Genomic DNA, 288,358 nt, shown 5'->3' on the forward strand with positions numbered 1-288,358 from the left:
ACACCATCCAGCTGAGGGATAAACTCAAAGAGGATTCTTGAGCAGATATGGGCAGTTAAAAATTTCAGCAGCACAGCTGCTTTCGACTGTGGGTACACAACCCAATACAAGAGAAGGTCCCAGCGGGGCATCCCGTAAGCAAACCTAACACAGGTGAGATGACTCCCAAGGGGTATCCTTGAGAGAGATCGTCTCCTTGCTCTTGGGAGCGACCACCGCGCTCCGGGGATGGAACCCCGGGACCTGCCACCTTCCCTTGGCTCTCACGAGGACAAAAAGGGAGATCCTGGCCCATTCTGTGCCTAGTGGCACAGCGAACCGCGAATCCCCCCGCGGTGCCGGCACTTCCCCGCACGGCGGGGCGGTGTCTCGGCCCCTCGGCCGCCCCGCCCCGCCCGCCCCCCCACGGCACGCCGGGCCAGCATGGCCGCCTGCCGGCCCGCGGGGCGCCGGCCGCTGCGCTGACACACAGCGCCCGCTGCGGGGCCGCCCCGCTCCGCCCGGCATGGAGGAGAGCTCCAGCTGCGAGAGCCTCGGCGCCGGGCGGGCGGCGGCGGCGCGGCCGCCCAGCGGCGACTCCCTGTCCAGGTAATGCCGCCGCAGAGCCGTCGCCGCCCGCCCGCGGGGCGCCGGGGCCGCGCCGCCGCTGCCGCAGCGCCGCGGGTGCTCGGCCCTCGGGGACCACCACCGGGCCTGGGGGGACAGGGAGGGGCCGGCGGGGGAAAGCAAACCGAGGGGATGGGGCTGGTGCCATTTTCTCCCTCCGTGGGCCGGAGACTCCGGCGTTTCCCCGGGGTCGGTTCTCTCCCGGCGGGGTGCCTCGGGAGTGTCCCTGCGCTGGAGGTGGCGGTGGGGTGGCGGTGCAGGAAGGCAGGCTTGGGCACTGCTCGACTGCGGCACAGCCGGTTTCTCTTCCAGGCCTTTAGTCAGAGCAGGAGTTGCCACCCGCACCAGGTTCTTGGTAAATCCCTGCATAGCCAAGGCGGTGCTCCCGCCCTGGGTACCAGAGGTGAAGGGATTTGGGAGATCGGCAGCATAGGTGGGCGCTGCTGGAAGGGCAAGTACGGTACCCGGTTGGTAGCTGCCATCCCGCACTCTACCTTGCCCATGCCAGGCCTTGTCCTCTGCTTCTACAGGAACAAATTTCCTGTGGTTTGTTGAGCGTTTGTGGGTTTGCCCTTATGGCTTTTTCTGAGAGCTTGATTTTGTGGTCTCAGTGGCTTTTAATGCCACGTGTGTAATTTTCAAAGTCTTTAAGCCACAGAAGCCAAAAGGAAACTTTCGTGTTCCTCCCATCCTCTGCAGGCTATCGGTGAAATTTGAATTTTGTGACTTGAAAGCGCATCTCACTTGGGCCATGTGATGGAGGAGGGTGCAGTAGGGAGGACACTGACAGATTGGCATGGATTGTGGCATGAGAGGCCCTGGATGTTGTGGTAGAGCAGGGATGCCGGGATGGCTGCTAAAGGTTGTTCTGTCCCATTCTGGCTGTTCTTGCCATGCCCAAGTTGTAGGATTACATGATAACTCAGGCTGAAGGGTCTCAGCATCTTTCAGTCCAGTTTCCTGCTCATAGCAGGGACAGCTCTAAGACCAGATCAGGCTGGTTTTGGCTTTTACCCAGCCCGGTCTTGAAAACCTACGAAGATGAAGTACACAGAACCTCTCTGGGCAGCTCCTGCATACCTTCCACATAGGCACTGGGGCTGCTCCAGGCTCCCACAACCTCTTCTCACAGGCAGGTTGCTCTAGCCCCGCTATTACACTGTTGCTTCTCTGAACTCCTTCCAGCTCATCAGTGTCTTTCCTGTGCTGGGGGGCTAAGACCTGGATGCAGTGTTCCAGAAACACTGTAGTGAGATCCTTCCTCAGATCTCCTGGCTCTGCCTCTGTTCCTACAGTGCTGGTGGCCACTTTGCTGCCAGCATCTCTGTACTTCCATGCTCGGCTTTTACCCAGCTGCTCCTCAGGCAGGGAGTGCTCAGCTTGCACTTGGATTCCTTCGTCCTTGAGTCCTTCATGACTCCCCATCCTTATTTCGCCCTTCATCAAGTTCTTCTGTTCCCTGCTCTCTGTATTGGTTTCTTTCTGCAGTTTACCAGTGCCCTACCAGATGCCTACAGGCCTCTTTCTCCCTTACCTAACTGACCCAGTATATTATTGTTTTTTCCTCTGCATCAGCTCAGGCAACTTGGAGCCATGTGGAGGTCAGTCACTGTAAGAGGCCTGTGGACACTAGAGAGAGCTTAACTCAGAAGAGCCAGTGGCTACAAGGAAGCTCCTGTTCAGCCTCTCAGCAGCATGCCCTGCACAGATGGAACTGTTGGGAAATTGAGATGATAAATCTGTTTCTGTTGAGCATGCACGAGGCTGTGTCCTCCAAGCTCTGAAAAGGCCCCAAACTGTAACAGATTTCCTTGGGATATAAAAAAGCTTACTCAAAAGCTTTCAGAATTTCAAGTCTCTGCTCGAACATCTAGAACCCATAGAAGAGAGCTGGTCAATTTTTTTTATGTATTCTAAACAAATTCTATTTTTTTCTAGCCAGGTTGAAATAGATGAATGTTTTTCATCTGTAATTATTAATAAAAAAACCTCATCTCAAGTTGGCGTATGCTGTGAAACTTTTTAGTTGAAAGATTAGGGCAAATTTTGTTGAAGATTAGGGCAAAATTATAAAAAAGTGAAATAAGGTTATTATAATGAGAGATGCCTGGTGACCTTCAGAATGTTTATTATCAGATTCCTGTGCAAATCTAGTGATACTTATGCACAAATAAATAATTTTATTTGAATTGGACAGTAGATCGATTTTCATCTTTTTTTTCATTAAAGCTGTACTGCAGTCTGATTTTATGCATCAGAACAATTCCTCTGAAGGTAATGGGACTATTTGTATGCACTGAAATATAGTTATTTTCAGGCTGTGTTTGTGATCTAATAGCTTGACCAACTTCAAATTGTAACCTATGACTGGGACGTATTTTCACCAAGTGATTTTGTTTAAAAAGAAGAAGTTAGCCTTGAGGATGATGTGAGGAACACAGTGAATCATGAGGATGCTGTCATCAGTTTTTATAATCCATTTTATTTAAAAGGAACAAAACCCAAGAAATGAGTAGAAGATCACTCATCCCAGAATCACAGTTACCCAACCATGTGAAACCTTACTGAGTTGTAGTTACTGAATTGTTTTATGCAAGATTTAGAAGACTTGGAAGGGTGCTAGTATGAAATACATACAGCAGTGCATTCCTTAGATTCTCTCAGCTCCAGCTTGGAAGTTAAGTGTTATATTTCTAGAGATACTTAAGATCTGACTCCTTGAGAAGACATGCTTGATAGAGTTTACTTATACTTAAGGTTACTGACATTTGAATAAGTGCCTTAAAGAACATATATAGGTTTATTTGTCTTTTAATAATGCACATAAGATACGGCAGTAATGGCATTCGACCGTGAAAGTTGCTTTGATATTTTAATAGACCCTAGTAATGTGCAATACCTGTGGGCCTTGAGGAAGATATGGGAATAACTAAACAAGTGTTATCTACTTTCTCTCCCAACTGGAAAATGTTTGAAAAACTTACGGTATAGCACAGGGTAAAAAATCCGCAGCTCTGTGTGAAAATACAAGTTAGTTTCAGATGAGCAGATCACAGCTAATTAACTCAGCTGCCCTCATAGTTGTGCTGAAACAGCCATTCTGCTTTTCAAGTCTCAGCTGTCTCACCCAGTGCTAGGTTTGGGTGGCACAGCACTGGGTTCTGCAGCTCTCTGTGGTTTCCAAAGGTCAGTATTTAGGATGGACTTTCCTCTTACATCCTGTTCTCATGGAAGACACATGACCACAAGCCGACTACTTAAAAAGAGCTGTGGTGGTATTCAACTAGCAGCTGGAAAGAAGTGTTTGTGTGTATCTGCAGTTGTCAGTCCAGGAACAACCCATGAGACAGAAGAAGGAGTGAGGTAAAACACTGACTCTAATGTTCAGTGAGCTACAGTACAGTTATGTCCAGAAGAGTAAGCTTTACTCAATGTTATGGGCTGCTTTTATATCTCTAAAATGGCCTGAGGATCTTGGGTGAGTGAGTGAGTTAGTAATAAATGCATTTCAGCTGTGCTAGTTATTCAGACTTCTTCCGAGACCACTCTTAAGATGAATTTGTGGGTGGATTTTTTGTATTGTTCTTTTTTTCAAATTTGAAGTTGCATATGGACCCTTTGACCTTTGGAATTCAAAGGAACAGCCAACAGAATTCTATCATAATCTTTTGTGAAAGGAAAGTCAGATAGAGCCATGTATGACTTTAGCAGAACATATGACTGTAGGAAAAAAGTGATGTCAAACTTCAGATATTTACTTTTCATTAAAAGTGATTAGGCATTTTGTCCATGTAGTCTGTGTGCTTATGTGCTGTAGTTTCTGATTTAACATAGTTCTCTTTATATTCCTCAGAAATGTTATCTGAAAAAGCATATCACAGTCCAGTAAGATACCTGAGATGCTTTCTGTTAGATCTGCTGAAGGTAAATTTATATTGCCTGTGGAAAAGTGTGGAGGTGATTGTACTGTAAAGAAACTGTTATAGGAGATGTCAGTGATATTTCAACCTTGGTATAAAATGAGAAAAAGAGGTAAGGCAGTGGGCAGATGTTTACCATCAGCGTGACTGTAGCAAGGTTTGATGTTACCACTGTCTTGGTTGCTTGTTACCACTTCTGTGCTGGTGGTTATCATCCACAAAGATCTGCAGACATCATGGATCCTATGCATTGCACTTTTACTGAAGCATATGAGAACAATCATGCTCCTTGTCTTTATGTTTTCAAGAATAACTCTGAAAACATAAACTCTGTGTAAATCAGTGCAGTAAGGTCTGTTGAAGCAATAACTCCATGAGGTATAAACTCCCCCTTGTCTCAAATAAGGCCCTGTCAATACCTGGTCTGATTTAGGGCTATGTTGAAGGAATTCTTTCCCCACGGGTCACAGTGATGCTGGAAGGAGTTGAGTCTGTGAGCTGTTGGCTAAGGAGGGCTTTTGCTGTAGCACCACATTGCTACCAGATGTATGAGCATTGCTGATTGAGTTGTTTTGTGATGAGTCATTGAAGTTAGAGTTTGAAAGGGAAGATTTTTGCCAGTTCTGGTGTTCGGTGAAATGCGAGTAGCTGTCGTTTTCCTCGTGGGCTTTGAGAACATTGCTTACATTTGATTTCTTGTATGTGTGAAGCAGGATTTCTCAAGAGTTGTTATCATTGAAGACAAGTACGTTGCTGGCTGAGCGTTGATAATAAACTGGTTTTTGTATCTAAGAAACTTAACACTATGCCTAGAACTAATTAGCGACTTCAAATGGGCTCATTGTCATTGATTTTAATATGTAAGTGTTAATTTATAACAGTTGCAACTGAAGCCCATTCTGAGATAGGTTTTGGGGCTTTTTTGTGTACTGTATGTTGTGAAGCTAACTAGTAGTTTTGCCTGCATATAGATTTACAGAGCAAGAAGAATCTTTTTAGAGTCTCAGGATTTGGGGCAGAAAATAATGAAAATAACATTCAGTAAGAAAGAGTTTAGGGCTTTTAATTTACACAGTGTGCTTATGAAGAGAAACCGTTACTTCTGAAGAATTGGGGAACTGTTTTAAGTAGCAGTCTTTGCCATGCAAGTTTCTGTTCCTTCATTCAGCAGAAACTATTCCTACTTGTCTCAGGGTACAAGACCTTCAGTCTTAAACATTTTCCTCTGTTAGACACGTGCAGGTCTCTTTGTCCCAGCCCTGACTGTTCCATAAAACATTTTTTATTTATGACAAAAATGTTTGGTTTTAAGTATATTTTTCATTTGAGAATATAAAATAAAACTGACACTCACCTGTTCAGTGTTGTAATTAATGTTACACTGCTGTTTAAAGGCTGCATGGGAATTTGCTGTGCCATGATTTTAGCTCCTGTACAGATGGTGATGATTTCTGTGCTGAACAGACAGGGACCAACTATTTAAATGTGCCTGAGCCAGGACTACTCTATTTTTAATAATGCCTGGTGAATAATTTTACTAAGCTCTTGGATGTGCAGTCGAGTGCTGAGACTCCTTGCTGAGAGACTGGACGAAGAGCGAGAAAGTCTAAGGATGAGATGAAAAACTGCGGTGGAGACATGAGGCAAGATCTGGCAGCTGGTGAGGAGTAAAGTTAGGCTCAGAACACGACTCTCTTGGGTCCCAGCAAGCACTGCCTTTTCTGAAGAGAGATGCTAATGCTATGTTGACTAACAGTCTATTTGCTAGACAGTTCTGAGTTGTACACACAGTTCCTTAACTACAGGCTATTTACAAGAGAGACACAGTCACAGAACCTGAATTTTAAAATTGAGGATGACCTGACAATGTCAGATTACACAGCTCCTATCTGGTGCAAGATTGTACTTCTGCTGTGACTTCAGTTATAGGTTAACACCTGTCTCAAACATATTTTGTCACCTATTTCAGATGTTTTATCGTCTCCCTTCCTTTGCTAATTCTTTTATACCTCACGTACAAAGGCAGTAACTGCATTTGGAAAGGTCATAATACCTCTTGAATGGCTCAGCAAATCAATAGTCCACATCTTCTTTTTCATTAATCTTTTCCTGATGACCTGCTTTACTGTTACTGGTTTTTCAATGTTGAGGGTATCAGCCAGTGTAAAAAGAGACCTGATCCATACACCAGAGGGCTTATGCTGACACAGGAGTTGGACTCCGTGATCCTTGTGGGTCCCTTCCAACTCAGAATTTTCTATTTTACCAGAAGGCTTAGTCAAGGAAAACAAAAAACAAGCATTCGTTAGAAATGTATCAGAAACAGAGGTCACTTTGATATATAGGTGTTACATGCAAGTGTATTTGTAATACAGCACATGAAAAAGTCTTTTTATTTGTCCATGGGAAGCCCATTCCACCATGAGGAAGAGGATGACAGGAAGGGAATGAAGTGCTTAGTTTGTAGAGGTGTCTGGGATAACCCAGGGAAGGGAGAGAACAGGAGAGACACTGTCACAGTAGTTACCCCATCTTCATTTTTAACTGAAAAAACATCTGGCTCTTTTATTGCCCTGGTAACTGGAAGCTAATTGAGGAAAAAAAAATCTGTGAAAGACAACAACAAAAAAAATCAGTGGAACTTTTCAAGTATTTGCTTTTCCCTTTCCTACCATCTGTAGTTACTTTTGCCAGAGAATGTTCTCACTCAGTAATTTTCCAGTGATTTCAAGGTAGCTCTTTTCTTTGTTTCTCTCTTGATTCTCTATTCCATGGATTCTTTTCCATGGCTTTCTAAATCCTGATATATTTGATGAGGAGAAAAGTGTTAGCAGTTTTTGAGTACATAATCCCTTCAAGGTGATGTTCTAGTAATTTAGTTAGCTCTGTACAAATGCTTCCACTTTACAGATCTGTCCTTTGTAGTCTTCTGGCCATTGCTTCAGAATCGTTAATGATTCAAATTTGGTCTGGGTCAGGTGTGGGTGTGTGATCATATTTCTGCAAACTATTTAGAAAAACACGAGCTTATGGATTTTTTTTCCTTTGTTCTGGGAAGACTGGCAACACCTGTTTAGAATAAAACAACGTGTTTATCTGGATTTATTACTGTGATGTAGGGACTACATGCCCATACAAAGTGTTACACTCAAAACCTTGTTTAAGGGCAAAAAGGCAGCATGTCTTTATATAGCAAAGAATTTATTCTTAGTGTAACTGAATTTTTGCAAGTTTAACCATTATTAGTCCAGGTGCAATTATTACAGGAAAAGAAAGAATTATGATGCTGTTAAAATGTCATACATTCAGTTCTTGGTTTCTACCTCTCTTCTTGGTGTGATGTTCATCCCTCTCTTACTCCTCTCAGCTCCAAGATTGCTGATTTTATTCTGGCAGTGGTGGGTGTTACAGCAAGTTGTCAACATCTGGAGTCCTTTGCTAGAAGAAGTATGAGGTTCATCTTGATGATTTTTTTCTTCTTTACTATAGGATTCACCTGGGATCATTTTAGTATGTTTGGTAAAACAACTACACCTGTCTCCTTCTTCATTGCTCTGCAGTTCCACATTACATCTAATTTTTTTTTCCATATATAGTTGCTGTTATGGTATTAGATACTATTTCTTTGTTCTGTTTGTTACCCCTTAACCTAGTTTTGTCTAGCTCCAGGTCTACATTTCTTTGGCTGACTGTTGGTGAGTTGTTTATAGCCATTGTCTCCAGTGCCAAGCTTTAGCCCAATTTCTCCTCTTGTGCCTGTACTCCTCCATGCCACATCCCGTGTCTCTACTTCTCCAGACCTCTGCTGTGATACCAGGCTGTTGTATTTCTCTATACAACGTTACTACATTACTGGTGAGTGTTTTAATCTGTGTAGAATAGCTGCTTGCAACCATTGTCTGTGCAAAACTATGGTTGTACCTCACACAAACAAAAATAAAACAAAGTAGATACACGCACCTGGCCAGTTACAGAAATTGCAGTCACACCTAAACCAGTTAAAACAAAGCTGCAGGCAGGCCAAGAAAAGTTCAGGCAAAGCAAGAGTGGCCTGAGGCCTTTAAAATTCACTGCAAAGTTTGTGGCCTATGAAGAGCAATGGCAATACTGAATGACAGGGCTAAAAGTTAACTATTTTTTTCTGTACAAAGAGTAACTGATAGAGTGAGTATACATCTGATCATTGCTTGGTGTTTTGTGATCAAAGTGTTTGGTAGGTTTTTTACCTCAGTACAAAATGCACTGAGCTGAACCACAACCTCATTCCTACATTTTACCTTTAGTGAAAATAAAGCATTTGTGTTATTTTATTGCTGCGTTAATAAATCCTATTGTGATTTCAGTTGATACCACTGATGAATGGTCTTCTCGAAGAGTAAGGTTGCACAGATCAGTAGTAGGATTACCCTCATCAATGGGTTCAGCTAAATCTGCCCATGAAAGAGCTGAAGGCTGTCAACAACTTGGTTACAGTTCAAAGACTGAAGGGCCTGTCTGGCTGCTGTGGAGAGCAGATGCTGAAGGCAGGGACAGGTCACAGAGAACAGATCACTAGATGGGAGCCACTGTGCAGGAGGGCCTCCAAGCTCTGTCCACAAGCATGGCATGTGAGAGAATAGAATCACAGGATCACAGAATATTCTGAGTTGGAAGAGACCCACATGGATCATTGAGTCCAACTCTTAAGTGAATAGCCCATACAGGGATTGAACCAACAAGCTTGACATTATTAACACCTTGCTGTAACCAACTGAACTAATCTCAGAGTGTGAGGCCTGTAGTACCAGAGATGAACTGCTGAAGGATGACTGTCAAAATCAATCATCACAGTAGAGATTGGTTAAACCAGTAGATGGGATACCTTTAGTAAATCAAAACTGGTCAGCAATCTCATTTGTAAATAGAACCTCTCTGAAAAGAAATGAAAATTATGAGATATTCTGCTCATTTACCCAAGTTGACTTTGGAGTAGACTGTTCTTGAAAATTCAGGCTGTCTGAAGAATAGATATCCCACTCCCACACTGAAAATGAACCCCATACCTTGTAAGAGAGTACTTCTCAAGTCTTTTTCCTCAAAGGTGAAGCAACATGCTAACAGAGTGGTCATTAAACACTGGAGTGTGAGAAGAGGATGTGTTGGGACTGTTTGTGGATGTGCTCAGGACTTGTCCCAGCAGAGTAGGTCTTGAGCCTTCACTTATTATCACCTGCTGGGTATAGCTTATGCTGATCAGCACCACGGAGAGACATAGTTTGTCTTTTTTTTGCTAAAACATACTGTGATTCTAGATTCCACTTTCTGCAGTCATCCTGCAGAGATTTTTCTCACCTCATTGGACTGATACAGAGTTCTTGGTAGTCTCTGGGTGGTTTTGTAGACACTAGGTGAAGATTGAGTCATCTCAGTTTCTCCACAGTGACTCTAAATATAGCCTACAGTGAATAATTCAGGTGTGACCACCTACCACAGAACTCCCTCCCTATCACTGTGGTAAGGGCAAAAGTGCATTGAATTTGGGTTGTTCTCCACTCCAAAAAAGGAAGGACTATTTTCTTAATTCACAGCTTTCCTCTTTTTTACGTTGGTTAAATCTGTTCACAACAGAGAAGAGGAGCAGAGATTTGTAGTTTGGTTTCCTAAGCCCCATTTCTTCATGTATATGTGTGTATGTGTGTGTGTATGTGTCTAGTTTGGTCTGCTAATAGTTTTTGGTAACGTGGGCAATTTTAACCATGGTGACAGAGGAGGGGAAATAGTAACTTAGAACAAGGTTTTGCATTTAAAACAAAGACGGAATGGGAAGGGAGGCACAGCAGTTCTTCCTTTACAGAATAAGTTGTTTCTTTTCCAACACGGAATACCTAGTCAAGTTAGAGAAATATATTTATTCTGCTAATTTTTGTATTTGCTTATTTTCCTGTGCTGCAAAAGATGTCTGCAAAGGCTGTGTTCCGTTGAAAGCACAAAGCAAATACAAACTAACTCTGCTGCAAGACCACTCGTCTTCAGAAAACCAAATGTCAATTCCCTGCAGAGGTCTGAGGACTTCTTGAATTTTTTTTCTTATATTCTTTTGTACCTGAGTATCATCCATACCAGCTGGGAGCTTGCTAGAAACCTAACTTCCCTTTTGTTTCTCTTGTGAATATAGATAATTTTGTAGTTATCTTCCATGTGCTGATCAGACAATATTGTTTGAGACCTCTGATAGCTCCTGATCTTCTTGTTTTTTACCTTCTGGATTGTCGACTCATGAAAGGCATGATACTGTGGGCTGCTTGCTGTTTTAATTACATGCTGCATATTGGTTTGTCTTTGGGCGTTGGTCTTCTATTCTTGGAATCTTGCAGATATTTTGAACAATCAGCCTATTGTTAGCAAGTGCATGCACTGTAGCCTTTTGTGAATTCGAGTTAAAAAATAATAAAAGAATGACTAATGGAGCACGAATGGTGCTTGTGACACTGTAGTCCATTGTGTAACTACTGAGAGCAGAATTTGCGTTCCTAGAAAAGCTTGTTCACGGTCAAAAATAGGACATTCTCTTTATGGCTCATGGGAAAACATGTACTGTATATTCAGCTCTGGATGCTGTTTGGAAGGATCAACTTTTAAAAATGTCATTTTCCTCCCTTGGAACAGTGAAGTCAGACTGAGACCCGCTTTGCTTGGCAACAGATGTGAATCTTTTTCATTCAGGCAAGTGGCATGGGGGGGGGCTATTTTAGATCTGTCACATACATGCACCTGATTGTTTGTTGAAATGGCTTCTTTTTAAGATGATATTGAACTCTGACATTGCTGGCCCTTTTGAATACTAAGGGTACATTGTTATATAATATAACTGTCTGCCTCCTCTGAATACCAGAGGCAGCCTGGCAGTTGGTGCTTTTCTTTCCTTCAAAAGCATATTTGTTTTATGGCTTTTAGTTTTTCCCCTGTGATGTTGCAGGTCAAGCAGAGGTTAAAGTGGGATCTTCAAATGTTTTGAGAAATCATGAGTTCCACGTACCTGAAATAGCAACTGTCTCTCTGCATGTGCATAAAAAGAGGGTGCTGGGTGTTCAGAGGGGTAATGCTGCATCTCATGTATGCTATAGGTAGTTTCCTGTGGCACTTGCTGTCTAGGTAGAATTAGTCTATTTTGATTTTGCAATTTGCTGTGAAGAATTAAGGGGGATCACTGCTCGCTGGAGATAATACTCCTTTGTCTGTCTGTGAAATCTCTTCGGGAGAGATGTGTGCCTGTTATTATGGGCACACATGGTACTGATCACTGTGGGAGTCCTGTCCTGGCAGAGATGGTACCGAAATGTTAAAACTTAATTTACAGCAGCAGAGCCTGTTCTGGCTCCTTGGCAGAGCGGAAGCCAGCACAGAGTGCCCAGCTCCTGCTTCAAGGCCCTGGTTCCATTAGATGCTGGCTGAGCTTTGAAGTGCTTGCCTGAAGAGGCATATGTGAGGGACTTCTGAGGACCCTTCGGTGTCTCTGTGTATATACAGATAAGGACTATGGGGACCACTTAGCCTTAGCAGAGATCCACAGAGAGCTGCTGTAAATGGGAGAGTCTGATATGGGCAACAGCTGGATGTCCCAGGCCAGTTCAGCCAGGACTAGCTGGGACAGAGTCATATTCATGGGGAACAAGTACCAGTTTGTCTCCTTCTGCTCTGATGTGACCCAAGAGGTTTTTCAGTATTACTTTTTTCTTCTCTGAAAGAAACAGGTGTGTTGAAAGTGTTGAGGAGGGAGTGTGGTCAGCTTGAGTTTGGGAAGTGAGCGGGCAGCGCTCAATATCTTTGCAGCACTATACTTCTAAGAGAAGTGCCAAAGTGCTGCAAGTGCTTCTATTCATGGCTGTGCTGTAAATTCGAGCCAATTGGACCGTGCTCTCTTAGCATTTGAAGCTTCCAAATTAAATTGTATTTGCCATTAGTCATCGTTAATTTGCAGTTTTCACCTTGATTAAGTTTTAGGAATGCATAATGAGAAACTTCTTAAAAAAACAGGAAGAGAGGAAATGGAAATTACCCTCTACAGTGTTTTTTTCATTTATGACCTCCGTGTCTGAAACTGTGTCGCTCAGTGGTGCATTTTGTCACTTGTTTCCATGTCAGTTCAGTGACTATTGAAACAAAATACTCTGTTTGATACAGAAGAAATGGTGTGAGCAGCTCATGCTAATTAGCATCTGAGTAATAGGCACACCTTTGCAAGCAATGAAGCAGCTACTTTTACTGACAGGGAAAGAATATTCATAAAGAAAGTGCTGGAAAGGTGACTTTATCATCACTGACTGTGTTTTGGTTGAGTTTTATAGGAGTGAGCCGGGTTAGTATTTTAAGACACTGGTACAAAAATAGGTGTCCTTAAGCCTTGTACATATACTGTAAATAAAAATGGTATATTTTTCAGAAGTGTGTTTCCCTTCTGTTCCATCAATTTTTCATAGAATTATGGTTGTTAAATTCATATGCACATTCCTGCTCATTGATTTAGGAGGGGAACTTTAGGAATCAGAACCTGATCTTTTTTTTTTTTTTTCCCTTCTTGTGGTCTGTTTGGTTTTGTTTTATTTTGTTTGAGATTTTTGTTTGGTTGGTTGTTTTAGACAGTATCCTGTTTTGAAGCAGGACAAAAGTCTCTTTCTTACTTTTCAAAGTCTAAACAAGTGTCAGAGAACCACAGAATGGTTTTGGTTGGAAGGGACCTTACAGATCACCCAGTTTCAGTCCTCCTGCCATGGGCAGGGACACATTCCACTAGACCAGGTTGCCCAGGGCACAATCCAGTGTGGCCTCGAACACTTCTAGAAGGCATCCAGCTTCTCTGAGGCACCTGTGCTGGTGTCACCCCCTTCATCATACCCAGTCCCTTTCTGCATAGGATTACTTGTCTTTGTGAAGGTGTATATAATTTATTTCTTGCTGATCAGAAGTGTTGTAGAAGGGTATATGTATTTTTTAGTTTTTGCTGAACTTAGAGGCACACTTCTAAGAGCTTGCTCAGAAATAATTCTCAGCAATTACAGGCTGAAATGGTTTAGCCAGCTAACACCTCATTAATTTATGACTTTTGTCTAAGATTTTGCCAGAAGTCATTGTGATTCTCTTCTTGAGTAACACGACTTAGAGAAGACGTTATATAGCATGATCATCCTTAGGCCTGATATTCATAGAATATCTTCATAGATATCTACTTCATAGAGATTACTAGGAGGTTTTTTTTTCCTCTGGAGGGTGGAAACAGCAAAGTGAAGTGTCCTGGGTTTGAAGTACAAAGAATGTTGTATTAAATTCCCCTACAACAAGGGTAAGGATACAGGTAGAGAGCTCAGTCCTGCATAAATAGTGCATTTGTCTGCATCGGGTTAAAGTCAGGGCTTTACAGTTTGATTCTGGCACTTTCTTTGCATCTTTGTGGTTATCTTTTACCTGTCCTGGGTTCACTGTCCTCAGTGAGGTCAAATCGCCCTCTTCAGAAGCTTGTGCTTTCTACTTCCCGGGGAAACTGTTGCTTCCCTACACTAGAAAAGAAATAATTTCATAGTCAACTCTTACTGTAACAGTTGTCAAAAAAATGGCAACTAGAAGTTTTTATGTCGTTTTCCTAGGCTTTCTTATATGTCACATTTTTTTTTTTCATTGCGGGGATCTGAGGGTAGAGATTGCCTTGTATCATTATGGCAAATGCCATTTAATGATGCTCTTTGAAGTGGCTTAAGACCTTATCACTGGTTTCACCCAAAATATTTTCCCTGCACATTCATAGTTTAACAGATAGAGTTTGCCTGTCTCAGACATTTCTGTTTGCAGCTTCTTTACACCTTTGTTGACAGCTTCAGCTCAGCACACTGGCATACCTTCAGTTCTGCTACGGATACTGTAATACCTTTCAATTGCCTAAACAGGAATCACTGGAGGGCATCTGTCTGAGTCTAAATTATGTTTAAAAACCATCTGGCATGTTCTGGGATAGTCCTAATAATAACAATGAACACTTTATCAGGAGTTGAGTCACTGTGCTTGATTTCCAGTATAATTCTCTTATTAGTTGCATATATATATTCCATATAGCCAAGGGGTTAATGCTGCGTGCAGATACTGTATAAGACCGTTGTGCCGACAGCTCACATTTGGACTCATTTATCATTCAAAATCTGGCTATAAAGAAACACATTTAAATAATAAAAATAATTACCAAGATGAAAGACATAGATCAGTGTTAATTGCATCCTAGACCTGTTTCCTGCTTCTGCATGGGAGAGGAATGAGGAAAGGAGTAAATGGGAATGGCAGTCACAGGAGTAAGGTGCTTTCTCTGAAGGTGCTTTTGACCTGTTGAAGGGGTCTCTTTTCTTACTTAACACAGACATCCATCAGCAAGGACAAGGCAGAGCTGCCTGGGCCTGAAGCGTAGAAAGAAAAATGCTCCAGAAGGTCCTTGGTCTTTCCTGGTTCCTCACAGGAACTTGCTTATTTTCCTGTAGGAAGAGCTCAGAGTATTTTGTGAACCTGATTATATGTTGTTTCCTAGAACCTTAATGAGATTCAGAGATAATACTGTACTTTTGCATGTTTAGGTAGTATTGAACTAGACCTTCAGCTAGCAGTGACTGGCATATTGGTAGTGATTTTGAACCCTTGCTGAAATCTGTCCAAACCTACCTGTGTTCTCAGATGTTTGTCAGGTGCACCCCAGCCCAGCAGTTACATGTGACCATTGTGCCTTGGCTGTCCCTCAGGTTTAGTGTGTGTTGCCTTACTGGTGACACACAGCTGTTAGGGGTTTGTTGCTGTGAGCACGGAGCATCCTCAGTGGGGTCCTCAGCATGTTAGACTGGTGCCAGATGTACCCTGTCGTGTTGCCAAAAGTATCGTAAGAGACAGCTTTAACTTTACATTGGCAAAGGCTGGGATAATGTGCAGAAGCCGTGACAGAAGCACAAGTAAATGTTTTGCCTGAGATGATGCAGAAGGGCTGGTGGCAAAACGTGGAGGGAGCTCTAGTCTCCTCTGAGTTTGTGTATTGGCCCCAGGATGTTCTCCTGCTCTCCCCCACCCAAAGACATATGAATTTGCATGGTTTGAGGATCTTTGCTTTTGCATTGGCAGCAGAGAAGAGCTCAAGATTGACTAAACCACTGAAACTAATAAACTTCTCGTGTACATGGAGGGGCATTAGATTAATTAGTTTGCTGAGCAGCAGAGCTGGAGCTGTGCCAACTGTCTGACAGTGACAAGAGGAGGGAGCCTGAAACCAGTGGTCTTTTGGTTGACTACTCCTTCTTTCCATCTCAACTCCCTATAAATGACAGATGAGAAGAGCAGAGGTTGTGAGCCAAACATATGCAACCTATGCATATACTGTGCCGAGCTGCATAATCCAGGGGTATTGTTCACTGTGTGTACAGGCAGCACTTCCCAAAAGCTCCCACAGCTGACACTGAAGGGAGGCTTCACTGGTGGTTTCTGTGGAAGCAGAGGGACATTGGTGCAGGGAGCTTTTGAAAATCCAGTTCTAAAATGCAAATTCTTTCCTTCTTTAACACTCAAACACAAAACACTTTCACAGCTCAGACACACTGTGGATTTTGGTTCTCCCTCCCCTTTTTTTTTCTTTTTGTTTCCCTTGCATAAAGCGATTTGCCCCTTAGTTTGCCATAAAGAAATTAATTAACAATTTCATAAAAATCTTTGGTCTTCAATGGTTGGATAATTGCTGCTTGTGTATTAAGTAGACACTGGGAATGTACCTGGGCAGACAAGTTGTGTCAGCACAAAAACTGGTGAAATTTTGATCCTTTTGTTAGCACTCTCCCTGGGAGCTGTTCAGAGCAGGGTAGACAGACAGCTCTTGGGAGCTGTTTGGGTGTAGCTTGTCCTACCTTGGGGGCAGAGAGACTAGCATGCTCCACTAAACCTTTCCAACCTTTCTAGCTCCCTTTTCTATCAATAAAGGATGCGAATTTTTTGATGCAAAAAATACTTGGTTGAGTAAGCTGTCTGGCATGGTGCACAGGGCCGTGTCAGCTGCTGGTATGCCCTGGTTTAGATACTTAACACCTGTGCTAAAGGATTTGTAAACTCAGCAGAGTTTCTTACATTTACAATGCATTTAAATACACAAAAATACAGGTCCCTTTCTGGGACCTGAAAGGGGAGGGACCTAGAATGCATGGCTTCTGGAGGCTTACTCTCAGACTCTGGCTCCCCCGGCTGGAGCCAGTGTGGGAGAAGGCACGGTGGGGACCCAGGGACAGGAGTCAAAGTTGTCACTCAGCAATAAAGGCTTCTACAGTATCTGCTTGCTCTTCATGGGTAACTAAGTACCTCTAAGTACCTTATAAGTACCATCTCCTTATAGGTTGCTGTACAGTAAACAGGTGCTGCTCTGTAGAATGATTAAATTGTGTGATTCTTTTTTTTTTACATGCTTATAAAAATTAAATTAATTAAGCAGTTACAAACGTGAGGGTGAACACTTGGAAGATGAAGACTGGCCATGCAGAAGCCAGGCTGAAAGGAGTTGCAAGGGAACACATCAGGGGTCTGAGCTCATTTAAGTAATGTAAAATGTGGTTTAGAGCTAAGCCTAATTTAGCATGCCTGCAGGCTGCTGTGCACAAAGTGCTCTCAGCCTTCCTCATCATCTCCAGATCCGGATTCCTTCCCTCCATGTGTGCTGCATCTGATGATTTATGTAGCCATGTAATGAATCCAGTCATCCCTGTTACCCACCAGAAAACTCTCTCCATGTTTATTAATAGTTTACTGCCCCATCAGATCAGCAGATTGAACCGTGCATCCCATGATGCCTGTCCAGCAGAATGGAGATGGCAGCAGTGTGCAGTCTGGGTTGAGAGGAGGAAGAAGAGAGGGGAACATTCACCAGCAGCGTACACTTTATATCAGCTTTATTGTAATGCAAAACTGAGCACAAATTCAGTGCATATATGAGGCCTTTTCATTCATAAGAATGGAAGGTTTCATAGATTTTTAGTGTGAGATTATTTTCTGCCTGGAACAGAAGCTGTGGGGCTGCAGTGGCGTGAGCAGTGTTGTTTGCACGAGTGCCACTGGCCACCCAAAATTATGTGAGTTTACCCGGTAACACTGCAGGAGTTTAGCACATTGAAAAGCTAGGTGAATAGCTGTTGAACCTTGTACAACAAATGTATTCAGTGGAATTGTGCTATTTGATTGGCAAACCAGTGTCCTTTATTTTAAATAATTTTTTACTCTTCCTAGAGGTTCCATTTTGAAGTTTCTACTTCATAGGATGAAAGGGTTGCCAATACTCTTTAATCCTTGGAGAGAGAAGACTGACTCCCAGCAAGAACACAGTTTTACTGTAGTCCTTCATGTTTTTAACACTGTGCAATACTTTGCCAAACTCCAGAGAATAGAAATAAAAGTGGAACATTCTGGCCTTTTGGTGGCTGTTAATCAGCAGCAAAACAATTTTCAGACAATTAACAAATCTACAGGCCCTTTGGAAATTCAGATTATAGCTATTTCTAGGTTGTCACATCTAATTAATACAAGTAGTAACGGCAATACTCCTATTGGTATTCTGCTTTTGCCATGGCTAGGCTTGCAAGTCTGAGAGCTGATCCTTAAGAGTGTCTTTAAAGCCAGGTAAAACCTTTTTGGGTTTGGTAAGGATGTGGGAATTAATTGGCACAGGTAGCATTTATTGCTGTACAGTGGCTTCAGGGAGTGACGTTGTACTACAGGGGATCTTCCTTTACAGTCATCTGGGGTCTTAAAAGCCTTAGTATCAAATCCTAATTTTAAGCAATTAAGGTTCTAGGAGAGGTTGCAGCATAAAAATGCTATAAAATATAGACTTACTTTAATTGCATAGAGTTATATTAGGAAAACTGTATAAAAAAAGAAAATTGCTGCTTTGCTTTGTTATTTAGCAAATCACACTTTGTATCACCAGAGAAGTATGCTGGGAGAGTCTTTAATTCTCCTAAGGTTATATGTATACTTGAAGGAGAAAAGTTGTGTGTGATGAAGAGTTTTTATTTTGAATTTCTTCCACTGCTGTAAAGCTGTGGTTGGAGCTGTGCTGGCGTGCGTTCAGGAGTCTGTCTGTTTTCATCCCCTTGCAGCACACTAATATCTCCCATCTGAAAGCCTGAAATGGAGGCCCTTAGTTTCTGTGATTTGGGATTTGATCAAGTGTTAAGGAAACTTTTCTGTCTGACCATCCAGGAGCCACTCTGGCACTTGCGCTACCTGAGCTGAGCCCGAAGCCCCTCTGCAGTGGGTGGGTCCAGGGAACCGATAGGTGCCCCGCTTGACTCCCTACACACCCACACTCACACAGCCAGACAAGGCTTCTGGGTTTCCCACAGCAGAGCCTCAGTCATCTCAATCCTTAAAATAGTATAATCATGATGCAATAATAAAATAGCAGCTCGACCTGAGTGCCTTTGAGGATGGACCCAAACAAAGGAAACCCTGGGCTTTTATACCCTAACAGTCTAAGTGCACAAAAGTCTAGAGTCCTGGGCTCCTACCTTGTCTCTGAGTGTCTGGTCACCTGGCTGGGCCACAGGTCCCTGTACCCTTCGTTGGGCACAGTCGGCAGTTCACAGCCTCTTGCCTGGGGCTCCCTCCACCCAGAGCTCAACCTGAAGCTGGCACTGCAGCTGCACACCCAGCTACCTACTCTGAATGTATTCCTCAGCACTAACCTGTGGTTAACATTGGCTCAGTCTGAGCTGAGATTTGGTAATGAATTGTCTACTCTTTGGTAACCCCTGGTAACAGCGAGTAAAACACATTCTCTTAAAGCACCGCTGAGGGCTGAAAATCTGAGATTGGAAAGGGTGGAAACAGCAAAAAATGCTTGATATGACTGTGAGTGGCTGAACTTGTGAGCTTTTGAGCCTTCTTCAGCAAGGTTTTGATACACTGTGGTGTTTCTCTTTATAGCGCTTCCACTTCGCACTCGGACCATTCCACTCACACCAAATCTGTTTCTGCTATATCATCCGACTCGATCTCCACCTCAGCAGACAACTTCTCTCCAGATTTAAGGGTATGTATGTTTTGTCTTAAAAAAGGAAAAAAAAAATGTCGTAACCTCCTTCAGGGGATGTCTTGCTTCTGTGGGTTGGATATGGTAAAATAATGTCACCTTTCAGTAATGCCAAGATTTATGTAGCCAAATCATGAAAGGACCTGAAGTCAAACAGGTGACATTGAAGTTTAATCTCTACCATATTATCTCCTTTATAAAGTTATTTAATCTTCAAAGAGCTGACTCTGCAACCCTCACTTGGAGATGAATTTTCAAAGGAACTCCCATTTTCTTTTAGGTACTTTAAGTAAGTGAAATTCTCAACCTGTCAGTTGTATAGTTTTTTTTCCTCTTGTGTGTAATATAAGAGATGTCCTCTCTTGAGAACTCCTGCTTGTTTGTAAACACTGAGTCCTTGGATCTTTTCAGAGAAAGATTGCTATCTCCAAGTTGATAAAAATAGTTTTCTGTCACAATGAATTGCTCTGACATTAAAAAGGTCCAAACAGGGCTCTTTTAAGTCTGTTATTAGAGTAGTTAATTATAAATTCAAAGTTCTAGTTCTGTGTCACAGGAGTTTGGAAAGCTATCTGTATGTTCCTTTTATGAAACCAGGGGGTTTGATGATATACTTTGCTTTGAAAAAACATCCCTGAGTATAAAACTGTTGATACTGGCACATTCTAGTGACAATCCGAGCATTTCTTGACTGTGGTTGAGAATCTTTGTAAAATTTAAACGCAGTAAAATTGCATAAAAATATCTGAATACAAAGCTAATTCCTTTGACAACCATGATGATTTTTTTCCTGTGTGTGTTGTCTCAGTCATCCATAATTAATAACAGAAAGTTCATAAATTACAAGAATATGAATGTTTCTTTCTAAAGGCCAATTTAGCCAATTTTAAACAGTAGTTTATGTGCAGTCTGTGATAGTTTACGCCTTTTACCTATGGATACAAAAAGTAATCTTTCAAACCCTGAGATTAGCTCAGCTGGTTACAGCATTGCGCTTAAAATGTCAAGGTTGTGGGTTTGGTCCCTGTATGGGCCATTTACTTAAGAGTTGGACTTGTGGGTCCCTTCCAACTCAGACTACTCTGTGATCTGTGAGCACGCCTGGGTATGGAAGTTTGTTATATGTCTAAAATTTTTCCCGCTGTGAAGTTGGGGTGTTAGTTACTCCAACATACAGAAAACATAATTTTTAGACTGAGGCTAAGTGATTCATTGATACGAATAAGATTAAAATACTGCTACAGCTCTTAATTGTATAATGTATTATATATATTATATAATATTACAAAAAAATTAAACTAATTTTAATTTCTTAATTTTTAACTGAAATTTGCAAATTTCTAGTTTCGATGCACAACTGATCTGCCTTTTCACAGTTTTTGTGACACTTGAGGACTACCTTTAGAAGCAGAGAACTAAGCAATATTTCCTTTTTAAAATCAAGGTTGTCTTTCCTTCCTGGTAGTTAAGATGGCTCAACATGTTTTCCTTCTAACTATGATTGCCGCTTGTGACTCTTTTCCCCCCTTTTGTCACTTTATCTGTGTGTACCGTAATCTGGCTGGGCAGGGATTCCAGCTCTCCTGAGCGTGTCTGATTCCCCATCCAACAGGGCCTCTGTACCCATTAGAAATCAAAAACAATGTCCGCAGAGGAATGTTCACTTAGCTGCATGATAGATTCTTCAAGGAGAAGATGCCTGTGTGTTGGTTACTGGAGGCCATTAGAAACCCATAATTCCATACTGTGCCACAGTTCCCGTGATTTGCAGAGTGATTTCTTCACAGCCTGCCCTCCTTTTTTTTATTTCTAAGCAAACTGAAGTTCTGCAAATGCTGCTCCTCTTTCGTTTAGAATAGTGTTTCAGAAGAGATGGTAAAGCAGAGAATTACTTATTTAGAATAAAGGCACTGCAGGCCAAGTGTGAGCACCTGCTTCTGCTGGCAAAATGCTTGTTGTTCTTCACCTGCATCAATTCTGTGTGCCCTGAATTCGACACAAGCTTCACCTGAAAACTTATTCTTGCAGAGGTGATGTGAGTGGCTGTGATGCAGTTGTGTGTAGGTGTAAAGCTGGTTCTTACCTTTACACTCGAGTGGCTGTTTGTCAGTGATAGACCTAGAGAAGATGAATTCCCATGCTCCTGCTTGTATTAGGGTATAGGGAGAAAGGGGCAGTTTCCACTACTACATGTTGACCTTACCTCTCGTAGAGGAATTTATGCCTTCACCATTGCACTCTTCATTCCTGAGAGTGTCTCATGCTGGAGAACAAGCCTGGGAGGTGAGATCAATTCTCTACCTGTGGACAGCCTCTTGTGTTGGTATTGCCAGTGCAACTGCAGACTCACAGTCTGTCTTCAAATCAGTCACTGTCGGTGCTAATGTGTTACTGTTTGCCCCCTGGGCTTCCTCTTGGAGCCTATTGCCACCTCTGATATGGAACAGTTCATATGAGTGGTGGTCAGCTGACTGATTTCTTTCAGGTCTTGAGTCGAGGACGATGGATGTCCTTTCCCTGGGCTTATCATTCTTTGTCTGACTTTCTGCGAATTAACATCTCTGTCGTGTGACAGTTCTGCAAGTTTTTAAAGTCAGTTCTGTGAGAGATTTTTCAAGGTCCTGGTTGTTCTTACTATTTTCTATGTTCTTTATGAGATGTGGCCTTACCTTTGATTTTACAGATGAGGTCATACCAATAACTGATACAGTAGCTTGAGCTTGTTCTCTATTACAGCTCTCTCCTTACATGCCTGAATGTCTTGTGTAGATTTGATTGTCACAAGACAGCACGAACTCCCAACTCTTGACAGGTACTGAGATTTGAGCTAAGCACCTCATTACTGTGGGACAAGAAAAAGTCCCACATTGTTCCTGGAAGAATGTAAGAGGATAAGCCCTGAAGAGGGAACTAATGCATTTTGTGGTAACTCTGTGGTATGGCAGGCAAGTGCCTGGGCTACATGTTGTTCTCACAGGAAGGTGTTGCATCAGTTAGCTTTAAGAGGCTGAAAATAAGCTTTTCAAGATTTTGACGTGGATCTGCCAGTTATGCTCTCGATGTATATTAAATTTTTTCCCACTAGAATGAATTGCTACATGGATCCATCATCACTCCTACCTCTATTTGGTCTCTGCCTCTGCGTGTGCATTGGCTCAAATTTAGGAATTAAATTTCCGTGACAATGGAAAAACACTTTGTCGTGGCTACAATTAGCCCTCTCTTTTTCTGTGGGGAATTTTTAGAAGAATAGTAGGCGTCCATTGGGAGGAGAGAACCAGGGGAAGGACCCATCTAATTTCTTGCAGTCTCTGCCTGCAGTTTTCTTTTGGAGTGCAATTAACACTCTGTGTGTGTGCATGCATGTGTGTAATGAGGTAAATGAGGCAACCACGGGGGATTCCTGCTGAATACGTGAGCAGTATTTTTCCTAAACTTTTCTCCAAAGTATTTAATAATAACCTTTATGAAGGTTTTTGTGGTTTGTTTGTTTGTTTGTTTGTTTGTTTTTTTAATGTATATTGAGCATTTCAGTATCTGGAACTAAGATTAAATTGCCTTTCCACTAGAAAATTTATAGAATTTTCACTTCATAAACTAACTCTAGGTAACTTTTGGCTCCTTCAGTTAGTTTCATAGGAAAAAAAAGAATGGAAAAAAAATCCCCAACCCCCAGCAGAAAAACAACAAAGCATTATTAGGTTCTCCCTCCACCCCTTTCCTGATCTCAAATCTGAAGCTCTTTAGGATTGATTTAGGGAATATACTTTTTGAGGGAATTTTTAGCAAATACACTGCCATATGTTTTAACATAAGTTATAGATCAGGCAAGAACAGAACTGAAGTAGTCGGAATTGAAGTTGGAAATTCATAGATACTTTGTGATTTGGGCTGAGATGTTAAAAACACCTTAAAGCCAATATTGCTAAAAGGATTGAGGTGTATAAATAGCTATTACAGATCTGGGAACTTGATGGTTAATAAAATACAGTGAGTTTCTTGCTCCTAAGTCCTATAAGGTAGTATTTTGTCCTGTGCATATGGGGATACGTGTCCATGCATTTTATAGTACTTAAGTCTTCTTGCTGGTGTTCTAACTTCTGTCCATAGGGATTTTCATTTTGAATTAGTTGTTGCTTTATAGGATAATGCCTGAAGTTTACTACGTTCAAGTCTTTGGCGTAGCCCTCATGAAAGGGTTGGATCCTCCTCATTTGCAGTTGAGAAGCAGTGGATGTGGCCAGCAGAGCCTGCTGCCACTTCCCTTATGAACAGTACCTTTACCTGATAATTTGTTAAGGCCCATTGTGTTTGCTTTTGGATTGTATACAGCAAAAGCTTAAACCGGAGGACAGAAACTCGTATGGGGTTTTTTAATATTGCTTTTTGCATCTAGTCCATTCTCTGGACAGGGGAAATCAGTACAGCAGACCTGTATGTCACCTGCTTAGTTTGTAACCTTCAGAAAAAGTGATTCAAATATTTGTTCTTAGCTGTGCTGTTTGGGACCACTAAAACATTCTCTCCCCTTTGAGGGCAACATTAAGATCCACAATTCCTTATGTTCCTCTGAAGTTCAGAAAAAATGCCTTACAAGCACATGACCCATCCTTCATGACTGTTTGCTCCCTCTATAGTAATTTTCTTCTTTAACATATGAACAATTGGTGGATTTGCAGTGGGTTTATATAAGACATGCAGGAGTATTATTGTAGCATTCCCAAGACTTGAAGGTTAGAAATGGGAAGAAACAGACTGGCTGGTGTAACCTTAATTTGTTATCTGTTGTGTGTATGGTCACACAACATGCCCATATGGTTTATTTTGTAAGATACATAATTGATGCGTGACAAAAGGTATATGAAGGAGTATTTTCCTTCCAAGATAGTAAATGGATACCATTGTCATCTCCTTAGGTTTTGTGGATGAAATCTCTTTAGGCAAGTATTCATTCAAGCTAACCAACCACAATTCCTTTGTACTGAATGGAAGGAAGTAGGTCATTTATGATCTGATTTGTTTCAACTTTAAGGAATTGCCCATGCTAGGTGAGAATGTCATGGAGCTGAGCTAGAGAAGTCCTTGGTGCAGATGTTGGGGACATTATTAGAGGGACAGCAAGTGATTTCTCAGCTTTAGCTGTGCTCCAGTAAAGATGCAGTTTTGTCTGTTTTGAAAACCTACTGTGTTTCTCTTCTGTTTATGGAGAGAATTCAGGGTAATGTCTCTCAGATTCTCTGACTTCTAAAATTGCGGTAAATCCTGTCCCTCAGGTGATGTTGGGCAGGATTAACTGAAATGCCAGTCACTGACCTTGACACCTTTGTGTTACTTTGTTCTAGTTTTAGTGCAAAGTAGCTTAGACTAGTTTTGTGTAGAACATGTATATTGTTAGTAAAAAATCATATTGAAGAAAGATGTGATCCCCCCCCTCCATCCTTTGCTGTAAATCACTAAAAGTAGCCTCAGAGAGCTTTTCCATTACTATCTCCCTGCCAACGCAGGAAGTGTGTCAGGCTTTGGTTATGTGTAACACATGTTCAACAAGAGCTGGGTTTAGAGAGTGACATAATGTTTTAAACTCTAAGTACTCGTTTAAGCAATGTTTTTTAGTTTTGCTTTTAAGGGACTTTTCAGTTAGTGAATGATGCTAGCTTGGAAGCACTAGATCATGACAAAGCCTCTGCTGAAGCACCTCCATGGTAGTTGAAGATTTTCTGCCCTGCCAGTCAGCTCCATCCCTTTCTTAATGATACATGGGGATAAATATTCCGATTTCAGACTGGCCCTTGTCTCTTTGCCTGGGACTGCCTGTTAGCAGACTAGTTCATAGCAAATGCAAAGGTGTCTTCTGCATTGTGAGCTTTCCTTCCCGATGCACTGGACTGTGACTGCTATTAAGTTACAGACCATATTGCACAAGCCACCAGATGGTGAAGATAATTGACCTGTGGTCGCAAAAGACTTGGCTAGATGTGAACTGGTGATACAGCAGTGAAATTAAATAAACAGTTCATCTTTTTACTGTCACTATGTGAAGATTTGGCTGTATCTTTCTCTGCACCATTGCTTTGGACTTAGTTATATTCACATGTGGAGGTGCACTTCACGTTTTTGTGGGTGTACAGGAGTAGAACCTATGCAGGCAGAAGCCCTTGCCTGTTCTCCTGTAGTATTTCCACAGGTCCCTTTGCACACAGAAATGAAATCCAAGGAACAAATCCAAGAACAGGCAATAGTGCCTATTTACACTGCTTTACACTATTGAAGGTATCAAGCTGAAGGATTTAAAGGGCAGCAGAAAAGAAGTAAGAAAGTCTTATAGGGACAAATATTTTAACTGTCTTGAAATTCCGACTTTGACTGTATGAGTTGTGCATGTGTGCCTGTGGGAAGTGGGCTTCCTTTGTTTGGAGCATTAAGCTGTTGATGAACAAAGGCACAAATGACTGGTTCTGGAAAATGAATGATGCTCTTGTCCATAAGTGTGGTCATACCAGGGCAGCCCTGTCAGTGACTGCAATTTAGCCCCTGCCATTGCGATGCTTTTCTAAGACTCCAGTTTATAGTAAATGCTATGTATTTCATAAGAATTGCAATAATTTTCATTTTAAAATGTCCCAAGAGATGGAAAATCTTGGTCCCATCCTTGCACCAGTAAGTCCTTTCTTCACCTCCCCCTTTCAAGGAAACAAACCCCCAGAGTAGCCAACCTCTGGGTTGCAGAATATTGATTTCATACAAGTTAGATAGGGGAGAAAAGCCCAATGCAGTCAGTTTTCTGTCTCCTTTATGTGGGAATAATACTCCTTAAGTGCTCATCTATTTAGAAGAGAGCAGAGATGGCAAACGTTGCTAGTTTTTCTTATGCAGAGGTACCTAAATGCTTGAATATGGAGTAATGCACAGTGAAAGAAATCTGGAAGCATTTATGATTGCCATCTATTAGGAACAGTGAAACTAAGAGAATAAGCAAATGGCCTTCATATGTTCCTCAAAAATATTTTCAGCTCTTCCTAATCAACTGCAATATTTCTCCTAGCTACAAAGTGCAAGAATTTTCCTTTTGTTGAGTAAAACCAGGTAAGAGGTGGCTTCCCTCCCCTCTGTTAGTTACAGTTTTGTAGATTGAAGGACAAGTCAGGCAGGAATGAACAAGCATGGTATTTAAAAAGAGCAGAAGGATTTGTGGCTGCATGCAATATCCACCAAGATTTGATTTTCTGTAGATATTTTTGCACGGAATGAAATATCCTTGTTCCCCTCTGTATGATTGTTTGTTCGTTATAAATATATAATTACCTGTATCTTGAATCCTTATCATACATATCACAAAACTCCAAAGTGAAATTCCTGGTAATGGACACAGTATTCTGTGACTTATTTTAGTTGGTAGAATTTATAACTCTGTCTTTGGTCAGAGCGTTTTTCTGTTACTTAAGAGTGATGATATTAACTTCACTGAAGTAGTTTAATGGTTTCCTTGAAACTTTTAGTCTTTTTTCATGTATAAATTGTTTGCTAAGCAAAATTCAGTAAAAATAAAGGGTAGAGTCAGGCTACTGTGGTGTCCAAAGTTTTTGAGCAGCCTGTGGAGAACAGAGGCGTTACGGTTTGAGATGTGTGTAGAACCCTTGGCACTGAAGAAGATTCTGTGTTAAAAAATGTTGGACTTGTCTGAATAGATGATGTCTGCAACACTGTGCCAGAGAGTGTTGCTGTGTTGAGTCAATGACAACCTTCTGTCAGAGCCTAATGAGAGAATTGTCTTGAGCCACCAAGCCATACAAACTTGAAGAGACAAACCAGCCATGGTTGAATGAGTGGCCCTCAACAATGTGTTCCTTTGAGCTTCTAAGCCTTGCCTTGTACTTGTGCAGTGAGGGCCCAGGAGATTTGCCAGCCCAGAGAGGCTGTTCTTCATCACTGGACATTCGGGTCTGAGTGGAGAAATATATTGTGGAAAAAATAAAGCAGAAAACCCTGGAGAAACACTACATGGTGGCTACTTCCTCCTGCAGAGGAGTCCCTTTATATTACTCTGGTGACTGTATTTTTTTTTAAATACACTAATCTTCAGCTTCTTTTTAAAGATTTTCAGGACAGTGGTAAGTAAGCAAATGATTTCTCAAGCTTTTTTATACTTTCTCCATATATGATAGGTAGAGATCACAGTTTGTGATTTGGTTTTTTTAGTTGTTTCAGGAAAGCATAGTTAAAAGGCAGTTGCAGCGTACATTGTATGTTATTATTGTCTTTAGAGTAGTGTAATAGGTGATTTGATGTCAGAACATTTTTTGATAACTTAAATACCGCTTGTGTTGTTTTTTAACCAAGCTAAGAAGCCTCCTTTGGCCAGTTGCTCTCTTAGGAGCTGAATGGGCTTGATGTGGTCTTTGGACGGTAGATTTGATTCTTTGTGTACTATTCTGAAATGATCCATTTGTCCATGGTGTTTTGTCTTTTCCCCTTTGAACTTCTAATATTCAAAAAGAATAAGACACGAAGCATTTCCCTGCAATTAATGTCTTGAGGCTCTGAATGCCTCTAACATAGTTTTTCAACTCATCTGGTCATAATCCTCAGAAAAGTCCCTGTGCCTCAGCCAGGCAGATACTACTGTTTTTTCCTCTAGTCTTTCTGCTGTGGTATTCTTAATGATTTGAAAATAATCAACAAAGTCCATTTACTTGCTCAATTTATGTTTTATTGCATTTCCAGTAGAATACTTAGCACATAAATCTTCTCAAAGTACACTTGAAAGAGCCATAAATGGCACCTGAAAATCTCCTCAAAGTAGCACAGTATTTTCAGTCAAGTAAGTATGGCTTCTGTTCTGTGGTCCTGCTAATTGAGCATTGAGAAGACAGATGCATCTAAGCAGTAAAATGTGCCCTTTTTCCTGTTCTAAGAAATGTTCCATTTATAGAAGGAACCAATGCACATGTGAAAAACTGACCTAAAGAAGCATACTAATCTTGTTTCTGCACAGATTTGTGTCAGTTCTACAGCTTCTGTCAATGTCAGTTGGACAGAATTGGACCTCTGTGGGGATTTTTTTCTGACGTGAATGCAAAGAGGTTCTGTATCTGTTTGTTTCAGACATTTTTACAGCGTCATTGGGATAATGATAAATCTTGATACACCTGTCACAGTGGCATTGTCCTTTGTTGATTGATGAAAACAGCTATCAGGAAAGGGCTGGAGTGGGAGGGCAGTCCAGAGGAAGGAATAGGTGAACGTGGTTTGAGACCCCCCCCCCAAAAGGCATTTAAAGGAGAGAAGCATTGGTTATGTAAGTGTATATGTTTTGCTGTGGATTTACAAACAAAATAATGAATGAATGAATGTTGAAGTAGGTAAAGTAATCCTGGCTAAGTCTTTGCAGAAGGCTGACTTCTCTCATGTATTCTTTGAAAACAGCAGACAAGAGCCAGATCTGACCCAAAAGCTATCTTTTATGCTACAGCTAAGATGACCTATCCTACAAGCTTTGAAGTCATGCCTCTTTAAATTAAATTCATTCAGGTTTTGGATCTGGCTTGGCTCTTTCCTGCTGCCTGTTCGCACAGAGGACGTTTTACTTCTCTGCAAATAGAAGTTTGTATACTGCTCAGTTGTATATGGGTGTCCAGGAGACTGGGCATTGCTATGCTGGCCACAAGGAAGCACCAGGGTTGGGATTTGCTGTACCAGATCTACACTGATATTCCTTTGCCCTATTTCTTAGTCTTCATGGGAGAAGGGCACTCATCCTAAAGGTCATCTCCTAGGTATTCTGCTTTCCACCGACTAGTACAGGGTGACCTGCTGAGATGTTGATCTCCAGTTTTAGATGAAATGAATATTCCTGCAGCTTACTGACTACCCTGCCTACAAAGTGGCAAAAATGCTGATTAAGGAGGGTATTTAATAATTTCCCACTTCTTGAGAGAAAGAAATTTAAAAAAAAAAACAAGCAAGGGAAGAAGGAAAGTTCAGATATGTTAAGTACAAGCAGAATATTCCCAGGTAGTCCATTAAAATGTGAAGTATCAGACAGATATTTCCTGTAGGAGATAAAACCTTTCACTTGGCTGTTGACTTTCAATTCCATATTTCACACATAATTTGAAAAAATGCATATTTTAAATTCTACTAATTCTGTGTGTATATTACTGCGTGTGTACAATGCACATGCACATTCTTGTCCCTGCAGCATATATTTTGCATGTTGCTGCTGACCAGTGTGTGCTCACGAGGTAGACATAGGCGTGCCAAATCTGTGAGTACAGGGGCTCTGTGTGTGTGTATAATGTTTGGCTGTACAGACAGGTATATATGTTTATGTCAAGGGACCAGTTAAGAGACTGCCTTCCTGCTGTAGGAAACATAAAACAGGACTGTGTGTAGCTGGAACAAAAGCAGCTCCCAGTCTGGAGAGCTTATCTTCACAGTAAATGGGGCAGATGTGGTTTTGGGGATAGGACTAATACAGGAGCAAGGTGGTCATGCAGTTGGGTCAAACATGTTGTACCAGTGTTGAGGCTTTACGTGTAACAGATCTATTCAAAACATGCAAAATGATTTGGAGTATGTAGGAGGTTGCCAAGGAGAGCTGAACTCAGAGGGAAAAAAAGAATCACAAAAAGGGTACATTTTAATTTTGTCTAAGCAAAAAAGATTTTTTTACTCGTTTGATTGTGATTGAGGATAGAAGAATCCCTGCAGACTTAGGAAAACTGTTATACAGCAGTTCGGTAGCACAAACCTGTAGTCTCCCCTTGAGTTGTGTGAAGCCACACAATCTGACCTTTGTCTGTGGGTTTCAGGACTCAAATATTCAGGAGAAAGTGGAAGAGAGAGACTGAAAAATGGCTAGGAGGGACCTTGGGTGCTCTCCTCATGCATTTTTGTTATCTGCAGGCATGTGTGGTGTCCAGGGACAAAGCTAATCTCCCTTATCGGTCCCAACTGCTCTCTCTCCCTCGCTGTGGCTTTTATATGCCTTCATTCCTGTAGTCACACCTTAAGCCAGTCCTGGCAAAATGATCCAGGTTATGGAAAAACTTTCATTATAAAAGCCATTAAGAGAACTCTGGCATCTTGACTGCACTAGACCCAGGGGCAATTACAGCAGTGGCAGGGTGGGTAGGAGGAGGCAATCCTGGCTTGGCCTCAGCCAGCGCAGGATGTGGTTGTCATCCTGGCTGTGCAGCTACGCTAGTAGGCAAGTGCCTCACCAGGCAGTACAAGAGGAAAACACATCAGTTGTTTTGTTCAAAGGCAAAAAGCAAACCCTGAATTTAGAGTCTCATGTACCTTCTCAGATCTTTCTGGAACAGTGTTCAACTATGCACAGACCTCTGAAACTCTTCGTGTGGAGTTTGCTTGTAATTTAACTCTGTACCACCCTGAGTTGGCTGCAGCTGCTCAGGATGAGCTGAGCAGGAGTCTTGCAGGGACATCAGTCAGGAGAGGGATTTTTGGAGCAGCATGCTGGCTGTTGTGTTAGGAGGCAGTGTGAACACGTGGTTGGAGAGGCTTGCCAGAATTGCAGTACCCTGAATTGCAGCAGTCTTACCTTTTTAGCAGGATCTAGACCTCTTTCCCTGACCCCATACATGCAAGTAAAGGAGATGATCATTTTGTTGTTCAAATCTGAAGGTTGCATTAGCAAAACAGCATCAGGATTTCCCTGTGTCGGGTGCAGTAGCTGGGAGGGCATGAGAGAGTTCTGCACCTTCAGCCATGGATGAGTGTGCTGGAGCTAACACGGGGTGGGATCCTGGAGTAAGAGAAGTGGTTGTTAAGTGTAGCAGTGTGGGTTTGTTCTGCCAAGTCGCTGCTCGAGCAGAGAACAAAGGTAGGTGGTAGCATGAAATCCTCACACCCTCTGAGCCAAGGCAGGACTTATGTTTAGGTGCTAAGGTACTCCCAATCTCAGGATCCCAGAAGGCTGTTTTATCTAGAGGGAGAGCTGCTGACAGGTGGGATGGATAAATGATGTTACTTGATAAAAGAAGACAGAAATAAAGGTTGTTCTGGTGTGTAACTAGACTCTTTGTTCCCCTGGAAATTCAATTACCAAGCATAACATTTCTGTGGGGAAAAGGTAACAAAGACCTTGGTCAGCTTAGAGGCAAGGCAGAGTAGTCTACCAGTTTTTGGTGGTTGTATCTTGTTTTTTACAGAAACCATCTAGTGATGATTGTGACAGATACAGCCAGTGTGTGGCTCTACGTCATTGTGGTCCTATTCCTAAGTAATGCTGGTTCTGCCCAGCTCTGGCTGTGACCTTCATTACAGATCTCTAAGAACTCTGGTTTTGTTCCCACCGAACAATTTAAAAACCCGAGGCAACACGGAGGTGGCACATTTCTGTTGCAGATGTATGTGGTGCCTGCCTCAATAGCGTTAATGTATCAGCAGCCAGCCATCACTCTCCTGCAGCCAGGCTGCTACAGTCGTGTCCCTGGCTCCCTTCCCTGCTTCCTTGCCTTACTGGCGCTCCTAATTTAATTTTGCAAGGTTTGCAGAGGGCTAAATTTGGGCCCAGGAGTGTTATTTTTAGAGTCTTGAAAAGAGGCTAATGTACAAAAAAGATTTGCTCACAGTTTAATGAACCATTTTTGGATTTTGAGGGGGAGAGGAGGATGGCAGTAAGATGGAAGGGCTTTTCATGTCATCTCTTTAGTCATATAAGGAGCAAGGGGTCCATCTATGATATTGACATCATCTCAGAGCTTCATGTGCGTTGTCCCATACCATTCTTTCCCCTTGATCTGTTTCCAAAACTCCTTTTTTCTTAGCCACCCACTTTTCTTCCCTCCTGCCAGCCTCCATCCTTCAGTGCTGCCGCAGATATCTTCTGCTGTACCTGCTTCCTGCATTTTCAGCCCTACACAGATTATATTTCCCCGAACCAATTTTAAGGAGCCATTGATGGAGGTGGATTTCAGCAAAAAATGCCTACCATTCATTTCTTGGTTTCTGCCAGGATGGGTTTTCAAGTGTTCGTGTTCCAACTGGAGGCTCATTCAAGGTCTAGAGCTGAGCAGATAGTGCAAAGACCAACATGACAGAGAAGCGTTTGTCCTTGACTTTCTGACCATGTCTGTCTCAATCTCTTGGGAAGGATACTGTTATCCAGGTGTGATATGCTTGCACCAACTCTGAAATCATCATGGAGACAGGCAGTGCTTTGTTACCTGAGATAGGTCATGTGGCTGAGGCCAGTTACGGGATGGTGAAAATCAGTTTAGTCCTCAAGTCTATAGCAAAATAAAAGAGAGAAAAATAAAAGGGATGGGGAGACAGGAGGCTGACCTTGAAGTGCTGTGCTTCCGGAAGCTTATCCGTCTGCTGCTGCCCTGTGTTGAAGTGAGCGTAGGTGGGATCACTAACCCTTTCCTCTCACCTTGGGACTCCACATTTCAGAGAGTGTGAGATGACAGATGGATTTTAGAAGAACTAGTTTTTAGACTGAAAAGGCTTTAACCTGTGTTTAAAGTGATTTGACATGGAGGGTCCTTGTCTTTCCTACTACTTCCTATTCCCTCCGTCTATCTTCCACCTGCTACAGTGTTTAAAACCCACCTGAGCCAACATGGCAGATGTTTGTCATACTGAGTGCTTTCTATGTAGCTACCTCATATTTGTTTTGGCTTAAGATATAATTCAGTCTCCCAATGTTTACTGCTGTACATGCTCCCCTGACAGCTGCAGAAGAGCAGCGAGTCCAGCTGTTGACCCGAAGTGTTCCTCGCAGCAGCTGCTGCCCGTGTGGGGTATGGACTTCACGAAGAAGCTGTGATCATGTTCTGAATTGCAGAGTGTATTTCACTAATGTCCTTACAAGATAAAAAGCCAAAAGATGACCACCACTTATGGACTAATTAGCCAGAAGCCTCCATTTCATTATCCTAATCCAGATGTTATCCTGCTAATTTCAAGGCAGTTACTCAGTGAAAATTAGACACACAGGCGTTGAGAGCAGATCTACATCACAGACTTTTGTTGGGAAGGCCCTCAGTCAAGGCTTTGATGGGTTGTGTGATCTTTGGCCAACACAGCTGTGCTGACAAGAAGTCCTCAACATTGACTTCTGCTCGTTATACCATCAAAACCTTGTTTTTACTAGTATTGCTGATGTGGGGGAGGAGAAGCTTTCCTGCAAATTGCTGCCAGAGTGAGCTCTGACAATGGTGACCTCTCCTTACTCATCCTGTGGACACCAGTATGACTGCTCTGGCAGCCTCCCTGGTAAAGCTGGCCCAAGTGGGTACAGTTGTGAGGCTCCTGTTAGGAAGCTGGGACTGCACTCACTTTTATTATTAATTTTTCCCAAGAGTCTTTTGAATGCATTTTTTAAAATGTACATCTTGTTCTCAAGAAGGCTTTGATCTTGTTAATCTTTTCATCTATGCATCAATCTGTTGTGTGAAAATGCTGGAACGTGCTCTTATTGTGGTGGGCTTTCCTAGGGTTTTGTTTCCACTTTTTTTGCATAGTTGAGAGAATTTTTATTTCCAGAGGCTCTCCCTCTGGCTTGATCCTACATGAAAGTTGACCACAGACGTGTCAGGTTCTAGAATGCCACTTTGGGCTATGTCTTTGAATTTTCTTTGCAGGGATTTCCTGATATCAAATTGAAACAATGCTTTGTGTTTCCTTGCATAATGTTAAAGAGATTGAGAATGAGCCTCCACATTCAGTTGTAAGCAGCAATCAGCTCCTTCTGCCTGTATTCTTGAGGTGGGACACATGCCAGCTTTGAATTCCAAGTTCTGTGGTTTCTATAGCACAAGGAGAAGTCTAAACTAACTTACCTGCTCTCTGTCTGTGTTAAGAGGTTGACCAGTGTGCTGCTGTGTTTGTGGTCATTTGGCCAGTTTGAGGCATGGAGAATATGATTAAATCCGTCTGCATTTGGGCCACATAGACTTAGCCTTAATCTTGGTCACTTATATTTGCTTTTCTCCCCTAGTTCTCACCGTAGATTTAGACCTCAGGTTATGCTTTCATAGTTACAGCTGTGCTTTCCTAAAATGTCCATCTGTTCATGATAGCAGCTGTTCTTGTGAAAACCTTTGCGTAAATGCAATCAGTTGTGTGAGAAGTCATGCCCTGTGGAATAACTTGAATCCAAAGGAAGGTGGAGAAGGGGTCATTTGGCAGCCAAAAACCTCCCAAAAAATTAAAACTGTACCTCCTATGCATGCCTATCAAAACAGAACCTTTCTAAACTGATCCAAGTCAGGACTTTCACAGTTTTCAGACCCTCACTGAAAAGAGTGGTGCGACAAGGTGTCCTTTTCAACTTTCCTCAGTGTAAACTAGAAATTGTTCTGCTGAACAGTTGATAGCATCGTGGTAATAGTTGATCACTTCAGCTAGGAAAGGAACTGGTTCCTTTGGCTCTGTATGTAACTGTGAGAGAATTCAACTTCTGATAGTGGGCTGGGCAGGAGAAGGTTAAGCATGAAAGGACACCTGGGAAGTATGCTGCCAAAGCACAGAGCCTGGTGTTGACCTCTGAAGAGGGTCAAACACTAGGCAGTACCTCAAGATCTTTGAATAATTTCTTGTCCTTGATATCATTGACCCCTTGCAGGTAAGTGTAAACTTCTTGGTTTATGAAAACATAATGGACTTCTGTTTGTACTTCTGTCTTTTGCCTAGGTCCTGAGAGAGGCTAATAAATTGGCTGAAATGGAAGAGCCACCTTTGCTACCAGGGGAAACCATTAAAGACATGGGTACGTGAAGAGGAAATTCCTTGTTGTTTGCTGACCAAATAGAATATCCATAGAGCAAAATACCTTGGCAGTCATTAACCAACAAGAGCAAATTGCTGATGTTTTGAAAGCTATGATCAGGTTGTTTCATTAGTCGAGCTATTGCACATCACGGGGACCAAGGTAACTATGTGTCTCCTTTTAGCACGTAGCAAATACAAAGCAATTCAAGGCACCTTAGCACGAGTGATGAGGTAGGTTGTACAGCCTTGCATTTCCTGCCTCCTGAGAGGACATGGATCTACTGTGTCAAGTTGTCCTTGCCACAGGGTAACTTCTTAGGTTGACACAGCACAATTTGTGTCAAATCTCTGTCATGGACTCCAGGAAAGGATACCGTGCTTTTGCGGGGTACTTTCTGTGATATGGGGATGTTTTTTTTCTTTTGCCTTTTTTTTTTTTTATCCAGATGTTCTGACATACATCAGGTTTGCTGATGCTCTCCAGTCTGAAAGCTTGATAAGCCTCTTGATTAATTTTCTGGGAAAGATTTTTCATTCACTTCTTTGCCATGTTGCTTTCCTCTTAAAATGATATGGAAGAGTGCAACTTCAGTCCTAAACATAAAAATTCAAAAACACTGAAAATACCTCACCAAAAAACCCCACATCCAACACCACAATAAAGACAAGCAAAAAACATCCAAACAAACCCAAACCCAAAAAAATCCACCTCAGTGCTTACTCTTTTTCTCTACCTCTTTCCTAAGGACTTTGAACTCGTACTCCAACCAAACACTGCAGACTGATATCTAACTCACTCCACAGACACAGTTAGCTCTGACAGCAGGACTATATTTTGAGGGGTTCCTAGGGAATAGTTTAAGAGATCAGAGTTTCCAGTGTTTTATCTGTTGACAAATGATGAGATGAGCCATATAAATCTGTAAAACTGGGTGGCTTTTGGAGTAGCCCAGACAGCAGCTGCGTGGTCCAGCAAGAAGTTAAAGGCAGCAAAAAGGAAATATTTGTTATTCATCAGCAATGATTGTTTCCTGTTAAAAGTGTCAAGAAAGGCAAATGTAATTCTTTTTGTATTTTACAGGGAAGGGAAGAAAAAAATATTTTCAGCTAACCCAATAATGTCGTGTAAGATTGACCTGTAAAAGACAGGGATTCCACAAGCAAGGGAATTAGTAGATCTGGTTTTCAGTTTCTTTCTCCCATAGGTATTCTCTTATATATACCAAAGACTGAGCTTAATAGACTTTCCCTTGGTGCTAGCACTACTACAACCTCTCTGTTATAGCTGGCATCCATTCTCACAAACCGTGAAGCATTTTAATGCCTTGGAGATCCCTATTTATCAGGTAGAGACTGCTGAAATCATACAGCTGTGAAGGGGTTAAGGTCAGACAAGCCATGTGTGTAGGTACATGCACAGTGTAATTAAGTAAAATTGTTTCCTTAGGAAACCAAGCTAATAAAATGCAAATGTGAAAGGTGATGTGGCTTACAATCTGGCAAGGCCAGTGTTTGAGATCATGCCTGGGCTTCCTTACCTGCAAAACATTTTTCTAGCACCTTTTGTATTTACTCAGAAATCCTGTTCTTTTTCAGATGTAAATGCATGCTTTTCTTATTAGTAGATTTTGTTGGGGGTTTTTTAAACATTTTGAATTACATTTTGAATAATGGGAACTCTAGTGGAAAAACCAGGCAGGCTGCCCTTACCCTTATTATGCGTCACAAGTCTGCTTTCAAATCTCTGTCAAACTAGTACTTGAAAAGAAGTGATTAATAATCAGCTACTAATGAAACGGTTTAATTAGGACTGGCTAGAATCATTTTGTGTTTAACTGTCCTTCGAACAAATGCATGTAAATTTATATAAATAAATAAATAATGGAATTACTAGCATGCTATATATTTATTTCTTTTTAACCAGATATTTTGTGCTACATATTTTGCTCTTAGTCACTTTTGATATTTTAAGGATCGTTCTCCACATCCAGATCTCAAGAGTTGTTGAAGACTATGCTGAAGCAGAGCTGATGTGAGGATGATTTAGTTATATGAGTTGCCAGAGCCCTGGAGTAAGGCAGACTCCCTCTTTCTCTCCCTCCAGGCTAAATCTCATGAGATAAAGGTAGAAGAAACTAAGGTCCCCATCCTGATGCCCCAGTAGCCTCACACCTCATGTGCATGGTGGCTGTCACCTGGAGGGTAGGCGAGCTGTCCTCCTGACACAGCCCTTGCACAGTGGGTCCCATGGGGTCCAGAGGCTTGAGGTTATTAGGATGATCCAGGGAGTTCTTTCAAGGATCTGGCAGCTCTGGTCAGTGGATCTCCTCTGTGTTTTTGAGGGGTGTCATTACTTCTTGGTGACAGCGTAAACCATTGCCACGACACAGCCAGCCAACTGCTTTAGTGGCAGAAGACGTGATAGGCGGCAGAGGTGGGGAGGGAACAACTTAAATCTTGGCAATTTTTAATTGATGTAAAACAGAAAGGCAGTCAGGAGGGGTGTTTGCTGTGAAAACCAGCCTTTTGCTGAAACAAGTGAGAAACATTTGAGGCCTTTTAAGAAGGGGACTGTTTTGAGTCACCATCACTCAGCTTCAAAAATAATTGAATTGTTGCAGAGTAACTTGATCGCTGACTTCAGACCTAAAATCACCAGCAGTTGGGTGTTGTACAGATTCATGGTTGCTGCAAATCACTGTAGCTCTGATGGCTTTCAGCAGGAGGGCCTTCATCCTAGGGCTGACTCTGCATGCAAGAGTGTGCAGAAGGACCCAAGCACCCTAAAAACCACATGTGGGAGAACTACCTTCTGTCCTAGGTGGCACAAACCAGCTTGGGGACAATCCTTAGCTTTTATGCAGACTGTTGTCAGCTTCAGAGGCATGCATCCAGACAGAAGTCATCTCCTCTTTTCATGCATGGTGTTCTCAGCTACTGGCAGTAAGAGTTAACAGTTTGCAGCCAAGCACTGGCTTTTTTACAGGGTAGCAGTTCTGTGCAAATGTAGGATTCTGGGTGATGATACTACTTCTACTCAAACTCTTACCTTCTCCACAAAACCGAAACTTGCATATTAGCTCCAGGCTCTAGGCTAGAACCCCAGATGAAGCTTGTTTTAATGTCATGATCTGAAAAGTAAAACCCCCTAATATGGTTGCTGTCATAATTTTTCTCCCATAATTTAAACCATGAAATCCACAACTTTTTTTCTTTTTTTTTTTTTTTAAGCTAAGGATGTTACTTACATCTGCCCCTTCACTGGAGCAATCAGAGGAACCCTTACTGTTACCAATTATAGACTGTATTTTAAAAGCATGGAACGGGTAAGCTTTTGAAATAATCTGCTTTTGTTAGCTATTTAATCTTTAGACTGAGGTGTTCTTTGAGAGTAATTCTGTGTGAAATGTAGCTGTATGTTTGAAAATATAGACATAAGGGAGCAGGAGCTGGGGATTTTCCCCCCTCCCCTTTTTAAACTCACAAATTTCAACTGTCTACAGGACCCTCCTTTTGTCCTAGATGCATCTTTAGGTGTAATCAACAGAGTGGAGAAAATTGGAGGTGCTTCCAGTCGTGGTGAGAATTCCTATGGGCTGGAGATTGTATGCAAGGTAAACTCTTACCTGTGTTTTACAGTAGGGGAAGGGGAACATATATTTTAACAGGTTTTCTCTGTAGTACTGTAGGACGTTCTGCAAAATGTTTCAGTCAGTATGACTTCACAGGCATCAAAAACCATCTGATTTTAAAAGTACTTTTCAGTATCTCCAGTACCAGTCATTCAGGACAAGATACAAACCTTTATTCAGGTTTTGTGCTGAGCAGTGGCTTTTCGTGCTAGGGGAAACCTAGGCCTGCATCCTACTAATGCAGTTCTCAGGGTTGCCCATCATACTATTCCAGGTAGACTCCAGTTATTGTGGAATACAGTACGTATGCCTTTCTCTCATTTGCATTTCAAGAGCAAGAAAGGAGCACGTTTCCTCCTAAATCATTAGCTCATGTCCACCTGCTGCGGTGCTTTGTGGTGAGGGACTGGCAAGTAGCCTTCATTCCTCCTTGAGGCCGTTCTTTCATTTCTTTCAAGGTAGTACATATTTCATTTGTGCCTCTCAAGAGCCCTTGGAATAACTGGTAATACAAACTTCAGTAAAAATTAACAATTTGCCTCTTGTGTCTGCTTACTGTATACCCACGAAGCAGATAATGCCCCCATCTTCCCTCCTAAATCCATACCACTGCTGTTTACCAGGGCATGGCCCCTCTGCCTGCCTCACTGGCCACACAGGACAAGCTGAATTCAGAACCTTGCAGGTCTTGGGCTGCTTAAAGCTCTTGTCAGAGCCCTTGAAGGCTAAGAGGAATGCCACTTGCTGGTTAAAAGCGGAATGAAGAGGAGTCCCAAACTACTCTGGTCACTGCTGTGACTTGGAGGCACCAGGAAGCTAAGCAGGCTGTGGGTGTACTGAGTCAAGACCAGCTGATGCAGTCTGTACCAAATCATCCCGCTGCTCCCTTGTCCTATTGCAGTCGTAATCCACCCTGGCTAGCGTAGGGATGGGGTGCTTGTGCTGGCAAGCTAGCTTGTTCCCTGTTTTGATCTGCATTCCTAGTCCTCAGCCATTTTGTTTATATGCAAATTTGTACACATGGTCAAGTTTGAATGAACTGCATTGTTTGCCTGGGTGGGAAACTCGGGCACAAACTGTATGATGAGTGTTTTGGCCCTTTGTAGTATATATATATGCCAACCTGCTTGGCCTGGGGTATGCAGAGCAGTTCAATGCAGTAACAGAAAGGTGCAAATATAGCTTATACATCCTGAAATGTTCTCTGTCTGAGACCTATCGCGTAATCTCTGTTTGTGAGGATGCAAAGTCTTCATCTGTTTATCTCATTCTCTAACTTGCTCTACAATTTACATATGCCTGAATTGATAGCTCAGTTCCTGCTGGTGGCTTTTAAACTGCTTACTACAAGTGTTTGAGTTGTGGGCTCAGCTGGAAGAACTTGGCACCTTAGAGATGCTTTATTTAGTTTTGGCATTTGATTTTGTAGGTGAGTGTGGAAAGGAGGTCCTGGGTTACAACTCTTTGAGGAAACTACTGTTGTGTGAAGGAGGAGTTCTCGGTTTCAAGACATCTTCTTGAGTGCTCTGAGAGACGAAAACTTTAAAGGGAGATGATGTTGAATGCTTTGCACCCAGCTGGCTAGGCTTGGGCTACCTACATGCAGTAGCTCTGTGGAGGTAGACCTCCACAGAGGTAGTAGCTACTCACAGAGGTGAGTAGCTTTGTGAGGCAGACCCTTCCAGTGGTCCTTTGGCACAACTTGGCATGAGAGCTCAGTGAGAGCTAGGAGATCTGTCTCACAAAGTCCTGCTGATCCCTGAGCAGGGCTCTCCCCTAGACTTTCAGCAGGTATAGAGCTTCATGTGAAGGCAAGGTGCTGCGGTCAGGCACACCTGTGCACTTCCTCAGCTCCTCTGCAGTTGGGGCAGGCTTTGTTGGAGTCTGCAGACAACCACTGAGCCAAGCCCAGCGTTGCACTACAAGTGTTCTAAGTACAGTATTAAATCAGTACTAGAAGGAGCATTGCGATGTGACCCTATTTTGAATTCTGGCTTTTGGATTTTCTTTGCATTTTGAAGTGGTTCAGAAATTTGCAACTTGATGTCCCTCTTTTTTTTTATCCTAGGATATTCGAAACTTGCGATTTGCTCATAAGCCTGAAGGGAGAACTAGACGGTCCATATTTGAGAACCTAATGAAATATGCTTTCCCGGTTTCAAATAACCTGGTAAGTGTCTTCTCTTCAGTTTTTACCAAAAGACACAGAGTGGCAGTAAACTGTCTCGTTCTGTCCTTCTACTTGGTACAGCATTCACATGGGGTGCATTTTCTTGAAGGAGGAGAAGTGGGTTTTAAGTCTGTTTTTAACTGAAGTTGGTAGGAGTTTAAAACATATACAAAACAGGAAAAGTCTACTACCATGGGCTGGATTCCTTCATGCGTGGAGAATGACTTAGTGATGAAGCCTTGCGACAGAGGGAAAGTTGTCAAAGCGCAGTGACATCCGTCAGAGGTTTACAACTAATGGTGACTGCACTGCCCCAGAACTGAAGTGCAATTCCTCTGCTCTGTAATGTTATGACGCTGCAATTGTTGTTTCAAATGCTGGTTGAAAGGAACTGTTTGTTAATATGTAAGAGAATTCTTGTCCAAGTAGTTTTTTTCTTTCTTTCTTTCTTTAATAATAAACTCCTTTTATCCATAAAGTACTAGGCAATAGACAAGCAAGATCAGGGGTGTATTGGAAAGTACATTGTTTTACGAGTTATCTGATACAGCAAGACGGTTAATCTTTTTCACAAAGCCCTAAAAAAAGTTAGTGCAGTGGGGAAAAAGGAAGGGTCAGTCATGAATTAGTATTTGAGATATCAAACATCCTTAAATGGGCTCTGAGTGGGCTCTTAATGGTAAATTTTCTTTCTTTCAGCCACTTTTTGCATTTGAGTACAAAGAGGTTTTCCCAGAAAATGGATGGAAAGTGTATGACCCAACTTGGGAGTACAGAAGACAGGTGGGTATTGTGCCACATCCTCTCTACTCTTCAGAAGTGAGGCTCTGTGCAGTAATACAGTTACAGGTCACATGGAGCGGATAATGATGCTGCTGACAAATGTTGTGCAGGCTGGATTTTGTTCTCCACACTGCAGTGATGGATGACAGCAGTACAGCTTTAGAGATAGTAGCATCCACTGATGGAGATTGGCTCAGGCTGCAGAGAGCTGACTTCAGCCTTCAGTAGAAAAAGCTAAAGCTCTGGCTTGGTCATCAGCCGCTGCTGGCCATGAGGAACATTGTAGGTACATTGCTGAGTTTCACACCTCATGCTGAGTTTCACACCTCAGCCTTTGCTTGTATCAGTTTTAATTCTTTCCAGTTTTTCCTGTCTTAAACATGAACTTGGGAGGAAAGAAACTAAGAGTAGAATGCCTTTATTATCATAGGGAATCAGCATAGGAATCAACCTAGAGAGTTTTGCGATTTACCATAGCTTAGAGCACACAGTTGTAGTGTGTCCAGAGTAGACTGGTCAAAATGTATTTATGATCGTGAAATGACAGGTTGTCAATTAGGAACACTGTGGTAAGAGCTTCAGTGGTCCTCCCTGGGGGACAAGATGAGAGAATTTTGGTTTTTATAATGGAATTGCTCCTGTCATAAAATTCTCAAGTAGAGGAAAGGGCTCAATTTGGTGACACACTCGCCCTGGACACAGTAAACATCTGTCTCATCTAGATGTGCCAATAAAAGCAATTTCCTTTGTTAAATTAAGAGATGTTAAGCCACGTAATTTAAAGATTTGTGTCTTTCTCTTACAATGAAACAAACGCAGACCTCTGTCCTAGCTTAGCTGTTCATCTGATTTCTGGCATCCAAAATGTAAGGATTCATTTTTCTAGCTCTAGTCTTCTAAAAGCTGGGCATGCCTTCTAAATTGGTTATCTAGGCCTGTCATTAACAGATGGGGAGAGAGCTCTTCACTGTAGGGGGTGATTTGTTCTCTCCTAAAATAGCTGCCTAAGATAGATCACTGGCTTCTAGGCTGATAATTGAAAGTGAGATGTATCTTACTGTATCTTACTGTATGCTGCCTTCATTGCAAGAAGCGTATGTTTTGCAATAAGGTGCCACAATCCAAAATCCTAGTAGAGACAAAATCCAGTCGTTTGTAATCATATTGTATCTAAGGCCAACTTTGGCTACAAGACCAGATAATGCAGTGATTATTGCTTCATTTAGAATTTACCTCTTTCTTGGTGGTTATTTTATGGAAAGATCTGTTTATAGAGAAGGATCTGCAGTCCAAGCTATTTGAGCAAGATGCTTCTTCATAGGTCTGAGAACTTTGGAGTAACAACTAAAGATCTCCACTGAAAAGCACAGTATTCGCTTAGCCAAGCTTCAGTTAAAACAGATGTACCAAAGAGATTCTTGCAATACCTGGAAAGGAGGAAGGGTGACCCCTGTGAATTTCCAAGTAAATTATTCTACTTTCTTAATCCTGCCATGTCATTTTTTTATAATAGAAGCTTATCTGTCCATATTTAAGTGTTTTTATACTGTGATCTGGTGTACCTTAAATTTGGCAGGAGTTTGGTTACGTGGTGAAAGGATACGTGTATTTGCATGCATGTAATTAGCAGCTCTTCGTGGTCTTTCTATAAAGAAAATGAGACTGGGCCATGGCGTCTTTGTTTCTTGTCACACAAGGTAGCACTGTTGTGTGTAAAACATGACAACTCAAGACATTGCTGCAATGTGTAGTTGTGCTATGCTGCTTTTGTATCATTCTTGAGTAGAAAGGAAAAACTTTGCCTGACTGCTTTTATGTCAAGAAACCAAACTAATGTCCTGGTGCTGAAGCCTTTGGTCATTTCCTTACATTGGTAACTGCAAAAGTGAACCCAATCAGGACATTTTGCAGCCACAGCCTATCTGAGTTTTACCCATGATGGGCCGCAGTCACTACCATTCCAGATCACACAATCCATCTGTTCCAGTAGCTTATCTTCAAAAGTGACTAACACCAGCTGCTGAAGAAGATACAAACTGTACTGCAGTAGCTGTTTATGTTGTGATGTGGCCAGGAGGAGAATTTCATCCCTTTTGTTAGATTGATTTGGGTCCTGCAGCATGATGCTTTATGTCCCCTCCAAAACTTTTAGGTATTTCAGTCTGTTTATTTAATTCTAGCATTTATAACTATGGATGTCCAATTTATCTGTGTGAATGTCTTAGCCTTTTTTCTTAATCCAACCAGATTCTGCTAAAGCAATAACAAATACTACAGTAAATCAGGATTATGTCCTGAAATGGCAGCAGGCATTCATTAACAGTGAAACAAAACTGGCGTCATCAAATCAGATAATGTCACTGACTCTGTGAATTGTGATCAGAAATAGAAAAGCAGGACATATGCACGGTCAGCAGGACTTTTTGGAATTAGTTTAAAAACTGTTACAGAAGAGCTGGCCTAGGGCATAAGCAGCCCAGCAGTATGGCCAGATGTTAACTTGGTGTATCTTAGGCCAGGTCAGTCTTTTCCTGTGGAAGCAGGGTCACAGAGAGAGGGGAGTGGAGCAAAAGTAAACTCCAACTACCAGGCATTCAGAAAAGACATATGGACTAGGATCCATGGTCTACACTGGTACACGTGGCAAGCTTGTGTGTGGTATGATTTATTTATTATAATTTTCATTAAGATTAATAGAAGTGTGTTGATATGATAGCAACTGTAGCAATTAGGAAAGATACTCAGTAAACCCCTGACTTCTCTGTTAGCATTCTTGGGAAAGATGGAAATATGTAACTTATTAAAAATCCGTGATCGTGTAAAACTATGGGGAGTAATAAACAACCTGTAGAGAACAAAAGGAACTCAGAGAGGTTTGAGATTTAGTTGGTAAATAGAATCACATGTGGCAAATGAAATTTAAAACTGAAATTGCTCCCTGATTTTTATTACATGCAGGCTGGCAGAGTTTAAAACAGAATTGCAAAGTGAATAAGACGCAAAACCAAAAGGCCTTGAGATGCCTTTGGAGTAACTTAAAGCTTTATTTTCCTTAACAAGGTGGGGAGCATTTGGAAAATATTACAAGGGATTGTGAGGCAGGAAATATGTAACATTTCCCTACAGAAGTCATTCTGGTCCAATCCTATGCTCTGGTCATATCTACCAGGTAGCCACAGTATAGGCTTGTGATTGCTGCTTTCAGAGAAAACATGTAGAAACTAGTAATTCAGAAGAACTGACCTATTTTGAGGGTAAAAGAAATGCCCAGCATTAGTATACAAGCAGAGTGGGAAAGGTAGAGCATGAGAACAGCATCCTACAGAGGATTGCTGGGTGTAATGTAGTGGAGTAAAGTGAGAATTGAACTGTTAAATGTCCCATGGTTAAACCAAGGTCTTGCTTATGCTAGGTATGTCCCTACTGCAGAACAGATCAGAGCTCTCTTGTGCTAAGTGGACACAACATGGGCAGAGGGACCATCTTGGCTGTGCAGCTATGTCCTGTGTTGGTGTAGGGACGCGCCTCAGCCAATGTGCTCAGCTTCCTGGTTTGAGAGAGACACTGCTGGTGTGTAACTCAGGACCCTTCCTGCCTTGCCTGCTGCAGATCAAGGTGCACCTACATAGCTAAACTCAGAGTCAATCTGCTGGATCCCATAGAGAGATGTGACTGTGTGTAATTCCAGCAAGGAAATAATTTTTTTTCCTGTCAGTGGAAGATCCCCATGTGCTTAACCTTAAACATGTGCTTTGCAAGGTGGTGGTTTCAGTGCCATGCTGATGTGGCTTCAGCAGTTTTCCCCTGCAAACGAAGACACTCCATCTTCTACAATGTGTGTAAATTAAGTGATAACTGAGCACAGGTCATTAAAGTAAGGCATGAATGACTATCCAGAGGGAAACTAAGTCTAGTTTGTGTGTGGAGATGACACAAGGGCTGTGTCTCTATGGTTAGATGATACAGTTCTAAGGAGTGTTCCCAAGCACTGGGGCACCTTCATTGCAAGTTCCACGCATAGCTTCAGTCCAGGCTGTTACCATCCCTCTTTTGACTGGGTGTGTTTGAGCACCTTTAGCCATGCACAAAGATACTCTTCCAGCAAAATGTATGCAAATTGAGAGTACAAACCAGTTATTTACTTACTAACACAGAAAAAAAGATAGCTGAGATTTAACTAGCTACTAGGCTGAACATTAGTACTCACTGCCTCAGAGAATGCTTCTGTAGAGACTTTCCTGGCCAGGCAAGCCAAGGGGGAGGGCTGCAAAGCCTGCTCTTAAACCTAGCCATGTGTCAGAGGCTGACACAAACCGAAGATCACCAGGAGGCAGTTTAGACAAACTATATCCTGTTTGGAGAATAAATGAGTTGAATAGCACGGGTGTGAGGTGCATTGTTTCAGCTGGTCTCAGTGAGAATGTTCATGGGACGTTTAATTTATGACTGTGGATGTGGCTGTGCTACCTTCCTTAGTGTGTCCTCTCGCAGCCACCAAACATGTGAATTCCCCTAAAATCAGGGTCTGCTAGCAGCATTATTTTACCTGAGGAAGACAGACCTTTTGCAGCAGCCTTTGGTCACTAATGTGGATACCCAACAGCCGTGTGCCCTAGCAGCTTCAGAATGATCACAACCTGCTGTTAGCGAGGCACACCTGGGTTCCTCCTGCAGGTGCACAGGCAGGCAGCTCCCAGAGCCATTCCTTAGCCTGCAGAGGCTTCTTGAGTTATATCTGTAACAGTGTGGTTTGATAGTAGGCTTTGGGTGCTTAAAACTTACCAGAAAGCAGTGAAATGCATCTTAGATGAGGAAATACTAGTGTGCTTTATATCACGTTTATCTGTCTCTATTGATTCCAGCTGGAGAAAGGGCAAATCTGAAGGAGCACGAATAAATGCAGAAGCTACTCTGCATTATGGCAAACGTCCTGGGAACATGCGAATTCAGCTTCTCTTCTAGCCCGCTTGGCTTATTTCTGTTTGCTTCCAGTCCTTAGAGAAAGTCACGATCCGAATCCAAAGCGTTTTGGGTGGTGCTGTGATTCAAGGCTCCTGTGCTGGGGGAAAGCAGACATTCCCCATGATTCAAAGGAAATCTGAATGCTGACACATGGCGTCTTTTTCTTTCTTTGGGGGCTTGTCATGGATTTTTCTGGTCTGGGCTATTGCAGAAGAAAGATTTCCTGCAAATTTGTCAGTGTGACTGCTGAAAGTATTAGAGCTTTGGAGAGCTTTAGAGCTCAGTTCTGGCCCAAGCAGTGTGTGCTGAAGCTGTTCTGCCCAGCACTGTGCAGAGGGTGCTTTGCAGTGCCCACTGCTTAATCTTCTCTGTGAGCGCTGATAGAGTTGCAGGGAATGAAAAGGAGCCTTTTTTCCATGGAGCCTTTTTTCCATGTAGCTGCTTGTCAGCTCCCATTTTCCTTGCCAAGACTGTGCTGACAGTGTACTTTTCGTTCACATTTGGGGGAGGTGAAATCCCCAGGTCTTGCTGATGGATCCATTGCATGTACTTACTAGGACAGGACTGAGAACTAATTTGCCATTAGTCCACTTCCAGGTAGTAACCAGCTTGTTTACAGCTGATGCACAGCTAAGAGCAAGAGTCTTGCTATTCCCTGGTTGACAGCAGAGCTGGTGGACCCAGCAGGTAGACTGAGCACGTTCCACCCGTCAATAAGCTTGGACTGTGTATACACATTGCTTGATGCCTGTTTCTGCCAATTCTTTGGCTTCAGACTGCCAAAAATAGCTTTCCTTTAGGGTTTTGGGGTATTCCTGATCCTGGCAGCTCTGCTGATTCCTTGTAGTAACATTTCTTTCCCTGGGAGGGCCCCAGCAGAGGGGTGGTTCACAAGCAGGGTTTGTGACTGGTATTAGACAGAAGGTCTGTCCTCCCTTCAGATTTTTAACCATGACCTCTTTTGACAGCATGACTCACTGCTGTGATGGTGAACTGGCTGCAGTCTGTGTGGGTCAGCCATAATTACCACAGCTCGTCTGACTTGGGTTAGATTTGTCATTTATTTCCTGTGCGAGCCACAACAGTGGTAATCACTGTCCCACCACCCGCCTTAAAATGAAGTACTGTTTATTAGAACAGAAGCATGTATTGTTTTAAGAGTTGATGTTTCCCTAAAACACACTCTGTGCTTAACAGTCTGGCCATGTTCAGAGAGCAGATGTGTCTTCCCCACAGAGATGCTTTGTGTGGGTGCTCACCCCTGCTGCAGCAAGTGTCTGTTTAAATCTCTCCTTGCAGGCATGCTGTACCAGCCACTCCATGTCGATCTGTTCATTTCCAGCATCAGCCAAACCAAGTCTGCAGGTTGTCAGGATCCTCCCCATTGTGCTTCAGATTTTCCCTGAAGGTTGTTGTCTGGGAAGCTGTTGAGTGGCTTCCCCATCAGGGCACACTGAGCTCAGTGATATGTGTGCGTACGTAGCTTCCCTGCTCTCCGAGCCCAAGCTATACTAGTACAAAAGGAGATCTTAGTCTGACAGAAACATGGGACTTGCACATCACTACAGTCATGCAGCCAGAGACATAAAATTATTAAGTTTTTGGTGTTTTTAGAGGATTCCACAGTTGTGCCACAAACACTCAACAAGGCCCAAACCAGACTGATTTTTTGGGGGTGTTTTACTGCCTGTTCTCCCTTCTTCCCCTCCCCTCCATCCTATCTGGTATCTCCATTTTGCATCCCCAGTTTCCACCCACCAAGTTTGAGCTAAGTGCCAAGAGAGAGGTAAATTGGTCACACATTCTGTCCTGCTCCTGGCTCTCCTGTGAGCCCATGATGAGACCAGGAGGTATCTTAAAGATGCGCTCAGGGGGATCACCTGTGTTGCTACATCTGTAGCCTCCATGGTTCCTTTGCCAAGGTGACCCAGCCTGGAGTATTCTAGTTTCCCTGTTCTTCAGTGACCTGAGCAAAATAATCCACCTCTCTGGGAAGAGGCATGAAATGCAAGTTACCGAGATAATGCATTCCCAGGTGCCAGCCCTAAATGTCCTTCATTAACAAAAATTGCCTTGAATTTCAGGTCTGGGGATTTGACTGTGCTGAGGTCTCAGAGCAACTCATTTGCTAACGTGCTGTTGTTTCCTCTTTAGGGAATTCCCAATGAAAGCTGGAGGCTGACCAAGATTAATGAGCGCTATGAGCTTTGTGATACATACCCTGCCATTCTAGCTGTGCCTGTAAACATTCCTGATGAAGAATTAAAGAGAGTAGCATCTTTCAGATCAAGAGGACGCATACCAGTGAGTGGGACAAAGGAAGCCACTTTGATATGGTTTTGTTACACATACCTTTGGGCAATAAATAATACCAAGATCGGGCTGAGTAGATTGCAGGGAGCCAGTAAATGGTCAGTGGATAATAAAAGTCACAGCAACACGTTTGAGGACTTAGAAAAGCAGCAGTATCTGCTGGAACTACTGTTGTGAAAGAGATGTAGACTAAACCAAAATGAGAAGATAAGATAATTTAGCTCAACTCAGACCAAATCTCCGTTCAATTCCTGAGAAACACAAAGCAGCCCTATTGGGCTGTTTACAAATGTCTGGCCTACTCTGACTTTCAGGATAGAGGAATACTTAGTGATACTCTTGATGAGAATGCTTGTTAAATGAAATTAAGACAAAATACATTATTATGATGATTATTTCAGCAGTAAATGAAAATGTACTGGTTTACTTCTAAAGTTTGTAGAAAATTCTATCTGTTCCTAAAGTACTTAACTTTGGCATGGTATAACATAAAGTAAGACATAGCCCATGTAGTGACTCACACAACAGCCAGAAAAACAGTTTGCATCATATTTAAAAGTCAAACTTTTGGTCACCTTTTGTTTGTTCAAACTTTGGGAATGCCACAAGAATGAATAAGGACAGAAGAGTTCGTTCTTTCATTCAGTCGTGATTTAGTAGAATCCAGCCTTCTGGAACCAGCTAATACATGATGGGATCCCAGACCAAGCCATTACAGGTGAAACACTTCACTAGTTTAATGAATCCCATTTTTCCTTCATTTATTTCCCATTTGTTTTCAAAGGTCTTGTCATGGATTCATCCAGAAAGTCAAGCAACGATCACTCGCTGTAGCCAGCCAATGGTGGGAGTGAGCGGCAAGCGAAGCAAGGAAGATGAAAAGTATCTTCAAGCCATCATGGATTCTAATGCTCAGTCTCATAAAATCTTCATATTTGATGCAAGGCCTAGTGTGAATGCTGTAGCCAATAAGGTCGGGTGCTTTTTCCTCTGTCTAAAACTGGGAATGTAATAATTTAGAGCACGTTTCCCACCTCAGCTTCATATTATTCTTAAGGATCACAAGAGGGTTTTCCCTCGAGCAAATCTGCATGCAATGAGCTGATTCTCTAGGCAGACTTTTATACCTGCACTGGTATTTGTAAGATATCAATGTGACTACCAAAGAGCCATTACATTAATCTTGGATGGGAAATGAAATTGCAAGGGGGACAAAAAATGAAGTAATACTGAGGTCAAACTCTAACCCTCTGGATCTTGTGTATCACCATTTTCCACTTCACATGGTTGGAAGACTGCTTCCTCTTAAAAGCACCAGCACTCTGTCCCTGTTAACTGTGATGGGAGCAGGGGATACTCAGTACTTCTGAAAATCAGGCATCATGATTTTTATTTCAAAATATAGCTGGGGATAGCTAATGTCTAGGAATCTTCCTCTGTTCCTTCTGCTGTTGTAGAATCATAGAATTCCTTGAGTTGGAAAAAACCTTTAAAGGTCATCTAGTCCAACCCTCCCCTGCCATGGGCAAGGGCATCTTCCACTAGACCAGGTTGCTCAGAGCCTTGTCCTTTCTGACCTTGAATACTTCCAGGAATGAGGCATCTGCCACTGTTCTGGGAAACCTCTTCTAGTGTTTTACCATCCTCAGTGTAAAAAACTTCTTCTTTATATCTAGTCTGAATCTACGCTCTTTTAGTTTTAAACCATTAGCCCTTGTCCTGTCACACCAGGCCCTACTAAAACATCTGTCCCCATCTTTCTTGTAAGCCCCTTTTAAGCACTGGAAGGCTACCATAAGGTCTCCCCAGAGACTTCTCAACCTTTCTCATAGGAGAGGTGCTTAAGCTCTCTGGTCATTTTTGTGGTCCTCCCCTGCACTCACTCCAACAATTCCATGTCTTTCCTATGCTGAGGACTCCAGAGCTGAATGCAGTACACCAGGTGAGGTCTTACAAGGGCACAGTAGAGGGGCAGAATCACCACCCTCAGAGCACAATCACCTGCTGGCCCTTTGGCTTTTTATGCAGCCCAGGATACAATTGGCTTCCTGGGCTGCAGGCACACATTGCCAGCTCATGCCCAGCCTCTCATCCAGCAGCACTCCTCAGCCCTTCTCTGCAGGGCTGCTCTCATTTTGCTCATCCGCCAGCCTGTGTTGATACCAGGGGTTGCCCTGACACAGGTGACACCTTGCACCTGGACTTGTTAAACCTCATGAGGTTCCCATGGACCCACTTCTTGAGCCTCTCCAGGTCCCTCTGGATGGCATCCTGTCCTTCAGGTATGTCAACATCACCACTCTGCAAAATTCCTCAGAGTGCACTTGATCCCTTTGTCTATGTCATTGATGAAAGTATTAAATAACACTGGTCCAAATACCAGTGGTGTCCCCTCAGGGACACCACTTGTCACTCACTGGACATTGAGCCATTGACGACTACCCTCTGGCTGTGACCATTCAATTCCTCATCCACCCAACCTGGCCAGGCAGGACTTGCCCTTGCTGAAGCTGTGCTGGCTGTCTCAAATCACCCCCTGGTCCAAAGTGTGTTATAGCATAGCTTCCAGGATCTTGCCATGGAACTATAGCATAGTTCCATGATCTTGCCAGGCACAGAGGTGAGGCTGACAGGTCAGTAGTTTCAGGGTCCATCTTTCTACTCTTTTAAAAATTGTGTTTCATGCCATTACTTTAAGCTCTGTATTAATGGTAGAACTGCTTTGTTGCACTAAAGCCCAATTTTTCTCTTTTTTTTTTTTTTTTTAAAATCTGCCTTTCCCACTGCTTAGGAAAGGCAATTAGTGTGTGGGTTATACTCCTCTATAATAGTATGTTAAATTTTTAAATGATAGAATAATGAATGTAATGAGCTAGCAACTTGAATGGAGATAAATGATAATTACAGAGGAAAAGAAGGCTTGTAATGTGGTATTCTTTGGTAAAAATTATAGCATTCATTAGCTGTTGCAGGAAAGAGACACAGAGTGTGTGCATGTACATGTTTGGTCCCAGTTGTAAGATAAAGCCAGTGTTTTCTGCCTGCTTTAGGTAGCCTGTGGTATTTTGTCAGCTGCTATTTGCTCAGGACAAATGACTTTATACGGGATAAAGTATAAAATATGTTTTTGCTTAATGATTTGTCTGTGGATTTTGTTCTTCAGGCTAAAGGAGGGGGCTATGAGAGCGAGGATGCCTATCAGAACGCAGAATTAGTGTTCCTGGACATTCACAATATTCATGTTATGAGAGAGTCGCTGAGAAAACTGAAAGAAATTGTGTATCCCAATATCGAGGAGACTCACTGGCTGTCTAATTTAGAGTCAACTCACTGGCTAGAGCATATCAAGGTATGCATGTCTGCATCCAGTGCAGGTGGCTGAGCAACCACAAGTCCTTACCAGTCTGTTCACTGGAAAGATATCCAGAGCTAACTCCAGGATTTTCAATTCCTGGTAAATTTAAAGACTTAGAATTTGTTTTCTATTTGGGAACGACTAAAACCATAGTTTCTTGGAGTGAGGAATCTTGAGAAGATGGAAGAGGGACAAGAGAGGGGCCTGAAATACTGAAAGATGGTGTTTTGGAAATGAAGTATTCCAAAATGAAGTGTTCCTGGGTAATGCATAACTGTGAAAGTTCTGGTTAGAGCTCAGGAGTCCCAGAGTTTCCAAGGTCTTGACTCAGGGATCCTTGTCATCCTAGTGTTACTGCCTGGTCCAGACCAGCAAATGCTGAGAGTTTGTGCCCTGTCAGCCTTTCAGGAATCCAAGCAGAGTCAGAATGAGGAGGCAAAATGTTTCAGCTTCTGCAGATGTTGATTTTCAAATTAAGTTCTTTCTCTTCTAAAAATGTCCAGTTTACATTGTTGCTCTGCTAAAGCAGACAGGGGCAGATCTGCTCCTGGGGCAGCTGCAAGGTGATGGCCATTTTGTATTCGTGTCACACACAAAATACTCTTGTGTTTAAATCCTGACCTGTCCAAGGACTGAGCTTAATGCAAAGGCTCTTCTAGAGTTATGCTTACACTACAGTATAGATGTGTTGTCATCTTGTTGGAATAAAACATGTGTTCACAGTTTGCTGTCCTAGTTACAAAGTAGTTGGAACTGATTTACCATTCTGCTTGAGGCAAACAGAGCCCTTGGTTTGTCCTGTGTTGTCACTAGGCATTTTTCATTCACAATTTCTGTTCCAAAGAGGTTTTGTAATTTGGTTTTTTCCTTGTCCTAGCTCATTCTTGCTGGAGCCCTCCGGATTGCTGACAAAGTAGAGTCAGGGAAGACATCTGTGGTTGTACACTGCAGTGATGGTTGGGACCGGACAGCCCAGCTCACCTCTCTCTCTCTGCTCATGTTGGATGGCTACTACCGAACTATCAGAGGCTTTGAAGTCCTGGTGGAGAAGGAGTGGCTAAGCTTTGGCCACAGATTTCAGCTGGTGAGTCACTAGCCCTTGGAAGGCACTATATGGAAAGTTACTGTCCCCCTTGAAGGATTTCAAAGGAGTTTAGCCGTTCTTGTGAGAAGTTTCCTGGCTGAAGACAGGTGAAAGCTGCTGCTACTGTTTTCTGCCTATAATTCCAGTAATCTTTTAACTTCCTTGGGGACTGTATTGGTTAGATAGGAGGCACAGGAGGTATTAAATCTCTCAGGTGTCTTGACTGACATGTCATGTTTCCATGATTAGGCTTGAACTAACAGTGTGCTTTGGGTGCAGGGTTGGCATTTCTGCTGGGAGTTGGCTGAGACCACTGGGGTATTTTTTTCTTCCTTTACAGTTCATTCCATTTTCTGAGACTGCTAGGCCACTGTCATCAGAAATGCCTTGGTACTGAAGAGTTTGGAGAATTTGGTTATGACCTTGACCTCACGTTTTCTTCAGGCACACTTTATTTCTGTGGAGGCTTCCAATTGCCTAGGTTTGATCAGCAGTTTGAGCCTGGACCAAGAGTAGCCTGTGGTTGTGTCCCTATAGCTGGCAGAGAGGCAGCTTTGTGGGCTTGTGACACAGCAATTTGTTATGGTTTGCACTTATGGGAACTGAGAGAGCCTTTCAGTAGTATTCTTTCAGTCTTTGTTCCTATTGAGTTTTGCTTGTAGCTGTTTTCTAGTGGTTGTTTAATTTTGGCAAGGGCTAGAGCAAGGTCTTTTTACAGCACTTGCAGTGATGAGTTGCACTGTCAAATGCTCTGAGGAAGGTGGGGAAACTGAGGCACTAAAGCAACTGAGGTTCTGCTGCAGCAAAACTTGTTATCTGGTGTTTGAACAACAACTGTTTTAGCTTCTTCCCTGTCTAGACAAGGAAGATAATGATAGTGATTTCCTTTGGTGAGGGGCGAACAGCATTAAGGAAGAGGTAGAGATCTCTGTTACATACATGTTCTTGTTCTTTGTACGGTACTTGGGGCTCCTGGTAATACATAACCATTAATGTACTATAGTAGTTATGAGGAATCCTGCCTCACGTCTTGGCCACACAGCTTGTTCAGGGTTGGAGGCCTACTTCTGGGAATAGTGTCATCACTGCCTCTCTTGAGGTGGCTGGAGATGGGCTGGGCTAGTGTTTGTACAGCACTTGGAAGCTGCGAGGTGTTGCGTGACAGTTATCGCCACACGCCGTGCCTGTAGGTAGTGTTTAGATCGAGCACACTGTACTACTGAAGTAGCCAGGACAACAGCTGCAACTGAAGCAAAAAGCATTCTCATTTTTTTTCCTTCTGAACTTTAGCTTTTAACTGAAATCAGTGCCAGCACAGCATCTGGAGCCTCTACTCAAACAGCTCTTGTTTTAATTTAGCACAAAAATATCCCCATAAAGAATTTTCACTTCAGAGATGAAGGGAGTAGTTGTCCTTTCCTCCTTTACTCACTGATATGGACAAAGCAGAATCAAGACTCGTTTGAAGCTTTTTAAAGCTGTTGGTAAAGGTTTGGGTGACTGGCAGGAGATCCCAGCAGCTTTCCCGTGAAGCCCTGTGCAACTCCTGTTCTTTGTCCTGCTCTGTTTCAGAGGGTTGGCCACGGAGATAAGAATCATGCAGATGCTGATCGCTCTCCTGTCTTCCTCCAGTTCATCGACTGTGTCTGGCAAATGACAAGACAGGTAAATTGCTGGGTGGCACATGTGTCTACAAAGCCAGTGTACCAAGACATGGCACAGTGTCTGGACACAGGAATGATTTCCAAACTGACCATTACAGGCTTTCCTTCCTGGGCTTGTACTCTTGTTTTGACTCTGGCAACAAGTTTTTTGGGAGTCTGTTTAGCAAAGGGCCTGAATGCACAAGTGCACTGGAAGACCACAATGTTGGCTTGCATCATATGACCTTGTCAGTGGGTGCTGCTTACCCACATGCTGCTAGAATAAATGTGAGCTTGGGAGAAGAAGCTTGCATCATCCTGAAAAAGGTGACAGCTGCCTCACACTTAGCATAGGCAGGAACAGACATCCCAGCCATCCTCAGTAGCCCACTGTGCCTTCAGAAGCATAAGTGACTTGGCTTGCTAATGTAAGTCCCAAGCAGGGTGGGTGCAGACAGATCCCTGTTGCCTCTGCTCAAGCTGATCCCATAACCAAACCTGCAGCAAGACATGCTCTATTTTAGCTTCCTCTGAAGGCAGATGTACTGCTCCCAATTCATACATGATGTACAGAGTTGAGTGCCTCACTTCAGGCTAGGTGTGGCAAAGGTACAGTCCAGGAGAGTTCTCCTATGTTTGGGAGGTTTTTCTCCAGGTATATGGGACCCAGAAGGTTTTTTGTGTCTTTTGTGGCACAAATGTCAGCTGTGGTCAGGAAGTTCAGTGAAAAAAAATTAGGCTCATCATGGATTAAACCAGGAGAAATAGGAAAGAAGGATGCCACTATATATGAAGCATACCATACTCACACAGAGAGAAAAAGAGGCTTTACCATCATTGAAGTCACTTTCATCATGCTCTCCTTCATTGCTCCTAAAAGCAGGCATCCTGACCTGCAGCTGGTGAGGTCAGGATGTTGCAACTGGGGCAACCTGGGAAGAGAAGGATGGTTGTGAGAGAAGGCGGCCTCCTTCTCTCCTCTTCGTTGCCCCAGCATGTGTTTGCAGTTCAGTGCATGTATTCTTACTGACCCTTTGTGGAGCTTCAGTTCTCCCTGTCTCGGGTCTGATTGTTTCTGCATGGAACTTCAGCAACATGGCCTGTGCTCATACACCTGTTCTCCTGGTGACCTGTATTGCAAGATGCCTTCCTGCTGTTCCCTCTGGGAAGTGCTGCGTTACACACACGAGTTATTTCCCTTTGGCCCTGGGAAATTTCCACTTTTTTAATGCGTTATTTGACACGTGCCTTTCTTTCACAGTCTGGTTGCATGGTCTGTCATGAGAGGCAGACGTAGCAGAGCAAGCTTCAATTTGAAGCAGCACTGAGTGTGTATAAACACAGTGGTCTAACCCTTCAGACCTCTGGCTTTTGCTCAGAATTCCTCTCTGCAACTGCAAAGCAGCTTTCCAAGAGAGAAACTCTTGCTTCTAGAAGGAGCAAATGACCCTGAATATCCAGCCAGGCAGGGAACAGGGACAAATCAAGGGGCCAACTCCTTACCAAGACTACAGAGTGGGGAAAAAGTTTATTTTCCTGTTTTAAAATCCCAGCCTAATTTTCTGTTTCTGACTGAAGTTTCCTACAGCATTTGAATTCAATGAGTACTTCCTAATCACCATCCTGGATCACCTGTACAGCTGTTTGTTTGGGACCTTCCTGTGCAGCAGTGAGCAGCAGAGAGTGAAAGAGGTAAGACAGCTTCTCTCCAAGGAGTAAGCCTGTTCCTGGGATGGCTTTAGCTCACCACATATTGCTAGGGAAGTTGGTTCCTCACTCAAAGATAGTGGTAGATGTGGGTCTGGGAAATGCCAAGCCCTGTCTCAACAGCTGGGACCTGGGGTTTTCCTGTTTGCACAGACTGCTGTCTGTTGGAAACTTCACATTTCAGAGCAACACCATCTCCCTTCTGCACAGTGCTTCCACTTCCAGTTGCTCACTATGGTTGAAGAGCTCCTCGTGTCTCCCAGGTAGTGGAAATACAGTTTTCCTTTGAACTTTACTTTAATGTAACCTTCTCTGTGGAAACTGGTACCTTTTTGTCTTCTTTTCCTTGAAGTGGTTCCTTTCAGGTGCTTTTAACTTTTAAGAGTGTGCTGTCATTCTGCACACATTCCTGCACATAACTGGTCTCAATACTTGTCCTTGCTGTGCTTGCATTTTTCCTGGAGACGACAATGCTCCTAGTATTAGTAAGGACGTGCCTCTATGTCCTGCCACAAGCCAGCTCTGCCCTGCAGTCTGGTTGAGGTTTGTTTGCCAAGGGAGGAGCATATAGATGTGTACATTCAGACCCAGTCTGGAATCAGAAGGAAAAGCAGTGACACTCATTCAGTCTCACCTACCTAGAGATGAGGCATTCTGTCACCAAAGTGCTGCAGCCTAACAGCATAGAGGTACATGAGGGCAGTGCTGTGTGGACCTGATGTGATCATATTTGATAGCACTTCTGTTAAAAAAACCCAAACAATAAAACCTAACTGTAATATAAAAATGATAGCATTTTACTGTAGTGAAATCAGGATCCCTGTTTCTCTGGAATCAGCAGTGATTGAATAATTGTAATTTCCAGAAAACAAAATCTAAGTACTTAATCTGGGAGGTACTTTGACAGTGGTTTCAGTGGGGCTATTCACAGGTCTAATTATTCCACTAGATCAGGGCCTAAGTCAAATGTTTTCTTTATTTCCTTTGCAATTAAATACTCCAGCAAGTCCTTGAGGAGCACTTTAAAGAAGTGAAGTTTAACTAAAGCATTGAGGGTTCACATGCCAGTGTCCCCTTGCTGTGCCAATGGCAATTCCTGGTCTGTGTTGGCAGCTGGGTGGGTAAGAGGGGTTGTTCAGTGCCAGGGCATGTGTGTGCCTGGCTGCATCCATGTGCTTTTAGTACAATAACCACATCAAAAGAACAGTTTTGGGGGTTTTTAAGCTACAAAAAAGCAACCAGCTCCGTATTAATGACACGCATATGTTTATGCTGCTACAGTTTGTAGATAACTGGAATTTGTATGGCAAATAAAGCCTCCTCCACCCCCTTCCCTTACAGAGCCTTCCAAAAAAGACCGTATCACTTTGGTCTTACATCAACAGCCAACTGGAAGACTTTACTAACCCCTTGTATGTGAGCTACTCCAACCATGTCCTGTATCCTGTGGCCAGCATGCGCCACCTCGAGCTGTGGGTCGGCTACTACATCCGCTGGAACCCCAGGATGAAGCCTCAGGTGTGTCTTCCACGAATCCTACATGTTTCCCTCTCTGCCAGTACTGATATTGTTATTTTGGAGTTCAAGATATTTGAAGCACAAGATGTACAAACTTATGCTTAAATTTAAAAACAAAAGCCTAAATTCAAATGCCAGCAAGAGTGAGCAGCACCTACAGCTGGCTGGTGCTGGTGCTCAGCTTGTGAAATCTGCAGGAGCTGGATATACTCAGCAATTTGGAAAATTTCCTCACTTAGAATAAGGGAAAAACCTCTGAATTCTCTTCACAAAAGAGTGAAAGAATCCCAAGACTTCACTGGATGTAGGATTCTAGATAGGATTTTTGGGACTCTATTTAGACTACTAGCAACAAGAACCTGGTGCTTTGCTTTGGCTGCCTGAGGCACAGGGGTCTGGCTGCAGCCCTGTTATACCCCTGACCAGGGACGCTGGCTCACCCCAGGACAGGCACCTCAAACAAGCAGACTGAGCATGGCTCTGAAGGCTGACATCACTTTTTAGGAGGAAAGGGACAAAATTTCCCAGATTGCCTCTGTGCCCAACTGCAGTTGACAGCTTTACAATTCTGGAGCGTTAGATACAGGAACCAAACAACCGCTTTGCAGTCAGAACCATGCAAAAACATTTAGATGAATCTGTATTTTTTTTTCCCCTAAAACTCTGAAATAATGTCCAGGCCAATATGCCATGGCCAGCATCCCCCAGAAACATCAGTTTGGCAATTGTCATCTTTCAAAATATACACTGTTTTGTTTAGCCACCATTGCACTATGCACATTAGATCAAAATGAGCATCTCAAAGCCAGAGCAACTATGCTGTACCCCAGGCATGTGACTCATAATACTCGTGTACAACCCCCCTTCTCTCAGAGCCGTGTGTAAGGTCAGCAACAGTGTTTTGTGGTTCAGGCTTCCACTTCCACACTTACCTCCCAGCACTCAGCTACATGTTTTCTTACAGGAACCTGTCCATAATCGCTACAAGGAGCTTCTGGCCAAGCGGGCTGAGCTGCAGAAGAAAGTAGAGGAACTGCAGAGAGAAATCACCAACCGTTCCACCTCATCCTCGGAGAGAGCCGGCTCTCCAGCACAGTGTGTTGCTCCTGTACAGACAGTTGTATAATATGGACTTCTTCTTGCTGAGTACCTTCCCAGGACCATGGGGGCAACTTTTCTGAAGCCCTCTGGAGTTCCAGCATGGTACCTGGGGGATGCCAACTTATTTATTTATTTCTCTCCAGGGTAATTTATTAGTACTGTAGCACTAGAGAAGGCTTAAGCAAAAAACAACAGACAAGGCCCCCTATGCAATTAATCTTCTCAGTGGCTAGCTTATAATACAAGCCAATTGCACTTGCCACCTAAACAAAAACTAGAGCTTGCTCTTTGCTCACTGATGTGCTGGAAATCACTTGGCTTTAAAGGGAGACACTGCACTACAATGAAGTACTGAGGAGGAAAAACATCAGCTCAGAAGTTTGAAAGGTCTCCCCTTTGCTAAAAGGAAAGACTAAATCTGACTTTGTGTTGGAGCCTGAAATGCAGCTGTAACAGCACAAACCCTCTGCTATTAATGTCTGCACAGCAGTGTATGAGGGCATTTGCCAGTACACTTGGAGACAAGCAGTGATAGTGTCTGAAACATATCACTCCCTTCACCTTGATCTAGACCATAGGAAGCCATGCAAATGATGCCTTATTTAAAGAAAGGGCAGCTCCTCCCAATAAACACAATGGTAGAGGAGAAACCTACAGGACTTGATTTTGTAGGATGTTTACTTCCATCCCTGCAACTCTAGAATCTCACTTACAGTTTACAGTGGGTGTGCCAGGATGCAACTTAAGCACCTTTATTTCTGAGGGAGGAGCACAGCATGGCTCCCCTGGGCTTTCTGCAGCTCCTCTGGCCTCCTGTGCCTCATAGTCACCAGGGGAAAGGTAGTGGAATTCCACAGGGCATGTGTGAACTGCTGGGATCAGCCATTACATTTTGCTTGGGTAAGCATAATTAGTGACTTTAATGCTTCTGTGCAGGATCATAGTGGTGTACTTACGGTATTTCAGTATTGTTAACTAATGAAAACAACTGTACATCAACCACAGACGCCTTTTTGCCTGCATTGCAACTGCTGCTTAAGGTTATTCTGGCAGACTTAACATCTTAGCCAGTTTCTGAGCTCTACATTTAGGCCTTTTTCAGCATAGTCTGCTTCAAGAATTAGCATCACTTGACTAAACTCAAGTTGAAATTTGGTTTTAATATAAAATTTTACTGCAAAATGGGGATAAAATACACACTTGGTAAAACCATGACTTCCCCCTTGTTCTTCCAAACAGGTAAACACAGGGCTGTAGAAGATTGGGCTTACAGGGAAGGCACTTAGCTATGTGCAAGGCTGCTTCTCACTTCCATGCTAAGGAGGAGGGCACTGCTTGGTGGGGGCTCTTGTGTTGCTCTTTTATGACAGGATCCCATACTGTGGTCACCTGTCAGCATGCTGCTTCACTCAGCTGCTCTTCCACTATGGAGATGGACTTTCCAAGAGAGTACAAGAGTGGACCAATTTCCACATAAGATACTGCCTTTCAAAAGCCACATTCCTTCCCAGGCAGTAACAGTAATTTCCCCCTGCAGCCTCCACTTTTGCCTGCTATACTACTGCAATCACCATCTCCATGCTTTACAGAGAAATCCACAGCCACCTTCTGACAAGATGAAAACAGCTGTACAGCATCAGCACATTTGTTATAGGGTGGCCTGAGTCATTATGGTTCAGTAGTGCAAAAGAATCCACACAAAATACTTCTGAAGGACTTGGATTTGCTTTTAAGGTAAAGGGCAGATCTGCTCTTAACGTACAATCATTATACAAGGTGGTTCATAGCATTCTTCCATATTAGCAAACTGAATATGTGTGTATATTTTGTTTCTTGATGAAGGCTGTTTGGTTTCGTTAACACTAATAAAAACTGATAAAAGGGTAACATTCCTGTGCTCTTACTTTCAACAGTGTGGTCCTCCAATGGACTTGCAGAACATGCAACAAAATAGCATTGCAAGTTTAGTATGTGAAATCCAAATATCCCTCATTTTTCTGCAGGTGGTCTTGCAAGATGCTAATTTTCAAACTCTAAAATCTAGAATGACAGGAAAACAAAATTAATCTTTGGACAAGTTTCTCTTATCCGACACAGACCAGCATTAATACAGATACAGCGCTTAGCTGCTCAGTATTATAAAAATAGAATCACAGAACGGTTTGGGCTGGAAGGGACCTTTAAAGACCATCTAGTTTCTAACCCTCTGCCATGGGCAGAGACACTTTCCACTAGACCAGGTTTCTTCCTAATACCTAATCTAAACCTGCCCTCTTTCACTTGAAAGCCACTTCCCGTTGTCCTATCACTACATGCCCTCTACAGCTTTTAGGTACTGGAAGGTGCTGTAAGATCTCCCCAGAGCCTCCTCTTCCCCGGCCTGAACAACTCCAACTCTCTCAGAACGCACTGTCCTAATACACTGTGAAGTGCAGAAATTGAGTTTTTAATTGTGAAAGTATTTCACACAAAGTATTCTGAAATACTTTCACAACTAAAAAAACCTCCACCATTTCTGCACTTTACAGTGCATTGGCAGAGTAACTTCTGTGTAAAAGGAGCATTCACATTTTTGTGTGTAACTTATGCAAACTCAAATTCACTGAGATGATTTGGGATCTACTCTGGATGCTCCTTGATGCTCTCACACCTAGCAGGCTTCCAACTTGGGCATCTCATACACTGTAGGCAGCATATATGGAGCCTAAAATACTCCTAATCCTTCCATCAGTAAGAGCTGCACGAGGACAGCCTGAGGTTGTGCTGAAGTTAACCACAGAGATCAGCTGAGCAAGCTGATCTCCAGAGGTCCTTCCTAAGCAAAATGACCAAGTGTAAGTTTCAGGTATTGATTTTTCAAGACCTCTGGGATGAACTGCTCTCCAAGTGGTTACTCCCACTATACCTGGCTAACAGCATCTGACTTCTCCCATCACAGCTAACACTTTCTGTGCCTTCAATGCAAGGAGACAAGCAGGGTGGATCACCTACACATAAACTAAAACTCAAATCCCTTGTGCCCGTGTTGACCCTGTAGAGCTCCCTCCCTGTTCAGCTCCAGGCAAGGGTGGACAACTGTGAGCCTCACCTTACCTGTGTTACCCTGACCACAGAGAAGTCAGCTCACCACAAAAAGGGCACTGGATGAGGCAGAGTGCTACAGCAAACACCAAGCTAATGTAGAGGAAGTGCAGGTTTCCCACAATTCACTCAACAGGCAAGCTGGCTTTATTGTTTTTCCACTGTATATACAAGTAATCTGGGTCTTCTGTACATTCCAATAATAGGAAATTCTTTAAATTATTAACATAATAAATAAAATTTACTCAGCTGTGCAAGTCAGAGCACAAAATTAATTGCACCACTACCAAAGTAGATAGCTCATCAAAGCACATATTTCAAGTTAAAAGCAAGATGCCAGGACTGAAAGGCATGATTGAGGCACTTGCAATTTAAAATACCTGTGGTTTATCTCACTCCTTTACCACACAAAGCTGTGAACCAGAAACAGGGTGTTATCCCCTATCCTATACCTTTTTCCTAAAGTAAGATTTCTGTAGAAAAATATCATTTGATCATTAAGCAACATAATTCATAAATTATTCTGCTCCTTTTTTGAGTACTCAAACATCCTCTGCCATTCATGCTGACTAATGCAACGTAGCAGAAGGGGAACTAGGAAAGCATTTTGAAGAAAGCTCCGCAGAACACCTTTAAAAGATGTTCTCCGAGCGATGGAGTCACTGCAGCTGCACACAGAACTGACAAAAAGCCCTTAAGACTCAGGGCTGCAGCATCAATTTCAAACAAGATTCATCCTGAGCAGCCTCCCAGTTCAACAGCAGTGTGAAATCACACTGGCACATCACACACACCCCAACCCGCATAAATGTGCAGTGCTTGGTGTGCTGAAGGAAAATGGAGGGAATGCTGGAATCATAACATAAGGGACCCTACTATTCGACTCGGTGGCTGGGTGCTTAAAAATGGAATGTGTTTTAAGCTAGACCATAATATATACAATCAAATGCAGTGATGGAGAACTAAGAGCCTGTATTTCAAAAGTGCGCTTAGCGTACGGTAGTCTCTTCCACACAGCAAGAAAGGCAGTTGCTTTATATCCAGAATGTGAGAAAGTTTGGCCAGTTTGGGACAGTTCAAGAACACCTCTGCAGAAGAGTCAGTAGTCCCAGCTGATATCATCTTTCTGTAGTGAAGTCTGTATGGTCTGCATGTCTCTCAACAACTGAAGATTCTTGCGACTCTTCTCTCCAGGTTTCACTTTGATGGGACCAGCATTCTTTCCTTTCGTGGTTACTGTAGTTGTTACTTTAACCTCACTAACAGGGAACCTGCTGTCTTTCATTGGTTTAGCAGAAGTCTTTTTGGACTTGCATTCTCTCTTAAGTCTCTCTAGCTGAAAGAGAAGCCAAAAAAACTATTAAGGAGTGACCTTGTTTCATTTTATATTCAGCAATTCTTCCAAACAGCTGAAATATCCCACCACTTATTTCACCCAGCTAAGCAAATGGATGCTTCCAAGTCACCCTGAATAATAAATACTTTCCTTACAAAGCATTGTTATATTTACACCTATAGTTAGCTTATAGTCTGAACTACTAGGTTATCTCTTTAAAAACTGAGAAGTTCATTATAGGGAAATATCTCTGTCAGGAATGTAAAAGTTATAGATGAAAAAAGTTGACTTGTCACTGTTACCAACTAGTGATCAAAAAAAAAAAAAGGTAGAAAAGTTCTACATACAGACTAGTGATTTTAATAGCTATTCACTGTCAGAGATGTAGCTTTATAAAGAACACCAGCACCCTGCTGGAGTGAAGAGGCAGTATCCACACACAGCACTGTAAATAAGACTCTGTACTCCACAGCAAAGATTGAGCTGGCACAAGGCTGAGTGGGGAACTGGGCAGTCTGAGGTACAGACACATTCATATGCCCAAACTGCAACACAGGTGGCTTCTATAGCTCCCCTCTCTTCAGGCAGAGGTGCTTCCTCGTCCCAGTTTACAGCTTGCAGCAGTTTTCCTAAATCCTGGCTCCTAAACTTTTGCCAATAGCATATGCAGCATCATGACTACTGGGAACTACAGTAGTTCCTACTACTAAGTGAGTAATGCAAACATTTCATATGTCCATTCTGGACGTCAGCAGCAGAGCTCTCAGCACATATTTTATGTATCAGTTATGTCAGGTAAGGGCAAGTCTCTGTTCATATGAACTGAACCAGATTAAACACATGGGGTTAAGCTCTTTGAAAGGAATTCACTAAAATTAATGAAGATGAAAGAAAACAGAAAATATGTTTTATAGTTTTGAATGAACAAGCTACACTATTCAAAACATTTTGAAAGTTATAAAATAAGCAAAACAGGCATTTTGGGGTCTTTTAAAATGCAAATCAAAACATAAATAGGTCATTTACTCAAAGTAAACTGTTAAACAATGTTCAAGAGACAAGAGGTGTAAAATGTGATGCGAGAACATACATGAAAGCTCTGCCCAGGAAAGGATGATAAGTGGGCACAAGGGTGACAGAAAGGATCTTTCTGCAAAAATACTGGGACAGAAGGATGGATGTATGCAGACTAACTTTGAGATGTCAAAGTTAGAGCTATGCAATACTACTCCAAAGTAGTTATTTCTGCTTTATTCAACTGCTGCTAGATTAGTATTTAACATTAAAAAAGCCACTTAAGTCAGCAACTCTACATGAGAATGAACACAGTCAAAAGAAACTTACCTGCAACCGATGCCTCTGAACTTTGCTGATCTGGTCTGCCTTTGCTTCCATCTTTCCCACCAGTGCCTCCAGTTCTCTCTCCAGATCTTCCTTGACTGCTGTGGTGGGGGCTTCCTGGATGAGCTTTGACAGCTGCTGGTGATCACTAGCATAGAATTCAGACAGAACAAGGCTTACATTAAGCTGCCTTGGCTTCTACTGTTTGCACTAAATGTTCAGAAATAACATTTTTAGGAAACCTGAGCATCAACAGCCGGATATGACCAACACACCATAACAAACCAGTAAGAACAGTTTTGCTGGTTTGTAGCACATCCTGGTGGCAGGCTGCTCCAATGTTAAGTCTTAAGTTGTTTCCAACTTCAAATCACACATTCAAAATGACCAAATAACCCTTTGAGAGCATGATCTCAGCATTCATTCAGTTTTGTGTATCTGTACCTACTGCAGTTGTCCAGTACAGTAACACTTATGGTCTGTTAACCAGGACAAGCAAAATGCCTAGTAAAGCTGTCCTTTAATGGAGTTATCTGTCCACATCCTAGTTTTGGCTAGGACAGAGTTAATTTTCTTTGTAGTAGCTGGTACAGTGCTGTGTTTTGGATTTCATATGGAAATAATGTTGGTAACACACTGACGTTTTCGTTATTGCTGAGCAGTTCCATGGGCTTTTCAGCATCTCCTGCTCTGCCAGTGAGGAGGTAGACAAGAAGCTGGGGAGGGGGAATAGCTGGGACAGCCAATCCATACTGGCCAAAGGGATTCCATACCACAGAATGTCATCCTCAATATATAAGCTGGGGGGAACTGGCTGGGAGGGGCCCATTGCTGCTGGGGACAGGCTGGGCATCAATGAACAGGTGGTGGGCAATTGTACCATGCATTGCATAGTTTTTCTCCTTGGGTTTTATTCTTCTCTTCCCTTTTGGTAACTATTATCATTACATTTTACTTCCTTTCAATTATTAAACTGCCCTTATTTATACCAATGGGTTTTACCTTTTCCCAATTTTCCTCCCCATCCCACCACAGTGGAATGAGCAAGCAGCTACATGGTACTGAGCTACTGGCTGGGATTAAACTTCGACACTCCTTTTTGGCACCCAGTGTGGGGCACGAGGGGTTGAGGTAATGACAGATCTGACCAGAGTGTGGGAAAACAGATTTTTTTTTTTTTATAGACATTCATTGTATTGGCTTGATAGTGGCTGGTCACAATGCTGATTTATAGTAGGATGGAATCCCTGCCGTGAAATTCCTCGCGGGGGGCAGGGTGGTGAGTCCTCAGCACCGCCGTCCCTCTGCACTGGGGGAGCCTCCTACTGGGGAATTTTTGTAATTACACCTTTCACCTTTGCTCCTTGGAGAGCCAACCTGCAGAGGAAATATCCTCCCACGCCTTCTGCTTCTTCTCCAGGATAATTACAACAGCACTTGAGAACTCTGAATATCCTTAAGATGTTAAAACCAGCACAGTCTTAGCGCTAGGAAGCAGCATGGTGCTGAATGTGGTTCAGATCAGGGGAGGGTGTATCTCTGGGAGCAGTGAGCTGAGTGGGACTGAGTTGCTGTTTAAACCCCACAATCAGTAAGCTTCCTTTTGCACAAGACAGTATATGGAGAATACACATCATAGGGAACCCTGACTTTTAGCTGTGGGACCATAAGGAGGACATGAGGAAGTGGCATGGAATAACTACCTCAATCATAGAGGCAGGGAAAAAACAAACAGCAACTTTCCTGAAGAATCCCCATTGTCTCCAGTCTCCAGTGGCCAGTTCCCCAGACAGAGTGGAAGGGCTGATCTTATTCCTGATCCTATGAAAAGAAATTCTAATTTGTTTTTACAGAAATGGAGAATCCTAGGACCAATATTAGAGGAGCCTTGTCTCCAGCCAGTGCAGGAGAGGGACAACCAGCTTTACTGGACTGTGTGGATCAGATGGCCTGGCACATCAGCCCACACATTGTGGGCTGTACAGGAGTACAAGGCTCTAGTAGACCCTGGTCCATAGTGCACCTAATGCCATCAAGCTGTACACGGGCAGAACCCATTTGTATTTCTGGAGTGACAGGGGGATCCCAACAGCTGACAGCCTTGGAGGCTGAAATCAGCCAGAGTGATTGGCAAAAGCACCCCAGGGCAACTGGCCCAGAGGCTCTGTGCACCCTTGGAATAGACTGACTCAGAAGGGGGCATTTTAAGGACCCAAAAGGCTACTGGTGGGCCTTCAGTATAGCTGCCTTGGAGACAAAGGAAATGAAGCAGCTCTCTACCCTGCCCAGTCTCTCAAGAGTACCCTTCTGTTGTGGAGTTAAAGGTCAAAGAACAACAGGTAATAGAATGACTTGTGTTGGAAGGGACCTTAAAAGATCACCTAGTTCCAAACCCCCTACCACAAGCAGGGACACTTTCCACTAGACTAAGTTGCTCAGAGCCCCATCAAGCCTGACCTTGAATATGTCCAGGAACGGGGCATCCACATCTTCTCTGGACAACCTGTTCTAGTGCCTCATCATCCTCACAGTAAAGAATTTCTTCCTAATATCTAACCTAAACCTGCTCTCTTTCAGTTTGAAGCCATTACCCTTCATCCAATCACTACATATCATTGTAATAAGTCCCTCTCTAGCTCTCTTATAGCCTCCTTTGAGCACTGAAAGGCCACAATGAGGTCTCTCTGGAGCCTTCTTTTCTACAGGCTGAACAACCCCAGCTCTTTCAGTCTGTCTTCACAGGAGAGGTGCTCCAGCTCTCTGATCATCTTTGTAGTCTCCTCTGGACCTACTCAAACAGGTCCATATCTTTTTTATTTTAGGAGTGCCAGAGCTGGACACAGCACTCCAGGTGAGGTCTCACCAGCGCAGGGTAGAGGGGCAGAACTCACTCCCTCGGCCTGCTGGCCATGCTGCTTTTGATGTAGTCCAGGATAGGGTTGGCTTTCTGGGCTGCAAATGCACACTGCCAGCTCACATCCACCCTCTCATCCACCACAACCCCCAAGTGACTTCAGCATGCAGCTATCCATACACTACCTTCTCCTGCCCCGAAAGACTTCTGACAGATGAGTCCAAAGTCATGGACTAAATGAACTCGACAGACTAGTACAGGAATGGTCCATAGACTATGGGAATGATATGTGTGTGCACACACATCAAAAGACTGGGAAGGTGATGGTGGTTAACTGGGATAAATTGGAAAGTGTGGAGCTTGGGCAGGCCATAAATGATACAGTATAAGGGTGTATAGTGCCCATCCCAACAGGGTGGAGGGGATGGGGGGGGAGGAGGGGATAGCGAGTGGCTGTGTGGTACTTAGCTGTTGTCTGGGTTTAAATCACAATAATCCACTACATCAGGGCTGTTGCCACACTTCACTGCCTCTTCTGAATTCAATATTGCTGCATATAAATACAGGCATGGTGTCCAGATTGTTTAGCAGAGTCTCTCTCTAACTGTAAGGAGAAATGACAGCCTCTGTAGCCAGCAGAACAAAGATTTCCTAAACTAACACCTTTCTCAAGCAAAATATAAAACATATTCATAATCTGCAGTGGAGAATATATCAAACTCACAAACTCATCTGTCCAAATTCATCTTGTAAAGTCAGCAACACTTCTGAGAGCTCTTCCTGAGATGAAGATGATTCCATTGGCAGGGATGGCCTTCTGCTTTTGCTGGCAGGACGAGCAGTGCTGATGGGTTTTGCCAGTGGAGTATCATTTACCACATGTCTGTTACACAAAGCTTTCGTATGTTGTTTCATCAGGTGTAGCACGTGTTGCACATTGGCAGCAACTGAATGACTGGGACTGGTAGACTGGAAGGAAAAGTGAAAGAGACTTCTTTCAAACAGATTGATAATGATAATTGATAACACCAAAGAATATTTAAAAACAGTAACACTTTTGTTTTACTGCCAAGAATGTATTTTTTGTTTGAATTAATAAGCACTAACAAGAATAGCTTGTCAAGTAGCATAATGCAGACCTGTTTTTGGAAATGCCAGCTCAGCAAGTTATCACTATCCAACAAGTATTTTGAAGACTAACTGAACAAAAGCATCAAAGAAAATTAAATGATGTGACCACTGGGTGTCAGGAGTGCACCAAGTCAAAGTCACTTAAGGAGCTGCAGCTACTGAGCATTAAGCTTATCAGCTCACCTTCCCAGCCACAAAGGGTACATCACCCAGACACAGTCTGTAATGGGGCTGCACAGTGGAACGGCTTCCAACAGGGCATTTCTGGAAAAGAAGAAGAGAAATATTTAGCAAAGATTAGACTACAGCAAACCCATTTTCCCTTTACTATGTAATAAAGGAAGAAACCTGCTTCTTGATCACAGGCACACATCCTTATTTAAGTCCTCAGTAACTGCCTTTCTCTTCTCCCCATCTTACCTTCTCTGTCTGCTTAGCTTTTTTCCTGGGTTGTCTTGCTTTTGGAGAAAGCAATGGTGATGCTGCTTGAATCAGTAGTCTGTTGGTTTCCAGGCCTGTCTGAAGCTTTAATTGAGGGAATAAGGAGAGTTACTGAAATTATATTAACAAATAATCAGAGAGAGAGAGTAAGCAGAGAATTGCAAACCAAGAGTTTTTAAAATGCAGGCTCTCTGAAAGCAAGGGCTGTAAATTTTTAGGATACTTTTCCTTTCCAAGGTCCATTTAAACATTAAATACTTCCTCTGGTAGCACTACTCATCAGTAATCCTAGTAAATTAGAGAATTAGCCTTACTGCATTAGCCCCACACAGGCAATTGCCAAAACATTGGCTGTGCTTTACACTTGACAAAGTAGTAGGGAAATCCAAGCCACCCAACCCTGCTCAATTGATCCCCTGGCATACAGTTAACAGGCAACTACTTCTTCTGTTTTATTGACAGTAAAAAACCGCTCCAAACAAACAAACACAATAAACACCCAACCGCCAAACCATCTTTTGAAAGAGTTAAGTTTAGAACTCCCTGTTGACAGTGAATCCTTTATGCTTTGCTGTTGGCTTGATAACAGCATGTTGCCAAGACGTGGCATGGCTTTACAAATCATGTCATAACCAATCTCATCTAGAAGCATTCACAGCACAATTTTTCATGATGAATTTGAGATACCCCTTTCTGCATCACAGCAAACTCATGGCAAAGGTTAGAGCCTAACACATTACCTCCATAACTCTTCAGCAAACAATAAGCATTTAACAAACACTGCACATCCAGGTCAGGAGAAGCATCCTTATGGGCTCATAACCAAGAGTACATTGTCTCTTTTTTGCCTTCTTCTAAAATATTTTAATTACAATTATGAACAGGGAGCACACTTGTTGACTTTGATCTACTTAGAGATCCCCATGCACACTCAATTATTAATTAGTCTGAATTTTTACTCCTCTTTTCCAACTAACTTATTTAGTGGAGAAATCAAAGCTTCAGTGCACAGGCGCTGTTAGAAAAAGCTCAGAGAACTTCAGAACATTTGGTACCCCAAATAGGAGGAAAAAGAAATAAGGAAAAAAAAAGACTAAACCCAGGATTTCATTATTCTTTGACGCATATGGGAAGCACTTTCAGTAAGCTTAGCTGAAAATCTGATAAAAAGGAAGAGCTAATTACAGTGCATAGCAGTGCAAAAGAAATTTCCTGTTGGTTACCTCAGCTGCTTTTTCCTGAACAAGCTTCCTTGCATGTTCTTCCTCCCAAAGCTTCTGTTCCAGCTCTTTCATTTTTTTCTAGTCAAAGTTGAATAAAAATAATAGCATTACTAATGAAAACATTTTTTCATCTTGAAGCCTACAATACTAAGAGCTTGAGCAAAACTATGAGTTCAGCTTATGACTTAGAGGTAAGTGAAACAAAGGTAATTTAGCTTTAGAACAACTGCTGATGCTTTGTCTGTATAGGCATAAATACAGCAGTCAAAAATCTTATGCTTAAAACTTGATTTTTCTATTGTTACTTCCATAATTGATATCTGAATTTAAGTCACAGCTGACAGCAATACACAAAGCCGTCTCCCTCTCCAGCTGTAAAAACACTCTAGAAAGTAAGCTGCTTTGTGTACATTATCCTCCAAGATTCTGTACTACAAAAGAGTTAACAAAGACATATCATGTATCCTAAGGCGAGAGAAGACTTGCTTTACTTAGATCACTAATGGTATTTTTGCTAAAGTCTGTAACTTACAGTCTTACAAGAAAAGAATTTTTGAACATCTAGCCACCATCCTAATAAAGAAGAGGGAGGAAAGTTTGTATGATGCCTCTGAGATACCTTTAAACAAAACTGAAGTAATTTCATGTTTTTATTGCAAAAGCATGTAAGAACTCTTCTGAAACCCCTTTTCAAAGAAAAGGTTTAAGGGCAAAACCACACATTTCTTTGTAAACTCTCCAACAAGATGAAAACCTTGTTTAAATTTCAGGATACACTGAAATTCTCAATGTGAAAGTTATCAAATAGCTGACTTTATACAGTAGAGAGAAAAAATAATCCTGAGCTCCAGTACACAAAACAACTTCTCTCCCTCCAAAGACTGATAACTCAAAGCCACTAAACATACTTAAGGCAGAAAAGCATGCAATACAGAGCAACAGCTGTATTTGTACACTTCTGTTTGTTTATAATGCACTACACTGAACAAGAAAATAATTTCAGTTCTGCTTTACTTAAGCATTAATGGCAAGAATAATGTAACAAGCTGTTATACAAAGGTGTTAAAAGGCAAAAGCCTGCATAAACGTTCAGGACAATATAAAGGAACTATATAAAGGAATCAACTTTTTCTGTTGAATACAAGAACCCTCCTGATTGTTTTTTCCATTCAAAACAGATGTACTCCAGGTAACTTGTTTTCTGACCTTGTGCCCACTTACTGGCACAGCTCTTGATTTCCTTGTGTTCAGTCTATAAGGATCTTTTATTAACCTGCGAAGTCTTGACAGAATTTTCGGTATGAAAAATATTCTGTTTAAAGTGAAGATTGTCATGAAGCTGGGCCAAGGCTTTTATTCTGAAATGAATAAGTATTCCCTCAGCTAGCTGTCCAGCGGCACAGCAAGTGTAGATCTTACTGTATCATCCGTGATAGACCCTATTAGAAATTATATACTCAAGTTAGATTCCTAAATTAATTTTGTTTTCTTGTTTATAGAAGAAAGTATTGCACAGGTCACTCAACTATCTTCAAGAAATAGAGGCCACAGGGGCAAGCAAACAGACCCTCCCTGCTAGTACTGCCCATCATCTAAGATAGCACTGCAAAGCAAGCTGGCTGCCTAAACAGTCTGCTTGATCACCAGTAGCCACTGCAAAGAATTTAAATGAAAAACATAGAAACAAAGTATTTCAATTTCTCTTAGAAAACGGGCAAAAATAGACATTAAGTCTCATCCAATCACCTCACTCAGAGAATCACAGAATCATAGGATGGTTTGGTTTTAAAGGGATCCTTAAAGGTCACTTAAGCCCAAGCCCCCTGCCATGGCCAGGAGCACCTTCCACTAGACCATGTTTCTCAGAGCCCTGTCCAACCTGATTTTGAATATTTCCAGGAATAGGGGCATCTACAACCTCTCTGGACAACCTGTTCCAGCATTTTGCCACCCTCACTGTAAAACATTTCTTCCTTGTATTTAGTCTAAGTCTATCTTCTTCCAGTTTAAAACTATTGCCCCTTGTCCTATTGCTACAGGCCCTGCTAAAACATCTGTCCCCATTTTTCTCATAAGCCCCTTTAAGTACTGAAAGGCCACAAGATCTCCCTGGAGCCTTCTTTTCTCCAGGCTAAACAACCCCAATGCTCTCAGCCTGTCTTCATAGAAGAGATGTTCCAGCCCTCTGACCATTTTTGAGGCCTCCTCTGGACCTGATCCAAGAGGTCCATGTTTTTCCTGTGCTGGGGACCCCATAGCTGGATGCAGCACTCCAGGCAGAGTCTCACAAGGGCATAGTAGAGAGGGACAATCACCTCCCTTGGCCTGCTGGCCACACTGCTCCTGATGCAGCCCAGGATACGGCTGGCATTCTGGGCTGTGAGTGCACACTGTTGGCTCATGTCCAGTTTTTTATGCACAAGAGCCCACAAGTCCTTCTTGTCAGGGCTGCTCTCAATCCTTTTATTCTCCAGCCTGGGGGGAAGTTGCCCTGACCCACAAGTAGCACCTTGCACTTGGCCTCATTGACCCTCATGAGGTTCCAGTGGGCATGCTTCCTGAGCTTGTCCAGGGCTCTCTGGATGGCATTCCATCCCTCAAAAAACTTCAACCAAAGACAGAAAGTTATGAGACCTCACAAATAAAGAGCACCTAAATGTCATAAAATTGGCTGCTGGGATAAGCATCCAAATTAGTTCCACCAGAGAGGAAATGTCTCCAGACTGAAGACAGCTTTTACCTCTGTGCTTCGCTGCCTTGCAAATTAGCATCTGCTGGGCAGCTGAGCAGTCAGTGTCACCCAACTGAAACAAGGAAGCTGCTGCTTCTCACCACCTGGCAATGAGAGGGCAGAGGAAAAGCTAGAGGTGTGGGTAGTGTACAGCCACAACAGGATGTGAAGTTTCATCACCTCTGTTCACAGAAATGGTGGGGGTTTATTAAGTCTCATTGTTAGCATTAAAATCAATTACTGTGAACCACAGTTGTTCAAAAAGTATCATCCACACATACATTCAAATTCTGGTCACCTGCCTACATACAAGACCAAAGCCTAAACTGCATTTTTAGGAAACAACCCTGTCCTTACTCCATTCTAAGACAGAGATATGTTCAGATCTTTTCATCCAGCTATCCAGAGACTGCACTGCAGGACTACAGTTGCAATAAACATGCCTTGAAAGCATTTCTAGGTTAAGTACTCCTATTACAGGTACTTCACAGAAATAGGAATCTCAGCATTTCCTTTTCCACAGGCAATATTAACCTTAGCAAATTGCTTGAAGATAATACACTTACAGGGCCAGATAGTGGCTCTGCAGAGATAAAATGCTCTCAGTAAGACCCACCCACAACTTGTGCTCTGGCAGTGCCTGAAATCAGAGGCTGTTAAATTAGTGCTTGCTCATGAGCAGCCACCTCACCACTTTCCATCCATTTCAACGCACCATGTACGAAACAGTCTTTATTTCTTGCTTCGAATTCAACTTGAAAACAGTCCTGTGGTCCCATGGTCGTAACTACAGATCAAAGATGAAACAGATGCAACTGTTCTGATCAGGGAGTACAGTCACTCCTTCAGGACTATAAGGTAACAACTAGCACACAGATGCTCACATAGGAACATATCCCATAACCACAGATGCAGACAGACCTGTGAACCAGAAAATGGCTCATCATCACAAGGAAAATGACCTTTAGTCATAGCTAGATCCATCTTTTTCAGTTCCCAGAATTGCTTCAAAAGTGTGTGAACATCCAATTCCACTAAAACAGATTTAACTGCAACAGCTGCTAATTCATAAAGATAAAGAAGCAAAGACATCTAGCTAGATCCAGAAAAAAACAAAATAAGAATCTTAAGGCTGAAATAATTTTCATTAGCCACACACAAAAAGGCAAACAACCCAGCCTTACTAAACTTCAGTTGCTACCAGACAAAAACTTGGTAAAAGCCCTTCAGAGGGAATTCTAGTTGCTGAACCAGTTATTACAACTTTGACCCTGGAGGAAACTACTGCTTCTTTCACTGAACAAGACCCAGAAGACACTTATTTCTCTTCACAAGTGTTTGGCCAAAGTCAACAATGGAGACACTTGTACTCCACAACTGCAGCTCACCACAATGGGGTGTCAGGATCTTAAACAGCTTGTTACAGCTGCTTTGGCTCAGGGACTTCCAAGAATAGTTGTGATGTCTAAAGGTCCTGCAGCAAACCAAGCAGCTAAAGATTTACTACCAAACATCTCCTTATGTACTCCTGGAGATATACCATCTACTTCAGCACCTGGTAAATGCTGGTATGCAGGGTGGCAAGCCTGTGATTTTGACAGGACCCAGACCTGCCATCCTCAATACCACCATCTAATCATGTACTATCTGGTCCTTTTGGGAGAGCAGGGAAGAAACTTGCAGGTGGAAGCCTCTCCCTGCTTAAGTTCTCTGTAGTTTCCAGGCTTGGGAGACTTGTGGTCTCTACAGCAGCAGAAAGAGGTAAGTGCGCGGGACCTCAAAAGCCAAAACCACAGTTTGCGTGGCAAAGTTTTGGTAGTGAGGAGCTACAGGGGTGGCTTCTGTGAGGAGCTGCTGGAAGCCTTCCCTCTGTCTGAAAGAGCCAATGCCAGCCAGCACCAAGACAGACCCACCACTGGCCAAAGGCTGAGCCCAACAGCAGGGGGGCAGCACCTCTAGAATAAAAGACGTAAGAAGCAGAAGAAAACCTGCTGGGGAGCAGCAGCCAGAAGAGAGGAGTGAGGATATGTGAAAGCAACATCCCTGCAGACCCCAAAGTCGATGAATGAGACGGAGGAGGTACTCCAGGTGCCAGAGCAGAGATTCTCTTGCAGCCCATGGTGGGATTTGGTTTTATTTCTCATTACAAAATTACAAAAATTATAAAAATTCAAGAGTCAACCCACCACAACAGCATATGACCACACAGAATCATGCTGAACTCGTAAAAGCTACTGATTCAAAAGGAGTCCCGAAATGGCAGCCTGGTTCAAACCCACTGACAGCCATCCCATGCTAGAGGCCCTGCAATGCCACACTCCAGAAATCTGCATGCAAAGTAACTAGCAATAATTGTGTTTCTTAAGAAAGAGGGCTAAAAGAGAAAAAAAACCCCACACACCCCAAATTCACACAAGTCAAGTTAAACCTGGGTCATAACAGAAAGTAACTGCAAATTATTCAGTAGCAAGGCAACTCAGAAGTTGAGATCTTAGGAATGCCTGCAAAGTTATGTGTCTAGGCACCAACTAAGCACAAAAGAGGAACACGAACAGATACTGTTAAGGCTTAACAAAACACCAACTCTTGCAGTATACAGTGACCCAGAGCCCATCTAGCCATGCAGACTTTCAGCAATAACTTTAAATTTTTACAACACTTCAGCTTTAAAAAGAAGTTTAGTCACTGTCTTTCTCTACAGCACAAAGTTTTGCTCAGCTCTTTAACTGACATACAGCTATCAAGTGCTGATTACAACAAACAAGACAAATCTGATATAGTATCCAACACAAATGACAGACCTCTGCTACGGACTGCATCGTAGTAAGTCTCCTATACTCTTTTTCCAGCATATCCAGCTTTTCCAATTTAGACTGAACATGTGACTGATTAAGAAGCCGATCTCTCTCCAATGAGCCCTTGAAGGGAGAATTGAAAAGGAAAACAATTTATAAGTACAATAATATAAGACCATCTATAGTAAGCCTTGCGTCTGGAGCACAAAGGAGGCCCATAAACAGTGCAAAGGAACTTCTACTTCCTCTGTGCAATTTTAGGTGGTGCTACAATCAGGGAGAAAACTCCACTACTGCTCCACCAATGCTGGGGAACTGTATACTCAACCACAGTCTGATGAGAGAAGATTCTGCAGTCTCTCCTTCCTCCAAACCAAGGTTTGGTAAAAAAACAAAACCAAATTCATTATGCAGCTACTAGAGACAGCTTTCTTATATTTTTTTTTCCTTTAGCAAATATTTAACAGACAGAAGTAGAACAGCCACAGAGACCAATGAACAGAAAATTCTAGGTGATCCATATACCTATAAAATTCAAGTTCATTTTAGATATAGGCCAAATCCTAGTCACTCATGGTGGGAAACAAATTTTACTGCTATTTCTACATAATGAGTATTTCACCACTAGTTTAGCAAAAGCAGTGCTAGCAAAGAATATCCCCAAAGATCTGAAGAGTGTGAACACAAAAGGGAGGTTTTTTCCAGTGGTACATGGGTATAACACTGAGGGATAAGTATGAGCTATTGCAGTAAGCCAATCATACAGAAGCAAACAATTCTTATTAATACCAGAGCCTGATACTGCCTTAGAAACAGGTGCACAAAGAAAATACCAGGGTCATGAGAAGACTAGGAAATGTAAGTAGGGAAACTATCCACAACTAAGTATATAAAGGCCAGCTGAAACAGACATCCACACTTCAAAGTATGAATATTACAGAAACTATGAAAAATCATGACATAGTTAATCATTATGATTTAACTCTGAGATAATTTTGAGAACACACCTGTTTCTCCAAGAGATGAGACTTCTCATTTTCTGCATGCTGGATCATTTTTCTCATGTAGTCCAGCTGTTTCTCTAGAAGACTGCACCGAGACTCTGCAGCTGCCAGCTGAGAAGCCAGTTCTGAAGATAACAGAAGGCAGAGAACTGAAATCATGTACTGTTTGGTCCTGGGATTTTTTTCTGTTTTCAAGACAGTTCCAAAACAAACAAAAAAAGGACCATCTCAACAAACTCACATATTATGCCTAATTAACTTCCGTATGCATGTAAATCCTTAAAACAAAGTATGTTTTTAAATTATTTTTTATAACTCCATGTGTCATTGCAAATTAAGAGATGCTGAAAGTAAATTGAAATTACTTCACGTATCAATAGAAATAAGGTTTCATCCACATCAGTGTTCTGTAGTATCTATACAAAGTTTTGCAAACAACCTTGATTTTTCTTTGACACTTCAGTCTTGTCATGCTCTTTATGTTCCATTTGTTCACTCAGTACTTTTTTATAGTCTGCTGTTTCCCTGCTGAGGTGTTTTACATTCTCTTCCGCCTGAAATCTTTCCAACTCCAGCCGATGAATTTTTTCCTGGAGATTCTTCAGAGCAGAAAATATGGCTGTAATGAACAAGTACTTTTTGTTAGATATCATTAAATCGCCACTTCAAGGCAACATTGAACTTGAAATGTTTTTATAAAAGCATGTTATGTAACAAAGCCAGAATGCTCCTTACAAGCAACCAAGACTCCTTCCAGGAATTAAGACCTGCTTCCCTTTAAATCATAACTGATTCTAAAACTAGTCTCAAACAAATAGATGCCCTTGGTGCACACCTTTCACCTGATACATTTAGAAAATATACAACTATATCCCAGAACAAGGCATGTAAACATTATGTTGGCTAAGTGCAAACAGTGCATGCCCTGACTCTTTATCAAAAGGAAAAAAAAAGTTACAACTAGATAGTCAAAATAGTGGCAATTCTCTGTATAATTACTCATAGCCATAGAGTATAATAAAGGTTAGCTATCAGAAGGGCTATAGAAGTGTTTATTTATAAGTGGAATTCTTTTTTTAATTCTTCTGGTTTTGCTCATGTTTCCCTCCTCTCCCCAAAAACATGCATCTCCTTTGTGCTGAACCATTTTCCCTTTCTGTTGCATTCCAAGCTTTAGCAATTACTAAACAAAGCCTTTATATATTCATCACCACAAAAAGAAAAGCAGATGTAATAGAATTCACATCACCTCGCAATTAGACCATCTGCTGGTAATCTAATGTATTGCATCTCTTAGCTGTATTGTTTAATTCTGTAAAGGGATCCATAACCTTAAGTCCCTTCCCCTATATAGGTGTGCTAAAGTAAAACACAAGAACATCTGTACATACAGCTCATATAGCAGACTAATCTGCAAGGCAGCATTAGCCCACTCCTTTATGCTTAAATCCACTCCAGAGAAAGAATATACCTTTATTACAGAATGCATGAGCACTACAGAAGTTGGGATTGCATCAGACTACCAAAAATAAAAAAAAAAAAAAAAAGGGGAAAAAATATTTATCAGAACAAGTTTTCCAGAGTAAAAATTTATCAAATCTTGAAATGCAGAATAGCATGAGAGTATCACATCAGTAAGAACTACCTGCTTTAAGGTAACTGTTAAGTACATAAGTAGTGACAGCAGTCACAGTTAAGGGGAAGTTATTGATAATTTAGCCCTATTTGCTATATCAGTGTCACCAACTGCACCCTGTTCACTCTTTATAATACTGTTCCTAGAATTCAGTTGAAATGGGCATAGCTGAAACTATAAACATACTTGTTACTATTATCCTTAAAAGCTAAATTGAAACCCCTGTATATTCACAACAATGATTAACAAAATACAGCAATAAAGCAACTCTAGCAATGAATAGATAAAGGTGAAACCCAAGAAGATGCCAAGTATCATTCAGCCATTTCTACTAGAGTATTAAAGCCAACTATGCACATTTTTTTAAAATAAAAATATTTGTTAATTTTTAAAAAGGGATATAATTTATCCAATTGTCTTCCATCATCTGTACTTACTTTCCAGTTGGCAGATTCCCTGTTTGAAACTAAGTTGCCAAGTGGAAACTTAAGAGTCAAAGGTTTGTTGCTAATGAAACATACACAATCGACAAAAATACATCAACATCAGTAATTCATAAGGAAGCTCTTTTCTGCATATCCAATTTTTCATCTGTTACAAGATTCTTTCAGTTTTGTGCCAACAGCAGTCTCAGAACTGATGGCATTGAGAGTATATACTGGAATTTAAATAGCACTTCAAGAATTAAGATTTCACCTACTAGGTAACTAACACATAAGTCTCTAGTAATTCAGACGTGAACTGTGTTATTGGAACAGAGACTTAAGGGTATCATTCTGATTTTTTACTTAATTTAAGTAATATTAGGATTCATCCTAAGTGTTTATCACTTTTTTCCCCTATAAGGAAAAAATACAAAGTTGTTCATAACTTTAAGCCTCCATGCCACTCCAGTCTCAAAGGAACATTATTGCAATGAACCCGAGCCAAACAGCTTATCAAAGGATCAGTCCTGCTCTAGTCTCCCAACTCTTTATGCTGCCTCCTGTACTTACCCCCCACAAGGCAGCTTTGGAATACATCTCATTGCATGACAAGCCAATCCACTAAAATAACAGAAAACTAAACAAGAATGGTTTTTATCCTGTCAGACAAGACGTATCTGTTTATCTGGAGATAAACACCAGGACCAGAGTGGGAAAGGAGGGAGAAAGAATAGCCTAGAAACCAGAAAGAATAAATGGGAGTAAAATTGCCTCCCTTTTTGGTGTGGTGAGCTCTCAGTTCAGCACTGTGCTCCTCTCTGTATCCTCTAAGTCTTCACTGACATGATAAATACTTGACACACCCTTTGACCATGACAAGCCTTATGATTTCTGTCAGACCAAACCTCTTCCTTTGGTCCAAACCATTCTGAGGACTTAAGTCTCCTTATTTCTAACTCAGCTGTGAACTCAGGAGAGGAAAGATTAAAAGAGAGGAGGACTGAAGAAGGGGCAAAGAAAACATGTCAGTACAACTTCAGAAAGCACTCAGACACTTTTACAATTCTCTATTACCAAAGAGCAGCATCCTTCTCCAGCTGTAAGATGACCTTTCTCATCAGGTGTTCTTCAGAAAGAGAAGAGCAAAAGACCTACAAAACAGGTGACCTGGACATCACTGGGAAGTGATAAAAGGATAAAAAGACTGCAACCTTTGTAGACGTGGAGGACACACATGTATTTATTTTACCACATGATTTGGAAACAGGAAGAAAACAACTTTGATGGACTATTACCTCTGCTATGACTTTCAGGATATGGAATTACTGGTTTCCATGGGGAGCGCTGCAAATCAGAATTAATAAATGGCTTGTAATTTGGATATTCTATAAATGAAGTTGCAGAGAGTCCATCTGTGACTGATGTAGAGTTATGAGCTTTGTGCAGATCATCCTGAAAATAAAAAAAAGATGTTATTCACATTTTTCCTTGTCACAATAACAAAAATAAAGAAAAGCAGAATTCTATCAGATGATGTGTGGAAGTACTACTGCAGGAGACTCTTATACCACAAAAGCTGTATTTCCTTTCTTAGGCCGTGTCATTTTTACATCCAACTCCCCCTCAATTAAAAACAGTATCTAAGAGAAAAATGTCTCTCGTACGAGTTTCCGATTTCCACTTTTATTTTGCATTTACTGATACTGTCACTTACTGGGAGAAGGCAATACACAGTCAGCTGGAAAACAACTGCCTTGTTAATTACTGCTTGTATTCACTGCACATGAGGTACTGCACTAAGGTGGCCAAAGCTGATAAGGCACACCCAGGACCACAGTTCTACATCCCCTCATCCAACATAACAGCTCACTGACTGCAGATGGGGCACAGGACACTCTCATCTCATCCTCCCAACTGCAGAGTCCCAACCCCTCTCTTCCACTGGCTTCAATTCATCTTTCCTGTCTTTCCATTAATATATTGAACCTCTCAAGACACATTCAGGTGACTTTACGTGACACCTGGTTAGTGGAATCAACACAGGAAAAGCAGAGCAGATCACGGTCAGGAAGGTACTCCTGCCTCTAAGCAGCAATACGCCCTTTGATCAGCTTGAGACTGCTCTCAAAAACACGACCACAGAGACCACGGTCTTCCAAGCAGTCTACACCAACTCTCCAAACATCTGCTGTGTTTTGGATGTTGCAATGACCAGAGGGGACCACCTGGATGTGAAGACTCTATGCAGATGGAATACCATTAAGCCATGTGCTTTCTATCGTGATTCTTCTAAGCAAATGGGACACAGCACTTGGATTACCATGTTTATGGGTTTGACTCAAACTGGCTACCTGGCCTAAGCTTTCCGATCTGTGTACATGAATTAAATGGAAGATGAATGCTTATTTTTAATGTGCAAGAGTAATTCCTCTCCACTGTGCCCAACACTAAACATTTCAGTGGCAGAATTTGAAGGCAACCTAGGAGAGAAGTGGGCTGCAGGCAGATGTGAAGCTCCTACAGCTTTCCCCCTCCACTAGTAGTATGTCAACTGAGGAACTGCTGATCTTGGGAGGCTGATTTTAAGCTTTTGCAAATACCAATCATTGGGAGTATATCATGATCTAAATTAAAATACAGAAAGTATTAAGTATCTCACAACAAATTAGAGAACGGCCCAAAATGCACTATGAGGAGGAAAAATAATACAGGGAAAAAACATAAGAAAATTTATAAGTTACTTAAAACCCATACACAGTTAATTTCCACTTATAAAGAAAGTGATTTGTCATGGACAAGAAATTAGGATCTTAAGAACTCTGAATGCATCAATTGGTGTTTCTAAGCACAGTTTTATGAATGCTTTGTAGTTTGTGTTCATAATATTTTCCTACACAACATGACTTTTCTCAAAATAACCGTATTTGCACAAGAAGTTTTGCTACCACAGAAAATCAATTAAAACACTAATCCCTAATTAAGAATATCTTATTACAAATATTTTGAAGAAGTGTTGTATGCATGCAAATACACAGTGTTTTATGCTCAGCAGCCTCACTGGTCCAATCAGAACATGTGAATTTAAGACTGAAAGCTTGTTAGGTGTTAACATGAAGACCTAAATCTCACTCCTGCAAAAACACCATCACTGTTACAGGATATTGCACTGATGAACACAGAATACTAAGACCAAATGATGAATTAAAAATGAACCAAGCAAAACACAGTACTTGCAGCAGGCAATAAAAGAACAGCAGTGACATAAGCCTCAACAACCCAAACAACAGTTACAATTGATTCAAATATTAATATACTGTCTGCTATTGATTCAAATCAAAGGTATCCCATGAAATAGTCAAAAGAAAAAGGGGAATCTGAAACCAAAGTAGGGCTGACAGCATCACAATCTTCCTAGATGTCTCTACCGTCTTTTATGTCTTTATAGGTAAAGTCTTATCTGAGAATTAAATACAATTACATAAAACCACCAAACTACGGGAGTTCCTTCGTTTGTTTTTATCAGCACAAGTAACATTTTCCTAGCCAACAGCAGACCAATTTGAAAGAAAAAGCTGGCATACTCAGAACACTTGAACACCAAGTCACACAAAGCAAAGAAAATAGAGGCTTTTGACTAGTTGTAGGTCTTCCAAAATCCACCTGGATGCAGGGAACAGGCACTAATTCGAATAGTGTAATAGTCAGCACAGAGATCTGCTTGAAATAAATACTGAAAAAATTTTGCTGGAATATGATATATTGTACAGGCAATCATTCTTTATTTCAGTCTAAATAACCACTTGGTACCAAGTATATTTTCCTTATATATTTAAGCAAAAGACTATCTTATATTCAGTTTCACAAAAAGGGACTTTAAATAAGTCGACTGAATACTTTGGGAAAGTTTATGAAACAGCATCAAGGAATTTCCCCATCAGAAAGTTCAAACTCCAACATCACAGCAATTCTCCGCTCTTCTCTCTGGTTTCTCTCAAGTCATTAAAAATCCTCCAAGTCTGTTCCTGCTCTTGGAAAATCTCATGGGGAGCACCATGCTCCTATGCTCAGGAAGATCATGAAACATTAAAAAAACCCCATAATTCAGGAAACTCTATATGATTTGCTCTGAATCTCAGCTAGGCCACATTTGCTCACTACATCTCCTCTCCCTCTTTCAGGGTACTCCCTATAGTCTTTCCTTCCTGATGCCTCGCTAAAGCCTCAGAATAGTAAATGAAAAGGCTTAACAGTCCCAGAATGAGCCAAGTGCACCAGTATTACATAACAGTAGTGAGCTGAGCACATTTAATCTCCACAGGCCTGCAGACATAACCTTCCAAAATTCATTGCTTCTACGACTGCCTATCAACTGCCTACTCAAGCATGCAGAAGGGAACGTTAAAAACACAGAGCAGCGACAGCTGAACACCCCACCAGCACACAGCAACCTCCTCAAGCTCTCAAAGGCTGAACACAACAGGGAAAAAAAAAAAAGACACAACCTCATATGGAAAGTTTTCCAAAAAGAATCAGCAATTTGGGACTGGGGGGACACTTTTCAAAGCAAACAACTTGTGTAGATAGTAAAAACGACCCACCATAATGTTGTTACTTCCCTGCCACAATAAAGAGATGTAACACACCACAAAAAACTATGCAGAAGGCAGTGGTGTATCAATCTTGTCAGTAAGGAAAAAAACACCTGGTTTTCTTGTTATCTTACACAAATTTACTAGATCCATGGGCAGTAAAAGTAACAATGCTTTATAAACAAACTGTAGAACTAAAGAGAGAAGGACACAACATCTTTCAGGTAATAACTGCAGCAAGGAAGGACGAAGGCACAAAGTCAGCACCACTGCCACTGGAAAAAGGGACTAAATTAGAGTGGCAATTGCAAGTTTTTCTGTGGGTGCTCAGAACCAAAAAAAAAATTAAGAGAAAAAGAGACTGATGCTTGGTAATCCTTTAAATGACACACTTGGCTAAAAAAAAAAAAAAAAAGAAAAAGAAAAAAAAAGAAGCAAACCCAGGAAAACTATGTAGGGATTTAGAAAAAACCAGAATAACGAGGTACCGAGTTTACTAAGCATAAAATATCCAAGAACCCTGTTATTAGAACTTTCAAAGTAGTCATTTTGGAGGGGAAATTTCAATTAACCGCCTGCCATCTTCCCTTAGTACTGCATAACTAGGAAAGTGAAGAAGGAAGGACAGGCCCTATCACCCACAGGCCAACTGAAGTGCTGTCTGTGCCTCCCTGATACAAACGGAGTCAGGAGCACTCTACATTTTAATAACATCTCTAGTTAAATGCAGACATAAAAAAGTTCACTTAGTTAAGCAATTACATCAAATGGGGGAGAAATGTTGGCACAACACAGCATTTTTTGTAAAGTGTCTGCTGTAGAGTGCCAGATGTATTAAAAGCAACTATTTTCCAAGTTTAGAAAACGTTAAATTTGTTTCTGCTTCTTTTTTTTTTGAACACATACAAGAAGTCTGCAGTGTGCAAGTTTTTTTTCCCCAAAAGTTTTGTTTTGCTAACTAAATTAATTAAACGGCCTACATTTACCTACTGAATACTAAAACCAGTCTTCTGACATCCTCCTCTAGGCATCCTAGAAAAAAAATACCAGTCAGGAAGGAACACAGCAGCCCTCAAGTTACTCTTCTTGGTACAGGTGTAACTGGAGGCTCACAATGCAGGAGAGGAGACACACAACAGAGAACCCCGTGACGGGTGCTCACCATGCAGGCAGTGAGACCCAAACTGTGAGTCCTCGTAAGACAGATCTCACACGCCATCATGCTGCACCCTTTTCACCATCTCCGCTCCTCCAAAGCACGTGTAAAGACACAGCTTTTCACAAATTTTGCCACTGCTCCTCTACACTCCGCATCTTCGGAGGGATACGGACGAGGAAATTCCGGTCCCCTGTGTGCAGCCACCTGCACGTTACCTCCCAAGCTGCCAGGTGCTCCCACGTGCGCCTAAGGGCACAGGAACACACCAGAGCTGAGCCTCAGCTTCAGGTAACGTTTTCGACTTACAAAGAGAAACCACCAGAGGCTCAGTCCAGCTCTCCCAGCTTTCTGCTGGGAAACCTGGGCTCGCTGTGCTCACCCGGCTGACCCAGCGCTGCACCACCACGGGTTTAACTGAGCCCCGCCTGGCCTTGGAATAGGAGTTTTCAAAGGCATGACCCCAAGTTATTACTGAGAATAAACCGAATTCAAAATTTTATTCCCATTCACTCACAGACAGCACCTCCAGACACTGGTACGGGGACAGCAAGAGGGCTGGTTTCAATAGCACAGTATTTGTCTCTTTAGAAAACATACGCGCATATACCATGCACACACATATGCATACATATAGATAAATATACACATATATATACGTATACATACACATATATATATATATATACACATACATATATAGTCTTTAACAGACAAGCCAGCTTCCACCGCCCTCACGGCTCCCGGCACGCCGCGGTTGGGCAGGCCGCCAGTCCCGCACCGCCCGGCTGCTCCCCCCCAGAACCCCCAAGCGGCCCGTTCTGCCCGCGGGCTTCCCCCCGAGCCTCACCGTGCGCTGGTGGCCATGCGCCGCCGCCGCCATGTCGGCCGTGAGGGAGCCCGCGCTAGCCCAAGTCCCTTTAAGGTACGGCACCCGCGCGGCGCCTCGCTTGATTGACATCCCAGTCTGCCAATGAGAACGGAGAAGCAGGGGGTAAGCCCCGCCCCAGCACCCTCTCAGAATTGAGTGATGCGTCAGTTGCCCAATAAGAAAAGAACAAGGGCGCTGTTCAGCCAATGGAAGGGTAGAAGCCGAGGGGGGCGGTGCTGCCCCGGCACTCAGTCGCTGGGGCAGGGGGGCGGCGCGTGGGCCCGCGCGGAGGGGGGCGGGCGGAAGAGGCCGGTCTTTGTCAGGGGAGCCCCCGCGGCCCGACCAATCAGAGCGCGGGGCCGCGCCCCCGCCCGGCGCAGTGCGGGGCGCCCGCGGCGCGATTGGCGGCGGCGGGGCCGGCGGGGGCGGTGATTGGGCGGCGGCGTTCGAAGGCAGGTTTGGCGCGGGGCGGCGATTGGCTGCGCGGGCGCAGCGCGAGCCCGGACCCGGGGCGGGCGGAGGGAGGGAAGGGCGGGGGGCGCGCGCGGGGTGACGCCGCCGCCGACACAAGGGGGACGCGGGCGGCGCGCGGGGCCCAGCGCGGCACCGGCACCGGGAGCGGGGCGGGGGCGGCGGCTCCTCCTCGGCGGCCCCTGCGGCCGCTCCTTCCCTCGCTCCGGCGGCACCTCCCCATTCCCCTCCCTCGGCCCGCCCGTGTCCGCCCCGCCGGATGGCGGCGGCGGGCGCGGCGGCCGCCCCGGCGCTTTATGCGTGCACCAAGTGCAACCAGCGGTACCCGTTCGAGGAGCTCTCGCAGGGCCAGCAGCTGTGCAAGGTTCGGGGTGGAGCGGCCCGGCCGGGGCTGTTCGGGGCGGCGGGCGGGGGCGGTGCGGGGCCGGCCCGGCCGGGCAGTAACGCGGCGCTTTCCTCCGCAGGAGTGTCGCATCGCCCACCCCATCGTGAAGTGCACCTACTGCCGCTCCGAGTTCCAGCAGGAGAGGTACGGCGGGGTCAGGCGGTGTGCGAGCGAGTTTGCGGGAGCTGGGCCTGTTGGGAGCAGAGAAGACCGAGAGGGGATCTCGTCAGTGCACACCGATATCTGAGAGGCGGGTGTCAGGAGGGTGGTGCCAGGCACTTTTCAGTGCTGTCCGGCGACAGGACGGGGAGCAGCGGCCATAAACTAAACCACAAGAAGTTTCATCTCAACACGACGTAGAACTTCTTTACGCTAAGGGTGGCACAGCACTGGAACAGGCTGCCCGGGGAGGTCATGGAGTATCCCTCTCTGGAGACATTCAGAACCCACGAGGACACGTTCCTGTGTCACCTGCTCCAGGTGACCCTGCCTTGGCTGGGGGGTTGGACTGGATGATCTCCAGAGGTCCCTTCCAACCCGAACTATTCTATTATTCTGTCCCTTCCAACCCAAACCATTATGTGATTCTGTTTGCTGGTATTTGCGTGGGAAAGAATGCTAAGGTGTGTGTGTTTGTTGCCAAATTCACCTTTGTGCCGTTTCATCTTTTTAGCAAAACCAACACAATATGCAAGAAATGTGCCCAAAATGTGAAGCAGTTTGGAACGGTAAGTAGGTTATCGGTTCTAAGTACTGGAGTTAATTCAGTTGTGCTTTAAACTGAAAAAAAAAGTTCTCATGCAACTAATCTTCTTATTTTCTTCCGGGAAAAAAAAATAAACCCAGAGATTACCATTCAGAAAGGTGATGGAAATGTCATTTCTATCTCTTGATTTCGTCTGTGGGTTACAGTTCCTTTTTTCAACTTGAAATCCATTGGGGTTATATGTAGCTTAAAGATTAGGAATAATTTCAATGTAGCTATTTGTAACAAAACAAAGTTATTTCACCTCACACATGTGAAGTTATTCCCTGTGTATTCTCATAAGCACATGCTTGATGACAGGAAGACCGTTGCCCTCTCTGTCCTTAATGGGATGTAAATGTGAAAATCGAGTAATACTGCATACTTTATATTGTGTAAGTCTTAAAAAAAGGCATGTTAATCATGTTAAGGTATTAAGTAGAAAAGATTTGAGTATTATCTGCGTTCATGTTACTTTGTGGTTTCTCATGTTGAATTTCAACTTCAGTTCTGCTGGAAAAATGAATTTTTCTGTTATGTGAATACACACATTGTATCTGAGCCACCCTGCAGATACGAGTTTGTAGGAGGTATCAAGATAATCTTGTTGTGGAACAAAAGGGCGTAATTTCTCCAGGCTTGACATAAACCATAATAGATGAAATTCAACTTATTTGAGAAACGTAACAGCTGTTGGTATGTAGTCAGGCGCTTTGTGAATATATATGTAAACTGAACAAAGAGATACTTTTCAAAAGCTTAAAGTGTAGCAAAATGAATTGCAGGACAGATCCAACAATGATTTTATCAGTAGTTTGTCAAAAAACAGAACTGCATTGAGGATAATCAGCCATTTCTAACCTATGAAAACTGACAGCAATTTCATTTTCCAGCAGCATATTAGTCTAGTTGAGCATATGATATGAAAGTTGATAACCTGACCTGGTGGTATCTGAAGTTGGTTTTTGATTGTTGTTGGTGGTTTTTTGTTTGTTTTGTTTTTTTAAGTTTCCTACAGAATTGCAGGGATCAGGATACTAATCTTGGAACTGTAGTGTTATTGAATCCCTGAGTGTAAAAGGGAGAGGGATGCCTTCAGAAACTTCCAGTCTAAAAAAATTACTTGACTACTTTTCTTTTAAAGTTTCTGTAACTAATTTCTCTAGGAATGTAGTAAAACTGAGAGGAAATGTCATCATATTTAAAAAAATAAAACAGCAGGTGTAGAGGTGAGTAATCAGATAGTTCTGTGTGTTTCTTTTATTTAGTATGCATCTGGATTTTCATGAAAAGTCCAGACTGGTTTTAACCACTGAAGAAGCATCATTTTAGGGGAAAGGTTTAGTACTGGGATAGAAATGGTAGCAAAAAAGTTCTTTAAGATAGCTTATATGAAGCCTTAGTAGTTTCAAAGCATCATTTTGTGATTTGAAATACCTGTCTTCATTACAGAAAATGCAAATATATTGATTTCAGTTCAACTTATCTTTTTTTCAGCCCAAGCCTTGTCAGTATTGTAACATTATTGCAGCATTTATTGGCACAAAATGTCAGCGTTGCACCAACTCGGAGAAGAAGTATGGCCCACCTCAGACATGTGAGCAGTGCAAACAGCAGTGTGCTTTTGATCGGAAAGAGGAGGGAAGAAGGAAGGTAGGCTTTGTTCCACATTTGTAGTGGCTTAGGCTGACAATAGACAGTGTTTCTGGTTCGTAAGAGAAAGACTAACAGGAATGTATTTAAGTTCTCTAATATTAGATTTAAGTTGCTGAGCTGTGCTTTACAATATTTAAATTAAATTTCGTAACTTGGCAATTGTTATGTGAGGTACTGAGCTAACTTACTTTAAATTAAATCACTTTCTAAAAGTAGGCTTAAGAGTAAGCAGACAGTTGTAGCAGGGGAACAGAAATTAAGTGGATGAACAGTTCCTGATGCTTTGATATTTATTTTATTTTTATTTTCTCAGCCATTGGATCTTATCTATGTCCATAACTTGAATCTGTCTCTTTACCTCTTCTGATTTGCTTGCCTTGCCTTAAAGTACAGCACCAGAGGCGTAGACTGCTCTGAGTAGCCCTTTGTGTTCTGTTTTGTTAAATAGCTTTGGTGAGTGCCACTTTCTCATTCCAGAAGGTGCTGAGGAAATGACCTCAAAAGCCTCTTGACTGAACTCAAGAATAATACTGCTTTTACAGAAGAGTTTACTTGGTACCTGTAAAACGTTGGCTGGACATCTTGTTTCTGCCTACGATGGGTTGAGAAAAGGTGCATGGTGTCTAAACTAAAAAAGATTTGTCCTTTTAAAAAGTTACTGTCATTTCTGCGACATAGAGCAAGTCCAATATTTGCTAGGACTCTTTGTAGCATAACTTTAAATGACAAAAAGAAATGGGGTAAGATTCAGTAGAATCTTTACTAAAAGATAACTTGCAGACATTGGAGGTACAGTAGTGATGTTTCATACCAGAAAGATGTCTGTGTTTTTCCCAAAGATAACAGATGAAACAATTTTTTCTTGCAAATACTGAGCACGTCTCTCTAGTGCAAGTGTACTTGGAAATAAACCCCTCTATGAATTATTTCCCAAAAGGTGGATGGAAAGTTGTTGTGCTGGCTCTGCACGCTGTCCTACAAGAGAGTGCTGCAGAAGACAAAAGAACAGAGGAAGAGCCTAGGATCTTCACATTCTAACTCCTCATCCTCATCTCTTACTGAGAAAGACCAGCATCATTCAAAACACCACCACCATCACCACCATCATCATCGCCACAGCAGCAGTCATCATAAGTAAGTATTTCAAAAATTAAAGTAGCTGTTGGTAGCTCTTCATCTGTGTACTGTTTGTACTGAGATAAAATCAAAGTTAGTATAAAAAGCTGTTTGAAACATGGTGTCAAAAGCAGTAGCGGAATGTTGCTCTTCCATGGCCTGTCAAAATCCTTGTATTCTTACCGTTTGAATGAAGGGAGTTTAGCAAAAAGCAGTTGAGGTTAAAATTGGTAGCAAGTCTAGAAAAAAGCTCACGGAATGGCTACAGAAACAAGTTAGTGGTAGACTGGATTTAGTTTTCTAAGCAGTGACTGCTGTGTGATAACTGCTATTTTACACGTATTTACCATGGGATAAAAGATGTGTATTTGCAGTAAGCACAGTACAGCTGCTTCATTCAGAATGCCCACCCTGACTTACTTCACCCCGACTGCTTTGTGCGCAAATACTCGCAGGTAAATGGAGAAGCAGAAGCAATACTGTGGGATTATCTTCAGTCTGGGACCAGTTTGTATCTCTTTGCTAATTTTTATAATCAAATCTTGCTGGAATAGGCAGTTTGTGGGTGGCTGTGATACTGACACAGGGACATAAGACTGTTACTTCAGTTAGTGTCACTGATAACATTTGATGTAGTTTTGTCCCATCTTCTGCATCTTTTCTCAGTATGTCATCTGTGGCCATGGCATCAACAGCGTACCAACCTTGCCCTACATAACCAATTTATTTAGTCAAAAACCCTAGAATTCATTTTTGGTTTTATGCTGCCATAGTAGTAGTCACAATTCTTATTTTCGCTGGTAGGCTTATGACAGCATAACTTTAGAACTGCTTATTTTTTGTGCTGGATAGTAAATCCTGTGGCTGCAATGGTAATGACCCTAATCTCAGACACACAGACTTTGCTTCTAAACTCCATGTTTCCAGTGCTTATAGTTTTTCATCTTGATTGAAACTTGCCTAAGTGTGACTTAAAGATAGAAGCAAAATAAACTGGAATCATATTTGGAATGAGGAAAAGGGAAATGCATATACTTTCATTTTAAAAAAGAGAAAAATATGATTTGGGTTTTTAGGAATTTGAAGATGAAAATTATTCTTGTCATGCAGAGAGTTATTGTACTGTTCCTGTTCTTTCAAATCTGCTGAAAATTAAGTTACAGCAAGTTAAATCTAGTTTAATGCATGTGGCAGAGGTATAGTAAGGATTAAATAAAAAAATAGTTAGCTCTTCACTACAGAATAGAGCTTCTGATATACTCAAGAGTTGTAACAGTAAGCATATCTCTATACAGATCACAATGTTCCTGGTTTCCCACCTTTTTTTTTTTCTGTAGGCTGCCATGGGTCTATTGCTTCTGGTCCAGTCAATATGACTCTTTTTCCCTGTCCATTTCAGTTACTGCTAATTTCAGACAATAGAGACAGTGAGGTAGAAATACAGATTCTATGAACTGTTTCACTCAGTTCAATCTTCTACATTCCTATATCAATGCTCTTCAGTAGTTGCTTTTGAGATGATTGAAAGCAAATTGTTACACCTGAGAAGTAGTTATTTTCAGGGATCCAAAACTTAACTTTGCTCTTATGCCACCCCATGAGCGCTGCTTCGTGCAATGTTCATATGGCAGTATGGAAATCCCAGGAGTGCTGCTTTAGACTGGCTTGCTGAGTATGAGATTAGCAATACAGAGTTCACAAGAATCAGGAGGTATCAGCAAAAAGATTTAGTCTTGAAGTGTACCCCTTGTGACTTACAATAGTATAGATATTTAGCCAAGAAATACCTTATAACATCCTGACGTAGTAAAGCGTGATCAGGAATATGACAGATAGTATCAATGTCTAGCTGAAAATTCATATTATTCCTTCTTTATTAGGAAAAAAAAAAGGTGGGAGGATTTTTCTCAAGTACAGATACCATTCACATAAACGTAGAAATAATGGCATGTTTGGTCAGTTACCAAGTACATTTCACGTATTTCAGAATCAGCAATCTGAGTCCAGAACAAGATCAGGGACTATGGAAACAGAGGTAAATATGATATTATTTATTAATTTTCTTTTCATTTATCTTGCAGTTTTCATTTAAAGAATTTCTTTTTTCTTGCATTTCTGGCTAGTCTCTAGCATTCCAGCTAGGAGCATGAGTTAGTTATTTTATATGTACCAAATGGTGATATTAGAGAGTTACATAGTATGAGGCTTTAGGTTTACATTTTGTTTGATTTCAGCCATAAATCCTCTGCAGCTATTCAGAATGAAACTCCAAAGAAAAAACCCAAACTGGAATCCAAGCCATCAAATGGAGATAGGTAAAGTTATATTTTTGTAAAGCTGAGCCATTTCTACCAAATAAAGCACTGATTTGTGGCCAGTTGCCTTTTTTTTTTTGTCTGAAGAATGAGGGAGGTGAAACTGTTGTCTAGCCAGATGGATTATTGGGTGGCATCTGAGTGCTGTCAGTCAATTAAATTACTTTATTAGCAGAAAACTAGCACTGTTTTCCTGCTTTTAAGCTGTTTGGAGCAAAATTAAACAAAGTTTATGTACAAGGCAACAGTTATCAACCCAATGGTATTCCCTGACATCAGTGTTTTATCAATTAGATGGCAGGGTTGAACCTGCTGCTTTAAGCTGACCCAGTATCTAGAGAATTCTTTTGCACCTTAATGTGGGAGACTGAATCTTCATTCTGTCTCTGACCAAATAATTGGAATAAAAGTGGCTACTTCAGTCAAAAAGTGTTTGTCCCCCTCAAAGCTAATACTGAATTATATTTCTGCAGGTGTATGTAATGTGTGCCATTAGTAAGGTAATTTGCCAGTTGCATCCATTTCTGTCAGGTACATACTTTTTTTGCATTAGTCCTTAAGGATGTTTGTGGAATTATTAATTATCCAATTTGAAATAAAAAAAAATAAACTGGGTTTTTTTGCTATTGATGTTGTAAGTAACTATTGTCTTTTACTTTTGATAGCTCTATAAATCAGTCTGCAGACAGTGGAGGGACTGACAACTTTGTCCTCATAAGTCAGCTGAAAGAAGAAGTAATGTCACTTAAACGTCTTCTGCAGCAAAGAGATCAGACTATTTTAGAGAAAGATAAAAAGGTAAAAGTTGCACCTGCTTAATAAGAACTTCATAATTTTGTTTTCTATTTTGTAGACTCCTAACAATGTCAAAACAGTGACATAAACCAAAAATCAGATGCAATTGTTTTGTATAGCAGCTAATCAGATCTTACCATTTAAAGAACAAATTTTAGACTTCTGTGCCATGAATATATTTTAGCAGTAACTATTCTGAGTTTAGCATAGCTTTTATTTGGCTTTAAACTAAAGCAACTATAGCCACAGTAAGTCAATGTCCAAATTTACATTATAGTGTATTAATATTAAATGTTTTGGTTTTATAAGATTGATAGCATGTGTAGTGTAGGATGTCCAGTCTCCGTGGTGGTCGGAGACTAAAAGAAAAGCTTGGATTAAATAGATGTCAGTCAACAAAAGTTAAGTGAAATAGTCAGGCCCAAATGGCTGCAGTGAAACTCTTAGAAAAGATTCACCCTTCAAACAAACTAATGACTAACAAGAAAAGAGAAATAACTACAAATGTGCACTTTGCTTTGCATTTCTTAGTGCTTATTTCTCTGCCATCTGAATAACTAGATGCTTTTAAGACACTGTAACAGTGGCTCTAGAATATCTGTTCAGGATTGAGTAGGTTATGGAATTATATTAAAAATAAATTTACTTTATTTTCAGGTAAAATTTTGATTTTCAGGGCGTGGTGGCCTATCAAAACATTGATGGTTAGGAAAACCTCCTGAAAGAAAAAGTGCTTCCACTTTTAAACCATAGTTCAGTATCTTCATTTCTATGCTTAGATGTGTTTTGTAAAGGATATTGAACCTATTTTCATTTATATCACTTGCAGTATACCTAGGGTTGGAAGTACTTGCTATTTCAGGTCTTTAAGTGTTTAATGTGAAAGAGCTGAGCAGTCTGTCATGGACTCTCTTTACATATTTTCTTCAAAGGACAGACGTTAGGCCCTGATCTATTTCTTATAAAGCCAGGAGAAGATCACGAGTCAGTAGGAAATTCACTTGTCTCTTTTTAGTTTTAATCTATGGGGCAAAGCTAACAAAAAGAATAGGTAAGAAAATGTAACCGGCTTCTGCATAACCAGTGCAGTGACTTGTTTTGTGCTGTTCCCATAGGGAGAGCATCTAATAATTTTAATATCCCCACTGCTAAAACTGTTTATTTGACCTCAGAGTTCTTTGAACTTAAAGACTCCTTCAGGCATGAGTTCCTCACTTTTAAAATGTCACTTTCTGCAGCTGCTATGAGGAGGAGAAAAGCTGAACATATTGTACAATGTTTGCGTAGCTGAAAAATTTACAACAAATGAATGCAGTGCAGAATTTTTTTTTTTAATGAAATAATAAATTTGGAGACATGTACTGGGTAAAAGCCTGAGCCAGACCTGTGGGAAATTCCTGTTAAGGTTGTGTCTCAAGATTTGGGGTAGGGACAGCATTTGAACGGTTTGGAATGCTCCAAAAGCAAAACTTCTGAAATGTATAACATAGCAACAAAAACAACTCCGTACACAAACTTTGCAGACAATCCTCATTCATCATTTTTTGTTATGAGTCAGGATGTCAGCCATGTCATTATGGGTGCTTATTGTTTGCAGTACTAGCCTTGTTTGTCTTTCTGCACAAAATGTTAGTGAGACAACAAAGCATTACCATGGAGCCCTGAGACTTGATTATTAGGAGGAGATTACAGTTTGCTGAATGTTCGCAGGTAGTGTGTTTGCTCATCTGGTTGCATACTTTGCTGTGGTGCAACACTACCACTAGGTTTTTTTGATATGTAGTGTGTGGTGTGTGGCTTTGCATTGGATCCCCTGCAATTTACAACAGCCATAAAGTGCATACCTAGAGCAGCAGTCTGGATACAGGGAGGTATAATATACCATTCTATCAACATACCTGCACTTGACCATTTGACTGACAGTTCTTTTGAATACCTTGTTTCACTAAATGTGGTTTGACAGGTACTGAGGTTGGTAATAGCAGTCTCAGTGCATTAGTTCAGGAGTGCATACTCTGGTTTGTTATGGCATGCACCTTTGCTAGCAAAGAGGCTTCATCTCCTGATAAATCCAGATTGACCGGAGAGGTTCAGAAGAGCCCTGTGAGTTGGGATGCTTTGAAGAACTAAACTTTTTAAAGAAGTGATTCCTAAAACTTCTAGGTCCATATACAGCAAACTGTTAGTAGTTCACCCAGCTGCACGTGCTTCCAGAAGAAGCATTCAGCGCTTGGATAGAAGCATGTATCACACTTTAGAAACACATGCCTCCGTGTATGTCACCTGAATCTGTGTCTCTCTCAGCAGAGACCCAGTGGCAGCCATAGTACACCGTACACAAAAGTTAAGTTGAAATTACATGTTTCCAGTAATGCAGTTTAATTCATTGTTGTGGATCGAGAAGCAGTGAAACTTGGAAATGTAAACTTCTGTCTAGGACAAATTGTAGCATAAAATGACACAAAAGCATCTTTTATACTGTCTTTGTATGGAAGATTTTTCGTATGTTACCATACCATATAAATGAGAGATGTAACTGAAGATTTTGCTGAGGTTTAGCCTTCTTTATACAGAATCTTGAGGAAACAGCATGGTTACATAAGTACAGTTGTTTTCTTCATTTAAAATATATACAGATACTTTTCAAAGTGCTTCTGAAACGTTGAGCTGTTAATACTGCAATAGTAAATAAATACAGTGTTTCCTGAGATTCCTGAGGCTTCCATAAATATTTCACAGACTGATTAGAAGCCGTGTACTGTAGCAGTTCAAGGAATCTTCATAGCATATGTGGTTTCAGTTGACAGAACTGAAGGCAGACTTCCAGTACCAAGAGTCTAACTTGAGGACAAAGATGAACAGTATGGAGAAAGCTCACAAGGAAACTGTGGAACAGTTGCAGGTGAGTAATTGCTTATCAATACTTGAGAAATACTTCATGTGGAGTTATGTATTCAAGCTGTTCAGTCAGCTTGTTCACTCGGCATTTTTCACTACAGTACAGTAGTTCCAAGTTCTTGAGTGATCGTTGCCATGTTTAACTTTGGATGCATTGTACAGCAGTTCTGCAGTCAACAGACAATGTCCACATGAATTAAACTCACTCTAAGAATCTCTTTTTCACTTCAAGAGGTAAAGGCTTTCTCAAAGGTTATGTTATTTTTTTCTCTGACAATTTATCAGTTGTCGTTGGGCTATGGATCCAATTTAAGGGCTCAGCATTAACACATTGGCGGTTAGATGTCTGTTGTTAGAGCATACTTTACCAAGAAGAAAGTCTGAATTAGTTGCTTTATAAATCACAGACTGAACAGACACTTGATGCAATACTGGATATACTAAATTTTGCAGTACAGAAAATGTAGTTACTTTTCCTGTTAAAGATGGAATATGTATATCAAAAAACATATACAGATCTTTGGAGAGCGATCATTACCTTTTTTGAATATTCTCAGCATGTACATTTTGAGAATTTGTTCATAAATGCAATAGAAAATCGGTACATGACACTACTATGGGAAATGTTTCAGTAATTCATACTTTTTTTGTCTGTGTTGCAGGCCAAAAACAGAGAACTGCTCAAACAGGTTGCAGCATTGTCAAAGGGTAAAAAGTTTGATAAAAGTGGAAGTATCCTCACATCTCCTTGAGGAACTGGTTATTCGTGGGGTTTGCTACTCAATGTACATTTGAGTAATTCTGTGAAGCCCTTAAAATCCTGTGTAGTGGAAAAAATATTTTTGCACACCAGATTAGTTGGCATGTTTCCTACATGTTTTTATAATTAATATGCAGCTTTTTTTAGTTCCTGTTCAGATGAAATACTTCAACTGGATTGAAGAATGTTTTTATTTTTTTGATATTGGAAACTTTCTGCCAGCAATAGTATTAAACAATTGCATAGAGAACATTGCAGTGCTTTCTCTAAAAGGACAACATGCAATAACAAACTAGGTGTACTTTTTACAAAGTAGCAACTGAGTCTTTTAAATTACGCTGATGTCAGCCAAATGTTTATGAATCTGCAGTGACACTGAACACTGGTTTCTGGCAACTGTTCTTTTACTTTGTATCAAAATATAAATTTAGAATGGAAATCATGGTGCTCTCAAACTCAAAAGAGGCATATATGTATGTGTAAATACGACTGTAATGGTTATATTCTTAGTTATAACAAGTAATTAGTGTTTTACATTCTTGTGATAGGGATTGACAGAAAGATTATCTATTGTACAGTAACAGAGGCAGTGTGGTTTTTGTAAGATTTACTGTAGATTTTTCTTGCAAGTGCCTTTCTCCAACTGTTTATTTATAGGAATGTTGGTATTTTGTACATAAGGTTTTTATGTTTTAAAATCATGTTTAATAAATGTTTTATGTAAATATAAATGTGTGTACAGAGGAATCTGAAACAAAGATCAAAGTGGCTAGTGCAGTGCTCAAAGCAGCATTAAGAGCTAGCTAGCTAATTGATGGACAGTGAATTTGGCTTTAGATAACTGTCGTAGCTTGTGTCTGTGAGGTGTAGAATTTTGTTAGTGCTGCTCATACCGAACATTTCCTGAACAAAAAAAACAAAATTTTTTTTTTCCACACTGGAATTTTGTGGTTTTTTTATAAATTTTCCCCATTTGGCACAGCACCAATTTTAATTCCACAACAGGCATTGTACTCCCAATGTTACATCCTTAAGTAGGGATATACACTCAAAGTTTTAAAAACGTTTATTTCCCATTTTTGTCTGAGTTAATGTACTTAGTTGTAACTTACGGTGATTCTCCTTAATAAATTGCAAGGCTCACATCTGCCAGTAAAGATACACAATGAGAAAAGAGTAGCCAAAACCAGTGGCCTTTAAATTAATTAAGGCAATGGATGTAGCGTCAAAGGGTGGGTTGTTTTAATGTTTTGGGTGAATTTTGATTCTAAATTATATCAATTTAAACTTAGCTCTGCTCCCAACGGACATTAGTCACATTCAGAAATTTCTATTAAACAATAATTTAGTATACCCCAAGGTCTCTGTTCAGGAAGGTAAGTTATGAATCAGCATAAAGGGAAGTAGACTTACGTGGGTGAAGGTTTAGGTCAGCTCTGGGTACTGGCTGGTAACAGGGTAGCTGTTGATATTTCAGTAAGCTTAATTGTGTAAAAGCAGCTACACATTTTTTATTAAAGAACTAAAATCTATAGTCCTTTGGCTTTTCACCCAGGTACTGAACTATGAACACCTTTTCAATAGCTCAAATGAGTTCCAGCAGTGACAGACTACTGAACAATATGAAAAACTCAAGCTACCTTGTTTCATATGGTATATGTGTATTTTTATACCCTAAAATCAACTTTGTATGTTTATAAATGCTCTTCTTTAAACTTACTGAACTAGGGTAGAGAATGCTACTATTCTTTGGGGTTGTTATTAATTTTTTAAATATACAAATTTATGACTTTTATTAATTCAGAATTAGTATTTGGGTCATTTTTTTCCAGTTGAATGGTGACCCAGGTTTGATGGAATTGGTTTTAAAATACAAAAATGCATAGCAAAATGAAATGTTTGAATTAAGCTTACTTAATGATATCAGTTCAAGCTGCAGTCAGGACATTTTAAATAAACAAACTGAAGTTCTGTATTAGAAGTAATTGACTTCATAAATCTCGTAAAAATTTTTAGGAGCTTCACAGTGTTTAGTTCTTATTAAATACCTGTGGGTATTCTTCCATAATCTAATTTTTAACATTAATTTTTTAAATTTGTTAACTATCCAACTGAATCCTGGTCCTGAGAATCATGTCCTGGAGCTGTAGATTACTGACATAATAAACAGATGTTCTTGAAACGTGGATCTGCAAGGAGATTGTTGTACTGTATTGTGCTTTTTAGCCTGTTTCCAGATGTTGATTAGCATTGACCAGTAATGGCCATTTTGGGTCAGGTTATTTATGTATTTTAAGCCTGTGAATATTGCAGCCCCCTTTTAGATAGTGTGTCTAAATACTTGTTCTGAAGTGAAGCTATTCAGCTGTCCACATGTATAGACTATTGAAATACTGTACTGGCACACATCTGACCGTTGACATTTTGTACCTTTTCTAAATCCAATGTTTCACAATAAAATCTTGTCAAAACATTGATCTCTCCCTTTAAAATTATTCATAAATCCATATTTTGTGTTAATCTTTCATGCTATATCACTCACTAAAAGTCTGTGGCCAAAAAAGGGGCAGAATTTAATATTTAGGTTTCTGTGAAGATTAGACACCTTGGGTTGTCTACAACTTGTAACAAATTAGGCTTCGGATTACTTTGTCTCATGAAAGTATTTTTGTTTTCTACAACAGAATTATAATACATAGAAATATTTTCTTATAGAGAAGAAGAAAAAAACGTGAAGGTTTGACTGAAATGCCTTCAACAAGCTTTTTACATACTGATTAGCATCAGCATTTGTGTTTAAAAGTACCTGAATTTCAGTCTTATTCTGTTAACTATAAAATTGTTCTTCCTTTACATTCGTTGTACGAATTGGATGATTCTGAGATTTGAAATGACATTTATAATTTCTTTGTGTGTTCCCTTTCTTGTGTCAGGAGGAGTTAGGTGCCCACAGCAACACCCTGCTGGCTGTCAGTCACAGTGGCTTCTAGTGCAGCACAAATTGTGCTGCAATTTGTAGGTCTCATTTTAAATTTCTTCAACGATCAATCTTCATCTTTCCACAAGACAGAAGAATACTTCTCATTCAGGAATTAAAGTTCAAAATAAAAAATAATCTAAAAAAAAAATCCCCCTACCCCATACCAATAAGAGAGTAAGATTCTGTATCTATTTGGTCTAGAAAGGGGGAATCTTTGTTTCAAAGCATCTTGAAACAGTTATTATTTTATATTAGTTATTGCAACGAACAATATGCTAGTCTAACATTGGGTTGTTCTTAGCCTCGTTTTAATGCAAACTTGCAACAGCAACTTTGAAGCCACTTATTTCTAAAGCTGAGTGCAAGTCAAAACCATGTGTGGTACCTAGTTTAGGCATGGCTTTCATGTGACACATGCAAATGTGTGTAACTGGCCATGCAACTGACTGAATCCTGGAAAGAGGTTTGCATCATTTGAAGCAAATTCCTTTAAAGAAAATTTAAATTTATATAACTTGTGTGTGGGCATTCAGGCAGTTCTTAATGGTCTTCACTAGCTTCAAAAGCTTTGAATCCAACACTGATTTTTTTGAAAACAGTGATGTTTATGATGGCAAACTATAATCTTTAACTTTTTGAAATGGAGTAAAACCTGTTCATTTGTTTTTATTCCTTCAGATGAGTTACTAAAACATTGATACTGCAATAGAAGATACATTTTCTCATATATTATGTGCAATTGCTCTAGCTGTCCTCATGGAAGAGGTACTGATACATGAAATTACTTCTGTTGAATCCCACAGAAGAAGTAGGGGCTATCAGACAAGGGGGTTTTAGAGGTGGAAGGAGGAGATGTTTGTGGTGCTCCTTGGGAAAGAAGGAGCGTAATGGAGATGACAGGACTAATGGGGAACAGAGACCTCTGAGATACCATGTTACTTGTTGTGTGATGTACTGAATCACACGGTTGGGGTTTTTTTTAAAGTTACATATTTTTCATGTATGTGAAATGCAACACTGCTTAAGGGAGTCTTTTGTTTTGCTTTGTTTTTTTTTTTACATGAGTCCAAATTTGAGAAACGAACAGAATAAACTGTTTAATTAAATATGACTTCAGCAGGTATTAGAATTTGCAGGCCAAGTTGATTTTTACCTCCAGATGTAACCCCCTCCCCCTTTTTCAGTACCTTAGAGCAATTTATTTTGAGCTGAGTACTGAAAACCTTAAGATGTTTTCCTTTATTTAATCAACAGGTGTGTTTTGCTTTATTTCAATTAAAGGTGTAGGGCATTCACAATTTATCCTTCATCAGGTGCATCAATGCATGTCTTCAGCTTTATTTTCAGATGTTCCCTGGGAAACTTTTTACAACCTTCCAAAAAGCAGAAGAGCTGTAAAGCTGTATTTGCTAGAATAACTTAAATCACTGCTGAAAGGCAAACAATTATAATCAAGCTGACTCCACTGAAGCAGTCTAGTAGTGCTCATACAACCTGTTGCATTTCTATAGTTGCAGAGCATGTTATGAAATGCAACCAGGAACAGTAACTTCAAACATTCCTTCAGGATCTACAAGAATTTGCTTGCTGGTCACTTACCTGACTCAGGGTGCAGCATTCATTAAAGTTATCATAGGCAAAAAACCTTTCTCATACAACCATGAAGTGGTCTAAGCTGGAAAAGACCTTTAAGATCATTGAGTCCAACTGTTAACCCAGCACTGCCAAGTCCACCACTCAACCACGTCCCTGAGTGCCCTATCTACATATTTTTTGAACACTTTCAGGGAGAGGAATTCCACTGCTTCCCTGGGCAGCCTGTTCCAATGCTTGTCAAGCCTTTCCATGAAGAAATGTTTCCTAACATCCAATGTAAACCTCCCCTGGTGCAATTTGAGGCCGTTTCCTCTCATCCTATTGCTTGTTATTTGGGAGAAAAGGCTGACCTCCACCTGGCTACAACCTTCTTTCAGGTAGTTGTAGAAAGTAATATTGCTTCCCCGATCCTCCTTTTCTCCAGGCTAAACATCTCTGGCTCCCTCAGCCACTCCTCATAATGTTCCAAACCCTCCAACAGCTCCATTGCCCTTCCACGTTACAGCGTCTCAATGCCTTTCCTGAAGTGAGGGGTCCAAAACTGGATACAGGATTTGAGACAGGGCCTCACCAGTGCCAAGTACAGAAGGAGAATCACAGCCCTGGTCCTGCTGGCCACACTATTGCTGATACAGACCAGAATGCCATCGGCCTTCTTAGCTACCTGGGCACGCTGCTGGCTCATGTTCAGCTGCTGTTGACCAGCACCCCCAGGTCCTTTTCTACTGTGACCCAAGTGCAGGATCTGGTACTTCACCTTGTTGCACCTCATACAATTGGCCTCAGCCCATCAATCCAGCCTTCCTGCTCTCCAACAGATAAACACTCCCACCCAACTTAGTGTCATCTGCAAATTGACTGAAGGTGCACTCCTCTCCTAGGTCATGGATAAAGATATTAAACAGAATTGGCCCCAGTACTGAGCCCTGGGGAACAGCCCTCGTGAACAGCTGCCAACTGGATATGACTCCATTCACCACCACTCTCTGGACCTGACCCGGCAAAGAGGGCACCTATCCACACCATGAACAGCTAGTTTTTCCAGGTGAATGCTGTGGAAAACAGTGTCAAAGACTTTACTAAAGTCCAGGTAGACAGCACCCACAGCTTTTCCCTCATCTACTAAGTGGGTCATGTTGTCATAGAAGGAGATCAGATTGGTCAAGTAGAACCTGCCTTTCATAAACCCATGCTGGCTGGGCCTGGTCCCCTGGTTGTCCAGCATGTGCCATCTGATAGGACACAGAATGATCTGCTCTATGACCTTCTCCATCACTGAGGTAAATTTCATGATCACTGTGCTCAAGACAGCCTCCAACTGTCTTATGACATCTACAAGAGTGGAGTGAGCACTCAGTACCTCCTATTACTTGAATGGCATGTTGCTATTTTGCATAAAAAACAAATTGCTGTGCAAGGTGAATTTGAAACCTAATTTCTGTGTTCTTTGGTTGAAGATAGTTCAGTCTTTCTCCAATGATAAATATGGTCCAGTTTTTAGGGTGTGATTAGTAGTCTACAGTGCTTTTTTTCCTCTTATTTTCCCTTAAAGGTAGTGACATGTAAAGATCCTTTGGATCATGTTTACTGAAACGGATGGAATGCACCTTTTCCCTTCCTGAATGCTAAATACAGTAAGAGAAAATAGAGCTAAATAGGATGGCTGCCTACATAAGGCTAGCCACTAGATGCTGCTTAAACCCCACAGTATATGGTTGTGTGTGCTTTCTGTGCACCAGCCAGCACCCACAGTGGATAGCTGTTCCTGTTCAAATGCAACACTGATGCTAAAATGACAGTGTCCTAAATGCTGAAATATAGTACTTTGTAATATATTTTAAAAAATTGGAAATTTATTTTGGAAAATTTGACAGAGGATCATAGAATCATAGGATGGTCTGGGTTGGAAGGGAACTTAAAGCTCATCTACTTCCAATCCCCTCAGTGGTATTAAGCACATTTAATATAGTTAAATATAGAAAAAAATGGAACTATGTTGTGTTTTCTCTGATTGTTTTAGCTTAAGAAAGAAAAATCTCCATTTTACAAGTCAGGAGGCTGATCCATGAAACAATGCAGGTTAAATGCTGCCACATAAAATGCAATGGTAGAATTCAAAGCAGACTCCGGGACTCCCCAGACAGTGTGGAGACTGACTATCTTTTCCCTTTGAAGAGAGTTGCTATGAATAAGTTAAAGTTTTATTCGGTCACCATAGATGTGTAGTGAATCTGTAGCATTAGTTGGCTGACTTTTCACCTATACCTTAGAAACAATTATTAAATGTAACCGATTTCTTTGTAGTATAGATAACAATACAAAGGTGAGAAGATTATACTTTTGACTTGGAACAATAAGGCTTAAGACTTAGTGTTCTGCTTTCTTTGAGTCTGGTATACTTCTAATACAGATTTTTCCCTGTCTAATTCTGTTAGTAGATGTATTTGAAATCTTGTGACTTTATAGTGAAAGAGAGAGTTCTCATCAACATTTAAAAAGTCCAGGCTGTTTTTAACAAGTCTTGGATTCAAAAAGATGTAATTGCAGTAAAAGGGAAAAGTGTTTTCATTTGTATACTCTATAGTCATGTTGTGTATTTTATTTATATATTCTATAAGAAATCTTAAAGAGATAGACACAGGGAACTATAGGCCAGTCAGCTCCTTAGTCGTGGACATACTGGATGGAGTCCAATGGAGTGGCACAAGGATCATGAAGGGACTAGAACATCTCTCCTGTGTGGGAAGTCTGAGAGAGCTGGGAGTGTTTAGCTGGGAGAAGAGAACACTTGGAGGGATCTCACCAATATAAATACATGAAAGGAGGTGCATAGAGGACAGATCTAGGCTCTTTTCAGTGGTGTTCACTGCCAGAACCGGGGCGATAGGCACAAACTGAAACACAGGAGGTTTCCTCTGATCACCAGGAAACACTTTTTCTACTCTAAGGATGACTGTGCACTGGCACAGGTTGCCCAGGTTGGTAGTAGAGACTCCATCCTTGGAGACAATCAAAAGTTCAAAGGACATAGTTCTGGGCAACTGGCTCCAGGTGGCCCTGCATGAGCAATAGGGATTGCACCAAATGACCTACAGAAGCCACTTCTAACCTCAGGTGTCCTGTAACTCTAAAACCTAAACAAGGCAATTTTTTTTTTCCTTCATCTATTAAAGTGCAGTATTTTGTTACGAAAAATTAGATAAGAAATGTTTTGATGTGTTCAGTTTTTCCCTTGCTGTGAGGGGGTTCATTTGAATGGAACTAAAAAAAACCCAACATTTTTTATAATAGCAATTCGCCTCTTAGGCAACGTGCTGCTTTAGGGAAACACTTCAGACTGTGTGAATGATTGTTACATAAGCACCAAGATAGTTTAGTGAGCTTGTAAAATAAATAATTTTGCATGAAGAAGCATTTCTAAAAGGTGGTTTTGGTAACAAACTTGAAGTAAGCAGAGCAGGGAGTAAGCAGGAGTAACTTCCCATCTATTTCTTTCCTATTAATCTGTTGCCAGCATGATATAACTCTTATACTATGCACAGTCAGAAACAAGTCTGTTTGAAAATAGCAAAGTTCCCAAGAGTACTTATCTTGCTGGCCAAATCTTTAAAGCCTTTTTGCATTATTTTGTTTTATGTTTAGTGACAGCATTCTAACTGAGTTTGGTCTGAAGTGTGTAGGACATCAAGAACATTTGTAGTGTTGTGTTTCCCTTTATCCATAGATATGTCTTCCCTTTTGTTAAATGGCTATGGTTGAAGTACAGTTTTATATCACATTCAGTATGTATCCCATTTTCAGTAAAGGCCCAAGCGCTGTACTTTTAAAACAACTTCTGTTTTCTTAAAAGAGGTTTTGGATGTGTATCAAAACTGTTAAGTCAAGAGTCAGAAAAGCAGTATTTTGAAACTGTTGGGATTTATTAAGTATTTATGTACATTATTTATATAATATGTATTTTTAGTTTATGAATTCAGTTAAAAAACCAAACTCAAAGTACAACATGGTTTTCACATCTTTCCTTGTGTCAGGACAATAGAGTCCTGCTGTTGAATAAGGAATATAATTTCCCCTATATTTTGTTGCTGTCATGTGGACAGATGCATTTCTTTGTCTGAAAAGTATCCTTGCAACAACTCACAGAACATTGTTCCTGAGGCGTACCAGAGTCAGATGTCATCTTAATCCATTCACAATGCTGTCATAGTTAATGTTTTAGGTTGAGTAAACTAGGTGATAGTGGGGAAAAAAAAAAAAAGATGAGTAATTGAGAAACTTTTGAAAAGCAGAAAGTAGGAATTTTGTAGTGATTCAGAGTGCACTCATAAACTTGGTTCTACTGTCAAGATTGCTATCAGGCTGATAAACATGCTTTTTCAAAAAATTAGTATGTTTTACAAAACAGCAAAAAAAGTGCTTTTCATTCTTGGACTATAATTAGGAACACAGATATTGATATATTATTTACCAAAATAGCATTGGATCTTATAAAACTAGTAATTTATGTAGTCTAAAAATATCTCTGCTACTTGATAGAACATGAAAGAATTTTTTTTGTTAGTTTATGGAAAACAACCTCTTGACAGATAAGTTTTCTTTTTAACCCCATTGGAAGCTTTCTGTAGCCTAATTTCTGTTTCTTAAATCTTACTAACTTTGTAATCTTAGTTGTATTTTCTGGCAAAAATCAGTCAATTTTATCGCAACTTCCATCATGGTTCTTTCTTTGTTAATACACTCATTGGCTTAGAATTTAAAGGCTGTGACTCTGCCCTCAAGGATAAGCGTATTCAGAGATTGTCCTAGCATTTTTATTCAATTAAACTACTTTGTTGCTAATTAGCATTGACTTTTCCTCTTTGTGGTAAGATTTGTTCTTACAGGCATCAATTGGTTAGTCATCGTGCACCTGAAAAATAATGAAAAAAAGGGACCATCAGCTTCTTAATGTAAATACACTTCCACCTGTTGTTCTAGTGCTATTTTTTACCAATAGTAAAAATGCCCAGTTTTGGGTGCTGGAGCTAGTGAAAAAGCTCTTCTGGCCCTTCCTGGAGTGACTCTACTCTCCAATTCATTCCACCCACTGGAATGGCTGAGGTCCAGCCCACATCCACCTACAGTCATTCTCCAAGAGGCCAGCAGGGGTTGTGCACATCAAGCCACCACATTTTACTTCACAGTGGAGTATAGGTCTTAATGATTGACAGTACTGCAAAATCCAGAAAATTTGAAATACTGCTTCAATAAGAGCTCTGTTTTCTTAGAGGGAGTTAGAATTGCTGGGTACTTATCCTGGTGAGGATTTTCTCTCTCAGTCCCTTTGAAAGGGTGTTACAAGGCATACTGTCAACCTAACAGCAACCTTTACTGATAGTCTGAAGATGGAAACTTTGAGGAAGCAAATACATGAGGCTCATTGGAGAAGGAAGAGGCAATGCACGTGGTAGACCCCTGAGGGTGAGAGTAGAACTTGTTCAAATTACGCCTTTGTTACCTTGTTTAAGATCAAGTTGAGATGTTTTCAGTGACCAGTTCCACCAGAATAGACTAAACATCTCTAGCACATTCTTAGGGCCATTCACACTGCCTACAAGGATAGTCAGTCAAGATTTCCTGTCAAGTCATAAGCGGACAATTTAGAGTAAAAAAATGAATACTCATTTTTGTCCTCTCGATGAGCCTATTTTGCATCATTGTATATGGGTCTTAACTTCCTAACAGAGGAAGTATGAATGCTCTTAGCAAAAGAGGCCTCAGTTTGACTTATTTCTTAGAGCTTTGCTGCACATGCAAATTCTGGCCAGGGTGTACTAATGTGTATTACCTCCTGTATTCAAGCAGGAAATCCTTGCTTCTTTTCTTTTTTCCAGTCTTTCAAAATGCAATTGCACTCGTTGATGCAATTTCAAGGCTTAAAGGCAGAATTCTATGCCCTGCTGACCCTGCAATAAGGTTGCTGAACAGACATTAGAAGGGAAAAAAATAAAGAAAGAAGAAAGTAATGAGTAGCTCCAATTTATATAAATTATATATATAATTTATATAAAACATAATTATGTATAATGTACTATAATATACAATATGATTTATTGTATAGTATTATTATTATGTATAATATAAATATATTTTTATATCTATATAAAATGCCTGGTTACCTGTGTTTTCTCTCACCTAGTGCAAAGCTGATGGGATCCGTAGCGTGGATCCTAGTCATGCATTCTATCCTTTTATAGACTTGTTTTCTCTTAAAATCAGGGTGTCTCTTTCCAGTCAGCCCACCTCAGGTCAGTTGGTAGACATCAGTAGGATCATTCTTTGGTTTGAAATCTAAATGGGTGGAATAGGGAGTGGTTTGTGGTTTGGTTTTGAAGTTGTTGGTTTGGGTTTATTTTGTAAACATCTCTTTTCCAAATACAAACCTGTCATCCAATGCCAGGTCTCTGTTCCTTCTCGTAGGCGGGAAGTGACTGTGACTTGTTGATTTCCCTGACCTCTCCAACAAACCTCACATTAATGACAGTTCCCACTCAACACCTCCAAAGCCATTCCTTGATAAGCCTCTCCAGGACACCTGCCCAGTTAAGATGCAAATTGGTAAGTCTTGTGAAGGCTGGTGTCTCAGGGTACCAGTGACTGCTTAGGTAAAGTCACAAATACACATGTAAAGTATATCTAAGAGAATTAATACACTTCAAATTAATATTTTACAGTCAGCAGCAGCCCACAACAATCTCAGAACAGTAGTATAGCAAAGAAGTAGATAAGACAGCCCCTAATGGAGGAGAGAAGGCAGGCTAACCTCTCTGGCTCATGTAGTTAAGAGATTTTGTTCCTGTATGCCCTAAGCATGACTGTGTCACAGTTTACTCATACTTTTGTTTTTAATGCAGCTTTTACTGGATGTATCTGGATATTGTTTTCCACTTGGTACATTCCTCTTATCTCTGCATATTCTTCGTGATTGCATTAACTTGTTTTCAATTTAAGAGACAGAAGTGAGCAACCTTTCGTTGCTGATCTGCAGGTGCTGTGTGTGATGCTGTGGCCCCAAATAACACAAATTCAGCATCACTGTATTAGCTAGTAGCCAAGCTTGGTACTTTAGAGCATTTCTGCTCTCTGCTCTGGGATGCAAAACATCATATGTGTTTTGCAGTAGTAGCATATTTCCAGCCATCTGTAATTGCCTCCTACTTGCATATGCTTAGTCACTGCAAACAAACATACACCTTCTGCTGAACTTTAGTAAAGCTCATTATGTTTTTACCCGTATGGTATTCTGCAAAGGCTCTTTTTCACAAGATTAGAGCCCAGTAATCCCAATTTACCTCCAAGGAGGCCAGAGAAGATAATTTAACCAAACCACTGTTTTAAGTACTTACTTTCTCAGATGATACAGTGACATTTTGATACATTTTTTTGTCATCAGTTTTGCCAAGTAAATGAAAACATACTAGTATGAAAAAAAATAACAAATTTATTATTGTTAGAGCTGAAATAACATCACAGGAATACTCTAAACCAACACAATTTGATAACTCTTTTACTTCCCCTGTATTTTTAATAAAACCCTTCATGACCCTTCATGCTATTGCTAGGTTAATACTTATCAAAATCACAGAGTATTCAAAGGTGTACTTACACCTCCCCTCCTATCACCAGTTGGAACCAAAATTGGTTGTCTATTGTGATCTTGTCTATGAGTCTGAGATGAAGTTAAATGCCAGGTTGGGGTACTTTGGGAAGCTTATGTCTCCTGAACAGATGGCTTCCCGGGATTCCAAACAACACTTAGAAATGGGCAGTTTTATCCTGAAATAGGGATGAAATGGGGATGATATTAGTCTTAGAACAAAAATTCATTGTATTTGGGAAGGGAAAACACGTCTTGGAAGATTGTCTTACTTCTAGCCAAGACAGGATCTCAGAAGAGGAACGAGGTACTGATAACCAAGGCAGTCTTTCCTTAATCACAACTATCTGGAAATCCCAGAGCAGTGAAAAATATCAGGCTGGAGACCATCAGAAGTATTTAGGATCTTTTCTCCCTCACAGTTTGATAGCATGAAGCTTTTTAAAAGAACTTTCTTTCACTCTAAATTACTTTTTTATAATTTCCCTATTCTTTCAACTTATGCCATTTTGTAATAGTTGATCTATTCCTGACAGTCTATGCAGCTGCATAAACTCTTCCACTACCGTTCCTGTAGTGATGAGATTGCAGAAGGCTGACATGCCAGCTGCATAATCAGAACTGCTGTCCTGCGGTATCCTGAGAGAACATCATGAAATCACTACTGTGTAATCCTGCACCTCTTTCCCACTTCTGGCAATAGAATAAATAGCGAAGTCCACAACTAGTTATGTCAAAGAGTGCAAAGAGGCTTAGTAACTTGATTAAGGATTTATAGTACCTGTTCATGACAAAGAGGAAGTGTATTGCTGCTTGTGCTTCCTGTTTGATCTGCGTCCTGGCATTGTGAGAAAGGTCCAGATTGTTGCCAATATCTAAAATGAGTTGGCAGGCTTCCTCAGGAGAGCACCCTGCACAGTTGTAGAGGAGGAATGTTATTGCATGCCATATCTTGCAGGTTGAATTAAATTCTATGGGAAAAAAATTACTCCTTGTCAAATTACAACCACTTCACAAGACCTCATTTTAGAAGCTGTTTTCACAGAGTCAGAGAATGGCTTGGGTTGGAAGAGGACCCTAAAGATCACCTAATTCCAGTCACCTACCATGGGAAGGGAGGGACACCTTTCAGTATGTCAGTTTGCTTAAAACCCCATCTATGTTTTATGCAACCAAAGGTTTTATTAGGCAGAAGTACACAGCCCTGATGCCCAGAGAAAAGCAGCTGTAATTCTGGCTGATGAGCCTGGCTGACTGCACTGCTCTGTCAGAGCTGGTGCCTGCACAAGGAGCCTGAGAGCGTGCTGGGCTGGGCATGTGGGCAGACAAACCCAACCTCCCCATCAGTAGTGCAGATCTGGATCTGTTTATTCTTTTGATGAAGCCGTGCCCCAAACTTTCCATCCTTTCTTCAGTTCTCTATCCCGGCAAATATCTGGGCCCTATGAAAACATATTAAGCAACATGAGATGGTCAAACACAAAAGTAATGGAAAACACAGAAGCACTTAACTAGCTAAATGGAGAATATTGTAGTTAAGATCCAGATTTTATGTTGATATTTATGTAAAATACTGTAATTATGCTGTGACGATTAAAATACAAGCCTTTCACAAAGAACAAAAGCAAAACATCTTGTCTCTAAACTGAGGCTGTAGAAATAATTCTTAAAATGGCGAATAATAAATGCCTTTTATGAAGAAAGAATATAATCAGTTAGCTAAAATAATGAGCTGTTTTGAGAAATTATCAATGGACAAAGCAATACCAAGGGAATAAGAGGCATTAATTAAGAGAGGAATGAATGTCATGCATGACAGCAGAGGGGGTTTCTGCTTATCCTTCTCTCAGTTTGTATCCATGAATTGCACCTCAGTTTGTCTGTGGACACTAATTTTGTTTCTGCTTTCACATAATGAAGGACAAGGATAAGTTAAAGAGAATAGACGATATTGGGAAAAAATACAGTAAATACAGATATTTTAGTAAAATGTAGGTTCTTATACATGATAGATACATGGACAGAGAGAGTCTCCAGCAAGGAGAAGGAGTAGGTCTCAGTAAATATCTGACATTAGAGGTAGGAAATCCGATAAAGATAGGACATTATAAAGGCTTTTAAAACATGGCTGAACTATCTGCTGAATGCTGGTTATTAGACACATACTAAATTTCCCTGTATTCAATCTAAAGTAATGCAAGGAAGATTTGAGCTTGATACTGCATCAGTTTTAGGAGAGATGGATTGCTCTTCTGGTTCTTCTGCCTACCATCTTCTGGACTTTGCCTCTCCTTTTAGTTTCCCTTCTACAGATTCTTCCCATGGTCCCTTTGTCTGTTTAGACTAAAGATGCTTGCACTTTTTTTATGTTCTTCTTTTCCTTCTGGTTTTCTCCTGTTTATTGTGGAGAGTAAGAGGAGGATGCCTGTCCCCTCCTTGCTCATGGTACATGTGGGAGGAGGTGTTTCCAAGAAGCCTCTGAGAGCAAGATAGTAGGTGTACAGTCCTATGGAGGTGGGATTATGGCTGGGGGAGGCATCAGATGGTTAAAAAGGGGCTGGGGTAGAAAGAAGATAAGAAGCAGAAAGAATCTAATGCTTTCCAGCACGTGTCAGTGACTACATAGGAGTGAGGGGTATTGAGGGTCCCCCATTCTCTTTTTCTGCACATGGATTTCTCAGTGCACCTCTAACCTGCCGTCTCATTTCTTCCCTTCCCACTGCCTCCCACCCTGGCTCCTGTTGACCTGAATGGTTGAAAGATTGGGTTTGATTTTCTTAAAAAGCACAGTTGGCCCACCTTCGCCTTATTGTCTAATTATAGCCCTGAATGATTAGAGTTTACTGCAAGGATGACTGATGTCATGCCCTGGAGTCTATTATATAGAGGTAAGATTTGCATGTGCAGAAGATCTTTCCTGTTTTTATTATCTGTGTATGTGTAAATGTTGGTCCTGTCTGAAATTTGTCTCCCACTGGTAGTGATGTAAGTAAGAGTGGTTGTGGAATCTGCTTCATGTCCTGATTCAAAATCAGATGTACTTTCTTTGTGCCAGATCCCTGTGATCTTCTTGAATTAGCTGGTATGCAACTTCCATAGCATTTTCTTGTACGTACAAGTATGCAGAGTTCATTTTGCTTGGCAATTAATGTTTTGAGTTTGTGCTGTCAGTTTACATTATGTCTGTCTACGCCAGCTAATGGCTCAGTTTCCAGCATTTCACTGACTACTCTCAGTACTCTCTTTTTCCCAGGTTAGCCAAGGATTTGCATGTTTCTATGCCTTCTGTGCACTTGAAGCTCTGAAGTATAGTTTCGAAAACTGAAGATTGTTTTCGTTTCAGAGACTGAGATAAAAGACAGGGAAAATAATCCAAAACTTACCAAAATGTGCATGAAATCTAGAATTGCAGAATCTCCTGAGTTGGAAGGGACCCACAAGGATCATCGTGTCCAACGCCAGACTCTGGCCCAGAAGCTTATGTGAAAAACAACTCTTAATTAACTCAGCCCTATTTTTCTTGCCCCAAATATTCTATTTCTCCTTCTAGAAAGGATCCATTGAGAGGAGTCATCATAAGGTTTTTGCATTATTTATGTCCCACTTGAGTCTTCAAAACTGGCCTTTCCTACAGAGGCTAATTTTATCCAGTGAGAGTTATTGTCTTGTCTCACTATGTAACCATAGTGAGGCTCAGACAGCCAGGTCCTTGTAACAATATTTAGAAGCTCCTTCATATCTAACATAAGATTTTGCTCTCCACATTTTTCTGGGTTGTTGTGCCCCTCTTTGTTTAGCTGTACGCTGCCGAATAAGTTGCCTTAGACATTTCAGTGCCTCAGATGCTTCGTACACCTGGCAGTTTTAATGGTTAGCTTTTGAAGATGGTGACCTCCTAAGCTTTGTCCAGGTGTTGTGTCTTGCCTGGTAAGCATTACTGTTCTGCCCTCCTAGTCATTTGCTGATTAATTTTGGCAAAGCAAGATTCATGCTTCTTTGTCCTTTTCGTTTTCAATGGTTCTCTGAAATTTTCTAATTCACATTTGATACAAAGCGTATTGTGTAATTGTTTTTAGTCATATTAATGTGTATGGAATTTACAGCAGTTTCTATTGTAGGACTTTGAGTCATGCATGTGTTTTCTAGTATTTAGTTTATCATTCCTTTTTTGTTTCCTGCTTTTCTTGAACTTGAAATCTGATCTTAAATCTTCAAAAATCTTTTCATCTCCAAGATAATAGATTTTGCAATTAGTCATTAAATTGCCAGCGCAATGCATTTACTGAAACTGTCTAGAAATGGTGTTTTGCTGTTTGAGTGTTTTCCCTGTAGGTATCTGAAAGGTTATCATATTCTGATCTCATTTATACCTGCTTAAATACAAAAAGACTATGCTAAGGCAGAGGAGATACCTTCCTGTTTGATTCCTGTGCTTAGGATAAAAATCTTGACCCACCTTGTTTTAACTTTAGTCTTCATTTCTTGGAGTGGAAGAAGTCACTTCCCTGTGCAGTGATGATTAATAACTCATGCATCCCAAAACAGAAAATTCATTTGAACAAAAGCAGTCCTGTCTCTTTTTATTATGTTTTTTGGAGATGATAATTTGTCTCCAATTTATTTCTTTCTCATAATGCATCTCTGTCAGGGGAGCCATAATAGCAGGAATTTTGTTACTGTAAAATAGCATGATTAGATGCTGATATTTACCGAGTTCTTTGTTTGCATGCTAACAAAAAGTTGACTTCCACTACAAACCTGCACACCCTGAACTTTGTGTGGAAAACAATGTTTCTTTTCTTGGAAAAGTACATTGACATTAAAAGCTATTTTAGAGCTAAGTTCTTTCTGACACTCCCTATCAGAAAGTGCAGAAGAATATTCTGATCAGTGCCTTATCACTTTGTTATCTTAAGACTTCAGGTTTCATGGAACTATAGTCCTTAAAGTGTTTCTAGAAGTCTGTGTCTATCTTTTATCTGGAAAAACACTTCAAAAAACTGTTGTGATAATAGCATTTCAGGCTAGGCTGGTAGGCTAAAGAATCAGTTTTGAACAATGAGTAGAACAGAATTAAAAAGTACATGTGAGTATGGAAATGAAGCAAAATGCCTATTCACAGATGTTCACAAACCATGCAGAGATGATTATGTTAAGGTGATGAACTGTGGAATAGGATGGAGACAGATTTCTCTCATTCTCTGCTATGATGACAGCATATTTATGTCAAACCATGCTTATAGTGGGTCAAATCAGAAGTCTTGCATGTAGGTCTTTACTGTTTCACTCTGTATCACTTAAAGCTTCTATTTCTTCCAGTATTGTACCTCTGCTTCATCCATGCCTCTCATCTTTTTACAGCAACAGTCCTTTATGTTTTGCCAGTGGCATCAGCTTTGACATGTCATTTGTCCTCATCTCCTAAAAATCGCCTTTGCCTGTCCCTACACTCTTTCTATCCATGTGGTCTCTACCTGTTTTTCATAGATGTCCTTCCACGATTATGGGCTGAGGACAAGGATGTGGATAGGTCTTGACTATTAAAATAATTTTATTTTTTATTTTAATTCATGCTTCATTATGTCACTAAGATCATGTATTATCTGAAGCAGAAGTAGTCATCATTTAATTTCAAGTTTGCTTTTCCTTTTGTCAGCCTTATGCTTCCTTGTCTGTTAGTCTGTACTTTTTAGTGGGCCAGACTTCTGGAAGCAGTCCCTGTAAAACATAGAGCTCCCAGTTCAGCAAAGTACTTGACCAAATGAACTTAAAGCATCTATTCAGGACATATGCTTATGTGCTTTGATGATTGCTTTGCCCAGCAATTTCTGTGTCTTGCTGGATAAAATTAGAACAATAATATGCAAAGAATTTGACTATTAGACAGTAATTAATGTACCAATATGGAGTATTTTCTTTTCCAAATGAACTTTTGCTATACCTTCTCTTTTGTGCATGGAATTTCATAGCAAGGACATTTCAGTGACGAAAGCTGTGGAAACTTAGTTATGCTACCCAGTAATCATGTGAAAGATCTCTTTATTATTGCAAATGGATAAACTGGAAAGAAAAGGAATCAAGTATGGAGCAATAATAAAGTAAGTGAGATTACTTTTCCTCTTTGATTGACATCACTCCAGTACAGCCAGTGCCAAAGAAGTGTAACCAAGGAGAATCCAAATTACGTTATTTAGAAGTTTGCAGTCCCAGATGAATTAATGTGCAGATTTTGTTCCAGCAAAGATTTTTGAATGTGAGTATTTCAATCAGAAGAGACTTCAGGAAAAGAGAAAAATTAAATTTATCTGCTCACTTACAGAGGGGAAGAAAGTGAGATGAGATTTCCCTTTTTATCTTTGCATGAGTTACCAGGGGGCTAAGTTGGGGGGAGTATTGTGCTCTTGACAAGCAACTGGATCCTGACTTGAGCCCTGCTCCTGCTAAATTTGCTTCCACGTGATCAGCCTTGATGATGCTTCCTTCCTTTTTGCCATGAATCAGCCCACAGAACAAAGCAGTGATAGAGAATGGGTATCTGATTTATTTTGCTCTGGACTGGCTGCTACTTGCCACTGTGCTGGGACACAGGAGAAATCAGAATTAGCTATGGCCCTTTGAAGAACCTCATGTCACAGCTGTTCTTGGGACCATTCCTCTATCTCAGACTACATTTAAGTGCTCTGCGGAGGAACACAGATATTTTTGTCCATCATTGATCTTTGCTTCAACAACCAATGCTCTAAGTGAATGGCATATGCAAAATGCTCATCCTAAGATTATGTTCCCTGGTGCATGGGAAAGAAATCAATAGAAGGAAAGTAGTGCAGTGTCACTGAGAATATTATCGTCCCCAAAATAACAAATGGAAACAGGAATCTCCTGGGCATGCAAACTAAGGCAAGCAAGCGCAAACCTCAAATGCAGGAGAAAAAAAGAAGTAATTTTACGATTATTACAGACTCCGAATCCCAGCAGATACTTTTCTGTGGTGGTGGTTGCCTAGAGCAATATGTGGTGGTGTGATAGGAGTGGTGGCAGTACTTGGTAGCGTATTTATGGAAGGCAGTGCAAGGACTCTCTTGGTGTTATGAGTGCCTGCAGACCCTAAAGGGAATCTGTGGACAAGAAATAAATCATGGGATTTCTATATTTTATTACCTAGGAAGCATCACTTTTCCCTATAGTTCTTTAAATTATATTCTTGTAGAAAATGTGGGTAAATTATGTACAAAAGGTCTGGCAACAGAGGTGACTAAGCAGCTTTCAGTCACAGAAATAATGAAGAAGATGTTCAAGAAGAGGTTAAATTGTGTAATTCAGCAAAGGTGCAGAATTAGGCATTAAAGCTAGGAAAAAGTAATATTTTAAATTCTCTGATACAAGAGTGCTAATTCCAAGAGATCTTCTAAGGTGACATTCAACCTTCCCCATATTGTGTTCAGATTTAGGAGTGCTGGGAAGGTCTGTACCAGAGATTGGTGTGGTGATTCACTGAAGCTGGAAAAGTGTATACTTTTATTTAGGAGACACAGAGCACACTTCTGCTATGATGTCCCTCCAAAAGATTGACCCAACACAGACCTTCCCCAAGACATGACGGTTTGGCTTTCCAGATTGGATCAGAATAAACTCTGAAAGGTCTGAAAAACTGAGTATGCTAATGAATTGGGGCCAAGGTAAGCTAGCCAATCTGCATCCCTGATTGACTTAGTTCGACTCTAGGCATCTGAAAATTCCTTCCCAGTTGCTGCCCGTTATGGTGAAGATTTCCCTCATGTAGAGCAAGTCCTCCAGAGAGCATCTTTTCTCTTCTTAGTGTTTAATATGTCTCAGGAAGAGTAGGGAGCAGGGGTTTCCTTCCCCGGATATTGGTGATGGTTTGGTGCTGTGTTTCAGTGCAGGTATTTTGCTGTATGTCAAAAGCCTGGGTTTGCTACTTGTGCAATATTATGATTTGGGATCAGGAATTTTCTTTCAGCCCAGATTGGCAATGACTGGGTAGAGAAGAGTTGCTTTCCTTTGTAGTGTGAGGCATTGTTCACTTCGTAGGGCTGGCCTGATTTTTATGTAACATACCCCTGCCTTTGGTTGGACACAGCATATTGATCCTGCCATTCATTTCTCCTGCTGCTTCACTATGGCCATTACAGCGGCAGCTTTTGATCTTCCACTAGGACTAAAATTTGGTAGGAGTGTCCTACAGTGTGGGGGCGTGCAGCATCTGTGATTGATGGATCGGTCTGGTCTGATTACACCAATGTAAGAGCCACCACATAGAGCTGAGCTCTGTAATGGGCCATGTGGCTGATCCGTTCACGGGCTACTTGAGAAACTTGGGCTGCTGCTACTTCTTCCTGAACGTCTCCATAGCTTCTTCTTGCCCAGGAAGACAGCAACCTGTCTTGCTGTAGTACAAAGCTCACACTGGAAACCTGAGTGAACAAAAAGAGGTTTCATAAGGAAGAGATTTTTCTGGAAGGTTTCTGACAGAGAAAGATGAAGGTAAAGCCCCAGAGTCATGCCTTTTCTGAAAAACAATCTCAACTGCTGATAGTAGCTGTGTAAATCTACTTAAATGAGAAAACAGTGAAGCATCTTTATTTTTCTCTCTTTCATAACAGAACATTTAGGCATGAAAACCCATAATTTCCAAGTGAGTCACTGGAACAGAGCAGCTTTAAAGGAACCACCATGAAGTTTGCAGCAGGTGAAAGGAGCCAAAAAATGAGATAAGGGTGAGGCATTTTGTGTTCATAACACGGTCAAGAACTTCTGTCGGCTCATGTACAGGTTGTGTTCATGTAGGAGACCATAAAACATGGTGGAGTTTTATGGACTGAATAAAACAGGAGCCCTTAGAACTACACATGGGCTCTAAGTCTCTTATAACTTTATTTCCTTCAAAGGTATTTATTTTTTAAAGGACATGGTAACAAACTGGCTTTCTCAAAATATACATTACTATTTTGCACAAATTTAAGAAAAAATATATTTATAATTTTTTGCAGTTTAGGTCACTGACTGAATGTGAATAAGTGTGGCAATTCTTTTTTGCATTTTTTTGTGTCAGAACTGCACATCTCTTTGAAACAAATTATCTAATTATGCCAATGAAGATTTATACCACAATCTATAATAAATAAATAATAAATAAAGCCCTTTACCATGTTTTAGCTTGCAGCTTAGACTTGGTAGCTTTACATTGCCTTTTAGATCCTATAATCTCTACAGCAGGACAAGATTTCTCAGCGTGCTTGGAATTGCCAGCCTGTATGTGACCAAATCCAAATCTCACTGAAATTAGTGAGAGCACTTTCAATAACTCCGACATGCTAAAGAAGAGGCCCTTTCAGCAAGCATATGATGCTCAAGCTATTTAATCTTTTGTGTCTTTATAGAGATAAAGGCATGATCAGTAACAAGGAGTCTTACTCAGCCTCATGTTGGCACCAGCTACGTGAGTGCCTTGAGAAAGCCACAGTCTAAGTGCCTACCTGCCAAAAAGAGCAGGGGCTGTGGGAATTGCTGCAAAGCCTCTGATGAAAGATGTTAACAGCATCGTCCGCCACTTGACTGCTGTTGAAAGTTCAAGTCTACCCTTATGATGGTTAGGCTGATTGCTGTTTTTTGAAGCATTTCAAGTGAGCAGAATTAAAGGTCCAAACCAGAGCCTACCCACCACCAGATAACTGCAACAATAATACATCTCATGGTCACCAGAAAGGGGAGCCTGCCTCTTTTCCTCTTCTCCCTTGCTCCTGGCATCTATGGCACCAACTGTGACCTTGCAAGGGGCCAAATCAGACTGCTGACTGCCCCCAAAAATCCACTGTTTTTTGCTGGATTAGTCCTCTACTAGTTTACTGAGCTGGTTTAGCTCACAGAGGATTTGTACAGATGCTCGCAAAAAAGAGACAGGACTGTGTGGTTGCTTGCATGAACCTGTGGAGCACATCAGTTTACTGTCAGAGATATGAGAAAAGACTCCTTCTTGAAGGCTTCTCTTTTTCCAGCTCTATTGATTAGTTTGAGACAAGGTGATACCTCTCCCTACAAACTTGCCTGCTTTATCCTTAGATCATCACAACTCCAATATTACTACTCAATAACACATACAGTGATCCCTTCAGCCATTAAAGGAAATCCCCAGGAGCCACCCTGAATGGAATAACCTCTGTGAAGCCTTTTGGAAAGGCTAGTTATTATGTGGAGTGGACAATAAAGGGAAATGAGGTTTACGTTTGCTTATCCGAAAGGCCAGAGCGAGTTCATAGATTATTCTTTGCACAGATAAGCTAGACCTAATGTAAACATTCCTGACTGGGAAGTATCTGCTGTTTGTTTTCCTAACTTTAACCATGTGGCTAGCAAAAGCAGAATAAATGAAATAAAAGACAGGCATTTTAATAATAAAGGACCCAGTCTTTGAAAACTCATGTTACTGCTCCCTGAAAAGAAAAAAAAGTTAAAATTGTCTTTTCTACTCAGTGCATGAAACACATATTGAATTGGCTGCAAACCTTTCTTGTAAGTGAAAACTGGTGAGATTTCAAATCTATCCCAGCAGATACTCTTCATTACACTAGAGCAGAGCAACCTGCTCATTTTAGTTAAAGGATTCCTCCTGTGCCCTTTATGTGTGTAACACTGAGGTTATACTAGGTTTTCTGTGGAAGTAATGGATATTTGTCCAAGGGGGAGCTTGAGGATCAGAGGGGAAGGTTCTAATGTTTTGCAATTCTGCTACAGAAAATTCCAAAATCCTTGGTGAATATAAATTAGCATAACACAGCTCTTAAAAATCTCACCCACTACCCATCTGTATCTTTAGGTTCATAAATATTTGAGGAAAAAACCCTCTATCTTTTCTGCTAAAGCTGTTTACAGAGTATTTCAAATGATTGATTTGTTTGCTCTTCACTGTCTTTTTCAAATCTGACTAGACTTAAGAGTTTGTATCACCAAAGTCTCAACTCTCCATAGTCAGTTGTTCAACTCTGCCTGGGTATTTCAGAGCTAACAAAAGTGTGGTTTTTTACAATTAGTCCTCTCTGATAAAAGTTTCCACTAAAAAGGATAGAACTTTGGTTTCTATTTTTTCATCAAAAAATTGCAGCATGTTGTAGAAGAGTTGAAAACACAGGGCTGGATGAGGGAAAGGAGGACTGGCATCAGAATGAAAATAGAAGACCTGGCTGTTGGAGCTGGTCTGATGCCACTATGTAGTGATGTTTGTGGTAGCTGCTGTTTCTATGGCAACATGACAGCATGATTTACTGCAATAACAGAGAAAGTAAATGCAAAGCTTTTGTTTAACTTTGATGCCATGAGCTATTTGTTGATATTGGGCAGGATGGAGGGAGAAGTCCTTTGGCTTCCAGTTAAGCACATTGCTAACTTGTTTTAACTATGAAGAGAAGTCAGTAAGGGGGATCAATGGTGTTCAGATCTCCCTTCTGTGCTCACAGAGCTTGTACACACACACAGACATGGCACACAACTTCCCTGTGGTGCAGAGCGTAGCAGACTTCCCTATGCAGACTGCAATGCCCATCCATTGCTCAGCTCAGGAGAGCGGCTCAGCCGAGGTCACTGGGCAGTCAGTGGCGCTTGCTGGCTCAGGCTTCACGCTGGGCTGGGTCTCCAGGTTGAAGGTTAGGTGAGTTACCAGAGTAGGGTGACTGGAGACTTAGTTTGCTTCTGGAATATGTCAGCAGGGGTGGGTATGGCACCAGCAGAGCTAAAGAGATGGGTTTATTTGAGTCCATGATGGCTGGAGGGACTTGCTGAAGTGTGATAGCGGTATGACTGAGGTGGGGAGAAGTGCTACAGTTTGGGAGAGAAAGGAGATCCACCTTTATAATGAGGTCCCTCAAGGATCAGAGGGCTAAGTTGGAGCTTGTGTTGGTAAACAAAAACAGCTTCTGGCCACTGTGGTTGAGATCTGGTCCTCTGTACTGGGTTAGGATGAAGGTTGGGACAAAGGGGCAAAAGAGCATGTTTGCTACCTAGTCCTAGAAGATACACAAGGAAAAGGTAGAGGCTGTTAAGTAATTGTTCCGGGTTTGGAAGACCATTAAGACTGTAATGAAGACTGGAGTTAACACAGAGAGAAAAGTATAGGATCAGGGAGAGTGTGAGACTTCACATTTAGTTTTGTTGTTGAACCATACAACATCACAGAACTGGATGAAGGCTGGTTTCAGATGTGGAAGCCATCTTTTGTTTAGTTGTGAAGTAGATGTGTCTGATTAGGATTAGGGTACTGGGGCTGGGCAGCTTGACTGTACCATCAAGCCATTTCATCTGAATTTTCTCTTTCTATCTATCCCTTGTGGATGTGCCAAGCCGTAATCACAAAGAAGTGAGATCAGCCAGGACAATCCCAATGGGGAACTGAAGTCCACTGCTGTAGTACTGGCTGTGCCACTGGCTGCAACTGGCTGCCAGTCTCTGTGGGTGCCACTCAGCACCAGAAACAGGCCATGAGCAATCACCTAGTTTCCAGCAGTGCATCCTCCCCTGAAGCTCTTACTTTTCTTGTTTTGTGATAGTCCCCCATCTGGGAAAGATAATCCTGAGCCCTTCTTGCCATGGCCTTCTTGCCTGGTTTGAGTACCAGGAGTGGGGAGGTTCTGATGAGGCAGTGCCCACCTTTACTCCCCCAGTGTTTTAAATTCATCCCTCTCTGTTTGATCCTGAGCAATCTCAAGGACAGGAAACTTAGCTAGATAAGCCTCCCATCTACTTCACTAGGACTCTTCATATGTTTTTATTAGTATATTAAGATGCCAACTAGCACTGAGCAGCTTGAGCCATTACCATCAGGCCACATAGTTTTCCCAAGCAAGGTGGCCCTATGACATCACCCTGATCCTTGACCATCTTAGGGACAGCTCCTGGCCCCTGCCATGCAGGTCCACACAGTTAAGTGGCGGTACTGCTGCTCTGAAGCAGTGTTAGTAGGATCCAAGTCAGCCTTTACTGACTCTTGTGAAATATATCTGATGACTTTACCTTTTCTTCGTGTGTAAATAACATGTATATCAGCAATAAATAGCATTGTTGAAATGACAGAAACCTTAGGGATAATTATAGGGAAGAACTTACATGTTTACTACCTTCCTTCTACCTTGCAATTATAGAAGAGTGTTTATTCTTTTTTTAATCTGCAGCAGTTCTTATTCCATAAGACCCTTTTGCGGTGTGTGCTGCTGGAGTGCATTTGTAAAGCAAAATTAGCAAAGAGGACACAGATGTTGCTCTCCATTCTCTTTTTAGCCATACAAATTATAAACAATGTCCCTTTATATTAAGATGCACTTTTCTGTCTCATGTTGGTTTTAGAGCTGATTCTTTCAGTATGTTTTCTGTTTAGAGCAGCCTGTTCTTGTTTAAATGTCCCCACAACTGTACTCCATGTGAAAACAATGTTGCTTTCACATTCAGTGCACAAATCTCGAATTCATATGTATATTTCGGAACCAGTGCAAGGACAGAGAATTAATAACATTGTAGAGGGCCACAAAAAACAAACAGCACTTTTCTCACTAAAGTCTACACTGAGTCATCAAATGTACTTTGACTTGTCTATGAAGAGGTAACAGGTAACATGCCCTAGAGCAAAAATACCTTCCTCATTGTGACCTTGTTAGATGCACATTAATAGAGAGTCTTAGAGCTGATGGTGGTGGAAGTTGAGTTGTTTTTCACTAAGACTTTTCTGTAATGAATTCTCTCCTACTGGAATACATGATATTCAAAAGCCTTAGTTCAGATTTCATAGCACAGAGACTTTAAACTTTTTTTCTACCCAAAATCAAAATCAATTATCTGCATTTATGGTATTGTTTTCTTTTATAACCCAGATGTGCAGGCATTCTGACTTGTGTCAAATTTTGATTTAGTTGACTCTGGTTGAGAACTGCAAATAAGAAGATGTACTTGAGTGCTTTCTCCCCCCCCCCCCCCCCAAAATCAATAACTAGTTCACATTGGTTTTAATTTAATACATACTCCCATCAAACATATATTTTAAAGGCAAACTGTGTTAAGTTCACTACTCACAGCTTCTGAGTAGACAGCAACAGATAACAACACAAAAGTGCATGTGGGAGGGAAGGGGTGCTATAATTGCCCAAAACTGGAAGAAGTTTGTCATAAAACTGTGAACAGCTGTTGTTAAGACTCATTCTGAGCAGAAGAATGCACCTCCTGATGTTTCTGTTCATTCGAGACATTTCTGTGCCACATGGTGCCCATCACACTGAATGCTTTCCCTATGGGCTGAGTAGCTAATAAGACAGAGCAAGCTTTATTTGAACAGTGAGATATCTTGAGTCAGCATGTCATATGCAATAAAAAACTATGAACTTGAGTGGTGAAAATGAATTTAGGATACTACAGATTCCCGATAAAATTTTCTCCAGCAGTGAGCATCATATATAAAAAATTAAATTGTCATGCTTGATAGGTTTTGTTTGTTTGTTTGTTTTGTTTTCCTTTAATTTGGGGAACAGGATATTCTTTGGGGCTTTGACATGTTATACAATAGGACTTGAACTGGATTTTTTAGATTTTTGGGGGGGATAAAATTGCAGTTTGTGTTTTTAGTGGTGACTTTTGGATTTATCTCAAAGTTAGAACTGAGAATATTGCTGTTATTGCTGGACTTATGTGGAGCTTTATTAAAATAGAAACTTGCAGGAGGTAGGGTATTAGTCTGTAATAGATCTTAAAACTGGGAGTCCAGTCTCATGTTTGATAAACTGAAGAGATTGATTGAGGATAGGCCAGAGGTAAACAATGATCTTCTTGATGTACTGTGATGGATTTATCTGTGTTATCAATGTTGAAGCTAATGCAACCAAAAAATCAGCAGCCATGAATAATTTTGGAGAAAGGTTTAATTTTACCTTTCCACTTCTAGGCAGCATACTTCAGTTGTAAATTTGCAGAATTTTTCAGTTGTAAAATTGCAGAAAACACACTCTAAAGAAGCTCATAACCTGAGAGTACTTTCTACTTCATTATTTGAAGGATGAGACTATTTTCCCTGCACACTCTTCAATTTTTCTTCAAGTTTGGCAAGATGAAACATTTCCAGACCCAAAGCAGCCATTTTACAACCAACAGCTGCCTCTCCCTAGTCCAGCTGGCAAGCACCTTCCCTTCTGCCTTTCTCTTTTTTTATTGCTGATAGGTTTTGTCTCATTTTATCTCCTGAAAACAATTAGACAGTCATCAAATGGCAGTCCTTCCATTCTATGTTGGGGCTGGACTCTGGTGAAAGGTCAAACCATTTCCAACCGTCCTCTTTCACATACAGCCTTCCTTTAAAGCAGCCCTCAAAAAATAATCCAAATGTGGGCAAGACATTTGCAGCTGGCTTATATGAAGGAGCATTCATTACGTGTGTGTGAGATAGTTTATACAGCTCTCTTCATGAGGAGAGAACAGGAGCTGGAAGAGATCCAGTTGGTGCCTTGTGAATCTTGTCATGGCTAAGTCAAGTCCTTCCCCTTTGTCTTCATCCTGTGCCTCCTTTACTTTTACTTCATTTCAAACTCTAAGCCTTATGTTCTTCCAGCTCACTGTCATGCAAACCTCTCACTTGCACTGCCAACTTTTGGATGAGATGTACTGTGCCTCAGTAGTGCCTATCCTTCTGCATCAGCTCTCAAAGAAGCTGAAACAACTGACTCCTGCAGCCATCTAGAGAAAGGAGAGAGAAGGTACCAGCCACAGCACTCTGAAAGCAATGGATTCATAGAAAAGGATATGAAAAGCATTGGAATGGCACAGGGCTTTCAAACATTTCATCACAGCACAGCAAGAGGTACTGCTCTCCCCTGTAAAGACCAGGCATTTGTTACTTGCTTAGAACAGTTTATCAACGAACCAGCAACTGGGCTTTTTTCATTTTGCTGCTCAACCCAATGTCATGGCCACTGGTTTTTTGCCTCTTATATTTTTAGCATTGGGAGTTAGTAACCAAAAAATATTCAGGGGTGTAAGATACAAATGTGGGACCCAAGAAACCTGTTCAGTGTCTGCCACTGTGCAGATTTCCTTCAAGCTTTTTAAGGAGATAAGTGTTCAGGTCCTCAGTATTTTTTAATTTTTTTTTCAGCAGCTGGGATAAAACCTGCAGTCATCCTGAGGCTTCAGCATTGATTTTGGCACAGATAGAATTTTACTTTCTGTGTATCTAAACCACAGCTGAACATCTGGAAAATAGGGGACCTTTCATTCCTATTTTGTCTTTTAGATCATCAACTATTCAAGGCATTTTCTTACAAACTAATCTAACAAAAGCCTGCCCCAGCCCAGCCACAAGGCAGGAGATTGTTATTAGTGCTGCTTCTGACAGCCTGGCAAAGAGAACAGTAATGTAATGAAGAGGTGAGAACAGGTGGGTATTTTGACTTGCTGGTTGCTTTGTATACCTAGGCTGAAATTTTCAAAAAGTGTGGAAGAATTGTTCCCTAAATACTCATTTTGTTTATCAAGTGTTTTGGAAGGATAAAAGCAAAATTTGATCTGTGTGTGTGGGCATACAGGCAGGCGCACACACACAGACATGCGTGCCTTGGAATCTGTTTGCAGTACCATAATGAAGCAAACTCCTGGAGCTGAGCTCTAGATCCTCGGGGGAAATACTGTCTTTGCTGAGAAGAAACATTTCATTTTTGAGTCTAAGTGAAAATGCTGATAGCAGCCGTACTGAAGAGCCTGCCTTTTGAATAAACACTGACTTGCTTATCCAAAAGGCAGTAAAATCACCTTTGGTTTGATGGATTCAGCTGCAGCATTGAGTAATGAGCTGAGAAATAACATTGTACAGACCTGTCAAAGCACCTCTGCATGATCAGACTCAGCATTACATGAGCTGACAGCAGACTATGGTGGGAAGTCACCCATTGACAAACAGGAACAGGAGTTGTGGTTGTATTTCCACCAGCATCATGCAGCTGGGGACAGACATTGCTGGGCTGTGCCCAACTGGCCACCATCCCTGTCCCTGCTCTGCTCTTCTTGCTGGGCACTGTAGGACAGTGCCATGTTGGGGAGAGCACTGCCCTGTCCCTCACCATCACCCTGGACTCCCAGCTCACCTGCCCTCACCTGTCAAGGTGCAGTCTGGTGGGCACACTCTGCCACATCCTTTTTTAAAACACAAGGATAATTCCTTGTGAGCTCACTGAGCAGGCGTGGGTGAAAACCAATGCTGTGCTGCAGACATGACTGCAGTGTGAACCCAGGTGCCTGGCAGCAGTCCCTGATGTGTCCTGCCCCAGAGGAGCAAAGCAAACAGGGACCTGGAGAAAGGTTTTTGTGTCTGCAAACTGATTCACTTTTCCAACTGCAGAAAAAGATGTAAAGACAAGGAAGTTGACCCAATAAATAAGTATTGCCTCTGCCTATAAAGCATATGTTGTCTAGGTCCTTAAGCTATCAAGGCTACAACAGCATTATCAATAAATGCACCTGTATTTCCCTGCATAGACATTTTATAAAACCTTTTTTCTTTGTGTGAGTTTCCTCCCTACAGAACAAGAAACTTAATTCAAAACAGATAACGGAATAATGGGATGCAGTCTCTGCAAGAAGCCAAGGTGACCCTTTATATAATCTTTAAAACCTCAGAAAATTAGACATTTCTTTTGCCTTGTGAGGACTGAAGCCCTGAAGACCTGATCCCTAATATGGATGACAAGTGTGAACATGACTTAAATTGATCATAGGCACTCCACGTTAGGCTGTGCAGGAACAGTTTGCCATCATGCTTCATTTTAGGGCTCTGTGCACAGGTAATTTATAGAAGCTTATCTGATGATTATTGTCTGTTATAAACATGTAGGGATATGTTAAATGTGTTACACATATTATAGATAATATTATAGATAGATGCAAGCCACTGCTGTAGGTAACCTATTGGACTGCTAATCTTTGTAAAAAAACACCAGTAGCAGCTCATTAAAAGTGAACATACCATGAAGGGTGACCCAGCTTGCCCTAGGATGGGGATGCTCTCATCACAGATGTTTCAGATAAACTCTCTATATCTGTCAACATGTTTCAATGTTTGCTCAACAGTTGTCCTATTAGCACTCACATAAACCTTTTGTGCTTACGTACTTGCTTTTGGTGGGTAGAATAAGTTTCACTGGGCTTTATTTACTGCAATGTCCTGGAAATCCCCCCACTATGTACGGTCTCCCATGTTCCAGAGACACCAAGCAGAGTTAGTCTGCAGGGTTGTGTGTATGTAGCAAAGGTCAGCCTGGGGCAGAATCCTCCAGCCACCTCTGGTCAAGGTGAAGCAGGTGCCAGGAGGAGCTCATAGCTTGTCCCCAGCAGCAGAGCTCTCCACAGGCAGTGTTGCAACAGGAAAAGCAGCACCACCATGGCAAGCACCATGACTGTCCTCCATCCAGCTTCCAGGCACTGCTTATGCACAGGCTCTTTAATCCTGACTGAGAAGCAGCTCCTGGACTCTCTTCTCATGAGAAACCCCACTTCTCTCCAGTCCATTGCTGGTCTGCTGTCTTGGGTTCCCTCTTGTTTAATCCCAGTCTGGCCCCAGCACCCTGGGTTGCCTCTCCCCAGCAGTCAGTGTGCCATATGATGGGGGAGCTGTGGGTTCAAAGTCCCCAGGCAGTCTAGAGTTTATATCACCTGCTTCCTGGTTACATACACAGTATGTAACCCATACTGTGAAAGATGCCTGTCTCCATGCTCTCACAGGGAATGTATGAAATTAAGTCTCAGCCTCATCAACAAATCTGAACCCAAGGAAAGGTGAGATTTGAGAGACAACCCACTCCTCAGCAGTGGTGATGGCCTGAATCCCTGCTCAGTGTGTCAGCTCTGGAGCTGCTGAGCTTTAGCATCTCCCTTTCATGTATAGGGAAGAGTATATGAATATGCATTCATAACTGGGGTGCCTATGTCAGCTCTAGATAGCTTTAAGCATCACTTGGATGCTTAAAGCTTTATTGCTACCACAGGCATTTACCTTGAATCACTTTTACTTGAGGTATGAACAGAGAACTATCCCCAATAACAGCTCCCTCCCCATCAGCCTGTTTCCTCATTGGATAGGGAACTCAGGACAATATTTTCTATTCCCTTGAGTTCTTCTCAAACACTGCTGGTCTCTTCCTTGGAGCTCATCTCAAGCATCTCAGTGGTTGCCACATGAGCAGAGCACAGTCCAGACTCTGAAGCTAGCCCTGACTTAGGCAGGAGGTGGGACCAGAATATCTGCAGGGGTCCCTCCTAACCTGCATTTTTCCCTCTGATCAATGAAGAAATGCCTATAGGCAGAAGCGATGCTGGGGCCAGACTGTGACCTGCACTGTAATGTCAAAGCAAAGCCCAGATAAAAGTTCATCTGTGCTTCTGAGATTAGGATCCAAGTTCTTTTTTTTAAGTACAGTGTAATACCTCATTGTTACAAAACCTGAGAGCACTGTCAGACAAATCCTGCTATGTAGCAGGATATCAGTATTATCACTGATAATAAAGTTACAAAGGCACAACTGATAAGGAAAAGCCCAAATTCCACCCAAGTATTGATTGCCATGGATTTATTCTGGATATGCCAGCATATTTGAAATGACTCAGTTGTTTTTTCTGGCTATCTAATATACAATAAAATCTCTGCCATTTTTTTAAATTTATTTTTTAGCTATTTGTAATCAAAACCTGCAGGAAGCAAAATAGCCATCACAATTGTTAGGGAATCTGCAGCACATGCAAATCTTGAAAAATAAATCTTTTCCAAGTGCCCTATATATCCCAGATATGGGCTGACAGAAAGAGTAGAGTCAGTACCAAATTTAGCTTGTGCTGCCTTCTCCCTGGGAAATACCTCCCAGGGACTCACACATGTGTGTATTAAGGTACCTCTTGTTCACAAACCCTGGTCTGTCAAAGTTCCAGCAGTGTGGCATGAGAAAATGTCGTCTCTCCAGGCATTTGGGGATTCATAGATTAACAACCACACCTTGAAATACCACCCTCTCATGAGCCAGGCAGCCAGTCAAGATCCTGCAGCATGCTTTCATGTGTGGTCAGTATGCAACTCTGATTTATGAGCGAGTGCTGCACTTTGTACTGATCACAGATGCCTGTCTGCTTTTGACAGCACGATCTCATTGCTGTTTAAATGAAAGATGACTGTTATGCTATACTACCGGTAACCAGGAAAACTATGGTAGAATGTGAAGTGATCCAGAGCCAGGAGTTATTCTCCATCATAAAATCCTCTCTGGCAGGCTTGTGGGATGCTATCATCTACCAGAGGTGCAATTCCAAAAATATACTGAGGCAGGAGCCAGTACTGAGGTCCCTCTGGGCAGCAGTGTGCAAAGCAAACAGCAGCAGCAGCCTGGCAGCCTTTCCTGAATGAGCACAAGGAGGCAGGTTGTAGAGTTGTTTTTGAACAAAGAGATAGTGAGAGTTCTGAGACAGGAAAGCCAAGTTTTGCAAACCAGTACAGAGTGTTCTAAAAAGCAGTAAACATCATTAAAATGATTTAATGATTTTTTATATGTACATGCTACCTTCCCTCTGGCCAGACTATAACTGCGTGTCTCCCGTGTTCCTACAAGAAACTGGGCACTACTTTGTCTTTTGCATCCATCTTTCTCATGCTTTTCTCTCTTTGGTTTCTAACCAGTATGCACCTTTTTCCCTCTTCCTCTAAATAATTCTCCGTAAGAGCTTCCTGGCTGTACAGCAACAAGCATAGAAGTAAGAGGTGGTCTCAGAGTGGAAAAACGATCTCCCACAGAATGCTCCAACTCTAGTGAAGCTATAAAATGTTATCCTACTAAAGATGTTCCCGAAGACTTGCTCAGCATGATAACACAAGGCTGAGAGCCAAGAGTGAGGTAATCCACTAATTACTTTACCAACACAATAGCTGAGCCAAAAGCAGAATGCAAAGCAAAACACTTGAAATTAAAACTGTTTATCAAACTTCAGAGTGCTCTGACCAGGATGCGAAGACGTGTCTGCCCATTGCCTCACTATACCTCCATTATAATAACCCTCTTCTCATCAGGGAAGCAGGTTCACTAAACATCTAGGAGAGCTACCTCAGCATCAGGAAGGGGAAGAAGAAGCTCGTTCAACTCCCACCCCCATGACAGTGTAAGTCTTTGGGTACTAAGCACTGATAGCCTTTGCAATGAGGGAAAATGGTACCTGGATTGTGTCTTAGAACTGATAGTGTTGTGCCTTTGCAGGGTATGTTTTGGTTTTCCTCTTCCTCATTTCTACAAGTGTATCAGAGAGAGTCACCACTTCGTAGTGGGTTTAGGTGGGCCTTGCAATGAGCAGGAAGATCATCCCATGCTCTTGTGTCTAGAGTTCTTGTCCTCGTGAGGTGAAGATTGTCGTCCTCTGCTGATGTAACATCAAGTAAATAGAATTGTGCCAATTGATAGCAATTGATAGATCGAACCCAAAGCTTACAGCTAACCTTTGTGTTTGGAAAAATAGAGTCTAAACGGATTCTGAGTCCTCTTCTGGATTTATAATTCTTCTCCAGAAGATAATGGTCAATCTGCTGTGTAGTATGTACCCTTAAGTGTTCTAGGATGAAAGAGAAAATATAAATTAATTTATGTACCTGCACAGGACTTTTTTTCATATGTGGGATATGCCTCAGTTGGGCACCAAGGAATTTGTAATTGCATTAAGACCATCACATTAGATACTCCCTTGCCTGAGTCATCTGCAAAACCTGAACCTCTAGATGTGCTCCAGCCACACACCTCCTTTTCCTTTGGTCTTTGCAGTTTCTCTCCTGGGTCCTTCCTTCTAGAAGGGTGAAGAGGCTGGACCCCACCTCTCTCGTTGGCCTGGAGTTGGACCCCATCCTTCTGCTGCTGGACTGACATTTGAGACATTGACCCCATAGGTGGCAAGCACAGGTTGGAGGCTGCAGATTTCCACCCACACCCCATTGTACCCAGGCTGCCCACTGACAGATGGGGGGAGCTGGGGGATGCTCCAGTCTCCTTTGGAATCTGGGAGGTTTTGGGACTGACCAAATGGCAAGAGGACACCAGTGGTGTTTCTTTAGGACCAGGGCCTCACCTGGGTTACAGGACAGTCCTTAATTGCATCAGGCTTGCACCCATCTCCAGGGGCTGTTTCTCCATTCTCCATTTTCTCCTCCTCCATGAGCCATTTTGTGCATTTTCTCCAAGTTCCTTAGCAAAGAGCGAAATGAGAGCAGCCTCAGGTGGCGCCAGGTGGCTGCAGGATGGACGTTCACACTGGTTTTTTATGTACCCCCAGTGATTACATACTTTTCTTTGCCCCTTTTAGTAGAAGACAGTTGCATCTTGCTGCTGCTCCCTCTGCTCCAGTGCTGAGCAGCTCATGACTTGGGCTCTGCAGAACTGGACTAGCTTTGCTTAGGGCATCGTCACTCAAAAATCCTCAGTTGCTGATGTGACATTTCCAGGTATAATGTTACAATGCTGCTGTTCAAGTTTTAGCACTCAAATGCTCAGCAATGTGGGAAGGAAAAAAAAAATCAATGATTGAACATATTTCTCTGTTTGCATTAAAGATGTTTTCACCAATGTGGTGTGGGAGTTATTTTGCTCAGACTGAGTGGGTGTTGGAAAATGGTGCCAACAGCTGAATTTTGAAAGATATCTGAGAAAAACCAAAAGGGTCATTGGGCAAGCCAGCAAGGAAGAGACAGCAGTCATGAAAGTGTGAGTGGGAGAGAGCCTGGCCACGTCTTGGCTATGCTGGCTGAAGGCAATGCAGAATTTTGGATGTGTGATGGAGGAAAGCAGCATCTGGATATGTTATGTATGTTGGGAGCACAGGAAAAGGAAGATTCAATGAAGCCAAAATTCAGGCCTGAGTACAAGTTTTAGAATGAGAGGAGGAAAGCAGGGACAGGAGGGGATTAGAGAGAGGAGGTGCTGCTTGCCTTTTCTTGGGGAGTAAACAGCAATATGAAATCTTCCTTATGCCTTACACCTATCCTACGTGTCAGTTATAGATTGGGTACATGAAGATATCCATGGCAGTCTGGTTCCCAATTCACACCAAGCTTTGAAGCAACATGGATGCTCAACCGTCACAAAGTGACCTTGAGAAATCTCATCCAATGTGTGGGGCAATAAAACCCCAAACTCTTTGACTGCACCTTCAATGGATGTTCAATGCTTGCTGGTACCAGGCTGGGACATGAGTTGAATTTGACTCAGAAAGGGGATCACTTCCTCCTGTATGACTTCACAGCTTTCAGAAGCAACTAGATGTTTCTTGAGAGACTCCCATCCACCTAGACAAGGGTGGTGGGAAGATAGAATGGGGAATATCACTGGGCAAATTATCCAATTGCAGAAATTGATCAATATGACACACTGTGGATAGAAACATCTCTGAAACATACTTTTTTTAGATGAATCAGAGGAAAATTCAACAAAACAGCATAGCAGAGACAAGGCTGGGATTTACTTTTTTGACAGTATTTAGAATGCAGCAATATCCAGTAGCTCTAATACCCTCTTGTAGGTATTGAACAGAAATGCATACAGTTACCCCATAGTTTATAATATACAAGGCAGACACTTAAGGATGTGGAGAGTGGGATTTGCAAATGCTCTTGAAAGTTATAGAGCAGAGCTACCCCTGTTTCAGAGGGACATGTGTCCTTGGGTCATGCAAGTGTTTTTTGAGAATCCTGTCCTAAGAGATTTCAGCAGAGAAGTGCATAAGTTACATGAAGGGTTTGGTTTAGCCTTCCCCAGCTCTTCTCATTCCCATTTAGAGCCTTATCCATTATGGTTCAAACAGGTCTTGCCCATGCAGGGTCAGTCGCAGCCTTCTTGAAGTTCACCAAAAATCTGTAGAGGACCATAGAAAAAGCAAAAGAATAACTCAAGAATAACACAAGTCCTCAGGCTGTCCAAGGGCTCACACCAAGACAGCTGTGCCTAAACAGCACCTTGTGTTTTCAAAACGTTGAAGACCTGGAAGAAATCCAATCCATGTGAATGTTTTATGAGGAGTATTGCACTGGAAAGATGGTATGGAAGTGATGCAACTTTGCAATTGGACCTTGCTGGAAAGTTGTGTCACATCATTGATGGCATCTCATCAGGTCTGATGTGGGAGTGGGGCTTCTTCACCACAGCCTCCGCCCTTCCCTTCACCACATAAATAGCCCTTTCCCAAGCACTGGTCAGCCTGTGAAATGTGGCTGCAGTGAAAGCACAGCATGTTCACCTGTTTTGCCTCTTCGTTGGGTGACAAGCACGTGGGAGGGTGTCACATGCCCAGTAAGCTGGGACCCTGCTGGGATGGACCAAGGCAAACAGCCTGCATTCTCCACTTGCACTAAGGGCTGTGGAGGCAAGGATGAGACTGTTCATACAGAGTGGTCCCAACCTGCATCCCAAGCCCAGTGTTAATGTATGGCCCCTCCATGCACAGGCAATTTCAGCATTTCAGCCTTCTCACCATTCCCAGTAAGCCTTGCTTCGGAAACTGATAGCCCACTCTGGTAACATAGATAAAGACTATACCCATTAGCTAGTCTGAATACCCAACCCCTTCCCTAGCCTGTTTAATGGACATTGTGGTAGATGGAGATACACTCTGGCTCCAGAGAGGAGAACCTTGCTCTTTTGTAAGTCAGTTAAGGTACTTCTCCTGGAATAAAGGATCTGCATATGGGGGTAGTCATCTCTGTATTCATTCTTTAACATCAAAATAGCCCCCAATACACAGTAGTGTGTATGACTGAAACCAAAACTGAGTGTTTTCTCATGCTGATGCTTAGGGTTTTCATGGAAGTGCAGCCTTGCTCAGATAAACCCTCTGTGCTTGAATTGCCTCGTAGAATTTCATCAGAGTGGCAGGAACAAAGAGGCTGGGTTTTGGCATTGAGCACTGACCCCTTTCAAGAAGCATGAGTTTGTGAGAGGGGATTTCAGAGATTGCCGAGCTATTCAAGGACTGGCACAGAGGGAAGCTCATAACATCCTTTCCTCAAAATTTCAGTACTTCCTTCATCTGTGCTGCTGCTGCATTCCTCCAGGAAGTTTACACAAAGGGCACAGTCAGGTTTTCACTTCAGGGCTATCAAAAGGGGAAGAGCCAAAATCAAGTGCCTGCTGCAAATTTTGGATATGCTGTTAGCACAACTGGCCATGCATCCAGCATCCTGCAGAGGAGATTTTGCAGACATATAAGGAAATAAAAGGGAATGTATTAAAGCTTACAGTGTGAGTGAACAGGATTCAGACTCTGAGCAAATTAAGTATTCAGAAGCTACAAGAGGAAATGTTCCTTATGCTGTTCTGGTCCTTCCTGCCTGCTGATGGTGTTCGTTTGAGGCTGGCTCAGTAAATGAAAGCCATGAAGAATCAGTCCAGTGTTGCCTGAAGTGTTATGCTGACACTTAACAGCCATTTCTGGTTGTAATTTCACTTCTCTCTAACCAGCATAAATTTCAGAAAGTCGTCATTAATCTGCCTCTGGCCTCTCCCTATCCTAGTCCCACACCCTCTTCTCTATGAGGCTGTCAGGAGCAAGCAAACATAGGATGGGTGGTTGGGAAGCAGCAACTTATAAAATAAAGGTATGAAAACACTGTCGTGTAGCATTTAATCTTTTTTATTTTCTCTTTAATTGGAGCCTAAATGATACTGGGTTTTGCTTAGGGAGGTAGTTAAAACATTCGTAGCTTTTAACAAACATGACGCCCAGCTGGAAGGGCTCAGCTCTTCTAAGCAAGGAATGTTTGGTGTTAGTATTTGTTGAATCATCATTAGGAACTTCTTCGCAATACATTAAACAAGGCAGTGTCAATGTTGCACTAATCTTTCAGCATTAGAAAGCAGAAATGGGAAAGTGTCATTAAATCATATGGTCTGGTACAGGAGAGTTGGCTAAACTTTGGTCTCTGGGGAGTTTAGTGTTCATTGTCTCTGGCAGTGTAAGGTCTCACTCTGGTCATACAACCCTGTGTTGGATGGGAAGCCACTACCTAATGCAATCCAATACTTTAAAGATGCATGTTGTGTATCTTGAGCTGCCTCCTTGACATGAAAGCTTCGGAAATACAGACTGCTAGGGACTGCTTGGTCAGCAACCCTGGTTCCTTTCTACAGCCAAAACATCAAGTACTGCGTACCATACCCCCGTGAGCATCTGTTTTTAAGCAACTGCAGTGTCCCGCTCCTGCTGAAAGACTCCTCCTGAGCTGGTGAACAGATTAAACTCACTGCCAGTTTATATCCACTTGTTGTTGGGCTAATGTTATCTCCAGCTTAAACAGTTTTTCTCCTCCTTGGGTTTTTGTCCTGGTAGACAGTTATCCTATCCATCAGGCTTTATTTACTGCATAAAACATCTCCAGCACTATTCATGTCTCAGGAACCATGGCAGAAGCAACTCCTGGCAAGGGCTATGTTTAATTTCCCTGAGGCTGGGCTGAAAATGTTACTGTGCGCTTGCGCAGAGGACCTGGCAGCACAGCTCCGTTTTCCAAGTTCATGGGGAAAATGAAGACTTGTACCCACTTCACTCCCCTCTGAGCAGTTGGTGGCCAAGTCACTGATACCCTGGACTTCACTGAGGCCTGGCAGCTGCCTGCTGAGGGTAGGAAGGCAAAGAGATGCTGCTTCTGAGCATGTCATCCCACAGGGTGGCATTGGGAGGCAGCTGAATCAGGAGACCAAAGAACATACTAGCTGGCTCCAGCAAGTGTGGCAGGAGTGGGGCTGTGTCTCTGTTCTTCCTCTCCTTCCGCTGCAGCATGCCTTGAGCCATCCTATGGTCACTTTCCAGGGTGAGAAGTTTGTCTCTGGCTTTGTGCTCTTCATCTGTCACCTTCTAAGGAACCAGCAGTTTGGGATCAGTAAGACACCTCAGATGAAAAAGTGTTTCCGGAAGGCTCTTGGTACCCAATGAATTGCCTGAAGATCTCCCTTCTGAAGACTTAACATTTTTACTTCCTTTGCTGTCACAACTGCAAAGACAGAGGAAGAACGATTTCCATTTTCTATCCCCTTCTCATCTTTGAGCATGAGGCCCAGTTATGTTGAAACTGGCCCCAAAGTGCGTTTGCTGGCCAAGCAGACGTTGAAAAAGCTGTGTGGAGTGAAAACAGGAGGTTTGTGAGGGATGTACAATTACTGGATCTGTAAGCACAGCAAACACAACATGAACCTGAAGGGAGGTAGAAGATCATCCACACAAGGGTAAGTAGACCTGCCTGGGATACCCCTCAAGGCTGTCAGATGTAATTAAGGGACACCCATGCCCTTTTGAAACAGTAGCTAAAGGTGAGATGAGGATGCCCTAGGGCACTGCAAAGGGGTTTAGAAGCAAAGGAATCCTAGACCTCAGCAATAAGAATGGGAGCCTTGATATCAAGATTGGAAATTAACAGCCATACAGTAGAGAACTGTGGGGCCATCCTATATGTCATAGAATCATAGAATACCTTGAGTTGGAAGGTACCCACAAGGATCAACTCCTGGCCTTTCTCAGGACACCCCCAAAAATCACACTACATGCCTGACAGTATTGTCGAAACACTTCTTGAACTCTGTCAGGTTTGGTGCCATAACTTCTTCCCTAGGGATCCCATCCCAGAGCCTGACCACCCTCTGGGTGAAGAACCTTTTCCTAAAATCCAGTCTAACCCCCCCCTGACAAAATGTCATAAACATGTTTAGGTACTAATCCATAACCTCTCTCTGATATTTGTACAGGCACCCACTGCTGCATGCTGGAAGTGCCTTTTGCCAAGCAAGACTGAAATATTCTCTAGTGTAAAAGAAATTGTGTAATTGGTATAAAAGAAATTCAAAGTGTTTGAATTTGGCATAGTTCTGGTATATTGATGTAGCTACATATATTTGTCATGCAGTTGCTTCTTAAGGAAGTAAAACAAATACGTGCTCATCTACCACAGCCTCTGTGTTTACCCAGAACTGAATCCGACAGCACAGCCAGACACTCACTCTGCTGTAATATTTCCTTTCTGAACAGATGTCAGAGGAAGGCCATGCTTAAGCTGCTCTGTGATGTAAGCCATGACATGTGCTGAAGTCCTGGTCTGCAGGGTCTGAGCCTGACCACAGCATATTTCTCCACTGCAGCCTGAAAACAGGTTTCCTTCGGTGAAAATAAATGGGGAGAGAAGGAGGATTCTCCTCTTGATATGATTTCATGATAAAATCAGAGCAGGGACCTAGATCTAGGAATTTAAAAGCATTCCTGTCTTCAAATTTAGTTTAAATTACTGCAGAAAAGTGTGCCTGCACAAACTGTTTCAGACTGGCACCTGCACTGTGCCTGCAACCAGGGGACCAAACATATTCTCATCCACCAACTATGGGTGCTGCCAGGCTGGAAAATGGGCAAGGTCTTATCCCCTTCTTCTCACCCACAGGAGGAGCTGTGCTGTCTAATGGCTTAGGAAATCTGATTTTTCCCTTTCTGGCATAACTGCTGACCCATTGTGTGATCTTTAGTGAGCTATCTAGGTGCTCCAGAACTCATTCTCTCACTTCAAAAAATAGCATTATGATAGCTACCTTGTACATGGAAAAAGAGCAGTAAAGCTGAAGCTTCTGCCAGAACACAGATTCATGCTCAGAATACTGCTTGATGTATTTGTAAGTAGGATTTTAGGACACATTCCTGTGAGTGAGAAACTCAAATCAACACATCCAATTCTGTAGTCCCCAATTGTGACTATGAAAACTGTGAATCTTCATCTTGCAAAAAGAGTACAGCCAAAGGGAAGAGTTATTTGATTAAATAGCCCCTGTCTCAAGCACCAAATATATCACACATGCAAATAGACCCTGAGTTCAGACCTCGGGAGCCAGTTGCCCAGATGCCTCTGAGGATCTGGGCCTAAGGGCTCATTCCAACCAGCTGAAGTCAATGGGACTATCCCTATATTTAAGTTTTTGCTGGATGACAGCCAAAGGTTCAGCATCTTGCAGAACTGGCTCTCATGATGCTGCATTCCTTAATAGCTGGGAAAGAGAGCAAAGCAATGTATAGCAGAAAGTGTCCATCCATATTAGTGGGTGTAAGCAACCACCTTTAAAGGTCTAATCTGTGTAAAAAAGTTTTTGCTCAACCATTAGCAACTTCCCAGCAAAGGCAGGAATTTCCCATGGCTGACATGCCCTGAGCAAACAGAAGAGCTGAAACAAAGAGCTGGATAATTAGCTGGGAGGGCAGAAGTTCCTGCGCTGCACAGGGCAACCGCCTTGTGCAGCTGTGATGGGGCTTCATGGAGTGACCTGGAAAACAGACCTGACTTTAAAAGTGCAGAGGGTGAGGGTTTTAGCCGTGCTTTTTTAATTTTAAACAGTGATGCCTGTGGCTTTACAGCTTCATGCAAAGGCAGGCAGACAAACTGAAGTATGAAATGAGCCTTATTAAAACACGCCATACATTATGTATGAACTTGAACTCTTCCTGACCTCTGTAGTCCTGGATCTGCCCCAATTCATAAACATCTTGGGCCAAATTTTGTGGTGCTGCAGTAAGTAATTTGAATAAAATCACAAGCTCTTATTTTCAAGACAGTATTCCCAGTTAAGAAAGCTCAGGATACCATTTATTACGAAGATGCCTAACTCAGAAAGGTACCTGAATAATGTAGCTGGATGTTAACAGTTGTCTGTAGCTACAACCCCACTGTAAACCACAGCACAGCACCCTCCCAAGCAACCTGGTAATATTTTTTCATTGCCATTCACTAGAAAAAGTATATTTAGAATGGCAAATGTATAATTGCAGTTAGAGATAGTTGAAATATTCAGCACAAATATGTGAGCTGGTGCATCATACTTTCTCTTGGACCACAGATTCTTTAACCTGATCTTGATCACTGCAAAGGCTCAAATTCTCATATTTAGCATTAGGGGGAGGTGTAGTTGGTTGTTTGTTTTAGTTATAGTTTTTTGTTTTTTGGGTTTTTTTCTGAACCTTGCGTGAGCAGACAGCCACGAGGTTGTTCACCGGCTCATCAGCTCGGCTGTTTACTTGTCCTGACATAGGCCAGGTCACCCAGTTCCAAAGTTGTTGCTTCTCTTCCCTGATTCTCAGCCTCATATGTTTCATAAGTCTGAAATGTTGTATTCAATATTATGGTTTCAGTGCAAAGCATCTTCATTAATACACAAACAGAAATTTGATGGAAGGGAGGTAGCTGGCTTCTCCTCGGAGCTGCTCAGAGCCCTTCTAAGCCACCGGTCCCAAATTCCTAGACATCCCTTCTCAGGCAAGTGAGCGGCTGTGAACACACTAAATGCACAGTTTGTCTTTCCTCTACCAGCACTGTGTTGTGGACTCTTTAAGGAGTCTCTTCAGCGCATAAAGACTTCTCTGAAGGGCAAATTTCTGCTGAAGAGGGGCCTCAGAAAGTTAAAAGAGAGTGGACTGGTATGGATTTCAGAGATGGTTTGCAAAACCTTCTGAGTGAGTACCAAGCCAGTCAGCAAAGCCATGTCATCAGTGCAGGAAGAGTTTCTGACTCAGACCTCATCTGCCAAAAGAGGCCATGACTACAGAAGTGAAAGAGAGAACTGACTTGTGTTATCTGGAGACAGTGAGAGGAAGCCTCCAAGAGAATTCTGAAAATTTCTATTACACTGGGGGCACCTTTCACATAGAAATATTTTGAATGTAAATTAAGGCTCTTTGGCAAGTTCTAAACTTCTGAGATATTGATTGATTCTTTAATCTTTTTTAGCAAATTAATAACATTTCAGTGGTGAAGTGTAAAAGGTAATTTTTGAGTTCGTGTGTTAAGAAGTGGAGCCTGCAAAAACAAAAAATCAAGTGTCTCTGGAAATAACCATCACAACTGTGATAATTGCTGGCAGTGGCTGCAATTCCCAGTAGCTGGCTGTACTCAGCTTTACATGAAATTGATTTGATTTTGCATTTACTTTTCGACCAGGGCTCAGGTGATTTGAATCCAGGTTCAAATTAAGTATGGTTTCCCGGGGTGAGATGAAGCAATGTATCAAATGCCTAAGGGAAAAGAACAGGAGGGAGTTGGAAAGAGCTTTGTTCAAATTTTTAATTATTTTACCTCATTCGCAGTCTGAGTGGCTGTTTTTATTTGATCACATCAAACTCTCAGTGCACTACTTTTTTTGCTCTAGCTAGCATGCTGCTTACACAGCACAGAGCTTTTTTTCCCCTGACATTCACAGATGTGAGCTCTGGTCCCCACACTTCAGATCTAGAAGCTGAAATTAAAAAAAAATCCCCAAGTGCTCATTTCTTTGCCTGCAGACCCAGGTCCTGAAACACCATGGCAGCTCTCAGCCTCTCCCCCAACATCACTGAAGGCTTGCTTAGAAGTGCTTGCCCAGCAAAAAGCACTTTTCCAGGACCTCCCAGCTGCTGAGCTTCTGCTGATAAAAACACCTAAGTTTTGCCTACACATTTCCGATGAATAATTTGGCTCTGTGTAATGCCCATGGACATGTCAGGTTTCTCTTTTGGGGGGTTCCTTCTCTTTTGGAGGGTTTCCTTCTCTTTTGAGGGGTTTCCTTCCAACCTTGATGGCCCTGCTGAGCAATCTGGATTGCTCATTGGTCTTCCAGCTTCATGGAAATCTCCAAAGGCTCAAGGTAAGGGCTGTCCTCACCCTGCCTCTGCCTTCACAGGGGAGCCCCATGGCAGGACATGGCTTGGCCTTGTGTCTTTACTGGGCTGAAGTTGTTCTGAGAACTTTGTGCCTTCCTTTGGCACAGTTTTGGAAATTGCCTTTAGGAGATAAAAGCAAGGACACGGAGGCTAGCTCTAAGCAGGTGAGAGCCAGACACCACTCCAAAGAATGATCTTTGCATCGACCCCCGCTCCCTTACTTAGGAAAGGAGACAGGCAAGCAGCTCCTCTGGTCTCTGCTCCCTGTGAGGAGAGCAATGCTGGAGGAGAGAGAGAAGGTCTTAAGGGGAGGGCAAAGACTGCCACCCCACCACAGGCATCCTCCACCCCTCTACATCTGGCAGCAAAGATTGGGAACAGACTGCTTTCCAACACTGCCCGTGTCAGAGGGACATTTGAATGTGGCTCTTTATTTGCTGCTGGTAAAATTTCCCATTGACTTCACAGCAGCATCCATCTCTGGCACAGGGAAGAGACATCTTTCACTCTAACTAACCTGAACCTCACTGCCAAGCTCCCTGAGCTTTGTCCATCCTTACACAATGCAGGAGTGAAGATAGAGCTCGGTAGAAGATAATACACTCAAGCCCTCCAAGGGCAGGAAGAGTCTTAATCACCAGAACTATTTTTGGAGGGATCTTTTAGCTTTATCCCCCCTACCCTTGTGAAGCTGGAGAACAGAGCCAAACACCCAGAGGAAGAAAAGAGGATAAAAGGATTTTTCTTCCTGGGGGGGAAGGGACCATTATCAGAGTCACAGAAAGGAGATCAAAAAGAGCTACACAAAGCAGAGAGACAGGCTCTTTCAATCCAGAGGAATGAATTGTGAACCAGCAGAATACCTCAATAATAAATTTCTAATTAACATTTGTTAATTACATCCCACCAAACTAATATTGCATCAGCATGTTTTGTTAATGCATTAGGAATCTGAGCTACACTTTCAGATATTGGGGATCTGTGGTAAACTGGGTGAGGGAAAACTGAGCAGCTGTGACAGAGGGACTCAGTAGGTATTCCAGATGTGGTGGCAAAGTGATCTGAGCAAGGGGCAGAACCACCAGTGCCACCTTCCCGCCCCCAGGAGAGTGCTGGTGAGAAGCTCTGTGCAAAATCTGCTTGGCTTGTAACTGCACGGTTCCTGTGTGCACATGCAGCGAGTCCATGAGGATGTCAGCCTTGCAATCAGTATGGTTTTCATCAACAGGAACAAAGACATGTGAACAGCTACTGGCAAGCGGCCAAAACTTTCCCCCATCACATTTTTCACAGTCATTTTGAATATGACCTCAAGAAGACCTGTTTGTTTTGCCATAAAAGGCAAAGGGACTAATCCTAGGCAGTTTTGTGCTGATGCTTCTAGTTTTGCAGGCATAAAAGGTTCTGCCTGAAGGCATTAGTAGAGAAAAGGGAGTCAAGATTGGTTATGTCCTGGTTCTTCACAGGGTAAGGAAAAAATTACGCATAGACCCAAGAAGGAGGTGTGGTACTTAACACATCAGCACTTGCTAATAAATGCAACCCAGACTTCGATATTAGAAATGTGTGTGTGTGTGAGCATGTCTGGTGACAAGGGAAGCACAGTATAATTTATTAGTGGTGACTGGCACAACTGACTGCTCTTTGCCACTGAAGAAAGTAAGAAATAACTCCAGTTACAGTTCTTGCCACTTGACATGTGGAACATGCTTGGGAACTCCCTCCCAGTCAAGAGGTATCCATTGTTTCTGAAACTTAATAGTTTCAGAAATTGCATGCTTAATAGTTAACATGCAATTCAGGACCATTTAAATTCAGTAGATTAGGTCCACAGGCCTTGTCCTGCAGTCAAGAGGGACTGGTCCTCAAAGGACCTCAAAGCCTCTTAGCTTGCAAGTGAGGATCCACAACATTCATTTTTTGCCAACTCCATCCCTTAATTGCTGGGTGTCCTCAAGAAATTTGTTTCACCTGAACATGTGGTGTTTTTTTTCCTTTCCTACCTTTTTCTCTGTTCAAAGTGTAAGCTCTTTTGAGTTTACATCTAACACAAGGTGCATCTTGTGTTAGCCTACAGTTCAGCGGCAAGTGAGAAGTACCTCCCCAGGTGGGTCACCTGATCATAAAAGGAGATCAGGTTGGTCAGGCAGGACCTGCCCTTCCTAAACCCATGCTGGCTGGGTCTGATCCCTTGTCCATCCTGTAGGTGCTGAGTGATTGCACCCAGGATGATCTGCTCCATAACCTTGCCAGGCACTGAGGTCAGGCTGACAGGCCTGCAGTTTCCTGGGTCCTCCTTCCGGCCCTTTTTTTGTAGATAGGCATGACATTTGCCAACTTCCAATCATCTGGGACCTCCTCAGTGAGCCAGAACTGTTGGTAAATGATGGAGAGCGGCTTGGCGAGCTCTTCTGCCAGCTCCCTCATCACTCTTGGGTGATCCTTAATGACTCAAAATGCATGTAGACATAAAGAAGTGGTACATTCAAGACAGCTGAAGGGAAGGTCGTGCCTATAGGTGGTCAACAGTTTGGTCATACTTAGAGTATGTGGTTGCCTTTCTGAAAAACGAAGACATGGGCAAAACCAGGCTAAGTCACAGCAGGGTTGACCAGCTGTATCCTACTTCCATGAAATGGCCAGTCAGCCCTCATTAGAACTTGGCAGAAGAAATGAAGTGGTCTCAGCTAACACTTGGGAGGTTTTTTTCTTCTGTCTTTGAAGACATCTGATTATTCCTGGAATATCATGTCCAGTCTGGGCTCCTTCTTTCATCAAGTTGGAGAGAACTCAAAAAATCACAGAGAAGATTGAAGGTCTGGAACACATGCCCTTCACTGAGATTCAAAGATGTTGATCTATTTGAGTACAAGGAGAGACTTTTGTCACTGTTTATAAGAGTCTGCATAAGGAGGAATAATTTGACAGCATAGAAGTTTTGTACCCTCATAGACATAGATATAGGCATAACCAGATCCAGTGCTGAAAGGTGCAGTTGGGGAAATCTGTATTTGAAGTAAATCATGAATGATATGTCAATTTTGAGAGATATCAGTCACCGAAATTTCTTACTGAGGCTTCTGATGGAAAATCCATACCTTACTAGCTTCTTTGAAGCCAATACTAATATTTCAAAACAGAGTATCCTCTAGGTTAAGCATGGATTCTAGACCTGCAGCAGGTGCTAGCTGAGAAGCAAGCACTAAGCAGGTAACCGAAGCCACAGAACTAGTCTCTTCTGATCTTAAAATGTAATGAGCATTACATGTTGAGGATCTGTGTTCCAGAGACTCACTCATCACCATACAGGTGTATTTGGCTCATCTACATCCCACTCTTCCACCTCCTCCCCCTAAGCGATTTCATATCAGCTATTTCACTTGCGCAAATTTTCCTTGCCCTTGCCCTTGCTCTTCCCTCTTCTCCACCATAACTTTTTCTGTCTACTAGTCTCTCCGCTAGTTTGCTTACAGTGTGAATTCTGCTGCATGAGTCAGAGCTGGTCATAATGTAAGAGAAAATATCAAGATTTGCACTGCAGGGTTTTGAATATGTATGAGGAGTCCAGCTCCAGGCCATACACACTCAGGAGCAAATTGCCACACTCAGGGAAGTTTACCCAGTGACATAACTGACCAAGCACTTACCCTCCAAAAAACTTCTTCTGGAAAGAGAAAACCCACTGTGATTTTTGTAGATGTACTCAGGGCAAAGGCCCATCAAGTTTAAAGATTCCTTTTGTGTCTTTCTTCAACCCCTCCCTTGCTTCGTCTGACTACACTGGAGTGAAACTGGTCCTCCCTCTTCCAGGTCTGGGGTCTGGAGCTGGCCTGAGTGGTTACTGTAACTGCAGCAGCAGCTTGGACAATGCAAAGAAATCCTGTAGGAATTTGGCTGTGCTCCAGCACATCTCTCCTTCGCATGTGCGAGCTGCAATTTGAGGGACACAATTTGGACAATGCAGTGAGGGTGGATTTCCACACATGAGGCCAGCGGCACATCCTGAGGTTTGACAATCATTCTCATTGTCAAACTAAATTCACCACTCCAAAACATGAGTACATTTGTTTTTTTTCTAAGAAACAGCCACTACAAATGTATTTTTCTACTTTCAACCATTCTGGCTGAAATTAACCCTACACATGTAGAATCAGTCCAGAGTAGACATGCAGAACATAAAATCCCAACAGTTAATCTTGGACCACTGTATAAATAACTGCAAACAGGAATATGTCAGGTAAATATCATAATAGTGATGTCCAGACAGCCTGATGATAGACAGGAACCCAGTAACCTCTTAAATGCCAGAATGACTCTGTAGCTTGCTACAGCTACATTGGTTTATAGACCTCAGTTGTTCTAACCAATGAGGGCATTTTACCATATTACATTACATTTTATTATATTATATTAATTCTGTTAGGGATTGTTTGGCTATTTAAAAGAAGAACAAAGTCTCCCAAGAGCCTTGGTCCCTTGCAGAGAGAGCCATATGAAAATCACCTGATACATAACAGTTGCTGAGAGCAATTGCTCAGCCCACACGCTGCCTTGCACAGAAATGATCATCTACAGAAAGATTTTAAGAATTCAGGAGAACACCTCAGAAAAAGCAGCAGGAAGGATGGAGGAGTAGGGGAAATGGTGTACGGAGGCTGGAAACTTCTGCCAATCATTGCTGTGCAACCACTCACCTCAGTCAAGTGGATTTTCTTTAAATATTTGCAGCATCAGGGCCTGGGCTGGTAACTTGAATATTAATGTAGTTCATCAGCACCTTCTAAATGCATGCCTAAAAGCTCCCAGGACTCTTCCTGCCTGTTATCCTTCTCTTTTCCAGATCTCCACTCTGTACAGTTGTACCAGGTCATTTTAAGTGGGAGGGAGAGGCTCATCTGGAAAACTGCTGCATATTTATAATAAGACCATCTATTACACCAGTGCAGGATGGAATTGAAAACATATGGTGCCCTGGGAGCAGCTGTTTCTTTTTTTAGACCTCTTATGCCCTTCACAAATGTCAAGATAGAGAAATGAAAATGTCAGGAAACTGCAATATGCTTACTCTAAAGGCCTCCCATTGGTGACGTATTTATAAAGCTGTTGGAAATTTGATTCACACCAAGTGCAGGGGACAAGGTTTTGAAATCCCCATTAACAGAGAGGTCTGCTAAAACCAATCCTCCTGATCTACACTTCAGGGGGATCTTCTGCTAATTGGACACAGACCCTCATGCACCTCTGGAGAGAGCCCCTGCTCCTGTAGTGGTGGTTCGATGCCACTCTCTTGTAGGAGTCTAGAGGAATGTCCCCATGCCTTTGCAGCTGTGTCCAGAGAGCCGGGTATCTGAGGTTTTACCACAGTGGTGAGTTGTTGCACTGGATGGTGAGGTTGGATGGGACAGTTCAGTGGGATCCTCTGTTCTTTTTAAAAGGCAATAAATGCAATCAAACCAAACAGTTACCTGGCAGGCTCTGCCCACACTGTGCCACCACTGGGACAGTGCTCTTGGACTGTTTCAGTCAATTATTTAGCATGCAGCCATGTGGACCAGTTACAGGTGCCTCAAAAAACCTCCTTATATTTTGTAGAGGCTTAGCCAGAGTTCCCTTATGGCTGATCACTTTTTAAAGACCCAAATACCAGCATCAGTGTGGTACAGCTGGTGGCACAGCAGGTCCCACAGACTATGTGGGGCCAAGCAGGAGAGGAACAGCTAAGCCTCATTCCCTCCCAGGAATATAAAACCCTCTTACCTGCAGAATCAGCTGAGAGATTGATCTTATACAGTACACACAGAGAGCAGGGCTCTGAAAGCAGCTGACAGGAGCTGCCAGTGGAACTGAACTGTCTCTAGTACAAGGCAGACTAAAGCTACAGAGCTACTTTTGCAAACTGGTTGCAAATACGACCTGCTGCTATCTCAGACGCAAAGCTTTGGCTGTGCTCTAGCAGTAGTGATTCATGCTTGAGCTGAACTGTGTCCAAAGTCCCCTCTGGGAATCTCTTCCCAGTTCCCTTCCAGCTTCATGGAGATCAGAGCCCTCAAGTCATCAGTTGGAAGCTTTAAAATTCCCAGGCAAGCCCCAGTAGAAGCAACATGGGAGTTTGGGATTGTTGTGTCCTCCCAGCTTGAGGAGGACAGAAGTATACACATGGATGGTTGTGCTGGACTGCCCCTGCCATGGGACAGCAGTAGCATCTCTATTTCCTTGCTTATGGCAAGCAACATAGTCCGAGAGAGAGAAGAGGAAGAGGCTTCCAGAAGTATGCTGGAAGAGGCCTCCAGAAGTATGTTGGAATAAATAGTGGAAATATTTCAGTCAAGCTTCTCAGGGTTTTAAATAAATTAGACTTATCAAATATTGTGGTTTGGTTGGGGTTTTTTGTCATTTTTGGCAAAAATTTCTGGCGAGGAGCACAGAGCTGTGACCATATTGCAATTCTTGCTATGGGCTGTATTAGAGGAAAAGGATGTGGGAGGTCTTGGAATAGAGAAGGCCTCAAGGAAACAGCTATGTCCTGTTTCTGAGCCCAGAGTCTGGGATGTGAGATGGAAAAATGGCAAAGTGTGTACAGATTATAGAAGTCCCAAGTGCTGGGCCACTTCCAGAACAGGATTGAGGAAGCAGAGAAAGGATGAGTCAAAGAGCTTGCCCCTAGAGCAAGAAGCTCAGCACCTCTGATGTCCTGGCAGGGCAGACTCAGCAGATTACCTTCTATCTGCAGCTCACATACACATGTGAGATAACTTATTTCTACTTCATTTCATCATGCTCAGAATAACAGCCCTGAGACAGACACTTTGGATTTGAGTAGCTCGTTTGCAGGTGAGAGTTGAGGTTGTGCCTCCAGTGGGGAGGCCATACAGGTCCTATTCCAGACCCTCTTCTAGGGAAAGAGGCAGAAAATATCATTTTGGAGCACAGGGTATGAGATACTGGGCAGAGCAAGAGCAGCTCTATGGGATGGGACAACAGGCCAAGATAGTTTCGGTTCTGCCTGTAAACCCTGGTGTGCAGCTCACACTGCTCCTTGATGTTTTCCTCCCTTCTGCATGCCCCTGCTATCAGGGGGAAGGACCATGCTGGAAGTTATATGGTAGAAGAGGGTAATCAAATGCACACCAGCTTACTCAGAACATGGAGCAGAGAACAAAAAGATTAATGGCAACAGAATATTAAAGAGAAACTAGGAGAACTGCAGGAGCAAAAGGGGATGTCACAAACTCCTGGAGAAGATTAGCATGTGAGTAATGGTACATAAAAATTCAAACAACCCACACTTCTACTTGCAGGAACAGTCTCTGCTGGTCTTTCACATATTTGTGTCTCTTCTTCTACCCCAGAACCAGTTTGCACAATTCCAAATGTAGAAATACCTTCTGCTGTCTGTAGGTGGGAGGTAATAAGCTTTATTTCTAGCACCTTGGGCTCCACTTGGTTCTCTGAGAGCAGGGGACAGAAGGAGATGATAAAGAAGGATAGATGGTAGTGGCTGAGACTGAAGAGACTAATGCTGGAGATGAGGAACAACAAAGAAAGGGAAGAAGGACATGGAGAAAGGAATAGTCTGAAATCCAGTCAGCTCTTGGGCAAGCTCAGATCTATATGAACCTCTGTGAGCGCTGGGTGGTTATATAAATTTGAATATGAGAAATACCAATGAGAAATGCAGTAACCAATGTCCCTTGGTCCTGTAGCCCAGGCGAGGGAAGAAGCACCTCCTGTGCCTATCAAGTGGTTTGATCTAATCGTTCTGTGTTTGTGCTCCTGCTTGTTTGCTTCAGACAGATGAGACAGTATTTCATCTGCCCCTTGCAACTCCAGGCTTCACCAGTGATCCAAGTCAGATGTCGTGAGGTTTCATTGGCACATATTTCTGAGTGTGAGGATAAGAAATTTGGCCCATGACTTATGGATAGCGTGGTTTGGAGTGGTGGGAGTGGAGTGGGGGAGGTGGTGGGTTTTACTCTTTGCTTTACTGTTGGTTTGTAGCCAGATGGCCATTACCCCTCTGAGAAAACCTCTCCCTTCCTGAAACCTTGTCTGGATGGGTTACACTGGCGGGAAGCCCATGGCAAGAAATTCCAGGATGAAATTCTAAAAATCACAACAGAGAAGCAGGATTTTTGCATTCTATTTCAGAAGAGATTTCTGTTGTTGCAGTGAAACACCCTCCACCCTCATTCTCAAAGGTTGGGGTAGCTTGTAGGGACTTCACCACTTGTTCACTGCGGGTGTTACATTGGGTGAGTTCACCTTAACAGAGGTAAAACCTGGGTGGTCAAAGCCCTTGGAAAAATAGGACCTTTGGCCTTTCTGCCTTAATTTCCCCTCTCAGCATGCTGGATATAACTGTACTTATCTGCCTCTGTTGAACACGTTGAGATTTGCAAAAGAGGAGCACTGGGTACATGACTAACATTGGTATCATTCTCATCATCCCTCTGCTGAACCCCGTCAGGCAGAGGTTGATGAGAGTCAACTTTGCACCAGTTTAACTGTTTATGCGGGGAAGAGTCATGGCTGCTACAGTTTCACTAGGCTGGGAAGGGGCCACTAAAAAACCTTATTTGGGTGATTCAAGCCCTCCAGCAAGGTTTTCTAAGCAAAGTCCAAGATACCAGTGGAAGAGGATACAAATCATGCACAGAAAGAAGGACAGGGAGAAGTTAGTATTTCACAGACATGATCTATAGCCTTGAAATGTGATCATGGCTGGGAAATTTAATTTTTTTCTAAATTAAAATAAAAACAAGACCAGACTCCAGCAAAATATGGAACCAGGGAGTTCTGGTTTAGCATTGCAGTAAAGTTCAAGTTTGTCTTTAATATTAATTAAATCTTTTGCTGTTGTTCAAGAAAAAAGATCAGCTAAGAGACTGCCTCCAGAGTTTTGATGTGGTTAATTTTTGGAAAGAAGAATTTGAGACTCAGATTTTGCAGTGCTTCACTCCACTATCCTGGCCTGAAATAAATACAAAAGCCTGTGCCAAGAAGCAACAACAAGAAAAATATTTTTTGTGGGTTTCTGCCGCAAAGCTGAGATGGGGATGGATGGGCTGATTTGAGGCAGGTGATGAGCCTCCAGGGTGCAGGGCACAGCCATGACAGAGGACAGGGGAGTGAGTATTGCCCTTGTTAACTTAGCAGATGCCATTCAGAAAGAGGTGAAAAGGTACTGGTGCTGACATGGCAGAGTGCTTTTGCGATAGGCCTCTTTAAATAAAATCATTTATTGGATGCAGTTCTCAGCTTACTTGGACTAAGAAGGAGACTGGAGGGAGGATACAACTCAGAATGAGGAGCTAATGCATTTCAAGGGCTAAAACCTGCACCACTGGGATAAAAGCAAACTTAGCCAGTGACTTCATTGTAACTCAGCAGTAAATCCAGAGTCACTATTTTTTGTGGAGTGCAGATGTCTGAATACCATCCCTGGATGGGAATGAAAGGAAATGCTGTTTACTGTGAACAAAATGCATTATGAACAAACTCCGACACACCCTAAACCAGCTTTCTTTTGAAAGCAAGCAAGGGTTTCATTAAAAGCAAAATTTGAGAAAAGAGATTTACAGGATATGTGGGAACTTGCTTGAATGATTAAAAACTAATTATAGCAAGGCGGAGGATGTAGAAACGCACTATGTTAGGATGCCACTGCATGGCCCAGACAAATCCATTTCTGAGATTGTAAATTCAGCCCCCTTTCTCCCCTTCGCTCCCTTACATCTACTTCTCCTGGGCTGGATGGACACCAGAACAGAGGCACCTACACATGTGAACAGCACAGATGATTCAGTGGTGCAATGTTCCCTGTTAAAAACAGATCTCCCCTGTCCCCCAACTCACTTGTAATGACACAGAGCAAACTACTGAGCTTGCTGTACCTAAGAGGAGGGGGAAAGCTCCCGTCGATTTCTCAAAGCTTCTCAAGTTAGAAAAGACCTTAACATTTGCCAAGTCTACAATCTCAGAAATGCCAAGCAAAGCCACCAAGGAGATGTTGGAAGCATTGCAAAAACAGGCTACTGGTGTCAGAGCCCTGTGATGGGGGATTGACCCCACTCTGTCCCCACCTATGTGCCCCACGCTCCTGCCTGCAAGAGGGCTTTTTTTTGCCCATGTACGTTTCAGCGGTATAATACCATTCTACCTTGCTCTGAGAGCCACTCAGACACAAACCAGTAATGGAGTAGGACTTTTTTCTGCTCTATGCTCTTCCATTTTATCTGGTCTTTATCCCCTCAGTAACATTATTATAACCCAGTGTTTGTAACAGTCCCTGCAGAACATCTGAGGCTTCACAGATGTACATTAGAGCTGCAAGACTTTTCTCCTGCAATTCCTTTCCCATTAATATCCAACTATTTAATTTTCTTCAGCCCCAGAGCTGTTTATCCTTGCTGTGAGCTCCTCAGCAGGCTGAATCACCCCTGGGCAGTGCCAGCTCGTGTGAGAGAGCTTGGTGCTCACCAGCTGGCAGCCTCTCCAGAAGCAGATGAGCTGGCCTGGAAAAGGACTGAGGTCAGGCTGGCTGGAGGAGCTGCTCAGTTACCATTTCTTCAGGGTTTTCTTCAGTCATTGGGCTGGGCAAGAACTTGGAGAGGATTTAAAGCACTTCTGCAAGAAACCCAGGAGACAAAAGACAGTTTGATGGGGAAAGTGGTAATTTTGTATTAAAGTGCTTAATTTTGAGCTAAATTCAGTACCTTACATAGTGCTGGGCACTATGGTTTCTTGCATGTCAGAAAGGTTTGTCAAATGCAAGTCTCCAGTTGCAAGATGCCTACAGACCTGGAGAAGGGCCAACAATGGGCCCATTTCTTTTTACCTCTGCACTCCTTCCAGTGCTCCCCGTGCCTTGTGTTCACACACCACTCCAGTTCTATTGTGGAAGGGATGAAGTCAGGATTAAAGACAACTTGTTAGACAGATTTTCTAACTGATATTTCTTTTTGGGAGACAGAAGTGTTGACTGGAAGGAACTACAGGGCAGTGAAAATCCTGTTACCCAACATACCCAGCTGTTACACAATACAGAAAAAAAATTTCAATCAATGAAAGTATTTTTGTCCTGCCAAGGCATGGGACTGTGAATCCCTAAAGAAGTGGGTAAGGTCATGATCACTCACAGAGATGTCATTGCTTTCCCTACGCAGAGGAGTCCCTGCTGCAGGGCTCTACCAGGTTCTGTGAGCTCTCTTTGGGTATTTTTCCTCTTTTCTGCATGTTTTCTCTCCTAGGACCTCCTGTCATCTGTATAACTCATCTTCCACACCTCTTGCTTTTTCCATTCACCCTGTTCCCCAGTTCAGTAGCACTCACCCAACACCCCTTTGCAAAATACGTGCCTGCTGCACTTGAAATAAAGCCATTCTGGTGAGGGGATAGCAACGATCACCCTTAAGATCTTGGCTTTCATATGACAGTTCAGTCGCAAGAGAGCTGGAGCCTGTACAAGGACTTGGAGAGAAGCAGCTTATTTTTTACCTCCAGCATATGTCTGTGTGGGAAGGAGGGTACTGATCCACAAGCAGTCTGCTCGTGGTTTCATCTGCTCCAGGCAGGGTTTGCAGGCTGTGCCAGAGACTTTTGGCCAAAACTGTGTCTCCAAAAAGGCTGATGTAGGCACTGTGGCAGACTCTGCCATTGTTTCATTCACAGTGCATGAAGGAGAGTGGCCAACTCACCCTCTCATCCTGCTGGGGACTCCTACCTTTCTCCAAATATGTAGACCTGCATGGCATCCCAAGTTTGGCATCTCAAGTCCAGCATGGCATCCCAAGGCCAGTACATTTGGCAAATTGAGCCTGGAGCCTCTGAGCTGCCAGAGGAGCATAACTGGGTGGGGGCCTCTGGAGTGCAGTAAATGCAGTATATGGGATCCTTTCCTTCCTGGGATCAGGGCATCAGTGATGGGAACAGAAACATCTGAGACATGAGGTGCACTTGGGATAGGGTTGGCAGGGCCAACTCACAGGATCTTAACAGCTCCTGTCGATGCCAGCTGCCCTTAGTTCTTGAAAACACACACCGAAGTCAAGGAAAGTTCAGTGACTCAGTGAATGGGGCTAGTGCCAGATCAATATTGCAAGAGATACCCATGTCTTTGCACCTATAGTCAAGTTATCTCTATTTTCGTCTTTATGTGGTGTTAGTATAATTTTTAGACAGAGGATCAATGAAGTTTTTATCCATTTCTTTCAGGGGAATCTCCTCTTATTGAGAACCAGGCTGATGTACTGTGTGTCTGGGAGCTGTATAATCCCTTGTATTATAGGAGAAAACAAATTAACTGCTTTGGGTTTTTTCAATTGTTTTTTCCTTATTTTCTTCTTCCCTGAATTTCTCAATCCTACCTCAAAAGCAGCCCACCAGATAGCTCTTATTGTTGCTAATACTAAAGTCCACATTGCAGAGACCTCCCACTTTCCCTCAACAACATTATGTTACCTATTTTTCCTCTAGTTCTTGCCACACCAACTATATGTCCAAGTTGCCTGTCAGAACACTCCATTGCTGATGATAGTCAGTATGTCATTCGCGGATGCCCCATCTCTGAAAGTGTTCAAGGCCAGTTTGGATGAGGCTTTGAGCAACCCTGTTTAGTGGAAGGTCTCTCTGCCCATTGCAGGGGGTTGGACTAGATAATCCTTAAAATTTCCTTCCAAACCAAATGATTCTATGATTCTGTGTTACATGATTTCTGTATTATTCTCAAAGAATTTTTCAGTCTCCTGGGAGAATATTCCCATTGGATTTGATTCATTTAACTTCACAGCTCCTCTATGAAAGGTCAAAAGGTGACAAAGAACTGCCTTTTTTTTTCCTTTTGAAGCTTCCATTGTATTTGTTCCTGTCTGTGCAGAATATACATGAGCAGTTAACAATCAGCGTTATTAAAAGCTCCTGGATGCAACATTTCTTTTGAGTGGCCAAAACTGGACTTTTTTCCTCCTCTACAGAAAATTTTTATTTTCACTTCTAAATGAGCTTGTTGGAAATGAACTTCCTTATCCCTTATGTCTCTACATGAGAGTGTCCCTCAGGATCACCCCAAAAATGCTACTGCTAAGTTTATTTAGTCTATAGAAGAGAAATGTGGAGGGATCACAGCCTCACACTGCAATGGGGGATGTACCAAAGACTTTACCACATTCGCAGAAGACAGGACGTAGAGTGATCTGATGAAGTTACACACAAGTTTCAGTTTAGGCATTTCTGATGGTGAAGATAAGCCCGGTAATAGATCGCCTGGAATTTTCCATTATTAGAGGTTTTGTGAACAGGTTGGGCAAACTCCTGTCAGGGATGGCTTTGGAGATAATCCCGCCCATGGGCAAAGCAGTGCAGTAGCCAAACTCTCAAGGTCCATTCCAGCCCTGGTTTTTATGATTTTACTGTACAGCCTGACTGGAGAGCTCTCAGGGCATGCTGGAATGTCTGTGAATGCTGAAAGACTTTACCTTTAGGGGCAGGTCTCTCCAGCAGTGTGTTGATGTGGTGTATTTTTATATGCATTTTTAAATGAGTTGAGTATGGACTCCCAGAGTATGGATTTTTAAAATTTGAAACCTCTAATTGGAACTTCTAGATTTAGGTAATAGACTGGTAGCACAATAGAAAGTTGCCTGGTGCTGCAAAAACACTGGTGACTGGGATAAATAATTTATAAATGCTTTGTATTTGTTGAATTCACTCCCAGTAACTGGACACAGCATGGTACTCTCAAACACAGGTGATATTGGAAAATTTTCTATTATTTCTTCCTTTTTTTTTTCCCCACGTAGCTGAAGCGATGTTCTGCAGATTGCTCAATGCTCACCATATGTTCTGTCCTGCAGGTGCAACCAACATGGTGTTTAGTGTGTGTGGACCAGGGCTGTTTCCCATCACAGACAACTTTCACCTGGAAGGATAGTCCTCAGGCAGTCTGGTGGCAGAGTGGGGAGTCCAGATGCCTGTGCTTACTCTGACTAGCTATTTCTGCCCCATGCACTCCGTTGCTTCAGTTCCTTTGCTGGATGGCGATGCAAGCTTTCCAACATTGAGTAACACCAGCACACATCTTATCTAGGGGTCTAGTTGTGGCTAGAGATAATTTTTCTCAAGTATTCACACATGCTCTGCTGTACAGCTGGGATGTTTGGAGAAGGTAAAAAGAAAAGCTCACAAACACCATTGAGTCAATATTTGTTTTTTGAATGTTAATGAACGTCTGCAGGGCAGTGCTCCTGCTTTGTGCTATGCAGCTGCTGCTCTGCTGAAGGAGTTCTCCTTTCCCTGGTTGCTACCATGAACAGCACCTCCAGGAGACCAACTTGCCCTGATAGCCACCACCAAGGGCATCAAACTTTCCTGATGGCACGGAGAAAGCACAGGAATAATTGATTCCTGTAGGAATTTGGTACCTAGGAAGCTTTGGGGACAAGCCTGAGTGAAACTGATAGTTTAAGTTTAGCAAAGCCAGCACTGGGAGGTGCTGGTAATTGTGAAGCAATTGGCAATCCCTGGAAAAGCATCAGCATTCTTATTGCAAGTGAGATATTTCAAAAATGTGTATGGTCAGCTGAAAGCTCTGGAGATAAAATACATGAAATTCATGTGAAAAATGTCTTTTCTGTATTTGTTTTTGGGACTTTGAGATTTTACAGTGCAGGATGTTCTGGAGCTTTCCTTGGCAAGTCAGAAATCACAGGGTTTGGTAAGCAAAACCTGAGATCCTTATATATGTACTTGGCTCTTATAGTCATACCCTTATGATTAGAATCTGCTATGATGAGTCTTGCCATGAAACCTGTATCTATGGCATGTAGGTAATGAGGTGTCCATCAACTCAGGCATCTGCAGGCTGGCAAGATGCAGATTTCTACAGCCAGGCCTGCAGTGTCCTGTGGGCAGCATCACCCTGGGCAGCTGGGCCACAGGAATGTGCCAGACTTTAAACCAGCTGACAACACAAATGCTACAGATGCTGATGACTGGAGGTGGAAGGCAGTCAAACCCTTCAATTACACCTTGGTGATTTAATCATCTGCCTGTCAAAATGCTAGCTGGGGGTCCTGTGGTACTACACAAACACAGCAATTACTACTGTGCGCTTTTTCAAAATAAAATATAATTTACCTGGTTTAGAAAACACCATTCTGCTGTCAGCAGTCTGCAGCCTCTCTACAGACCCCGCAAACCCATGCATGCAAGGTATCTCATTGAGAGTGCCACTGCTGCACTTAAACAAAACTAGTTTTGTTCTGGAGCATTAAGTAATTTCTTTCTTGTTTATGAGATTAGGAAATGTTGGGAGCAGCTTTCTGGATAAAGCTTTGGCTGATCTGAGCCTTTATACACCAGAGGATCTGATTTGAAGAGGGGGAAAAAAAGAACCATACAAATGGCCAACACACAAAACTGAAAACAAGAGCTGACTTAGGCAGTTTTTGCTGCACACAGCCCTGGAAACACAGATGTGTTTCAATGAGTGTGATTTGAGAGGGGATGAACTCATCTGGAAGTCTTGTTTGTTCCTTTTTGTTCCTCCACCCACTGGTCACCCCCAGGAAAACAGCGGCTGCCACACTCTAGCCCTGCAAGCACTCCTTGCCTTTCCTTGCTTTTCCTTGCCTTTGCCTTTGCCTTGCCTTGCCTTGCCTTGTCTTCTCTTCCTTTCCCTTCTTTTCCTCTCCCTTTCCTTCCCTTCCCTTCCCCTCCTTTGCCTTCTCTTTCCCCTCCAGACTGTCTACAAGGACACAAAGCTTTTGGTTTCTGACTGCATCTCCAAGGTTGGTGGGATGGGGTTGCTGAGGTGCCACTATCCCAGTCAACTTGAGTTTTCCCCAAGCAGCTAGGGATCAACTGTGAGCTGGTCCTTGCTATAGATTTAATGTGGTTGATGCTGGCTGGAGAAAGGGGTAGATTCAGGTTCAGGAGCAAGGTCTTCTCCCTACTTCCTCCTCCTGCAGCAGCTGCTGAGCAGCACTTTGACAGGGAAGCAGGGAGAGACAGTGAAGGGTACCACACTCTGGCATCTCGAGGACCCCACGTGCTGAAATATCTTGGAAATATTTCCTCCACAATCAGATGCAGTTAGGGTGGACCAATATTTTGGACTGTTTTTTTAATGTTGGGGGATAAATAGGACGTAGAAGGAGCCACAAACAGCAATATGGTTTGTGCATCATTTCCTTAGGAAACCAGGCTAAAATTACAAAGTGGAGTAAACATGAAGAAATGTGACACACTGGGGAAGTAATGACAAAATAGGAGAAGTATCTAAAACTAAAGCAATTTGGAAATAATAAGGGCAGAAGTGATGAGATTCAGTAAAGAAATGAGTCCATTTTCTTTAAGGAGAAGGAAATCTGGTGGTGCATTAGGAAGGTACCTGCTGCTGCAGTTGGGGTAGGTATCACAGACACTGCACACCGACACTGCAAGCCCAGGGCACCTGGATCACCTTGGGCTCTGTATGAGGATGGAGAGCCTAATACTTTCCTCCTCTCACCCTACAATTTATTTGTGCAATTAGGAAATGCTCGATAAAAATTGTCCTACTGCCAGTGCAGGAATGGGCAGAGCACCCCACAGAGGATGGCAGGTAGGGTTTGGGTTTACCACTGAAAGCATTTCATGCACACTGGCATTACACAGAATACATTTTTATTTTTATTTCCTTTTACTGGAGATAGGTAAGATTTGTCCCACATGCCAAACCCAGAGAGTGGTCTGTTCACTGCCCTTAAGTTACCTTCCTGCAGAGTTAACAACCCTCTTGGCACAGCCAGACACGTGAGGACCAAGTGGGTCAGAAAAAAGGGAAAAACATCTAAATCCTCCTACAGATTTATTCGTGACAATGGATTTCATTATTACATTATGTCCTCAACTTTCCACCCCCCTCCTCCTCCTCCACAAACACGTAATCGCATCTCAGATCTCGGCAATAATTGCTCCGCCACGCTGACAAACACAGCAAAGAAACGGCGTTTGTTGAGGGCTAAGAAAGCTTTGCAAACATTGCTGATTAGCCAGATCTCCCAGCTTGGGAACGGGGGGCAAGTTCAACTGGAGGTGATGGGGAAATATCCATGGAAAAAAAAAAAAGATTAAACATTGTAATGTGGTTTTTGTTTTTGTGCTGTTATTTGAAACACAGTGTCGCTGCTTCCCTTGATGGGATTCACCAAGTATAGTCTTCACATTTGCATGAAGGACTTTGATTTTCCTTGTTTGAAAGAGCAAATGGAGTAGAAGTGCCTAGGGGTGATGGAGGCTCAGTGCTGGGCTTCAAACATGGGTCTCTGCCAGCACAAGGCACATGATTGTCTGGGGAGAGCTGTACCTCCTTTACTGGATCTGCCCTCATGTCCCCACAGAACACAACACACAAACATCAAAAAAATTATACTTTTTCAAAGCAAACCCTAACGCTGCCTGTGGCTACACGCAGGTCTGGTGCAGCCATGCTGCTGGCACCCTGTCCTGCCGTGGTGCCTGGGACCAGGCTCCCCGGGGAGGCACCAGACCCCACGGTGCCAGCCCTTGCTCCACCAAAGAGCTTACACCTAAGGAGCTTACACTGCTGTGCGATGCGACACCAGGAGCAAGACTTTAGGTTAAAAAGCAGGTACTGTGTGGGTCCAGACACTTCCTGAGCTTTGGTGGGGTCATTTTGTTGGGGTCATAAACTTTCCACACAATGGCTGTTATTTCCTGATTTCTCGATCCCTTGCACCCTGATTTTTTGACACCCCACTGCACCCCTCTGAATTCTGCTCCCTTGACCTTCCCTGTTCCTTCACTTCTGTTGCTTGAGATTTCACGAGGTACTGTTTTCCATGCTGCAAAAAGAGCTAAAAATAGCAATTCTGCGCAGAAACCCCATCTACAGATCCCTAGATCCCAGTAGCTGATGGCTTCAGGGGGATTCAACTTCTTGAATAATGACACAACTGTCTTGGGCCATGTGTGATCCCCTCCTGTCACCTCCTGCCATCTCACATAATCTTCTCCTGCCTGCTGCAGCCCCATGCAGCAGCTTCTCTTAGGCACTTCTCTAAGCAATGGGATGAAAATGGGGGCAATCACCAAGTTTATGGTGCTTGGGCACTTTATGATGCTGGATGCTTCATAAACCCCTCAGCAGGGCTATGAGGAAGACTTCTTTCTTTATGAATGGGCATTTGCTGTTACAAGTACCTGCTCAAACCACAGATCCATCCTAAAGTGTATTCTGCCACAGGAAGCCAGTATAACCGAACTGGGAAAAGGCTGATTCCAAATGACCAGCTAATGACTATCCTTTCTGAATTAAGGAAGAAAAGGCAGAATTTTTCACTTATGGACCAAGTCAGTATTACTGGTTTGTTCAGAAAGCATGCTGCAGACTAAGGGTTTATGAAAAGACGTGACCCTTTTTTTTAAGAAAATGGTTTTTTCCAAAGAAAATTCAGGTTTTTGACTCAACAGAAGCTTTCACAGAAAGTGCCTGCGTAAAAATGGCATCTTTTTCCATTTACAGTGGCCTACTTTGTGAAGGGAATGATCACTTGCTAGGGTTGTGGCCCATGGTCACACCCCTGTTTCCCAAAGCAGGGTGGGCACTAGGCTGGGTGGTTGTTAATCTTTAATGGCAAAGCAATGAAAGAGTCCCAGGACCTGAGTACTCTGAGTTAAGTATTGTATGATCTTTGTTATCACAAATCTCTTTATCAGGCTCAGGATTGTCACAAGACCACTCTGACTAAAAGCATAAAATTAATTTGGGAGAGAATGTCAAAATGGTTTTCTCCAAGGTGTAGGAGATTTTGATGGTGCCTTGGGCACTGCCGTTCACATGAGCAGAACTGTCAATTTTTCCGTGCTTCCTCGCATGTCTCTGCTCTCCGCTGGGTCTTAGCACACGCACTGGCCTTCTGAGAATGGGCACGCACTCATTTTCCATAGAGTCTACAACACAAGAAGAATCCATGTCCATGACCAAATACTCAAGAAAAAATAACTCTTGCATCTGCTACAGAGTGAAAGTAACAATAATTTTATTTCAGGTCTTTTAATAGAATGCCACCCAAACACTAAGAATGCAGGAGACTACTTTGTGAATTTATCCTCTACTCCTTCTAAAAATGTCCTTCTACACATCATATTCCCCTTTGAAACAAATGGTCAGCAGCTATAAGATTTTTTACTGAAGCAGCAAAACTACACACAAGGTCAGAACAATATCTGTGTTATTTACTCCAGCGTGAGTTATGATCTGCCTCCTGCATACAACATTTTCTGTGTTTCTTATTGACGCAAATCAAAGGCCTGTATTGTCTTTTTGCTGATTTAGGGCTTCATACTCTCATTACGCTAGGATTCATTTATTCCTTTTTCTATATGTAGGTATATATTACAGTGTCACAAAAGAACCCATTTTTCAGTGAACGATCTGACACTATTTGTGGCTGGGACCTCTGCTCTGTGCTGTCCAGCTCCTGTGCTGTGCAGTAAGTGTATTTTAGTGGAAAACAAATGCCTCCATCACACCCATGAAATAGCAGTAGCAGGTCTAGGATGTACAAGAGACTTGAAAACCGAGCAGCAGGACCTCAGCAGGCACTGGGAAGGAACAGTGGCAATGAGAGAGGCTGAAGTAAGGCCCTATGTAAGACAGGGGGCATGGCGTGTGCAAGCCCATGTGCCGGTGATCACTGTGCTTGCTGGTGCAGGTGCCATCACACACGAGACCTATTTTCACAGAACCATAGTATGGTTTGGGTTGGAAAGAACCTTAGAGATCATTTAGTTGCGACCTCCCCTCCATGGGCAGGTTACCCTGTCCTTGTCAGTTTTCTTTGCTTCTTGTCTCTGTTTTCAACCAGAAGCTCCTGGGCAGCCTAAGTGAGGAGCAGGGAGGCAGCAGAACCTTGGGGGCAGATGGCAGTGATGCAAGGACAGGGTGGGAGGCATGGCACTGGGTCCAGCAGCTTCTGCCCAGGCACAGACACTGGGAAAACATCTCTTGGGACTTCTCTGCTGACAGGGTGATACAACACACAGGTCACCGTTGTTTCAGCCATCAAAGTCTTAGGGGGGAAATTTCCCAAGGCATGATGGTGATGGGGCTGCCTAACTCTCATTGGAAGTAAACTGTGTACTGGGAGGTCTATGGCAGTTTATTGAGAGAGTTTTTAAGTTAGGGGGATTAATGTCCTAATCACGTACTTTTTTATTACATGATTTCAGCAAAACTCTGTCCATGTACTCCAAGGGAAGGCAGGCTCACACTCAGTAGGGTGAGTTGGTCTAAGTCTGTACTTTGGTTCTATATGCCCCAAATTGCTTGAAACCTTTCATATCTTAAATGAGTTACGTGATGGAGCATTTTATGTGCAGCATGATTCAGTGCTGTAGGTCTATCTCAGAAACCTCATCAGAGCAGTCCAGCACACCTATGCTAAAAAGCAGAAGAAGTAGTGGTTTCACCTCATCAAAGCACTATGAAACATCATCTGTGGGTACTTATGAGTCTAACCTACCCACAGAGAGTCCTTTTAATATATCATCCACTCATCACCAAGCACAGACCTCTTGACTTTCTCTCCTCCAGCCTCTATCTTGACAATACAGACTGCAATAGTCATATTGTGTTTTGTCAATTATTTATTTCAAATGGCTGAGAAATCCATCAATTGGCCTAAGCATCTACCCACATTTTCACCAGAACACAAAAAATATTTCTCACTGGTAAGATTAGTCAGTTTCCAGTTGTCTGACAACAGTAATGTTACAGACAAAATTTTTTGGAAACTTCTAGAGAGATAAATACTACAAGGATAGTTTGCATTATGTGAAATTTTCACTTTTTGCATATAGATGCAAGAACAAATGCTACCAGTAATAGTAGTGTCTGGGTATTCCTGGCAGTGGGAGGCAGCAGGGGTTTTTTAATGACATAATGATTGAATCAACTAAAGGCAATGATATTTTAGCCTTCTTCTCTCCAAATGATCAAAAAATCATAGTACATAAATGCATCCTGTGACAGAGTGAAACCAAATGGCCTTGTGGCTACATGTGGAAGAAAAAACAATACTGACAGAAAATTTGTAATTTCAAAATGAGAAATTAATTTCAAAGGGAACAAATTAATTAACTCAAGGACTTGAACATCAATGAAGCCTGAAATGTCTTTACATAAAAGGTGCAAGACAATTCACTGGAGCACAGAAAACATGTTACAGGTAGAAAGGATAAAGGGGAAATTACAAGAAAAAAAAGTTCAGATAGACCTTGTAGAGGTTGTTAAAAAAATAGGCAAGTTTTTCAAATGAGAAGGCAACTGAAACAAATGGACCTGTGTGCAAGTAACATTAAAAGTACATAATGAAATTAATAATTTTCTGAAGTTTAAAAAAGGATAATGTTAAATATAGGAAGAAAAAAGGGTAACAAGAATGTGACAATAGAAATTATCATACCTAATCTAGAAAAAAACTTTAAAACCCTAGTAGGTATTCAAAATCTATGGTGTGTTCTCTGTATCTAAAGGGTGGAAGAGCCAACACATGAAACTGCAGGGGCAGAGCAAAGGAGACTTGCAAATTCGTTAAGCTGTGAGTAAGAGCAAATGCAGTGCCTACACTCAAGAGGGAAAAGCAAAGTAATAAAGGCAACTGCAATCTGTTCACTTCGCAGTAATAGTATATCAGGCAGGAAAATAAACTGCATGGAAAGAATAATTTTAAAAAGGGACATAGATGGAAAATGGATTAAAAAGCATTAAGATTTGTAAAAGTCATGCCAGATGAACTTGATATCTTTCTCTGGTGCAACTGCTTTCTACACAGGGATATGCAGTAATTCTACTATTTGATGTGATTCCAGAAGAGAATTCATTATTTGAGTTGGGAAAAATGGGGATTAGTGAAACAATAGTAAAGTGGGGAGAGAGCTGACTAAAGAGGAGATGGCAAAGAGTAGTTCTGTAAGATGCAACATCTGCAGGGAGGAAGGTCATTAGGAGGATTCCTTATAGAGGAGCCTTTGAATGGTTCTTACTGAATATTTCATTAATAATCTCAATAAAAGTGAAGGAAAGTGTTGGTGAAATATTCCGACATCAGAATGCCAGAGAACAGTGTTGATCAATAGGAAGAGATGAGTATCATTCAGGAAGATTAAAATCACCATGAGAATAGGAGCAAGAGAGGCAGAAATGTGATTATACAGAATTGGACATCCTACACGCAGAGCAAGGAAGGATCTTTGCAAACTTCTACAAGTTTTCTCTGAATCAACTGAAAATCCTACATGAAGAGAAAACCATGGGTGTACTAATCAACTGCAATAGGTCTTAAATATAATAAGGCTTTGAACAAGAGAAATAAGGCTAGGGGGCTACTGCTGGGGCACTTTTAATATAAGGGGAGAGGTATTGTTACCATCTGGGAAATGATACTACATACAGAAGTCTACAGTGTAGACTTTTGGCAGGTCATGTTCAAGAAAATAAAGTCAAATATGTGGAGGTGTAGAGGATGGCTTCTGGGAAGCATAAGGGAATGAAGACCCTTTTTGATGAGATGATGAGATGATGAGATGATGAGATGATGAGATGAGATGAGATGAGATGAGATGAGATGAGATGAGATGAGATGAGATGAGATGAGATGAGATGAGATGAGATGAGAAATACAACCTCCTTCAGGTTGACTAGCAGAACAAAAGCTTGCTGTAGATTCATTTGAGGTAAACGTGGGATGGGGGTAGAAAGATTACTGCATTTAAAGGAGAACACTGGCATAAGAACAAATGGGAATAAACTAACCACAAAGCTGGAAATGAGGTTTCTCCTCAGAGGCATGAAGTTTTGGAACAGTCTTCCAGGAGAAGGACTGAGTTCAAAAACACAACTGCTTTCAGGGTAGAGTTAGTCCAGCCTCTGGAAGGGGTTATATATGACATGGCTGCTCCCGACAGCAGGGGGAAGGCAGGGGTTAGACTTGGTGAGCCAGAAAACCTATGTTGCTACTGCAGAACTTGTTGGCAATGCAACAGTTGCACTGCAATAACACTTCTGTTTCAGCAAAGCACAGCTGTGCCTTATAGGAATGGGGAACATGGGGAAAAAGCTTTACTGAATGTATGTGTCAGCACAGTAAAAGTGCTCCTCTGTGTGTGTCTGTCATCTCCGATCCTGAGCAGCAGAGTGATTTGTAAGGTTTCTTGAACAAAGCTTCTTGCAAAAATTGATTCCTAGTAACTGCCAAAAAACGTTGCGAAATAGTTGGAAAGATTTGGTTGAGTGGTTCTTCCTCAAAATACAGGTCACCAGAAATGTCATTGTAAAGTTGTGACAAAGAAAGTGTAAGTAGACATAAGAAAGGATCACAAGCATTACTGATACAGGTCTAACTGGGCAAGAAAATTAAACAGCAGTCATTTTACAACCGGAAGAGTTAACGCTGCAGGCTGGGGACCCTTGTTCACAGAAGTAATGATGGGGTTGTATAAACAGGGGTTCTCAGCACAGCAGTCCTATTTGCATGACCCTACTAAGAGAGCCACCAATGAGAGCAGTTCATCTACAAATGGCTCTATTAGTTCAGCTCTACTCACCTTGGGAATACAGCTAAAGCACTGACCACATGTAACAGCAAGGTTTGATTCAGATTGAAGACGTGTAAGCGAAATGCCCACATCTCATCAGCTGAGCAGCTCTCCAGACTCTACTGAGCTCATCAGTTCAGTTACCTCTCTACCACATGCTGGTGGCAAGTGCCTGTTGAGATACTCAAATACAGTTGAGGAATGACAGAGCAACAGAACACATGGGCAAGTAGAGACCTAATGAAAGAATGTTGTCTTCTGGATAGCTTGCAGTGGTTGAGTGGAGTACTCTTTACTGTGAGGGTGGTGAGGCCTAGAAGAGATTGTCCAGAGAAGTTTTGCGTGTCCCATCTCTGCAAGTGTCCAAGGCCAGGTTGGATGGGACTATAAGCAACCTAGTCTAGTGGGAGGTGTTCCCCCACTGCAGGGGGATTGGAACTATATGAACTTTATTGTCTTTTTCAATCCAAACCATTCCATGATCCTGTGATTCTATGGAATGACTACTCAGAGCACTTCAGTTGTCTATGTGTGGGCCACTGACTTGAACCCTCATCTCCACCAACTACAATGGGACCTTAGTGCCACCTTGCACATAGGCACTTGCAGTTAGAAGGGATCTGACTATCTTCACCTAAACTGAGTAGTCCAATAATCTGGATCTGACATTTATGCAAGATACCATGGCGCAGAGCAGAGGGAGACAGATACTTACTTGCCTGTGGACTTTGGATAGGGAAATAAAGCTTGTAAAAATGCATATGATCTGAAGATGACTAAATAAAGAGGGTTAGGCCTGTTAAGATAGGTTTGGTAATATTCAGAGGTGGTTTGAACCCACAGTTTAAAGAGGTTTGAACACAAATGAAAGCCAGTCATGATATTCCTAGCAGTCAGTTTTACCATCCTTAACTCAGTGGTCCCAGCACTTGCAATTTTATCACGATTATCCCTGAATTCCAGATTCATAAGTCCCTGAGTCTTGGGAATCAGCTCCTGAATCTGCCAGCTTCTGTTTTTAACAGTTATGGGGGAAAAGCTTGAAAGCGTGACTTGACCATATGCCAAAAATTGAGAAACAAAAAGTAAATAAAATTAATGCCAAATTTTAATGCTTGTTTTTATAAAAACTCAAATCACTCTCTGTTTTAAAGCTAATCTCATGACTTTGGAGACCTGCCTCATTATTCCTGAAAGCTTGATATTGGCAACACTGTTAACTCAGACACTCTTTCAAGAGGATTTGGGGAAACAGGCTGAAAGAGCTACAGTGTTCTGGGATAATGGGTCCCTGGGGAAAACCAAAGGAATGCTTTCTACACTCTGTAGGAAAGCTGGTAAATGGATAACTCTTGATCTCCTTCTTTCAGATTAAAATAACAGGGAAGGGACAACAAAACCTGTCAGGAAGATGTGCCTGGACATGTAAGACGCAGAGCACAAGTAAAAAGGACAGCTGTTTTTGCAGCAGCTCTGCACACTGCCAGCATGCAAGAGAAGCAACATTTCTGGTTGTTGGTCTCTCAAGGGAGCTGGTGTTGGAGAGGAGGTGTATGGAGCTAGGATGCAGGCAGAAAGCCTTAGGCAAGGGAGCATTCTTTCTTGTTTTCCCCACAAGTCTGTGACACATTCAGAGGCGAGGCAGAGACCATCAGACATGAAGAAATCTGTGTTCCCATCAGTCTCCACTTTCCCTTTCCTTTTCCAGGCAACTCTGTGAATCTCAAGGTGCTTATGAAGACCATATGCCTTCAGAAAGCATTTTTGTCTTGGGCACGTTATCAGAAGAACTCCACAGAGACTGTACAAAAGTCTGAAGCAAATTCTCTTCCAGTACAGAAAGTAGTGCTAGGACCTATCATGGCCTGAGGGACATATTCAGCCTGTTGGGTCATATGGAGCCACAGCACTTGGTCAAGGAACGGCCCCTCTCAGGGTTCCTTTTGGGCCTAATGACCCTTGATGTAGTTTGTCCCTACTAACCACTGTCTTCTGCTCTGAAAGCCCACATACGAGACACTGCTTGTCATCTGCCAACCAGCTGCGGAGCAGATGGAGCCGCTGAGCAAGAGAGAGTTTCCTGTATTCTCCGAGAGGTTCCAGCCCCTGCACTTCAAATACAAGAGAAACAGCCCCTCCGAGAGAAGCTGTGGGGAAGGAGACAACAGCATGAGTCTCACACTGAGGGCATGAGATTGCATGGATCCAGTCATGGAAGGGTAGGAGGTGGATGTGTGGATGTTCGTGACAGACCTGGAGCTGACCACTGCCACTGCAAAAGCGAGGAAGGTTCAAGACCCCACCTCCAACACACATAAGCACCCCAGGTTGCTTACTATGGATCGGATGAGGAAAAAGGCTTGGATTTGTTGCTGGGAGCTGTCAAGCTGTGGCACACAGCAGTAAGCCTTCTCAACATGCACACGCAGAGGACCAACTTGACACTTCTGAATTTGTAGCTGAGCATTAAATGGAAAACAGAGATTGCGGAAGGGGTTTTTTTTCCACCTCTGGTTTTGTGGGGGAGAAAACTAAAATTTTGTTCAAGAATAGTTTTATGCCTGCAAACAGGATTTATTTTTATAAGATTTATTTTTAATTCCATCCAGATGTATATTTATAAAATAATTTAGGACTTCTATCCAAACAGACATCAAAGAAACCTTTTTGGGAGTAGCACTGTCAGTAGCAAAGGGTTTCAGTGATCCACGAGGTGAGCAAATGGGTTTGAGGAGTGTCAGAGTGTGCTGGGGGAGCACATGCATGGATCCAATTAGGAACCTATTCTGAGGTCACTCCAATATGACAGGAAAGATGACTCCTTTGGGAGCAAAATGCCAACTATTCCACACACCGTGATGTGGGGAATTGCAGAGCATACACACTTTCTCAAAGATAGGACCAGGAGAACCTGAAGAACCTCTGTCTTAAAGAGTACCACGTGAGCTACTCACCATGGCAATTGCCTTGTGATCATTTCCAAGCCTTGGAGGAGGTATATATCCTGAGCAGAGTACACAGGGTGCAGCTGCTTCCCCACAAGGGTGAAGAACCTGCTCTGGTTTCCCAGATTTGGGCTGCCAGCGCTCTCATACCAACATAAAGCCAGGGCTGTGTCCTGCTAGAGAGAGCTGGAAGGGAACTTGGGATACTCCCAAGTCTTTCCATGATGTCCTTAATTCCCTTTCATGTAACCCATAAATCTCACCTGTCCTCACAGAAGGTGACATCTGCTGCTGTGCCCCAACCTGAAGATGCATGGACAAATCCTATTATTCCTGTGCAATTTTAATGTGACCAGTACTGATATGTCACCTTAGTACCTATTCACTCTACACAAAAATGTGCAATGGTTTTCTTGTTAGTTTTTTATTTTCTTTTCTCTTTTTAAATGTTTAGTTACACTGTTTAATTTCTAAAATTGCTTTCTATCAAGCAGTGGTACTCAGGTTTTTGTACCCTCGGTAAGTTCAGGTAAGTCAATATAAGCTAAGTCTTGGTTGCACAAGGTAACTACTCCAGTTTGAGAACACGCATTTAAATAGATCCTTTATCAAATTTGTGCAAATTTGCTTGTATATGTCTCTTTCATTGACATCAAATTGACTGACTTAAAAGGTGCATGCTGGTGTTGGAGTCAGAGGCTTCTGTCCAGATTTGTGCCTCTGCAACTAAGGCTTTGGCTTTTGCTGAAGTCACAGCTCAGCATTTAGGACCTTCTGTGCCCTCCAGTGCTGTGTCCCATGGTATGGAGTAGGTGTGATACAGGAACGGATCAGATTCCTCACGGACGGGATCCCCTTTTTTTGTGGATCAGATTCAGGAAGAGGAGGCATTGCTGGAAAGAGAAACAAAGGACACCACAAGCTGGAGCAGAACCCCTTGGCAACACTGGTTTTTTTCCTCTTGCCTGTTCCAGGGCAAGTTCTAAGCAGCACATGGTGGTAAGGCCAAAGTAACAGCTTCCAGGATGGACTTTGTGCTGCCAGGGGAAAAGGGCCTCCCATGCACCAAATCCCAAGAGGCACAGCCAAGGAGCTGGCTTCTGCTGGCTCACCTTGGCTGCATAATGCTGCAGGAGGGTGGTCAGGCTGGACAGGTCTTCATAGATAACCTTCTCCTTCCTGGCTGACCCAGAACCTGTGGAGGGAAAAACACAGTTTGGAAGAACTTAACCACTTTTGAAGTAGGGCTGCTGGCAGGCCTGTGTGCTGCAGTGCTGAGAGCAGCAGCAGGAAGTGTGGTTGCATGTGAAAACAAGCAGATTTGAAACAGTATTCAGTCCGAGGGATTACACAAATAATAGCCCAGTGACAATGGAGCTATTTACTCAGTTGACAGTATGAAGAAAGCATCTCCTTTTATCTACTTGTGGTGGTTAGCGGGTTCGTCTCTACAGCCTCTGTTGCTACTTGCTGCTTCCCTTGATGCTTCTCTCTGGCACCTTTTTTTCAGCTTTCTTTAAAAAGCTGTTTATTTGAGGAGGGTGTGGGCTTCGTGTCACAGAAGAGCAGCTGCAGAGATGTACACAGAGCAGCCTCACAGATGCCCGAGCCTGTGCACATTGGCTGCCAGTGACCTGTTGGCCAAGGAAAGCGTTCTTCTTAAGCCCACACTGCACAAAGGTGAACATTCCACCTGGAATTTGTAATATGGGAAGAGCTGGGAGTATCTTGCCATTAACAATTGCCTGTCCCCTGCTCTGGTGTCTAGAATGACTATGCCAGCTATGAGGCTTCTGAAATAGCTTCTTCTACAGTGAAAGATGTGACATAGTGCAAGCCCATGCATTTGTGTCCGCAGCACAAACATTCCTGTCACAGACAGGAATGTTTGAGCACACAGTAGGGATGGGACTGAGGTGCAAGGCTGTGGCTGAGTAGTGCGTTTGCAACAACTTGGGTCTCTGCAAGTCATGCTTCCCTTGGCTGCAGTGTAGACCCATCCCCTGCCCCTGTTCTATGGGACTCAGCCAGCTGTAGGTCACCTGAGCGGGTTGCCTGGGTGCAGGCCCTGTCCCAGGGCTGACATGTGGGAGGGACGATGACCCCACTAGCTTCTTATGACATGTGACAGCAAAACTGAGGTTATATCTTCCTTAAAGGGCTGAAGTGCCTGGGACACAGACTTTCCCACATCTTCAGGATGTATTTTTGCTTGTTTTGTTTGCACATATCTGTACTTGTCCCTCCCCCATAGGTCTCACATATTGACCATGGTACCTCACCAAGGCAGGCCATGTAATGGTGTACAAAAGATCATGGTAATGGATTAGGCTTCAAAATTCACACTTGGGGGATCAATGCACAGTTCACAGCTCTGCCACAAGCACATTTTGACCGTGCTTATGGAGGAGCTATCAGATCATTCGTGGAATCTGAGCTGCAAACAACCCCAGCAAAAGCCACCATACTAGATCACCTCCCCTTCTGCAGGGCTGGTAGACTGATCTGGCAGCAATTAGAGTAGATGACAAAAACTATCCCATCATCTTTCTAAAACGTGGACATCACTGAAATGTACAGACACTGTCCGTATCTGCCCAATTTTCAAGTAACTAACCCTGACCACTGACCAGCTGGTGTACCTGGTTTGCATCTCTAATCTCTGGACCAAACTGTCCTATTCACAGAAAAAGAGCTATTTCAGCATCTACACAGCTCGGATGGGACCAGCAGTCAAGAAGGACTTTCATGGTATGATCCACCGCAACGCTTGCCAATTCAGAGCCACCGAACCAGCCTTAAGGCAGTAGAAACCTTTGGCCACTGCAGATCTGGGCAATATGAATAGGATTTATTACACTAAATTTAAGGCATCTAAAAACTAAAGATCAAGGCTAGATTAGTAATTTTGGATTCCTGTCTAGACAATTTGTGGTTATTTTCAGAGACCAGTTTTGGTAGGCTCTGAGAGATATAGGCTGAACTCTTCTTTCAAAGTGCCTTTCTCCATTGCCCAGAACAGGACCCTAATAGTCTTAGAAATCTTAGGCCAGACTTCTAATTTTCAAATAGTCAAACATAGATAAAAGGAGTTCCAGTGACTTTCAATAGTGTCTTGTAGAGCCCCATGAAATGTAAAATGTTCAACCTTCCACTCACTGGTCACATTTTGTCTCTTGTGCAGCTAATTTTGTCCATCTGGGGTTAAAGACAGTCTCTTTCCAATTGAGTTTCTTGTTGAAATCATCTCCCAGTTTTAAAAGTCCTATTTCTAGGAAGCTTTTTTAATGCTTTATTGTTGATTTTTAGTTTAAGCCAAAGGAAAAAAAGAAATGGCTAGCAAGTACCAAAATCAAAAAGGAAGGGCATTACAGTTGTTCCACCAAATTTACACAAAGTCAAGGCAGATTTTGTTGAAGTGTTTTCTCATCCTGCTGCACTGCTGAAGGGATTCATTGAGTGTTCTATGACAGGTAATGACCTCCTCTCACCCACTTTCTGCATTAGGGTCCTGGACCCAGTTATAAGTTGTATTAGGGAGCTGTAAACACTAAGAAGTACTGCTCTTTCAGCTACTAGAGAAAAAAAAAATGGATCTTATGACTTCCTGCCAACAGAAAGACACATGTGTTTTCTATCTGCTGATAAAGAACCCAGTGATACTGAGCTTGCTGGAGGAACATCTGTGTTTTTTAATGGACACATAAAACCTTCTCTTCATGAACCAAGATTCATTTCACATTCAATATGTAATTCCACAAGTCTGCAGAGAATTCTTCTGTGGCTCACTAAATATTTGTCATATATTTTTCAATTCCAAAAGACAGATCAAGAAATGAAAAATTTCTGCTCCCCAACCCACTCTTCAACTAACCACTGGTAGTTAGTGAAACAGAGGGTATGGAGGAGGAAAGAGGTAAGCTCCTGTGCAGCATGGAGACATGGAGTAGCAAATGGAGAATCCTCACAGAGCTGAACTGAAAAAGCATAGGTAAAAGGGAATGAAAGAATGGGACCCTGCTGGATAGAGAGAACAAAACCTCTATAATGATGGGGCAACTTGACAGAGAGAAAAGGACCTAACATACACTCTGTTCTTGCACACATCCAGAATTACCCTGCTAAAGATAACCAGAGATGGCTCTTGGAGAAGAGGATGGTAGGTATATTTTAGAGTTCAAGAAATGTTTGGACAATGCTCTCAGGCATGTGGTGTAATTCTTGGGGTTGCTCTGTGCAGGGCCAGAATTTGGAATTGATTATCCTTATGGGTGCCTTCCAATTCAGGATATTCTATGATTCTACAATATCTAGAAGAGAGCAGCTCAAAGGGACGTGAATAGATATGTATGTTTGGCAGTAATTTAAGTTGGAGCCATGGCTGGGATAGACTAATTAAAAACTGGGATAAGAGATGCAAACTGATATGAGAAATCCTTTCTCCAGATGGGAGTGACTGACCAGAAGTAGTGATATGATGAGGATATGACTAATAATATGAGATGGGACCAAACCACAGACATTAGGCCTGAATTCAGAGCTGGATTGTAAGCGCAGTGGCAACAAGAGCCAGCCCATACAAGGGCAAGACTGAACTGTGAAGGCTGGATACAAACAAGGTCTTCTACAATTTCGACCCAGAAATTTGGGGTTGGCTTCTCCTTCTCATTACTAAAAGTGACATTTATTAAAATAAATTGTGGCTGAATCTCCAGAAGTTGGAGGCTGAATTCTATTCCCACTACTAATATGTTTACCTTGAACAAAACTGAATACCTGAACTTGAAGCACAGCTCAAGAAATCCCACAGGAAAAGAAAACTTTAAATAATAACCAGAAATATGCAGGAAGCACAGCTTTTTGACAGATATGGGCTCTTTCATGATGAATCCTGTCCAAAATCCCAATAGACAAAGGCAAGTGGATAAGGGCAGAGACTCTTCTAAAGTTCACCTCAAGGTCAGTACTTAAAATGGTGAAAGGGTGTAGAAAGAGACACCTCATTTTAGCTAAAGATTTTATTCTATAATACCTACCTTACATTATATATTTTCAGAGTCAGACACAAGAAGAACATCTCCTATGGCTGCTTATATATATTGAGTTACAGCTCATTATGTGGAGAAGAGGAGCTGCTAGCCTACAGCAGATTCAGACTATTCAAACTGTAGTGGTGAATGAATTAGGCAGTCTCTTCCTGAGACTCATTAACCCTTAGAGGCAAGTTGTCATGAAGAAACAGGAGACATTCTTCAGTTAAACAGCTGATGTAGTTTTAATTAAAGAGATGTCCATACTGAGGCATTTCAATCAAGCTTCCTTGAAGCTCAAAGAAATTGGATTATCTGGAATTTTACTTTGAAAGCAACCTACATTTCATCGAGTATCTATAGGAAACAGCTGCCTTCTGCGTAACCAGCAGAGATTGATTCATCTCATCGCACATTATTTTTATTGCCAACTTCATAGCTTTTGATTGCACAATGCAAAAGTGATAACAACACTGCATGGCAGGAGGATGACTCATCAGGCATTACTGCTCCCGTTAGCAAAGCCTTTTTTATTTACCTAGGTGCTTATGTGGCCTTCATCTCCATGGTGTTTGAGTGCTTCCCAAACAAATAAAACTCTGTCTCTGCCCCTGCTCCCTCTGCAGACCCAGCTGCAGTGTTAGGCTGCCTCGCAGCACTGTGGGTAGCCCTGTGGTGAGCTGGAACCCATTGCTGTGTCCCGGTGTGCTGAGACTTGTACACCATAAGGCATGTCCTGTCCCGACCAGACATTTGCCAGCTGTGAGATGGAGACTGGGAATACACTCCCCCAGCCAAGAGGTAAATAGGGAATTCACATGGTGCCTCTTGGTGGCACTCACAAACGTAGTCTGTCTCCTCACTTTTTTTTTTTTTTAGAATAATAAACCTGATGTGTCAAAAAAAATCTTTCCTTGTCACAAATTTTGCAAAGGGGAATGGAGCCAAACTTATCTCCTGTCTCACTGGACATTAGGTATGCCTTGCACCTTGTCCCAGGGCAGCAGCAGAGAAAGCAGTGCATCTTCATCTTTGTTCTGCATGGAGATGTTCCTGCAGCTTGAGTCAGGAAGGGCAAATGAGGGTGGTAGCAAATGAGTACCCCCACATTATCTTTTGGGAACTGGCAGGAAACAGCTGCCTGCTCAGTGCTGAAAATGGGGACAGGTTCTCTATGGACAAATATGCATCTGCCACTATCCCTTGGGGATGCTGGAGGAGAATAATGCCAGTGACCTGCAGTCAAAGGAGAGAGCAGTTCCTTTTGATCCTGGACCCACGCGAACACTGACAGCCCAAGTGAAGATCAGGTCTTGATGTTCATCCCTTGGCCCTTAGCTTACAAAATCAACACTAAACCTAAACTGCAGTTTTCAGGAAGTTTGGGGCAGTGGATTTGAACCCCCACTGCAGTCATGTTCAAGCACACGCAATTGCACGTGGGCCTGAACTAGAGGATAGTAGCACAGAGCCTGATCTCTCATTTGGCAGCTGAGGCAGGCCAGTGTTGAGGGCTGATTCAACCTTGAGCTGTCCTATGGCCCAGGTACATTTGATGCAGGGCTGAGTTCAGGTACTGCAGGGACTGTCCTAGATCTGCAATATAATCCTCCCCAAAGGCCAGATCAGGGTCTAGGACTCCAGATAACACCCACCTCTGATGGCCCAAAACTCCTGATGAGAGGAGAGACCTACATGCGCCACCAGGGCTGATTCAGACAGCATGGGTGCTGACCTGCTCTGTCTCCTCACCCTCCTTCAGATCTTCTGCATACAGGGACCATGACAGTGCCAGGATGGCACTTAGTGCCATGGTCTAGTAACCATGGCGGTGTTGGATCAAAGGTTGGACTTGATGATCTCAGAGGTCTTTTCCAACCCAGTTGATTCCATGATTCTAGGATATAGTCCACAGTGGTTCTCTACTCTCTCTCAGTTTAAAGCCATTACCCCTTGTTCTATCGCTACATGCCCTTGTTAAAAGTTGGCAAATCTTCATAGCTATGTGGCAAGGATTAATAGCTGGAGTTTCTAATCAAATTTTATACCTCCCAAGTATCTACCCTGCAATTGCATAGGGCCAGAATCATGTCTGGCCATGTCATATGTGGCTCTGCAACAGATTAGAGCCATCTCACAGGGCTGGTTTTAGCATGGTGTTCCATTTGAGTCCTTGCAGAAGAGAATGGACAGCAAGAGTCAGTCATGTCAGCTGTGCAGGATCCCATAGACCTGCTCGAGGACTGATGTCACCCAATCCTGCCACAGACCCACAGGTGGTTTCCTTCCTACTCCAGACATCAAAGGAAAATACAGCTTCTTAATTTGCAGAAAGAAGATACCGAGATGTCCATGTCCTCGGCAAAGAGGCAATCGGCTATACTAAAATATAAAGTGCAGGAAAGAACTGTTTTGGTTTGTTTTTATGAGAAAACCAAGTTTTAGGTTATGGGAATTCCATAAGGGACAATCTCTCACAGTAGTGAAAGAGTATAAAACTGAATTACAGTTCAAACCAGTAAGTGTTACATTATGCGCGGAGACACGTAGACTGTAAGCTTAACAATACACCAAAGCTGCCAACACCAGAGCAAGGCAAAGGGCCTCCTTTTAAAATTCAGTTTAACAGTGCCTAACACAGAATGAGTAATAATGTTAAGCAACACAGAATGGACCATAAAACACTGCTATATGCAACAGCTATTATCCTATGTGCTAATCTTCATATCACATTATTTCCTCAAATAATCATAATATTGTGCCCACAGTCCCTTTATTCTTGCTCATTATTTCTCAAGCTGGCTTCCATCACAAGCAATAGGGCTTGCACTAACAATGCCCTCAGGGTCTGCAAGCGAAACTGCGCTCGGCCAACTCAGAACAGAGGAAGTCTTTTTGTTGGTCCGTTTCTTCAGTTGTCTGTGTTTTTAACCTCATGCAATTACCAGGTAATAAGAAATATTTTCATGAAACAGAATACAGAAATCCCTTATCATCACAAGTCTTTCAGGCCCTGACCAACCTTCTGGTTTGTCCCCATCACATGTTTTTTCCCCTTGTTCTCATTTCTCATCAGTTGAGTTCTTATGTTTGCATCTCTCCTGGTGCAGGCTCTGCTCTAACATTGTACAGCATGTTCCCACTGAGAACTATCAGCTCTGACTTTCTACAAAGAAAAAACCCTCTTGTCATTATTTTGTCACACTTTCAGCTTCTACTAAATAACTAATTCACAACAATAAACCTCCTGGTTGCCATTACAGGCAGGCTGCCAAGCAGTTTAGATGCAATCTTGTGTTATGTTATTTTTATAAAGGTTTCCCCAAACCCAGTGTGAATAGACTTGGGGTTTGTGACTTAAAGTAAAACATTTGCTTAATTTTATATTCAAAATGTTACTATCCAGAGTTGGAAATGTGAATGTAACAATTTGAGGCTCCTATGCCAGCACAAACAAATCTCTCATGCAGCTCATACACAAACTCAAATGTCTTTTGTCTACGTGGAATAAGTTAAAATAAATAAGATTATCTTGTTCTTTACATCTCCCCATCTATCCATGTGTGTCCCTTACCATCTGGAATTACATTACAATTTCTGGAACAGGGTCTGGGGGTAGTGGTGTTTGGTGTTTTTTACAGCACAACAGCAGGGGAAAGTAAACAGAAGCAAAGTTGCCATTTGAGATCAATGGGCATGTGCATCTTCCCCATGGCCCATGTCAGGGCAAATGCATAATTTCTGCCATGTAGAAAACAAAGCTCTGGATATTGGTCAGATGGGAGGGCCAGGTGTAACACTGATAAGGTAGAGGGAGGAGGGGGATCCAGAGTGGGAGCCAAGCAGTCTCTGACTGGGTTGGAGGAACTAAAATGGTTTTGAGCAATGTCAGTAGCAGAATGTAAACTGTGTTTTGGAAAACTTCCTTTCAGTGGCTTCAAAACGTAGAAAACCATCCCTCACATTTTCCTACTCTCCTGTTTATGACTTCCATCAAAACACTGTCCCATCAACCAAGAGAGTATGACTCTAGCAAGATTTTTCTTCCACTTGTGTACTAACCAATTTATTGACTCATGGATGCCTGTTCCATCCATCTAATGACACAACTCCATGGATCTCTTCAGATTTCATGCAATAAATGTGTCAGCCATTAACTTTCCCTCCTGTTGGGCTCTTGAGAAGATAAAAATCCCCACTTTCTGCAGTAAATTCCTGCTATAAATCCACAGAGGCAAATGCACACAATCTAATTTCTGGCTCCTGGGCCCACATTCATCCTTGTCCAACTATTCCTCTTGACTGAGTTGATTAGATTATAGACAAGGGCAGGCGCTCTAAATGCAAGGTCATGTAGCTTAAATTAAATCTAGAGGAGCTGCAGTAATATATATAATAGAACTTCGACATCTTTACTATTAAAGAGCTGGGGACAAGGCACTCAGCTGGCTCCACTCTGGTATCATTTGGCCTTGAGAAGAGTAAGGTGGCTTGGTCCTCCTTTGGAAATCCTTAGGGTGCTGGTTCCAAGAAATGCTCATACTCTGGTTGTTGCCAAAAGTCAGGTCTCTGGAGCTACCTGATGTTAACCACAAGTACTGTGTAACCTATGGGTGACATGCTGTCCCCATCACTGCCATTGAACAGGAAAGTAGAAGGAAACAGGAGAGACGGTGGAGCGAGCAATAATGCTGCAGGAAATCCCAATGCAGCTCACTGTGCAACATGTCTGGGCTGCAGGGTACAGCGTAGTGTAGGGTATTGCACTGGATGCAGAATGAATAAACTTGGACCCAAATCCAGACGTTTCTTTCATACACAGAGGTCCTTGCCTACTGCAAAACAGGTTTAAACCTGTGATATTCTAAAAGGCTTCTTAGCCTGGTGTACTGTGAAGTTATTTTATGCTACAGACAAAGCAGCTTACAATTTTCAGGCTATTGTCTTTTTTTTTCCCTTTAGAACAAATGGATGATGGAGTTACACAATATGTGACACACACTGCTTCTTTACCAGGAATAAAAAAGGCCCCTATTTCCCAACACAGAGAGAGAAATGAACAAGCTTCTGTGCTCAGAGTTGCCAGTCTTGGTCTGATCAGCCATCAGCCCAAAAGCACTTCCTCATGAGTGCTTCTCTGGCTCCTCCTCACTGCCTTGTTTGCCTTTCTTGCTGGTGTTTCTGCTTCTTCTTACCCCCCTGAATCGAACTTTATCCAACCAAGTATTTTCACTCAGATCCCAACAATATTGTCCCTGTTAACAAGAACTAGAAGAGAAAAACTGAGATTCTTGGGAATTAGAATGAGAATGAAGTGATTTGGCAGAACTAGAACAGGGATTCAGCTGAAAAGCTGACCCGATAAAACCAGGAGAACAGGGCAAGAGTGGTGTGGAAAGGGTAGCTAATCTGCATTTTTCTAATCTGATTTAGACAAAGAGCCAGGAGAAGCAGCTCATCAAGCAGAACGAATGCTGAATGCTCATGCATTTCTTAAATGTACTGTCATCAGCTTAAAGCTCAAAACCACAATGATTCTGAGCATTTAACTCAAAGGCACAAAAATTCTAGAGCTGGGTGTGAAATTCTGCTTTCAGCTAAGAACTCGGGCAGAACTAGAGCTGGCCTCCTGCACAAGGAGTAGAATAAGAGCCATTAACTGTCTTAGCTTCGTTGCTAAAACAAACTGCATTAACGCTGGAGCCCCTGCAGCCTTACCAGCCACCCTGGCTCAGCCCTCACCCCTGCGCTGTGCGCAGACTAATTTGGACGACTATCACCACTATTTAACTGCACGAAGTGACTCCACTCACAGTTTGGCAGTGGGAGGTGGGAGTGGTGTGGGGGAAGGATGGGGGGAAGTCCTGGGAAGAAGCTAGGACCTTGTCTTTCTGAACCCAGGTCTTCCTTCAAGAGTCCAGACGCAGAGAAAGCTGCATGGCTTTTTACAATTCGAGAAAGTGGTGAGCAGAAGCAGACAGGCTGGAGTTAAAAACTGAGGCTCCTCTCTCGGGTATTTGAGCTGAATCAGAAAACATTTAAGCACGTGTTACCATGGGAGACAGGATGCTGCAGCACAGCCTCATGGAGGCTGGGCGCACTGGTCTTCCTTGGTGGAACCACTGAGGGGCTTGGGTCTCCCTGGAGCTGTTTGTGGGGAGGTAGAGCAGTACCAGGCAGCAAGGCAGTACCCTGGCCTTTCACCAGCCACGAGGGCCTGTGCAAGTTCAGCAGGTGCAAATGCACCGATGCTGGTGTGATGCTCTCCAAAGCAGAAAGGAGAAGTCCCAAAGTTATCACAGCCAGAATAGATAACTTTAGGCCCCCAAGATGAAAGACTCTTGGGTTATCTATTCATAAGCCTTAAGCTATATAAGGGGCATACGCGGTGGAACGGTCTCCTGACATGACCAAGGACTAGCCTAGTTGATTAGGAGGCGTCAGTAGCCGGGGGTGAGGCCTCCCTAACAGGCTTGGGGTGAGCATCCACACATGCTCAGGGTGGAAGCCTCCTTAACAGGCTCGGGTAGAGTCACCCAAAGAGACTCAAATAAAATCTAATTTGGAGATTTCTCTTTTTATAATAGGAACATAAATTTTAAGATTACCTGATTTCCCAAGTTCAATAAAAATTGTCTTACTCACTTTCTCATTTTTATATCAACTTTTACCCAAGGTTCAACTAAAAAATCTTCATTGTTAAATCTCATGAAAATTATAAATGTTGTCTTTGTTATAATAGGAAAGGGGGAGATGTCGGGTTTTGAAGCTCTTAATTCACTTGTCTACCATTGGTTTCTGTGTTGCCATAGTTATTATACTGTCTCCTTGCACTGGCTAGCCAACTAGCCAATCCACTTTGGCCCAGCAGCCTTTATAAGCTGCGGGAAATTTGAATAAACTGTCTTCTTTGCTGCTGGACTCCTGCGTGCTGCGTGGTCTCTTGTCTCCTGGCTTGAGTGCCTCCGCCGCCTGTCCCTGCCACGAGGGATGGGTGGCGGGGGGGTGACTCCAGCCCTGGAAGCCTTCTCAGAGCGGCCAGCAGTGACCCCCCCAGAAACCTCATGAACTGCGACAGAGAAGGGCAAATGGTGAACATGAGGAAGGGAGGAAAATATCAAAGACAAGGAACAGAGAAGTGAAAAAAGGGAAGAACTGAGGAAGAGTGAAGAAAAGCTAACACACAAGGAAACAATGGAAATATCATCTGAAAACTAACAAGAGACAGGAAAATCCTGCCTTACAGGTGTTTTTTCTTCCCTTCCACCCGCATCTGTCTTTTAATTCCCACTGAGGGTCAAGATCAAGATTATAAAGTCACAAAATTTGCGAGTAACATGTCTGGATTTTCCTTCAAACTACAGTCAGACCCATCAACAAAAATCCTGATCAATATCCATAATTTCATTTGATCTAGGTGTAAAGGTCAGCCTGAATGAGAGCCCAGGTCAGTCCAAGGTCACAGCATAACACACACTGCCAAAAGGAGCAACATTCACCCCAGGTGATTCATGCACACTTTTTAAAATTATTATTAACTATTTATTATGATGATGATTATTTATACAATTTATGGGATAAGATACACATTCTGTCTTGGGAACAGCAGGTGGCTGCTGATAAATTACTTAATGCAATGTCTCCGCTACAGCATTGTGCCAGCTCCAACCCAGTCAGCTCAACTGCTACCATGTAGATACAACTTAAACCATCATCAAACTCCTTTCCCTAAACACACCCCGTATGCCTGTGCAGTTAGGCCCTGAGTGGTCCCATTCAGTTTTTGGGAGTGCTTAATATTCTTCCAAAATATGCCATTTGTCACACACCAAACACATCTGGGAGCATTCGTTTGCAGGGGCTTGACTGCTGGTATCCATTGGAATGCAGTACAGCAGAGATGCCTCTGCTTAGGACACCCTGGCTAATCTTTTTGTTTGTGTAACACTGATGATGGTGCCGTCCACGAAGCCAATCTTCAAGGGGATTGCAGGGAAGCGAAAAGTGAGTGTATGGACCAGCAGAAGTACCTAAAGCTGGGCTGGACCAGGTCCTGGAGATCTTGTGTGGAAACTCAGCTGAGTCCCAGAAGTCAGGGGCCAAGGGAAGCTTTGTGACCCTCAGGAGGGATGTGAGCGCCAGTTCTGCCAGAGCAGTTGCTGCTGGGATATGGCCTCAGCGGCCACAGGAAGGGCAACTCTCAGCCTTCAGGAAGGGGTGATGGTTTGGGTGTGAAAAACAAGAGCAGAGATTGTATTCAACAGCAAAAAACCAAAAACACCCCTACATGTGAAGAGAGGCAATACAGCTGTAAATGCTCTGCCTTGTAACAGAAGCATAGAGACAGTAAAAACAACCTGGTGGGAAGGGGCTGAAGTCCCAATCCTACCCAGGGAGTATGATTACGGACTGCGCTCCTGAACCCTTGCTCACAGGATGTGAAAAGAAAACATGGCAGGACCAGTGAAGAGGTAGGAAAATCCAACCTGTAACAACCCAGAACAAAACGTCAGTGTCTATGTTTGCAGTACAGGGAATAACTTGAAGCATAACCACTCAAACTGAGGAAAGCAATAAAGGTCCAATGGAGAGACACAGAGGGTTTGTTGCTGCTTGTTTTTTTTCCCCACAAGAAGTGTAGATGTACTTCCTCCTCCCTGCACACCTGGGGGATCAAGTACCAAAGGACTAAGCTCCCCACACTCTCCACGTGCCATGCAGACTGTGTGTACCCGTGGGGGTCTGAGAAATCCCCCACTGCATCCCGACAGCCCCTGCCACTGCTCTGGCACAGGCACAACAAGATGAGTTTGCTCTCTCACACAAAACTGTACCCCTCATGTGGCAACTCCCCTTTTTCTGTTGCCCCCTGGCACCTACACATTTTGATTCAGGTTAAGGCTGGTGGGAAATGAGAAATCCTTTGCACAGAAATCTTAACACTGGCTTGAGTTTGTTGAGAAACGGTGGTGATTTATGGGGGATTAGCAGATTAGAGCTGAGGAATGTAAAGAGGTTTAGGCTAACTAAGTGGAACGCTTAGAGCTGGGTCATGGAGAATTTGATGCAGGCTCAGGACTCTTAAATGGTGTGATATAAAAAGTGGAAGAGTAGAAGGGCATGCATTTCAAATACCCCTTGTAGCATGGGAAGTTGTTTTTCTGTGTTATCATCTGGAGAAAAGCTTTGGCAGCCTTCTGTCTATTCCAGGGTCCTGGTTCCTGAAGGCTAGCATAAACAAAACACTAAAAGCGTATTTCTTTTGGTGTATTTTTATTGTTTGCAATTATACTCTCCCAACAGACAGATGGATGGTATCATAGAAATGGTAGTGAAGCCAGAAGGTTGCAAGTCCCTGTGAGATGTTAAAGGCAATGTCGTAAAAGGGTTAATAGGTCTTTCCTATGAGATAATAAACTGAGCCAAAAAAAGAACAAATAGAAAAAGTGTCTTTTTTTTCAGGGTGGGGAAAGCAAGGAACAACCATCTTGTGCCTCGCTTTGATTTTTTTTCTCCTTTGCTTTGTGGTTATTGTGATTTTTACGGAGCATCATGTTGTAAGTAAGCGCATGACACTTCCTGAAGCTTAGAGCTTAATTTCAAATCCCCAGATTCATAAACCAGTAGCTCCTCACTGAGCTTGTCAACAGCTGCCTTCTGCTTTTGGCTCAGCTCAAAACTTCCAGGCACATCACTGGCCCCGCGCATCTCCTGCACATCTTGCCCCACACAGAAGCAAAGTCCCGCCCTACCCCTGTGCAGGGCAGGAGAGAACAAGTGGTGAATATCAGACAAGCAATCAAATGCTGAGGTTCATCAGACCAGGTGAATAATTTCAAATAGGCCAGCTCAAGTAAAATTGTTTGGAATGACGCAAGTTGGTGCAAAATAATATTCATGTCAGAAGCCCTGACAAAGCCAGTGGTCTCACTGCAATTACTCACAGGAATTACATTACGCACAACAAGACCCTACTTACTGCAAACCATTTATATATTTTGCTTCCTTGTATTAAAATAATCTATTTATTCAACTAAAAATGAATATTTCTTATGTACTTTGCAATAAAACTTCAGAGCACTGCCAGACAGTTCTCTTCCTGAAATACCCTCTTTATTTTTTTCACGAAGCCAAAATTTCCTTTAATTTCATCAACTGCAAGACAAGAAGAAGAGCAATTAAGTTCAACCATATAAACTTTTTAATGTGGTTTTAGGGGATTCTTTAATGTTCATATGTTAGCAGATAAGCCATGCATCCACCCATCCACTTAATTACAGGCCTAGTACCTCCAGTCACTCTGTTTTTTAATTTAATTTGCTGCCCAGTTAGAATATGAAGAAATCTTTGCCATAACATGCCTACCACCCGCAACTTCTACCATCTTCACTATAAACTTCCAAAATGAACAGTTCCTTACCACTGTGAGACACTGTGAGAAGGTTTATTTTACAGCATTTCATTCTTCATCCTAATCTAGAGGGCAAGAAATAGCGTCTTTTTATCCTAAACTCCAAGCAGAGACAGATGCACAGACTAAAAAATTGCCTTTCACCTCCATTAAATTCAATTGGTACTTTCCAAAGTGACCAACAATTCTCATTTGACTTTACTTCCAAGTGCACAACCCAAGACCCTTCCAGAGGACCTATTTCTCAAGACTGCGGTGTGAACAAGGAGCTCTGGACATCTCAATCTGGACACTTTGCTCCTGATTCACACTTGTCTGAAAACAGGAAGTAGACCCAAGACAGGCATGGAAGAGCCAGGGAGAGAAGCCCACCTTCCTGAAGGGAGTCCTCCCTGCCTACCCAGGCAGGGCAGCACTTCTCTTTCCAGCCCCTTGGATCATTAATTGCAAATAATTCAGTCAAACTTTACTGGCTAGGATATTTCAAGCCATCCTTCAGTGACAAAGCAGCGTGTACTTGCCTCATAATCTTGAAATTATTGTGGACTTTGACCAAGCAAATTTTCCATGACTGGACATTAGAAAAAGCTTGAGCTCAGTGTAATGGGGTGAGACATTCATCACTGAGATGTGAAGGTTAGTTGCTGCAGCATAGTTATTTGTGGCAACTGAAAGAAAACAACCATCAGGATACTAAAAAAGAAACAGATCTAATTAACTCATGGCTCCTGTATTCACTTACGGGATCACTACAGGAATCATTAGAGATCAGCTATCTGACCCCAAGGGGGGCAAACTCAACTTGCTAAAATGCATTTCACTTCGGAAAAAAAAATAAAATTAATTTTAGCACAAGTCAACACGATGCCTCAAAGAAAATGGTGGACTGTCAGCTGTGATACCCCATACAGAAAACTGCATTCACACCAGCACAAGGGGATTTTCTGCCATTTGACACCAGTGTCAATAGAGTCGTGGCAAAGATGAGACACTGGCCCCTAAGCTCTCTGGCTGCTGAAGACCAGTGCTGTGAGTCAGGTGCTAAGGTTTTTTTTCCCTCTGCATCAGCAGCTCCCAGGGTATGAATGTAAAACTGACTTTATAGAACACAGAATCCATATGGAGAAATTCATAAGGCTTAGCACTTCAGACCTGGAGTCTGCACTGCTAGCGACACCTGTATAAACCTCAAAGCAGGCATCACTGGAGCTTGTGCTTGGCTTGTTGGGACAGGGAGCTGTGGAGGAAGGATTAAGTACAGAACTGGATTGGGCAAGCAGTAATGTAAACCTCAGTTAGGCCACAGAGTGGCTGCAAGCAGTATGACATGTCTCCGTAACAAACTGCAGCTGGTGTCACTGCTGGAACACGCAGGTGGGCTTGAAGGAGGGACACCCGTAACTTCGTGGTACCATACTCCAACCAGAAACTGCCTTGCTCCTGGGGTCTGGATTTGGGAAGAAGTAAATCTTTCATAAGGTTTGGGCATGATCCTGAGGGCCATGGCAGCCCAGACTGAGCAAAGAGGTGCTTTGCATTTGGAAAGGCACATGGTAATGATACTGTGAACACAGGGAGAGCAGTCCTAGCCCTGGCTCTGCTGCTAACACTGGCAAATGATGTCACTACACAGGGTGTGTTTCCACCAAAAAAATCATTTGGATGAGTGGAACCAGGGCACAACTGGCAGGAGACAAAGCGTGGCATGCTGGCACATGGGTTAAATTTCCATTTGCCAGAAACACTTTGACTTTCAGGCTCTCCCTAACATTGATCCTCTCAGGTTATTGAATTTTCTCTTCTTATCCAGGATGTGAAACAGTGTTAATACCCCTCCACAGAGATAATTTTGAGATACATCTAAGCCAAATCTCATCTTTCATGGGTATTTGGAAGCCCTACATCTATGGACAACGTAATGCAAAGTTCTGTAGGGAATATGCGGTGAGACACAGACAGGGACTTTGACCAGTACCAGCCCAGCCCTAGTGGTGTAGTGACCAGCCAAATTACCGCCCTACATGCTGATTCTCTGCTAACAGATACAACTGTTGCAAGTCTTATTTAATCAATATCTGCCAAGACTCTTAGATGGAAGTTTCTCTAGATGTAGATAGTCCCAAATCAATCCCACACTTACTCATCAGGGCAAGGACTATGGTAAGACGAGTGTGTTTGCACTGCACTTAATGACTAGAGCCTTGGCTCTGACTTGGGATCATGGTCCTACTGCAGTGTAAATACAGAAGAGTAATGATTACCAAGAGAGGGGTTCTTGAAAGGCTCCATCTCTCACAGCAGAGATTTTTGACAGTCAGTGACTCAGTGTTCTGTCTTTCATAACCATAATGACTCACAGCCCCCCGACGGAGAATGAGTGCAAGACAGCAAGTACTATTGTTCCAGAGCCCATCAAAATAAGCAAGGTCATTTTCAGCATTTGAAAGAAAATGACAAGCTGTTGGATTATTGTGTGGTGAGGGAAAAATGCACAGAAAAAAATAAAAAGAGGGATGAGTAAATTTTCAGATAATAAAGTTCACAAGGAGATACAAACTCAGATTTTCTAACCACAAGCAAGACAGATCAAGAGCTTGACTTTGATACCATTTGCTCAGCTATAAATCAAGATTAACCCCATGTGGGTTTATAATGGGGTAAGTCTGGCATACAACAAGACAAGGATCAGGCTTTGAGCACTAAGTGCATCTGGGTACCTTCTGCATTGCCTGATGCTGTGAGGATGAGAGGAACTGTTTCTCACCACTGTGTGGCCTTACAACTTAGAGACGCATCTTAAGACAAATAAATTATCTCTCAACATGTAGGAAGGATGGCTTAGACACAGGAGGTAGCCTGCATCAGCTGCAACACTCTCTGGGGTATGATCTGAATGATGTGCAGCTCCTCGAATCAGATGTCAAAGTCATGGGTTGAGATGGCTGATGCAATGCAGTTTTGAATTAGTAAGCTGGAGAGCAATGCTGATATTTGAACAAGGTGGACTGTGATTTTTTTATGTGTTCCTAAAATGGAAACCCGTTTGGCTAAAGGGTCTGGTTTCTCAGAATTGCTGAGTATCTACCAGGAGGTCACTGGGTACTCAGTGCACCTGAAAATCAGATCAGTCAAATGATGCCATGTGGGAGAAGAGCTTCTTTAGTGGGGCTGATTTTGTGTTCCTTCTGATGTGCAAGATTTCTGAAGGTACCTCCCACAAAAGAAGAGTTTTATGCATGGAAATTCCACACAAATGGGTCTCATCCCTCTCTTTCACAGAGTTCCTGCATACCATTTGGTTTCTGTCTTCCACATGGTAAGTTACAGCAGAAGGGGCAAATGATCCATCTTGCTGACTGACAACTGGACAACATTTCTATCCTTCCTAAGAGTACACATGATACTCTTTGCCTATCAGAGAAGCATTTAGGCCAGTAGCACACCCAGATCAGTTTCTCAGATCACAGGAAAGCTCTTCCCTCATGTTGGTGTCATGTGGCCTGATCTTGCTGGCCCTGCTCAGGCAAAACGCCACTGGTGGATACTCCACAGCGTTGGGGCTCATCAGAGGAAAGGGTCTGCTTTGGAGCGAGGTGACAATTGCTGAAGAGCAAATGCTGGGTATAGCTTTCCAGCCTGGCTGCAAGAGTAAACACAGCCCAGCGTGCCCCAGAGGAATCTGTGATTCTGTAAGAAGCAGCTCCCACCCAGACCACAGCCACTGGAGAAGGCCTGTTTGACCTCTGTTTGCAGAGGGAGCAATTCAATACTCAGAGAGAATACTACAAAAAGTTGTGAAATGTAGCCTGCATGGTCACTGATTAAGCACGATGCTTTTTAGTGTTCGCTGGTGCTGCATGTAGCACCACGAGCCCTGTGCACCACCCCTGGGAAGAGGAAATAGCACCTACAAACTACGAGAAGAATAAGGGGCAAGTTTGACATTTGACTCCTTGTGGTAGGCACTACCTAGGCAAATATTTGTAAAAGATAGCTTCGACTCTTTGAACAAGGAAGGGAAGTGGAGGGGCAGGGGCTTGCCCAAGGTCAGCCAGGTAATCTGCAGCAGATTAAGAGACCTTTGGGTCCCAGCCCAGCCCCCACAGTCCAGACAGCTTTGTGTTTCACCAAGAACCAACAGCTTCATGCCTTGCTTTGCCTCTCTTATGCTTTCTTTCTCCTCTGTGCTTGGGACTTGCTTTGAAATCCTGGATGTTCTCCCGGTTTCTCAGATCATGTTTCTATTGTCAGGAGCAGTGCTTCTGGGTGCAGTTGCTTCAGTCACTGAATCCAAAGAATCTGAGATCTAGGAATAATATCATATTTTAAAACATTTAATCAACAAGTCTTTCCTCTCACCTATCGAAAATACCATAAAGCTTATACATGTTGTTTGCTACAAACAACCTGAAGTCCTTGGTTCCCACCAAGGACTGGCATACAAGTAAGTATTTCATGGAAACCAGAAATTGCTTCTCCATAACATATGGAGTAGGTCACTGAGATTTCTGTGTTCTACCTGGAACATAGTGTTCTACCTGGAGTGTAAGGTTTTGAACACATTAATACCTAGTATATTGTTGACTTCAGTTTCCCATACATCAGAAGAGAGAATGAAGCTAACTAGTGTTTGGATGAAGAAGAAAGTAAGCCATACTTTTCCCATGGGTAAGTTCTGGTCCCATATTTAATATGCAATGTTTGCTGAAAGCTGTGGAATTTGCCATTGACTTCTCTGGGCTTTGGACAGACACATAGCTTGGAAGGGTTGAAATGGCCCCAGCCTGACACAGACATTTCAAAAGCCCACTGGGGAGGTTTTACTTCTGGTTTTCAGTGTTTTCTTAGTGGAAACCAGGTGCTACAGTAACACTACAGAAACCTCGTAAAATCCCACATCAGGCCTTGCTTATCTAAATATGAAGAACAGCTTCTGCTCTGCAATACTTTCTGATCTACATTTTACCTGAAGCCTGCAGGTAATTTGCAGTGATGTACTCAGTCTGCACACCAGCCACCCACTCTCATATGCCCACTCCCTGGACACAGGAGCAACAATCAGCAGAGGGAGAGAAGGAGAGCTCCATTCTGCACAGAGAAACTCCCAGAAACTGCTCTTTTACTAGAAAAATAATTGCTGCTTAGCACAATACTCCTTGTCTCAGATTTTCCTTGGAGTCCTCTTTTTTTTCTTGATCTGAGGTGTGGAACATCAGCCATGTTGAATCAGCTGATAATTGCACCCACATTGCTCGTACAGAGCCTCACATAATCTTTGGGGTTCTACTGTATGCCAGGTGTGTTCACTTTGTCTCCTGCTCGGCCTGGGAGTCTCCTTGAGGCACAGAGCATCTCTGGCTGCTTGCTGGGCTCCTTCTCTGCCTACCAGCAAGGGAGGGCTGTGAGAAGTTCTCTGCATGTCACGTTTCCCTGCTCCAGAGCCAGGTCAAGAAGCCAGGCACAGCTCCTGCACCTGTGCTGGTGCCACCTGGGGCTGCCAGGGGGTTTCCCACATATGGGGCACAGGCCCCAGCATGCTCCACCACCACAAACACAACAGTGGTAACAAAGAGTAGTAAAAAGTGCATTTCTTCCCAAAACTTAGGTCAGATTTTGTCTCTTCACATTTAGAGCTTTAAGTTGCAGACATCTGTGACTTTCTTGACTGTATTTCACTTGAAATCAATAAAAACAATTAACACACTTCACGTTACCAGAGTGAAAATTCAACACAGGGCAGGATTTTGTATTTTTGAAGCAAGAGGGTCCAGTGTTTGGATGAAAAGGCCTTGTGGAGGTAGAAAGTTTTGCAGCACTTCCTAAAGGGTATCAGCCTCTGAATTTATTTGGAGAGGTTCATTAGCGAGACCACTCCACTTGTAACCTCAACGGCTTTATCCAGGTCTGCCAGCAGCTAACAGGTACCACTTGGAAAGCAGGATGAATGTTCTCCTGGTAGCCTTGTAGAGCCATCAACTGTCTGGATGAACCACAAAGGCACTGCTGATAAGGCATGTAGTGGCATAGGTGGTCCAATACAAGCAGAATATTAAGTAAAGGAGATGATTATAAAAAGCAATTAGGATCCATTAAAACAAAATATGCTTTAATAAAGCCTGATTTGTATCTGCTAGTAACAGAGCAAAGCTCAGATGATTTAAGACCAGAGCTGAGGAGCATCTCTCCAGTACTTAAATGACCTTTGGATATTTAAACAAGAGAATGGTGATTACAAGAAGGAAGGTGATTTTACCTCTTCATACAGATTTGATAAGTACCATAAAACTGTATTCAAGTTAAATGTCAACATTTTTAAAGGCCTTCTGAAAAAAAATTGTAAAGGTGGCACAAGCAGTGTGAGGGTAAGGAGAAATTCCTGCAATGAGAATTATGTGAGTCTTGCATTGCTCAATTTATCAGGAAGAAAATTGAGAGGTATTTCTGACTGGAGCAGGTAAGGATCCTTGTCAAGAAAAATGGGGGGTCTCAGCTGGCTATTGTGCTCAGCAAGACATGAAAAGACATGAAAAACTGCAAACCTCCGCTCAGATAATGAAAAGGAAATCAAGACACGTGAGGTGTGCTTTATCCAGATGTAAGTAACTGGCCTCAAAATGGAGGTAGAGAGGTGATTGCTCACTGGCTGCAACAAGTGACAGACTAGACTATTTGAAAAAATTCTAGACCAGCTTTAAGTCCAATTAGCTGATCTTCACCTCAGAACCCATGTCAGGGATTGCTCCACATAGCAACAGGTGCTGCTGCAGTCTGCAGGAGGCAAGGAGAAGGCATGGAGGGTCCAGATGGGCCCTCAGAAGAACAGACCCATGTCTGAGACCCACAGTGTCAGTATAGTTGGTCTTGCAAATGGAAATGACAAAGCCTGAGAGGCAATTAGCAATGCTTTTTTGTTTTGATTTGGTTTAGTTCTTTGAAAAGAGTAATAAACATATTTTATAGTAAGCAGCTAAAGGTGTTGCTTATCTGGAGAGAGGCTGCATTACTCATGCTGTGATGGAAAGAGAACCTCAGCAGCGAGGGCAGAAGGGGGGTTTTCTTCTTCCTGTGATGGGGAGCACAGGACCACAGCTTCTCCTCCAATATACCCTATGCTGCTCTTCTGGATCACTTCTGGCACAGTCTCACATTAATGAACCTCTGAAGAAATTTTTGGGCAGAAATCAGATAATGAAAGTAGATAGGGCTGTCAGTATGACCTGAGTGGTACAACAGGATTTTGGGGGACCCTTCAGTGGAGAAAAACTAGATACCTAAGCTGATTCTGAGCTGACACCCTGCATCTCAGAATATTGGGAGATATAACCCCAAGGGCAAAGGCAGTAATGACAATAGCTTGGGAAGGTTTTCCACCAATCAAGCAAAGATTTTATTGTGTGCTCCTGTGAATAACTTACATATATACAATCAACCTGGGAGATGCCCAATTTCTTGAATAAGAATTGTTTGCCGTTTTCACTATGAAAAAACACACTCATGAAAAATCCAGCGCAGGCCACTAAAATATCTGAAACAGCTAAATTGACGTCAATTTTTCCTACCAGCAAGGAAAACCCTGTTTTCCTGAGGCTGATGGCAACAGGAAGTGTATGTTCTACTGTGGTGGTTCAGTAGGACAACAGTTAAAGAAGTATCTAAAGGTTGATAGGACTCAGAATTCACAAACCTGAAGCAGGGCGAATAAAACCCTTTCTGCTTCTCCAAAGCTGTTGTTGGGGAGAGGAGCTGCCTGCTCTCTCACACACAGCAGTTTTGGGGATCAGGGTCCAAACTGCCAGCACTAAAGTTAGTAACCAGGTCCTCCAGTTGAGGATGTCTCTTCCCTTGTCCTTCTCCACCTGAGGGGCTTGGGACCTGGGCAGAGCTCAGCACTGAGCCTCCACCACACGTGGTTGAATTTCTTCTTTAAAAGTGGGATGTTTGGGACTGAGAAGACATTGGGGTCACTGCCCAGCATTCACTCATTACAGCAGGCCATCAAGTCTGAACCTGTGCAGGAACAAAACAAGTGTTTGAAGGACAAGTTAGTCCTGCTTTCTGCAAGAAAACAATTATTTCCTTCAAAGTTCATCACATATGTGTGGATATTAGGTCAAGAAGTGGTAACATTCATCAAAATTCATGTCACTAGCTTGGATAGACATGGCTATCCTGAAGCCTGCCAAAATCTCTCTATGCCCTATGTAGCAGAACCTTGCTGTTTACAGCTCTGCCACCCTGCCCCAACAGAGTTGGATCTGCTCTAGGTAAATCATTGGGTAAAATCAGAGACATTTCCTTCACGCTCCTTAGAAATCTGACTCCAGCACATGCTGATGCTCAGTGTGGCTGCTACCACTTTCCCAGGCATTAAATGACCATATTTACTTTGATTTCCTTTTCCTCAGCTATTGGACTTTAATTCCTCGTGTCTGCTCCAGAGCTGAATCACTGCCGGATCCCTGCTCCTCTGCAAACACAGACCCAGCTGGTATTTAGAGGGATGCACAAATTTTGCTGTGGTAACTCATAGGAAATTCATTTCAGAGAGGGTCCCTGTCAATATCAATCACAGGCAATATTGCAGTGTAGGATTGTATGCATTATCCTTACATAAGGCATCTGCAGATGGAGATTGGCTTCTTGCTCTCTGAACCCTGAAAGGGTATATGTGTCTGAATGACTGCAGAATAGGACTCCAGATTCAATTTTATTTTTTTTCCTTCAATCTGGAGGGACTTTTATCTGGATGTAGCTGGGGCCATCTGCACTGGGACTTTGCCTAAACTAGATGACATTGGCACTGGTGGTTTCTACTTGATCTGTTCCTCAAGATCCTTTCACAACTGCCATGCTGCCATGGATGGCAGATTTAGTGAGTGGGCTTAGGAGATTTCATCTTTCTTGACAAAGCTCATCCAGTGATATGGTCCCATTTGTATCTTCCCTGCTTGCCTCCAATTCCTTGACACCATCTGTTAGACTTAAGAAGATGGCAACTGCAGTGAGCTACCAGAGAAACAGGACATGAAAGACCATGGAGTGGTCTTGTACCTCTCCCCAGTCAAAGTTCCCCTCTGCAGACTATTCCTTGCCAGGTGACTCAGTGTGAGGAAGTTCCTGTCACTACAGGGGTATGGAAACTCTCCCCTTTCCTTCCTGCTAGGAAGGACTGACCTGTGCGGTTTACTTATGCCTAGATCTCAGCAAAAAAAGACTCTTTAACCCTTCACCCTGTTTCTTCAGCAAACTCAAATAGGGATGGAATGGACTACAGGTCCATTGCTAGAGAGAGGCAAGTGGCCACGGCATGGTGACTGCTGAAATGTAAGCACTTGGCTCTTTCCTATTTCACATTCACTACTAAGTGCCAGTATCCGCCAAAGCAGAACTGGTAAAATGTATGTCCTTCCAACACTGTCCTTGACCCAGATGCCTCTGTATTATCCACCATTTATGGCAAACAGACATGCCACTCTGGATTGCGAGGAGACAAGAACCGTTGTGTGAGGAAAGGAGTAAGAACTATGCCTACTTGCATAGTTCCCTCTTCACTGGAGGAGCACAAGGAACAAGGTGCCTCTTGTTCAGGACAGTGCATCACCACAAGGCAATGAGCCAGTCAGTGTAATCCATATGTTTTCAGGTCTGAATGGCTCCTGTCCTTGCCCCAGAGGTATGAGCTCAGTTATTCATCTTGTTTTGTTCTGATGGTCACTGCAGGCAGCTGTACCACAGAGCCTGGACTGAACAGTCCAAAGTGAATAGACAGGATGGTAACCTCTCCTCAGGTGCCAGCATGTCTCCACCACATTAGCTTGTTACCTGCTAGGCTTGCAATATCCCTTTGACCAATCAGACAGATGGTATAAACAAATTCTTGTCTCCGAAGGTCTAGAAATAAACTTTTTCCACAGTAGCTTCTTCCTAACAGGGTTTCTTACATCTTCTTCTGAAGCAGTTTAAGTTGGCGCTTCACTGTTGTTCCCTCATCTGTGCTGAAATCACAGAGTGGAAGAGTCCAAGTATTCATGCAGGTGGCAAGTGACTACCCAAAAAAGGGTGATGCTAATGACCTACAGCTCCTTCTCACCTTCAAACTGCCATTTCTGTGTCTGCTGCCTCTTGACTGCTGTCACCTCACCTCTGTCCTGAGAGATTAGCAGAGGACCTAATGGAGGAACTGTAGGTACCACGATCGTCTGAGTCTGTAGGATGAGGCACCCACCCAGGTACCCTTAGTTCAAAGAGCATCCCACAAAGACCTCACATTTACTGTGTTTCCCCCCACCACTGCTGGATCATTCTGTTCATCCTGCAGGGTGGAAGAAAACACCAACCTCAAACCATATTCCAAGCAGCCCACTACTTGAATAGTTTTAAAAACAAATAGTAACAGCTAAGCACCAAGAACCATATCTTCTGTGATGATTTAGCTGAAGGAATACCAGACATGGAACAGGATCTCTAACTGCAGTCTGCAAAAACATTGGTGCTGTATGCTCAGATCTTCAGTTCATGTTCTCAGGTTGCCACAATTTAATACACTCCTTTTTTTCAGTAGTGCAGAGATGAACCCTGTTTGTGAGAGTTCTTGTTCCTATTTAGTTTTGCACAATGGTGATGAAGCCAAGAGGGAATGCATAAGGCTGCAGGTACTCTTAATTTCTTGAGCCAAGTCTGAACTCCATAAAATCAAACTTGGACCAGCAGTGTTTATGTAGGACAGCATGTGGTCCTTCTGCTTTGGTGTGTGAGGTAAGCATCAAGACTTCTCAGCTCTGTAGAGAGGAAATAGGAAATACTTTAATTGAATGTATCTTTACTTTCATTTCCTTTATTTTTTGCATTACGTGTAGCCACAAATTTTTACATTTGTTACAGCCAGCTACTTCTAGCAGAGACCCAGGCTTTTAAATGTTCTCCAAGAATTTCTTGAAGTATTTTGATTTTCTAACGGTTTTCTCTTCCTGCAGGTGAAATTTAAACACATATCTACAATAGCTTCCCATGGTCTCAGAACTGCTTCTTACCTCTGTCCATGTCTCATTCAGCCCCACAGCTGTAAGGCTAGCACAAATACCCTGTGGTCAACACAGTTAATTACCTTTGGTGAAACTGGGATCAATATCTGTCCTTCATATGCACTTTCCACTCTCTTGAAAAGTTCTTTATGGGCTGCCGGGGTCTCTTCGCTGGTGGGCTGGCTCTAAAATATTTCTCTTCTTGGTAGTAAACTGCCTTTTCCACTCTTTCCTGTGGTAATATCTAGATTTCCTAGGCCACCTTCCTAGGTGGTCTAATTTAGGCCAGATGCGCACACTTGTTAACATGTCCATGATGATATATAAAAGCTCTACATTTAGAAACACCTAGTAGAGTATTTGAATAATAAAAATTAAAAAGCAAAAAAAAAAAAAAGAAAAGTAAAATGAAGCTCTGTTCTATAAGTCTATGTAATGCCAGTAAAATAACTAAGAAAAAGGTGGCTTTTGCTGACTGTTGAAACCAGCATCAGGTTTTAGGTGCAACAAACTACTGGGAAGTAACGCTGATAGTAAATCACCTCAATTACAGATGCCCAGCTGAGTGCTGTACAAGCTAAGAGAAGCTTTGAGATCCAGGCTCAACAAATACCTCCAGGTTCCGTAGTCATATTCATTGGGATAACACCCTAGGAAACCTAGGGGTTTGAATCATCCCAGTTGTAATCTTAAAACTCATTTTCGGGCAAGCAGTTGATGACCTCAAGAAAATATTTCCTGCAATTGCTGAAAATACTCATCAGTCTCACTGAGCATGCATCTTTTGGGACGATAGACCAAATCTGGCCTCACCCTTATTAAGGAAAGAGTTCATGAATGCTGGCTAGTAAGCTCATCTTCGAGTACCTGTTGAGGTCAGCTACCTAAAGAGACTGTTCCAGTCCAAGTGACAGTAGGTACAAGACTGAATCGACTGTGAATTGCAGCAAGACTTGGTTCTCATCTGTTTTGGTGTAAACCTGGAATATCACCACAATTCCTTTGGTGCAAACCAGACTGACTGCTATGAGTGGGTTTAGGTTCTATACGGTTTAAATGGTTATGGACTGATGCAGACAAAATCGAAAACATTGAAAACATCTGTTATTTGCTTTGTCAAAACTTCCCCCATGTGTATAAAGTGAAGAAACACTTATTTTGTACTATTTGCAGGGCACAAGAACTCAGGAGGGTCTCTACATCCCTTCACATTAATTTGTGACATTTGTTTTTCTACCTCAGAGATGTTTCCCACTCAACTGATTTAGCAGACTGGACTTATCTGCTGTGCTGTGCCACATGATCCATCTCCATTGTCTTACTCATCAGATGCAGCAATTGTCCTCTGGCAATCTGCTAATGAAGAAACACTCAGATAAGAGAGCTGACCATGCTGCATGGAAATATCTCAATCCATACACTCACCAGATGTGATGGAGAACCACTGCAACAAACTTTCACAGATATCCATCTGGTTTTTGAAGGACTAGTCCGGATGGCAGAACTATCCTACCTGGTGCAAAACTTTTGTGTAAGTATCCTCATAGAGACAGAGGAGATGAGGTGTACAGCCGTTCACAAAATGTACAAAATTAATTAAACAGTAAATAGTTCCCAAGCTGTAACCACCTAAGCCCCCAACACACACACAGGAGGTGAAGGCTGACATCCTGTGATACTAGAACTCAGACATTTCCCTAAACTGTCTTAAAATCTTGGAAAATTTGAGTTGACCTTCATAACATAAAGGTTATGGTGAATGTACTTGAAGGGAGCCAGGAGAAGGGCAGAACATGAGGTCCTAGCCCACTTTTACATTTTAATGACTTTTCCTTAAAGGACATAGCAACTGAAAAGAAAAATCTAGGTAAGAATATCCCAGGGTTTGCAATACTTGAAATTCCTAAAAACTTTGACAATTAATTCTTTCCTTCTAAAGTCAGGAAATAAATCAGCAGCCTTAAACTCACCCTTTTTTACCTTACCCTGCCTCAAATGGGGTAGTCTAAACTTTTTTCTGGAAAAAGCGAGTAACTGGTTTACAAGTAGACCTTTCTTTTTATTGCCAGTGCTCCATCAGTATTTGTGGGGAGCTAGAAGCAAAACCATGAGCTAGAAATAAAACCATGAACTTGGTCCAGGTTTCTCAGCTAAACAAAACAAAAGGATGAAAACATCACCTAGCTGGCTACTCAGCAGGGACTCTCTGAGCTAACCTCCATGAGCTCTCAGCGTATTCTTTTTTCTTAAAGCGGTCTTGAGATGCCATAGATTGGAGTAGTACTATCTTAATTTACACCAGATGGAGATCTCCCTTTTTTCCCCCCCTTTCTCCCTTCTCTTCACCACAGATTTTAACCAAGTCCAGACTCTGAGAGCCTCTGGCACCATTCCTATAAGCCTGCAAAATTTACAATATTCAGAAGCTGCAGTAAGCAGAGCCTGAAGATAGTGATGTTCACTGCTGGTCCAGAGAGGATTCGCAAAATAGCAGGAGCCTTATGACAAAACCATGTGAGCACAAGCAGATGACTATAACAGCCTGTAACAGCAGATGACTGTAACTGCATCCCTATACTATCTATGATTTGTTAAATACTTGTTTGCCCAGATGGTTCACAGAACCAAAAATATATTTTTAGGATTTTAAACCTAACTATGAATTTTCTACATGTCATACTCCATTGCACTAATAATATACATATCTTTTATTTTTCCCTCTCTGCTTTTAGGTCCTAGTAATTTCCTGTACATATGGTAAATATTGGCTTTTTAACCAATTCTCTTTATCAAACTAATCTTGATATTGCTCCCTCAACTTCAGTGATTTTGCTGTTTGTGAGCTAAGATAGTGTAGGGACGTAGTAGAATAATATGAATATTTTGTACCCTTTCAGTCCCCCGACTTCCATAATTCTACAATTATTCAAACTATATGACCAAAATGCTACTATGCCTTGTGTCCCCCTAAAGACTGAGTATAGGCCTGAAGTCCAGCCTCTCTTGTGACGGTCCTTTTCATACTTTTTAGCACAGGGCTGTGAATTTAAGCAGAACTGTGGACTATCACTGATTTAAAAGTGATAACATGTCATACCTTTACAATGCTCTGCCTTTCCAAAGGGCTGCTTAAGCAATAATTAACTCAGGGCAGCATCACAGTACAGCAGGTGGGTCAGTATTTGCTGTGACCACCTGACAGAAGGGAACAGCATAGTACAGGGGCTGAATGAGCTGTGGCAGTGCTCCCCTCTCCTGCTTCCACAGACAGGACATGGTCCTCCCGTGCCACTGGGCTGAGTCGTGTTTCAGCAGTGTTCCTTGGGAAGTAAGAAGAGTAAGGACATCCAGCAAAGCCCTGAAAGGATGAAGCTCTCCATTGCTCCCCAGTGCAACTTGTGCATGACATGGTGTTGAGCCACTGGTGTTTTCAGTGTGTCCTTCCTCCACAAGACAACGAAGAAGACTGTCCTGATTGCAAAGGAAAAGAAAAACCACTGGATAGGGAAGGGATTCATTCTGTCAGGACACTGATACATAAAATATTGTGACAAGTTATAACTTGCTATCTTTTATTGATGAAACCACAGGCTGGTTGGTAAAGGCTGTAGTGCTCATCTAAGAGATTCCTGGAAAGCATCCAAATGGCTTATGCTTGGCACTTTGACTCACAGGCTCAAATAATGGGAAGAACAGCACAGTTCATGGTTGAACAAGGATTAAATGCTAGAAACAATAAATTTCAAATCTAAGGGTAACCAGGGAAACATCATCAGGCAGGATCCCATGATACTTTTCTTGACCTTCTGTTATTTAATATTTTTTACTATGACATGAAAAGAAAAGTTAGTTAATAAAATTGATAGCATATATATATATACCAAATAGCAACTAACGAGGATAGAATAAATATCTAACCACAAAGACAACTGGTTTTATATACATGAAGGAGAATGCTATGGAAAACAATGACTAAGGCCACATGTGGGTAAATAAAAACTAGCAGCCAAAAGCAAATGAAGCCAAAGTGATTGAATGAACACAAAAATGCTGAGTACCTCATGCAGGAATTGAAACAACAAAGGGTTCGCTATTCTCGTGGGAAAACTTACAACACGATCCAAGGTCTGTAAGTTGACATTTGACACACTCGGAGTAGAAAGATGAATTTTAATAGGGAAAGAGTTAATCACCAGAATAGGTCACTAATTGCTATGAAGAATTCTCTATCAAAGGAAAATTTAAAATCAGGGCTCATGTTTTTCCACAGAAGTCATGCCTTAGTTCTGGTTGATTCCTAGAAGTCACAGATTTAAAGATTCTGGCTTCAGTGAGTGACTAAAACTTGTAATAAGCCTTGTGTTACACAAGAGATCAGACACCTGATATAATTTCTATGTTTGCAGACTCTTAACTGAGAAAACCAGCAGATGACTGTTCTCCAGTTACGTGTTTGGGTTTGTAAGTGTATCCTGAATTGCAGCTAACTCCCAGCTTAAGACCTGGCTGATAAGTAATAACTCTCTTCCTTCTCAAAGCCTTTAAAAGCATGAAAAGTCAGAAATTCGGGAGATTCAGTGAACTAACTTGAACTTTTTAGGATAAAGATTCATTTTAAAAGTGGAATGAATTTCTTATTTTTCCATCTAAAAGTTAACAGTGAGATGAGTTACAGTTTGAGACAGCTTTATGAGGGTGTCTGCCACGTAAGGTGCACATGAGAGCTGTCAGTCAAAGTTCCTCCATACCCACGGAGATCTAGAGACTTGATTTAAATAGGGCAGGTATTTGAGATGTCCCAGGGTATCCTACCTGCCCTATATCTGCTTCTCCAGAAGGTCTCAGATCTAACTCCAATCTACCCACGCAGTGTGGATATCTTGATACTGCAAATCATCTCATATAGCACTACATGTCATGAGCAGGCAACCAAATCTTACCCCAGCCAATGGAGCCTAGAGACTGATTCACGCTACCTTTAAGTAGCTATCTGTACCTGCCCACCTTAATCTCTCTCTAGGTTCCATTGATTGCAGTGATTACATCTTCCCTGACTACGGCGGGAGTTTGGACACCCAACTCATATGTAGTCAATGTCTAAAAGTAGGTGTCTGAATCTACAGCTGCACCCCACCCTCGAGGTTTAGTTTTGTTACTCAGCAAAAACATCTTGTGCCACGTTATGTGTCCCTGACTGTTCTGCCTGCCTTCCAGCCATCACTCATTGGGGGACCCATGTCCACCAGCCTCATGGAGGTCTCTCACATGCCCTCAAGAGTCTCAAATGGCACAAAATGCTGGTTTCAGGTAACCTAATCATGTCTTAGTACTCCATGTAGGGTAGTGAGCAAGCAAGGGAGCAAGCATACTGTAAGCAAGACAGCAGAAAGTGGAAAGAGATGTTTATTGCAGGCTTGGCGTGCAAATCTGATTGAATCTAAGTCAGTAGGGTCTTTCCCCTAAGATAGATGGTAGAAAAGTGCTTTCTACCCCAGCCACAGGAAGGAAGGAGGATGAGTTTTCAAAGGAGCATTACCGTCTCTTACACACAAGGCTGTTGCCCTGGAAAGTTGTGCTGTTTCCAACTGTGGAGGTTTCCAATATCCTACTGGATAAAGCCCCAAATAACCTGGTCTAATCTGAGAGCTGACTGTGCCTTTGAACAGTCTAGGTTCTCTGGACCACTGTTCAAGAACAAGAACTACATTCAGAAGGTGATGAATCCCATCTGCTTTAGGCATCTCTTTTGGCATTACTTGTCTTACAGCAAACCAACCCCACAATGTCCTATTGTTTTAATCTAATCTTGAACATTACATCCAAAACCTTTTGTACAACCGTATTTTCCTCGCTTCCTATCCATATCTTTTTGTCCGAGAACCTGCCTCACATTGACAGAACAATTTCCTATAGTCCAGCAGTCAGCCAAATCAGTCAAGTAGGAGTTGATATTTGCAACTTTCTTCCTTTTCCCTTTCAGTGGGTGGGAATAAATCACTGAGCACATGAAAATGGATCCAAGTGTCTTATAAAGGAGGTATGAAAAACAAAAGCTATTCAACAAAAGGCAAGCATTTGGGGAAATATCCATTTCTGTGGTCAAGCCAAAGCCTGCACTCAAAAGCAACAAGGTACAAGAAATAATCCTTCAGCAAAACAAAATGGAAAAGGAACCCTTTGGTACGATCCGTTGTCTCATGATGGGCCTTCATGCATCTGAGTCATGCCCACCACCAGCTTGACATGGGCAGAGGGTAGGGTTCAGCTATGGCAATGCCATGCTGACCCAGGAGCTCTCTAGTTCACTAGCACAGCTAGTCATCATCCAGACCCCCCAGCCAGGGCTGGGCTGGGCATGCTGAGCAGACACACTGCCAAAGCCTTCACTAGCTCATTTTGGAGTGCAGACATGCCCTGTGCATTCAGTCCTGGCCCTAGCAGGTGAAAATAACGCTGACAGCAGCTTCATGGCCCTCTGCCAAGGGTTATATCATTCAATTCTTTTTAATAGGAAATGTATGTCTTTCTTCATTTACTTGCTGGCATCCAAGCTTTTAGAGCTTCTCACTTTGACTGCAAGATTCGTCTTCAACTTTAAAAGTGAGACATTTTCTTAACAGTTGATAATAATGGAAGATCACTTGTCTCAAGAAGCCAAAGCTTTAAACCAGCAGATATTCAAGAATAACCAGCAGATTGAGCTCTGTCTGCCAGGCACCCACTGGTGTCAATTTGGAGAAGGGATGAAGAGAAGCGGGTCCACAGTCCTAAACCCAGGCATGGACTCATGTGTAAACAGCAATTCTCCTGTTCTCTTTTACCTTCTGAGCTACTGATATGTTGAGCCTGTTTTGACTTTAAACCTTCCTAAAAATCTTACATGCTAGCAGCCTCCCACGGAAACGTCAACAGTTGCACTATTTTCTAAGCTATCATGTGCATGTCTAAGTACTGGAAACATATACATGTAATTATGAAAGAGAAAGAGACAAATGAAATTTCCCTCCTGCCCAGTTAGTTGAGACTAGTTTTTCAGGATTAGCAAAAAAAGTTCTTGATAAACTACAAAATGCAATGACCAGGACTCTGTTAATCTGCATGCTGAAAGTGGTACACCAAGCTATAAATATAGAACAGAAAAAATAGTGATCTCAGCAAGGCAACTGCCAGCAGGTGAACTAATGAAGCAGACACAATATTAACGTCACTTCTGCAGTCCTGTCTGAGTGCTGGTAGAAATAAGAGAGGCCATTATCAGATTGACATCATCTCAGTCCTTGCAAGCACACTTCTAGGGGAGAACAAGCCAGGAGGGTCTGCTGAGCTTAATGGCTCTTTGTTCAGGACTCTTCTCAGTGTTCAGACAAACTGCTTTTTAAATTATGGGGGTTAAAATTAAGTGACTCTGTGAACACAGCTCTGAGGAGCCTTGCCTAGACACGTGCCTAGACTCCACTTGAAATGCACTCAACCGGCAACGTAAGGCACAGCATAAAGATTTCATTGCACAAATATTTGATGCCATGTATCATACATGGCAGAGCAATGCTTGGATCCAAATCTCTATAAATCCATGGAAACTCTTTGTTAAGGCAATAACCAAGAGCACTCTTATGAAGAGAAGCTGAGGGAACAGGGAATGTTTAGCCTAGAGAAAAAGGAGGCTCAGGGGAGGCCTTCTCACTGTCTACAACTATCTGAAAGGAGGTTGTAGTCAGGCGGGGGTCAACCTCTTCTCCCAGGCAACAAGTGACAGGACAAGAGGAAACAGCCTCAAGTTGTGGCAGGGGAGATTTAGACTGCATATTAAGAAAAATTTCTTCACTGAAAGGGTGGGAATTGCCATGACTGTAAGTGTTCAAAAGGTGTGTGGCTGTGGCTCTTAGGGACACGGTTTAATGGTGAACATGATGGTGCTAATGGTTGGACTTCATGATTTTAAAGGTATTTTCCAACCCTAATAATTCTATGATTCTCTGATAAACAAATTGCGGAAGGCATCCTGAAAGGGGTCAATTCCACTCTATGTCCCTCAGATCTTGACTTGTGTTTTGTGCATCTTCTGTCCAAAAAGCAAATCTCTAGCACAGTTGTAGGAGGTAATATTAACATCAAATATTCCTTCCAGACCCTTTTGTGTTAAGTTAAATATTTGTTTCTGTAAGTTTAACTTCACAGGACTAAAACCAAGAAAAACATACAATTAATGAATTTTCAACACCTTTAAGAATAATGTAAATTAAGTTTTCTGGAGCTAAAAATATCATGACTTTAATGTCTGCTATGTCTCATCTTGTCAGTCAATGTCAGTGGTCCTTGAAGAAGGCTGAGAATTTATCTTCTCCTGTCATATAAAATTCCTTTTTTCTATCCTACCTGCTCAATCAACAGTTGGACCTCAACCTTATTTTTGGTCCAGGATTCAATGTTGTCTAATCTGCATTTTTATGGGTAACTGTTTGGGGTGGGTGGGAGAGGAATTTCCCAAAGGGGAGGGGACGGCATGAAGCAGTTTTGTGGCAGGTTGATCCTACTTCAGCGACTATCTCTTGCTGGCAGCCTCAGGGAAGTTTTGGAGAGAGAGAAGCACTCTTAGGAAATGAATTAGTGTGGCCAAGCGCAGCAAAAGTGATCAAAGGTGCACAATCAATTTATCAGGATCACTGCCACTGATTTTGTGTGTGTGTACATATGTATTTACACCCATGTGCAATGTAATGCATCCACATTGTTGGTTAAAAGGATCATTGCCATCTAGCCAAATATTTCATAATTTTTCATGGTCTGCTTAGCCTTGGATCGGCTGATACATCGAAACATACTAGTAAGTGCTGTCTAATAGATTGCAGACCTCTGTGAAAAACCACTATCAGTGTTTTAGCAGTGCATGGTACATGTGTCAGAGAAGTGCACTGTCAGCAGGATAGTGTCTGGGCATCTATCCACATTTTCCTTAGTTTTAAAAGAGCCTGTAGCCTCTTAGAGGCCTTGATCAAAATGGGATGAATAAAAACTAGGTTACGCATTGTAGCTCTCAGTGCAGCTTCTTTCATTGTGCATAAAATGGTCTGCATGTCCATTTGCGGGCACGAAGACCGTGTCTGAGCACTTCTTGGGCACTTGTTGGGAATTCATCCACACAGTCTGCTACCCTGCTGTCAAGAGCAAACTGCACCTACTGTGACAAGCTTCAAGAAAAGGATTTGCAAAACTATAGAACAAACAAGCAAAAAATAAAATACACCTCCAAAGCACAAAACTCTGCCCACTTGCCCAGATCACTTTTTGCTTTTGGTTCCTACTTGCTTCACTCTCCTTCAGCCTGGTTGTGTGAAGGTATGGGCAGAAGCTGCCTGCTGCTACATTTTGGGTATGTTAAGAGCCAACGTGTTTACACAAGACATAAAAAGCACTGGGTGCAGAAGGAGAAGAGGCAGGAAGTAGAACAAGACGGAGGCTGAGGAGATGCAACATAAGGGTAGAGAGACTCTAGGTACCTGGTGTTTGGTGCTTTTTCCTAGCACTGGGAATTTGGTCAGTCAACAGCTGCCAAAACCATGCTATCAGCATTACAGGGAACAAGGCATGCTGGGTGGGAGGCTGTGGGGCTCAGAAAAGAGACCTTGAAACAACTCCTTTTGGGTCTGAAGTTCTTCAGAATCACTGGAAATTCTTTCATTGATTTCCTTGACCTTTGAATTGGGACTTCCATCCACTGAGGAGCACCAGCTGTGTCAAAGGTGGAACAAAGGCTGCAAGATTTCTTGTTAAGCTCAGTTTGATAGATTGCTGTACCAGACTGGACCACCAATCTCTACCAGGGCTAGCTGAGCTTCTCAAAGTGGCCCAGGTATTCGCCCAAGCGGTAATGAGTCAGGTATCACTGGGGACCAGAAAGGCTGATCACAATTAAAAATCCTGGACCCCAGCTGGGCATAGAAATTGTTTCCAGCTACCCTTGGTAAGTTAGGAGGTATCAGACCTTAAATCTCTTGCTTCTGACCTTAAATCTCTTGCTTCTTGTTCCCATATCTTACATCTGGGATTGATCTCGTGTTTGTTCTCACAGGGTCAGCAGCTCTGCCTGTATTCCAGCCTGGGAAGGAGGCACAACAACCCCATCCTGCTATGATAACTTGGTCTCTGACTTGCTGCTGAACCTGTCAAATGTCTAGATAGTGACTCTCCGGTGAAAATCCAAACAATTGACCTGACTGCGTCCTCCATTGTGCTCCCTTGCTGCTTCTGGTGGCTTCCTTCTTGCCCTGTGACACATGCCAGGCATGGACTGGATGTGTGACCTATCTGGTGTCTCAGCATGGGGCCAAGGACAAGCTGAGAACATGTCACCTTTCAGGGTATTACATGCAGTGATCCTTTCTCAGAGGCATCCTCCAAGTCCCAGCACTGTGGCCTTCCCTTTGGAGGTTCAATCCACACAGGAACCAGTGGCAGGGTCCATTTGCCACTGCACAGAATACTTCATACCCCCTTCAACAGCTTCTGAGGTGTACAGACTCCTTGGTGCTGCATGGAACAGAACTCCTGGGAACAGAAGCAGAAGGAAGGATCTACAAATGGGTCAAAATGATGTATTGCAGCCATAACTGAAGAGATTTCTAGACTTTTTTAGGTGGTACACCATGCTCAAAGAACACATGGGATAAGGGGTCCTTGGCTTTGGAGAAGCTCAGTGTCTTATTGAAATAAAAATGATAAATGCAGTTTTCAGAGATTTCTAATGAAATTGGATTCTAATGAAATTGCTGTCCTGTTCTAATTGGGAAGCACCTCTTGGGGCTTTAGCACTATGTAATGAGTAAGCAATGATAAAATAATTTACTCGTCAAAATATATATTTTACTTTCCATATATTATAGCTAATGCTTTGTTGGGACTGGGGAGTTATAAGCTGCAGAATAGTTAACTGCTCTGTTACTGTTATAAGTTGACTATCCTGCAACTGGCAGTTCCCTAGTTGGCAAGATAAAGTATTTTGCTTTATTGAGCACATATACTATATCCCGTTTTTCTAAAAATATTGTCTAAGTGTACTCATCAGAAAAGAAGAAGAGAACAAGGATCAAGGAGTCAAGGATGAGGATGATAAAGAAGAGCCAAAGAGAACATCTGGATACCATTTTCATACCCAGCTTCAAGGACATTTGAGCTAATTAAAACTACTGGTGGAAAGTCCCTGGCAATCAAAATGGGCCTACAACAGAACCAACCAGAACGAAGCCCGCGAACTCAAGCCCAATGAAGAGCTAACAAGTGATTATGGGAGGGGAGTTAAAAAAGTATAAAAGTTACTGTTTGTCTCCATTGTGCTTGCGGGCCGTTGGAGGAGCAGGGGTCTCCCCAGGCGGCCCAGTGCGCTGATTTGCTTATTTGCACTTTATAGAAATCTTATAATAAAAATTGCTGCTATATTTTGATTTGGTTTATTTACCTATAACAACTAAAACAGATCCCCCTTGTTCACTGCATCCCAGCACAGAAGGGAAGTAAAGCTCCAGAGGTTGCATCTATAAAATGTAGCAGAGTTGCTGGCAGGAACAGCATGAGCTGCCCAGGCTCCCTGAGGCATTAGGATTACCTGCAGCCACCCAAGGAAAAGCTCAAGGTGCTACCAAAATTAAATCACCCATCAAGGTATGGTGACAGTCATACACATAACAATTTGAAAACGTCTCCGTCCCAGAGGAGACAGAGGCTGCCACCACACAGTCTCTGCCCCATCTCACTTCTTTGCTCTTCCATCCTTCACCTGGTGTTTCCTCCTCACTTTTCCATCGGTGAGGTCTCACAAGTACCCCTTCCTCAGCCTTAACCATTGCTTGGGCTCACATTCCCCATTCTGTCCCTCTTGGGTGTTACCACCCCCTGCTACCCAGCCCACTGCTTGAACCCAGCTAGTACTAGCCCCTCCTAGTGGCGGAGTACTGGGCACACTAGGAGGGCCCTCTGGTTCGCAGCGTCAGTGCGTGCCACTCTTTGCATGGGCACTGGGCCCTGCGACTCATCCCTTTCAGGGGTACAAATATGATGCTCAAGGGCAAAACAGGACATTTGAATGTGAAAACCACAGAGAAGACATCAAGAGGCATTTTTACCACTGTCTTCTGCAGGGCAGGGCTCGGCCTGTCAAATTTGAGCTGTTTTAACTCTGTTTTCTCGGAATGTTGCTTTTCAGGAAATTCTATATTCTGGCTGTAAACCTACGGCAACAGATCCGGAAAGATTACCGGGCTACGTGATCCTGCAGAGAACAGCAGTGCCAGGAATCCCTCCATCTTGCAGAGTTTATTTCCGTTTCCATCTGACAGAGAGAGTACCACTTGCTCTTTTTCAGCAAAAGACACTCAGAGGTAAGCTATCCTTTCCTGACAGCATGCTTGCCTCTCTCCTCCACTCTCTCCCTCACCCCTGCCAAACTGGATGAACTAGATGCCTTCCCAAGATACACCCCAAATTTAAAGCACTGTAGTGCTGACATGGTCTAATTCACATCTCCCTTCATCTCCTCTGTGTACAGTGACACAAACTCTCGTTGACTCCCAGATGGACAGGCAGCATGCACTGGCCTGAGGTGCCACACAGTGCAGGAAGGTAGACTGTGTGGTACTGGGAGCAGCTGGGCAGAGCTGGATAGATGTTTCTCTCCAGAAGATGAGTCAGCAGCAGAGCTGGAGGCAGCACTTCCCCAGCTGCAGGCTTGTGTATTCTCAATGGGGTGTCCATTCAGGCTATCAGTCATGTTCCTCTTCTATACTCACAGTTTCCACCAGGATCACAAGTGATTTAGGACACATTGACAGAGCAAGATGGGATCTGGAAATTACTGTAGCAGCAAAAGCAGCTCCTATACTTTCAGTATGGGTTTGGTGCCCTTGACCAACTACGTGCAAAGGTGGTTGGTTTACATTGATGTAGGAGACAATTGACTCAACCTTAAATAGGGAGATCGTGGGGACCAAAGACGAGCTGCTCCACAGCATCTGCCTCTCCTCCCACTGGGGACTGGTGAGAGTCCTGCTTTGCCCTCATTCTTGAAGACTCTTGTCCCCTGCACCCAAACCTTCCCAAGGACAGGACTGCAGCACCTGGGGTTTTGAGGGCCCGCAGAGGATTTGGTCTCTGGACACTCAAACGTACAAGAGCAATTTTTGGTCACATGGCCTCGATATTAATTTATTCAACTGTCATGGAAAGAAATTGGGTCGTATTTTGAGGAGAATAGGATGTGTGTGCAAATAATAGCTCTCAAAATTTAATTTATTCTTTTAGCTTTTACTCTATTTGATCTGTGATAGTCCAGCACCCAAACTGACCTTTAAAACAAATGAGTAGGTGTACTTTTTCACCCAACACATAATTAAATTGTGGGCATGACAATTGGAGGCCAATAGTTTACACAAGTTCATAGAGGAACAGATCTTCCAAGGGCTGCTGAAAATAATGTTCTGGATACAACCTCCAGGCCAAGATGATCTTGGACTGCCAACTGCGAGAATATTTCTCTCTTTCCTTGAAACTCCTGTTACTGACCAGATTGAACCTGGACTGAGCTGTGTGGACTTTTGCTCTCGCTGCAAAAGGTGGTTCTTCCCTCCAGGTGCAGCCTCTCTGCTGTGAACATAAAGCTCTTTTTTCTCCAGTGCACCTTATTCTGTAAGGTCAAACGTCAGCTTGTTCTGGAGGGGTATTTGCTTGCTTGGATTTTGGCTGGTTTTGTTTTGCAGGGTGATGAGGTTAAATAAAAAGAAGTGTAGGCTGGACTCTTGCATTATTCATCAGTTAGGCAATCCCAAACAAAAGCCAGGTTGGCATTAGTGGGAGTTTCATGTGTTACTCGTTCCTCAAGGAGATCTGCTCCAACAGTGCTAATTTGTAGCCTTAATACCAGGAGTCCACATCTCCGTCTCTGACTTTCCCAGGGTATGAGGACATGGGAGCCCTCATGGCTGCTCCAGCTACCATCCAGTGTGCACCTACCTCCTCCCTGAGCTCAAGTTGGAGGATGCAGGAGTAGTGAGGCAGCTAACCAGGCTGCAAGAAAAAGGAGAGGAAGGTGAGATGGATGAGTGAAATTGGAATAGGAAATGGGTACATTAGGTTGGGTTTTCCTTTTGCATACAGTGGACAACAGCAAGATGTGCGGGGTCATAGAGCAGATGGTGACAGCTCAGTAGACAGCCCATGGATCCAGTGGAGATTTGCTCAGCTATCCATATGTGGCACACTGATGTGTGATACACCACAGGCCTGACTTATCCTCATGCTGCTTTGGTGAATCCCCTTTGTTGTCAGGGTGGTAGCATCAGTATAAAACAAGGAATCACAAAACAGTGATTTTGGGACCTGGGGAGCAGTTTTTCCACTAGAATCAGGCTCTATTTGCCATGGTCTTTGCTGTGAAGAACAAGTAAGGCTGTGGCATGAATTGAACTTTTAAACCCAGGTTGTTCAAGTGCATTTGAAATTAGGACTGTCCTTACTTAATTAAAAATGAAAGGCTCTTTACAGCATTAAGCTACCCTTTGATACAGTAAGAAGGGAGAAAAAACAAAATCTGAGTTCAAGTTCAGAGACGTAGTTGTTTCACCTCAGTGGAGCACAAGTTGTTTACAAAATTGATGTTTATAATAGGAACAAAGCACCCTCAGACAAAGCCTGAAAACCCCATTTACCTGTGGAGAGAACTCGTAACAGGATGCCTGAGTTAAAATCCCTCATTCAGCAGGGCATTCCAAAATGAGTTATTTTGTGCTACTTTCTGTTGATTTAAAATGAGATGACACAGAGACAGATTAGCTGAAACCACAGACATTATAAATTGCAATTTGGTCTCAAAAGCTGAAATGCTTTGATCTGTGATTCAGTTGGGGCCAAACTGAAGTGCATTTAAAGAGGGGGAAACATGTACAAGGGGAAAAGAGCTTGGACATAAACAACATTTTCTCAAATTACAGTAGCTGACCTGAATAAGTCTTTGCCATTATTTTCATCGGATTTTAATCAAGTCCACCAGGAAAGTTGTATAGCAGCATCGCCACAGAGAGATTCTAAGATAAAACATGGCGGTCTCTAGTATGTTTATTAATGACAAGCATAGAAAGCATTTCATCTTTGCTGCCCAGTTTGTGGCTCATATTTGGTCTGATCTTTCTGTAAGAAGTGTGGTAAGAGATTTTGCAGCTAATACATAAGCAATTTTTTTTTTTAATAGAGTCAGAAGATCTTGGATTTGGCAGCTTTGGAAGTCCTTAAGGGTTAAAAATATACTTAGAGTTAAGTAGGTGAGTTGATGTGTGCTGAAGCAAGAGAGAAACTGTCCTACTCTTGGGGGAAAGGATTTCTTCATCTCTCCCTCCCTTGCTTTGGAAAGGTTTCTACTCTGGACAGTCCTCCCCAGTCTACACAGCACATTGTGAGGCAAAAACCTGGCTCATTTTCTCAGTAACATGAGCTCCTCTCACTGCTCTTTACACGGTCTGCCGATCTTATTCAGTCTTTTGCAACATCTATCTTTTGAAATAATGTTTTATTTTCACCTTGTGAGCAGACTACCTTTGTGCTCCCAATCACCTTGACACATTTCACAATTCCTGCTTTTGCCCATGTGAAAGGGCAAGCCACAGTGGGGGGAAGTTTGTCAGCCAGGGGCTGAGCCTGACCACCCACATGGGCCAGGCTGAAGGAGGGAAGTGGTCCCTGAAGAGCTGGAAGTCTGCTTAGGCAACAGCTCAGGTGCTGGGGCAGGAGCTATGCTAGAAGACAACCCACATCTTTCCTGATGCAAGCCATCTCAAGGCCTTGCTACATCCCGATGTCAGAGTATATCCAATGGAGGCTCTCTGGAGCAGAATAGAGAAGAGATGTCAGATTTGTTTTGTCACAGGTTGTTTAAAGCCAAAGGATTTTCCTACTTCCCAGTGCATAAACAAAGTGCACCAATGTCCTTGTCCTGCTGACCTTGTTTCTGCCTAGCAAACATTAGGCACAGCCATGTGAAGAACCCTTCTGGATCCATCAGTGCTACTTTTTCCTTTATTGGAGGTACAGTCATAACTGTATTTTTTTTTTACTGCTTTTCAGAAGCTTACCAGCACAGTGTTGTCAACACTAACTTAATCTGAAGAAATGTCCTTCCAGGTGAGAAAAAAGCCCTGGACTGGCTGGGATTATCCTAGACTGGAGGCAGGAGCCTTTTGGCTGACGTCCCCGGTGGTGGCATTTTGTGATCCAATGGTCTAGTCCCATGTCTGTCATGGCACTGACAGAGTCAATGCACATCATAACTCACTTGGTTGTTTTGTCCCAGCTTCCCTTTGGCAAAAAAACCAGCACTCATATAACACAGGGTAATTGCACTGTTTAATGAGACAGTGGCCCTTGTCTTGCTGCTCTTTCTTTAATTGCTCCTACTGAAGACAGACCCGTCTTAGAGTAGGATTAGCAGGATTTAATGCACTATTCGCACAGACCTGTGGTATGAAATGCTGCTAGGAAAGTGTTTGAGTGGGAGAGTAAAGATGAACTACTTCGAAAAAGGCTCAATTTGGAGAGATCGATAGCATAAATTTAGATACTAATTCAACATCTTGCCGAACCAAATGCCACTCTTTTTTGTGCAATTCCACTCTTACCACTCATGTGCTTAGAATTAAACATATGCTTAAATACTTTGCCAGAGGAGGTCTTCAGAGCTCCATTAGCACTGTATGTTTTTGCTCTAAATTCACTGTAATTGTTTCTCATTGAATAGATGCTCACTGAGTAAGATATAAAAAGAGCATGGGAACAAAGGGGCCCTCAATCTGAGACTTTGATCCACATATTATTCAAATACATAATGACTGCTTTGATTTATGGATTTATAATTCTATTGAGGCATTCCGGAGATTACCCAAAACATTCCAGCTCCAGTCGATGCTGGAGGGTGTTACCAGAGCCCCTGCCTGGAATTAGATGGATGAAATTTAGTTGTCTGTTTGCTGCTGAGATTACATCACAGATTGCGGGATAAGAGCACGGTTCATGGCCATGCACTCACTTATATTTGGTGCTCATTCCAAAGGTTTTTTTCCCTTGTCACCTAAGAAAACATCTGAAAGTAGAGACCCTCCTCTAGCTGCAGCATATAGAGTTTTGGCAGTATAACAAGACAGCAGACTACAGAGTGGGTGTGTTGAAAGAAGGAGCAGATGGTGGATTGCTAGCACAAGGATTTAGCAATACATTTAGAAAACAGATTATTTTGGAAGATGAGAAATTATGAAGCATGATTAGCCCCCTCCCTCCCCTTTACTCCCACTCCCCTTCCCAAACATATCCCCACAAGATGTTAGCTTGGCCATGCACTGTAGGAGTGACTCAGCTCTGACACTGACTAAGACTTTTGCAAGAATTCAAACAGGTGACAGCTGTGAGGAAAACAATGCCCTGTTTCTCATTTGCATCAATACTAGTTTGGATTTTAAATTCATTTCACCCTACACAGCAGACCCACCTTGTTGGTAACAGAGAGGGTTACTAGTAAAGGGACCTGGCCATCAAGAAGGACTCTTCCTAGACAGTGTGGGCTAATCACTCAGATCAGGAATTACCTGCTGTTTGCTCCCCATCTATGACCACTCTTGTGGGTAGAGGTGTTTCTCAGTCAGTGGGAACTCAGATCTAGATTGAGAACTTACCTTCATACCTCCCTGGCGGTAAAATTTCCTTTTCCCCAGTCATTATGTATTGATTGTGTTGAGAGATTTAGGTGCAGGATAGAGTACAGTGGTTCTGCTGTGCGAGCAAACAGAAAGAATAAGACTTCATTAAGTGCTGAAACCCTAATGTAATCCATATAGTCTGGCTTCTGGGAGAGAAAGAGCAACATCAGAAATGGGGGCAACCTGTACTTGTAGACCATAGAGAGCCTTCTAGTTACATAAGGAGTCCTCTCTTTCTTTAAAGGTGATCTTATCATGGGAAGAGGAGAGCAGAGATGAAGGGCTTTGTACTGCAAATGGGTGAAACCCCTGGCACTGTGAGATAAACTGGTTTTGGGTTCCTTCCCACTTCTGGGACTCTGGCACCAGGACTTAGGGGCTAACCAGAGATGAGCTTAGGGAGTGGCTGTTCACATTTTCCTCTGCTTGACCACAGTGACAAAAGGGCATTTAAGAAGGACATAAGAGAGACTGTAGTATAATATCTGGAAAGCCCTTCAGTGTGATACAAGGAGCAGGAGCTGGGCAGGAAATACGAGTGCTTTTCTAGTATGGTGCTATGAGGTCACTCTTGTTATCAACTTGTGTGCTCAACAGCTGCATCTCATCAGAGGCTGCTGTCACCGGTACAATAACAGGAATCCAATATGAACATCAGCAGGGGAGTCTCATGTCCTCAGTCACCGTGGCACCTTGAAATGAGGTAAGGGCAAACCACAGAGACAATACAGATCCTGGACAAAGAGTTTAATTTTGATCCTTTACAGTTCATACTCTCCGGATCTCAAAGCCTTGGGACAAGGGGGGCATTCACCTGGAGACCTAGATTGCTTTGGTTGTTTCAGTTCATGTCATCCTAAATAAGAAGGCTAAAGTAAAACAGGTACACTGTATTCTGAAGGTACCTCTTTCTTCCAACGTCTATGCACAAAGCCCAGAGTAATCAGCTCAGATGTTGCCTATTACTGATGGGTGAGATAAATGCCACCCAAAAATCCTGGTTAACCACAAGAAGTGTTCTCTTGGTAGAAAAATCAGCAACCTGCAATCCAATAAATAAATGTAGTATGCTACCTGTGCACAACAACAGTACTGAACAGAGCTGTCATTTAGCAATACACCAGGATTTAAGGCCATTAGGGAGAAGAGGAGGCTGTACTGATCCCTGAAGGGAGATTCTCTTTGCAGATGAAAATGTCTACTTCAGCATGAAATGATACTGGATTTAGTATGTTGTTTCCTCAGATGCACCATCAGGTTAGCTCATGTCACTTCACAATTTAAATGAATTCTACTGTGCAGTGACACTGGACATCATCACTTGGGGCAATGTCCACCTGCCTGGGGATGACAGAACTGGGAAGGCCGATGTGAATTTTCTGATCATCAAAGCAGCTATGACTCAGAGATTACCAGCAGATGAGTGTTTTGGTCTCATTTTCAAGTAGGGAGTGGAGTATAGGAAACTAGATCTTATATCATGCATCAACCACTACTTCAGCATTTCAGAGTGGAGGCACATCCCCCCAGAAACCACCTCTTTTCCATTCATGCTACGGCTGTGTCCTTTTCACTATCCAGAATTCTGGGAAAGGTTTCTTCTGGTTTTAGATAGACTGGTAAATCTGGATAGCCTTGATCTCACAGCAAAGCCAGGTGGTTATAAGGAGTTGCTTTTTTGTGGATAGGGCTGATCTGGTGGTGAAACAAACTCACAAGGTAACACAGTACTAATCTTCTCCTGTGGAAGGTACTCCTAAGATATTGTAGAGGTTGGAAAAAAAAGAATGTCTTGCATCTGTGTTGTCTGTAGTAGATGAAAGCTTGTGTAGAACTATCAGATCCCTGACTTAGAAGTGGTCAGTACTGCTTTTGAGGAAGACAGGTTGATTTGGCTTTGAAGGAGTCAGTAAAATGGTTTTGCTCAAGAAGTCATTGTATTTGTAATCCTTGTCACTTTCAGCTATGGCATTTTCTTTCTGGGATTAGATTGTGGAGAGGCAGCTTGCACAGGAGCCAAGTGCTTTTGCTTTCCTTCACCCTCCTCAGTCTCACTATGGCCCTGCCTTAAAAACCTCCTTTTGGAGACTTGCAATCACCAGGGACATACTGCCATTGGGCTTATTGATGGTTGCAAACTTTCCAAATGAAGGTTTCCATTTGCTCATTTTTTGTTTGGTTGGTTTTGGGGTGTTTGGGGTTTTTTTTAAGGGGATTGGCTAGATTTTTTTCCCACTGAAAATGCTGACCTGACACAGAGTAAACAGACTGTGGAAATGGGATGATTTTGACAATACCCTGACAGAAACTAGGCAAGTTTCCAGTGCAGCCCCACTTGCCAGGTGGGTTTCCAAACCCTCCCTGTTTCTTGTCAGCTCACACACAGCACCCCTGGCAGGCTGCCCTGCTGAATCCCAGGCACAAGTATTGTGGGTACAGCAAGTTCCTGGAGTTTCCCTCTGTTGCATCAAAAGAGCCTAGTAAAAGTGACCGATGTCAGGGTTGCCGTGCTAAGAAAGCCATCCTCCCTGAGTCTTCTCCTTGAGAGTCTTGGGAATACTTGTAAATGGTTGACACACAAAATACTGTCTTAACACTTTCTCAAGTGACTTTTGGAACTTTGCCATTTCAAATGTTTATTTGCTTTTGGAGTAACTTTTTTTTTGTTCCATCTGTGGAACTGAGCATGGAATAAAGTGTAGATCTATCCGTTCAAACTATCAGTTACCTCTGACTCCATCAACAGCGAGGTGTTGCTGCACCGCCTGCAAATGCTTCTGGGAGTAGACATGACCTCTCCTCAGCAGCTTCATTCTTTCTTCCTGGGAGATCTCCACAAATGCTCCCACTCCCCACACATCCTCTCAAAGGGCTCTTGACTGTGAGGCACCACAAGGTGTTAATCCTGACAACCTCTCTTTCCTTGTGGCCATAAGAAAAGGCTATTCAGCAAGATGCAGCATTCTTTTCTTTTTATCGGGGCATGCCACTGTATCCTCTGGTCTGGAGAACACAGGTCAGCCTCTACAGGAGACCGACTGGTAAACTGCCAAGGACAACCCAGAAGGAACCCAAAGGAGGTGAGATGAGGGTGATTATGGCAGCATAGAGACATGGTGAAAGACATGCCCGCTCTTTTGACTACTGGATTGCACATTCTTATAATTCAGGGAAAAACTGCAGTTCAGAGCTGATTTTAGTTTCCATGCTTGTTCCCTGATGGGTTTGATTACAGCAGTGGCACAGACAGATTTGCAGAGTTTGGGTCTGCCCAGCAGGCTGTGAAAAGGGGCAGCTCATCTTTTCCTCTTTTCTCACCTGTGATCATGTGACTGCAAAGCCCCAGAGTGTTTGATGGATGCTGCAGTCAGAGCCCTGCAAGAGCCTGGCTCTTCTGCACAGCAGCTTCTCTCTAAACAAGTACGTGAAACATGCTGGTTCCCAAGAGGAATTCAAGAAAACCCAAACAAAAAAAAATAAATTTAAAAAAAAAATCACATTTAAACATCTGGTGTTTTTTAAGCCAGTCTGACATTTTCATGTTGGGGGGGGGGGATCTTGGGGATTTCATATGGTGCAGTGCCAGGCACAGCCAGTGAGCAGCCAGGAGCCCCTGACTGGTACAGGGCTGGGCTGGCAGCTGATCGAAAGCACTTGGTTCATTCTCTAAAGAAAAACTTGAAAGGCTCCACCATGGGGAAAGAAAAACACAAAAGCAGTGGTATGAGGAGCTGGCTGAAGGGACGGGGACAGGCTGCAAGCTGGGGTTTAGCAGCTGAAGTCTGTTAAATGGACAGTTCAATCAATAGCCCTTTTAATGGGAAGGAAAGATCAATCTTTTTCTCTTTCCCTGCGAGGGCAACAAAGCTGATGGAGTTTATAGAGCACAAGTCTTATGAGGAGCAGCTGAGGGAGCTGAGACTGTTTAACACGGAGAAAAGGAGTTTGAGGGGAGACCTTATCTCTCTCTACAACTACCTAAAAGTAGGCTGTATTGAGGTGGGGTTGGTCTCTTTTCCCAAGGAACAAGGAATAGGACAAGAAGAAACAGCCTCAAGTTGCACCAGAGGATGTTTAAATTGGATATCAAAAATTTCTTCACCAAGACGGCTGTCAAGCACTGGATGAGGCTGCCCAGGGAAGTTGTGGAGTCATCATCCTTGGAAGTATTTAAAAGATGTGTAAATGTGGCACTTAGGGACATGGTTTAGTGGTGAACTTGGCAGTGCTGGGTTAAGAGCTGGACTCAATGAACTTTGAAGTCTTTTCCAACCTAAACAACTCCATGTTTCTATGATTCTGTGGCTTACTCTTACCCCAGCTCCCTATAACCAGGTTAATCCAGAAGAGCTGGACTTGGGAGGCTGGATTTGGCCCAGAAAATTTGCACTGGAGTAGGACCCTGCTGGGCTGTGCTGGCTGCAGCAGGGGTCCCCACTCTATCCCAGTCTAGCCATTGCTACTTACCAGCCCCTGGCACTGAACTTTGGGCTGTGCAATGGCCACACAACTTGGGGCAGAGAGGTAGGAAGTTAGTGACAGCCATGCTGGTATAACTTGTTAAAAAGTCGTACTGTTAAACATCAGAGTCAGGTACAACACCTGGTTTTGGTCAGAATCAAGTGAAGGAGAGACATCCTTATGATATATATCTGCAGCTCAGGGGGCCACCCTTCTATTTCCCACAGCGAGCAATGGTGGAAGCTTAACAAGAAGGATCAAGAATTTCTTTCAGTAAGCAGATGTGATCTGTCTTGACTGGAGATTAGCTTCAACCCTACCATGCTGCTTCAGAAATGTTCTTTTCAGCATTTTGCAAGGATGTACTTGTCCATAGGCAAGCAGAAAGCCCACGAGCCTCAAGAGACTAGCCTTCAGCCGTGGCTAATTCTCTCTCTGCCTACTTAACTCGTAAAGCTCCCCGGCACAGGCCTGTGTGCCCGCCTGATTGCACAGCCCCCACAGAAACATGCAGTGTTCTAGACATGATTTTTATTCAGAGTCATGAAAATAGTCCACCCAGTCAGACAGCTTTGTATTGTTAGGAGCTGGTTCCACTGGGAAATTTTTGAATTCAGATTGCCCAACTCTAGCTCGGCAGGGCGGGGTGCCAAGGTATTTGGGCACAAAACGGTCAAGTGAGGTTTCATTCTTTTTCTGTAGACAGACAATATTTTTATGCCCTGTCATGGCTAGGCAATCAAAACAGCAATTAGGTTGCATCAGCAGATGTGCTTGCTTTTAATGACTGTCAGTCTCAGCAGCGCACAAGCTATATTCTGCTTGGTACAACGATCTTTTCATTTCCAAATAAAACTTGGACCTTTACAGTGCTTTGTCAACCATCTGAAAAGCTGAGCAGGATTGGCATTTGCTTTTAGCACTCTCAGCCCAGAAAAGTGCAGATGCTTATCTTTAGCACTCCCGTAAGGTGAGCAGAAAATGGAGACCTTGAACCTGTTCGGTGAAGCAGAGCACAGCCTGTGCCCTCGCTCACAGTCCTGCAGAGGAACAACAGAGCAGATTTTGTTTTCACATCAGCACAAAATCCGCCCAGATTCCCAGGTCTGGCCAGCACAGCCCCACGTTGTTGCTCTCTTCCTTGGTGTGGTCTGGCCCAAATATAAGCAGCTGTCCTGAGAGTCACTTAACGTCCTTCTGTGATTGGGGACAGTGGCGGTGCTGCAGGAGGAGTAACCTGCCGTGAGTTTCCCAAGTTCACAGAGAGAAGGGGTGACTCACATGGTCCTGAGCATCTTAAACAGAAGGGAAAAACCCTCTGGTGAGGACTCCTGCCTCTGCAGGTGACTGGAGGAGATGGGCCACCAAAATGTGGCACTTAACTTACAGATGACCAAAGTTAGGTGCCGTGAATCCTACCCTCTACCTATACATAGCATCTGCACCCATAATTTCCCAATCATCCTGCATTCCCAAATCCACCAAGCAGCAATGAAACTTGCTGGTACCTGTCACTTTGGAAAGTCAGGTCTCAGCCATGCCTCAAGCTTCACAGGAATTTTTGCAGGTTGGAGCAACTAAGGGATTAAGAACAATAATATTTAAGTACATAAATTTCACTCAAATTAGCTGAGATGCAGCAGTGTAGAGGTCTAGGAGAAAGAGTGTCTCCTACCATCTCAAGTCATCATGGACACAGCCACAAGCCCATCCTGGCACCAAGGGAGGGCAGGAACATCCACCTAGCAACATGGGCACCTCGTTTTACAGCACACCACCCTGGAAACGTGGTGCAAGGAGACAGTGCAGGGAAAGCTCAGGGTTTGGAAAGCACATAAAATAGGGATCTATTTCATTGAGCTTCTTTGATACTAACAGAATATGAACAGTTTTAACAGGCTATTATATATAGCAAGAGTACAGCCTTATCATCTTTCGGTTGTCTGTAGGCTGCCTGCGAGGAGAACAGTTTCATCTCTTCATGTTACATCATTTCTAATAATGTTTGGAGTTAAGATGAAACCCTTATTTTTTTCATATTGATCTTATTTCTGTTATACTTACTTTGCTATTTTTTCCACCTTTCTCTCCTCCCAGGTCTGCACATGTGTATTTGCGCTGAGGGTGATCAGCTTGTATGAAGTACATCATTAACTGGATGCTAAAGGGACTTGCTCAAAAATTAATTCCGAGTCTGAGGTCTGAACTAAAGCAAGTGAAGGTCACCTGAAAATCTCTTACTGACTTCAGAATAATGCTGGATACTTTGTACATGTAAGAAGACAAAGAAAAAAAGAAAAAGAAAAGAGAAAAAGAAAAAGAAAAAGAAAAGAAAAAGAAAAGAAAAAGAAAAAGAAAAAGAAAAAGAAAAAGAAAAAGAAAAAGAAAAAGAAAAAGAAAAAGAAAAAGAAAAAGAAAAAGAAAAAAAAAGAAAAGCTAATTCTGAGCCTTCCAGATTTGGCCCTGGCCTATCAGTTAGTCACTGCCTGTTGCAGTGTCCAAAGCACCAGCTTTGTGGTGAACGTGGGACAAACTGCAGAAAGTGCTCAAGAATTTTGAGAGGGCAGGGACTTCTTCATACGAAGCTGAGGGCTCTGAGCTATGGCTGATGGAGCGGCTGTGATGGATGAGCCCAGCACTGTGGGCCAAAAGGCTCCAAGGGCGCCAAGGGGGCTTTCTCCCCAGTGTGTCTATTGTAGACAGATTTCATTAGATGCAATTTAAAAGATATCAAGCTCTTCCCTAACTTCATTTGTCTGTATATATAAGTACTGCAGTTGACAAAGGGCTGTTCTGGGATCTTGAAAAGGATGGCAGCTAGTAATCAGAGCTGGAAATGGGAGGACAGACTTGAGACAACAGTGTTTTTTCCAGATGGACTGTCTGAGGCATCCTTTAAGCCTTTGCAGCAACTTGAATCCTCATCACCTCCTGCAGGACAAAGCTGTGGAACAACCCAGGAACCATGGGGTGTCCCCAAACTATGCTGACTGCAGTACTAGGGAGAGCATGGCTATGTGCACAGAACACATCTACAGTATAAGCAGAGATCTTCACACCTAGGTTAACAGTGGAACCCAAAGGCCAGAGTCAGACAAAAGTAAACCCTGAAATACTGACACACTGTAAGGCTTAAGCTCATCCTATATCACCCACAACTATAGGAATTTCCAATGACTCTTTGGATATCAAATAGGCTGATTTACCTTTTGGAAAGAACCATCCATCCAAGCTCATTGCAAAGGGAGTCCAGCATATCTGTACTCCTAACTTTAACACCTTTACTCTGCACATAACTTAGTTGAGCTGAATAATGCCCAAGAGTTGTCCATGAACCTGTATAAACACATGCTGAACTCCTGAGAGGAAAATGTTTGTTCATTCCTTGATCCCTTATCTGGTGCACTGCAAATGTTAAAACAGGCCAAGGAATTTGACTCTAGAATAGTGATGGACTAGGAATGGAGATCAGCTTTCTGTGCCAAACAGGGGTTCTTGATGCAGAACCCCTGTTCTGGCATTTTGAACAAGGTGGCAAAAGGAAAGTATGAACTGCAAGTGAAGGTGTGGTTTGGTTTGAAAGAAAGCCTGAAGCTTTTTTTTTTTTTTTTAATACAAATTCAGTTTTGAAGTTGCCTAAGCATCTTTTCTTTTATCCTACCTCATTCTTACATGATGGACAAATGTAGAAGGTAAGCAGGGGAACTGCAGCACCCTTTGTGAGTCATCTGTGTCCCTCACCATGCTCTGTGTTTCAGCAACTACAGCAGAAGTGACCAAATGCCTACCAGAGCAGCTTGTAGCAAAGTGCTGGTGTTGCATATATTCAATAAAAGCAGCCATTTGAACATCTTATTCCACCATGGATTTTTCAATTTAGGTTTGCATCCAAGGACCTGCTTTATTTGAAACAACTAGACAGAAACATGAACAAGAATAACTTCTCATAGCAGTAGCTGTTACAAAAATACTATTGTTCAAAATCTCCATCTCACTTGTTGGATGCTATCCCTTTAGATGATGATTTTGCAGTATCACTGGGATATCCTGTGCAATGCCCTTAACTAAAGAGCATCTGCGCTGGCAATTGATTTTTCTGCTGGTAGGGGAGAGCTCACAGTACAATCTAACTAAGAGTATAGTCAAATCAAATGGTTTCTAGAGTGCACCACTTTAGAAAGAGAGATCCAAAAGTTCAGTTCTCAGCTGTGCCCATGACCTGGGCCATGACCTGTGCCAAGTCACTTCATCTTCTCATGCTTCCATTTCCGTTCCAACCTTTTTGCATTTATCTCTATGGCTTTTGAGCTGGGCAGATGAGTTTCATTGTGTTTGCACAATACATACTAAACCAGAGCTGTCAGCCTGATTTGTGCCTCTTGGCACTGCCAGTGTTAGAGTTCTTGGGAGTTTACAGAAGGTCTGCATGTTTGGAGGCTCTCATGAAGTTTCTTTTCCTAGGATGTTGCACTGAATTAATTTTTCATTAAAAAACAAAGTAGATTTTTAAGCAAGCTTGAAAAGGCAAGCACTAGAAGTTCATAATTCAGAATACATGTAGAGGTGAGGTGGTGTTATTTTGGGTATGATAATCATTATTTTTAACACTTGGTGTTAAAAATGGTAGCAGAATGGTAGTAACACAAAAAGAGCACAAATGACATACCCACAACAGTAAAATTAGTAGAGAGTCAAAATGCTCCTGTTGCAAGGCACTAGACAAACAAACGTCTGATTACCATGTTTCAACAGTATGGAAAACCAGTTAATTTACCAGGGGTTGCATAATGTGTCTGCATATTCTGTTTACAAAGGAAGATGCTGCCATTCAAAGACTGTGGGGTTGTCGGTGGGGTTTTCTTATGGTTTATCAGGCCAGCCTCACACTCCTCTGCACTCTGCCGCACACAGCGCTGGCGGCCCAGCACTCCTCCCCTCCTCCAAACAGCACTGCCGAGCCAAAATCTGCCTGCTCCCTATGTGCCGCACAAGGCAGCCCTCCAGGGAATAAGAAAAGGGGCTGGCAAAGAGGAAACATAGACTTTCTATTTTTTGTTGTTGATTCCATGGCTGGCTTCTTACGGAGTGTGATGTCCACTAGCCTGCCTCTAAAATGGGGATAATGAGTCATTATTCTGCCAATAACAATGTGTATCTTTATTTAATTCTCGTCCCAGAACCCTGGTTGCCAGCAGGTGATGCAAATGGGTGACAGGGAGCAATTGCCAAGCAGCTGGGGTGAGTGCTGAGTGCCTGTGGAGGGTGTATGTACACCACGCCGGCAAGGTGACACCTCCCAAAAGCCACCTCACCCACTGGCCTTTCGGGAAGGTTCACAGGTGGGAATCCACCACTCCAGAGAGCTGAGCACGGTGCAATGCGTGGAGGAGAGGTGGAAAGCCCAAGGGCAGGGCTGCAGTCCACAGCCAAATGCCTGCCATTGCATTCACTTTCCTGAATAAAATGCAGAAGCAGGTTTACGGAATTGCCCCTCTCAAGGTGGGAAGAGAAATTGCTTGCCCCAGGGTCACCCCTGGAACTTGTGACAAAGTCCAGCCTGCAGGCAGATTTGTGAAGGGAGTGAGAGATGAGACCTTCCTCAGATCCTATCCACCTGCATACTGAGACTGCAGGGGGGAAAACTGGTTAACTTACAAATAATTTGATAAATTTAATTTTGAGGTAAGCAATTTGATAAATTTAACCTTGAGGTAAGCAAGTCAAATTGTGCTCAGATCCATCCTACCTTGGTAGTTTATGAGTTTCCCCATATATCTGATGCTGGATGGGTGCACCGTGCAGCCCCACCATGCCAGCCACCACTGTGCTATGCTCTGCCATCGGTGCCTGCTCAGTCCCATCTCTGCCTTAACTTGGCATCAGAACTTGCTGTGCTGGTGTGCTGCGTACAAACCATTACATGCAATAACAAGCAAAGCACTGCTTGAACCTTAGCACAAAGAAGCAAAAAGCCAAAACAATAAATGCATTTTCCACAAGGGCAGAGACAGCGGCCTTTGAATAGGAATTGCTGGATCGGCTTATGACTCAGCTGGCTGCTCCCAGAGCACTTCAGCACATGCTCAGCTTGGGATGGCAGATGAGGCTCTGCTGGTTTTGTTGGATTCAAAGCGAAATGCACGCAGAGATGCATTGTAAAGAATATGGTAGCAGTCCGCAGCACTGTTGGGGCAGGGGGGATGTGTTGCCCACCCATCCTCCCTCCAAGCAATGCGGTCACCCAGGTGCAGGCAGCCCCTCAGGAGGAGCCCAGGTGTGAAATGGCAGGTGAAGGGCAGCCCATGCTGCACACAGGGCTCAGCATGGCGTGGGATGCAATGCACAGGGCTCGAGGGATGCGTTTCACCACCCGGGTCAAGCCCTGCTTGTTGGAGTAGGAGGAGGGAACCAGCCCAGGCGCCAAAATGTCTGTGACTCTGCTTAGATCATACTTATGATGTTTTTCTGCATAGGGATCTACGTAAATAGAAAGGAACCATTCATCTCAACTGGGAGGACTGGCAGCCTTTGGAGTCACCCTGTCCACTGATATTCAGCCACCTTACTTTTTGCCCACTCTTTGATTTCTGCCCTCCTCCCCCCACCAGCACTGTTCCCAGGGCATCGTCTTCATGAAATGGCCTTTTGTTCATAGGTGCCTGAAGCCAACGTGCCTCTTTGACTGGCTGCTTCATTTCATGCCGACACCCTTAACTGCTGGTTTCATCTTCCTGGTAGCGATTGTCTCAGATGAAGTTTCAGTATCGCTGTTTCTCATCTGCGGCTTGAGAGTCCCATTTTCAGCAGCCAAAAGGCAAAACCCTTGCACTTGCCTGACCTCTGCAATTACTGGCAGAACTCTTGCTTCACAGCACTGCAGCCTCTGGCCATGGGGAACCTTTGGAGCAGGGGCCATTTGGGTAAGCCACAGGAAACATAGAAATGGTGCAGTTTGTTTAAAACGTCTGGTTCTTCCTGCAGTTTCATTTAAATTCACTGCTGTGACCTCACTTGCGATTACAGTGTCATTTGAAAACTGCCTGTGATGGCAGAGTGCCTGTCTTCACCTGTGGAAGGTCTTCCTGTTTTCTACTTTTTTGCTTCTTAATCAAAGAGAAAATTTGCTAGCCACTCTAAGCTGCCAGCCTGCTGTGGATCTTCATGGGCGAGAGACACAGCAGAAGTGCAAAGGAAAGCATTAAACAGAGCTATTTGGGGGTTTCTTCCCTCCAATGCATATCTGTGCAAGAACTTATGCAAGTCTCCTGGTGCTGCTCGGGATATTCTGCTAGATGCACACCACCTTTAGTTTTCGTTATACCATAAGCATTCTTCTTCCTTCAGCAAGCAGCTTTTAATAGCTCTTAGGTAAACCCCAAACATTTGCCAATGCCTTCAGTAGTGTGGGGAGCCCACAGCATGCATTTCTGCCATCCTTTTAAAAGATGAAGAGCAAGGCATATTAATACTTCCACAACAGATTAAGTGGAAAAACGGCAAGCATGCCACATGCCTATAATGCTCCTGCACAGAGTAGGTCTGTTTCTGATTTCAGGTAGCACATTTCAGCTCCAGAGCGTGGGAGTCAGGGCTGGAAACCCCCTGTCGAGCTCTTGCTTGGGCATGTTCAGGCCCAAATGCAAACCTTGCAGATCAGCAAAGCACTCAAAAGCTGGTGGCCAGTGCAGTGCCCATGGGAAGCCTGGCATTGGACCAGATCACCATAACTTCAAGTCCCCTGGAAATTTTGCAGCATTTTGGCAAGACATTTAGGATAATCAGGGGCCCAGGACCTGCTTACCTTCATACAGGCTCTTCTAAGGCAGATCTTTGTCCTCTCAAAGAATGGAATGCAATGAGATGAAGGCCCATGGTGCTCATTGGCTGGAAGAGGGATGGGCCTTTAACCCACCATTGAGGAAATAACTGGCTCAGTTCATGGACCAGCCCCAACACACTACTGTCCAAGCTCTAGGAAACACAGGCTTGTTGGTCTGGGCACCATGCTCCAGCACAGTCTATGGCCATGCCTTGGCTTACCCAAGGCAAGAAGTAATCTCCTTTTCTGACAGCACACCAGCTTTCAGGGATGGATGCAACCGTGGCACTGAGGGGGAGAGATAAGCTGCCACTCAGCTTTTCCCCTGCACTAACTAGTGGCAGCTAATTAGATGGCTAATGTCCTGTCAGGTCTCATGGCTGTTCTAGGAAACCCTGACTTGGCTAATCACTTTAGCATGAACTGCAGGAAAAGTGTGGATAGCCGAAGAGAATGAGATTGTGATAAAACTATCACACTGTCTTTCTTGTGAGAAGAATAAAATTCATTTCCGTCAGTCACTCAGATAACTTCAGACGTATTATGCATGATCTCTTGAGTTCTTCCCATTGATGCCACTATCAAGAGCTCAGCAACCACATCAGCTTTGTCTTCAGCTTGAGTATTTTCCTGTTTTACTTTCTCTGCAGCTTATTGAGTACAGACACTGTTCTTTGATAACTCCACAGATAACTGCTCTTTCTGGACTTTTATCTTCACCATTCATGAAGCACCTTACATGAGTGGATCTCCATGTACTTCAGGAAGCGTTGAAAGGGAGTATCAGGAGGCAGATGGAGTCGATTCTCAGACTTGCCTCATGCTGCCCTTTATAATTACATAAAGCTTAAAGACCTTCAAAGCAATCCAGGTATGGGAAAGGAGAATCCAGTTTCACAGAATTACAGATCCTGACTGCTTTTCATGATGAAGGTGGATGCTGCTGAGCATTGTGTCTCTAGAGAATATTTCTTCCAGAGAAGACACAAGAAGTCTGTGGCAGTCCCAGAAGGCAGCAGTCAGCTGTCCCAGCCCCTCTTACCTGGCTTTAAGAGAGAGCCTCAGCACACAGAGCCAGTGGAGACTTGGACTCGGGTACCAGGCTGCTTGGGAAGATGACAGTATTTTTAGTATTTAGGAGTTTCATTGCTGCCCTGATGCCTCCCAAGAGAGATGTCTCTACAGCAGCCAACCAGCATCTCTTCTTGTTTCTGGGTAATCTCTCATGTCCATCATCCCAGTGGGAAAAGGAAAACACGCTGCGGACAGGACTTGACTGGATTTTTTTTTACAACTATTTTTTCCAATCTTTTCCATATTAAATGTCAGTTTCTCTGCTCTGGGACAGCTATCTACAAGTCTGCAAGCCCAAAAATGTGATTTATTCACTTGTGACCCTCCCTCTCACTCACAGTCAAACAAGTTGGCAATGCTTTAACAACAGCTGCACATGGCAGCTCAGAACACAACTGACAAAATTACCTGGCACAGTTGCAAGTTGTTCACCGCACTGACAGTTACCAGTCACTTTCTTCTGCCTCCCCTAGCTTAATCCTGTTACAGACACCACTTGTAAACCACATCCTTCTGCTGCAGTATGACTTTTTCCCACTGCTTACTATGTGTTTTCTGATTAAATTCATGAATGCCATGTTTTACTGCAGGGAGAAGTCGTTGTGGAGGTTCAGAGGATCCCCAATCTGCACAGAGGATGTTTTGCCCACCAGCTGCAGGAAGTTGCTTGAGGCACCAGGACCCCCTTTGCCTTTAGCCAAGTGCTGTCTTCATCCAGTGGTGGACTTCTTGGCACTCTCTCTCCAGCACTGTTGGCTCACACATTATAGGCTCGATAGCACATCACTGCTGCTTTACTCAAAGGGAATCTAACAATCCTGCCAGGGAAATAAGGAAAGAAACGGACTTCTCAGAAACTGACTAGAAAGAGACAAATTCTCTGCCTACCAACAGGAACGTGCCTATGAATAGTCCCTGTGTAAACACAGATTGCATACTGCAAAATGACATCGAGCACGGTTACTGCCAGCCATCTCTTCCTGAAATTCAATAGACATTGATATTTATACCCAGCCTTTGAGGTTTAGCATGCTTCAGCACAAATATACATTTATTAATATCGCATAACACCAGGCCTTATCGACTCTTATTGAGTCTCCTTTCACTCACAGATATACATTTTTTGCAGGACTGTCATGCTCGAAATAGGTTAGGCCAAGAGTGAATGATCTTTCAACAGAGTAAGTAATATGCTTAAGGCCACATTCAGAATTATTTCCCTTACTACCCTTGACCAAAGTGATATTTATAGAGAGGTCTACATTCTGCTCAGCAGTAGATTAGTGCTTCTGATATATGACTCCAGTGGTTATAGCAGAGTGGGTCTGAACGTATATTGACAAAAGAGAGAGCAGGAATTTGGCCCAGCATTCTCAGAATAAGAGCACTAGGACTAGTTGTGCCAGGGAAGAATTTGGTCCATACCGTTTCTGAAACAAGAGAGCCAAATAATACCAAAAGGAAGCTGATCTGTAGTCTGTTTACAAGAAAATCCATAATCTCTAGTGATTTAAAGAGTCCAGATAGAAGAAGGTTAAGTTTCAAAAGTAATACCGCACTACTAAAGTTATTTCTCCCTGTAAAAGGACGTTTTAATAAAAATGAGGATAAATAAAATTCTTAAGACATGACCTTGCTGTGGAAATACAATCCTTTCATGTTTCCATCTCAAATCCTGCTCCTATGGTGTACAAAGACATCACTTTGCCTATCAAGCAGTCATTCCTCTGCCTCTGCTGTTCAGGATTCTCCCAAATCTTTGTCAATATAAATGCTTCAGTGGCAATAGTAAGTAATCTAGTCTGTATGCCTGAGGTTCAGTTATGCCAGATGGATCTGGCAGTTACCAGAGCAAGATGCAATGACCCTTGTTATTATTAATTTATTTGCCCTAACAGCAGTTGGTTTCTGTCACTTCCAGCTTGGGAGTCCCAGCACTAAAGCAGTGACTGCCAGCACCAACAGACCAAGGTGCATGGCTTAGACTCCTTTTTTTTCCTTCCAGACTGAGACTCTCTTTTTTTATTATAAATAGAGCTCACGTCTACTGCAACACCGGGCTGAAATAGGTCAGGAAGTCTTCAAAGGAAAATCTACATGCAGGAGTCATGCATTTCCATCCGGCAGCAGACAAACAGGCAGGCTAGAGGAGACAAGAGCAGAAAGGAGTTGGCTGATGTTAGTCCAGGGGAACTGCTGCTCCTTTTCTCTTGCTCTGAAGTGCCAGATGGCTGGGCCCATCCTGCGTGCTGTATTTTGGTGCATCGCAGCAGGCACCACCTGGCTGTGCTGGAGGGAGGGAGGCAGAAGAGCCAAGGTTAGCAGGTTGCGTGGCTCAGCACAGGCACACTGTGCTGCTGATTCAGTCAGTCAACTCATCTGCAGGGGTCTTTCTTTAAGGCTGAATCTCAGAATTTGGGACCTCTCCTGTTCAAAACATCCCCAGCATCCAGATAGTGATCAATGAAAGAAGAAAACACACCATGCAAACAAGCCTTCAGCACTTTCCTGATTTTGCTGGGAAAGATCCCATGTGCTAACTGCCTCCACTCACATGCCTAATTGCTTCTAAGTGTGGTACCTTCTGAGAAAATCCCAGTTGCACTGACACTCTGGTTTTCCAGGGTGTAACCATCAGAAAAATAATGAAATAGGGTAAAAACATTTTTAAAACAAAAATAACCAAGTCAATAACAGATGCAAATCTTTCAGCACTTCAGTTCTTCTTTGTCTAGAAACAAAGAATAAAACTCCACCATAATTCAGCCTGATCTTCCAACATATTTATGTTCATATCTCATGGTCTTCAGTGAGAAATGGACATAAACTATGTACCATATCCCAAAAGTTGCTGAGTTTTGTATTTGTTTTTTTCTGTATTTGTATTTTGTATTTGAAAATAATGAAAGCCATAACTTTACCAGTGAACACAGGAAGCTAATTTCACTGATCAGCTCCATCCTTAATGTGTCATTGTGCTGTACCAAGTGCTTAATTTTCAAAATACAAATAGACAAGTTCACTGCTTGAGAAATTTTAGGGTTTTTCAATCAGACAAAGACATTTGTGAGCTTTGTGCTGGCCAGGCACAGATCCGAGCCAAAGCAGTGGGAGGAAACAGGCAGCAAAACCCCAGGTTCCAGTTCACCTCCCCAGCCAGCAAGTAGCTGAACCAGCTGTGTCCTGCTTGTCCTCTTCTGTCTCCTTGGCTTTTGAACTCTTGGCCTTATGGTACCCTGTCTGCAAAAGGAAGGCTCGAGGTGCTGTACCCAGCCTGACATGGTTAGGTTGTACTCTTCAGTGATATGTAATGTAGCCAAAGCAATGGAGCCAAGGCAGGAGCTCCACTTTCCAGCCAAAGGCCAGCAGCATTTCTTGAGGAAATCTTGCTGCTCGGACCCAGGCCCACAGCACTGGAGGACACCTGCATCTCACAGAGATGTCATAACCGCAGCTTTGATGCAGGCACACATGTTTAGGAGAGGGATGAAACCTCAGGCACATCCGTCCCAGTGCTGCAACTCGTGCCTCGTGTTGTGGTTGTGCAGCCAGTGCTGAGACCCAGACTTGTCCCTGCTCCATGTGTATGACCCCAGGCATCCATGTCCACCCTGTGAACTCCACCTCCAGTCCTGGAGGGGAGAGGTATTTCTGTCACCAAAGGTAGTCCTGCTGCTTCATTAAATCTGCATGGTAGGGTTACCTTTAATATTAATAGGAATACATTACAGGAGATTATTTGCAATTCTCCTTTTGCAAGGAGAAAGACCAGGCTACCTTTGTCCTGCTTTTCAGATACTTTTTTATTATTTAGTGCATTTCCCCACTGTATTACTCCTAAAAATTCTACAGGCTGAAATACTTCCTAAGTTAACTTGAAGCATAACATATTTTTTTTCCAGATGCTCCCTCTTTACAGACTCACAGCATTGGCCAGTGTGGTCTCAGAAGGCTGAATTGAAGTAAACAACATGTTGAAATATATTTAGCGAATTGTCATTCAAACCACAGAAGAACATGAAGCGAGAGAGAGGAGAATAGGTTTCTTGGTTGTGTAGTGATTTTGTATTTTTTTAGAGTTATTTAACTGTCAAAGTAATTAGCTATTAAAAAGGTATATTAGGTCAGTGAGAGCAGTTCTCCTGGGCCAGGCTATAATTGTTTTTTATGATAAACATAATTTGAAGTGCTTTCTCTAGGCAGGGTTTAAACTCTGCAAATGAAAAGGCATGTACCCACCCCCCGAGGAAAAATTCCACAAATCATCCCATCTCCCTGTCTCACACAATTATCTGAACACCCATTTTGCAAATTAGGATGTGTAATTGTAAGGATAGGAAGTTATTTTGTAGTGGCAAAGTGTGCATAACATCACTCAGGGCGCAAACTTTATCTGTTGCCCTTCCTCCCCATAAAAACACAATATAAATGCTGTGCAAATGATATTAAAACGGTGCAACGAAAATTATGATAATGACGGCAGGACTATCACTCAACTGACATCATGTCAAGGGGCTGGATTTCTGGCCTGGAGCAACTACATCTATTTTCCTGTGTATGCCTGTTCGGTATGGCTTTACTGAATGACTCATGGAGTCATGAAATGTAAGGCATGTGACATGTGTCAATCACCTCGTTAACCAATGCACTTTACTGTGGCGGTCAGACAGAGAGAGTGGGTAAGGCTCCAGAGCCAGGTGCTCAGGCATGCTCTCTCTTCCTGCTTCTGGGCAAAACTTGAAGATCTTTTAATTTCATGTGGGATTTCTAGTCTTGCAGCAATCCAGTCAGAGCTATCGCATGGCAGCTGCCCCCTCCCATCCTTTCTCTCCAAGCTGCTGGATGCCTGTGCATCCCAAACATTTTCACTGCATAACAAATTTGATTTTACAGCACTTGATCTTGTCAATCCAACCTTTTCAGGAAGCATCAAGCTGTTCATTAATGTATGAACAACAAAAGCAATGCTCGCTTTTAGAGTAGGTGCATAACTTAGGGAAGCATCTTGTGGATTTTGCAAGCACTCGCATTGCACCTGTACAGTACATTGCAGCGAGGCTGCAATGTTCTGGGACACACAGTATGGTCAATACTGTACAGTCAATCTACAGAGCATCTTCTTTTTGCTCTTGAAATAAGTAGAAGTTTATCGCTCTGTGCTCTCTCGCAGAATGGTTGTGCAGTGGATGGTTGTTGGATGTGATGCTTTCTGGAAGACAGCAGGGACACACTGTGTCCAAATTCCTGGTGGAAATATTGCAGCCCAGCAGAAGTTCAAAGCTGGCATCTCACTGTTAAACAAACAATATGAGTACTTGCTCTGGGGGAGGAAAGCAGCTCGATGTTTGGATGCACCTATGTCTCTGAGCTGATCCGTTTGAGCCATGTTAGCTTGAAGGCTGCATAAGGTATTAGGAAAACTTTGACCATCTAGCAAAGGCCATCACACCTCATCCACTCCTTTGGCAAGGGCAGCAGTCCCTGCCTGGCTGCAATGTGTCTACCAAAAATGTATCTGATGATTTCAGGAGGCAGAGAAATCCTTACTTCCAAAAAGTTTGTTCCTGCCTTGTTGTTTCATCATGGTGTCTGTTTTATAAACTTTGAAAAAGTTATGATCATTGATGATAAAAGTCTGCTTAAACCAGGATGTGATGGTCTCAAGCCAGTATGCTCCATATCATCAAGATGGAAAAAAAATCTCCACCTTACCCACACACAGCAATAGCTCACAGCCTGTCTAGGTGACCTCAGCAGAGAGGACTGGTTTGGTTTACAGAATTGTTAATCTTCTTAAAATTTTGTGGCAGGTCAAGACACCATGCTGCTTGTAACTCAAATACTTTCTAATTTCAGCATTCTGCTTTCCTTAATGACTCAGTAGCTGGGAAAAAACTGAAGGAAATCCACAGCAGTGGATGGTGAGATGCAGTTGGATCATAAAAACTGCCAGACAATTGTAAAGAGAGCACTGGATATTTTTGCACACTTCTTTGAGAAATACGTTTAAAAGGAGAACTTTCAAGAATGTCGATATGTTCACCAAGAAACCAGTTTGTACAAAGGCAGGCTTTTATTCTGCAGTACTTATGCACACGTTTAACTCAAAATGGAATGAGTCGAGCTCAAAATCAGGCCCACACGCACAAGCCTTTGCAGGTAGCAGGACTCTGCAGATGGCACATACACAGCATTTTACAGGATCGGTGTCACATGGATCACAACAGTTCATTTCCAAACACTGCATCTAGACAGAGTTCAGATGTTTTGAAAATTCTGATACTCTCTCTAGTTTATACACTAATTATCTGATACCAGGTAAGCACTGTGTCTGGTCCTGTTAGGTATACTTCTGATCTCTATTAGGCATTAAAACTCTTTATAAAAAGAAAATGCGGTGGGAAAAATAAACTTCAGAAAAGATATCCAAGAGAATTTTTGTGCAAGAAAGGGTTTTAGGTAACTTCCATCTGCTGTATTGTTTCCAAAAATAATTAAACCTTTTCAAAGTTTATGCTTCTCTTGACATTTCTCAGATACAAAAGTACTGAAAGGCAAGACTGGGAGCCACAAAGGTACTTAAGTGCTTATTGTTTAAGTGAGGGTTAGTCCACCAAATACTTCGAGCATCTGGGCATGCATGTCCCACTCTCTTTCACAAGACCTTTGAGGCACAGTAGAGACCAGATATCAAATTTTTTGAATTTTAAATTGCCTTACAAGTCAGTCTAATTTTCATGCCTGGCTAATGCCAAATTTTCCTGGGTTTAATGGACTTTGTTAAAGATCTGAAGTTGTCACTCAAGGCAGAAATAATTTCAGCAAGGCAACAGGACCCAACTACATTTCTGAGGATGTCTAGTCATGTGTACTTGCCATTGCCAATATAAAATAAATGAATGGATGCTATTAATGAAATCTGAGTATTTGCCAATGTTCCAGTGTTAAATGTAAGGAGTAACACAGCCAAAATCTTTCCCTTATCTGTGTTTCAAACTTGCCTGCTACCATCCTTGCCAATGGGTTTGAGTTTTGAACCAGACGCTTTAACAGCAAATGATTCAAAGTCATCTTGCTTGAGCTGAAGAGTGAACTCTCCTTTGCTTGTGGCTTAATATCTCTGATCCTCCTCTGCTTCTTTTAAAAATTCTTATTTCAGATAACATTACAATGGAGTTCAGCAAGAAATAAAAAGCCATTTACATCATTCATATTGTTTACTTAAATTTTAGCATTACATTCATATTAGATGATGGAAACTAACCTGTTTGGCTACACGTCTTCCCTTGTTTAAATAGCACCATGCTGCAGTATGTGGGATTCAGACATGGTACAGCAAGTACCTCCACTCAAGCAAACTGTTTTCTCGTGTTGGGATACCCTTTCTAGTACACTGCTTGGGGGGAAAAAGAAAAAAAAAAAAGAATAAAAGACAACTCTCCTCCATTTATTTCTCTCCAAGCATTTTGTATGGCTGCCTGTGACTGTAACATTTGGATGCATTCCACACTGAATTCAATGGCAATAGCAGAGTCCACAGAGCGCCTGTCTGCAGAAGGCTTCATTGCCTGAGGAAAAGATCCCTTTGGAAACCCACAGAGGGGAAAGGATGGAGGAGAATGTTACTGTGGATGGGGTTTTGTTTACAGTGGCAAAGTCTGATCTGAGAAACGTTTCAAAGTTCTCAAAGACAGATCTAGGTTCAATTAGTCTCCTTTAAGAGATGTAAATTACTAATTGCATTGTGCTCTTTTTAGCCAGTCAGTTGACTAAATTACACAACTCTTCATTTTGCAGAAATACAAAGTATTCCCAGACAAAGCAGATCACAGCTCTCAAGCAGCTGATTGAAAATTGTGCTGCCGGGAGAAACCTTGAAAACAATATAACGTTCCAAATCTGCTTAGAAATTTCATAGGGTAATAGCATTCTGCTCCCGTAAAATACCCAAATCCTTCTACACCACCATGTTTCAAAATAGGAATTATATAACGCTCGACACTTAATGAACTTTTATTGACATCGGTGCGACTACTCGTGTTAAAGCTCTTCTATGCGCATTTTAAAGCTGAAGAGCACACGGGCAAGGGAAACTGCAGCGATGCCGCGATGCAAAAGAGAGGTTCATAGCCTAGCTCTCCGAGCCTGCAGATTACAGATTTGCCTCTGTCCTAATTATACACTCCATCTCCGCGCATTACCGTGGAGCCCAGAAACCCTGACTCATCATTCCTAACAATCCCGGCGACCTGAGGCAAACACACACACACACACACACACACACACACACACACACACACACACACTCGCATGCGTGCTCCCAACTTCCCCTAGAGCAAACACCTCATCCTGCTCTGCCTGGCAGCAGGGCAGTCGTGTCCCTGCATGTGCAGCCCGCCGCCCCGGGAGCGCAGCCCGCCCCGCGCACAGGCAGCCCCCCGCCCGGGGGAGGGGGCACCCGGCAGGATGAGGGTGGCGATGGCCCGGCACTGGATCTGGCCCCGGGGCCGGCAGGCAGGCAGGCAGGCGAGGCGGGAAGCTGACCCCAGGCTGGGGATCCCTGGGGACCCTCTCGGAGGGAGCGGGAGCGGCTGGACCGACTCGCGAGGAACCACTGCCGCCACCGAGGCCCCTGCCCTGGGGGCGGGGCCTCCCCCGCCTCGTTTGCATAGTGCCCACACTATTGGCCAGGGGAAGACACGCGCCGAGGCGCCGGCCCCGCCCCGCTCTCCCCAAGGCTGCCCAGAGACGAGACCGGCCCCGCCCCTCGGCAGCTGAGGCCCCGCCCTTGACCCCGCCCCCTCTCGCAGGCTGCCCGGAGATGGGAGCCGGGCAGGGCGCTGCCCATTGGTCAGTGACGGGCGATCCGCCGTGATTGGCCGGCGGCGTTGGCGCTGGGCGGGGCGGGCGTTGCGGATTGGTGGGGCCCGCGGGGGTGTGCGCAGGGGGCGGTGGCGCGGAGCGGGCGCTGGGGCCGCGGCCGGGGATGGGGGCGGCCGGCGGCGCGGGCAGCTGAGCGCCGCGGAGCCGGAGCCGTCCTGCGCCTCCCGTCCCGCCCGGCCCTCGCCGCCACCATGAACCGCCTCGGCTCCGGGCCCGTGGGCAGCGCCGCCGCCGCCGCCGCCGGGCAGTACCGGGTGTGCGGCAATTGCCGGAAGGTGCCGAGACAGGTACCGGAGGGCGCCCGCTGAGAGGCGGCGGGAGCTGCGAGGACTGCGGGAGAGGCTTCCAGGAGGGATCGGTGGAGCGGGCGGCGGTGGGACAGAGACTTGACTGGGGGGGAGGGGGGAGGGGGGAGAGGGGGAACACGGACAGCGACAGTGGCGTGAAGAGAAATGGGCCGTAGGGCAGCGTTGCGGCGGGGGGATGGAGGAGGGCAGTGGGAGAGCTGGGGGGCAGCTCCCCAGTGGGCTGGGAGCTCTGCCGGGAGGTGAGCGCCCGGGGAGCGTGGGGTGGGGGGCAGCGGAGGGGCGAGGGGGATGTAGCCCCAGGGGGTGCCCAGGGGTGCCAGGTCCGGGCCCCCATCGCCCCCGTCCCCCTCGGGTCGGCTGTCACCGGCCCCCGCCCCGGGCTGCCCCCCCATCCCGAGGGGTTGGAGGGCGCCCAGCCTCCCCGAAGGCTGGAGGTGGGGGGGGGGTCATGGAGCCCAGCCGCGCTTGGAAAGTTTATTATCCACGTATTTCAACGGTGGAATTCACCACCACGATCTCCGTCAAGTGGGGGAGGCTCCGAGCTTAGAGCCGCAAAAAATATAAAAGCGCCGAAGAACCCCCCGCCCCCCAGTCCGCTAAGCCCCCATCCCTGCAGTGCCCAGCCGCTTCCCTGCGGACCCCCCGTGCCCCCGGTGGGGTAGGATGGCTGCACCTCCTGCTCCCGACATCTGCCTCACGGGGAGCATTAGTGGAGGTGCTTTTTGTTTGTCCAGTGCAAATGAATTAAAATTGCTGAGCTGTTCAAACGCGCCGAGTCCCCGAGCGCCCAAGATGAACGCGATGCCGGTTTTGGTTTTATTTTAATTCAATCTCTCCCAACACATTTTGCTCCAGGTTGGTTCTTGCAATTGCTAAGAAAGCCTGTAAGTCAATGAGCTCAAATATTTGCGCTCTTTGTCCAAAAACAGTTTTTCTTCCTCTGTGGGTCAGGCCAAGTGCCAATCAAAGTTGTTTTTCAAGCCTCTCTTCCCTGCAGTAGGACTGCTTTTTTTCTTTCTTCCTTTTTTTTTTTTCTTTAAGGGTTTGGTTTTTGGAAAGGAGGTGTGTATTTAGGGGAGGGGGAGGAGAAACGTTAAAAATCGGTGGAAGAGAGAAGCAGATCTTAAAAATCATGTTTCTTGAATATTTTAATGGAAACAAAATCTTATTAAATGTGCACGCTTGGTATGTGCAGTTATTTTTTCCATAAACTCTTGGATCATATTACAGTTGATACTTGGTGCTCAGCTCTTAGCTCAGCTTGCGAGAAATGTAATGGATCAGAGAAGCACACATCAGCAGAGTCTGATTTTTAACCATTTCGTTGCAGGATCGAGTCCCTTCTTGGCTTTAGCTTGCTGCTGTTACTGCTTTAAGAAAAACAAGTACTTAAAAGAGAGAAGTTCTGCAGGGTTAAAGCCTGAAACAGCTTCAGACTTGACATATGTCTAAAGACATACAAATTAACCGGTGCCAAATATGTCTGTGGAGAAAGCAGGGAGGGAGCTTGCTTTGTTCTGCCAAATAATCAAAATATTTTGTTGACAAATAAAGTGGTGCTTGGCAGCACTTGTAGATCTAAAATTAAATTTAAATTATTGAGTTTTTTTTGAAGCTGTAGTCCCATCCTGTTGGGTAGGACTTTTTTTGTATACCTCTTTAATACCAGTGGGAGGGGGGGACAGGGCTAGATGGCATTTTTCTGGTAACAGGACACTTGCTGGATTTGAATTTTTTTTTTTAATTTTATTTTATTTTAAAGTAATTTAGGGATGATGGTGAAACATAGGTACCCAGCTGGGTCTGTTGAGGAAGGCAGCTTAGCGCTGTCCTGCTTTGTGGTCATTTCAACCACTCTCATTGCAAAACTGAGGAAAGAATAAAGAAACTGAGTGACAGCCTGTAAAAACCTCCTGAAACATAGTTGTTCTGTGCTTTCAGTGGTTGTATTGGGACATTGTTGCATCTGTGTTGTAGGCTGAACAATAAACATAGAAGTACAAAGCTTCTGACTACATCTGTAATTATTTAAAAGTTGGTACAATAAAAATCACTGTAAATGTTAACCTTTTGCACTTCATTGGCAAGCACGCAAGTAGGAAACATGAGGGGAAAAAAAGAAAAGGCTTGATGGAAGCGAGGTGCAAATTTGACCTGAGTCTCAGAGTAATAATCTTCAGATGAGTGCTGCCTCATCTGTTCTTTTCATGGTGTTGGGGGTTTTTTTTATGCTCATGTGATAGCATACTGGAAAAAAATGATTGGCCTTGAAATGTGTTGAATCTCTTCTGCCCTCCTCAGTCTTAAGTCTTTTTTTGAAGCCACTTGAACACTCACAGTTTAGGTAGTGCTGTTGTCAAAATTATAAGGAGCAAAGTAAGCTTTCTACTCAGTGGCATGTAATGAAATTTGAAATAATCCATAAGTTTTTGGATTCTCATGGGTGAAGGTAAGTTTCCCTTTCATCAGGGAAACAGGAAAAGCTAAATTCAGCACTTTAGGTTTCTGCCAGTTGCAAACTAATCGAAGTTACATTTTATTCTGGAAAGTTCTATCAGGGTAGCACTAAGAGTATGCTGAGGATTCAAGGGTTAAATTTGCCTATGAAGAAGGTTTTTCATATTAAAAAGATACCATTTCCGGTTGGGTTTGTTGTTACCGGACACTTTAGATAACCAGATCTACTTGCAGAACAATTGCTGCTAATCAGAAGGGCTTAGGGAGTCATAGATACAACAGCTACATAATTATTTGATTTAGGGGGGAAAAAAAGTGCTTAAAATGACACGTGAGTTCTGTCCCCAAGAATTTCCTAGAGGTGGCTGTGAGTTGCTGCCATTGCAGTAACCAGGACAGCTCCAACTCTTCCATTTGAAAATGTGGTAGGTAAGGGAGTCCCTGGGCAGGGGAAAGCTCCTGGAAGTAACCCTGGAGGGGATCCGGAGCCTTATGGAAACCCAAGGTTCTCCTGCCTAAACAAAGTCAATAGTCCCAGCAAGTGAGAAGAAAACATGTAGGAAGGTCTCAGTATTTCTTTGGACAAATAACTGCTTCAGAAAGGCTTTTAGGAACAAGCAAAAAGTCTTTGGGGATGGAAAAAATCTGATATGTCAGGAAGTGTAGGAACAGGGAGGGTTTGCCAACTGTTCAAGCTTAGTTGCAAACTCCAAAGCATGTGAAGTAAAAGGTTCTTTTACATGTACATACAGGTCGGTAGGATAGAAAAGAAAATAAGTATAAACATGGTTCCAGGATTAAATATTTGGTTTGTGTTAGATTTCAGTGAAGGAGGTAGAAGGGCAATGGCAAAATGGGTGATGGGGGCATGCAGTTTAAAAAAGCCAAGCTGCATTGTTGGCAAGGCAGAAATGAACCTGGTTTAGCTGACCTTCCTGGCTTCAGCCAGTCTCTGTGCTGGAGTCCTCATAAAGATATAAGAAATCTAGGATCTGTTCCTACCCAGTCAGGGTGATCCTGTGAGAGGGGGAATACCTATCAATATGATGGACAAAATTTTCAGTACTTCTCATCCTTCCATGCCAGTCTCCTTCTTTAGTACAAGTCTCAATACTGTACAAAGCTACTAAAGCAAATATGAAAAATATGTATGACGTGATAGCACCAAAAGTAGGTTACACTAGACTAATGTGGTGGTCTTCTGTTAATAAGACAGATGCATGAGTGTCCTCTTCTGAAAGCTTTGGATGGGCTAAAACTAGACTTCTTTCATTAAATGTCTGAAGTAACATCAAAGATTGAACTCGTCACTGCAAGTCAGCTCAAATTAAACTCTGGGATTTACTAACATCAAATGTTCTATATACCAAAAGGTTTAAGTGGATTTGAAAAATATTTGGGCAAATTCATAACAGAAAAATTAAACAAGACCTGTAATATGAAATAGCAACACCCTTCAGTATAGTTTCTGTATGCTTTCCTGGCTGTTATATGTCTGCTACTGCCCCCTGGTAGGGAGAGGCTACTGGCCTACTTGATCTGACACATTTTGTGTGTTTTTCTGTTCCTGTTAATTACAGTGATTGGGAACTGATGGGAATGGGAATGATGATGGGCTGTGCTGAAAGGAGAAGTCACTATGCTGAGAGGAGAATACCAGTGGGTTTTCAAAGGATTGCTTGAAACTAATCTGGTTTAACCCTGTTTAGAATCACAACGAGAGTGTGACTATTCCTGAAAGACACAGCAGAAGTGGTAAATGTTGTTGGTCCAGGGAGAGAGGGACATTTCATGGAAAGCTGGGGTACCTTGAGCACTGGCATAGTTAAAGTGGTGTGAAATCCAGAGGTGTGAAATGCGAGAGTTACAGATTTAGCTGTTCAATATCCATAACTTTTAATAAGAGCAGCTCCTTGAAAGGAGCAGGGAGAAGGATGTTGGTGCAGGAGGACCAGCAGCTTACTGTCACCCTGCAGGGCTGTGGTGTTGGGGAACAGGGAAGCTGGGAAGGATGGACCCTAATTAAACAGACACATAGGTCAGCTGTCTGAGTGCTGGGAGAACCAGAGTACTGATTTTGCAGAAGGAGACTGAAAGTTTGCTTTTTTAATCCAAAAAAACCAAAAGCTGAGAGGGGATATGGTCCATGTCAATAAATACATCTGATGGTGAGAGCCAGTGAGAAGAAATTAGCTCAGGGGTAGATAGAAGTAAAATGGTCATTAATACATTTAGGCAGGAAAATTGAAGTGTCCAGAGGTGAGGTTCTGGAAGAATTTGTTCTGGGTCTGTTGCAGCCAAAAAAAGCACCTACTTTTAAGATAGAAAAATGTGTGAACATCATTAAATGATGCAGCGCTTACAATAGCACTAGCCTAGGCTCAGGGAGTTGAGGTCATATCAAAAAAAAAAAAAAAAGACACACTTTATTGTTCTGTGTGGGTGAGTAAAAAAGTAGCCCAAAAGTGAACCAAAAATAGTTTAATGTCAGGTCTCATAAGCCCGTGTAAGCTAATATATATGTGTCACCATGAGTCATGAAAGTGTATGGAGATGCTGTTACCTGCGCTGTAGAAGTCAAGAGGCCTTTCAAGGACTTTCCTTGAAACTATTTTGAGGGAAGTCAGTCTGGTTCGATCTATTCTGAGCATAGGCAAATCAAAGTTGCTTGGAAAACACCCTGGGTTTTCTACAATGCAGCATCTATTTTTTTTTGTTGAGTTGCATAGTCTAGTTGGCTTTGGAAATCAGACCAACAAGCCTTGGCTGTCACAGAAAATCTTAATTTATAGAATCAAATGATGTCTTCTGTAGTTTGATGCATCTTAATAATAGTTTTCTCACAGTACAGTTGTGAGGGGTTGCCTAGATGGCTTTGAATCTCCAAATGTGCCTTTTCCTAAAGGAGTTCTCAAAATAGTCATGAAAGTCTTTCATGAAAACCCAACTCTGTTTGCATTGGTTCTAATTTTAGCAACATTCGCTTGTGTAAAACATCATGTCTGCCTTCATTGTTTGTGTCTTCCAGTCCCCTGGAGCACTGGTGAAACATAGTGAAACCAACTCGGGTCACTCCTTCAACTCCTCTTGCCTGCACGGCTGGGGGGAGAAGATGGGTCTTTTAGGATCCAAAAATGTGAAAATATAAACCAAGAGCAACAAATCCAACTGTTTAGGGCAGTTAAAATTGGCAGCAACAGGCCCCTCACTCATAATGCATTCTTACTTTTTCTTGAAAGATTTGGTTGAAAAAACCAAACAACTAAGAACAGGACTATTTCCTGTGAAATAAATGCAGTGAAAATCCAGAGTTGACCTGTTTATCTCTTTCTTCATCCTCACAAGTGTTTCACTAATTTGTGTCTTTTCAAAATCTGACCTGTTTAAATAATTGTTCTCCTACCTCCTGTGTAATTATTGTCTTTGTGTCGTGGAATCTATATGGTCGTGAGGGTTCCTGGATTCTTTGATTTTTGCCTTAAAAACTAGTGTAAAGAAATTTCCTTGTGTCTTCCTAGACTTACAGGCTGAAAATGAGATGGCAAAACTATTAAATTTTCATTAGACCTGTAATGAGAGTGTCATGAGTGAAATGAACCTCTGGTGAAGGACGCTGTTTTGCAATGAAAAGCTGTAAGAGGTGGCCTTGTAGGAACCACACTCATTTAGAATAGTCACTTTTATTTAAAAAAAAAACCCAAATGGAAGCACAAACACAGTCTTCTCTGAATTACAGGGAGGGAATAGAGGTGAGAAAGGAAAGAAAGTGGGGGGGAGGATTTTCTTCAGAAGAAACTCTGGGGTTTAGCGTTGGGGAGTGGGTTAGCCAAGAGTGGAGGTTGTCCTCTGCTGAAATTTACTTCTGCTGTAGGAGTGGAGTGTTACATTAGCCAAATCGGCTGTGGTTTGGAGATGTGGACTCTGTGAACATTTGCTTTAAATTTATGCATATTACTTAATTAGGGCTTCAAATCTCACATCTCTTTAAATGGCAGTGTTTTGAAATCTGAAGAACATAATATGGTTCGTTAGGCATCCTTGGTTTTTTCTCTTTCCCACATTGACAAGGGAGCTGCTAATACTCATTTAGTTCTCTAATACTCGTTTAGTTCTTTATTTGAACCTTTTTTTCCTGGCTAGGGAGATTTGAGTGAGAGAAGATAGTGGTATAATTCTCCCCCGGCTGTGCGTAGCTAGGGGAGTTGGTCTGGAGATTTTATTATCAGATTTCCATTTGCAGGGCTGGAGAATAAGGTGGGATCTCAAGCATAGTTTGCATGGCCAGGCTGAATACTGGCTTTTGTCTAAGTGGGTCAGGATACACTGGGGGGAAATGGGGCATTTTTAGCAGAAAAGAAATTTGTACTGTCAGGAGGGAGACCTCAGTTAATGAGAAATTGCACCTCATCGGCTTTGGAAAAACCTGCATGGAAATAATTTATGCTGTTTAATTTCTCTGTTCTTTGCAGGTGTTCCTGTTTGTATGCAGAGGTCCTTCCCATTGTTGTCTCTGCAGCCCAGCCTGATAGTCTTTGTGCTTTAAGTAGAAGCTATAGGGAACATCATGCAGACGAGTCAAATATCTTATGAAATGCCATTACAGGGAGGTAGGGATACTCTTCACAAACAATTTTTTTTCTGACTCTTTGCCTATCAGTCAGTCTGTGAAATGCATTCACAATAGTTCAAGACGTTTTATGGGGTTCTTGGTATGCCACCCTGGGCAAACTAGTGTTAGTGATAATAGGGGAGGCCATGATCAAAGTGCATTAATTTTAAATGTCTCTCTTAACCACTAGTTGCAGATTTTTATTACAGGATGCTTCTTACATATCAGACATTAGATAACTATCAATTGGGGCAAAATACTGGTGTAGATGGTATTTAATTAATTAAATTAATTACTATTGCATGTTTATGAAGCTGAGAAACTATTTTGTTCTTTTTACAGACCGTATCAACCAGTGATTTATTGAAATATCTTCATTCTCGCATCTTATTTAAATTGAAAGTAAAGTGTTTTGAATCATGGGCTTTTTTCTTCTAGGGCATAATCCATGTGACATTCAGGGTCTTAAGTTAGGGCTGATCAGGGTGTAAGTGATGGTGCTCAGTGTAAGAGACAGAAGTCAGTGCTCTTAATCTAGCAAGATATCATGAATCTTTCCTGAATGTCCCTGCTTACCCGAATTAGGGTAAGATAAATAAGCAGATACAGCCTCTCGATTAAACACCTTTTTTTGTTGTTGTTGTTAATGACGCTCATATTTCTCTCAAGGTAAGCATCTTGTTTTGTTAGACCAACAATGGATTTCTAATGGATTCCTAGCTAGTGAACTTGGTAATAGTGTGAGGCTATGAGCAGTCCCTTTCCTCAGGGGATCAGGTGGGAAAAAATAATAATGGAGTGGACTATGAAGTATTCCTAACTTCATATGTTGTGAGTAGACTGGAACAGAAATAATGTCTGCATCACACAAGAATATTGTGTGGTCAGTGTGTGGATCACCCTGTGGGTTCTGGTTTAAGTCTTTCAACATGTACAAATGCTAGGTTAACATATATGGAAGCCAAGGGAAATCACATTCTTGAGAATTCTTTGGAGCCATAGGCCTCTGTTGTCTCTTCAAGTGCAAAATGCATTTGGAAGAAAAGTAAAAGGTGACTTGAAAATCACGTTTTCATCTATTCAGAATGAGCAATAAAATCATAAATACAGTCAATATGTCTCAATTGCTGCACTTTGGAATCAAAATGTGTAATTGTGTATCTGTTTTAAAGCATATGAAATTCAAACTTAGTTTTGACATGAAGCTAGAGAGAATTGTAAATGCTTTTAGAGTCATTTGACACTATAAAGGATCAATTAAATTGTTCCTTAGAAGGGAGGCATGGTTGCAAGAATGACTCCTCACTTAACATTTTCAAAATAAGAATTCATGCTTCTGAGCAAATCCTCATAACCTCAGTAAAACATAACATAACATAACCTCAGTAAAACAGAGATATGTTGATGACAGTGAAGAAGTACTAGCTGTCTCGGTGTAACCTATTCTTAGAGCAGTACAGAGCTGGTTACTCAAATTCATCTTTTATCTGTCTCTGGGCAGTTTATTATTGCATTGGATTTGCTCTAGCTGATACTAACCAAACAATTGAAAGCCAGCATATGTTCTCTCCTCTGTATGAATTGCGCAGTTAAAAATTATTTAATAAAACAGTATCTTAACAGTGTTGAACCTAACTTAATAGCACTTGCTTGTAAATATGTTGAATGTCTCCTGCTTTAGTATGTGGTGAAGGGAATATAGTTACATTATTGTCTAAATGTATCTGGAGGGGTTTTGGCCATATGGTTCTAAATCTGTTTTAAAGTAATTATGCCTATTAACTAAAAAAATATTCCCTCTGAGTTGATTGACATTCCTCTTTCTAAAGCACTCTCATTGCTGATTAGAGGTGTGGAAATAGTAATTTGTTCTAGCATTTAGAAATTTCATTAGACCTCTAATGAAATGGAGCACCTACACGCTGTCTAAATATTCTGCCTGACACCAGTTGGATCTCATCCAGCATGGAAGAACACCTGAAATGTTGCTTTACTACAGTTTGTGTCTTGAAGTCAACCGTACTACCTGCATGTGAATACTCACTGGCTGTTCAGCAGGCAGAGCAAACCTTGACCCTTCCTGGAAATCGGCATCAGGATTTGATTATTCCAGTGAGCACTTACTGTGATAACTGGCTTAGAGTTAGAAAATTAAGGCAACTGTTTATGGGGAAGCACCTAGGCTTCTAACTCAGTCAGCTGGACGTCAGAGTGGCTGTGCACATGCGTTACACACAGCACGTGTATGTGAGGTAGGAACATGCTGAAGCTCACAATTTGTCACTGTTGTTGTCTAGTAATAAGGTGACAACAACACACTATAAATAAAAACTTAAAGTACCACATCTCTCCCTGTTATGAGCTGGTTCTTTTCCCTCCAAAAACTAACTGAAACACCCACTGGGTGCAGTGGCAGCTGTTTGAGCATCCATGTTTTTAAGTCCTCTTTCATTTGTTTGCAGCTGTTTTCACTCCAGATCAGTACTGCTAGAAAACTCTGAAGCAGGACTCCGTTAGTATCCTGTGGTGGAAATTTCCAGTCCCTAGTAGTAGGAGACATATTAAAACACTTGAGGGACACTAGAGGTGCATGATGGTCATTAATCAAAAGTTCATTTTGACTGGTTAGATTTTCCCTCTGAAATTCAGAAGACAGGCTCTAATGCATCTGCACTAGAATCAGACATGGCCTTTTGTGTTCTTCCTTGTGGTTTTGTTTTGGTTTGGTTTTGTTCTGTTTCTCCACCATATTTAATCTTTTTACATTTTGCAGTCTCCACATTTAAGCAAATGCAGTAGTAGGGTTGAACCAGAAAAACTCCCAACTACTTTATGCCACATTAATGCTTCAGAAAGTATTTTCATCTTCTGTTCCCTCCAGAAAACCCAAACAAAATGTTCAATTACATTAATACTTCAAGTTTTGCGTTACTGGATGAGGCAGTAACATCAGGGGTCATTCGGGTAGAATCTGCTTTGAAATAAATGACTTTTATTCGAGCAATTTAAAACTTGTCTCGCTTCTGTGCTGGCGCTTCACAGGTAGTTAGGAGGAAAGGCGTGTTGGTCGAAAAGGTCAACTTAACGTAATTAAAGGTTGAAGGAGCCTGCAGCCAGCATTGTAGTTCTTCAGGGGAGACGGAGCTTGGTGCTTGGTGCCAGCCGAGCAAAGGATAAGTGTAAAGAGAGCAGGCTGCACCCACAGAGGGTATGGTGGAATGGTCTTTCATACATGGCTTAATAAAGCAAAAGGGGAATGGAGGTGGAAGGAAGGTCTCCCTCCATGCCTCTGCTCTTTAGGCCACTTCTGCAAAAGGTATTAGATAAAGGTGTAGTTACTTGACCTATTTATCCAACAGAAACTCGTCGTACAAGCAAAAGCAGTTTGACTATCCAGTGCTGTTGCTGTTTTGTATGGGAGACTCCTTTGGGTTAAGTTGTGCCTCATGAATACATAGAGGCAGCATTCAGCCCTCCAACATGATTAATTTGTCTTGTTTGAGAAGGTAGGTCTATGGTGTTGGTTCTTCAGAACTTTTCTTCAGAAAAGTTGGAATAATCATTGCATGGATTAACCTTTGTCTGTACAGAGCTAAGCTGGTTGCAAGTATAGGTTGTGAACTTACTCTGATGAAAAGGTCTCAGTTTGGTTTTGGCGACTTCATGAGAAGGAAGGGCAAGTAAACTAGAGTGCAGTGGAGAACCTCATTAGGCAGTGCAGGTTATTCACTCTTCCAGAAGTCTTTATTCAGGCAGGGTATAAAATAAGTGGGTTTATTATTTCTGTAGTACTTGCTGGTGCTTTTCTTGTAGAGTTGTTAATTCAACCAAATGTAGCAAAAGCCCTCTTAGTAGAAGTGTAGACAATGATCTGAGGGGGTGGTAGCACCATCAGCTCTGAGGTTGGAGGTAAATCTGAAATTCTGTCAATCTGCTGGCCTGGGTGGCTGGAGAAAGCAGGAATAGCTGATCTATCTCTGGACAAGTTTTTTATTTACGTACAATAAGTCTTCTCTAACAGTTATGAGTCTTTATTTTTGAAAATCAGTGTGTCTTTTAAGCTCTATGAGGAAAACGCATTTGTACCTTAGGTCTTCACTGCCACCAGCTCAGCTACATTAAGTCAGCATGTTTTGGAGATTGTATCTTACTAGTGACTCACTTTGGTAAGATGTCACTTAAGATGCAAAATGTTCTTTAAAAAAAAAAAAAAAGAAGAAGAAGAAAGAGGAAGAAACTACCAGACTGCAAGTATTCTTATGGTCACTCCCGCAAGTTGGTGGCTTGTGAATGTGCTACTGAGATGAAGCTGTTCCTCTGTCTGTCTCTTGCCCAGACCTCTCCCAGACTAATCAAATATAAACCAGTTAGTGTGTTAGCTCCCTGCTCATTGTACAACAGTCTCCAGCCTTTGCAAACAAGACTCCTTGGAGAAATAATTTTCTCTAATTGGTGACCGTTTTAGGATTTCCCATCAGGTAAAGAAGCAAAATGGCTCACCTGTGGTTTTCCATCTGTTGCCCTAGCACCTATACGATTTTTATGGACTTCTTTCAAGGAGAGTGTTTAAGAAGATTTACTTCAGTAAACTCAATCGTGTGGATGCCACCTCCTTCTGAAAAATACTTACGAGTCAACTAATCAAAAGAGGCTTAAACTCCTGGCTTAGACAGCAAGGCACTAGCTCTTGGAAATTGTACCTTTAGGCTAGAGGTAAAGCGTGTTAGTCAGGGAGATTTTATTTTTCGTCTGACACATTCTTTCTGTTTGAGTCATCGACCAAGGAAAGATGGCAAAAAAAGGTACTTCTCTTAAAGCAGGAGGACATTGGTCCTTTTGGATGTCCAGGAGGACTATCCCTTTCCGGGCAGAGCTAGGAGAACAGCATTAGCATTCCTTACATTATTTGAACTGTAGCAAAGATGGTCAGTGGTCATCAGTTGTATACAAGCCTTTGTCCAAGAAACTTGTGCCAAGGGTGCTTCTCATTTTCTTTTAAAAGTTTTTCAATGGATTAACTTAAAATTTAAGGAACATTGACCACAAATTTTGTTTGCTATAAATTAGAAACCTTATATCAGCCTCGTGTTTTAATATTTTGATGTTGTCTTGAATGTTAACAAGAACAGCTTAGCTAAAGTTCTTCATGGTAGGGTAGCATAGCCAATATGTGCTTATTTTCTTCCAGTTAGATAGTATCCATCTAAACAAACATCACCTGCCCATCAGGTGAGTAGGGATGGTTTGTAAGTATATTGTCTTCATGTTTTAATGCTTTGGGGTTTTTTTTCCTTCACCTTTTTCAGATATAATTTGATGGAACTTCTGGTGAGGTGCATTCAGAAAAGGGGAAGAATAACACTTGCTTCCTAAAACCAGTGCTAGTAAAGAATTGAAGTGTAATGTAGTAAAGATTATGAAGTAAATGTTAGGATACTAGCTATGTTGAACAGGCAGTGTACAAATGGGCTCACCCAGGCACAAAGGAGCTCCATAACACGTGCTGCATCTTCTAGACTGGATTAGCACAATGCTTATTTCTACAATGGTCCAGTTTAGCTAAAATATATCCTTGTTTGGGGAATGCCAATTTCTTATCTTTATTAGAAAATAGGTTCCACTTTAAAATAGGATTTATAGAATAAGTAGTATTCTTAAACCAATCTGCTGCAGATATATGACAGCATTAGGGCAGATATAGTGGGTCAGGTTGAAACTCAGTGTTCTGTCTCTGACAGTGCCCAAGGGAAAATATTGAAGGAAGAGGACGCGAAATGGAGTGGTTTGTCATGACGCTTCCACAGCTCTGTCTCCCAGTCTCCCAAGTATTTGCAACTTGTAAACTTCCTGAGCTGGAGGTGATTTCACCATATTTAATAAACATTCTTGTAATTCTCTTCCATGAACTTGAACACTTTTAAACACGCTGACTTCAGGTGTCTACAGCATCCTACAGCAAGGATTTTCACAGCTTAGTTGCACATTGTGGAAAAGGTTAAGTACCTCTACTTGAGCTTGTCACCTGCTGGTTGGTTCCTAATCCTTTTATTGGAGGTGGTAAAAGCACACTATGCATGGACTGTGACAGCCAGGAGGCAATCAATTAAAATTTCTTGACATGCTTATGACAGCAAGCTCAGCAGTTCAGAGTTGCTTTCCAAGACTCAAGCGACTGTGTTTCACAATCCTGTGTGAAAAAGATGGCACAAAACTAGCTGGGGGAGCTTTAGTACTGAGGGGAGCACATTTCCCTCCTAAATCTGTGTGACAGGATTTGATTTTCTGAATTTTGGCAAGTTACTTCCATGACACTTAAGATAGTTCCTGCACACAGATTTAAAATAACTGCTATGATCATTTTGTACATAAAATATGTGGGAAAAACAGTTTGAAAACCCATGCTTGTGCCATTTGCTTGACTTTCTTATGTCTCAGAATAGAATTTGGTTGAATATAGTAGTTGGTAAGTAAAAGGATGAGAGGATGTTTCTTGTACCGGCTGTACCAGCAAATAGATAGTGTCCTAAAAGTTTTTATCGAGCTGAAAACATTACAAGGATACAGACTTATCAAAAGGGAGTGTTGGCTGGGACACCTGCTAAGTTTATTTCTGGAGTGTGGGGCTTCTGTCCCTATTCTGTCCCTTCTGTCCCTATTCCTTGAGATGCAATGAAGAAGCACCTGTGATGTGCTCCAGATAATGAAATGTGCCTCTGCAGCAGGTTTGCTGCTCTTGATTAAATTCAAACTTTCCACCTAAATGTCCTGGTTCAATGGCTGATCTGGGAAGCAGGCAGAGGGTGTCTCGTCCAGAATGTTAGGAGAACAGCTGCAAGAGGAAAGAGCTGTAACCGTATAGTGACACTGCTTGGTGAAAAGTAGTGGAAGTGCCTGGGAAACGGGGCTGTATGATCTGAGATCTCATAGCTACAGATCAAACAGCTTTTCACATTGGAAAACTCAAACTTTGCCTTCTTGATAGATTTCCACACTTTACTAATGAATATTTTTCAGTGTTTGGTAGTTAATAAACAAGTAGAGGCCATTCACTCAGGAGTTGGGCTTAATGATCCTTGTGGGACCCTTCCAACTCTGAATACTCTGTGACTCTATGTAGTGTTTGACATTAGTCACAAACATTGCTTGACTAACACATCAGCCCGCAAAATAGCTTGTGTGGCCAGGACACCAGTGCAGCCTTGTTGCTTCTGCCAGCCTATCATGCAGGTAGTTGAAGCTGGGAAAGAAACTATTTTAGAGAGCTGGTGCAGGGGTCAGAGCCCAGCTTCCTCCCTTGCAGCTGTGGTGGGACTGATATGCTAATCAGAGGAGGATATTGTTATTATTTTTTGCATTAAAGTGCAAAGGTAAGACTCCATACTCATGAGCAGCTCTCTTTATGGTACTGTTCACTCCAGACTGCCAAGCTTCACCATTTCAACTGAAAACTCGGTAGTGGCTGACTTAACATTTGTATGGTTTCTCAAGCTGGTTGTGCAGCTGAGTTTCATGTGCTCACCTGACTTAAGAACTGTTAAGCAAGGACTTCTTCAAAACCACTGAAGCCAAGGATTTTTTTAAAGATAGCTTTAAATATTTATAGAAGAGCAGCAGTTGTACTAGTGACTGCAGTGGAGGCATAACTGTAAGAGTCTTACCTTAGTAAAAATCCAAATTTTGATGTTTTAAGTCACACTGCACGTGAAAAGTCTCTCTCTGTGCTCTTTGTCATAATGAATGCAATGGAAGTACCAAAGAGGAAAGGTGAGAGAATGCAGCCTTGATGCCAGTCCCTGGTTAAAAATTCTCCCAGTCTGCTTTTATGGTAACCTGCAGTAAAATGCATCTTCTTTCCTATAAACCCTTGGTGATGATGATCTCTGCTGAAATGCTGTAGTACTGGAGGTTTTTCTAGAATGAATTGCAATGGAGTCCATTTAAGTCTTTCTATAAAAAATTGTTGGAGTATTTTGCTGTGTACTGCTTTTACATTAATCTAGTATTTCAAACATTTAGCATCTTCAAAATACATTAAAAAAAAAGAAACAAAACCTCCATACCCTAGACCACTTTCTTAACTGTAGGAGAATGCCGTTAGACATTTACAGTATGGATGAATACCATTCTATTTTGCTTGCTTACAAGGCATGTATTTTCAGACAATATTTCTATTAAAAGTTCGGTAGAGCATTCTTGGGAGACAGTTTTGCCAGGGATACATGATGGATTTGCATAACCCTAGGGGTCTTTCTCTCTTTTTGTTTTTTAATCTCCACCAGTTAGGCCTCTCCAATTGGCAGTATGCCCAATAAATCAAATGTGTGTTTGATAAATTGAAGTATTTAACCATTCGATTACTGTATTGTAAAGAGGCTGTGCTCTCAGTAGTTAATTTAGGTACTAATTCAGGCCTGTCAAAGCAGCTGCTGCTCTATCTGCACTTTTTAGCAAACGTTTGTTGTACCTGTTGGTTTGCTGCGTGGATCAAATGGGGAAGTCAATACGGTCTCTCCATAGGAGAGGATGGAGACCACACGCTCGATGACACAGTTGCTGCCCTTACCCACACTGAGCCTGCAGCCTCCTGTGCACATGGGACCCCACTGGCAGAGCGAAACCAGGCTTGGTTAGATGGGCTGTGCTCAGTCAGGACAAGGCAGCCCTCTGCATGGGAGGCAGTGGATTAAAGGATACGCCGTGCTGCTCCCGAGACTCTTCATTAACACACAGCACTATTGTCCTGGCTGATGAGGAGGCAGATTAACTCAGTGCAGTTTTACCAAGTTAATGGCTAAAGGCTGTGTTCTCCAAACTAGGTGATATTGATCAGTCTAGTGTATTGTCAGATTTGGATTAAACGTGAAGGTGGAAGGGAGCCAAGGTAGGTAAAACAAGTCCCAGCTAAAACCACTGAAGTTTTCCATTGTAACTTTTGCTCTTAATATCTGATGCTGTTGAAAAATAGAAAATGCTCTTCTGCTGTGCTTGTAGTATATTGAGTCATCTAGATACTCACTCACAAGATCTTCTGTCCTGAGGGCATTTGTTGGGGAGCACACAAGCTCCAGTGTTACTGTTGGGTGTGTGGGGAGGGAAGGAGGTGAAGTTCTCCAGGGACAGATGACAGAAGGATTGTTTCTCACTTTTTAATTACTTTTTCCCTGTTGGGTTTTTTTTTGGTTGGTTGGTTGGGTTTGGTGGGGTTTTTTTAATTTTTGGTTTTTGAATGCTGAAGTAGACCAGAAGACCATTTGTTGTCTGCTGGTGGTACATGCCTTGCCTAGCTTTAGATCACTACCTGCTTAGCCATAGATTCCTGTTAGTCTATGGAGGAAATTCAGGCCTTTTCGTAGCACAGTTGATCTCATTCTGAGCTAGACATCGCGTTTCTTTTTTAGTTGTAACCAGAATCCAGCTGGCTAACTCTGATTTGGGTGTCTGATTTAGGTCAGTTGAGTTTCAGCCTCAGTATCTGATAAGGATTGGGGCATAAATACGAACTCAGATTTTGAGGTTTGGCTTAAATTCAATGGAAGTGATTCTTGAACAACAAGAAAACAGAAGAAGTAGCTATTTGTCTCTCGTCCTTTTTATATGTTAAGAATCAATATTCAGGTTTGACTTGGCACCATTAATTGAGCAAATTTCCTTGAGGTCTTTTTATTTTTCCAGTCAGGAGCCTCAGCCTTACTTTCCCAGTTATATGTACTCTGTACTTCAGTTACTTCAGTCAATACTGAGATGTGTGTCTTTTACTTGGTATATTTAGGTCTATTCTGACAAAAATGCAAAATGCAGTTCGGGTTTCTTAAATAAAGAAGTGTTTTTCAGATCATTTGTTACTCTGACATTTGACTTGCAGTCCTTATCTGTCTGCTCCCAGCTGAAGGTTGGTTTTGGCCCACAGAAATTATCTCCAAGACAAAGAGAGCAATACAACAGTGGGAATAATAAGGATGCAGATGTAGACTTTCTTTATGAAAAAGGTGATAGGCTTTTCTGCCAGTAACTTCGTGTTCAGTTCTGAGTTTTTCTTCTGTAGGTCCAAGTGTACCAGATATCTTTCAAAGAACAAGGAACTGCTGTGGGACTTAGGCTGCCTGGCCATCCATCTTGGCTTGGGTAGAAATTGCTGCCCTTTGATTTCTAATTAGTGTGAATTGTGTTCTTAATAGCTGGTGGAGGGATGGGAACTTGGGATAGGCTTCCTTTCATTGTGTGAAATCCAAAAGGTCTGTAACCTGTTACCAAAGCAAAAGCTCCCCATCAATTGTACTACACTGGCTCTCTTCCCGGCTCTTTGCACCACTTCATCAGCTGTGAGGCACAGAAATGCCAAATTCTTAATGTTAAAAGTGACTGTTTAAGTATTTTGAAATGCTGTTCCATAAAAAAGATTTCCTGCTGTTTGACTTCCTCTGCTTTTTTTCATCTTTATGGCTTAGTTTGCATTTTTGGAGTTGTACAGGCTGTTAAGAGGAAGAAACTGTTGCAAAATCACTTGAAATACCCCTAACAAATGACTGTAGGCTAGGACTTTTACTTTGTGTACTCTTAATATTTTGACATTGTTTGTTCTGAACATCTCTCTTATTGTTTCTGGAGGTATGTCCAGGGTTTAATTATAGAAGCGTATCAGTCATAAAGATGAGCTCTGGATTGTCATCTATTAAGTGTTGTGTATCATTCAGATTATTTCTCTTCAAATTTTTGGGGTTTGGCTTTTCTTTCTCAACAGAAATGGTTTTGAGTAACAGCACATTGAAGTTTAAACTTCAACTCTGTATCCAAATTTTTGAGGTTACAATGCAAACTTCATTTGAAATGAATTGTAGATATATTCTGAAGCTATAAAGCTCCCAGTTTTACTACATTATCTGCCATAAACAGATTTTTTTCTTTAAAAAAATGATGCATCAATAAATGTTTGTCAATAAATGTCGAAATTTCACAGCTTTGATGAATACAATTTTTTGTTCTTGTCAATCGGAGCCTCACAGGAGTACTGACATGTGAAGACAGGTAAATTTTGACTATTTAGGTTTCTTTTTAGTCAGCAGGATTATGTGTATCTTTACCTTTTATACTAATCCTCTGTAAATTTATGAAAAGTATTAAAGTTTCCATCTAAAATGAATTGGGTGCATCCTAAGCTTCTTGCAAAGCGTTTCTTCTGCCTAAACATTTCTAAACTCTTCTTCCTCTGCCAAAATGCAACTTGGATGCATAAACAAAATCCCTCCTGCATCCTAAGGAAGGATTTGAATAAAAGTGGAAGCTAAGACAAAATCAGCGTTCAGACAACTTTATTTTTTTTCATACTTTCTTCTGTCTTCAGTGAGGATGGAATGAACAGATGGTCCAGACCGTAAAATTGTGTTATAATTTACTGAAACCTGGAGCATTTCACTGTGATCAGAGCCAGTGAAGGTAGACCCTGCTCCAGGATCTGAGAACTGAAAGTGAAAATGTATTCAGTGAGCAACAGTGGGAGTAGGAGAAACCAGTTTGTAGGTAGGGTTTTAACCAGCATCAGTAGCAAATAACGCTGCCTGTACTGTGTGAACCAAAACACGAGGCATTTGTGTCTGTCACACTGAAAACCAAAAGTGGGCTCTGCAGCATTAAATCTGTGAGATTGAACTGGTGTATTCTGAGTTTGAAGATTTATAATATAAAGATGGGAAAGTGGAAAAACCGGATGCCTTTGGGGAGATTCAGCCCCAGACAGGGAGTCCTATACCTAGTTCTCCACTCCCATCCAGGTGTCTCAGTGACAGACTTGACTCAGATTATTGCTGCAGATGATCGTGTGTATTAAAAAGAGATAGAACACTGAATTTAAATAATAAAGATCCTTATAAATGCTGGATGGTAGCAAAGTTGCTTGTAGATTATAATAAAAGAAAAGATGTAATAAATAATTTGTACTTACTACCTTACCCACAAAAAACATTCCTTCTTGTTTAAGAAAGAGTTTTTTCCTCAGGAAAAGCTAATTTTGTGTTGCCTTTAGGATTTATATTTGATCTGGTGCTGTTTATTATCCTGATGTCTTTGTAGCGGTGGCAGATTTTGTCAGAGGGGAGGCTCTGAGCCCATTCATGAGGGTTTCTTGGAACTGCCCTGGGAGTTCAGGTACACAAGTGGCAGCATTGCCACAGCTTACAAAATTCTATCTTGATGTGCAAAATGATTTTTTTTTTCCCTAGAAACATGACCACCTTGATGTCAAGTTCAGAATGAATCAGTTTTTATGTGCCACATGTGTGAGAAGTGCCTGTGCACCTGCAGCAGTGTGACCACTTGCTTCTTGCCTATGTTTTCTGCATTCATAGGCATTCAGAAGTACTTCCTAAACCAGCCCTGCCACCTAGCACCTCTATTCTCAAATAAAACAGCTTCCTTTTACAGCTTGCTAAAAACAGCCATTTTTTTAAAGCCTGAGGACACAGTGATTCATGTGATAGCGAAGAGGAAGAAGAGTTATTTCTTTTGCTTTAGGCTTTGGAAGGAAAGCTGTTGTGCTTGTTCCAGTGCCAACTGGGCTTTTGCTTGCTCCCACTTGGACTTTATGGCCGCATCGCCAACCAAGTGGCTCTGGCATCCCTTGATCTGCCATGGCAGCCCAGCAGCTATTTGAGATGCAGGTGCCATGTCCCAGTGCCCATCTTGGCTCTGGAGAGAGGGTGCACAGTCACTGCTGTAATTGAAAATAAACCCTTGAGATGGCAAGTTGCAACTTTTGTCTCTGTGGCATTTGTGCAGAGCTCACCCAAGGATGAAGATATTTCTTGCAATTTATAGACAGGGAAAGGGGAAATGCTTCCACTTTGTCACTGCAGAGGCCTCATTCTGCTGTCTGATGCCACAGTGTACAACTGCTAAACCTGCTTCTAGGCTCTGGCTTGCAGCGGCCCCTCTCTCAATAACCTGCTCAGGTGCAGTTTTTTCTGCTTTGAAGCTCTTCATCTTCTCCTCTGAAGAAACAGCCCCCAGAAAGGCACTAGTCTTAATGTAAATGGAATTGGTTGCAAACCTTTTAAGATACTTATTCCTACTCTGGCAATGCGTTTCTGGAGGAACATGACGCAGAAAATGGCTGGTATATGTGCACACAGCATTTTAGTTGCTGAGCAACCTCTTTCTTGCTTCAGCCACTTAGCATAAGAATACCATTTCAAACAAGATACTTGGGACCCTGGCTGACTTAGTGATAGCTGGTGTAACGTGCAAAGACTACTTGGACAGGAAAACAAACCCACTTTCTTGAAAAACAAGAAGCTTTGCAAGAACTTCCGCTGTAAAGGACCATATATCTGCAGTGTTGCTTTCTAATTCCCATACACAGTTTTTTATATTTGGGTTCTTGAGTAGACCTTAAGTCACTGTTCTAGATAAAGCATGCCCAGAAGCAGTGGTTCTTATCTACAGCTCAACAAAGTTATCTTTCTTAGTGCTTATAAGCTTACCATGTTTTTACTAATAGCATCCTGAGAACTTGTGCAACCAGATGATGTTTGCTCCTTTTCTCCTGACAAGCTTGTTTTAACCAGTTTTAATAAAATAAAAGCTTTGGCATGAAGGCAAAATAATCTTTCGTGTTGATGGAAGGGGGAAGAGTATACACTTCTAATATTGAAAAAACCAAGGTCCCTGGAAATGTGCAGTGATAAGACTCACCAACTTGAATAATCGTGTTTGGGCTTTTGGTTTTTTGTTCTTGTTTTGGTTGTCTTTTTTTTTTCTTTTCCAGGCTTGTGTTTGTTAGAATTGCCACCACCCAAAAGGCGCTGGGTTTGTTCTTTTTGTAAAAGATTTAACACACATTTTTCATGTCTGACTATCTTCTTGGCTTTCTGTCATCGTTCACAGGAATTAATTGTTGATACTTGCCTGTATTCATCCACCCAAGTACCATTTCCTCCTTTCCTTCTCAGCAATAGCTTATCTGCAGGGTCAAAGGAGTAATACCAGTCATATTGAATGGGAAAACAAGGGAATGGAGCCCAGATCCTGCTAGAAGCAACACATGGATTTTTTTGCCTTGGTCTGCCTCGAGTACTAGCTTTTGCAGAGCCTGAAGAAGGTACAGATCAGAGAGCAAGATGGAGAATTCAGTGGTTCAGCTCTGGTTTAGACCTGTACTCCAGTGAGAGCTGACAGTGCGCAGATGTCCAAGTTGTGTCAGTCATGCAAGCTGCTTCCTCCAAATTATTCAATATGAAATAGAGGTTTTAAACTTTAATTTTCAGATAACCTTTACAAACCAAGCAAAATGCAACCTTACTAGCAACCTTGGAAAGCATTTCTTTTTTTTCAGTGTTGGCAGAAATGACTGGCTGCTGGCAAGATTGTGTATTTGAAGTGAGAAGATGTCTTCCTTTGCCTTGTGTAACTGTGTGAAGAAGGGGTTGCATGTGCAGATACCCGGTATCTCTACATCCTACTTTAGATTGAGTACATTTTATACGTAACAAGTATTTTACAGGATTTTTGTGGATGTGAAAGCAGGCAGCAGATCCAGTAAGTTGTCTCCTGGCTGCTAGGTTTCATTCAATTGATCCATCTTGTTTCTGCATCTTTTAGAAGCTAATTGTTCCAAAGTCACAAACTCAATTGTCCTGCGAGAATTTGCTTTGGAACATCTTTCCTGAATAATCACTGTTGATTTTTGCATGTTATTTTTTAATCTAATTTAGAAAGGACAGAATGTTTTTAAGGATCAGGACAGTGGTTACGCAGCTCCAGTGGCTTGATTTTCCTTTGTGGAAATCAGTGGCACATTCATTCTGGGACTGGCACTGCTGTTTGTGCACATGGTGGTTAAGCTTAAGCCTGCCCGGTAGAGGTATTTAAGCTCATTTGCTATGGAAAACCTCAGACTTTATGTTAGGGGCATGAAATATTTAGTATGCAAATCCAATACTGCTGTTTATGGATAACATATTAAGAGTCACCAATGCTGTAGTGCAATTAGGGACTTGAGACAAGTGTGCGGTCACCCAGATAGGTGGAAAATAACCATAAAGAGGAAAAGAAGAAAAGACAACAAACAACTGCTTTAAATTACTGCAAGGGAAATTCAGATTAGACGTTAGGAAAACGTTTTAACAATCTGAGGGGTTAGTCACTGAAATAAATGACCCATGGAGACAGAGGAACCTCCAGAAGGATTACATCAACACTGGTCAGGAATGACGTGGACAGTGCTGGTCCTGCCTCTGATGATCCAGGGGAGCAGGCAGCCTCCCCAGGTCCCCTTCACTCCTCTGGCTGACAGCAGCCATGCTGTAAAAGACTCCAGAGTTTATCTTAGTTCAGTTTCTTATCCCTAATAAATCTAAAAAGTCCTCTGGCTCTTGTTACATTATCAGCTTGTTCTGTACTAAATATATCCTCATGCCTTGTATCTGGGGTTTGCACACCGAGGCTTGTGCTACATGCATTTTTCTCCAGGCTCGGCAGTGAGCAAGGTGGCCATTTCATCAGGTTTCTAGAACAAACCTGTAATTGGGTCTTGCTAGTTTGCTTGGACTGTGCTTTTCTTGCCAATATTTGGCACACAAAGTGCTTATGCTCTTCACAACACTAAAGATCTCATCAGATGCTGATATTGAAAAAAAACAGCATCTTACTTATAATTTCCTGAGTGTGGCTTTTTTTCCCCTCAGTTTTCAAACTTCCATTCAGTCCAGTAAATGGCTAATTTTAGCATTGTGCCAGATTTTCTGTTGCTATTGTCTATGTATCTTCAAGCTGGTCTGTAAACCAACCGGGATTAGATTTTTTGAGTTTTCTTCTGCCTTATCCCTTGCCAAAATTGGTGTCGTTCCTTCAGGCAAAGTACAGGGGATGCAAAGCTGATTTAAATGTAGTGTGGTGGCATCACCTCCTCAGTGGGCTGTAAAACATCCAGGTGGCTTTGGAAAGAGAACTGAATCCAGACCTTGTGAGATAAAGCGAGTTAGTATGTTATTCCTGATGCTGACTGAATTATGTGACTGTTTTACAGGAAAAGAGAGTACAAGTCTCCCCACCATTGACAAGAGGACCAAGTGCCTTTATACCAGAGAATGAAGTAAGTTTGCAGTTAGCTGGGCCAGGCGGGTGGTAGCTTTTAAAATAGCAATACTGAAAGACAGTTCTATGACCCTGCTTGTTCCATGGTACCCAGATGAGCTCCCTTGAAAGCAAAAGTGATGGTTTCTCTTGAGCAGGTTCCAGTGGGTAAGAACCACCCTGTCCTTGCACACAAGTGGTGCTGTTTGACATCTTTTCAGTCACCGGCACTTCTGGAGACAGCCATGAGTGGCAGCTCTGCTCTTCTCAGGCAGCGGTTGAACACATTACTCATAATGCCAGACCTGAGGGGAGGCCTGTCCAGTATTACAGCAGTATAATTATACAGCTCTCAGAGCAGTGTCTGACCTTCAGTTTGAGAGAGTTTGCAAGTATGACTTCACTCCTCAGACTGTAGCTATGGCTCTTGAGAGAATTTATGGTTGAAAGGTATGGTTGGATTTCAGACTCAAGATTTCTGCCAATGACTGAATGTTCGAGGTAAGCCCTGATTTGCAGCTTGCTGCAGTAGGTAGAAAGTTTGCTATGGTGGTGTTCTCCCGTGGTCTCAATCTTCACAGAGTCTTATAGTTGCTAAAGACAGATAATTCACATGCCAGAAGGGCCAAAAAGACATTGTGAAAGATAAGATAGCTGCTGTTCTCTGAGTCTCTCTCCATGTATACACCAGCAAGGTTTGAATTTAAAACCAAATGGAGAGGGTGTAAAGGATGCCAACAAGAAAACATAATTAAGCAAAAAGGAGGAGAGGTCAAAGAGTCTTTTAAACTTGGGAAGAGAGGATTAGAATGAGTTCCAGCCAGTCAAACTTGTGGAGAGAACACCACCCTTTCGCATGAAATACAAGGTGAAATTGAGATGCCAAATTTTGTAATGACCTAGTTTGTCTCATAAAGTCAATAATTATATTAAAAGTAGAAAAATAAATGTAGTTAAAATTGTAACATATTTTGAGAGAATTGTTAATGAATTTATTTCAAAGCTGAGAAGCTGAGACACTTGGTACAGGCACTAGCCAAGGGTGCAGGAGAAATCTCGGAAAGGAGTAACCCAAGCACTTGCCCAGTACAAGCAGGGACCCTCCAGCTGTATGGATAAAACAGCTATTCAGCATCACAAAAAAATGCTAACTGTGGTTTGTTAAGCAAATTACTACCGTTTTCTCTCACTCCTTGTCATGAAATAATGGAGCAAATAGGAAGGATTTAGTTAGAGACTAGTAACACGCTGAATGTCTCACAAATCTTGATAATAACACTGCTGGTGTTAAAGCCTGATTTACTGTTGTAATGGAAGGAATATGGGCAGAGCAATAACAACTTAATTGTAAAGGTTCCTTTAAAGCTGTTAAAGTACCATAAGGCTTTAAAAGCAGAGCAAAAAAATATGTTTATGGATGGTAATAAGTCAGGAGGAAATACATGCACAGTATGAAGATAGTAATAGAGGTAAAGATAAATCTTAGAAATAATAATGTGGCATATTGCTATGCCTAATATAGCAACAGTGCAGTCCTATCTGACTGTATTTTGATGCTGTCAGCAGAATTTCTATCCATAATTTATACTGTTACAAGAAAAATCCCCTGGCAAGCTGAAGAAGATTAGAAACCTATGTTTGAAAAGTATGATTTCCCCAAGAAAGCACTAAATGAGACAAAGATCTCTTAAATATACTTGCTGAAGAATAAGGGGGACTCCTTGCAGTAGAGCAAGGGATGTACAGTAGTAAGTGAGATAAAGTGATCTCTAATGTGTGAATAAACTTTTGACAGTAAAAACATTATTAAGGAAAACTGAGAAGGCGTCATTTTGAGTACAAAACACAGAAAAGTTGTCATAATGAAGATGCACGTGTAAAAATGATGGAGCTGCCTAACTGTATAGCTGTTTCTCCCTTTCTTTCTGGGCTCATGAATTAAAATAGGAAAGTACACTGGTGAGAAGTGAAAATGTAGTATGTTGTTGGTGTTTCTTTATATGTAACTTCTATATGAGATCTGATAGAAAAATGTTTGAGACACGGTCCACTTATCATCCCATCACAAAGAAAGAAAATGTATTTGAAATAGAATATTGTGTCTTCTTGGTTTTGGGCACTTTCTAGCTTCATGTGCAGTAAGCTATCTAAAATGTGTTCTCATGTCATGGTGTTTGCAATAGTAAACTGGCTGGTTTATTACTATGCAGTGTCAGAATAAATACTGGATACTCTAGTCTTGTGCTTGTAACTTCAGTGGTGAACATGTTGAGAGTGGCTGTTCTTAGTGATAAACACTGAGTAATAGCAGTAATACTGTGTCAGGGCTTGCAATGCAAGAGCTACTTATTCTTCTACTGTTTCATTTCGTCTTGTGCCCAAGGTTTGGATTGGTTGGAATAATTAAAGAACAGCTTTTGTTTAAAGAAAGCATTAAATTCCTATTCTAAATAATACTTCAATGTTATGGACAAATTAGCATTTGATCTCCTCTTCAATTATACAAGCACAGAAGGGGTAGATTGCCAGGCTGTTTCTATAATTTAGTTACATAACCTAGTTCCTCTCCATTAATTTTGAAATTGGTTTTAGAGCTGAATGCTCGGGTAGTATGTGTCTATACAGGCTGTCTTCCACAAATAATTTACTTTCCACTTAGTTCTTACTTACTTCCAGCTCTCTATACAGGTTTGACTTTAAGCATCTGTGATTTTAGCTGTTTTGGAAAGTTCTACAGAAAAATGTTTTTGTTTTTTTGTAGAAACATTAAAATAACAGAGGTTCTGTATAAAGTGCTCTTCAGTTCTCAGTATACAAGTAGGATCTGTATGTGTGTATTTGCATGCATGCAAGCATGTATGTTTATAAATATACATCCAGATCTCCATCATTGCCTTTAAATCTGTACACAAGGAAACCTTTCATACCACAGTATGTTTCTCCCTGGGGCTAAAGCTAAAGAAAATCTCTCTCTCTGCTAGAACGTGTCCATCTTATTTTTAGGTTATGCAAGCAAATGGTTTGGATGAACGTACTAATCTTCTTGTGGAAGAATATTCTACGTCTGGTCGCCTGGACAACATCACACAGGTCATGAGTATCCATACTCAGTACCTGGAGTCTTTCCTCCGCAGCCAGTTCTATATGCTGCGCATGGATGGGCCCCTTCCTTTGCCCTATAGGCACTACATTGCTATAATGGTATGTACCAACAGCCTGTGTATCTTCTCCTGCAACCTTCACTTTTGTATTTAGGAAAGGAAGAAAAAAGGAAGACTTTAGAAAGGAGAGATTAGTGTGATACTTTGACAGTGGGTGAATTTTTGTAGCAGATTTTTATCAGAATAAAGCATGCCTAGCCAGAAGGTTTTCAGTGAGAAAGGAAGATAGGCAAGGTACCTCATTCCCTGTTTCCCGCAGCGATACACTTCTCACATGCCAACATCACTGTGCAGCAGTAAGATGAGATACAGTGGACTTGACTCACGACAAATTGCAGGTAGACACTAGGAGAGCAGTTTTTACTGTAAGGATGTTGAGACATTGCAGTGGGGACCACGACAGGTTCTGTGATCTCCAGAGCTGGAGATCTTGTCTGGACAAGGCTCTGAGCAACCTCTTCTAAGTCAACCCTACTGTGAGCAGGGGGTTCTCCTCTAGTGTTCTTTTCCAACCTAAATTATATTCTGCAATTCAGAGTAAACAAATGTATTTTTATTAGAGAATCCTCCGTACTGTATAGAAATGCATTGCAATATAACAATATAACAAGGCCTTAGGAATGAAATTGTACTTAAAATATTGTTTTGTGTTAATAACCTGTCTTCCACCCTCAGCAAAATCAGATTACATGATAATGTGCTGCACTTTTCCCTCTCTGTTTAATTATTCCAGGCTGCTGCCAGACATCAGTGTTCCTACCTAATAAATATGCACGTTGATGAGTTTCTAAAGACTGGTGGGATTGCAGAGTGGTTGAATGGTTTGGAATACATTCCCCAAAGACTGAAAAATCTGAACGAAATAAACAAACTCCTTGCACACCGGCCCTGGCTAATCACAAAAGAGCACATTCAGGTACCTTTTCAGTCGTGCCCTGTAAATAGCAATAAATGTGTGGTAAAAAGGACTGCCAAGCACTATGTGGGTGTCTGGTTAGGCTCCATTACCCTGAGTTAAAAAATTCAGGGAAGTACTAGTGCATCGAACAAGCTAATAAATTCTCCTGTGTGACAGGAGAATTTGTGTGACAAAGCCAACAAGATTTTCTTTCTAGGAATAGCATTGGCTAAAATGGCCCCAAAGGGAAAGAGGTAATCTGTTAGTTGTCTCTTTTTTTTTTTTTCATCCAGTGAGTTTGTGTGCAGGAGGAATATGGTATTATTGGAAGAAAAGAATTGATCCCTTTTTAAAATGCATAGTGTTTTATAGAAAAGCTGGAGGCCAAAGGAAATTTTATATTTACACATTTTTTATTCTCATTTCAGAAACTTGTCAAGACTGGGGAAAATAATTGGTCTCTTCCTGAACTGGTGCATGCTGTTGTCCTGTTGGCACATTATCATGCCTTGGCAAGTTTTGTATTTGGTAGTGGCATTAATCCAGAGAGAGATCCGGATACATCTAATGGAGTCAGACTTATAGCAGTCAACAACTTCTGTGTCTGTGATCTTGCCAATGACAACAACATAGAAAATGCATCCCTCACAAGTAGCAACTTTGGGGTTAGTGTTGCAAGAAAATTCTTTTGCTTGCCTCTGTTTTGCATTAGAAAACTTTCTTCCTTTCTTTCCTGCTTAAATTTCACGGTAGTTTGAAAGTCTTTGTCTACTTTATGGGAGTGCTCCAGTCTGGTAATTCTTACATTCACTCTGGCAATTTTCTGTATAATCCATGGAAAACCAGGATTGTAACTGTGGATGGTAGTCAGAGGAATGTGATTTTGATAGTTAATCTCACAACCCATTTGGCAAGACTAAAACTTTGCTTTCAGCAGAAAGCTTCAAGTTCCAGTTTCTTCAGACATTGTGGCATTGATGGAGCATGGTGGCATCCATTTTCTAATGTGGAATAAAAAAAAAGAAATGGAAAAAATAGTAGTAGTAGTAATAGTAATAATAATTCTAACTTCAAGGCCTACAATCACAAAACAGGTCAGTTCTGAAACACTTCCATGTAGATGGGAGGAAATGTCTGAAATACAATTACTTAATTCTTCATGCTGGTGTTTCAGTCTTGAATCAACAGAGAACTTTGATTACTAGTTAATTAACTTAAATGTGAACTTTTTTTCCTGAAAGGGGCTCTATGATGCTTTTGAAGACATGTCCTTGAATTAATACCGACTGATTAATTAGCCTCGTTGCCTTTGATGGAAGATCAGGACTATGAGAGACTCGCTAGATATAATTTTTACAATTAGCAGAAGAATGTGAACATGTGATCGCTCAGTTCAATTGCTGTGTCTTAAACTTCTAGCCTGTAAGACATGCTAGCTCATATAACGAGGGTGTCTTATTCCCCATTTGTACTGGGCCGAGGGTTGCTGCTGAGTCTGTGCTGCTGGTTAAGCACTGAGCAGCATACTAGAAAACAATTCTAGCTATAGGCAGAAGAATAGACTCGAAAAGATGGAAAAAACCCACTCAAACAATTTATCTTATGAAAAATCTGAACGATAAGTACATTTCAGAGCACCCAAAACTTTGATGTATTTCTAGGAAAAAGTGGTCTGTTTTCCTCACAAAAGTAAGAAAAAGGGTCAACATAATAGTTATTTTGAACATACATAGTGAAAAGCACTGATTTGCCATCTGAGGTTGTGTTTCTGCATTGCAGTATTGCACTGTATCTCTTCAGAAACATATTTTCATTACAAATAGACTGAAAAAAGTTACCTTCGTATTAAAAGTTGTTTTCTGATAGATGTAGGGCCCACAGATGGATTTTCCTGAGCTGTCTACATGAGGGAATGTATAAGTGACTGTGGTTCCTACATTCGAACACCACCTCTATGCTGTTAATCCCACTGCAGAAATTACTGCAACAGGTTACATTAACGCTTCCCAGCTCCTGTCTTCTTGCTGTCTGAAAGCTGTTGTCTGTGCTGTATGTGACAAAATGCATTCTGGCTTCAGTTTTTGTGTTTGCTGCTGCTGTCTGGTTTTGAGAGCACTTGTTGTCAAGCATGAAATCCGAAGATGACACACACTGTCTATCTTCTAATTTTGCAGAATGTCATGGTGTTTTTGCAGATCGCAGATTCTTTAAGTGAGCTGGAGGCCTTGATGGAAAGGATGAAGAGACTACAAGAAGATAAAGAGGATGAAGAAGCCTCTCAGGAAGAAATGGCAACTCGCTTTGAAAAGGAGAAGAAGGAGAGTCTGCTAGTAATTAGTGGAGGTATTTGTGCTTTTCCAGTTCTATTTTGTTTATGCTTTGTAAGAAAAAAATACTTGAGGGTAGTTCAGTGACTGAAACTTTTTCTGTTTCTTTATTCTGGCTCTTCATGAAGTAGGAGTGTATTAGGTGGTCTTGTCACTTGCTTCATCTGCTTAAGATTTCTTGATTGTCAAATAACACCATCCTTTTCACAACTTGAAATTTAGCTTTTGTATATTAAAAAAAAGACTGTAGGCTTCTTTAAAAAGTAGTGAGTAAATTTCTCTTTCTGTATATGCTCTCTATCTTCAGAATAATTCATTCATATAAGTATTCACTAATACTTCAAAGGTTTACCTTCTACAGCACTTAGAACTCCAATGACATTCCTAAGTAGCCTTCAGATATGACATTTAGTTTAGGAATGAGATTGGAATGAGACTCAACTTCTTCACCATTTACTGCCCTGCTGGAAAGGACATTCATAACTTGCAGTTCTGAGTGATCATACTGCTGTGCTGTTCCACTGCCTGTGTTGTGATAGAGATTCATAGCATTTTTTTATTTTTAAATAATGTTCAAAATTCTGAGCTGAAACCTTCTTTTCCATATTCTTCATGTGCTCTGGAGGCTGCCATCTCTAACAAACCACAAAACAAAGTCTGCTTCCTGTAAACAGGAAGATGGGGTTTTGTTTGCAAAGAAAGTGTTAGAAGAAAGAATATTATTAAGGCAATCAGAATCTCCAGCTATTTCCTCATAGTAGAGGCTACTTGAAGGTGATTGCTTGTATCACTTTGAGAAGTGACCCATAAAATACTTCACATTTTACTACACTATTCTTAGCAAATTTAGTTCTCAGTAGCTTTAGACCAAATGTGTTTTAAGGTATCAGTGTCTTTGTGCAATGAGCGCAAAAGGGAGGAAGAATGTGTTGCGGATCAGCAGAGAGATTGTTTTGTGGATCTCTAGGAACATGTAAAGTCTCTGAAAGAAGATACATCCAACAACATTGTGGCTGGATTTTTAGAAATGGTCATTGTATATTCTTGCTCTGTTTTCCTGTAGTCAGGCAGTGTCAGCAGTGCAGATAAACAGACAGTCATTGCAGCTGCATTATCAAATCATGACTTCCATGAGTCTCTGCAACTTCAGGCATATGAGGAAGAGGACTGAAGGGTTTTTTGGATGATCTTGCTAATAGTTTTATTGACTTTCCTCCCCCTTTGCCTTTTGCTGATTTTAGCTGGGAAGTCTGTGTGTGTTGGGCCTTTACCCTTTCATGAAATTCAGTGCTTGTCAGGAGAGAGGAGTGTATGTATACAGGTTTTTTTATTCTTTGCTGAGAATTTACTGTGGCAGATGTTGTGCAAGCTTCTTCCTACACAGTTATGTTTTGATTGTTTAATGAGGCAAAGAGGAGATAAAGCACTTCTGCAATTCTTAAATTAACTGACTTTTCAAGGTGCTAACTGGGGACATATGGCAACTGTTCTGTCAATGCATGTGGAAGCGAGCCACGGTTTTCACATCAGGGTCAAATGCAGTCAGCTATGCAGTAGTCAACTTCTGCAGAGGTAGTTACACAATCAAGCCACCTGTTTATTCGTGAGGGAAATATTGATTCCTGATAGAGAACCTGCGCTTGCTTAGTGATATGTTTTGGAGCTCTTTGAAGATGCTTAGTTACTAGAGCTTCTGGCAGAATTTCACCCTGATGTACTGTAGAGCTCTTTGCTTTCATATAATCTTCATCTGATATTTACAAGTGGAGTGTTGCATTGCTGTCTGGTTGCTCATACTCCAGATTATGGAACAGAGCTGGTGTGATTCCTGACACCATACCTGCTCAGTGTAGAAATCCTGTTGTCAAGGGTACATTTTTCTGTTTCTTAGCCAAACACAATGACCTTACTAATGGGATTCACCTTCCTGATTTAAGATATCTAACCTCCCTCAGAAGTCAGCAGAGAGAAAAGCAAACCACCAGTTTGAAGTTTAGCCCATCTCTTCCCTTTTTGTAGAAGTATGTTAAGATGTCTGGTATAGGCTGACATTTAGTGGGCTCAGTGAAAGCGATGGATCCCATACAAGCAGATTAGGATTGAAATGTTTCTTTCCTTTGTACCACTATTCTCCTTTGTATCACTCTTCTCCTTTGCACAACTTCTAAAATTGTCCTCTAGTCCTGTCATACAGTGGTAGATGGAAGTCGGCACTAAATCACATGCTTGCCTAAAGCAAAGCATTTTGCTGTTTTATTCACAGCATTTGATGATGAAATAGTTTCTACAGATGTCTCTCGTTATATTGAAGATCCTGGGTTTGGGTACAAAGACTTTGCAAGGCGAGGAGAAGACCATCTGCCAACATTCAGAGCTCAGGTACCATCTCTTTAAAGCACATTCACTCAAAGAATGTTCATATATCTCACTACAGGGCAAGTAGCATAAAAGAGGTTGTAGTGGGGCATGTTTTTTGCATGCTCCTTTTCTTGTCCTCATTCATTAAATAACTCACAAGCTTCCACAGGTGTCCCTGAGATGGAGTCTTTTACTGTTTTTAAATCTCAGACAAGGTAGTACATGGCTTTCTGTCTTATGTCTGTTATTACCGGTATTAATGTTTTAAAACTGTAAAGCATATCGCTACATCTGGAATAAAAGTGAAAGGCAGAAAAGAAACAATTTCTTTCCCATCCCTCTAGATGTTGTATTAAAAAAAATCAACTGGAGGAACTCTTTATTCCTATCATCTTTTTATCTAGTATTCTCTGCCCAGTGGTTATCAATACCTGTATATATGTATATATATATCTGTGAGACCCATTTAGTGAGTATTGTTCTCATATGTGCACCATATCACTGGATTTTGGATGCTGGGAAAGAAAAGGAGTTCCTAAAAATGATTACTGAAGTTTTTGATATATTTTAATACATCTTTTTCAGTGCTATTGAAAGAACAGCATGTACATTTTATCTGTGCATTTTCTTAAATATTGGCATCTTTTTCCATGACCAGAATCCTGAACTTTATAAAATATATAACAGGAGGGACATTCTAAGTTGTTCTGTTCTATCTTAATAGAGTACATTAATGAGCAGTCTAGTAATAAATTAAAAGCAATGAAAGAAACCTTAAAACAAATCAGACAACTTCAATTAAAACAACAGTGGGTGCAGAAAAACTTCATGGTCAGAAGATGTATCTAACACTGTAAAATACAGAATCCACAATCACTCTCAGGAAATGTATTTATCTGTATAGCAATCTCTACCTATCTGGATAATTTACTCTGTGGTCTTTATATGATCCTGAAGTAAGTTGTTACTGCCAAAAAGAATAAGGCAAAGTCTGTGCCTATAAATCAAATGTTCTGCTTAACTACTTTAGGAGCAGCAGGCTCCCTTGGATAAAAGCTCCAGAGAAGTTGAAATTGGAACTAAAACATCTCTGCTCTTAAATAAACAGAAGAGCTTCTGGCCTACATTCAAAGGAGTCACCTTGATAATTTAACTTTTTTATGTCTGGCTTTTAACAATTAGGTGTATATACCCACAGCCTCAAAAATGCTTTGCTACTGATGGTATTTAAATTGCAGTAGTATCCCAAACTCCTGCAAAAAAATCTAATCTTTATTCTGATAGAGCAAGACTGCTCTGTCTCTGTGGGTTTAAATTCAGTAATAGAAAAAAGTATTCTATACACAGCAAAATGTGTTTAAACTTGAGGGGTTTTTTTTTGTTTTTTCATTGTTAGTGAACAGCACTTTACCGCTTCTGGGCCTTTTGGCTTTCAGAGGCTTTTGTGATGCCCAAGGTGTCCTGGACACCTTTCCAGGGCTGTGTAGGTAGGGCATATTTCTCACATGCCTTTTGGTCTTTTGTACTGGCAGCCAGAGGCCCAGTGTGATGTTGTGGCATGTTTCAGATGTCACTGAATGCCTCTGTTAGGCAACCGAGTAATATCCTACATGCTCTTCCCCACTATCCTAATCAGGGGGACAGTAGAGTAGACATGCTCCAAAGTGCCTAGGAGAAGACCCTTGCCTAACAGTACCTTTTGAAAACAGCTAGGCACAGGAAGGACGTGGAGATGATCCCCTTGATTGTTAAAGTTGCCATCAGTGATTGAATGATCGAACACTTGCCAAGGATGTGGGCAAACTAACATGTTCTGCGTGACCACTGCACGAACTGTGGTTGCACTCTACTCTGAAGCAGAGTGGTTCTCCACTACCAGTACCATGCAGTCTGCAAAGATTTCCCATTCCTGATAGGAGCAGGCAAGCTTTTATCCTTGCAGTCCAGGTGATTGTCTAAGACCAAAGCAGCCTGGATTTTATCAGTTTTTTCAGGGACAGTTCAGTGCTTTAAGCAATGGTTTTACATCCTATCTGGAAGTAAATACTCCATCTCTGCTCGGAGCTAAGCATCAAAGCCTCCAAGAGACACAAGTCAGAGTGACAAAGCAGAAGAAAATTCCCTCAGCGCTTCAGGAGAACCTTAGGGTTTTTTCTACTGTAGGCTAATGATATCCAGCTGGAGATAGGGTGTTGCAATATGATATTCATTGCCAAGAAGTCTGGAGGAATGGAGCAGGTGATGTGGATGAAGAATTCAAAATGCAAACTTTAGGAAGAGAATTAAGTTATTATTATCAGACAACAAAAACTGTTGAGCCATAGAGAGGATCAGATAGGGAATTCACTTCATTTGTACATTTATATATTTCCTTCTCTTCCTGCAGGACTATACTTGGGAGAATCATGGCTTTTCCCTTGTAAACAGGCTTTATTCTGATATTGGTCATCTTCTGGACGAGAAATTTCGGATGGTATATAACCTCACATATAACACTATGGCAACACATGAAGATGTTGATACAACGATGCTAAGAAGAGCTTTATTTAACTATGTCCACTGTATGTATGGAATCAGGTATGGAGAAAAATCCCCTGGCTTAGGAATAGACTTTAAATTATGTAAACAGAAAAATGAACCATGTGAAAAGCATGATTTTAGACTCTAGGTGTTTAAAGTGAAGACAATACCTCAGTCTGGAAGTTAGAGTGGGTTTGCTGGCATATCAGTATAACTTTTCCTTCCAGTGCGGAAAAGAATTATCAGGATATCAGGATAGAAATTATTACAGAAATGTCTTCTCTGAAGCCAGTCTGAAACCTTTGTTCAGGGAAAACAACATCTCAAAGCAAGTTCACAAACAACACAAAGTTGGGCAGGGAGGGTAGGAAGGCTCTGCAGAGGGATCTGGACAGGCTGGATCGATGGGCCAAGGCCAGTTGTATGATGTTCCACAAGGCCAAGTGCCGGGTCCTGCACTTGGGTCGCAACAACCCCATACAGTGCTACAGGCTGGGGGAAGAGAGGCTGGAAAACTGCCTGGTGGAAAAGGACCTGTGGGTGCTGGTCCACAGGGGCTGAACATGAGCCAGCAGTGTGCCCAGGTGGCCAAGAAGGCCAATGGCATCCTGGCCTGTATCAGCAATAGTGTGGCCAGCAGGACCAGGGCAGTGATCGTCCCCCCTATACTTGGCACTGGTGAGGCCAGACCTTGAATCCTGTGTTCAGTTTTGGGCCCCTTACAACAAGAAAGGCATTGAGGTGCTGGAGCATGTCCAGAGACAGGCAGCAGAGCTGGTGAGGGGCCTGGAGCACAAGGTGTATGAGGAGTGGCTGAGAGAGCTGGGGATGTTTAGTCTGGAGGCTCAGGAGGGACCTTCTCACACTCTACAACTACCTGAAAGGAGGTTGTAGCCAGGTGGGTGTCACTCTCTTCTCTCAGGTAACAAGTGACAGGATGAGAGCAAATAACCTCAAGTTGAACCAGGGGAGGTTTAGATTGGATATTAAACGTCTTCACAAAAAGGGTTGTGAAGTACTGGAACAGACTACCTAGGGAAGTGGTGGAGTCACCATCTCTGGAAGTGTCCACGTGGATATGGCACCTTGAGGACATGGTTTAGTGTTTATCATGGTGGTAGTGCTGACTAAACAGTGGACTTGATGGTCTTAAAGGTCTTTTCCAACCTTAACAATTCTATGATTCTGCTAAGCCTTTCAGATGTTAGCAGGTGGTTTTCTGTCATGTATAATAAATGCTCCAATTCCCAGGCTTAAGAACATAATGCTGCAAAAGACAATGCTTTTAAAAACTTATATCAGAGTGATTGCCTGTGTTATTTTTAGGTATGATGACTATGATTATGGGGAAGTTAATCAGCTACTTGAACGCAGCCTGAAGGTTTACATAAAGACAGTGACCTGCTACCCAGAGAGAACTACCAAGCGCATGTACGATAGTTACTGGCGTCAGTTCAAGCACTCAGAGAAGGTATGTATCTCAAAGCCGAAGTGGCTTCACAGAGACCCCTCTGCTGTTTAAAAATGAAAATATGGGGACACCTAAAAACGGCAGTATCTATCAAATGAACTGTTTTAAATCAGAGAAAACCAAATGAGATTAATTCGTTGAGTGTTAGTTACCAGTTTTACAAAAATGCTTCTTAATGTACTGGAAATACTTTCTTTTTTTATTATTATAATTTTGAATGGCTGCTTTATAAAATGGACAACTGTAAAAGAAAAGTAGATAAACTTGAGAATGCAGAAGTGGTGAACTATGCCAATACTTGGGATTTAGAAATCAAAAAATACTTAAACTCATATATATATATATATATATATAATCTTCATGGTGTTTTTTAGCAATAAAGATGTCAACATGCCTTCAGATATCCCCATGAAATGCTTCCTGACAAGGGTTCAGTGCTTGTGTGCCTGCTAGCCTAATCTGGCATGGAAACTCTTCCTTATTCTGTGTTCCTATAGTTCCTATAGAAAACAAAATACAATTCAGGAAGAACTCATGCCATTGAGATTTAAAAAAGGTTTATTGGGAATTCTCAGATGGAAGATTGCTTAAAACAGCAGTTGAGGCTAGTTTCTTGCAGTCTTGGGATGTTGTCCATATTGGCATACTACACAACAGTCTCAAGAGGAACTGTAGTACTGCAGGAGAGTACTGGAGGAAAGGACATAGTTTTCTTCAGCAATACTTTTACTAAAGGTAGGAAATTTTAGCCTAAACGAATAATGATGTTGCATTCAGAGGTGAGCTAAATGGCTGATTTAATTTTTTTTAACAGGTTCATGTCAATCTACTTCTAATGGAAGCTCGGATGCAAGCCGAACTTCTGTATGCCCTTCGTGCCATAACTCGTCACTTAACCTGAAGGATTTGCTGGGCAGGAGTAAAGAAGTTTTTACTGAGTATGTAAAGACCTTTTGAAATAGATACACACCAGAAGCTGTTTGTGATGTAGCATCAGGTTATTCAATTCTCTAGTGTCAAAGTTTAGCCGTGCTTCTTGGCGGCTGTAATGTGCAATGACGTGTTTTATTTTCTTGATGCTTAACATTACTAATGATAACAAAAGTAACACTGAGGAGCACTACTCTGCATTGTTTCCGCCTGGATTTCTGCGCAGTGGTCAGGATCCTGAAACTGTTTTTATTATATCCAATCCTAGCGCTTTGCTCTTTAAGCACTGGAGTGAAGTGCTTAGAGACTTCTTTTTCCAAGCAATCATGTTTCAGATTAGTGGAGTCCAGCAGAAGATCAGTTCTGCCTGTCCTGAGAACGTACCACCATGTCGTGACTCATGACAGAGACACGCGGGCTGTGTTGCATTGAAATGCCCACTGGATTCTTCTGTGTCTCCCGGAGACTGCTGCCAGTCACTGTCTTACTACAGCAATTGGAGGTGATGCGAGATGTGGATGCAAACATCGAGCACACTTTAATGTGAAATTAATCTTGATAAATCCTACAGCATGCTACTGAAGTGCGAAATTCATCTGCTTTGTCATGCCCCTTCCCAAGAGAAGAGGCCTCATGATTTGCCATTTCAGTCACACTTACTGTGTTTCAATCATGCATAATCTTGTTTTACTGACAGTCACCCTCAGTTGTCCTGACAATATCCATGCTCATCACATGTTGCAATTTTTTTAGTTGGCACCTATAAAATTAATACGGAGGCTGACCAAAAATAGGGTTGTGGGGTTTTTTGCACTCTCTCCTTTATCAATGTTGTAACTAAGGAAAGTAAAGGAAGGCTAGCATATCTGTTCTTTCATATTGGATGTATAGAAATTTACTTCCCATAACTTTTTCATAGCATGAAATTGTAATATTCAAAGTTTAAAAAGTTTCTATGCATTAGTGTGAGTGAACAAAAGAAAAGTGCAATATTTAAAAAGAAAGCAAGCTTTTTTCCCTGACATGCCACTGCTAAAGTGTCCTTCTTATATAGCCATAAAGAAATTTTAAAACCAAATTTCTTTATTGTCTAAGGCCTAGCAGTTTTGTTTTAGCTTTTACGGCTTAAGACAACCTGATACCGAGATGCCAAAGCATCCCCAAAACAAAGCATTTTTGGACCACCAGTAATATTGGGGAAGGGAAGAAATAAGCTGCCAAAAATGTCACACTTTTGTGCTGGTTTTTGTTGCTTTTGACTAATTTTAAGAGCACAAAATGTTGATATTTATAGCTTTATTTTGTATTGCATTAATGAACCAATGAAGTGCCTAAAGAGATGCTTAAACTTACCCAGTAGAACACAAGTTGTCACTGCTTCAACTTTTTCTGTTGGTTTGGACTTTTCATATTTCTTTTGAGGAGGGTGACCTTTATTTCTGTGGCATACATTCAAAACTAACTAGTCAGGTTTGTTTTTAATGTTCCATTGGATTGTAGAAATTAATACAGAATTTTTTTTCATTAGTGATTGCAGAATAGTTAGAAAAATACTACCAGTCATTTTTTGACACTTTTCATTTACAAAATCCTGGACCAGTACTCTTCTAAAGTTAGTTTTCTCTTTTTTCCCTTTTATGATCCTTGCTGTGACTTCGCATGTTGGTTTTTTCCGTTTTATCTGTCTGTTCCAGATTGGAAAGCTAAATGATTGTACACTTTTCTGCACTTTCAGACTGCAGACTCTGCATGTGAAAACCTTTTGAGGAAGAAATCAGTAATTAATTTTTTTAATGTCATGTTGGCTATTTAGAAAACTACCCAACAGACAGCATCAGACTGTCTTCTAGAGAGAGCATTGGATAGAACATCAGATTTATTTATCTTGTATAGCTAACTGCAAAGATTTCTCAGAATTATTGAGATGCTCATATGTATGAACTTAGATTAACTTTCTAAGTTGTTATGATTCTTTTTCCTCCCTCCTGTGATTGTAGTGGCCATACATAATGGCTTTTGTGCATAGAACAGTTCTGCTGAGAGGAGTTTTCATACAATACTTTTGCTTTTTTCAAGTGATGGGAACTGTTCAGTACTATTTTAAATTCCTTTGTTTTGAAAAGTCAAGTAGTTCTCAAGAAGCACAGCTGAGCTCTGTAAAGGAGGTGAAACTAGATTTGAGTAACTAATATGATGGCTTAGTTTCCCTTCAGAAATGCAAAGACTTCTTGGGTAGGTTGAGTTTTACATTTGGAATCATGAGTGCCTTTACTTCTTTCATATGAAATATACTTGCTAGCTCAAATGCCTTCTGAGCAAAGTACATGAGCAGATTTGAAATATAGAAACCATAAGTGGATTGCTTCATAAAATTTGTAGTAAACCAGTGTTTTGGTTTGGTTTTTTTAAGGTGCCATATCAAGTCACATATGGCCTGCAAGACATTCCATCATAGGAAATGTCATTGTACAACTAGTTTGCTATTTCAATTTTTTTTTTACATATTAAATGCAAACTTGAAACATCTGGTAAAGTTTTCCACGTGGCATTTTATTTTTCAAAGTATTGCATTTACAGTGCAACAATTTATATCCTAGTTTTTATAATCAAATTTTGGGGTTTTAATAGATGTTTGTTCAGAATAGGTGTTTAAGTCAGACAGTGCTACCACACTCTTTTCGCACACTTTAGGTTCACACTGTGCCAAATTTTAATGTGCAAGTGTTCTTGGATTTTTTTTGCATTTTTAAGCACTCGTGAATGTGAATCTTCACACTTTGTTCATTAATATTTTTCTTAAGAGTACGGTAATCATTGGAAGCGTAGATACTCTCCCTCTGTGTTCCTTTATTGAAATTGACAATTACCAGCATTAATGTTAGTCTACAAAATCCCAGCCATGACCAACATAAAAACAAAGTGTACAGTCTCCTGTCTACTGAAGAGAAAGCTTGGTAGGTACAAATCAACCAACTAGTACAGGGAACGCTGTAAGTAGGGAACAGATCTTTTGAGCATGGACAGCTTCTTATCATTGCAGAGTCACTTTAAAATGTGTGTTGCAATAGAGTACATCCTTGCTGAAATTCCTACATTCTTTTTTGTAATGAAGAGAATTGAAAAAGGTGCCAATTGGAGAAAGCATTTACATTTTCCGGAACACTCTACCCACAGCTGAACATCACGAGACTGTCATCACACAAGAACAGAAATAATTTTTAAAACAGAAATAATAATTTTAAACTTGGGTGCAGTTTGTGCAGATAGCTGCTACAGCTACTATTGTAGGAGAATTTTGGTGAGCTGTAGATGGATTTATTTTCATCAAGGCTGAACTGAAACATATATCCTTTGCCCTAAAGCCTTCATTAAAATGCAAATCATAGAATCATAGAATATGCTGAGTTGGAAGGGACCCATCAAGATCGAGTCCAACTCCTGGTCCTGCACAGGACCATCCCCAAGAGTCACACCATGTGCCTGAGAGCACTGTCCAAACACTTTCTGAATTCTGTAAGGCTTGATGCTGTGACCACTTCCCTGGTGAGCCTGTTCCAGTGACCAACCACCTTTGGAGTGAAAAACCTTTCCCTGATATCCAACCTAAACCTCCCCTGACACAGCTTCATGCCATTCCCTCGAGTCCTGTCACTGGCCATTGGTCCCGAGACTGAAGAGATTGGTGAGGTCTCCCCTCAATCTCCTTGAGGCTGAACAGACAAGTGACCTCAGCCACTCCTCATATGGCTTCCCCTCCAGATCCTTCACCACCTTTGTTGTCCTCCTTTGGACACTCTCTAATAGTTTCATGTCTTTTTTATATTGCGGTGCCCCAAACTGCACACAGAACTCAAAAGTGAAGCTGCACAATGCAGAGTAGAGCAGGACAATCATCTCCTTTGACCAGCACCTTGAGCCTTGAAAAGGATGTACTTTCAGCTGTAAGAGTTAAAGAATTGCCACTATCAGCTCTTCCTATGTATTAAAAAAAGCCTTTGAGGACAGGAAAATCAGTGATTGTAAACAATTATATGTGTAGGTCTCTATAAATGTAAAACAGATCAGAACAGAACAAAAAGGAAAACATTTTGCTGCTCTGTTACTTGAGTGCAGAAGTTCAAAGCACCAAATTCTTCAAAAGTATTTTTGTTTGTAGTGATGCTGATAGATATTTTCATGGGTTTGGAAAAAGCAGCTAGCTGCCTAAATTTCAGTGGACATTTAAGCACCCAGGCACTCAGCAAAATCCTAGCAGGTGCCCACTTGCATTTTTGAGTCAGATTTTTAAAGAAACTTAGTCACCTAAATTCAACAGAATACAATTAGTTTCCATAGAGATTAAAGGAATAATGTGTACCAGATCCATGTGATTTGCAGCAATTGTTAATGAAATGGGTTGTTTTGGGGACTTAATGTAGGCTTACAGAAATTTCTCCCAAAGCAGTTAAACTGTAAGCTGCTGCTCTTGCAGAACAGGTTCTCAATGTTTCTCATGCATGTGTGTTTTCCATGAACATAGGCATGCATTTCAGGCTCATGTTCCAGAATTTGGACTCCCTTTCAGAAGAGCTGGATTATTTAACTTCTACTTGCAGAAAAGATTCATTTGAGGTAGTAAGTGGATAACTTGTGCCTGGGCTAAAAAGTTTTGGCTAGAAAAAAATACTGAAGTCTTCTTGATCTCAAGTGATGTTCTTTCAGTTACTTTCCTTAGAGGTTTGGATCCTTCTCCCATAAAGGGTGATGTTGCACAAAATAAAGGAAGAGGGGAGTGGATTCATTGTAAATGAACTTTCCCAGAGCAGATCTGAATATAAAGGTGTAAGAATTAATTTTCTGTTAATGATCATTCCAAGAACTGGACAAAAATGTCAGTTTTCACTGTCTGGACTTCAGATTTACGGTCCCTAATGTCCCCCAGCACTATGTCTGTCTGAAGAGATGCATCCACCAGCTTTTCTATATCTAGGAATTGTAAGTGAAAGTTTTTATCTCCAAATGAAAATTAATTTAGCATTTCATACCTACTACATAGGTCACAGGTGTGGGAGATGGAGAGATCACAGTAGTGTGAGGAAACTTTAGGAGCATCTTGATCAGTGTTAATTTATTCCGTAGAGCACATTTCCTGTCATGTGGTCATGCTGCTGCTCCCCCAACACACATCAGGTCTGTTTTGCAGACATTTAATCTTTCTGCCACTCATTAGGGGCAAAAATTGTCATTTTCCAACCTGTCACCACCCCCGTCCTCCATCAAGTGCTTCCTGTCTTCCCAATTCACAGCCCTGAGCAACCATGCAGGGACAACCTCCCAGCCTTAACTTTGAAAAAACAAGAGTAAGTTGAGTGCAGAGGCTCTTTCTTATGTTTAGAAACACTTAATTGCCATATTAGGTTATTTCTGGACAGGAAAATTCTATATGTGGTTTGAAAGGACGAAACTCAGTATATTTAGGTAGCATTTGCCAGTAGCATGTAAGAGCCAATCTCTGGAGTTACAGTAAAAATCCAGTGGATCCACTAAGGAAACATTTTCTTTGGCGAAGCACCCCATGTTTGAGCTACTCGACTGTGCAGGTTTCTCTGAGGGACATCTAATGGGGGATTTGAGGTCCCTTGGTGCCAGGCAGGCTTACAGGGCCATTGGGTCAGCATCCCCTCAGGTGTCTTGCAGCCTGGCAGACTGCATCCAGCCTCTGGAACAAGAGGATTTGGGTTTTTCACTTACCAATGGGAAAAAAATCCAAATGCACGCTGTGGAGTGGCTGCTGGAGACAGCGGCAGTGTTGGGTGTTTCTATGGGTACTGCGTATCATCAGGGTTTGTGGAAAATATAAACCTGAGTTCTGCCCTTGTTCCTGACGGCAGTTAGAGGTGGTAGTGAAGATGCAAATGATTGTACTAATTGTGGGGAGCAAGCTGTGCTATCAGCATCAGGAGGTACAGATCACAGGCATTCTTGAGGGGACACGGCCAGCACAGGAGGAGTTGATGTGTTGGTCAGTTGCAGAAACTTCACTGATGTGTCCAAGAGGTTCTTTTCTATGCTTGTGCATAGGGGAGATGGTGGAAGATGCCTCCTTCCAAGGTGACCAGAGGGCTGCTTTGGGAAAAGAGCTGGGACCCTTTGCTTACTCCACAGGTGGAGCAGGGGAAGGGAACCAGTCACTTCTGCCCAAGAAAAACTTGTCACTGTTGAATTGCATTTTCTTGCCCCCATCAGGCATTTGATGGGAGTTTTCAGGCAAAATGGGTGAATCACCAAGCATTGTGTCTCCAGCTGAGGGGTCTGAGGGGCAGCGACAGCAGCAGGTCCGAACATGCACTGTCCAAAACTGTTTCTCATTCCTCACTTCATGCTCATGTCATGCCACCAGACCCAAACCTCTTCCCTCCAACCCGGCTGCCACATGCCCAAGTGCCTGCAGGAGCAGCCCACTCAGGGTGGTGAGTAATGCAGCCACTTTTAGGGAAAAAATAATAGCAATTAGGCTACAGCCCTTGGACTCTGCAAGGCAATGCAGTCAGAGATCTTTCCACAACTGTGACCGGAACTGGATATAAACTGTAGCTTAAAAAAATAGGAATTTTGTAAACTTGAAATCTCTTGGTTTTACCCTCTTCTCCTTTTGCTGGAAAGCCACACGATGAATGTATACGCTTTATCTTTCTATCTGACATAATGGAAAATCAGACTGCCAACTCCTTGTTTTGTATTAGCCTTTTTTTTAAAAAAAAAAAAAAAGTTTGTGAGCAATATATGTAGCATGCTGTGAACGTCTGTTTTGATCTTTATAGTTACTCTTTAATCCATCAGTATTAACACCAGTTCTTTTTTGTGTTCCCCTTGGTACTTCGTATGCAGTGTAAGCAGAAGCTGTGATCGGCTTTGCAGTCCTGTGCCATGTTACTGTAACTCCTTGATTTTTTAGGAAGCACCTGACTGTGGGCCACCCTGGGGCAGGTAGCGTGCCCGTACACGACTGCCACTTTTCGGTCTCTTGTACTATGTATAGTTTTAAGTAGAATAAGCTTTTTAACAGAATATTGATGCAGTTTATGAGTCACGCAGGCTGCAAGTGTCTGGTGTGTGAGAGTCTTTGTATTTATAGTTGTTGGGGTTTGGTTTTTTGTTTCGTTGTTGTTTTTTGTTTCGTTTTTTTTTTTAAATTCATAAAGTAGCAAACTTGATAAACATAGCCACTTTAAACTGCTCTTGCTAAACAGACCCTGCTGTAGATAAAATACCACTGTAGATACAGAGAGGAGTGCCAGCTGTTCTCTCTGGACTGTGGGTGAGCTGAGCCCCTCTCTGCAAAAAGCACGATCAGAGCTGCACGGCCACCCTGTGTTTGACTACATTTGGACCCAAACACCAGGAAGGCTTGGGTCTGGCATGTGTTGCAGCCCCCTGTGCCCATAAGCCTGCCGCTGGCTGTCCCCCCACAGTCTGCTCACCAGTGCCTGGGGGGAAAACGTGAGCCTTGCTGGTGTGAGAGGGATGGATGGACAAGCCACTGGACTGCAGATGTGGTCACAGTGCAGCTGAAAAGCTTCAAAGCCTCTCTGGAGTGCAAAAATTAGCCCTTGGTTTGCTGCCTGCAGAGCCTGGCACGTTGGGGAAAGAAGCAGTGCTAGCTCTCCATTGGCAGCCGTGGGTCTGAGCCCCCTTGGCTGGGGTGGCAGGCAGGCCAGGGCAGGCCAGGGCAGGGCAGTGCTGTGCCCGGGGAAGGGTGTTTCATTGCATCTCCCACCTCTGACCCTCTGGACAGGGGGTAAATTGTACCCAGCCCAGCAGCTCTCAGCTTCTTGCCTCCTTCTGCCACATCCATGCAGATGTTTCAGGATGGAGGGTTAAGGACAAAGCTCTGATCCTGCTGCTCCCTCCCACCACCACAAAGTGAGGAAGCGTGGTAGCTCTATGGGTCCCACAGTCCCTACAGCATCCTGCAGGCAGGTGGCACATCACCTGTCCTGCCTCCTGGGCCACCTGCCCTGAGCTCCGGAGACAGGCTACAGGCTTCATACTTTCACAGGAGGTTTGCCTGCAAGGTGAGGCAGCTGCTAGGAGCTCACTGTGGGTTCTCAGAGCAGCTTTTATCCTTTTTTTTTTCTGTTGTTGCTGGTTGGGTTTGTTTTTTTTCTGCAGAGGACAGACTGACCTAGTGGGATGGATTTTTTTGTGTGTGTGACTTTTGTTAGTTTTTAAGTTACCCGACTTGAATTTATCTGAACAGATGCAGAAGGAACTTTTTTTTTTGTGAGTTAAGAGACAAAAACGCATTTTTAAACAAAGGAATCATGTATTAACATTTTAACAGCAATTCATAAATCTGCACTTTTTATGAGGTTTTGAAAAATCTATTTATAGGTACGGAACAATGGGGTTTGTTTAAAACTGTATCGCATTTATACTTGCTGAAATTACTTTCATTGTTATCAGTAGGAATTTCATTGGTTAAATAAAATGGATAAAACCTGTTTCCTGTTTGAGCCATCATTTACCACATGCTGGGGAACACATCTCTGGAGCAGAACATCCTGTGTTTTGGGACAAAATCCAGTCCTTGAAGTGTCTTTCCCCTTCATGCCCTTGTTGTGGGTTTTAATCTATGTGTTATTTAATACAGAGGTTATTTAATTCCTCTTCCAGGATGCCCAGAGTGAACTCCAGAGCAGCAGTGGGTGAGATCCATAAAACCATGAAGGAAATGAGAAGGAGAGAGGAAATGTGTGCCAACAGTGCTGGCTCAGGGTAGTGCCAAGCTTATCTAGCAGCCAAATTGCCCCCAAGTCACCCAGTCCTGCCCTCTGCCCCATCCAACCCCCAGGGAAGGGTGACTTAGAGCTGAGGGATCACTAGTCGGTTTGTCCTAGGAAAGGTGCTCAACTCCCCTCTGAAGAGACAAAACTAATTAACACAAGCTGCAGACCTAGGGTGTTTTGGGTATATCTTATCCTCCAGCTGTAGGATGCTCAGCTGGCCTATCTTCACAATGGAAATAACTCCTTTAGTTATTTAAAGTTCAGAGGTACTGTGTGTGCTCCAAGGAGGGCTGTGACCAATGGCATTACCTGCTGGCATCTCTGACTGGTTCAGCTTCATCCTGCCCTGAAAAATGCACTGATCACAATAAAATAATTACATACATAATACATATTATTTAGAGAGAGAGAGAGAGAGAGAGAGAGTGTATATATATATAAGTGCTTATTTATTTACTTTCAGTGGGAATTTCAAAACACTGAAAATGTTTGTCATCTTAGGTCTAGGCAGAGTTTTCAGTCCCCTTACATGTGCTGTGGCTGTCACCTCCAGGCACCAGCACTGTTGTGAAAAAGATAATAAACTTCCAGTATTCCTCAAAAACAAGGGCTGCTGTAGAATTCTTGCTTTAGTTCCTAGAAGTCTCAGAGGACAGGTGAGCAGCAGGGCAGGATGGTGCTCTCCTCAAGTCTGCCCTGCCCTGATTTTGGTCCCTGCACCTTCCCCCAGCACGTGGTGTGAGTGCTCAGACAGGGGTACCCAGCACAGGCAGAGGATAGCCCCACTCCCCCACACCCTGTCCTCACCTCTCCAGATGGTTCCTCCAGGAAATCCAAAGCCAAAATATATCTCTGTGTGTTGGTGATTTCCCAGAACTTCTCCTTAACCATCCACCTGGCTGCCATGGCTCTGCTGCCATCTACCCACTGCCTGCTGCGCCCACACTGCTCACCCTGGAACCAGCCCATGGCCAGAGACACCCACAGACCAGAGGGCAATGGCAGACCAGGGACCATGTCACAGGGATGCTTGTGTGACCGTGCTGATGACTGCAGGACAGTTTCCCTGCAGCCCATAGGTGACTCCTGTGGGATGCCCCTGGGATCTGGGAAAGGGCCATAGCTGGAATAAGGGTGGGCAGCCATGGACTGTTCATTGGCTGAACGTCCCTGGGGAGACACCTGGCTGGGCTGACCCCAAGCTGCACCAAGTCCCACCCCTGCTCACAAAGCACGGGGAGACACCCTGGTGTGCCCCATGACCAGCATCAGCTGGGAGTGCAGCCACGCACATGCTCCCAGATGGATCCGAGAAGGCATGAGCAGCAGCAGGCTGGGCAGCAGCAGTAGTGTGCCATCACAACCAGAGACCGGCTCTCCACTCATGGCCCAAGCAAGCCCACACCCGTAGGGGTGGATTTCCACTTGTGCTGGGGTCTCCTTTGCTTCTTCCCAGCATCGCCTCAGGCTCCTCGTGCCTCCATGGCATTGGGAAGAAATGGTGATCAGCCCTGGACCCCTGTACAAAACTATCAGTGGATGTATATTCTCCAGAGCGTACATGAACTGCTACTGAAGTGCACCCACCAGCATGACTTCATTTCAGCCACACACACTAAATTAGCCCAAATTATAGGCAAAAGGGGAGCATGCAAACTCCCCCAAAAAACTTCTAATGGGATCATGATGGAGCAATCTGGTAAGGCACCTGGCCAGCAGAGCAGAGGCTTTACAAACCTGAGCTAGAATTATAGAGGTTATAAGTAAAATCACTCATCATCCTAATAAGCTCATTTAAATACCACTGATTTTTGTACACTTTTCAATATATAAAAGAACATAATCACTGGATTTGTATTTCCTTCTAAATTAAAACCTACCCTCTGTGTCCTCTGCATGTGGTTTTTGTCACTGGGCTTTCTTCAGACCCTTGGAGCAAAACTGGAACATTTCAGACATGCAGGAAAGTGCTTTTGCAGAAGGGAAGTTCTCCTCCTCCTCCTGTCTGGAACTGGTGTTCAGAGTATCAACATATCTAGCCAATAAAATGTTGCCAAAAACTGGATACAGAAAATACAACAAAACATGTAATTTCATCCAAAATGGAAGCGTTTTAGCAGTCGTGACCTGTGACATTCAGTTTTGAATTGCCCAGGAAGGAGTTCCCCAGTAGTTGCTGCTGCTACATGTGACCCCACCAAGAAGGGTTTAGCGTCAGCCCAGACCCCCTTTCCCATGCTGACCTTGTGGTGCCGTGTCTCTCACGATGCACTGAGAGCACCAGGACAAGAGCTGGACTGGGGAGATGGTGCTGCCTCAATATAGGCACTTAATTTGCCTTGCTAAATTGCCTAGCTAATCTCTCTTGGCTTCCTCTACAGCCCATGGAGAGAGGGAGAGACTCCACCAGAGGGTGACATCTGCCCTGAATTATCTCCTAGGAGACTCTGATCCACCTCCATAGGGTTGGCATGCAGTGTTCAGCTCACAGAAGATTAAACTGCAGCTTACATCTGCAATACAGCACAGTGATTTGAAAAAATCAGCTGAGAACACAGTATTAGATTTAAGATAACTCCTAGGCTTTTTCTTTTCTGGTTTTTCCCTGCCAAAAAAGAAAAACAAAACAAGAAAAATACAATTTTTGGAAAAAGAATGAACAGAAGCAGCTCAGCTGGAGGCATCATTACCAGCTCTAATTAGTAGACCTAAATGCAGAATCCCCACAACAACAAGAGCTCCAGAACCTCAGTGTTGTGTCCCCGTGAGTCCCTGCAGTGCCAGCAGGGTACACTGGGGGAATGTGCTCTGTGAGGAACACCTGCATCTGCTCTCAGCTGGGAATGGGAGACGGAGGAAGAATGAGACTTTGAATACACTTCTGAGAGAAATAAAAAAAACAAGTACCAGGTTCCCAGATAGATCCCACACCACTAAATCTCCCTTGAGGATCCTGCCCATGGGGGGATGATTTGAAGCATTACAGGATCTGGGAATGGACAGAACTGCCTTTAATCACTGGAACCTGAGCACTTGTTCCCTTGTCCTTGATGACACTTGAAAGCAGGTTGTAGCAAGGTGGGGGTCTGTCTCTTCTCTCAGGTAACAAGTGACAAGATGAGAGGAAATGGCCTCAAACTGCACCAGGGGAGGTTTAGATTAGAGATTAGGAAAAATTTGGTCAGGAATTGGAACAGACTGCCCAGGGAAGTGGTGGAGTCACCTACCCCAAGAAGTGTTCAGGAAACATGTGGATGTGGCACCTGGGGACATGGTTTAGTGGTGCACTTGGCAGTGCTGGGTTAATGGTTGGACTCAATGATCTTAAAGGTCCCTTTCAACCTTAATGATTCTATGATTCTATCGGAGTTGTCATCCTCCTTAACTGGTGAGATGATGAGCCTCAGATACCATTTGCACCCCTCTGACACCAGGATGCCTGTTGTTACCATTAAAACCTCTTCTGCAGCCATGGGCTCCATGCTCTCACAGATCCTTGAGAAGGCAGCCCCTTTGCTCCACATCAGATACTCATCTCAATTTTGAAAAGTGCAATGGTGTTTTCAAGTGCAGGCTGTCACCTACAGTGCAAAGGTGTACAGTTACACCCCGCAGATGCCTGAGGGTGAAGGATGAACTCAGCCACCCCACAAATGCACATGATTTCCATTAACTAAAAAAACTGTGAGCCAAGGTCTCTGGGGTCTGGAATCATTCCACACAGGTCAGGCCAACTCATGTGGTTGAGGTGCACACAGGGCTTAATCCCATCTGTTTCAGTGGGACCACACACAAATCCGCATCCCCATCCAAATGTTGCCGCAAGCACTGTGGGTCATTTCAAGCAGCACTCAGGAGCCATCAGACCCTGGTATCAGTCCTGCCTGTATGGAAGGACTTACTGACCCAAAAGCCTTCCGCAGGACTGTGGGAAAGATCAGCCCACCTGTACCATCATTTGGGTGAACCACATACATGGACATCTCAAAGGTCTTCATGGGTGGAACAAACCCCATCAGCCACCAACTCCAGCTAAGCTTCATTGGCCCCAGCTTTAGGCATCCTGATGAGGTGCCCAGGTAAAAGCCTGGTGAGATAGTTATACTGAATGGAAGGACTCTGGTGCCTGCAGAGAAAAAATTTTAAATGACTACATTTGGGTGGCATAAATCCAGAAAGTGATGTCTCCATGAGTCCATCCCTCTGGAGCTCCTCCACTTATCTCAGCAGTTTTTTGATGTCAGGACCAAGCAGAGACCTGCTGCAGCTCCTGGCTTTGGTCCATAACTGTCTTCTACCAGTAAGTACTGGGGGTTTGGAAAAGTCACACAGTGACATCTGCTCCAGATGTCCATTCCTCACCATGTTAAATTAGTTTAAAATATCAAGTTATCAATAAAGATGATACTGCAGAGGATTTTGAAGCCTCTGCTTCAGTTTTGCAGACAATTTTGCTTGTGGCTCAGTAGAAAATGGCTTCTACCTCCCAGGAATATTGTCACAATTTCAGTATTTTTGGAAAGGACACAGGGTTTTTTCTGCCCTTACAAATGGGAGAAATTACACATGTGCTAAGGTGGGCCATGGCTGAAGGATACTCCTCTGAGATGGAGACAGCCATATTCACATGCCAAACCTACTGTTAGGCAGAAGCAGGTGCTGAATGTCCACATCCAAATCTCTAATCCAGACCCTGGGCTGCTCTTGGATGATTCTCGGCCTTCTTGTTCCAGCCTGGTCCTGAAAAATCTTTTCCACTAAAAATGGTAAATTGCCATGAAAAAACTCTGTTTGATAAATCACTCCATTCTGACAGGATATCTTTCCTTGGAGATTTTCCAAACAGCTGTAACACCAGCACCACTGGAAAGTCTTTAGGCATTTCTGCTTGGCTAGAAACACCAGTTCTGTGGAAATCAATGGCAGATGTTGCCCAGTGAATCCATTCCCAAATCAAAGTAAGTCCAACAGCCTAGGAGACTGTGCAGCAAAGAGAAATCACCCCATGCCAAACCCACAGTATTGCAACCACACTAACACACACACCCTGGACACACCTAACCTTCCGTGCTCCCAGACAATCCCTCCTGGCCAAACAAGTTACACTGGTATTTATTTTCCAATATCTTTCCCATTTTCTGACACGACTATGCTGGAGAGATAACCTGTGAACAAGCATGGCTCGATTCCCTGCTGAACAGGAGCAGCTCCCTAGCTGGAGGGAGGGACGGATCTGGTGATGGAGCTCCACACAGAGGTGAGGAGCTCCAAAACACACAATGGCAGCAGAGGTGTGACTCAGAGGGCCTGAGCCCAGGGCTGTGCTGCTGGTGTTGCTAAGTCCCTCTTCCATTATCAATGCCTGGTCCCAGGATGGATGCAGCAGAAACCCCTGTGTCAAAGCTTTGGGTGACCTGGTTGAGGCAGGGACACCTTCCACTAGACCATGTTGCTGAAAGTTCCACACAACCTGCCAACCTGATCTCAACTGTTTCCAATGATGGGCAGGCACAGCTTCTCCAGGCAACCTGTGCCTGTGCCAGCGCCTCACCAGCTCCTACACACCTGAGACAGATACAGACTCAGCTGCAGGGGTTTGTCTGCCCAAAGACAGGTATTTGCAAAATGTAGGTGTCAACATCTGGTTTACTCGTCCCAGGATCTCCATACTGTCAGAGGAGGAAAATTGCCACTTTCAGAGTGCTTGTTCTCCTTCTAAAGAAGTTGTGATAATAGGCCGGTCCAAGGAACAGCACCATACAAGAGGAGCTTCTCTCTGTCAGCTGTGAAGAACCATGCTGCTGTGATGTGATTTCTGTATCAAACTGGCCATCATGCTGCACCCCAGTTGCATCTCATCGCATCTCACAAGAATCAAAGCATCCCCTCTCCTGGCACATGCAGAGCTAAATTTGTTGCATGCAACTCCTCAGCTTTTACCTACATATTCTGCAGCTTAATCAATTGAGTCTTTGAGTGTTTTGAGAGAGGAAAGGTGTTTTAAAAGCATTAAAAGCACAAAAAGGCCATTAATATCAGATGTCAAGCTGTAACAAAGAACAACTGTGCTGCTGATGCTTTCTCGATTAGTCAGGGCACCCCGGATTACATTATCTCATTTGCAACTACCACAGAAAGTTATACCAGCCCTGCTTTGGAAAAGTCATTTTATTTTGTTGAAACCATATGTTTCCAAGGATAGAGTAAAGCTCTGGAACCATAAATCATGCTTAGATAAGAATAATCTCAAACAAAATTTTGTAGCAGGATGTTGCTTGTTCTGTGATAATTGCTCAGCATTTGAGGCAGATTTCCCATCACCTGCCCAGATATGTAGCCAGGAAGAAAAATGCCCCATGACAGTTACGGTTCTTAGCGTTTGAAATCTAAGTGTGTTAAGACAATTTTAATAACACTGTTACACATCTGCCCAAATCCTACAGAGCTGCAGTGCCTTAGATTTCAGGGACTGTCCACTTGCAGTCAGAAGTCATAGATACAGCAGAGACCTGGGGGCCTGACCCGAGCTAGGCTGAGGAGCGACTGTGATGGGGATACAACAGTCCAGACCTCTTGAGGTTCCCCAGCTTTGCTGTCTCTGGGAGCACATGAGCTCCCATATCACCGTGACTGGGCACTGCACTGGAGATGCCAGTGGAGCTGGGATGCAGTTTGCTGCGGTAAGGTGTAGGGAGGCTGCTCTGGGTGAAGAAACCCCAAGAAGTGCATCTCTGGCCGCTGAACAAGACTTCACAGCTAAGATGGGTCAGAGACAAGGCTGAACAGAAGGCACAAGACAGGCAGCTGTGGGGGGCAGCTCCTCCTCCCGTGCTTGGGTTGCATTTGAGAGCTATTGCCACAACACGTGCCTTCAGAAGCTGCTGGGGATCCTGGGTCCCCCAGGCTGGGGTCCTGGTCACCCCACTCTGGCATCTCCAGGGACCTAAGCTGGATGCTTTCCTGCCTTGACTGTTGCCATGCAGCCTAAGAGGAGTGAAGAAGTGGGAAACCAGCTCCGCACCTGTCTCAGCAGCAGAAAAGGCACATTTGAGTGGACACAGATGCAAAGTTTAGTTTGGAGAGCATTAGCAGGCTGCTGTTGGCCTGCTGGGAGCAGCAACCTAGACCTCGCCCTTTGCACCCAAAACCCCTGAAGTAAAACACTGCTGACTCTACCCACTATAGCCATATTGGCATACAAAAGCCGCCTTTCCTCTTGAACAAAGCCAGCACTGATTGCAGATGGCCTCTCTTTCTCCATAAACCAGCTGTGCCCCACAAAGGGTGAGACAAGGAGTTATCCTTTTTTACCACTAATCCCACAGCCTTCCCACTTCATCCCCATTGTTGGCACCCCCAACTTTGCCATTTGCACCACTGCTGAACAGGGTGCCACCTGGTCAGGGTGTGCTGATCTGGGACATGCACACACATCTGCTTGCCTTGGACACAGCCCCTGAGCTAAAGAAACAACTCTCTGTCCCATCATGAACCAAGCAAATCTCCTTTTACCTTTTAATCCAACTACCCCCAGCTCAGCCTTGCTGCAGGCAGCATGACACGGGCAAAGCTGTCGTGTTAGTAACTGGGTTTTCTTCAACTGGTCACTACCAACAGAGCACCACTGCGTCCCCTATGGGATGGCATCACCTGCTTGCTCACTCGCAGGACTCATTATGGGATGCTATGGCAGATCAGAGGTCCACACCAACATGGTCCTGAAGGGAGGGACAGAGATGGGAATGAAGGGAAAGATCCATGTATGTAGGACTCCCAAATGCCTTTTGGAGTCCAGCAAAAGTAAATACTGCTGAGAAATAGAGCCTCCCTCCTGCAGGCAACTGCACCAAGAGATCCAAAGCCCTGGGGAAGGGCAGCAACCCTGTGCCCTCCTCCAGCAGCAGCAAATGTCCCTGTGCCCCTCATGTGGCTGCAAACCCCTGATGGTCCCCTGCAAATCCCCTGTGTGTGCCCCAGCTCCAGTATCCCAGATGTCAGGGGACATGGCTCATGCTGTCAAGGAGAAGGGGTGAAGAGTGAGATGATGAGCAATGCAGAAGAAGGGTTGGTTCTGCCTCCGATATTAAGATGTCTGCTTGTGCATGGGCTCACTCGGCAGGTGTTTACACAGCAAAACATGTGCTGCACTCCAAGACCCCCTCCTGCCTCTCCTCCCACCTGACAGTCTGTAGTCCCCTGTGTGCTTCAGGAGCAGTCAGCTCTCAACAGAGGCAAGGCAGGTGGCAACAGATTTGAAGCCAAAAGTGCAATT

The 288,358-nt window shown here is 42.5% G+C and overlaps 5 protein-coding genes across 16 annotated transcripts in view; 3 read left to right on the plus strand and 2 right to left on the minus strand.

Annotated features, from left to right (window-relative positions):
- The first annotated feature begins 472 nt into the window (after positions 1 to 472).
- Positions 473 to 61,483, plus strand: MTMR2 (myotubularin related protein 2). Of its 3 annotated transcripts, none has more exons than XM_032681193.1 (15): positions 473 to 588; positions 19,482 to 19,587; positions 35,251 to 35,326; positions 38,560 to 38,654; positions 38,832 to 38,942; positions 41,029 to 41,130; positions 41,830 to 41,913; positions 49,030 to 49,179; positions 49,973 to 50,161; positions 52,352 to 52,537; positions 53,421 to 53,627; positions 55,200 to 55,292; positions 56,849 to 56,962; positions 58,319 to 58,495; positions 59,460 to 61,483. In XM_032681193.1, exons 1-15 carry the CDS (start codon positions 506 to 508, stop codon positions 59,619 to 59,621), a joined length of 1,935 nt encoding a protein of 644 aa, XP_032537084.1. In that variant the 5' UTR covers positions 473 to 505; the 3' UTR covers positions 59,622 to 61,483. The 3 variants fall into 3 exon arrangements, with proteins under 3 accessions (XP_032537084.1, XP_032537083.1, XP_032537082.1); XM_032681192.1 differs by lacking the exon at positions 473 to 588 and adding an exon at positions 3,770 to 4,084; XM_032681191.1 differs by lacking the exon at positions 473 to 588 and adding an exon at positions 11,061 to 11,228.
- Positions 61,484 to 62,791: 1,308 nt separating this feature from the next.
- CEP57 (centrosomal protein 57) lies at positions 62,792 to 86,500 on the minus strand. Of its 2 annotated transcripts, XM_032681194.1 has the most exons (11): positions 86,190 to 86,500; positions 80,890 to 81,046; positions 77,973 to 78,152; positions 77,537 to 77,658; positions 76,536 to 76,652; positions 71,004 to 71,081; positions 69,760 to 69,864; positions 69,523 to 69,603; positions 68,933 to 69,177; positions 65,358 to 65,502; positions 62,792 to 64,013 (listed from the first exon to the last, which is right to left on the minus strand). In XM_032681194.1, the coding sequence occupies exons 1-11, from the start codon at positions 86,298 to 86,300 to the stop codon at positions 63,777 to 63,779; spliced, it is 1,578 nt and encodes a 525-aa protein (XP_032537085.1). In that variant the 5' UTR covers positions 86,301 to 86,500; the 3' UTR covers positions 62,792 to 63,776. The 2 variants fall into 2 exon arrangements, with proteins under 2 accessions (XP_032537085.1, XP_032537086.1); XM_032681195.1 differs by lacking the exon at positions 76,536 to 76,652.
- Positions 86,501 to 86,876: 376 nt separating this feature from the next.
- FAM76B (family with sequence similarity 76 member B) lies at positions 86,877 to 145,821 on the plus strand. 7 transcript variants are annotated; one of them, XM_032681197.1, is made up of 12 exons: positions 86,877 to 87,045; positions 87,146 to 87,210; positions 87,740 to 87,794; positions 89,309 to 89,464; positions 90,405 to 90,601; positions 92,571 to 92,618; positions 92,818 to 92,898; positions 93,564 to 93,696; positions 96,494 to 96,595; positions 108,387 to 108,524; positions 145,063 to 145,259; positions 145,735 to 145,821. In XM_032681197.1, the coding sequence occupies exons 1-11, from the start codon at positions 86,941 to 86,943 to the stop codon at positions 145,084 to 145,086; spliced, it is 1,104 nt and encodes a 367-aa protein (XP_032537088.1). In that variant the 5' UTR covers positions 86,877 to 86,940; the 3' UTR covers positions 145,087 to 145,259; positions 145,735 to 145,821. The 7 variants fall into 7 exon arrangements, with proteins under 7 accessions (XP_032537088.1, XP_032537091.1, XP_032537087.1 ...); XM_032681200.1 differs by lacking the exons at positions 145,063 to 145,259; positions 145,735 to 145,821 and adding exons at positions 118,185 to 118,298; positions 125,834 to 125,972; XM_032681196.1 differs by lacking the exons at positions 145,063 to 145,259; positions 145,735 to 145,821 and adding an exon at positions 125,834 to 125,972.
- An 88,545-nt stretch (positions 145,822 to 234,366) lies between these two features.
- SESN3 (sestrin 3) lies at positions 234,367 to 279,801 on the plus strand. 3 transcript variants are annotated; one of them, XM_032677991.1, is made up of 10 exons: positions 234,367 to 234,504; positions 257,607 to 257,672; positions 260,657 to 260,854; positions 261,548 to 261,730; positions 262,141 to 262,377; positions 263,887 to 264,055; positions 266,303 to 266,418; positions 268,784 to 268,974; positions 270,244 to 270,388; positions 271,203 to 279,801. In XM_032677991.1, exons 1-10 carry the CDS (start codon positions 234,409 to 234,411, stop codon positions 271,287 to 271,289), a joined length of 1,488 nt encoding a protein of 495 aa, XP_032533882.1. In that variant the 5' UTR covers positions 234,367 to 234,408; the 3' UTR covers positions 271,290 to 279,801. The 3 variants fall into 3 exon arrangements, with proteins under 3 accessions (XP_032533882.1, XP_032533883.1, XP_032533885.1); XM_032677992.1 differs by having other exon boundaries at positions 234,370 to 234,504; positions 263,908 to 264,055; XM_032677994.1 differs by lacking the exon at positions 234,367 to 234,504 and adding an exon at positions 255,662 to 255,680.
- A 7,284-nt stretch (positions 279,802 to 287,085) lies between these two features.
- The window catches only part of ENDOD1 (endonuclease domain containing 1), a 9,353-nt gene continuing 8,080 nt past the window's right edge, over positions 287,086 to 288,358 (minus strand). Inside the window, exon 2 of the mRNA XM_032677995.1 lies at positions 287,086 to 288,358. This exon is cut by the window's right edge and continues 1,970 nt beyond it. The gene's annotated coding sequence lies outside the window, so the exon portion shown is untranslated.

This window comes from Chiroxiphia lanceolata, chromosome 2, assembly GCF_009829145.1.
Source record: "Chiroxiphia lanceolata isolate bChiLan1 chromosome 2, bChiLan1.pri, whole genome shotgun sequence".
Classification (NCBI taxonomy): Eukaryota; Metazoa; Chordata; class Aves; order Passeriformes; family Pipridae; genus Chiroxiphia; species Chiroxiphia lanceolata.

Excerpts from the sequence above, each read along its gene's own strand:
- MTMR2 (XM_032681191.1), top strand. The coding sequence starts at position 11,095 with ATGTACTGTATATTCAGCTCTGGATGCTGTTTGGAAGGATCAACTTTT. Across the intron at positions 52,538-53,420 it reads ACTGGCTAGAGCATATCAAG|CTCATTCTTGCTGGAGCCCT; the intron begins GTATGCATGTCT and ends TCCTTGTCCTAG. Across the intron at positions 58,496-59,459 it reads ACCCCAGGATGAAGCCTCAG|GAACCTGTCCATAATCGCTA; the intron begins GTGTGTCTTCCA and ends GTTTTCTTACAG.
- FAM76B (XM_032681196.1), top strand. The coding sequence starts at position 86,941 with ATGGCGGCGGCGGGCGCGGCGGCCGCCCCGGCGCTTTATGCGTGCACC. Across the intron at positions 87,795-89,308 it reads ATGTGAAGCAGTTTGGAACG|CCCAAGCCTTGTCAGTATTG; the intron begins GTAAGTAGGTTA and ends TCTTTTTTTCAG. Across the intron at positions 108,525-125,833 it reads CCCAGTTAAGATGCAAATTG|ATCATCAACTATTCAAGGCA; the intron begins GTAAGTCTTGTG and ends TTTGTCTTTTAG.
- CEP57 (XM_032681194.1), bottom strand. The coding sequence starts at position 86,300 with ATGTCAATCAAGCGAGGCGCCGCGCGGGTGCCGTACCTTAAAGGGACT. Across the intron at positions 76,653-77,536 it reads CTCATCTCTTGGAGAAACAG|GGCTCATTGGAGAGAGATCG; the intron begins GTGTGTTCTCAA and ends TCTCCCTTCAAG. Across the intron at positions 65,503-68,932 it reads GAATTTGGACAGATGAGTTT|TGATCACCAGCAGCTGTCAA; the intron begins GTGAGTTTGATA and ends ATTCTATGCTAG.
- SESN3 (XM_032677991.1), top strand. The coding sequence starts at position 234,409 with ATGAACCGCCTCGGCTCCGGGCCCGTGGGCAGCGCCGCCGCCGCCGCC. Across the intron at positions 268,975-270,243 it reads CACTGTATGTATGGAATCAG|GTATGATGACTATGATTATG; the intron begins GTATGGAGAAAA and ends TGTTATTTTTAG. Across the intron at positions 270,389-271,202 it reads AGTTCAAGCACTCAGAGAAG|GTTCATGTCAATCTACTTCT; the intron begins GTATGTATCTCA and ends TTTTTTTAACAG.